The 238,906-nt window shown below is 46.3% G+C and overlaps 5 protein-coding genes, 1 long non-coding RNA gene, 1 other non-coding gene and 2 pseudogenes across 8 annotated transcripts; 5 read left to right on the top strand and 4 right to left on the bottom strand.

The window, feature by feature from the left end:
• Positions 1-24,942: 24,942 nt before the first annotated feature.
• Positions 24,943-25,301, bottom strand: LOC125347968 (annotated as a pseudogene).
• A 19,772-nt stretch (positions 25,302-45,073) lies between these two features.
• On the top strand, positions 45,074-75,112 carry Cabp1 (calcium binding protein 1). 2 transcript variants are annotated; one of them, XM_048340904.1, is made up of 6 exons: positions 45,074-45,700; positions 66,861-66,891; positions 67,153-67,296; positions 68,486-68,595; positions 68,819-68,966; positions 74,651-75,112. In XM_048340904.1, exons 1-6 carry the CDS (start codon positions 45,074-45,076, stop codon positions 74,674-74,676), a joined length of 1,086 nt encoding a protein of 361 aa, XP_048196861.1. In that variant the 3' UTR covers positions 74,677-75,112. The 2 variants fall into 2 exon arrangements, with proteins under 2 accessions (XP_048196861.1, XP_048196862.1); XM_048340905.1 differs by lacking the exon at positions 45,074-45,700 and adding an exon at positions 62,313-62,489.
• On the bottom strand, positions 67,670-67,782 carry LOC125349804. Its single transcript, XR_007210608.1, has one exon. It is a non-coding gene; the product is annotated as a small nucleolar RNA SNORA26 (small nucleolar RNA).
• Positions 75,113-81,783: 6,671 nt separating the features above from the next.
• On the bottom strand, positions 81,784-81,884 carry LOC125349843 (annotated as a pseudogene).
• Positions 81,885-92,433: 10,549 nt separating this feature from the next.
• Positions 92,434-106,439, top strand: Mlec (malectin). Its single transcript, XM_048342830.1, has 5 exons — positions 92,434-92,821; positions 102,452-102,630; positions 104,058-104,234; positions 104,326-104,383; positions 105,669-106,439. The coding sequence occupies exons 1-5, from the start codon at positions 92,593-92,595 to the stop codon at positions 105,896-105,898; spliced, it is 873 nt and encodes a 290-aa protein (XP_048198787.1). The 5' UTR covers positions 92,434-92,592; the 3' UTR covers positions 105,899-106,439.
• Positions 106,440-121,698: 15,259 nt separating this feature from the next.
• Positions 121,699-135,601, top strand: Unc119b (unc-119 lipid binding chaperone B). Its single transcript, XM_048342829.1, has 5 exons — positions 121,699-121,974; positions 125,565-125,678; positions 130,128-130,236; positions 130,365-130,537; positions 132,380-135,601. Exons 1-5 carry the CDS (start codon positions 121,731-121,733, stop codon positions 132,490-132,492), a joined length of 753 nt encoding a protein of 250 aa, XP_048198786.1. The 5' UTR covers positions 121,699-121,730; the 3' UTR covers positions 132,493-135,601.
• Positions 135,602-138,206: 2,605 nt separating this feature from the next.
• On the top strand, positions 138,207-150,127 carry Acads (acyl-CoA dehydrogenase short chain). Its single transcript, XM_048342828.1, has 10 exons — positions 138,207-138,315; positions 140,135-140,298; positions 146,872-147,021; positions 147,668-147,779; positions 148,044-148,195; positions 148,632-148,802; positions 148,883-149,020; positions 149,097-149,192; positions 149,302-149,358; positions 149,442-150,127. Exons 1-10 carry the CDS (start codon positions 138,270-138,272, stop codon positions 149,592-149,594), a joined length of 1,239 nt encoding a protein of 412 aa, XP_048198785.1. The 5' UTR covers positions 138,207-138,269; the 3' UTR covers positions 149,595-150,127.
• Positions 150,128-159,910: 9,783 nt separating this feature from the next.
• Positions 159,911-238,348, bottom strand: Sppl3 (signal peptide peptidase like 3). The gene is made up of 11 exons (XM_048342827.1): positions 237,904-238,348; positions 182,513-182,590; positions 178,532-178,620; positions 170,284-170,403; positions 168,648-168,726; positions 167,437-167,549; positions 165,409-165,515; positions 164,958-165,121; positions 163,343-163,542; positions 162,651-162,760; positions 159,911-161,636 (listed from the first exon to the last, which is right to left on the bottom strand). The coding sequence occupies exons 1-11, from the start codon at positions 237,924-237,926 to the stop codon at positions 161,565-161,567; spliced, it is 1,155 nt and encodes a 384-aa protein (XP_048198784.1). The 5' UTR covers positions 237,927-238,348; the 3' UTR covers positions 159,911-161,564.
• On the top strand, positions 205,493-226,832 carry LOC125349046. Its single transcript, XR_007210440.1, has 3 exons — positions 205,493-206,106; positions 213,626-213,628; positions 226,795-226,832. It is a non-coding gene; the product is annotated as an uncharacterized LOC125349046 (long non-coding RNA).
• Positions 238,349-238,906: the final 558 nt, after the last annotated feature.

Genomic DNA, 238,906 nt, shown 5'->3' with positions numbered 1-238,906 from the left:
GGTGGGACTTTTGAGGCCCAGACCCTGCACTTGAAGCCCCCGGATTGCCAGCTGGAGGAGTCGCGCCGCTGCGTGCAGGTGAGACCTGTTTTTCTTCCGTAGATAGACGTGTGCGATGACTGCTCCGGGCCTCTTGACAACGTCTTCTGGAGGTGGGTGTGTCCTCGCTTTTTTGTTACTGCGAAAAACAATATGTGGTATTGTGTCTCTCCCTCCCTCATTCCTCCCTCCTGCCTCAGCCTTCGGAGTACTGGGATTACAGCCTTCCGCTTCCATACCCTGCTTCCAGTTTTGTATGTTTTAACAGAAAAACACACAAAGCACCAAATAAAAATGGATTAGCATGATTTTATAATAACTGTAACTCATGAGAACAACAAATTCCATCGTCACGGGATAATAATTGTCACTTAGGCTGTTTTCTGCTATCATTGTTTTTCCTTGATTCTGCGTTGGGACTCTGACTTTAAAAGGACTTTTGTCATACTAAGAAGCCAACGGTGGTGGCTCAGGTTTGTAATTCTAGCTACTCAGGAAGTTGAGAGCTGAGAATAGCTGTTCAAAGCCAACCTGGGCAGACAAGTCCAGGAGCCTCTTCACTCTAAGTAGCCAGTAAAAAGCTAGATCTGTCGCTCTGGTGGTAGAGCACCAGAAATGAGTGACAAAAAGCTAAGCAAGAGTGTGAGGCCCTCAGTTCAAGCCCCAGCACATACATACACACACAGAGAGAATAACATAAGGTTAATAAAATAATAAAAATTAGGGCTGGGAATGTGGCCTAGTGGCAAGAGTGCTTGCCTCATATACATGAAGGTTCGATTCCTCAGCACCACATATATAGAAAAGGCCAGAAGTGGCACTGTGGCTCAAGTTGTCAGGGTGCTAGCGTTGAGCAAAAAGAAGCCAGGGATAGTGCTCAGGCCCCAGGACTGGCAAAAAAAAAAAAAAAAGTTAAAAGATTGTTTGCCTTATTTTCTCAGTGTGGACATTAATGCTTTCTAGAACCTGTATGGCATGTAATAAAAGCGTTTGTATTATTTTGTTTCTGTTATAACATCCATGGTGATTTTTATTTTTTGTGTCTATACTAGGGTTTGATCTTTAAGGCCTCACACTTGAGGCCTTTTCATTGAAGAATGGTGCTGTACCACTTGAGCCACACCTCCACTTCTTTTGCTGGTTAGTTGGAGATAGTGTCTCTTGGATTTGTCTGCTTGGACTGGCTCTGATTTGGGTTTGTTTGTTTTTGTTTATTTGCTAATCCTGAGGCTTGAACTCAGGGCCTGAGCTCTGTCCCTGACCTTCTTTTTGCTCAAGGCTATAACTCTACCACTTGGGCCACAGGGCCACTTTTTCTGTTTATGTGGTGCTGAGGAATCGAACCCAGGGCTTCATGTATGCTAGGCAATCAGCCTACCACTAAGCCACGTTCCCAGCCCCTGGACTGGTTCTGAACCTGGAACTTCAGACCTCAGATCCTCAGATCTACTTTTCTTAACTAGAATTACAGGTGTGAGCTACCCGCTTGTGTGCGAATGCATATGTGCGTGTATGCCTGTGTCAATGCCAGTCCTGGGGCTTGAACTCAAGGCCTAGGTGCTGTATCGCTCTATCACTTGAGCCACAGTTAATTGGAGATAAGAATCTCATGAACTTTCTTGCCCAGGCTGGCTTCAAACTGCAGATCCTCAGATCTCAGCCTCCTGTGTAGCTATGATAACAACCACAAGCCACTGGTTCCCATCTTAAAGCACACATTCTTTTTTTTTGCCAGTCCTGGAGCTTTGACTCAGGGCCTGAGCACTGACCTGGCTTCTTATTTTTTTTTTTTTTTTTTGGCCAGTCCTGGGCCTTGGACTTAGGGGCTGAGCACTGCCCCTGGCTTTCTTTTGCTCAAGGCTAGCACTCTGCCACTTGAGCCACAGCGCCACTTCTGGCCATTTTCTGTATATGTGGTGCTGGGGAATCGAACCCAGGGCTTCATGTATACGAGGCGAGCACTCTTGCCACTAGGCCATATCCCCAGCCCTCCTGGCTTCTTTTTTTTTTTTTTTTTTTTTGGCCAGTCCTGGGCCTTGGACTCAGGGCCTGAGCACTGTCCCTGGCTTCTTCCCGCTCAAGGCTAGCACTCTGCCACTTGAGCCACAGCGCCGCTTCTGGCCGTTTTCTGTATATGTGGTGCTGGGGAATCGAACCTAGGGCCTCGTGTATCCGAGGCAGGCACTCTTGCCACTAGGCTATATCCCCAGCCCTCCTGGCTTCTTTTTGTTCAAGGCTAGCACTCTACCTCTTGAGCCACAGCACCACTTCCGGCTTTTTCCATGTATGTGGTGCTGAGGAATCAAACCCTGGGCTTTGTGCATGCTAGGCAAGCACTCCACCACTAAGCCACATTCCCAGCCCACATTCTTAACTGTACAGTTCAATGAATTCTTACATGTGTAAACTTGTACAGGCACAACCCAGATTGCAAAGTAGAGAACATTTCCCTAGTCCAGAACTTTACAAACCCCCTTTCCAAGCTCCTATTAGAGGTAACCTATGTCATGCCTTCTATCATGGTGGATTAGTCTCGCCTTTTCTTAAACAACTTTAAATATTCTACAGCTTGTTTTCTTTTGTGACTGGTTTATTTGGTCTAACCTAATTGTAAGACTCATTTTTGTTGTTTAACTTTATTTTCATGTCATTTGTGTGTGACGTGATTTCTCACTTGTGCAGTATTCACTGTTTGGATGTACCAAAGTCAAGTTGGTCTATATCTCTTTGACCACTGATGTCTAAATTAGTGCTTGCCTGTCCTTTTATCCTTAATTCTTTGATGTTTAGCTATATATTTTTAAAATTATTTTTGGTGGAGAGCATAGGACAGAGGTTTCAACTTAGGACTTCACCTTTAGTGCTGTACCACTTGAGCCACACCCCAGCTTCTAGTCAAGTTTTTATGCCCCCTCCTTTTTTTTTTGGCCTGTCCTGGGGCTTGAACTCAGGGACTGAGCACTGTCCCTGAGCTTTATAAGCACCAGCCTAGAAAACATGTGGACACAGTCACGTAAAGGAAAGCAAGCATGTTAATGTCAGCCAAAGTTGACAGGCTACCTCTCCCAGGGTAGAGTAGCAGCCTGCTCTCAGTCAGGGGAGTTAGTTATATGGTATTAAGGAGACTGAAGGCAGAAGGGGCTGGGAATAGGAAATTTTCAGTGGTCACAGCTGGGCCCTGAAGATTTCAGACAACCAGGGCAGGATATTCTATAGGTGATTAGCCAGAGAAAACATCCTACATCTGGCACATGGCTGGGACAATACCTTCTATAGCTGGACACTAGAAATAGCCATGGGACAGGGAATGGGCATTCTGACTGTGACAGCAATATGTTGCTGATGCAGTTAGGGCTGGGGGTATGTGCATTTTGGATGGGACTGAGCAACTGTGAAAACATTCTATATTTTGACACTTAGCTGGGACAATATCTTTTGTATCTGGGCACTAGAAATAGCCATGGGACTGGGACAGAACATCCTGACTGTGCAACAATATGTTATTGCTGTAGGGGCTGGGGGTACATGCATTTTGGGTGGGAATGGGCGACTGTGACCAGGCCTAGTTTGTAAGTGACCCAAGATGAAGGCTGTCAACCTAAAATAGGGGTGAATATGCTAACAAGCTTCTTTTTTGTTCAAGGCTAGCTATTCTACCGCTTAAGCCACCATGCCACTTACGGCTTTTTCTGTTTATGTGGTACTGAGGAATTGAACCCAGGGCTTCATGCATATTAGGCAAGCACTCTACCACTAAGCCACAGTCCCGGCCCCTCTATGCCTTTTCTTACTTGTAGCCTTGTAGCCAGTGTGGTCCTTGATACACCTTTTTCATCTGATAATTGGCAAGAGCTGGAATAAGTTTCCATCTTCCTGTCTTCCACAGTTGTCATCCCAAGAAAAGAAGGGGAGGAGGCTATGTTGTGGCCCAGCTGAGGGACCCTGACCCCTCTTTTTTCTCCTCACCCTAACATCCTCTCACTACCCAGAAACATTGTGGCCAGCAATCTCTTTTGGCCGGCAGGGGGTGCCAGAGACCCATAGAGGACTCCAGATCCAGCCTATCAATAACACCCTTAACACTTTCCACGGTCTTTCACTGAACCTTAATGCTGGGCCCATTTTTTGGATGCACTTGGGACCCAGATCAGAGTCATGTATCCAGATAGGAGCAGAGTTCAAGCCCAGACACAGCGTTCCTGTTACTGCAGTCTGTGAGGCTCCTGTACTCCTGGGCCCGAGTACACTATCCAATGAGTGTTAATAAGAGTGATGCAGCCGGGCACCAGTGGCTCATATCTGTAATCCTAGCTATTCAGGAGGCTGAAATCTGAGGATTGCTATTCAAAGCCAGCCCCGGCAGGAAAGTCTGTGAGACTTATCTCTAATTAACCACCAGAAACCAGAAGTGGAGCTGTGACTCAAGTGGTAGAGCACTAGCCTTGAGCTGAAGAACTCAGGGACAGCACCCAAGCCTTGAGTTCGAGCCCAACAATTGATAGAAAAAAAAAACCCTAAAAACAAAAACAGAGAGGCAACCAATGTGGGTTCAAATCCTCCCGCCCCCCCCCCCCCTCCCGCCAATGGGTTGGTTAATTCACACCTAAATTGACCTCAGCTTTCCCACGGCAGCCCCTGAATACTAGGAATTAGTAGGTGACCTTGAAACCTTGCTTAGTGAGTGGTGTTTTGAAGGAATGATTTGCTCTAGGGAAGAATGAATGAATGAATGAATGACTCCGGGAAGGGGAGGAATGAGATTCACTCCTAGATGGAAACAAATGAATGAATGATTCACCTCAGGACAGTAGGAATGAATGGGTGACTTGCTCCAGGGCAGGGAGGAAAGAATAAATGATTCACTCCAGGGCCTGAGGAATGAATGAATGAGTCACTGAAGGGTTGGGAGGAAGGAATGAGTGATTTGCCCCAGGGCAGGGAGGAATGAATGAATGAATGAATCACTGCAGGGCTGGAGGCGGAAGGTTGGGCCGGGCTGAGCCATGCCATCAGGCGGGCAGCTTGCTTTCTCTCAGCGGTAATTATTCCGTGAGCTCAGCACCGCCAGACGCTAATGCTAATTACCGGTCTCTAAGGCGGCCGGCGGCTGTTTGCAGTCACCGGGCTCCCGCGGGTTCCGCGGGCCCGCCAGTGCTGCGGTGCCGGAGGCCACCGGGAATCGGAGGAGCCTCCCCGCCACGACCTGCGGGGCACTGGGGCCTGCGGGGCCGGGACGGTGTGCCCGCCCGCGGTGTCCGTCCCCGGGTGTGAGGTGGTGTGGATGTGAGGAGGGGATCGTGGTGCACCTTGCCTAGCGTTCTCTCCGCCACTGCCCAGGCTGGACTCAGGCTGGTCTGAAAGAATCTCAGCCTGGGCTCCTGGCCAGGGCCCTCAACCTGTGCATGGGGGCCCATGGGGGTCGTGGCTGGTGTGACCACAGAGTAGATCCAAAGCCTGCTCAGATTCTGGTGGCCTGGACACCAAGCATGCACCCAGCCCACAGGCTGCGAGGCCTGGAGCCGCCTTCCCGACCTAGGCAGTGGGGGGATCCACGAGGATCAAAATCCTCCTTACCCTTCTCTCCAGAGCTGCTGTTCCAAGCACTGTCTGGGTGGGCTATCATTTAACATGGAGTCTTCACACACACAGACCCTTTTTGTTTTTGTGTTTGTGCTGGTACTAGGGCTTGAACTCAGAGCTTGAGTGCTATCTCTAAGTTGTTGGTTGTTTTGCTCCAGGCGGGCTTTTGGTTGGTTAATTGGAGAAAGGTCTCAGAGTTTCCAGTCTGGCTGGCTTCAAATTGTGATCCTCAGATCTCAGCCTCCTGATAACTGGGATTACATGCCTGAGCCACCAGTGCCTGGGCTGGTCCCATCCTTCTCTGAGGCTCTGGAAGGGCCTCTAAACCTGTGATCTTATCACCTTGTTCCTGTAATCTGATCTAGGAGGATGTTCAAGGAAGGGGGAACCCCAGTGGAGGTGCCTGTGTGTCTGTGTGTGGTGTTGAGGCTCCACCCTAGAGTCTCACAGACCCCAGGCATGCACTTCTGATTGAACTACCATGCCAGCCCTGGGCTGCCCTTCCTCCCTGCCTGTGGCCTCCAGGAAGTCCTTCCCAAAGTCTGGAGGTCTCCACTGAGATGATGACAGGAAAATCATCTGCTTCAACATTTTAACAAAGCAGGCACTGCTCATTAGGGGCTCCTATTCCTCTAATTCCATCAACCCAATTTCCTATTTAAAAACAACAACAACAACAACAAACTCTTGTGGGGACAATCCAGATAAAATTAAGCCCTCCATCTGGTTGGCCAGGAGCCTGTGGAGTTGCCATAGCCTCTAGGTTGCTAGTGCCAATGCAACCCTTGCTGAACCTCAGAGACAGTTCCCTGCAGCTCCTCCCCCACCCCCAAGTTCTCAAAATACCTTGTGAACCTGTTTCCCCACCCCTTGCTGCTGCTGATTGGCCCATCCAAAAGTTGATTGAAAATCCAAGGGCAGGCTGGGAATGTGGCTTAATGGTAGAGTGCTTGCCTAGCATTCATGAAGCCCTGGGTTCAGTTCCTTAGTATCACATAAACAGAAAAAGCTGGAAGTGGTGGTGTGGCTCTTGCTAGCCTTGAGCAAAAGAAGCTTAGAGACAATGCCCAGGCCCTGAGTTCAAGCCTCAGGACTGGCAAAAAAAGAAAACCCAAGGGGGTTGAGAATATGGTTTAGCGGTAGAGTGCTTGCCTAGCATACACAAAGCCCTGGGATTCCTCAGCACCACATAAAACAGAAAAAGCCGGAAGTGGTGCTGTGGCTCAAGAGGTAGAGTGCTAGCCTTGAGCAAAAAGAAGCTTAGAGACAATTCCCAGGCCCTGAGTTCCAAGCCCATAGGACTGGCCAGAAACAAAAACAAAACAAAACCCAAGGGCACTGGTGTCTGACCTCCTTGTGTCTACATCAAGAACTTACCTCAGAGATTTTTGCTCTTGGGCTAAAGGACAGGAGAAGCTGGGCTGTGTCTAGCATCCTGGTGTATCTTGGACACCCCTGAGAACTCCATGTAGGGAGTATTGAACAACTATTGAGGTGCCAGACCTTGAAGTCAGGCCCCACCATGTGAACCCCATTTTAGAATCGAACCCTGAGCCAATTAGATTTGTACCTGTGTTCTAATCTTGCTTGCACAGCTGATTGTTGTAACCTTGTTCTTTGCCTTTATAAGCCCTGTGTAATCACAGCTCGGGGCTTCCTCCTAACCTCCGCTGTGTCGGTGGGTAGGACGAGGCCCGAGTTGGCAGCTCGTTAAATAAAGCCTTGCCTTGCTTTTGCATTTCGGAGTGTCTGAATCTCGGTGGTCTTCTTGGGGGTGGTCTTGCAACTTGGCACAACATTTGGGGTTTCGTCCGGGATAGCCCCAGAGACCCCGAGATCCCAGACTCCGAAGGTAAGAAAACAGCACTGTTCATTTGTCTTGTCCTGTAATTTGTCTGTTTTGCTTTTGCTTGTAGGGCGCGAGTCAGTTTGGTTTTTGGCCGGAACTGACCAGGAGGGCCTCGTAAACGAGACTCAACCCGCCCACCTTGTACTTGGGTCTGCTCCTTCTGCTTATCTGGCAGGAGGTTGTGGGCCAACTTGGGTCCACTCCTCCCGTACCCTGGCAGGAGGTTGTGGGCCAACTTGGGAGATCTCCAACTCGTAACTCGGGTCCACTCCTTCTGCACCCTTGCAGGAGGTTGTGGGCCAACTCGGGTCCACTCCTTCTTACAGGAGGTTGTGGGCCAACTCGGGTCCATTCCTTCTGCACCCTTGTAGGAGGTTGTGGGCCAGCTTGGGAGATCTCCAACTCGTAACTTTTCTTAGGCCTGTGTGTTTTCCTCCTTTTGTATTAATTGTTTTGTTTTTGTAGCCTTTTGGAAGAAATTTGGAAGTAAAATTGTCCTAAATAATTATTGCAAAGTGAGAAAAGGAGAATTATGGCTACCAAAATGTTTAATTGCCATTCCAGCTTCTTTGTAGGTTTTTTTGTAACAGTTTCCAGCAGGCCCACAGAGAAGCACAGGTGATTCCTACAAGTTTGTCAAGATCTAATACTGACCCTTAATAAGTTCCAGGTAAGAGAGCATGCTTAAAAACTACTTCTGTGTGGACCACCTTGTTGCTTATAATTGGAGTAAAGTGGCCCCTTATAAGACTCATTGATCTGAATCTGCGGTTCGAAGCCAGCCCGGGCAAAGAAAGGTCCCTGTGAGAGGCTTGTCTCTAATCAGCCAGCAGAGTGCTGGGAATGGAGTAGTGTGGAGCTCAAAAGTGGTACGGTGCTAGTCTTGAGCTGGAGAGCTGAGGGACAGCACTCAGGCCCTGAGTCCAAGTCGAAAGTCACTCCTCCTGGGACAAAAGTGATGGAGCATCCAGAGGCAGTAAGCCACTGCTTGGATGGCAGAGATGGTGTCAGATCCTAGAGTCACTACTGTTGGCCTTTCAAAAGTTAAAGCCGGGAAGTCCTAGAAGAATAGTTCATAAGCATGCCTTTCCAATGCCCATGTCTGTCTACTGGGCAGGAATTTGCCAGTCATCTGTGATAGTGGTTAGTAAGGGGAAGTTTGTCAAATGAGAGAATAGATTAAAATCTCACCCTCCCCCCCCCCGCATTTACTCAAAAGCTCTGATTGGCAGTAAGAATTTTAAGTTGATACATCTGTTTAGGAAAGAAAGCTTGTAGACCTGAGATTGTGTTGTGTTCTTATTGAGATCTGTTAAAGGCCTGTCAGCTTGCCAATGCCCCCAATCAACAGATTAACCACGGTGGAGGGGACCCTGGACGGCATCACCACTTGGGTTCATTGCTTCCACGCCAGGCCAGCTGACCCCTTTGCCCTGGATGACAACTACCATGATGGAACATGGGAGGTCTCCAAGCACCCAACTCAGCCGCTTTGCCTTCGCCTCAAGAAAAGAACGTTAGACTGAGACTAAGGTTATAGGTTCCTGGCTAGGTAAGGTCTACACCCCTGAGTCAGCCTGAAGAAGTTACAGAAGATGGATGATCTTCACCCATCAGCCCCCCTCTAAAATCAAGGGACCAGAGTTGTTTTTGGGAAGATGAGGCAGGATAAACTAGAGGCATGCAAAACAGAGGTACAGAGACTATTTTAAGAAATGGTGACAGGCCCTTTGGTTACTACATTGGGCCCTACTGGCCCATGCCTTACCTCTATATCATCCCCTAGACATGCAAGCCATTGAAATGGACAGAATGGAGCCATGATTGGCTCCCAAGGTACCAAAAAGAAAAAGGGGGAAATGAGGTGCCAGACCTTGAAGTCAGGCCCCACCATGTGAACCCCATTTTAGAATCGAACCCTGAGCCAATTAGATTTGTACCTGTGTTCTAATCTTGCTTGCACAGCTGATTGTTGTAACCTTGTTCTTTGCCTTTATAAGCCCTGTGTAATCACAGCTCGGGGCTTCCTCCTAACCTCCGCTGTGTCGGTGGGTAGGACGAGGCCCGAGTTGGCAGCTCGTTAAATAAAGCCTTGCCTTGCTTTTGCATTTCGGAGTGTCTGAATCTCGGTGGTCTTCTTGGGGGTGGTCTTGCAACTTGGCACAACACTATGTGTCAGAATTTCTAAATACTTGGTGCAGCTGACTCATTGTGCAGCTGAGGCTTACCTCACAGCTATAAAGTATGTATTAATTTTAATAATCCCACCTTAATAGGTGAGGAAAGAGACTAGCCCATGCTTCATAGAGCTAGATGCTCAGGATGGAGATATGGATTGGGTAGTCTGTTTTTGTTTTTGATGATCCTGGGGCTTGAAGTCAGGACCTGGGTGCTGTCCCTGAGTTTCTTTGTGCTCAAGGCTAGTGCTTTACCAGCTTGAGACACAACACCACTTCCAGCCTTTTCTGAGTAGTTTATTGGAGATAAGAGCCTCAGCAGACTTTTCTGCCGTGGCTGGCTTTCAACCTCCATCCTCAGATCTCAGCCTCCTGAGTAGCTAGGATGACAGACGTGAGCCAGCCCCAGTCTGTGATCGTAACTGTAGTCCTATGGAGAATTTCTCAAAGGGGACAGAAAATACCATTGATTGTGGTTATCTCTGGGGAGAGAAATTGAAAGTATGATGTAGGAAGAGCTCTTCCCCCCCCCCATATTAAAATATGAATCATAGCCTCATTGCTTGCTTGGTAACCAGCCAAGCAGTTGAGTCATGGTTCCAGTCTGGCATTTTGCTGGTTAATTGGAGATGGAGTATCAGCCATCTAAGTAGTTAGGATTATAGGCATGAGTCATTGGCACCTGGCAGGAGGGGTGTGTGTGTGTGTGTGTGTGTGTGTGTGTGTCCTGAGGCTTGAGTTTGGGGCCTGGGCGCTGTCCTTAAGCTTTTTGCTCAAGGCTAGCACTCTACCACTTGAGCCACAGCTTCACTTCCAACTGGCTTTGAACTGGGATCCTCAGGTCTCAGCCCCTTGAGTAGCAAGGATTACAGGTATGAGGCACCAACACCTAGCTTAGGTGAAATTTTTGGGTGGGGTCAGTATCCTTGTGAAAGGGATGCCCAAAAACTCTTGCCCGCTTTCTAGCCCTATGAGGACACCATAACAAGGTAGCTATCTATGAACCAGGAAGTGGCTCTCAACAGACACTAACTCCTACACTTTCATTATAGACTTTCTAGTATCCAGAACAGTGAACAATGTTGGTTAAGCCACAGAGCTTGTGGATTTATTATTATTTTTTTTTGGCAGCAGTACCTTGCACTGTTTAGCTTGCTTGTTCAGCTGTCACAATACCACTTGAGTCATACTTCTAACCTGGCTTTTTGCTGGTTATTTTAGTTTAGTTTTTTGTTTGTTTGTTTTGCCAGTCCTAGGCCTTGAACTCAGGGCCTGAGCACTGTCCCTGACTTCTTTTTGCTCAAGGCTAGCACTCTGCCACTTGAGCCACAGCGCCACTTCTGGCCGTTTTCTGTATATGTGGTGCTGGGGAATTGAACCCAGGACTTCATGTATTGGAGGCAAGCATTCTTGCCACTAGGCCATATCCCCAGCCCTTGCTGGTTATTTTAGAGATGAAGCCTTTGCAGTCTTTTCTGCTTGGACTGGCTTGGAACTGTGATCCTCTGGTCTCAGTCTCCTGAGTAGCTAGGATTACAGTCATGAGCCATGGGGCTTGGCTTTGGACTGGTTATTTTTGAGATGGGGTCTTGCTTCTTCTCCAGGCTGTTCCTGAGCTATAACTATGACTATGTTAAGCGTTCCATGTTCCATTGTAGCTAGGATGACAGGTATTCCTCACCACACCCAGCTCTCCATTGCAAAGGGATCTTCAGAACTTTTCTGCTCAGGCTGGCCTCGAACTTTAATCCTTCCAATCTCAACTTCCAAGTAACGAAGATTACAGGCATGAGCTACCAACACCTAACTAGTTTGTGGTATTTTTGTTCTAACAGCCCAAACAGATGAAAGACTTGTGCCTGTTTCATAATTTAAAGAAGTTACTAGGGGGGCTGGGAATGTGGCTTAGTGGTAGAGTGCTTGCCTAGCATGCATGAAGCCCTGGGTTTGATTCCTCAGCACCACATAAACAGAAAAGGCCAGAAGTGGTGCTGTAGCTCAAGTGGTAGAGTGCTAGCTTTGAATAAAAAGAAGCCAGGGACAGTGCTCACACCCTGAGTTCAAGCCCTAGCACTGGCCCAAAAACAAAACAAAACAAAGAAGTTACTATGGCATGGTTCCCCCACCCCCAACTCTGGAATTGGGAACTTGTCCCCCTATTCTGTAGATAAGGTTGCTGAGCTCACTGAGGTGTCTAGCTGGGCCAGCCAAGACTGGCAAAGAGAAATTGATTTATCCAGTATGTACTCTCCTAGTCTCCATGTCATTAGTCCCTTGAAGGCTCAAGGAGAGAAAAGAGGCCCTAGGCATGGACTCTGTAGCCAGCTACCCTGAGTTCAAATCCTGACGAAGTCACTCACCAGCTGTGGTGACCTTGGCCAAGTTACTTCCCTTCTCTGAACCTTAAGATCACCTTTGTGAGGATTAAATCATTTCCACATCAAGTGCTGAGAACAGAGTCTGTCTCCTGGCCAGCCTACTAGGAAAGAATGCCAGGTGTTTTTTCTACCATTGTTCTGATTATCTCCTGAGTTGCAAGCTCCTTTTGGCCTCTCCTCCTAGTGAGTGGCTCCAGCTATGGCTCCTCCATCCAGTCCTCTCTGCAGAGCCAGGCCTGGTTAGCATGTACCTCAGAGTCACAGAATTGTTCCCTTTCTCCCTCCCTCCCCCCCCCCCACCCCGCATCATCCCAGTGATCCAAACTTGTCACATCAACTTAAACTGGAAAAAGTGGCAGAGCCACCAAGGCTCGAGGGGGCTAAGATTCTCCAGGGCCAGGCTAGGACAAGGCGGGCGGCCTCCCGGTTTGGGATGTTCCCAGAACCCTCCACCACTCACACTTGGAAGGAGAAGGACCTCGAAATAGCTGTTGCTTCCCCAGCACGGCGCTAGGCCAGAGACAGGAATAGACATCTGGGGGTGGCTGCCTCAGCCTCCCTCCGGGCCTTGGGAGGGGAGGGAGGGCTGGGAATAGGTAGAGGATAGACTCCTCTCCCATTGTAGAGGAGGGGGGTGAGTGTCCTGGTCCATATTCAGTGACCCATCTGTGACAGTCCAATCCATGGAAGAGGTTGGACAAGCACCAGGCAGGCAGGGGCCAAGTTCTGGCCTGTTAAACCAATAGGAAATGCCCTTAATGCTGGCCCCCATTGCCCTCCAGTGGCAGGAAGGGTAACTGCAGTGCAGAGAGTCCACAGCAGCTCAGAGGCCAAAGTGACAGGTCCCGTAGGCAGGCCCTTGGGGACTCAGTTTCCTTACCTGTAAAGTCAGCACAGTACCAGCACCCACGTCCTGTAGTAGGTGTGAAGATCAAGGGAGATTATACTTACAGGCTGTTATAGTCTTGATTTCCTAGTTGATTTTCTTCCCTTCCCTCCTTCCTTCTTTCCTTCCTTAATAAGACATTGGCTGAGCAGCTACTATGTCCCTGGAGCAGTATAGGCCACAAGGTGACAGAAGAGTCCTTGCTAACATTTCCAGAGCCTGCCACGTGCCAGCAACTGTACAGTTCTTGGTTTTTGGTTGGTAGTGGGGCTTGAACTCAGCCTGGGCACTGTCCCCAAGGTTTATTGCTCAAGGCTAATGCTCTACCACTTGGAAGCCACAGATCTGGTGGTTTATTGGAGATAAGAGTCTCACAGACTTTCTTGCCCGGGCTGGCTTTGAACTGCAATCCTCTGTCTCAGCCTCCTGATTAGCTAGGATTACAGGTGTGAGCCACTGGTGGCTGCTTTAAAAAAAAAATTTTTTTTACAAGCTGCGAATGGGGCTTACCAATAGATAGCTTTCCTAGCATGCATGAAGCTCTGGGTTTGATTCCTCAGTACCACATAAACAGAAAAAGCCAGAAGTAGCTCTGTGACTCAAGTGGTAGAGTGCTAGCCTTGAGTAAAAAGAAGACAAGGACAGTGCTCAGACCCACAGTTCCAGTCCCAGGACTGGAAAAAAAAATATGTATCTCCTTTATTCCTCATAACCACCTCAGAGGGGCCATTATCATGTTGTGTTTTACAGATGAGCCCAGTTTGTTTGTTTCTTTTTGTTTTGTTTTTACTTGGGGCTGGTGCTTTATCACTTGAGCCACACCTCCAACCAGGTGTTTATCTGATTAATTGGAGATGGAATATCAATCAACTTTAAACTGTGTCCTCCAGATCTCAATCTCCTGAGGTCAGCAGTCTCACAGAGAGAGAATTGTTGGTTTGGGGGGGGGGCATCTTTAGAAAATGCACTATAGGAGGCTGGGAATATGGTCTAGTGGCAAAGTGCTTGCCTCGTATACATGAAGCCCTGGGTTCTAATTCCTCAGCATCACATATGTAGAAAATGACCAGAAGTGGCGCTATGGCTCAAGTGGTAGAGTGCTAGCCTTGAGCAAAAAGAAGCCAGGACAGTGCTCAGGCCCTGAGTTCAAGCTGCAGGACTGGCAAAAAAAAAAAAAAGAAAAAAATGCACTATAGGATGTCATGGTAATGAGGGCTAAATGGCTGTAAGTGGTTGGAGAGAAAGTTGGAGAAGGCAGGCAGGCAGGCAGTGTGCCATCCACATTTCTGAGTTGAGCCACTGGGTAACTAAGGAAGACTGAGGAGAGGGAGAATGGGGGTGGGGGTGAAGAGGGAGGGACTCAATCATGGATTTAAGTTGGAGGCCCTGAGACAACCGGGAATCAAATTATAAATGAAGTACAGAAGGTACTGGGGCCTACTCAGCATAGATGTGTACCTATATATATGGTATATGAATATATTATATATGTATATATATGACATATATGGAATTTTCCACACTAATACTAGCTATCACTTATGTTGTGTTACAAATAAACATAGGCCAGGTATTTGCACTTTAAAAAAACTGAGCTCTGGGACTGGGAATATGGCTAGTGGTAGAGTGCTTGCCTAGCATTCATGAAGCCCTGGGTTTGATTCCTCAGCACCATATATACAGAAAAAGCCAGAAGTAGCACTGTGGCTCATGTAGTAGAGTGTTAGCCTTGAGCAAGAAAACACCAGAGACAGTGCTCAGGCCCTGAGTTCAAGTCCCAGGACTGGCAAAAACAAAACAAAACAAAAGACACCAAACCTGAGCTCTAAGCCTTGAGCAAGAAAGCTTGGGAAACTGGGAAAGAGTGAGTGAAGGGATGACAGTGTCAAAAAAACAAAAATCACTCTTTACCTGACTTATGTAACTGTAACCCTCCTGAACATCACCTTTATAATAACAAAAAAATTAAAAAAGAAAGAAAGCTCAAGGACCAATACCCAGGCCCTGAGTTCAAATCCCAGGACTGACATACACACAAACTTGAGCTATAGCCAGGTGTCATGGCTCAAGTCTGCAATTCTAGCAACATGGGAAGTGGAGATTAGAGGACAGCAGTTCAAGGCCAAGCCAGGGCTATAAAAAGCTCTTGAGACTCCAATGCATCCAATGGCTGGGCATAGTGGTGTGCACCAGTCATCCCCACTGACATGAGGAAGCTTAAGTAGAAGCATGGCAGACCTGGGTGTAAAGCAACACCCCACCTCAAAAATAAATGCAAGCCAGGCACTGGTGGCACATGTCTGTAATCCTAGCTACTCAGGAAGCTGTGGTTTAAAGCCAGCCAGGACCAGAAAGTCTGTGAGACTCTTCTCTCCAATTAACCATTCAAAAAGCCAGAACTAGAACTGTAGTGCCAAGTACTAGAGCACTGGCCTTGAACACAAAAGCTCAGGGACAGCCCAGGCCCTGAGTTCAAGCCCTAGGACTGGCGTGTGCCCCAGTGGTTGTGCATGTGCACAGCGCGTGCACACACACACACAACCAGTGCAAAAGGGGTTGGAGGGATGGGTTAAGAGGTAGAGTGCCTGCTTAGCAAAATCCATGTCTTGAGCTCAATCCCATTAGTTTCCTTCCCCTCCCTCCCCCCCAAAACAAGCCAAAACTCAAAACAACAAAATCCTGTGCTGTAATATACACATACAGTAGAACATATCTATCACTTCCCAGAAAGAGGTATATCTAAAAACCCGTCCAGCCTCAGGCAGGCTGTATTTAACTTTCACAGCCATCTTATAAGGTAGTCTACCTTTTTTATTTCACATGAAGACACTGGGGCTTAGTGAAGCCACATTCCCCAAAGCTCATATGGAGTAGAAGTTAGATTCTAATTCAGTCCTTTTTGCCAGCCAGATTTCTTCCTCTGAGCCCTCATGGGCTGGGACTGGATTGAGACCTGAGGAGCACAGAAGGCAGGAGCTGGGGGGGCGGGGGTGGGGGTCCAGCCTGGCTGGAGGATGGGGGAGCCCAGAGAGGCCCTGGAAGAACTTGAGTACCCTGCAGACCCCATGACCACCACTTGGGGGCGCTGTGGGAAGAGGCTAAACAGCAGGTGGACACTCCAGCTGGGCCATTTTCCAGCATTGATTGGGGGTTGGATGGGGATCAAGGTTGCCTGGATTTAATCAGCCTAATTTGGGGAGAGAAGGGCTCCACTCCTGTTAGAACCACTTCAGACCACACTTGGACAAGCAGGGAGGACACGTGGGTACAATGCCCTGGAGGACAGTTGATTAGTACTCTAACCCTAGTGTCTTGCATTGGCCCTGTTCTGAGCTGCTCTGCCCTCTGCCCTGGCTAAAACTGGCCTCCTGTTCTTCTTTCAACCCCCATTCACCTTAGGGTCTTTGCATTCAACCTTCCTTCCATCTGGAACCTTCTGCCTCCTGGACTTCCCATGTCTTGGCAGTGTGTCTCAGCTCAAATGTCACCTCTATGGAAGTCTCTTCCTGGACAAATTGCCCTACTTAATACATTCTTCATCAGCAAGCATTATACAGACAGATGGCCTGGATATGAATCTCCACTTCTCCCCTTACTAGCTGGGTAGCATTGCATACATTACTTAACCTCTCTGTGCCTTAAATATAAAATAGGAATGGATAATAATAGCACATATCTCATAGAACTGCAGTAAGGATTAAATTATTTAACATCTGTTAGCAATGCTTGACTCATAGATGCTTTTATAGAGATCTGCTTTTATAGGCAGGCATGTTAATCCCATCCTAGCATTGGAGAGGCTGAGACAGGAGGATCCAAAATTTGAGACTAGGGCTGGGGATATGGCCTAGTGGCAAGAGTGCTTGCCTCGTATACATGAGGCCCTGGGTTCAATTCCCCAGCACCACATATACAGAAAACGGCCAGAAGTGGCGCTGTGGCTCAAGTGGCAGAGCGCTAGCCTTGAACAAAAAAGAAGCCAGGAACAGTGCTCAGGCCCTGAGTCCAACCAAGCCCCAGGACTGGCCAAAACAAAACAAAACAAAACAAAATTTGAGACTAGTATAAGCTACATGGCAAGGCCTAATCTCAAAATAATAATTATAATTGTAGCTAGGTATTGGTGGCTCATGCTTGTGAGGATTGCGGTTCAAAGCCAGCCTGGGAAGAAAGATCTGTGAGACTTAAACTCCAATCAACCACCAAAAAATCAGGAGTGAAGCCAGGCACCAATGACTCACTCCTGTAATCCTAGCTATTCAGGAGGCATCTGAGGATTTTGGTTCAAAGTCAGCCCAGGAAGGAAAATCTGTGAAACCTTTGTCTCCAGTTAACCACAAAAAGCTGGAAGTGGAGCTGTGGTTGAAGTGGTAGAGCACCAGCCTTGAGCATAATAGCTCAGGGACAATGCCCAGGCCCTGAGTTCAAGCCCCAGGACCAACACACAAACACACACAAAGCCAGAAGTGGAGGTGTGGCACTAGCCTCGAATGAAGCAAGCAAGCAAGAGCAAAGCCCTGAGTTCAAGCCTTAGTCCTGGCACAAAATCAGTTGATCAAAGAGGGCCTGTTTCAGAACTTGTAGACTTAACCCTGTGCTACAGCACAGAGTATACACTAGGCCCACAATGTTAGCCCCTTAGTGGAGTGGGCTCCAGCAAGACCTGCTTTTCCACTCCCACCGTTTCCAGAACCATACTTCAGGCACCAAACCACATCTTATTGTGTATTTTGTGTCATTCACTGCAATCCTGGCTTAGAGACCTCTCAGCAGCCAGTTTCACTTGCTTGCTCAGGTGGATTTTCAGATTATTTCCACCTTGATTAGTTCTGGTCTCTTCTGCTGAAGCTAGAGTTATTTTGGGGGCTCAGTTACAAGCGCCTCTTCAACCCCATGTTTCGTTAGGTGCCTTGGCCTCGCTCTGCCTGCTTTTCTGCCTGTCTGGTCCCTTGCAGAGGCCGAGGACAGTCACCTCTTTTCTGATCCTTGGCTGTCCAATTTGGCCTCAGAACAGTGATCCTCCAATTTCATCATGCTTCCCAAACAGATCCAGACATTCTGGACCATGTATTTGATCCCCAGGATTCATGGCTGAGAGTTCCCTCTCCTGCTCCAGGGGAGACACAGACTCCAGTGTCATCCTGGGAAGGGAGGAGTTAAACATTTCCCAGGATCATTTTTAGGTTATGTAGATTTTTGCCACAGTTTATAAATGTTCTTAAGGGGGGAATGCAGGCTGGTCCTGTCCCGCCCACCCCCCTGCCACTATGTTATGTCACAGTGCGTGGTAATGACGTCATAGAGAGGGTGTGGGCTCTGCGTGGCTGGCTGCTGTTCTCTCTCTCTCTCTCTGAGGTGCCCCCCCCCCATCTCCCAGCTCTGTACTCTGCCAGGGCCGCCTGCAGGCCTTGCTTGCTTTTCAGAAATAACTCTTTTGAGTCTCTCACTGAGGTTGGGGGCTGTTCTAGGTGTCCTGGGCTCTGGGTTAAACCTTCCAGAAGCTTCTATTCTGACTGGGGCTGGGGAGCTGGTCTTCAGGGGGAGGTGGGGGAGGCACTGATCCATTGTCCCAGCATCTATCTGTGCCCTTCAAGGAGCCAGGACAGGTGGGTCTTCCCTGGGGGAGGGGTGTCATAGGTCAGTCAGTCAGTAACAAGTACCTGATGGTGCCTGTAGCCTGGTTCCTCTGGATTATCTTTTCTTTTTGAATGTGTACTTTTTTTTTTTTTCAGCTGTGGGTCTTGAACTCAGGGCCTGGGCACTATCCCTGAGCTCTTTTGCTCAAGACTAACGCTCTACTACTTTAAGCCACAACACCACTTCTGGTTTTCTGGTGATTAATTGGAGATATGAATCTTATGGACTTTCCTTCCACAGCCGGCTTTGAAATGTGATCCTCAGATCTCAGCCACTTGAGTAGCTAGGATTACCATCACCTGCCTGAAATGTTTATTTCTGTTTTTTTGTGTGTGTGTGTGTTTGTTTTGTTTGTTTTCGGTTGTAGGGCTTGAACTGAGGGATGGGCACCATCCCTGAGTTCTTTTTGCTCAAAGCTAGCACTCTACCACTTTGAGCCACAGCTCTACTTTGAGACAAATCTTGATATGTAGCCTAGTTTGGCCTTGAACTTGAGATTCTCCTTACTCTATCTCCTGAGTGTTGGGATTCTTTAGTGTGTGTGTGAGCGGGCGTGCATGTATGCGTCAGTTTTAGGACTTGAACCCAGGGCCTTGCTTACAATCTTGCTTTTCTTGGGCTCTACCACTTGAGTCACAAGCTCCACTTCCAGCTTTCTGGTGGGTGGTTGGAGACAAGAGTCTCCTGGACATTCCTGCCTGGGCTGGCTTTGAACTGAGATCCTCAGATCTCAGCGTCATGGGTAGCTAGGATTACAGGCTCACTATCTTTTTTTTTTGTTGGACATAGACTTGAACTCAGGGCCTGGTCAGTGCCCCTGAGCTTTTTTTTACTCAAGGCTAGCGCACTACCACGGTGAACCACAGTTTCACTTCCGGTTTTCTGGTAGTTAATTGAGTTGAGTCTCAAGAATTTCCTGCCTGGGCTGGCATTGAACTGTGATTCTAAGATCGCACCCTCCTGAGTTGTTAGGATTACAGGTGTGAGCGACCAGTGCCTGGCTCAATATCTTTTTTTTTTTTTTTGCCAGTCCTGGGGCTTGAACTCAGGGCCTGAGCACTGTCTCTGGCTTCCTTTTGCTCAGACTAGTACACTGCCAACTTGAGCCACAGTGCCACTTCTGTATATGTGGTGCTCAGGAATAGAACCTAGGGCTTCATGTATATGAAGCAAGCACTCTAGGCCATTTATTCCCAGCCCCATCTTTTTTTTTTTTTTAACTCACTCCTTCCTTCTTTCCCTCTCTCTTTCCCCTTCTTCCTCCTTTTCTTTTATTCCAGCCCTGGAACTTGAACTGGACCTGAGCACTGTCTCTGAGCTTTCTTTGCTTAAGGCTAACACTCTACCACTTGAGCCACAGCGCCACTTGAGCCACAGCGCTACTTCTGTTTTTTGTTTATTTTTAACTGGTTAAGAGTCTTATGGACTTTCTTGCCTGGGCTGGCTTTAAACCACAATCCTCAGATTTCAGCCTCCTGAGTATCTTATAGTTTTATGAGTTTTGTCTTTACATTTAGGTTTCTGAGCCATTTCAAGTTAACTTTTTGTTTATGGCATGAGATAGGGATCATGGTTTATTTTGTTGGTGGTGGTGTTTTGTTTTCTTTTTTTCTTTTCTTCTTTTTTTTTTTTTTTTTTGCCAGTCCTGGGGCTTGAATTAGGCCTGGGCACTGTTCTGAGCTTCATTTTTGCTCAAGGCTAGCACTCTGCCACTTGAGCCACAGCACCATTTCTGGCTCTTTCTGTTTATGTGGTGCTAAAGAATTGAACCCAGGGCTTCATGCCTGCAAGGTAAGCACTCTACCACTAAAGCCATATTCCCAGCCCCATTTTTTTTCTTTTTTTTTTTTTTTTTTTTTTTTTTTTTTTGCCAGTCCTGGGCCTTGGACTCAGGTCAGGGCCTGAGCACTGTTCCTGGCTTCTTTTTTGTTCAAGGCTAGCACTCTGCCACTTGAGCCACAGCGCCACTTCTGGCCGTTTTCTATATATGTGGTACTGGGGATTGAACCCAGGGCTTCATGTATATGAGGCAAGCATTCTTGCCACTAGGCCATATTCCCAGCCCCATTTTTTTTTCTTTTAAGGGGCTTGAACTCAGGGCCTGGGCGCTGTCCCTGAGCTGCTTTTGCTCAAAGCTAGTACTCTGTGATAGAGCCACACACAGCACCACTTGTAGCTTTTTCTAAGTGGTTTATTGGAGATAAGACTCTCACAGACTTTCCCTGTCTGGGCTGACTTCCAAACCATGATCCTCACATCTCAACTTCCTAAATAGCTAAGATTACAGACATGAGCTACCAGCACCTGGTTCATGGTTTTTTGTTTGTTTGTTTTTTCCTTTTTGTCAGTTGTAGGGCTTGAACTCTGGGCCTGGGCACTTTCCCTACGCACTGCAGCTCAAAGCTAGTGCTCTACCACTTGAGCTACAGCACCACTTCCAGTTTTTTGGTAGTTAATTGGAGATGAGTCTCATAGGCTTTCCTGCCAGAGCTGGCTTTGAACCTCGATCCTCGATCCTCAGTTCTCAGCCTCCTAAGTAGCTAGGATTACAGGTGTGAGCCACTGGGGCCTGGCTCTCCAAAATTATTTTGGTGATTCTAATTGGCATTTCCACAGACAACTTAGACTCTCTTTGATTATTTCTACCAAAAAAAGCATCTTTTTGTATACTTACTGGCCATTTGTATGTCTTCTTTTGTGAATTATTTGTTCAATTATTTTGCCTTTAGGCCTTGTTGTTTCTTTTTTTTTTTTTTTTTGGTGCTGGTGTTGAACTCAGGGCTTTGTGCTTCCTAAGTATATGCTGTACTATGGAGTTATATCTCCAGGCCCCCAGATACTTTCTTTTGCTTTATTATTCTTTCTGTGCCAGTTTTGGGGCTTAAACTTGGGGTCTGGGCACTGTCCCTGAGCTCTTTTTTTTTTTTTGCTTGAGATCTGGTGCTCTACCACTTTGAGCCACAGGTCTATTTCCTGTTTTTTTGGTGTTTGGTGATAAGAATCTCACTGACCTTCCTGTCCTGGCTGGCTTCAAACTGGGATCTTTAGATCTCAGCCTCCTGAGTGGCTAGGATTACAGATGTGAGCCACCAGTGCCATGCTGGGCTCCAAATCCTTTTCTACTTTAGCAAGATCCTGGTTTGCAAGGAATCATCCTTCCAAGTCTGTCTGCCCCCCACCCCACATCCCCTCCTCCTTCTGTAGCCCCTCCAGCTCATCGGGCTGAGCCGGAATCTGTGGGGAAAGGAGCAGGATTTCGGCTAAATATAAACCAGGCTGTTCCAGTTTCCAAATAGAACAAAAGGAGCAGGGTGTTAAGTTGATTTTTTTATAAATAAAAAGAGAGGGAGTGAGAGAATATTTTTTCGAGATGTTTAATAAAAAAAAAATCGCCTCGTGAGAGGCAGGAAAATCACTAAGCTGCAGTGGGAGGGTTTGGAGGAGGGAGGGGAGGAGAAGGGAGGAGGGAGGAACACTGCTTCATTTCTGCTGGATCTAAGTCCCTCTCCTGCCACTGGGGAGGGATGGGAGCACGGGGCATGGTGGGGGGGCAGGAGCGGGGAGGGCCCCTCGGAAGGAGAGGACCTGGAGGAGCCCAGTCATGGAAAGTTACTTGTATTGAGTGCCTGCTGTATGCCAAGGCCTGTACTAGGTCTTGCAGGGTCCCATAGCGGATGCTTTAGTGCTCTGTGAGCTAGTTGGGTACTAGCTGTTACCATGTTGCTCATGACCTCGTTCCTCCCTCCCCACCTCTTCTTCCATCACCCCCAGCAGCTCTAAACCCCCAAGTCCAAGTGCATTCTCTTCTCAAGACCTGGCTACCCTGGGGCCTCCCTCACAGCCGTTCTCATCCTCTAGGGCCTGGGACCTGTGTCACTGTCACCCTGCCCACCTGATTAATAAAACCAAAGTTCTGATGGCCACTGCTTTTTCTCCAATACCAGATCCCTTCTGGAACAACTGGCTTGTTGGTTATGCCTCGCTGCTCCCCACCCCCACCACTAAAATACAAGCTGCCCCCAAATAATAAAATAAAAGCCCCATACAGAGACTCTTTCTGTCATCTGCAGCAGAGCCTGGCCCATGGTTGGCAAATGTGTATTTGTTAAATGAATAGAGAAGCAAATTTGGTTCAGAGAAGTAAAGTGACTTGGTCAAGGTCACACAGCTAGACAATGACAGAGCCAGGAGTAAGCCCCCCAATTGGATACCCTTCCTACTTTTTTTTTCTTTTTGGTCAGTTGTGGGGCTTGAACTCAGGGCCTGGACACTGTCCCTGAGCCTCTTTGTTCTTAAGGCTAGCATTCTACCACTTGAGCCATAGTACCACTTTCGGTTTTTGAGTGGTTAATTGGAAGTGAGTGTCGCAGGAACTTCTCTGCCCTGGCTGGCTTTGAACCATGATCCTCGAATCTCATTCTCCTGAGTAACTAGGATTACAGGCATGAGCCACCAACACCCGGCTCCTTTCTACTTTTGTATGGAGCTTCCAGTGTGGTAGATGGGGGGACTTCCAGTTAAGGGGGATAGAATATCCGAGGGGGGCTGCCAATGAAGCCAAATTGTTATCATTACATTAGTTCCTTTTTGATGGTCCTGAGGTTTGAACTCAGGGCCTCACACTGAGCAGGAATTCTACCACTTGAGCCATGCCTCCAGTCCTTTATGCTCCTCTTATTTCTCAGGTAGGGTATTATTACCTTCCCCCTACCCCCTGGTCTTCCTATTTGTGCTTCCCATGGAGCTGGGATGACAGGTCAGGCGCAGGGGGGCGGGAGGCAGCCCTGCAGCCTCTGGTGACTCAGTCATGCCTTTTCTGCTGATGTCAGGTGGTGTCTGGCCAGGCATCGCGTGGCCTTGGAGAAAGACGTGGCTCTCTCTGAGCCTCAGATTCTTCCTGTGTAAGGTAAAGGTGGAGAATTCACTGGGTTGTTTTTTTTTAGTTTAATTTTTCAAACTTTATTCCTTACATCAATAGAAAAAAGTAAAATTTCTCAAATTACTGATTTTTAGATAATGTTTACAATTGCCACCAAAAAGTTCAGTTTCACAAAAAATAATATTCAGTGATCTCTAAATGCAACTTTAATCCTTATTTTAAGGTAAGTACAATAACTTAATGCAATAAGCTGTAATCAAAAAGCTTGTATAGGGCTGGGGATATGGCCTAGTGGCAAGAGTGCTTGCCTCGTATACATGAGGCCCTGGGTTCAATTCCCCAGCACCACATATACAGAAAATGGCCAGAAGTGGCGCTGTGGCTCAAGTGGCAGAGTGCTAGCCTTGAGCAAAAAGAAGCCAGGGACAGTGCTCAGGCCCTGAGTCCAAGCCCCAGGACTGGCCAAAAAAAAAAAAAAAAGCTTGTATAATCTGAACTACAAAAGTGGTTTGTAGCTACATGTGGTTCTAATCAAGAAGACATTTCCACATCAAACATGTACTTACAGATATGTTAATGAAACTACCCCAAATTCCTACCCTGCCATCAACTTTTTTTTTTTTTTTTTTTTTTTTTTTTTTTTTTTTTTGGCCAGTCCTGGGGCTTGGACTCAGGGCCTGAGCACTGTCCCTGGCTTCTTCCCGCTCAAGGCTAGCACTCTGCCACTTGAGCCACAGCGCCACTTCTGGCCATTTTCTGTATATGTGGTGCTGGGGAATCGAACCCAGGGCCTCATGTATATGAGGCAGGCACTCTTGCCGCTAGGCCATATCCCCAGCCCCCCTGCCATCAACTTTTTAAGCCCTGCCATTCTTACTGCTGAAACCATTTATTTTTAGAAGCTTTAATCTAATCTGGGAAAATGAGATCTCCCAAAACTTAATAGTATGCTATAACTTCAATAAAGATTCAAAATTTAAACACAGAAGCATGATATGAAACAAAAAACTCCTTGTTATCTTTACAAAAGAATATTTAAACAAATTATCTTTTAAGGAAGATAAACATCCTTCCCCAAATGAGTTGTTTTCTCATGTCATCTCCTTAAAAGAAAAACCAATTCACTATTTTTAATAACCTCACACCACTGTTGTCTAAAAATTTCAGAACACATGAAACACTGTCTCAGCTTTAAGAGTCAAGAAAGGACATCTCCAATTCACATATTAAAAGCTACATCTATAGCTTATAATGGCCCAAATCTACCTAACACATAAATACAACATGATTTACAACACTTTAAGATACATGTAGTCATTAAAAGCCAATAAAGAATTCAAGTATATTCATATAAAGGCAAGAAATTAAAGGCTCAAGTGTAACTCTAAAATTAAGGACATGAAAATAAAGACTTTCTCAATCTTTTACTTACATGCTAGATATCAGGATAACCCTGAAGAAAGTACACAGTCATTATGTATGGCTTCCACAGAAGATAGTGAAATTTCAAACAGGTGTCAAGATCCATAGTTTGCTTCATCAAATGCTTTTCTAGCTCATTTCAACTCTTCATTCATAGTAAGTCAAATTTTCTTGGACCTTTTCGAATCAAGAAGACAATATCTTCAACTTGCACTCGACCTTGTCTTCCGATTGACATTGCTTTGTGAGTCATTTCAGTGATGAACTCTATGACAAGTTCTTCAAGAATGTCCACTGATTGAGTATAAGGATTCTGATCATCCCCAAATTCATACATCATACAATGTAATTATTTTGAAAAAAGCCTCTTTCTTTTACCCTGTCTACCTTCTGTACCTCCTCCAGTTTCTTCATTTTCCTCCTCAAAGGTGGAGTCTTCCTCCTCCTTGGCCATTCTGGGAGTTTGCCAAGCGCCAAACTCCTCACTGGGTTTTGAAGACTAGTGGTAACACAGAGGAAGCCAGGAAGCTGAACTTCAAGGATGTGAGGCTTACAGTAGAACAGGTAAAAGCCGTTGTTTCCTTACTTTCATCTCCTTCTGGATTACAACAAGCTTGAGCGCAGAGACTGTCACTCCATTAATTGAGCAACTACCATAAACCTGCACTCCAGGCTGCACACACAATGTTATTTTGTTCAGGCCTCATCTCAATTCTGTGGAGTAGGCAACATTACTATTACCATTTCCCTTTCCTGAAAAAAAAATTATTTTTGGCCGCTGGTGGTTAATGCTGGTGGCTTAATCCTAGCTACTCAAGAGGTTGAGATCTGAGGATTGCAGTTCAAAGCCAGCCTGAACAGGAAAGTCTGTGAAATTCTTTTCTCCGATTAATCACCAAAAAACTCAAAGTGGTGCTGTGGCTCAAAGTGGTTGAGTACTAGCCTTGAGCAGAAGCAGCTCAGAGACTGCGCCCAGCCCAGAGTTCAAGCCCATGACTACCACCAACAACAAAGTATTTAATTTTGGTGCCAGTCCTAAAATTTGAACTTGGAGCCTGAGTGCTATCCCAGAGATTTTTTTTTTTTTTTAACTCAAGACTAGCACTCTACCACTTGAGCCACAGCTCTATGTCTGGCTTTTTTGGTGGTAAACTGGAAATGAGTCTCATAAATTTTCCTGCTCTGGCTGGCTTGGAACTGAGATCCTCAAATCTCAGCCTCCTGAGTAGCTGGGATTACAGGTGTGAGCCACTGGCACCCAGCTTTTATTTATTTTATTTGTTTTTGTGCTGGTACTCTAGACCTTGCCCTTTCTTGGCTTGCTTGCTCACTAGTGCTCTATGTTTTGAGCCACTCCTTCCAGCCTGACCTTTTCTGGTCATTTTGGAGATGAACTCTCTTCAGACTTTTCCACCCCAACTGATTGCAAACTATAATCCTCCAGATCTCAGCTTCCTGATTAGATAGGATTACAAACATGAGCACCAACACTCAGTGCTAGGCCCATTTTACTCATGAGGAAAATAAAGCTACCATCAGTGTAGCGCCTTGCCCAGGGTCATAGGAAGTAGAAGAGCTGGGCCTGAAATCCAGGTGGGTCCCAACTATCAATGGATCCCAGCTTTGAAATAGTATACAGCCTTGCCTTTGGGAGCTGTTGACCCAGTGGACTTTGGTGATACCGGGAGTAGAGTCTGGAGGAGGAGAGAGGGATGGGGTGAGAAAGGATCATGATGAGAAGCAGAGGCCCAGCTTGGTCAAGAGAAGATGTTTTTGATGGGATGGTGGGGTGGGGAGCAGGGCTGGGGGGGTGGGGCTGTGGCCCTGTGCCTCTGACTCATTTGGACAAGAGGAGCTGGAGCTCCATTGCCTGCCATAGGAGATGCTATTTATAATCTGCAGGTTCTTACAGCCTGGGGAGCACAGAGGGTGGCAGTTCCCTGGGGCCATTCTTCCTGGGCTGCTGGGTGCAGGGGTGAGGCTGGGGGAAGGGAGAGGAGGGGAGGGGAGGGGAGGGTCGCAGTTGAGCCTCCTCTGTCCTTGCTGGGATTTCTCCACTCCGTTGCCTCTGTCATGCTGGGTTTGTCTAGTTGTCACTAGCCCAATGACAGCACCTATTAGCTGGGGGGTCTGAGTGAGTGAATGAATGAAGCTAGCATCAGTCTCCCTTTTTTTTTCTTTTCTATACTAGGGATATAGTCTGGTGCCTTGCACATACTGGACAAGTGCTCTACGTATAGAATGACATGGACCCCATCACTGTTGTGTGTGCTGGTCTTAGGGCTTGACTCAGGGCCTCAGCACTGTCCCTGAGCTGTTTTCCCCCCCTCAAGGCTGGTGCTCTACCACTTGAGCCAGCTTTTTGGTGGCTCATTGGAGATAAGAGTCTCATGGAGGGCTGGGGATATGGCCTAGTGGCAAGAGAGCTTGCCTCGTATACATGAGGCCCTGGGTTCAATTCCCCAGCACCACATATACAGAAAACGGCCAGAAGTGGCGCTGTGGCTCAAGTGGTAGAGTGCTAGCCTTGAGCAAAAGGAAGCCAGGGACAGTGCTCAGGCCCTGAGTCCTAGACCCAGGAATGGCCAAAAAAAAAAAAAAAAAAAAAAAAGTCTCATGGACTTCCCTGTCCAGGCTAACTTCAGGCCACAAGCCTCCGCTCTCATCCTCCTGAGAGTAGCTAGGATTACAGGTGTGTTCCAATGGTGCCCAGTTTGTATTTTGTGTGGAGTCTTTGCTGGGGCTGGTCTTGATGTGAGTTCCTCCTGCCTGTGCCTCCCAAGTAGCTGGGACTATAGTCATGCACTACTACAGCAGGTAGTCTTTTCAAATTTGTTTAGATAATAGCACTTTTCTTCTCCCTCGTTCTCCAATGTCATTTGGAGAAAAATCAAAGTCCTTACAGTGGCTGACAAGATTCATACTAATCTTACCCTGTAAGATCTGATTCACTATTTTTCTCCTAGATTAGATTTCACTGGACAGTGTTCAAGCCTGTGAGTAAGCACAGCAATCTTGTAACTGCATTTAGAGGCTTGGAGCAGATGCCTTGCACAGAAGGCATCTTGTGTGATCTCTCCCCCCACACCCTCTTGGCAGTACTGGGTTTTGAATCTCATATTATCTAGGCTGGCACTTTACCACTTGACCCTCCCCTCCAGCCCTAGTTTTTTTCTAGTTATTTTGGATATGGACTCTTATCTTTTCTGCACCAGCTAGCCTTAAACTATGATCCTTCAGGTCTCAGGTGACCAGGTGTGAGCCACCAGCAGCCTACCTATGGGTCTGTTGCTGCTGCTTTTCTTGTTTTCAATGGAGGCAGATGTAGAAATGTCCAAAGGTCCAACAGCCCCTCCTCTTGTTTGAAGGATGGAGCCGCCCAGGGCTCTGGGCTCTGTGAATCCCCTACCTGTATGTAGCAAGCTGTTTCCACTTCCTCAGGAGCCAGCTGTGAGAATCCCACAGTGGGCTGCCTGCCTTCCCACCCGGGAAGTCTGCATAATTGCAGGCTGTGGTGGAGGATTCCAGACCTGGTTTTAGATCTCATCTGTGCTTAATGAGAAATGGGTCCAGCCTTGCCCAGGTTTCTAGCACAATCCCTGATGGCTTTGGAGCTTATTAGTATGTTTAGGCACACCTTGAGCCCTAGCACAACACCTGGTTTCTGATAGGCACTCATTAATTTATGTCATGAGAATTAGTTTTCATAAGTAATGAGAGGAAAGCAACATTGTCCATCTGTCTTTCTTTTTTAGTGTTAGTATTGGGGCTTGAACTCAGGGCCTGGGCTCTTCCCTGTATCTTTTTGTCCAATCAGGGCTGGTACTCTACCACTTAAGCCATAGTTCCACTTCTGGCTTTTTGCTGGATAACTGGAGGTTAGTCTCTGTTAAATAAATTTGTCCATTCAGGCTGGCTTTAGAAATCCTTAGATCTCAGCCTCCTGAGTAGCTAGGATGACAGGTATGAGCCACCAGCTTCCCAGCTCCTTTGGCTAAATTCTGAAAACCACAGGGGCCTTGGTTTTCCCAATTTATAAAATGGACACTAGTCTTTTCTATCCAAAACCTTTCATACTGCAGTTAATGAGATGACGTTGGACCCTGCCTGCCACTAGGAGGCGCTCAAGACACTCTGCCCCCACCAGGACCTCATTGATGACATGGCCCAGGGCCTTCCACACATGGGAATCTCAAGGAATACCCAGTCCTCTGTGGTACCTTGGTGGACCTCTTTGTCCTTTCCCCAGTTGGAGCTCCCAACCTGGAGCCCCCTAAGTGTGTGCTGGAGAGGAAAGACCTCCTAGACTCAAGGGAGGGTTCTGTTGACATTCCCATCCTTCAAGGCAGTGTTGCTGGGACCTGTGGCCACCCAGCCAAGGGAAATGGTGGCCAGCAGGCACCATTAGGCAGGTCAGCCCCTAGGGCGGCCATTCTCTCTCAGCAATCAGACAACAAATGAGCGTTCAGCCTTCTCCAGTGTTTGGCAATAAGGAAGCAGGGACTTGGGCCCAGCCGGAGAGACAGGCATTTCCTAGGAAGTGTAAACTGAATGGAAACCAGAAGGGTGAGTTAAATCTGGAGGGGAGAGCTTGCAACCATGAGGACAAAGGCCTTCCAAGGGGAAAGAATCCTGGATGGTAGATTGGCAGTGAGGTGTATGAAGGATTTGGGGCTTAATCCCCAGGCTGTGAGGAGCTCTGAAGCTGGGAAAGGTGGTCCTACACCTATATCCAGAAAGATTTTTGCTTTGCTTGCTTATTAAAAAAAAAAAAAAAAAGGATTTTTCCAGCTGGGCCTCTGTAATCCTAGCTACTTAAGAGGCTGAGGTCTGAGGATCATGGTTTGAAGACAGCCCTGGCAGGAAAGTCCATGAGACACTCATCTCCAATTAACTACCAAAGAAGAAAAAAAGGAGAAAGTGGAGAAGTGGCTTAAGTTGTAGCGCACTAGCCTTGAGCTAAGGGACAGCATCCAGGCCCTGAGTTCAAGCCTTAGTACCAGCCTGCACATGTCCATTGGCTTTGAATTCCACATCTTCCACACTGATTTTTTTTTAATTTTTAGAAGAAAGTAAGAGAAAGATGGAAATGTGTATATATTCAGGGTTAAATGTGCCAACAGGTACAAATTGTCTGGCATTTTATATGTGGTCTGTAAATGGAAGTTCCCTTATCATTGTTCTCAGCTCCATTTGACAGTTTCTGCTAGCTCAGGGGCCCAGAAGGGGCCATCTCCTCCCTGCAGACTGCAGATTGAATGTCCTTTGAAGGACATTGAATAGGTGAGTCCCACACTCTAAATGGGTCCAGGGATCAAATTTACCTTGCAGATAGAAAAATAGTAACCTCTACAGCATCCTACAAGCTACAATTTTATTTATGGAAGTGCAGTTCACACTGAACTCTTATTTTGAAGTACTGGGGTTTGAACTCATGCTTGCTAGGCAGGTGCTATACCCCTTGAACCACACTTCTAATACTTCTTTTCACCCCCCTGCTTTTTTATTTTATTTTAGTTTTTTTGAGAAAGGGTCTTTCTGTGTAGGTAGCTCAGGCTGGTCTCAAACTTGAGATTGTCCTAGTTCAGTCTCCTAAGTGCTGGAATTACAGATGTATGCTACCATACTTGACAGCATCTACTTTTTTCTTTTCTTGAATTTAGGGACCTGGTGCATTCTAGATAAGTGCTCTACCACTTGAGCCACAGCACCACAGCTCTTTTTTGTCAGCCATGGGGCTTGAACTCAGGGCCTGGGCACTGTCCCGGGGCCCTTTTGCTCAAGGCTAGTGCTCTGCCTCTTTGAGCCACACTTGTACTTCCAGTTTTTTTGGTAGTTAATTGGAGACAGGATTCTCATGGACTTTCCTACCCAGGCTGGCTTTGAACTGCCATCCTCAGATCTCAGCCTCCTGAGTAGCTAGGATTATAGGCCTGAGCTGCCAGTGCCAGGCCAGTTAATTTGTGTGTGTGTGTGTGTGTGTGTGTGTGTGTGTGTGTGTGTGTGTGTCATAGGACTTGACTCAGAGGCCTCGGAGCTTTTTTGTTGTTGTTTTTGCTTACGACTGGCATGTTACCAGTTGAATGTCTACTTCTAGCTTTTTGGTAGTTGGAGATAAGAACTCATGGACTTAACTGCTCAGGCTGGCTTTGAACCATGATCCTCAGATCTGTTTCTTGAGTAGCTGGGATGGCAGGCATGAGCCACTGGCACCTGGCTGATTGGGCTTGATCCACTAATTTTGAGAGTAAGGCCTCACTTCCTGTCCAGGAGTATGCCTGGACCCAATGTATCTGTTTTAGGCTTCTTGTAGCTAAATGGCCAGCTCCTGCCACTATGCTCAGCTTCTTCTGTCAGGATGGAATCTCACAGACATGCCTGCCTGGCCTGGCCTTGAATCACAGTTCTCCCAACCTCAGCCTCCCTAGTAGCTAGAATTACAGGTGTGAGCTTGCAACTCAGCTCCAGAAAGTGGGCCAGATGCCCCTTGTTCCCCTCTTGTTTGATCACCACCTTGCCAGCCACATAGTAGACTTCCAAATGTTTACCAGATTGATTTAAATACTGGAAGATATTTTCTGCTTACTCTCAAGTCCAGGGCATCACTCGTAGAGTTTTCTTTTTATAGTGTTAACATGAATTTTGATGGCATAAAAAAGCTTGTTCTCCAAGTTATATTTAGCTCATACAAACCCTACTGCACAATTATGCTGTAAAGAGGACTTAGGTTTTTATCTTTAAGTTGTTATTATAGCTTGGGGAAAGGGTGAGCACATCACAGAATAACCGCATGAAGCAATAGCAAATTGTATTATTAATTATGCTACTTTTTTTTTTTTTGACAGGGGAGGCCTCACACCGTGTAGGAGCTAGAAAAGACTGACGTTTGTGGTAGGTGTATCAGACAGGGTCTGTGTACAAAGCAGATGGTGCACCCAAATTAGATAATTGGAGGATTTAATAAAGGAACTATTTATGAGATTTGGACAGGGCGCAGGGAAGCTGTAACTATACGTGCAAATGGAGGGCTCGTCTAATAATCCAGCCCCACTCCTAGATCTGAAGTGGAACAGAAAGAGAAAGAGAAGGTTTTTGTGGAAAGGGCTGCTTGTGGAAGAACGAGTGACCTTTTACCCAAAGACATACCCCACCTGAGGCGATCCAGCTGAGGAGGAGCTAAGAGATCGAGTGGACGCTTCCCCCCTGACCCTCTGTCTACCCTTCAGTTTCTAGCTTTGCCCTCCTTTTTGGCTGGACCCATCTGAAAGCCAGAGGGCAAGGGAATGAGTTGATGTAATTCATGTAGGTCAGCACCCCAGGGCACCAAGCGGGACAGAGAAGGGCAGAAATGTGGAAAGGAACTGGTATATATAGTCCATCTCATTTACATGTTGAACAAAGACTTGATATTTCAATCGTGGTATCTTAGAAAGGCAGAAACCTTTAGGGATACAATTGTGGCTGCAGGCTGGGGGTTCTTTTATTTATTTTTCCAATCTACTGCATAAATCAGGACACATTTGTAGCAGTAGCAAAGGAATCCAGGAAATGCATGGAATGCATTGCGTGCTCCTTACTGATTTTTTTTTTTTCCAGAACTCAGGGCCTTGCACTTGGCTAGGCAGGTGCTCCACCACTTGAGCCATGCCCCCTCACACAGCATTCATATTCTTTTGTCTTTTTTTTTGCTCAAGGCTGACACTCAACTACTTGAGTCATACCTCCACTTCCCCAGCTTCTTTTTGGTTAACCTGGAAGTAAGAATATCCTAATATTAGCTGGGTACTGGTGGCTCACACCTGTAATCCTAGCTACTCTGAAGACTGAGGTCTGAGGATTGCGGTAAGAGCCTCAGAGGCCCAGCACTGATGACTCACACTTTAATCCTAGCTATTAAGGAAGCTGAGATCTGAGGATCATAGTTCAAAGCCAGATGGGGCAGGAAAACCCATGAGATTCTTATCTCCTATTAACTACCGGAAACCTGGAAGTAGAACTGTGGCTCAAAGTGGTAGAGCACTAGCCTTGAGCAAAAGAGCTTAGGGACAGTGCTCAGGCCCTGAGTTCAAGCCCCATAACTGACCCAATAAGAGTCTCACAGACTTCCTGTCTGAACTGGCTTTGAACCTTGATCCTCAGATCTTAGCCTCCTGGGTACTTAGGACACAAGCATGAGTCACCAGCTCCACAGTATCATGCATATATTTTTCAGAATGTGTTGCTGTCATATCAAAGCCCTTGTTTAGATCTCTGAATAGTAAATCTGACTCCGCTGGTCTCCAAATTAGATGCTGCTTTCTCCAAAGCAAGAGGGTTCAGGCAAAGCATGCAGGTTCTGAGTGTGTGAGGCCTGGAAGCTGGCAGTTCCATCCTTGGCCATGGCGGTGGTGCCCTTTAGGTAGTAGCAGAATGCCCCCCCCCCTTTTTAAAGCAGGAATAGCAGAATAGGATTTGTTGGTGCCACTCAGGAATCTGGATGGGTTTTTGTGAATGGGCCAGATTGTGGTCTCATACTTTCAGAGCCTGTGAAAAATCATTCCTTTCTTTAATGAGGTCTTCTTGGAAGAGGAGGGACCCAGGTCTCTTTCTCAGTGACATGACTTTGACAAGCAAATCAATTCGTTCCATTTGTTTTCCTCTGTGAAAACAGCAATCCTGGAGCGTTACATAATCTAATCTTCATGGCTCGCTGGTTTGTTCTGTCCTCCTGAGGAATTGGCAGATGGTGCCAACGCGGAGACCCGTGCGCACGCCTTGCCAGCCTCATGGGTACAGGAGAGTGGCTGGCAGTGTCTCTTTGCTGGGTTGGTCCCTCGCATTTGTCACATCCATTCACTCTTTACCATTCTTTTTTTTTTTTTTTTTTTTTTTTTTTTGGCCAGTCCTGGGCCTTGGACTCAGGGCCTGAGCACTGTCCCTGGCTTCTTTTTTGCTCAAGGCTAGCACTCTGCCACTTGAGCCACAGCGCCGCTTCTGGCCGTTTTCTGTATATGTGGTGCTGGGGAATCAACCTAGGGCCTCGTGTATCCGAGGCAGGCACTCTTGCCACTAGGCTATATCCCCAGCCCCTCTTTACCATTCTTCAGCCACCATCGGCTTCTTGCCTTTTGGCTCTTATTCCAAGGTGAAAGCAAACTGGAAGAAAAAAAAAAAAAAAGAGGGAAAGAGAACAAAAAATTTGGTGATTTTTTTTTTTTTGTCTGAAAGCCATCCTCCATTAAAGGGTATGTTTGGAGGTTTTAGGTGTAATTTTTTTTTGGGGGGGGGCGCGCTGAGGTTCAAGCCTGGCACTTGAACTCAGGACCTAGGTGCCATCCCTAAGCTTTTTTTTTTTTTTTCTCAAGGTTAGTGTTCTACTCTATACCACTTGAGGCACAGCACCACTTTTGGCTTTTTGTGGTTAATTGGAGATAAAGAGTTTCATGGACTTTTCCTGCTCAGGCTGGTTTTGAACCATGATCTTCAAATCTCAGCCTCCTAAGTAGCTAGGATTACAGGCATGAGCCACTAGCACCTTCTGGAGCTCAAGCTGCTTGAGTCTGAGCTGGAAGAGTAGAGACATTCTTAGGTTTCCAAGCAGGTGACTTAAAAAGTCACAAGGCTGCAGAAACAGTTGCTCACTCACTTTTACATCAGTGATGTCACCTTTGCTAAGAGAAAAGTCCTCTGGACTCTGTAAGGTGAGAAGCCGCTCTGCCATCGCCCCAGACAGAACTGCAATGTTTAGATTTCTTGGCAATGTCATTGTATGCCTATCCCACCAAAAGAAAAGGATGCAGCTGGGTGTAGTGACTTCACACCTGTAATCCCAGCTATGCAGGAGGCTGAGGCCTGAGGATCACAGTTTGAAGCCAGCCTGAGTAGGAACATCCGTGAGACTCTTAACTCCAGTTGAACAACAAAAATTCTGAGGGGGCTGGGAATGTGGCCTAGTGGCAAGAGGGTTCAATTCCCCAGCACCACATATATAGAAAATGGCCAGAAGTGGTGCTGTGGCTCAAGTGGCAGAGTGCTAACCTTGAGCAAAAAGAAGCTAGGGACAGTGCTCAGGCCCTGAGTCCAAGGCCCAGGACTGGCAAAAAGCCAAAACAAACAAATCCTGAAGTAAGCACCATGACCAGCAAAAATAAATAAATAAATAAAATTCAGAAGTGTTGCTGTGGCTCCAAGTGGTAGAGGGCTAGCCTTGAGCAAAAAAGCTCAGGGTCAGCACATAAGGCCCTGAGTTCAAGCTGAATGCCCAACAAACAATAACAACAAAGCCTGAATTGGAGCTGTGACTCAAGTGGTAGAGTGCTAGATAGCCTTGAGCAAAAAAGGTCAAGAGCAGTGGTGCCCAGGGCCTGAGTTCAAACACCAGGACCAGCACCAAAAGAAAAGAAAAGGGCTGGGAATATGGCCTAGTGGCAAGAGTGCTTGCCTCGTATACATGAAAGTCCTGGGTTCGATCCCCAGCACCTGATATATAGAAAACGTCCAGAAGTGGCACTGTGGCTCAAGTGACAGAGTCCTAGCCTTGAGCAAAAAAGAAGCCAGGGACAGTGCTCAGGCCCTGAGTCCAAGGCCCAGGACTGGCAAAAAAAAAGAAAAGAAAAGAAAAGGGCTGGGAATATGGCCTAGTGGCAAGAGAGCCCAGGACTGGCCAAAAAAATAGAAAAAACAAAACAAAGAAAGAGAGAAAGAGGGTAAGAAGGGAGGGAAAGAGGGAGGGAGGGAGAGGAAAGAAAAGAAAAAGATAAAAATGAAGGTGGGCGCTGGTGGCTCACATCTATTATCCTAGCTACTCAGGAGGCTGAGATCTGAGGATTGCAGTTCAAAGCCAACTGGGGCAAGAAAGCCCATGAAACTCTTATCTCTAATGAACCACCAGAAAGCTGGAAGTGGAGCTGTGGCTCAATTGGTAGAGCGCTAGCCTTGAACTGAAGAGCTCAGGGACAGGGCCCAGGCCTAGAGTTCAAGCCCCACAACCACCACCACCAACAAAATACAAATGAAATGACAACTTTAGAAGCCAAGATAGCATAGTGTGAGCTATTACCCTACTAATTGTCTAGAAGTCAGCTGACCAGCTCTGGTCAATCACAGGTGTTAGGATATTGAAATATTTCCGTGCCCATTGGCAAGTAGGTACATCCCTGAGTTCTCAGGTACCTCTTGCTCTTCTGCTAACACTGAAGTTGGTGGAGCATGTCTTATTCCAGGCAGTTCTGAGCAGCTCTAGCTCTCATGCAGCAACATGAACTTCCTTTGCCGAACTCACTTTGTTTCCAACCATGCAGTACCAGTAGGTCTGCTAGGTGTAGGTCCAGGCACAGTTCCAAGTGCCACAGATGGGGCAAAAACATGGCAGGTCCTTAAAGATTGCTGGTCCCTTTACAGTCCTGGTGTGTGTGTGTGTGTGTGTGTGTGTGTGTGTGTGTGTGTGTGTGTGTGTGGTACTGGGATTTGAACTCAGGGCCTAGGCACTGTCCCTTAGCGTTTTTTTGCTCAAGGCCAGTGCTCTACTACTTGAGCCACAGGACCACTTCCATCTTTTTGGTGGTTAATTGGAAATAAGTGTCTCACAGATTTTTCTTCCCAGGTTGGCTTCTAGCTGAGATCCTCAGATCTCAGCCCCCTGTGTAGTTGGGATTACAGGCATGAGCCTCCGGTGTCCAGCTCAAGATCCAGTTTATAGAAACATTCCAATAGGAATGACCTGTCAGAGGGCCAAAATTCAACGTAGAACCATCTTTGAATTCTATCCCCCCTCCACTGAGTCCAAACAGAAGGGACTAATTTCTACAAAAACAAAAACTTGCCAGGTGCTGGTGGCTCATACCTGTAATCCTAGCTACTCAGGACCCTGAGATCTGAGGATCAGTTTTAAGCCAGACCAGGTAAGAAAGTCCAATGAACCACCAGAAAAACTGCAAGTGGCACTGTAGCTCAAAGTGGTAGAGTGATAGCCTTGAGTGAAAAAAGCTCAGGGACAGCACTCAACCCCTGAGTTCAAGCTCTGCAACTGACAAGAAAGAGGAAGGGAGGGAGGGAGGGAGGGAGGGAGGGAGGGAGGGAGGGAGGGAGGGAGGGAAGGAAGGAAGGAAGGAAGGAAGGAAGGAAGGAAGGAAGGAAGGAAGGAAGGAAGGAGAGAGAAGAGAAAGAAAAGACATTTTGCTACTTTTCATTTGTAATGCTTTCATAGTAGGTGAGGGCCCACTATGCTATTACAGTAGTTGCTAGCCCCCGTAGCAGGCATTGGGTATCTGTATCCAGTAGTGAATAAAATAGACCTTGTCTCTGCTTTCATGGAATGTACAGACTGGAGGGGGAGACAGATAATAAAGGAGGCCACCGTGGCTGGAGTGTCGCTAGGTCATCTGAACTTGGATTGCATTTCATCTCATGGAAACTGTGGGGGTGCACTGGGTAACTTCTGGTGTGTTCTCTACTTTTCACATGTGTCTTGCTGCTAGAAGTACAGGGGCATGTGGCATCAGGTTTAATGGAGTAAGTAGTCGGGCATGGTGGCACACAACTGTAATCCCAGCCCCTCAAGAGGCTGAGGTGGAGGATTGTGAGTTGAAGGCCAGCCTAGTCTACAAAACAAGTTTTAGGCCACTCTGGCTACATCCTAAGACACTGTCTTGAAAACGAAAGCAAACCCACCCAACCAAAAAAGGTAATTGAAAAAAATAAAAAACCCACAAACACATTGAACAGAAATAAAACAAAAATATAACTTCTGACCAATCAACAGTCTGTAAAGAATAGCCTTTTCCTCATGACATTCCCCTCTACCCTTGTAACCAAGTGAATTCTGTTGCCATTATTTTGAAAATCATAATTCACATCCCAAGGATGATTTAGTGGTTCTACTTGTCGGTATTGTTCTATCTGCTCGTTTGATTTTTTTGTTGTTTATTGAGTTAACACATACAGTCTGACCTGTGAATATATTCTTCTAACCCACATACATCCCTTTTCATTTTGCTTGAAAAATCTTGAAATCCTCTTAAGCGATGAACATTTATATCCAGAGGCAGATTTTTGGAAAGAATCCTCTATTTAGTACACTGCCCCCCTCCCGCACCCCCTTACCCCCCCCCCCCCCACTCCATCCTCCTCCAGTCATTTCCTACATTCTCCAATCACCACAGAGGACTTAAAGCCATAAGAACATCCTGTAATCCCAGCTTTCCGCAACCTAGCAGAGAGATTTTTGTCATCTGAAAACAAGGGAGGATTAAGTGCAGAATTTGAGTCTGACAACAGCAGAACACACTGGACAAGAGACATCACAGAGAATAAACTCAGGCACTACACAGCTTTTCTCAAGACTCTTAAGCATGAGATGACAGTCTGGGTTAGGACTGGATAGGGTTTTTTTGTTGTTGTTTTGTAGCAGTCCTAGGGCTGGAACCTAGGATCTGGGCAAAATCTCTTAGCTTTCTCACTCAAGGCTGACTACCACTTGAGCCACAGTTCTACTTCTGGCTTTTATGGTAGCTAAATGAAGATAAGAGTATCATGGACTTTCCTACCCAGGCTGGCTTTGAACCTCGATCCTCAGATCTCATCCTCCTTAGTAGCTAGGACTATAGATGTGAACTACTGCCACCTACTTGAACAATTGTTTTTAAAGGAGTTTGCTACATGCTATTATCAAACAGATGTTAAAAAGAGACCCATAGAGAGGCTAGAAGTTCAGCCCTTTGCCCTACTTTCCTCCTATTTACATTCTTTTTTCTTTCTTTCTTTCTCTTTTTCTTTTCTTTTTTTTTTTTTTGCTGGTCCTGGGGCTTGATCTCAGGGCCTGGACTCTGTCACTGAGCCTCTCTGTACTCAAGACTAGTGCTCTACCACTTGAGCCACAGCGCCACTTCTGGCTTTTTCTTTTTTGTGGTAATGAGAAATCGAACCCAGGGCTTCATGCATGCTAGGCAAGCACTCTAAAACCATTAAGCCACATTCCAGCTCCTACATTCTTTTAGAAACAGGACAAGTAGAATGCCGGTGATTGATGTCTATGGTCCTGGCTGCTCAAGAGGCTGTGAAGGTTTGAAGCCAGCCTGAGTAGAAGGCTGTGAGACTCTGTCTCCAGTTAACCAGCAAAATGCTGGACTGGAGGCATGGCTCAAGTGTTAGAGCATGCAGCTTGGAGTTCAAGCCCTGATACAAAGAAAGGCATGATCTTTACTGATTTGTTACTTTACTTCCAATATTTAGCACATGATGAACACTCGATAGTTTTTTTTGCCAGTCCTGGGGCTTGAACTCAGGGCCTGATCACTGTACCTGGCTTCTTTTTGCTCAAGGCTAGCACTCTGCCATTTGAGCCACAGTGCCATTTCTGGCTTTTTCTGTTTATGTGGTGCTGAGGAATCGAACCTAAGGCTTCATGCATGTTAGGCAAGCACTCTATCCCTAAGCCACATTCCCAGATCAACACTCAATAAATTTTGTTAGGTGGGTGCTGGTGGCTCACACTCAGGAAACTGAGATGTGAGAATCCTAATTTAAAGCCTGCAGGAGAGACGTCCAAATAACATCATAAAAGCCAGAAGTAGAGCTGTGGCTCAGAATGCCAATCTGGAGTGAAAAAGCTAAGAGACAGTGTCCAGGTCCTGAGTTCAATCCTTAGTACCAGAACAAGAAGATGTCAGTGAAAAACTTTTGTTAAGCCAGGTGCTGGTGGCTAACACCTGTAATCCTAACTACTCAAGAGACTGAGATCTGAGGATTGCCGTTCAAAGTCAGCCCGGGCAGGAAAGTCCATGAGACTCTTATCTCCAATTAACCACCAGAAAACCAGAAGTGGCACTGTGGTTCAAGTAGTAGAGTGTTAGCCTTGAACTGAAAAGCTCAGGGATAGCACCCAGGCCCAGAGTTAAAGCCCCAGGATCGACAAAACAAAAACAAAAACAAAACCCACACTTTTGTTAAGTGAATGAAACCAAATGGTCTTGCTTTCATTTCTAGTCCACTGCCCCCACCCCAGTAAATCCATGAACATTATTTTCAAAAATGTATTTCTGTAGGCATTCTGTGTACCCTCATCAAATCATCAAGGATTATCCATTGCCGATACCATAAACATCACACTGAAAATCTTTCTTGGTCTAGTTCTAAATCACCTTTCCAGGCTCATCTCCAAACCCTCAACCACTAGATGATTCCTACACATAGCCAGGTCTACTCTCAGGCCTCTACTCTATTCCCTCTGCCTGGAATGGCTTTCCTCTGCTCCTCTGCCCTTCTGAATTCATCTGGTGAAATTCACTTATCCTTCACAAAGCAGCTGCAATGTCGTTTCCTCTGCTCCTTTCTCCTGCTCTCTCAAAGGTTCTATGGTCTGCCCCCCCTCCCCCATAAGCTAGCCCATATAGTCTCTCATTATAATCTAGTTCCCTAATTGCCTGTGTCCTGTTATAGGACAGTCAGCTTTCTTTTTGTTTGCTAGTTTTTGTCTTTTACAAGTTCCTTGAGAACAAAGCCTAAATCTTAACCTTTTTTTTTTTCTTTTTTCTTCCTTCTCCTTCTTTTTTTACTTTTTTTTTTTTTTTGTAGGCTTGAACTCAGGGCCTGGCCTCTGTCCCTGAGCCTCTCTGTGCTCAAGGCTAGCGCTATACATACTTGAGCCACAGCACCACTTCCAACTTTTTCTGAGTAGTTTATTGGAGATAAGAGTCTCATGGACTTTTCCTGCCCAGCTGGCTTTGAACCGCAGTCCTCAGATCTCAGCCTCCTGAGTAGCTAGGATTACAGACATGAGCGACAGCTTTAACCATTTTTTAAAGCATCTTCCAAAATGGACTTCTTACCACTTTTACCAATCTACCACTCCAGTTGCCCAGCCTTTGTCATCTCTGCCAGACCTGCGGACAGCACCTGATTGGCTGTGTGTTTCCATACTTGCCAGCCAATTGGCTGGCTTGTAATGCAGCCGATGAGGCTGTACAGTTGTAAACAATCACACTGTTCTCCTCTCTCCTCTACTGCAAAGCCACTGGTGGCTTCCTTTGGTGCTTAGAAGAAACTCAAAGTCCTGAGTGTCCGGCCCCTCCCTTCAGTTTTCTTTCTCCACCACCTCCCCTCTTACTCACTCCAGCCCTCCTGTCTCTTGGCATCTCCTTGAACATGCCAAGCTGTTTCCTCCTCAGGACTTTTGAATGTCTTCCCTCTGCCAGGAGAACTCGTTCTCTAGATATATCTGTCACTTGCTCTGTTATTTTGGTTTCTCTTCACAGGGCCTTTCTGCAGAGGCCTTCCCTAGTTACTTCAACAAGCACCTTCTGGGCTGGAGGTGGAGCTCAGTGGCAGTGTACTTGTCCTGCATATACAGGCCCTGTACCACTAATAAATAAATTAGCTTCCAATAAGTGCTGGGCTTGTACCTGCTTTATTTCTGTTCATACCACCAGCTTGTCTCTTTTCTGTGCCTTCACATATTTTGTGCTTATGAGTTGCTGAGGACAGACATTTCCTTGATTCACGTTGACCTCCTGGTACCTAGGATCGTACAGCCATGGGTAGGAGATGTCACTCTGGTAGGGCACTTACCTAGCATGTGTGAAGCCTTGGGTTCCAGCCCCAGCACTGCAAAAGATATCACTATATAAGCCTGGCTTAGGAGCCAGTGGCTCATGTTTATATAATCCTAGCTACTCAGAAGGCTGAGTTCTGAGGCTTGAGGTTAGAAGCCAGCCAGTTCATCAGCAAAGTATTATGTTTGAAGGTAATGATAAAATGGTAGAACAACAATCTTGAGCAGAAAAAAAAATTCAGCAAGAGCTCAAGGTCCTGAGTTCAAATGCTAGTATTCCCTTCCCCCCAAAAACTCTTACTATATAGTTAGGTACATAAGGAAATCCATATCTGTCTGCTGTCTGTGTGCCTGCCTGCCTGCCTGCCTGCCTACCTGCCTGCCTGCCTGCCTGCCTGCCTGCCTGCCTGCCTTTCTGTCTGTCTGTCCTTCCTACTCACCTTCCATCCATCCTGTGCCTGGGAAATCCTGAGCACTCAAGTATTTTGTTGACTGACTGGATGAATCTTTATATACAAGGTGCAGAGCACAATGCCTGGTTGCACAAGTTTTTTTGGTTTTTTTTTTGGCCAGTCCTGGGCCTTGGACTCAGGGTCTGAGCACTGTCCCTGGCTTCTCTTTGCTCAAGGCTAGCACCCTGCCACTTGAGCCACAGTGCCACTTCTGGCCATTTTCTATATATGTGGTGCTGGGGAATCAAACCCAGGGCTTCATGTATACAAGTCAAGCACTCTTGCCACTAGGCCATATTCCCAGCCCAAGTTTTTTTTTTTTTTTTTTTTTTTTGCCAGTCCTGGGGCTTAAACTCAGGGCCTGAACACTGTCCCTGGCTTCCTTTTGCTCAAGGTTAGCACTCTACCACTTGAGCCACAGCACCACTTCTGGCTTTTTCTGCTTATGTGGTGCTGAGGAATGAACCCAGGGCTTCATGCATGCTAGGCAAGCACTCTACCATTAAGCTATGTTCCCAGGCCAGTTTTTCCTTAAGTAATCAAATTGTAAAGTTTTAGAATTGAAATAGAATTCTAGTGTATACACAGTATTATCTGGGCTATGAGTACAGGTGTTGCATCTAATTACTTAGTTTTGATTTCTTGTATTTACTCTGATACCATAAGTGAGCTAACCAGAGTCTCCACTTTTCCAGAAAGAAGCTGTTGACAGAGGACTTTCCCACATATTTAGGAGGGGTTCAGACAAATTACCCAAGAGTGGCACAGCAGGGATTTAGAATACCCATCAGCCCACGGCTGCTCATCAGCTCTGAGAGATTCTGCTAAGGTACTTTATCTCCTGTGATTTATACTGGATGTACATTTATTTTTAATCTCACCAAATAAATGACTGTTCTGAGGGCTGAACATTTAAGACTGACCCCAATGGCAGGGAGGGTGAACTCTTTATACCCCACATATCCCAGGTTACACTGCAACAAGGAGCCTTTAGGAATGCTTTCTTCCACCCACTGTCCCCCCTCCCCCTGAGTGGAGCCAGGCACCAACCAGTGGCTCCTGTCTGCAGTCCTAGTTTCTCAGGAGGCTGAAAGGTGAGAATCTCAGTTTGGAGCCAAGCTCCAAGCAGACAAACTGGAAAGACTCTTACCTTCAGTTAATCAGCAGAAAGCTAAAACTGGAGATATGATTTGTGGTAGAGTGCCAGCTGTGAGAAAAAGGGAAAAAAAAGGTCCTGAGTTCAAGTACAGGAAAGGGAGGGAGGGAGGAAAAGAAGGCAGGCAGGCAGGAAGGAAGGAAGGAAAGAGAAAGGAAGGTGAAGATGTGTGGCTTTGATAAGGCAAGTTAAGTCCATTACAGAAGGTGAATTGGGGAACAATTTGCCATGCTTCACTTGTTCATTTTGGCTCTGTGTAGCTGTTCTCTCTGCCCATCCTGTTGTTTTTTTCTCCTTATTGTGTATGTGTGTGCGTGTATGTATGTGTATGTGTCTCTCTGCCTGCCTGCCTACCTGTCTGTCCTTCCCCCTGTCCTTCCATACATACTGTGCCTGGGAAATATAAGGCACCTAAGTGCCTAGTATTTTCCCTAGTGTGCGCTTGTGCCAATACAGGGTCTTGAACTCCAGGTCTGGGCACTGTTCCCTAGTTTTTTCACTCAAGGCTGCTGTTTTACCACTTGAGCCACAGCTCCATTTCCTACCTTTTGCTGGTTAATTGGAGTTAAGAGTCTCCCAGACTGCCCTTCCCAGGCTGGCTTCAGCAATCCTCAGATCTCAGCCTCCTGAATAGCTAGGATTACAGGTCTGAGCCATCAGCATCAGACTTTTATTCTTGCTGCTTCTGTTATATCTCCTCCTCCTCCTCCTCCTCCTCTTCCTCCTCCTCCTCCTCCTCCTCCTCCTCCTCCTCCTCCTCCTTCTCTTCCTCCTCCTCCTCCCTTTCCTTCTCCTCCTCCTCCTCCTCCTCCCCCACCTCCTCCTTCAGTCCTGGGACTTGAACTCAGGGCTTAGGCACTGTCCCTGAGCTTCTTTTGCTCAATGCTAGTGCTCTACCACTGAGCCACATTCCCACCCCTCTTGAATCTTCTTAAGTAAAAGAAGCAGAGAAGGGTATGGGTGAAATGTAACACTGGCATCCAGTCTGTGTGTCCTTCCAAGAAGGCTGAGCATCCATCAGGCTGTGGATGACATTGAGGCCAGAGACTAGAACAAGGAGAGTTGGGGAGGCTCCCCACGCCTCAGAATCTTTAACATTCCATTCTATAGAAGAGTAGAAGTTAGGGTTTCAGAAGAAGGTACAGAGAGAAGGGAATGGCTAGACCTTTCCTGTGCACGGTGTCACATGATGTCAAGGAGAAGTTAGAATATCACCCACATTTTACAGAGAGAAAGCAAAGCTCAGAAGAAGCTGATGACACTTGCCCAAGATGCCCAGATGGTAAGCCGCAGAGCTGGGATTTGAGATTTAAACCAGCCCCGTGTGACTTCCTGGCTGTCTACCAAGATCATGAATCCACCATTAGCCAGAAGGGCAGAAAAGGGTGGGGGAGGAGGTAGAAGATGGGGAGAGCTGGAAGGACAGCCATGGGGATCTACCTGAGACTTGACCATCGTCAGGTGCCTCCTAGATAGGTAATGCATCTGGTACCACCCTGCCGGCTTCTGCTGGGAGAGCTGAGTTACTAGGAGCTGAGTCCCGCTTTGCTGTCCGGCTGCCAGAGCGGAGTCTTTTCCTTCAGCCTGGTCTTACTGGCCTCTGGGGCTCCTCTGTTTGCACATGCAGTCTACACCACCTTTGTCCCCCTGGGGTCCCAAGTGCTCTGCACCTCTTTTGTCTCATTTCCAAAATTGGGCACCCCTTCCCCTGCGGGAGCGCACCCTTGCCTACATTTGTGGGTGACCAGGGGGGTTGGGGGCTCTGTGGAAGCCTCCAGGAGGAGAGTGACCAGGGGCTGTGGAGACCTCCTAGCTCCTTCCCCGGGGCGCCCCGGGGCTCGGCGTCACAGCGCCCCCTTCGCCGCCAGTGGCCGCTGGGAAACGGGGCTCCCGTGGCGCAGGGCGGGGCGAGGGCGGGGCGGGGCGGGGCGCAGCGGTACCTGGGCCGGCCGGGAGCCGGGGGTGGGCTTTCGGAGAGCCGCAGGCGTGCAGACCGCCTCTTCCCCCGCCCCCCGACCCCCCATCTGCACCTTGCACAGGGCCGGCCGCGGGAGCTCAGAGCTCCGGGCTGGCGCAGGAGACCGAGCTGTCACATGGGCGGCGGCGAAGGGGCCGCATTGAAGCGGCCAGGGGACGGCGCCCGCCTCCAGCGCGTCCTCGGGCTCGGCTCCCGCCGGACGCCCCGCTCCCTGCCCGCTGCCGCCGCCACCACCGCCGGGGGCCCCGCGCCGCCCCCGCCGGGCCATGCGAGCGCCGGTCGCGCCGCGATGAGCTCCAGCATCGCCAAGAGCGAGTCCAAGACGTCGCTGCTGAGGGCGGCGGCGGCCGCGGCGGGCGGGGGCGGCCGGGCTCCCCGCCACGGCCCGACCCGGGAGCCGGTGCTGCCCGGCCGCCGGCTGCCCAGTGCCTGTCCGAGCACTCCGCCGCCGTCCGGGGATCCCAGTTCCCGGAGGCCCCTGTGCCGGCCGGCGCCGCGCGAGGAGGGCGCGCGGGGGCCCCGGCGTGGAGCAGCCGCCCCGACGCGCTGCAGGCCCCGGGAGGCGCCCCGACCCGCGCCGCCCTCACCAGCGCCGCCGGCCCGCGGGCGGGACGGGGAGGCTCCGGGGCCGTCCCCGGACCTCGGCCTCCGCGGCCGCGGGAACTCCACTGCCGCTGCGGGGACCGAGGCGGACCCGGTCCTCCACCGGCTGCGCCCCATGCTCAGCTCCGCCTTCGGCCAGGTAAGGGCCGCGCCCCCGGCCCGCGCTCCCGGGAGGAAGAGGCACTGGTCCTCCGGGACCCACGGCCGGAGTCCCCGCTCCATCGTTCCGGATCCGGGTCCCTGGTCGGGTCCGGTGGTCATGCCCTGCTCAGCTCGGTCCGTGAAGCCCTGTCCAGTCCCGTCCCGTCCTCCCTAGCCGGGGCCCTGATTCAGCACCCCGTGCGCTGTCCACGCTCCAGGTCTCTGCCGGGCCGGGCCGGGCAGAGGGCTCGGCGCCCCAGCCTCCTGTCCACCTCCACACACCGACCACGGTTACAGGGATGGCAATAGGAGCAGGTGGCGCCAAATTACTCTCCTCTGGTGGCATCTGGCTAATGCCACTAGGGAGTGACCTCAAGAGAGCTAGATGTCTGGGGTGTGGAGGTCAAGAGAGGGAGACTTTGGGTCTAGACTTGCTTGGAGATGGGGGACCTGAACCACTGCCTATCCTGTCCTCAGTGACCTGGGGAAAGTTAGGAGATTCTGAATAGGAGGAAAAGAGATGTCTGGGTTGGCATGGAGGGGCTGACCTGAGCTGTTACTCAAATTGAATCTTTGGAGTGTTTTTAAGGAGGTTGATACTCCCAGGAGACAGCTCAGATGATGGTCAGATTATTGTGGGGTGCTAGGGAGTGGAATAACACCCAGAGAACCCCAACCTGAGTTAGTTGTACATTCTCGGGTCAGAAAAGCTATTAAGAGGTCACCAGTGGCTCTCTGTGTTTCCCTCAGGCCTTTCTTTCAAGGGCACCAGGCAGCTGTTTAAAAACAGCTGGGTGGACACAACCCTGCTGGACAGTTTGGAATTCGTGCTGCCCAGGAGACCTGAACCTACAAACTCCTGAGCTAAGTCAGGGTTTCCTCTAGTTCTGAGCCTCTGATGGAGTCTGTGGCAGGGCACTGAGGCAGTTCTGCCGCAGCAGAGCAGGGGGTGTAATGCAGCTGTCTGATGGGAGTATTTGTGTGGTTTCTAGGGGCTGCAGGGCAGGGGGTGGTCTGAGTATTTCTCTGCTAGGATCTAGTGCCAGCCCCTGGCTTGCCATGCTGTCTCAGCATTCCAAGGTGGCTGTGTGTGTGTGTGTGTGTGTGTGTGTGTGTGTGTGTGTGTGTGTATTGCTTCAGATCTGCACGTTTCTTCTCAATATACTACCTTGCTGGTGGAGGTCAAACATAAAGGCAGCCACTCGTGGATCAGGGTTGCACGGGGCTGCTGGGGTGTTATAATAGGACAGTGGCTTGTGGCTTTGTTCCTGCAGGGAGCCCTCGTTAGCCGAATGAGCTGGAAACAGCGCTCTCTCTCTCTCTCTCAGGAGTAGAGATTCAGAGCCGAGCTGAGAGGGTTAGCGTGGCGGCATGCCGAGGGAGAACTTCACTGCAGTGGCATGTGTGTGAGGAGGTGTAGCGTATGAGGGCAGAAAGGAGCGGCTGCCTTGTTGAATGAACCACAGCAATTCACTTATCATATATTCCTTGACTACCTACTTTGTTCAGGCAGCTGCTACCCAAGAAACAAGGGTAAATAAGATAGCCAGCAACCTGGCTCTATTCAGTGGGCTGAGGATCTAACTCTGCTCCTAAGGAAAAAAAGGAAAGAAAAAAAAAAAAAGAAATCTTCACTTCTCAGTCTTGCAGAATTTGCTTGTCTGTGCTCTTTCTGAACTCAGAGCATTGCTTTTCACATGCCTTTGTCCCTCCTCATGTGGTAGTCATTAGATGAAGAATAGTCTCCCGTCCCATGTTCTGAAATGTCACAAGGTCACCTGAGTCAGGAGGAGCTGGAAGGTTCCATCAAATATTTACCAGCTCCCTCTGGAAGCTTTTTTGCCTCTTGGTACCGCTGGTTTTTGGTTTAAAGCTCAATACATTCAGTTTGGGCTCCCTACTGACACCTCTTATGGCATCCAGCTTGAGCAACACACAACAACCACAACAACAAACCCTCAGCTAGGCAGTGACTTTTGTGTCCCAGCTCCCAATCTCCTGAGAGAGAGAGGAGTGAGTCTTCACTTCCCTTCTCTAGTCTACATTGAGATTTCTATCCTTAGGGACAGAATAAAGAACCTAGAGAATGCTAATGAGGTTCTGAATACAGAAACTTTCAGATAAATAGGATATGCTTAGGGCAAATTATATTTAATTTAGGGGGTATATTTTTCATGTCTTAAGTTTCAGGGTTTTTTGGTTATTGTTGTTTGTTGGTTTTTGTGCCAGTATTGGGACTTAAATTCAGGACCTGGATGCTGTGGTTTAGCTTTTTTACTCAAAGCTTGAGCATCCTATCTCTTGAATCCCAGCTCCATTTCTGGCTTTTTTTTTTTTTTTTTTTTGGCCAGTCCTGGGGCTTGGACTCAGGGCCTGAGCACTGTCCCTGGCTTCTTTTTGCTCAAGGCTAGCACTCTGCCATATCCCCAGCCCCATTTCTGGCTTTTTGATGGTTAATTGGAGACACAATTGTCATGGGCTTTCCTCCCTGGGCTGGCTTCAAACCTTGATCCTTCTGCCTCAGTCTCCCAAGTCCTGAGGTCATGGGCACAGCCAATCCTGGGGTTTGAACTCAGAGCCTGGGCACTGTCCCTGAGCTTCTTTTGCTCAAGGCTAGCAGTCTACCTCTTGAGCCACAATGCCACTTCTGGCTTTTGCTGTTTTTGTGGTACTGAGGAATCGAACCCAGGGCTTCATGTATATTAGGCAAGTACTCTACCACTAAGTCACATTCCCAGCCCTGGCTAGTTTATGTTCTGTTCTGTTTTATTTTGATCATAGGTGAATTGCTTAACCTCATTAAGCAAGCTCTTTGTTTTCTTAAAAGATGGGAATAATCATAGTTTCCCTTAGAGAGAATTTAGGAGGTTAAATGAGATGTGGTAATGTGACTAGAGCTTGGTCCCAGTGAGTGGAACAGAACACATTAGTGTTAATTATTATCATTGTTGATGCTATTGACTAAATAACCTAAGGAGTCTTCTTTCTGCTGTAAGAGCATCCAGAGAAAGCCAGGTTCAGAATGGTTCTGGAGATACCAGGATGAGACTTTTACAGTTGAGGAAACAGGAGTTATGGTTCTTCCACTGACGTCATGGAGCCTTTCTACTGCCTCCCAGGAGACAGAGTGGATGAGGGGCTTAGGCAGAGGGTGGTGGTTTGCAAGATAGTAGAGCTTTTGTAGGTTCTAATCCCAGCTCGATATAGAGAATAGCATAATCGTTTTCATTTTCTCTCTCTGGTCTCTCTTCATCCAGAAATAAGATCAACAAGAAGTACCTTGCAGAGTGTCACCAAGTTACACAAGATTAATAAAATATATACCCACCACTTGAGTACTAGATAAACAGGAGTCTTCATATGTTATTTCTTTGTATGTGGTACTGGAGCTTGAACTTGGGGTTTCATGCTTGCTGGCCTTGGTACATTACTACTGAGCCACATCTCTAGCCTTGCTTTTCATTTTTTTTTAAGATGAAGTCTCACTACCAGTCAAACAAATACCTGAGCAGCAATCTGCCTATTAGGTTTCCCATGGTCGCTGGGATTACACCTTGCCCAGCTACCCCCCTGCAATCTCTTAGACTTTTCTGCCCTGCGCTGAGCTGGCATCACTATCCTCCCATTCTCAGCCTCCCACATAACATGATATGATAGACATGTGCCCCTGCATGCAGCTAAGAATTAACAAGGGACCTTGAGAACAAACTACAGCCTTCCCGTCCCCAGCCTCCCAAGTAAGCTAGGATTATTGCAGAGAGCCACCAGTTCTTGGCTAAGACCAACCTTTATTAATGTTATTGCTGTTGTTCAGGGAGTGGTTGTCTGAATAAGGGTCTGTGTAAGGTATTTCAAAATATATAATCACACTGCTTTATGTAATAACACTGCCTCTGAGCTGGGTGAAGAGGAAGGCTTTAAAGGAAGAAGCCGATTACCAGTGAACCATCCCTCATTCCCTCTCTGTCCCCAGCTAAGGACTTGCCACCCAGCTGCCTGAACAGATGATGTCCTGTGAGAAATTAACTCAGAGCAAGAATGTCCAGAGGCTCTGGGTCTTGGAAGATCTCTGTTCTTACTCTGAGCTTCTGAAGCATCCTTGTGGAGGAGGCGAATCAAATAAAACCAGTGGCTCTGGCCCATCCTTTGCCCTTTCCAGCTAGAGAGCCATAGTCTCTTCTGATGTGGCTAGGCCCTCCCAGTTTCCACACTGCTCTGCATGTAAAAGAGGCATGGGTGACTCACACCAGTAATCCTGGCTACTCAGGAGGCTGAGGTTTTGAGGATTATGGTTCAAAGCCAACTCAGGCAGACAAATCTGAGAGACTCTTGTCTTCCAGATAACTACCAAAGAAGCTGGAAGTAGAGGTGTGGCTCAAGTAGTACAGCACCAGCCTTGATCCATAAAAGCTCAGGGACAGTGCCCAGGCCTTGAGTTCAAACCCCAGGACTGGCAGAGAGAGAGAGAGAGATCATAGTATTTTACAAGTGAATAATTAATAATAGCTTTGCTACTACAGCAATAAAGAGGTGTTTTGTTTTTTTATTTGTTTGTTTGTTTGTTTTTAGTTTCCATTGGTTTAGATAGGGAGCAAGGCCATGATGGCTGTGTCCTAATAAATTCAGCCTCAGGCCTGTGTTTTTTTGTTTTGTTTTGTTTTGTTTTCCATTACAGGGAGTTGAATTTAGGGCCTGGGCACCATCCCTTAGCCTTTTTTTCTTTTTGCCAGTCCTAGGGCTTGAACTCAGGGCCTGAGCACTGTCCCTGGCTTCTTTTTGCTCAAGGCTAGCACTCTGACACTTGAGCCACAGTGCTATATGTGGTGCTGAGGAATCAACTCAGAGCTTCATGTATGCCAGGCCCCCCTGTCCATGCTCCATCACTTTAGCCACAGCTCTGCTTCTAGCTTTTTGGTAGTTAATTGGAAGAGTCTCACAGACTTTTCTGCCTGGGCTGGCTTTGAACCTCTCTAATCCTCAGATCTCAGCCTCTAGAGTAGCTAAGATTATACTGGCTCCAGCCTGTGCTCTGGAAGTGAGTGCTGTATGTGTTCCTTATTCCTGCTACAGCCAGGTCTTTTCTCTGGGACCTCAGGATGGGGAAGAAGATGAGTTCATTGCTAGCATCAGCCATAGGTGATAGGAATCAGTTGGTTTTGAATTCTCCAGAAAGTCTGGATGTCTGCACTCGCCTGCAGCTATTTTGGGAAAGCAGCAAGAGTTCTTGAGCCCTCCACGTAAGCCCACTGTATAATTGCACAAGCCTACTCTCATCATCCTAGTCCTCTCAGCCATCTGTGTGATTTCCCATTATCACCCCTGATTTTAGAGACAGGGACGGGGGGGGGGGGGAGTGACCTGCCTGAAGGTCTCATGGTAAGTAAATGGCAGGACTTCTGCTACACCATGCTGGCTGGGTGGAAAGTCACTTGGGCATGTTCCTGTCTGTCTGAAGTATCTCTTGCATTATGTTACATTCCAACCTTCCCCCACCCAAGCATCTTAGCATTGGGTTGGCATCCCAGTTCAAATGCATACAACTGATGGAACTGATCAGGACGCCAGCCTCCTCCTTTGTGTGTGTGTGTGTGTGTTGTTTTTTAAATTATTTAATTTACTTTTATTTTTTTTGCTGGTCCTGGGGCTTGAACTCTTGACGTGGGCACTATCAGGCCTTTTTTTTTTTTTTTAGTAGCTTATTAGAGATAAGAGTCTCATGGGCTGGGGATATAGCCTAGTGGCAAGAGTGCCTGCCTCGGATACACGAGGCCCTAGGTTCGATTCCCCAGCACCACATATACAGAAAACGGCCAGAAGCGGCGCTGTGGCTCAAGTGGCAGAGTGCTAGCCTTGAGCGGGAAGAAGCCAGGGACAGTGCTCAGGCCCTGAGTCCAAGCCCCAGGACTGGCAAAAAAAAAAAAAAAAGAGTCTCATGGAATTTCCTGCCTGGGCTGGCTTTGAACCATGATCCTCAGATCTCAGCCTCCTGAGTAGCTAGGATTACAGGCATGAGCCACCAGTGCTCAGTTTTGTCTTTTTGTTTTTTTTGTCTTTTCTGGTACTGAGGATCAAACCCAGGACATTGCACTTGCTAGGCAAGTGCTTTGCCACTGAGCTACATCCCAGCCCATTTTTTTTTTTTTAAAGACAGAATCTTGTAATACAACTCAGGCTGCCTCAGCCTCCTCCAAAGTGCTAAGCTTACAGGCACATGTTACCACACCCTGCTCTGCCTTCTTTCCTAATCAGGAATAGTAAGTGGCTTATCCTTCTCATCTCTCTGATCCTGTTATTCCATTCTAGAAACTAGAGCCACTGCTCACTCTTTACAGAAAACCCCCACCCTCCAGCCCTGTTTTGTTTTTTTTTCATCCTTCCTTCTTTTTGGGGTGGGGAGAGGGATGCTGTCACTGGAGGGTTTTTTTCTTGGTCTGTCATGGAGTTTGAACTCTAGGCCTGGGCACTGTCCCTGGGCTCTTCAGCTCAAGGCCAGTGCTCTACCACTTGACCCACAGTGCCACTTCCAGTAAACTGGTGGTTAATTGGAGATAAGAGTCTCACAAACTTTCCTGCCCAGGGTGGCTTTGTACCTTCCTGCCCAGGCTGGTTTTGAACCGTAATTCTCAGATCTCAGCCTCCTGAGTAGCTAAGATTATAGGCATGAACCACCAGTGCCTAGTGGCACTGGAGCTTCTGAACCCAGGGCCTGGGTGCTAACTACCCCGTTGGCTTTTTTGCTCAAGACAAGTGTTCTGCCCCTTGAACCACAGCTCCACTTCTGGCTTTTTCAGTGGTTAACCGGAGCTAAGAGTCTCTCAGATGTTGAGTTGGCTGGAAGTAATATCCTCACATCTCAGCCTCCTGAGTAGCTAAGATTACATGCCCAGCCCATTTTATTTTCTACTGAAAGTCCAGCCACTGCCCAGTTCAAGTTAGTTTAAGTAAGCTCTGAAGCATCAGATCAGAACCCATGGGCTGCTTGGTGCTCTTAACTTTTAAGCTTACTAAGCTTAATGCCAGTCCCTTTAAGCTTCTGACTTTTTCATAGGCACTTGATTTTGCTGTCATGTCAGGCTTCCAAGGATGCAAGCACAGCCCAAGGTCGAAAGCTTATCCTAAAGTCAACAAGCAGGTGCTGTGCCCCAGGTTGGCCTGTAGGGGGCAGGAGTCACCAGGTCTGAGTGAAAGGATACTGAACCAACTGATGCTACCACACCTAGTCCTTTAAACCCCATGTAAAGCAGGGAAAAGTGACCATTTTTAGCTGTTTGCCGAACCTTTTGCATGTATTATCTCATTAGCTCCTCTCAAGAGGCCTCAGAGAGGTGTTATTAGAATCCCCTTTTTATAAATAAAGACTCTGAAGCTCCAGTACCAAGCAGCAGGGCAAGATTTGAATCTACATCAGTCCAATTCTGCATCCCAACAGCTGACTACAGCTGTCAGTTCCCTGGAGAGTAGAGTGGCCAACACCAAAGTCCAGAGCCCACCTAAACTTATTAACGAGAATTTTCAGTAAAGCTATCCAGAAAATCTAGTCCATAGCTAGCACTGAGAATCTGCTTTTCCACTGTGTTTCTTCTTGTTCTTCTTGTTCTTCTTGTTCTTCTTGTTCTTCTTGTTCTTCTTCTTCTTCTTCTTCTTCTTCTTCTTCTTCTTCTTCTTCTTCTTCTTCTTCTTCTTCCTCCTCCTCCTCCTCCTCCTCCTCCTCCTCCTCCTCCTCCTCCTCCTCCTCCTCCTCCTCCTCCTCCTCCTCCTCCTCCTCCTCCTCCTCCTCCTCCTCCTCCTCCTCCTCCTTCTTCTTCTTCTTCTTCTTCTTCTTCTTCTTCTTCTTCTTCTTCAGTCCTGGGCCTTGAATTCAGGGCCTGAGCACTGTCCCTGGCTTCTTTTTGCTCAAGGCTAGCACTCTGCCACTTGAGCCACAGCGCTACCTCTGGCCATTTTCCATATATGTGGTGCTGAGGAATCCAACCCAGGGCTTCATGAATATGAGGCAAGCACTCTTGCTACTAGGCCATATTCCCAGCCCTTTCACTGTGTTTCTTCCCATCCATTTAGTATACTGGATTTGTACCTGGAGCCTAACTCAAGCTCCCTTCTAGTCTCTGATGAGCCTTGTCTTTTTCAGGAGCTTGCAGTCCAGTGAGGTGACTCATGCCTGTAATCCTAGATCTACTTGAGAGGTAGGAATTGGAGGATAGAGGTTCAAGGCCAACCTGAGTGAAAAAAAAAGTATTCAAGACTCCATCTCAACCAATGGCACTATGTATGTGACAGTAATCTCTGGTACAGGGGAGAGGCAATGTCTGGGGTGAGTGACATGTGCCTGTCAATCCCAGTGACATGGGGGAGTAAAGCCAGGCTGGGCATAAAAGCAAGGCCTTATAGTGATAATAACCAATACAAGCTGGATGGCAGGGGGTGCTCATGCCTACAATCCTAGTTACTCAGGAAGGTAAGATCTGAGAATTGTGGTTTGAAGCCAGCCCTTGGCAAACAAATTCCTGAGGTTCTTACTTCCAATTAACCAGCAAAAGTCTGGAAGTGGAACTGTGTCTCAAGAGGGAGATTACAGGGGGCTGAGAATGTGACTTAATGGTAGAGTGCTTGCCTAGCATGCATGAAGCCCTGGGTTGGATTCCTCAGCACCACATAAACAGAAAAAAAACAAAAGTGGCACTGTGGCTCAAGTGGTAGAGTGCTAGCCTTGAGCAAAAAAAAGTCAGAGACAGCGCCCAGGCCCTGAGTTCAAGCCCCAGGACTGGCAAAATAAAGGGGAGGAGATTACTAAATTTATAGAAAACCTTTTTCTTCCCTCCCTCCCTCCCTCCATCCCTCCCTCCCTCCGTCCCTCCCTCCCTCCTTCCCTCCCTCCCTTCCTCCATTTATTCCTATGTTTGCAGTGCTGAAGCTCAAACCCAGCCTGGTGTATGCTAAGTAAGCATTCGACCAATCAACTCCATCCTCAGCCCCTTTTCTAAATTTTGTCTACAAGGCTTTTCTGATCCTGGAGACTAAATCAGATTACCTGTCACCAGTCTCAGAACTCTTAAGTTTTCCCCCTCATAGCATTTACCTGACATGTAATTAAATAACCCTACCCTTGCTCCTTACTTTCTGCTAGGTTGAAATTTTCTGAAAGCAAATGTCATCCTTTTTGAGGTACTGGGGTTTGAATTCAGTGCCTCAGCCTTGCTAGGCAGGTACTCACCTGAGCCATACTTCCAGCCCTTTTTACTTTAGTTTATCTCTGGATTTTGGCTTGGAGTTTCCAGTGATCCCTCTACCCATACTTCATGAATAGCTGGAATTACAAGAGTTCTTGTGACACCATATCTGGCCAGCAGGGAGCATCTTAATCCTTATGTTTGTAATATCTCCAGAGCCAAGCCCCATAATGGCCACGTAAACTCTGGGTAAATGATACTTCTTCCATTTGAATAATTACTGATCAAGTCCTTATTATGTGGCACTCACTTCCTATGTACACTTAATTAGCCAGATAGGGGAAGCCCCATTTCCAGGGGAGGAAAATGAAGCTTGGGAACAGGAGGTGATTACTGTCCAGGACTCAACCCCAGACTTCTTATACTTCCTACTCATTAAGAGTCTATTTATTGAGCCTGATTTGTGCCCAGGCCAGGAAGTGCTTCCTTCATGCCCTGTTCCCACAAGAAACAACTTTGAAGAAGGCATTTATGTTGGCTGCTTGCTCTTTCCTGCTCTTTATGCATATCTACACACACCAGGCACTGATGGCTCATGCCTGTAAGCCTAAATACTCAGGAGGCTGAGATCTAAGGAGCAAGATTTGAAATATTAGAAGTCATCCCAGACAGGAAAATCTGTGAGACTCTTTTTTTTTTTTCTTTTTGTCAGTCATGGGGCTTGAACTTAGGGCCTGGGTACTGTCCCTGAGCTCTTTTGCTCAAGGCTAGTGCTCTACCACTTTGAGCCACAGCTCCACTTCTGGTTTTCTGGTAGTTAATTGGAAATAAGAGTCTCAAAGACATTCCAGCCCCAGGCTGACTTTGAACTATGATTCTTAGATCTCAGCTTCCTGAGTAGCTAGAATTACGGGCATGAGTACTACCCAGCTTATCCATGAGATTTCTATCTCCAGTTAACCACCAACCAAAGCCAGTTAGAGTGCTAGCCTTGAGCAAAACAGCACAGTAATAACACCTGGACCCTGAGTTCAAGCCCCAGGACTGGCACATACACAGAAAAAAGAAAAAATTTCCCTGGTGAGCAGTGGCCTGACAGCCAGCCACAGACCTTGTCAGTTCCCTAGGAGGCAGCCTGTGCCACACCCTGGGCAGTGCCCTGACCACCGACACCCCCACCCAACAACAACAACAAAAAAAAACCTGGACAAAAGTTTCTGGGAAAGGAACCAGTCTGGATTGAAGCTCTGGGCTCTATGGTGGGTATGCTTACTTGCGTCAGGGGCCTGCTAGTTGTTCTGTCTTCCTGTCCATCTCTGGTGCCCCCTGCTGGAGAAAGCTGGGTGCAGGGAAACAGGATTGCTTCGTCTCTCCTGGTACCAGCAGTCTCAAATGGGACATCTGAGGGCTTAAGATGAATTCACACCAAAGCCAGAATCTGGCAGGACGAAGAAAGGCCAGTCAACTATAAAGTTCCAGTGGCAGGACCTTGAAGACCATTTGTAAAGGGAAGCGCCTCTACCCTGTGCTCCATGGAAGTCAGTGAGCTGTCCTCACAGTTCAGTAGTGGATGCAGGGAAGGCTTGGAAACCGCACCCACGCCTTCTGTACCAGTGCCAGCGCCATTTCTATCCTGCCCCTCCCTCAGTGTCTTCCCTTGGGTCAGAGAGCTCGTACTCAGCAAAGGAGGCGGAAGGAAGGATCTGATCTCCGCTGACAACTCAGCTGTGCCACCTGCCCTGGAGCCTCATCCCCGTCCAGTGATGAGGCAAGTGTAAAAAATGGAGCGTAATGGAGACATCATAAGATCTTACTGGCCCTTGACTGGAGCTGCCTGCTTTCCATCCGGCTCACTGCTCTTAAAGAAAAGGCATACATCTCCCTGAGGGCTTGTGTGTGTGTGCTTGTGGGGTGTGGGGTGTGTGTGTGTGTGTGTGTGTGTGTGTGTGTGTGTGTGTGTGTGTGTGTGTGTGTACGTATGTACGTACATGTACAGAACTGCGAGCTGTCAGGCACCCTGGCTTTGGGGGCCCCAAACTAGCCAGCTTCCTCTTCTAGATCTGCTGGCCTAATTCCTACCCACAGATGCCACCCTGGGTCTCCCTCCCCAAAGCAATCTCTGCAGATTTGGCAGTGGCGAGAGGAGGGGCTGAGGGAAAGGGAGAAGGATAGAGAGAGGAGGGGAGGGAGGGAGCGAGGGAGGAGAGAGAGAGAGAGAGAGAGAGAGAGAGAGAAATGAATTCAGCTCTAATCTGATGTAGATGATCCGGCAGCTTTCCAGCTCAGCTGCCCTATGCCCCTCTGCCATCAGCTCTCCGGGCGATTGTTTTTCCCCCCTCCTTAGGACCCTGAATTCTCCCTTCTGCCTTTGTCTCCTTAAGAAAGTACCCAGAAAGTTAAACCCAGACACACAAAACACACACACACACACACACACAGAGAGAGAGAGAGAGAGAGAGAGAGAGAGAGAGAGAGAGAGAGAGAGAGAGATCCAGACAGCAAGAAGAGGCAGACGAGTAAGAGAGCACGCGCTCTCAAGAAAGGGCTCAGCTCAGTCCTGCAGGAAGAGTGACACAGGCAGGAGGGAGGCTGGGGCTGGCAGTGACCCCATCTAAGGTCTCCTAGCCCTACAAGGAGCTTTCTTCATGGACCCGGAGATCCCAAGAGGGGCTGCTTCAGCGTAGAATGGGAAATTGTGTCAAGTCGCCACTGAGAAATCTCTCAAGGAAGGTATGTTTCTGGAGTTCTCACCCCTTGAGGCTGGGGGTGGTGGGAGGGGGAGTTGGGGTATTTTCACTGCCTGTCCCTGAGGTAGATCTTGGAATGGATGGCTATCACAAGCCTGCTATGCTTCCTATGGCTTCTTCCCTGAGCTGCTTCCCGGTTCCCACCTCTAGAGACCCTCTTGTTACAGTTTCTTATATCCCTAGCTTGGAGCTGAAGTTAGCACTTAGAACTGTCTAGGTGGGGGTGGCAGGGTCAGGGGAGGCCATGTTTGGGAATTTGTACAAGGGCGTTCTGAAAGAAAACAGCTCTTTGGGGGCTGTGGGTCATAAATGATGTTCGTAGGATTTTCAGTGCAGAACCACTGTTTTACAGATTGGAACACAGTTCCTAGAGTAGTCCCTGGGGCTCATTCATATCCTTGGAGGGTCCTTTGAGCGCCTCTCTGATGCTTTCTAAGCTTTTACATTGTAGGTTTAAAAGTATAGTCGATTGCTGTTGGCAGGACACAATACCTCCCTCCTCATGGGCCCAATAATCCTTGAATCAGATCAGAGAATCTCAAGAAGGACCAGCCTGGTTTAGGACCTGTGTTTCATCCTTTGAAAAATCAAGGTGCCCAGTAGGAATTTTGAGCCCAGAGGACATGTAAATTACTCACCAATTGCTTAAATGCTAGGATGATTCCTTCGCAAGAATTCCTTTCAGGAGACGTGTCTTTCATGCAGGTCTAGGTTGCATCTGTAGGGTTCTGCTTCACATGGGCTCTGTATTTCAAGCGCTCTGAAGAGACTTGCATACCATTTAAAGGAATATGATTTAAAGGAATCCTTGGCATGTTTTCTCCAGTTCTTTCTTCATAAGGAGCTTGATTATTTCTCATACAACATCATGTGACAAAATAAAGATCTCAGGTTAGCAAATGATGCCTTTAATCACAGCCCATCCTACCTCCTCCATGAGTTTCACAGCCCCTCGATTTAGGACATTTCTGGCTTTTCAGCCTTTCATCTCCCTCATTTTGGCTAAGCTGCTCACATCAAATTCCATTTAATCTTTGCTGTTCTTGGATCTCGCTGAGGGTTGATGGTTTCTTGTGTGTCTCCCCCGCCTCCCATAATCTGTCATCTTCTTAGGAGAGACTTCTGCCTTCGAGGTGGCATCCAGGCTGATTCAGAGGCAGGAACTGATTGGAAGTAGTCTGGAGGACCTCAGGCGAAAACCATTGCAATGGAGTCTAGCCAGAGTTGGAGGAAGTGCACTTAAGAACAAGAATTATCCTTCTGTCTCCTCCCCATCTTCCCTCACACTTCAGTGCTTAGGAGTCAAACTACTCAGGTCTCTCCAGGAAAATGATCTTGAGCAAATGACTTAACCTCTGTGCCTCAGTTCCCTTGCCCTTCAATTGAGGACACTCAATGTATTGATCATCTATTTTTTTCTTGTGTGTGTTGCTGGGGGGTCATATGCTCTGTAAATTCTCTACCACTAATCTATAACCCCAAACCGAACATCTTAACTCTTAAGGTGACCTCCCAGGCATACGTGGTACTCAAGTGGCACTACTGGCATTGTAATCATAATTGTCCCACTCTGGGCTTTAAAGAAAAGGAATAGAAGAAAACAGGATAATGGGGGAGATGATGATGACAATGATGATGATGACAATGACGAATGCTGGGATCAAACCTAGGGCCTCACATATACTGAGTATACATACACTCTGCTATTCCTCCAGCTGGAGATACCCTGAGCCCATGGAATAAGGCAGATGATCATATAACTCACCTCATTCTCTATCGTGTCTCTTACAGTAGTTGTAAGCATTGCTTTTTCCTGTTTACAACCTGCCTAACACCTGCTACTCTTACTCTTTTCCACTAAGTATTTCTTAGCTAGTTTGCTGAGAAGATTGCTAACACAAAGATTAGTGCCTTCTTGGATCCAAGCAGAGCTGGAATTTAGATCCTGCACTGTGGGAAATACGAACTGGTGTTTTTTGTGGGTTTTTTTTTTCCTCCAGAAGAGGCTGCCTCTCTCTTTCTCTCCATATCCCCCTCTCTCTTTCTTTTTTTCTAGAAGTCAGAAATGTTATTCATAGATTCCAGAATCTGACCTTTAAGGCTTAGTCCCAGTTCCCACTCATTGTGGCACATCTCCCCTCCTGTTTATGAAGCATCTATCTTCCAGCTTTTCCTTGACCAAACCCGGGATCAGGGAGCCTCTACCTGTGTGCTCTTGGCTAATTTGTGTTGGTAGAAAAGTCCTCTAAGGTCAGGAGTTAGGCTGACTCCTCCGGGTAGCCAGGATAAATCCTTCTGGTGCCTAGACTTAGTATCAGCCTGTGGTTTGGCTTTCTGAGTGGTAGCTGGGGGACTGGTAATGGTGATAGGTGAGCTGCTCCAGACACGGAGCTAGGCAAGGACCAGGCTGTCAGGTGCCATCACTGGCTGAAGAAGAACAGCCGCTTCCTGGGGCAACTCCATGCCAGGCAGTATTATACTCAAGAAGTGCAGTGGAAATTCCCCAGTCACACCACTGGTTTGTTCTTCGTGGGAGCAAATTCATCTCCATCCTTCTCATTTGTTTCCTGATTGGTAGATGTTCCCCTGCTTCCTCTGGAGCCAGAAGTGAATGCCTTCTGGTACCCAGAGTCTCTTAAGTTGTATCACCACCACCACCACCACCATCATTGTCATCACTATGGCAACTGCATTGATTTGGCTATTTTCATGTTCCGGGTACTATACAGAACACTTTATATATGTGATAGCTCACTGATTTCTCACAAGAATCCTCTGTAGAGAAATGATTGTTCTTACTACAGTGAGAAGGAAAGTGGAGGCCAAGGAAGGGAAGTAACCTGCCCAAAGTCATACAGCAAGCAAGTAGCAGAGCCAAAACTTGGCCCTGAGACTGCCCAAAGCCAACATATTAAACCGCCTCTCAGAGTGCTGTGCCACCTGCTACCTCCTCTTTCCTGCCTGGTACTCATTCTGAGCCAAGTACATGAAATTCAGCCAGAAAAGAAAAGTCTGGCTTTCTACAACATCTTGTGAGAGTATATTCCTCACTCCCAGGCTTGCTCTCTGGATCCCCTCCAAGGTGGAAGGACTTTCTTGGTCTATGCCAGCACCTGCCTGGATCCTCAAGTAGGAGTGAGTGCTGCAGAGGCTCTCGGTCTTACCTCCCTGGGGCATCAAGTCCAAATGGATCCTTGGTCTGTCTGACATCCCTCGCCTTCCAAGACTTCCTTCTTGCACTTGAGCCTTGGGCTGAGTTCCTTCACCTTGGGTCTGAGTCACTGCTTTTTCTTTAGAAGCCAATACATGCTCCTCCTCCTTTGGGCCTAGATGAGTCTTAGGATGTTGAAAAGGATTAGATAGGAGTCTTTATCCATAGCCCTTAGCTAGGGAGTATGGGGGTAAGTCTGACAGAACAGGGTAGGGATGGCTCTGCTGCTCAGCTTGGCAGGACTGGCTGAATCTGGTCTAGGTATGGACCTCAGTCAGCTGGGTCAGCTGGCTGGAAGTGGGGCATGATAGTATGAGATGGCAGGGTATAGACGGCCCTCAGGGGTTCAGCCTCCTCCCACCCCTGCCATGCTGGAGGAAGGCCACTCAGTGCAGGACATACTGCCATAACCTGGGTTCTGGAGAGCCCTGGGAGTGCTGGGGCCAACAGCATGTTGTGTCTACTGGATGCTGCTGTAGTCCTAGGGGAGAGTCTGTGTGCAATGCTGACTTTTTATAGCTACATGGGAACCTGCAGGGAGGAGGATGGGGTGGCCAGGGCCTGGGAGCACAGCTATATTCGGTCAGCAGACAGGGCCCCTGCCTCAACCTCTAGGTCCAGCAGTCTAGGCTGGGCAAGGAGCCAGGAAAGGCAGGAGGGAGGAAAAGAATTGCTGGAAAGCTGGCTGCTCTTGAGCTTACCAAAGAGACAGACATGCCTTGCTAGGCCCAGCTGGTGCTTTAAATCAAGAGATCTGGTACTGGTGGGCTGGAGTTAACAGTACTGCCCATTTGGAGGTGGCACATGGCATCTATTTTGTCCCTGTCCTCATCCTTGACACCCTGCCTGCCTTGTGTCAGCCGTGGTACTGATGTTTGCATCCTCCAGTCTAACAGACGTGCTGAGCCTGATTGCTCCCCCAGCTTCCCAATGGGGATCTAGCTGGGATCAGGTCAGAGTCAGCACTGGGAGACATGTTCCTGGGCTGGGACATGAGCTGGGACATTGGAAACATTTTCAGTTAAGGACATGGTTCCATGACGCTCTGAGGGAATCCTTCTCATTGATGAGGACAGACTCCTCTCCCCTGTTCACCTTTTCTGTGTGAGCTTCTGTATGCACTTGAGTGTGTGATCCTGTGCATATGTATGTCAGTGTGTGTGTGTGTGTGTGTGTGTGTGTGTATGTGTGTGTGAATGTGCATGCATGAGCAAGAACCCCACCATGAGTTCTGTATCCTCCTCTCCCTGGAACAACTGTTTGCGTCAAGGATCAGAGTCTCCATTTGTTGGACCAATTGGGTGTCTCTCTACCACTGTGCATCATGGGCCTCCTTGAACACCACCACCTGACTCTGGAGGATCTTGAGGAGAAGCCCCTTCTAGACCAGGAGCCAGGCTGAAGCCAGGCGCGGACCAGGAGGCATTAGATGGGCAGAGAGGTGACACCTACCTCTCTTTTGTATTTGCTTGGTACTGGCTGAAGATGCGCCAGGAAGAAAAGAGCAGCTACGCGGTGGTTCAGACCAGTGAGGAGGGGCTGGAGGCTGGTGGTGAGCTCCATGGACCACTCCTGATGCTGGCCCAGAACTGCGCTGTCATGCACAACCTGCTGGGCCCCGCCTGCATCTTCCTGCGCAAGGGCTTCGAGAACAGGCAGCCTGTACGTAAGTTTAGCCTGGTGGCGCTTGCTGAACCTGGCTTCACATGGCATGAGGAGGTACTGGGAAGAAGATGTGTTCTGAACACAGCACCTCCTGTCCCCTAATGGAGACACCTCTAATGTTTCTGAGCCCCCTCCCACTCAGGAATGGATTTCCCAATGTTTCCCGCACCTGGTTACAAAGTGAGCCCATATGCACCTGCCAGAAATAATATAGCAGATAATTCTTTGGAGCACTGTGCCAATGAATGTATTAGTGGATTGCGCATTTGAGCCTCAGCAATTCCTGGAGGTGGGTAGTTTTATCACCCTCTTTTACAGATGAAGAAACAGAGTCCCAGAGGAAACACAACTGAGGTAACACCTAGTAAAGGGTAAAAATAGGATTCAAACCCATGTAGTCTTGTGTGCTCCTAACAATTCTATTATATGGCATGGTCTACTAGAACTCCCTCTCCCCCCACCCCCCACTGAACTCGAGGCTTCATACTCTCAGCTTGCTTATGGTAAGTGGTGGGCACTCTACCACTTGAACCATGGCTCCAGTCCAGTGTTTTGCTAGTTAACTGGAGACAAGAGTTGTGTGGACTTTCCTGCTCTGGCTGGCTTTGAACCATGTTCTTCAGATCTCAGCCTCCTGAGTAGCTAGTATTATAGGCATGAGACACTGGTGCCTGGCTCCAGGAAACTTTTTTTTTTGGCCAGTTCTGGGGTCTGGTCTTAATTGAGCTTTCTAGTGCTCTACCACTTCAGCCACAGCTCCATTTCTGGCTTTTTTGGTAGTTAACTGGATATTAGAGTCTCATAGGCTTTCCTGCCCAGGCTGACTTTGAATATTGATACTCAGACCTCCACCTCCTGAGTAGCTAGGGTAACAGGCATGAACTACCAGTGCCCAACTTCCAGGAAACTTTTTACAGTGATTAAATTATTCCTAAAGGGGCTGGGGATATGGCCTAGTGGCAAGAGAGCTTGTCTCGTATACATGAGGCCCTGGGTTCGATTCCCCAGCACCACATATACAGAAAATGGCCAGAAGTGGCGCTGTGGCTCAAGTGGCAGAGTGCTAGCCTTGAGCAAAAAGAAGCCAGGGACAGTGCTCAGGCCCTGAGTCCAAGGCCCAGGACTGGCCAAAAAAAAAAAAAAAAAATCATAAATTATTCCTAAAATCGGTGTCATCTCAAATAGTAGCCACTAGGCACATGTGGCTATCAACCACTTAGGATGTGGTTAGTCCAACGAGTGAGCTGAATTACCTATTTGATTTCATTCTAATGTAACAGGTCCTTTTTTTTTTTTTTTGGCCAGTCCTGGGCCTTGGACTCAGGGCCTGAGCACTGTCCCTGGCTTCCTTTTGCTCAAGGCTAGCACTCTGCCACTTGAGCCACAGCGCCACTTCTGGCCATTTTCTGTATATGTGGTGCTGGGGAATCGAACCCAGGGCCTCATGTATACGAGGCAAGCTCTCTTGCCACTAGGCCATATCCCCAGCCCGTAACAGGTACTTTTGTCCATCAAGCATTGGGCATTCTTCCCCCTTACCCCCAAGTCTTGGAGCTTTAACTCAGGGTCAGGGCACTGTCCTGAGCTTCTTTTGCTCAAGGCTAGTACTCTACCACTTGAGCCACAGCGCCACTTCTGGTCTTTTCTGTTTATGTGGTACTAAGGAATCAAATCCAGGACTTGATGCATGTTAGGCAAGTACGCTTTGCTGAGTCACATTCCCAGCCTGGCCTTGGGCATTCTAAAGACAAACTCTATTACTGAGCTATACCCCCAGCCTTCCAACTTGTTTGTTTTTTGTTGTTGTTGTTGTTTTGCCAGTCCTGGGGCTTGAACTCGGCCTGAGCACAGTCCCTGGCTTTTTGCTCAAGGCTAGCACTCTACCACTTGAGCCACAGTGCCACTTCTGGCTTTTTCTAAATATGTGGCACTGAGGAATAGAACCCAGGAGGCAAGCACTCTACCACTAGGCCATATTTACAGCCCCCAACTTGTTTTAGAAAGCCACATAGGGCCAGTGGCTACTGTATTGGACAGCTTCCTTCAGGTATCTGAATAGTCACAAGAAGAGGGTGACAGTGTCATTTTACAGATATAAATGTTGTAGATTTCATTTATTGACTTGCCCATGCTCAGTATAGTTCTTGTCTTATGGATTGTGTATAAAGGCTTTAACTTTAACCTATACAATAGATCAGGAGATCAGGGGCTCAGAGCAGAGAAGCGACATGCCCAAGATGCCACAGCTAGGAAGTAGCAGAAATCTGGGCTTTGTCTTTGGGACTACCTCTAAGGCCCAAGGTCCTGTCCCAACCTGAGGGGAGACGAATTGAAGGAAAATGACTATGTAGCTACTTCATTCTACATGACACCCCAAGTTGGTGCACACAGCTTCCCTGCCACACCAGTGGGCATCCTAAGATCTAGTCCAGATCATATCACCCAGACCCCTTCCTCTCTGCATGGGGCAAAGGACACAACGGTGCATAAACCAAAGACACCCAACCACTGGGCACAGAATACTGTGAACTGGTACCTGGCTTTGGTACTCCATGGGTTCTGGGAATACAAGAAGACTTAAGAGGGAGGTAGGCACTGATAGCTCACACCTGTAATCCTAGCTACTCAGGAGGCTGAGATCTAAGGATCACGGTTTGAAACCAGCCCATGCAGAAAAATCTGTACAACTCTTATCTCTAATTAACCCACCAAATGGCCCAAAGTAGAGCTGTGGCTCAAGTGGTAGAGTGCTATAGCCATGAGGAAAAAAAAGCTCAGAGACAACACCTAGGCTCTGAGTTCAAGCCCTAGACTAGCGCGCGCGCGCGCACACACACACACACACACACACACACACACACACACAGAGTCAAGGGGAGCCAGGTGCTTGTGGCTTACACCTGTAATCCTAGTTGCTCAGGAGGCTGAGATCTGAGGAATTCAGTTTGAAGTCAGCTTGGGGAAGAAAGTCCCAATGAGACTCTTTTCTTCAAATAATCACTCAAAAACTGGAAGTGGCACTGTGGCTGAAGTGATAGAGTGCTAGCCTTTTGCACAGAGAGGCTCAGGGACATCATCCAAGCCCTGAGTTCAAGCCTCACCACCAACAACAAAAAGCCAAGGGGGAATGCCAGACCCTGAGTTCAAGCCCCAATACCAACACCAAAAATAACAAAAATTTTAAAGTCTCGCAGCATGTGAGTCTGCCTGGGGACAGGAGTGACATACCTTTGCACCACTGCTTGAGCAGCCTTTGAAATGAAGGCCTCCTGCTGCAGCCAGATGTGAATCCCTAAAGGCAGATCTTCCTCCTCTTAGCTTCAAAGACAGCCCCGAGGACCCTGGGAGCTTGCAACCTGCCTGCTCACATCAGCACCCCTTCCCTTCCTACTCCATTCTCAGACTTCTCAGTGCTGGTGCCCCTCATCTTGGGGGCCAGTGTAGAGTGGGTGGATAGCTAGTCTTCACCCACCCTGGCCACATTGGCTGGAACAGCCTGTGTGCACAACAGAGTCACTTGCAAGCTCACTGGGCTGAGTCTGCAGCTCTGTTCACCATACAGGTGCCCACACCTACCTTGTTTTCTCTCTGCCACAAGGCAGAGAGCTAGAACAATGTGAACCAGTTTGGAAACATAACCATGTCCATCTGGTCACCCATATTCATTCCATGCCAGTCTGGCTTCCTCCTGGGTAGCCCTGGGGCTGTGGTAATCACCATCCGGAGCCTGCCCCGTGCTTCCTCTGGGTCTGCTCTTTGGAGATTTCTTTGCCATCTGCTTTGACACCTGGGCTCAGAGTTTCCTTAGATTCTGCTGGAGGCTGATGTGCTTTGGACCCTGGGAGCTGCCAGAGGCACTAGTGGCCTCCAGGATCCTAATGCCATGTCCTGTGACAGGGCAAGGTGTGAAGATGGGGCCAAGTTGGGGAAAGTGGGGTGCTGCCCAGGATGCAGGGTGCACCCCCACTTCTCCCTCACACCTGCTGACTCCTCCCTCTGGGGCTGCCTGTGTGGTCCCTGCCTTCTCTCTCCCTGCAACCCTCCCATTATCTTGCAGGCTTTGCTGCCTGGCTCCTCCTGGTGTCACTGGGTGGTGTTCTCTTCTCTCTGTGGTGACCTCCCCCAGTCCTGTTTTCTTTACAGATTTTGCTTCTGGACCAGCCCTGTGCCTGGGATAAAGGGGAAGGGGGGTGGTTCTTGGAATGTGAGGAGCAAGGGAGCTCTAGTGTCCACATGACCTAGAGAACAATACCGTCTCCCCTCAAGGACGCAGTCCAGACAAACATCTGCTCCACTCCCATCACCTGCCAGCCAGTGTCCCCACTAGGTCTCCCGCCACTGCTAACAGAATGTGTTCTTTTGTTTCAGGACAGATCACTGCGACCAGAGGAGATCGAAGGTAAAGTTTGGCCCTTAGGAAAGGAAGGTTTGGGAGGGAAACTGGTGGGAAGACAGGCAGACACTTGGGGCTCCACAGGGAGCAAGGTTCCTGCCCTGGTACCAGCCATCAAAGGAGTGAACCTGAGGTGAATCAAAGGCTCTGGAGTCCTGGGGTCTCGTGGGACCATCTCTCCAAGCTAGCTGGGCCTGGGCTGCCTTTGCTCCCAGATGCTCTGCTGGTCCTGCCTCTAACCACATCTGCTTGTATTTGCTTCCCCAGAGCTCCGAGAGGCCTTCCGAGAATTTGATAAGGACAAAGATGGTTACATCAACTGCCGGGACCTGGGGAACTGCATGCGTACCATGGGCTACATGCCCACTGAGATGGAGCTCATTGAGCTGTCCCAGCAGATCAACATGAACCGTGAGTCCTTCTGCAGACCCCTCCTTCCTTCCTTGTCAAACAGGCCTGCAGGCAAATGTTGCGTCCCCTTCCTCTAGCTCTGTGCCCTCAGTTTCCTCAACTGTAAAAGGGGAACGAGGCATAGGAAGTTAATTAGGAGATAGATTTTTTTTTAACAGTCCCACAGCTAGCTAACTCACAGTAAGAAATGATCAGAAGGAGCTCCAGTTGTGCAATCGGTTAGCACGTGGTACTTACAAGAAATGATCAGAAGGAACTGGACGCTGGTGGTCCATACCTGTAATCCTAGCTACTCAGGAAGCTAAGATCTGAGGATCATAGTTCAAAGTCATCCTGGGCAGGAAAGTCTGTGAGACTTTTTTTTTTTTTCTTCAGTGGCAACTACAGACATGATCCAAAGAGGAGTTTTACCATCTCGTCTCTTGGTTTTATGGAGATTTCCCTCACCCTCTGTGTTTGCCTCTTAAGACAATCTTAAAAAGGCACAGAAAGAGAGACTTTATTTTTCTTTTTTTTCTTTCTTTTTTTTTTTTTTTTTGCCAGTCCTGGGCCTTGGACTCAGGGCCTGAGCACTGTCCCTGGCTTCTTTTTGCTCAAGGCTAGCACTCTGCCACTTGAGTCACAGCGCCACTTCTGGCCATTTTCTGTATATGTGGTGCTGGGGAATCGAACCCAGGGCTTCAAGTATACGAGGCAAGCGCTCTTGCCACTAGGCCATATCCCCAGCCCAAGAGACTTTCTTTTTCTTGTTGGTTGTGGGGCTTGAACTCTGGGCATGGACACTGTCCCTGAGCTCTGCAGCTCAAGGCTACTGCTCAGCCACTTAAGCCACAGAGCCACTTGCAGTTTTCTAGTAGTTAATTGGAGATAAGAGTCTCACAGACTTTCTGCCTGGGCTGCCGTTGGATCATGATCCTCAGATCTCAGCCTTCTGGGTAGCTAGGATTGCAGGTGTGAACCTCCTGGCCATTCCTCTGAGCCATGGTTTGGTGGACCACTTGTCTCTAGTCACTTCTTTGGTCTCATATGGATTAATGATGATGATGATGATTACTATTATTATTATTAATACTTTGGACCTAAGTAAAGGAGATAAAGAAGGGGTTGGCAGTCCTCAACTAACAAATGCTTAGTTGGAAGTAGAGATCAGGTGGGTTGAGGCTGACCTAGACCCTTCTTCTTGCTTCAGTGGGTGGCCATGTGGACTTTGATGACTTTGTGGAGCTAATGGGACCTAAACTCCTGGCAGAGACAGCAGATATGATTGGAGTAAAGGAACTGCGGGATGCCTTTCGAGAGGTGAGTAATAGGTAAGCACAGATGAGTTGGGCGACTGTTAGAGTTCCAGTCCCCAGATAACTTCTTGGAAAGAAGCCCCAGCCCTGGGTCCCAGACCAGGGAGGGAATTTGAATGGAGAGGGAACTTGAGGGAAGGGGGACATTGAAATAAAGCTCAGCCTTGGATCTACTGCTTACAGTCTCCATAAGGTAGCTACCTCATTCTCCTTCCTGCTCACTCTAGTTTGACACCAATGGTGATGGGGAGATAAGCACCAGTGAATTGCGAGAGGCTATGAGGAAGCTTCTGGGTCATCAAGTGGGACACCGAGACATAGAAGAAATTATCCGAGATGTAGATCTCAATGGAGATGGACGAGTCGACTTTGAAGGTAGGTAGAGCTTGAAAGTGAGAGAGACAAAAGCCAGCAGTGGCCATCTGTGGAGCCCTCCAATGGTGTATCCACCACATGATCAATTCAGCCCAACATTCTATCACCATGCCTTCCTCTTCCCCCTCTGCTGAATACCTTGCCAATCCATCCATCATCTATGAATCATTCCATCCACCCACCCACCCATTAATCCATCCACCCATCCATCCATCATTCTACCATTCTGTGTGTTTTTTTTTTTTTTTTTGCCAGTCCTGGGGCTTGAACTCAGGACCTGGGCACTGTCCCTGAGCTTCTTTTGCTCAAAACTAGCATTCTACCTCTTGATCCACTTCCAGCTTTTTCAGTTTATGTCGTACTGAGGAATCCCACCCTGGCCTTCTTTCATGCTAGACAAGCACTCTACCATAGGCCACATTCTCAGCCTCTATCCACCATTCTATTCATCCATGCATCCATCCACCTACCCACTCAGCCAGCCAGCCATTCATCCTTCCATCCCATCCCATCCCATCCCATCCCATCCCATCCCATCCCATCCCATCCCATCCCATCCATCTATCATCCACCCAAACACTGGGCTTTACTGCACTTCAGGTTTACCCGTTCCCCATGCCACCCCTCAACTGGTGGTTACAGTTGTTGTCCCACTTGAAATTTAAGAAAAGAGGAACCTTGTTTCCTATAAGCATCTGCTACCCAACTGAACATCTGACACATAGCTAATATTCAATACTAGTTTCTTAAAAGGAATCAATAATGATCGTAGTAGTTACCACTTTCTGTACATTTACCCTATGCCAGTCATTGTACTAAAGAGCTTTTCATGCCTTTGTCTCGTGTACTTCTCATAATGATTCTATAGATTCTACTATTTTTACTCATTGTTACAGGTGAGGAAACCGAGGCTCTGAGAAATAATGTAACTTGCTTAAGTTTGGCTATTAAATGGGTAGCTGGTGGCTCACACCTGTAATCCTAGCTACTCGAGGCTGAGGTTGGAAATGAACCTGGGTAGAAAACTCCATAAGATTCTTATCTCCAATTAATGAGTAAAAATCCAGAAGTGGAGCTGTGGGTCAAGTGGTAGAGCACTAGCCTTGAACAAAAAAGCTCAGGGACAGACACAGGCCCTGAAAAACCAAACAAACAAACAAAAAACATGGTCCATCCAGATAACAGAATATTATTCAGCACTAAAAAAAGGAATGAGCTTGGCTGGGCACCAGTGGCTCATGCCCATAATCCTAATTACTCAGAACACTGAGATAGCTACTTGGGAGGCTGAGATCTGAGGGTTTCAGTTCAAAACGAGCTTGGGCAGGAGAGTCCTTGAGACTTGTTTCTCCAGTTAACCATTCAAAAAGCCAGAAGTGGAGTGGTAGCTCCAAGTAATAGAGCACTAGCCTGAACATAAAAGCTGAGGGATAGTTCAAGCCCCAGGACTGGCAAAAAAAAAAAAAAAAGAATGAGCTGTCAAGCCATGAAAAGACATGGAGCGACCATAAATGCATCTTAGGGCTGGGGATATGGTCTAGTGGCAAGAGTGCCTGCCTCTTATACATGAGGCCCCGGGTTCGATTCCCCAGCACCACATATACAGAAAATGGCCAGAGGTGGCACTGTGGCTCAAGTGGCAGAGTGCTAGCCTTGAGCAAAAAGAAGCCAGGGACAGTGCTTAGGCCCCGAGTCCAAGCCCCAGGACTGGCAAAAACAAATAAAAAAATTTAAAAAAAAGAATATTTGGGCTGCAGATATGGCCTAGTGGCAAGAGTGCCTGCCTCATATACATGAGGCCCTGGGTTCGATTCCCCAGCACCACATATACAGAAAATGGCCAGAAGTGGCGCTGTGACTCAAGTGGCAGAGTGCTAGCCTTGAGCAAAAAAGAAGCCAGGGACAGTGCTCAGGCCCTGAGTCCAAGCCCCAGGACTGGCCAAAAAATAAAAATAAAAAAATAATAAATGCATCTTACTGAGTGAAAGAAGCCAATCTGAAAGGGCTATACAGAATACAATTCCAATTATATGACATTCTGGAAAAGGAAAACACAATAGATAATAAAAAGATCACAGGCTTCCAGGACACAGAGGATTTACTCTAATGGAGATAAATGCATGTTTGTCCAAACTCATAGAATGTACAGCACCAAAAGTGAACTCTAAGCTGGGTGTGAGGGCACCTGCCGGTAATTGTAGCTACTCGGGAGACTGAGGCAGGAGGATTGCAAGTTCAAAGGCAGCCTGTACAACTTAGCGAGACCTTGTCTCAGATAAACTTACAAAAGGAGCTCAGTGGTAGAATGCTTGCCTAGTGTGCACAGACCTGTGTTCACCGATTCACATGTGCCACCCAGGTGTGGAATCTTCCTGATAGGGGAGGCTGTGCAAGTGTGAGTGTGGGTGCAGAAAATCTATGTATTTTCCAATGAATTTTGCTATGAAACTAAAACTGTGCTTAAAAAGATTCTTGAACAGGGCTGAGAATGTGGCCTAGTGGTAGAGTGCTTGCCTCATATACATGAAGACCTGGGTTCTATTCCTCAGCACCACATATATAGAAAAAAGCCGGAAGTGGCACTGTGGCTCAAGTGGTAGAGTGCTAGCCTTGAGCAAAAAGAAGCCAGGGACAGTGCTCAGGCCCTGAGTTCAAGCCCCAGAACTGACAAAAAACAAAACAAAACAAAAAGATCCTTGAACAATGGGAGCTGGTGGCTCATGCCTGCAATTCTTTTTATTTTTTTGTAATTTATTTATTAATTAAACACAAATTTTTTGACAAGGTGTTGTGCAAAAAGGGTACAGTTACATAGTAGGGCAGTGTGTACATTTCTTGTGATATCTTACACCCTGTTTTTCTTTCCCTTCCCTAGGTCAGGTAGACATATATACAATACACAATGTACCAAGAACATATACAGTAGCCACGTGGCCTACGCCCAAGAAAATTCACCTAGGGCTTTAAATGTAATGTCGATATTAGACAATATGTCAACAGTAGTCTTATATGAACGTACATACATAGCTTTTGAGCTATTGTATTCCACTGAGAGGTCAATTTTTGACCTTTATATGTTGAGTAGTTGTTTGGTTTTAGTTACATAATGTTGGGTCGCTGCCCCAATCCTGTGGGAAATACCATTTGACAAGTAGTTTTGTTTTTTTTTTGGCCAGTCGTGGGCCTTGGACTCAGGGCCTGAGCACTGTCCCTGGCTTCTTCCCGCTCAAGGCTAGCACTCTGCCACTTGAGCCACAGCGCCGCTTCTGGCCGTTTTCTGTATATGTGGTGCTGGGGAATCGAACCTAGGGCCTCGAGTATCCGAGGCAGGCACTCTTGCCACTAGGCTATATCCCCAGCCCTGACAAGTAGTTTTTGGTTTCACAGACGTGGTCTCTACTGTCTCTCCATCACCCCATCTTAACAGTCATATATCAGGGAGATCATGCCCCTTTGTTTTCTGTGTTCTAGGCTTGTCTCGCTCAACATTATTTGTTCGAGTTCTGACCATTTCCCTGCGAATAACAATATTTCACCATTCCTAATCGCTATGTAGTATTCCATTGTGTATAGGTACCATATTTTTTGGATCCATTCATCTGTGGAGGGACATCTGGGTTGTTTCCATATTTTGGCTATTGTGAATTGTGCAGTGATAAACATGGAAGAACATATGTCTTTTTGATATCTTGGGACCTGCTGTTCAGGATAGATGCCTTGGAGTGGTATGGCTGGGTCATAGGGTAGGTCTATCTTGAGCTTTTTGAGAAAACTCCATACTGTTTTCCAAAGTGGTTGTACTAATTTACACTCCCACCAACAATGGAGAAGGGTTCCTCTTTTTCCCCCGCACCCCCTCCAGCATTTGTTGTTGCCTGAGTTCAGAGTATAGGCCATTCTAACTGGAGTGAGGTGGTATCTCAGGGTTGTTTTTATTTGCATTTACTTTAGTACCAGGGATGTTGAACATTTCCTCATATGCTTCTTTGCCATTTTTATTTCTTCTCTTGTGAAGTCTCTCTTTAGCTCCTTTGCCCATTTCCTAATTGGTTTACTGGGCTTGAAGGGGCTTAGTTTTTTGAGTTCTCTGTAGATGACAGATATTAGGCCTTTGTTGCTGTGCTGGTAAAGATCCTTTCCCATATGGTTGGCTGTCTTTCTGTTTTGGTGGCTATGTCCTTAGCTGTGCAGAAACTTTTAAATTTGTAGTAGTCCCATTTGTCGAGTCTTTCTCCTATTTGTTGTGCCTCTGGGACTCTATTCAGGAAGTTCCTTCCTGTGCCTATAAGTTCTAGCATCTTTCCTACTCTGTCCTTCAGTAGTTTCAAGGATTCAGGTCTGATATTGAGGTCCTTGGTCCATTTTGAGTTGATCTTGGTGCATGGTGATAGGCTTGGGTCTACTTTGAGTTTTCTGCATATGGCTGCCCAGTTCTCCCAGCACCAGTAGTTGAAGAGTCATGCCTGCAATTCTAACTACTCAGGAGGGTGAAATCTAAGGATCATAGTTCAAAGCCAGCCTGAGCAAGAAAGTCCATGAGACTCTTTTTTTTTTTTTTTTTTTTTTGCCAGTCCTGGGCCTTGGATTCAGGGCCTGAGCACTGTCCCTGGCTTCTCTTTGCTCAAGGCTAGCACTCTGCCACTTGAGCCACAGTGCCACTTCTGGCCATTTTCTATATATATGGTGCTGGGGACTTGAACCCTGGGCTTCATGTATATGAGGCAAGCACTCTTGCCACTAAGCCATATTCCCAGCCCCCATGAGACTCTTATCTCCAATTAACCACCAGAAGTGGCACTGTAGCTGAAAGTGGTAGAACACTAGCCTTAAACAAACAAACAAAAAAAGCTCAGGAGGGCTGGGAATGTGGCTTAGCATGCATGAAGCCCACAGAAACAGAAAAGGCCAGAAGTAGTGCTGTGGCTCAAGAGGTAGAATGCTAGCCTTGAGCAAAAAAGAAGCCAGCGACAGTACTCAAGCCCTGAGTCCCAAGCTCCTGGACTGGCAAAAAGAGAGAGACAGACAGACAGAAAGAGACAGACAGAAAGAAAGAGAGAGAGAGAGAAAGAGAGAGTAGAGAGTTTTGGAGCTTTGGAACTGGGTGCCAGTGTCTCATGCCTGTAATCTCAGGAGGCTAAGATCTGAGGATCTGTGTTTGAAGCCAATCTGAGTAGACAGATCTAAGAGATTGCAATTTACCAGTGAGAATCTAGAGGTAGAGGTGTGGCTCAAGTGGTAGAACTTTAGCCTTGAGTGGAAAAGCCAAGGAAGAGTGTGAAGACCTAAGTTCAAGCCCTAGTATCACCCCCCCCCCCAAAAAAAAAGAAAAAAGTTTTGGGAAGAGACCAGTTAGAAAGCTGAGAGGACAGGTGGGAGGGAGGGAGAGACAGCGTGCAAACCATCTGGATGTTGAAAATGAAGTCGAGGAAACTGGAACAGATAGGGGCCCAGTACAGCAGGGAAGAGTGAGGAATGTCAGGACACTGGACAGCATCCATGGGAGCCTTGGGATGTTTGAGCAGAGGTCAGATTGCAGGTTAGAAGGAAGCACTGGCTGCTGGGGTGGAAGAAGGGTTGGAGGGGCAGAGCGGATGGGGGGATGCACCCACTCAGGGTAATGGCAGTGGGAAGGAGGCTGGACCCCTGACTGCTGCCGCCTCCTGTCCACCCCTGTCACCCCCCAGAGTTTGTCCGGATGATGTCCCGCTGAGGCCTCGAGGGCCCCTCCAGGACTGCCAAGCCCCCACAGGTGGGGCGAAGAGGAGCAGGAGCTCGCCTCGCCCGCTGTAGCCGCCGAGAGCCCAGGATGTACTGGCGGAAGGGGCCTGCCTGCACCCCGGGGAGGTGCCCACCCCGGAACCCCACCCCTCCGCACTGTGAAAGACTCACAACTCCTGCAACTGGAAAGGGGGCGCCCGCCGCCGAGGAGGCCACAGTGCCAAGCCGGCAGAGGTCACGCCAGGCGCCAAGTGCCATGTGCCCAGCCCGCTGCTGGCTGGGTGGGCTGGGGAGCCTGCCAGCAGACCCCACACAGCATGTCTGCCCCAGGGGCAGAGCCTCTGGCTGCCCTCCTTAGCTCTATGCCTGTCCCAGCTCGCCTCAGCCCTGTGATCTCAGAACCAATAAACACATTTCCAAGAGAATGACAACCAACCGGGGATGGTCTTTGCTTCTTTCTGTGTGTGTGTGTGTATACATATGTGTGTGTCTAGTTCTGTACATGTTTCTGGGGGTGAACTCAGGGCCTCCAGCTCTCACTTGAGGTTGGCATTCTTCCCCACTTGAGCTTGCAGCTCCACTTCCAGCTCTTTGGTGGCTAATTGGAGATAATAGTCTCACCAACTTTTCTGCCTGGGTTGGTTTCAAACCACACTTCTCAGATCTCAGATCTCCAGAGTAGCTAGGATTATAGGCATAAGCCACCACTTTGCTTCTTGAGCCTGGTTAGGTGATGCACTGGCTATACGACCTGCACCCCCAGAACTGGCTGGCCTTTCGTGCACCCCACATGCATTTATTGAGTGCCCTGCTCAGTAATATACCTTGCAACTTCCTAGACCTGGTGCCCCTCACCAGGAAGGAGATGGGAGGCTGAGTGCCAGGGAAGCCTCTCGCAGGGCTGGACCACTTCCTGACTTGCTCCTGCTCCATCTGGTCAGGGAGACAGACGTGACGTAAACACAGCTGTGTGCGAACTTCAAGCAGGGTAGAATAAGGAGGCCAGATTGCTCTAGGGAGGACTTTCCTGAGGAAGTGACATCAAGGGCTTTTCCCTGAAGGAAGTCCTAGCTGTTTGAAGAGACAGGTGTCAAAACAGCTGCTATCTTTCCTGAGGTGGGAAGCAGATATTTAGTGGCCAGGCCTTGAGTTTGCTTGCTGTGAGACACTGGGCAGTTGTGTGCCCTCTCTGAACCTTAAGTGTCATGTGGGGTTGATAAAAGATAGGATTAATACAGAGTAAACACAAGATGTTGAATTATGTGCTCCTAGGACTGCTGTATGCCAACAACATTGGAATTATGCATTGGAGTCATACAGAACAAAGCCAGTGTAGGCATTGCAATTAACTTCTGCAAATGAAAAGTTGAAGGAGGCCAGGGAGAGTTGTGGATAGGATTGGGACATACTTGGACAGATATGCAGGGTAGCCTGCAAGTTGCTGGTTCTTTACTGTGAATCACTTGGAAGATGTGTGTGTGTTGGTACCAGGGCTTAAACTCAGGTCCTTGTCACTGTCTTAGTTTTTTTACTCAAGACTGACACTGTAGCACTTGAGTCATAGTTCAGCTTCCTGCCTTTTTAGTGGCTAAATTGAGCCTTGGCGCTGGTGGGTCTCCCCTGTAATCCTAGCTACTTAGAAGCTGAGATCTAAGGATTGTGGTTTGAAGCCAGCTCCAGTCAGTAGAATCTGTGAGGCTCTTATCTCCAATTAGCTACAAGAAAACAACATACAACACACACACACACACACACACACACACACACACACACACACACACACACAAACTGGAAGTGGAGCTGTGGCTCAGGTGGTAGGAGTGCTAGGCTTGAACAACAACAAAAGCCCAGGAACAGTACCCAGATGCTAACTAAGTTCAAGCCACAGGATGGGCACAAAACAACAATAATAATAATAATATAACTTTCTTGCCCAGGCTGGCTTTGACCCATGATCCTCAGAGCTTAGCCTCTGAGTAGCTAGAATTACAGATGTAAACCACCTGCAACGCAGCCTTACCTAGCGGATTATTTTTTAAGCCACAAATCTAGACCCATTCCCAATGATTCTCAGTCTGCATTTAGGATGGGGCTGATGCATTTACTTCCTTCCACAAGTTCCCAAGAGTTAGTGCTGCTGGTCCCTGAGCCACAGTCAGAACTCCATCCTAAACCCCAGATACGTGGGAGGAGGCCCGCTTCCAGGCCACTGGGGCAGGCTGCAAGGCTCAGGGATGGAGCCAGTGGCTTGTGCTGCAGTCATGGAGGATGCTTGTCCTCAGACCTGGCAGGCAATGTGGGAAGCGCTGTGGGCCCCGGCCTCTGGCCAGAGTCCTGTGTAATCCCTGTGTCCTTTAGCCCAGCGGGCCTAGGGCTCTAAATTCACTCAAATAATCCAATTTTGAGACTAAGCCCTTGGCTCTAGGCCTCGACAGACGGGCTGGTAGCTCCCCCTCCCCCTCCCCCCCCGCCAGCCTAGATGGCCACAGATTTCTGAATGTAATGGCTAAGAAGGCAATTCGTAGAAAGAAGGCCTATGGAGACAGATCTGGCAGCTGGCATTGAGGAGCCTTGGGGAAATCACGAGGAGAGAGTGGAGTCAGAGGCGAGCTAGGATGTCTGGTAGTTGGGGTACTGTTCATAGGATGCCCAGGGCTAGCCATCTGCTTCCCCTGATAGCAAAGCTAGAACTCTTCCCCTTCCTACTCTTTCTTGTATTTTAGCTTTCCCGGGAAGAGTTTGTGAAGAAAAGATTCTGTGACATTTCAAGAACCGAAATGCATTTTCCTAAGTGGAACTGCTTTCTGCTGCCCCATACCCGATTTAATACCTCCCCTGATAGGGGTGCTATGGGGCGTCTTTGAAAAGCCCTTTCTGGCTGGAAAGGTCCTTGCCTCCATGGGCCACTTAAAAGTTGTTCACTTACTCATGTAGATGTTCAGCTGATATGTCTTACTTTGCAATGCCAGGGATGAAACTCAAGACTGTGTACATGCAAGAAAAGTGCTTTTTTGTGTGTGCCAGTACTGGGGTTTGAACTCGGGGTTTTATGCCCTTGCTTGGCTTTTCCCCTCAATGCTGGTGCTCTGACACTTGAGTACATTTTGGTGCGTAAGAATCTCAGGTATTTTCTTGCCCACCCTAGTTTCAAACCACATCTTCAAATCATAGCTTCCTGTAGCTAGGATTGTGGGCATGAGCCACCAACACCATATTTACAACGCCATTTTAAATGATAGACTTGAGCCTCCTCAGATTTTAGTATTTGTGAGGGTCCTGGAAACCCTCCTATGAATACTGAAGTAGGACTGTAATACATGAAGCCCTTGGACTGTTCCTGACATACAGTAAGAATTTTTTTTTTTTGCCAGTCCTGGGGCTTGAACTCAGGGTCTGGGCACTGTCTATGAGCTTCTTTTTGCTCAAGGCTAGCACTCTTCCACTTGAGCCACAGTGCCACTTCCAGTGTTTTTCTGTGTATGTGGAACTGAGGAATTGAACCCAGGGCCTCATGCATGCTAGGCAAGCACATTACCACTGAGCCACTTTCCCAGCCCCTACAGTAAGCATTATTATAACTTTTGCTATGACTTTTGTGATTTGCAGTTGCCTCCATGTGCCCTCACATCTCAGTGATTTCCTCTGGAGGAACAGGGATGGGTGAGCAGGCATAGCGCTCAACCAATGCCTGTGCTGGAATCTCTCATTGACAGTGACAAGATAATCAGGGCTTACATCTGGGATCTGGCTCTCGATGAGCAGGCAGTGGCCACCCGCACCGCCTGGTCCTACAAGACCACAGTCCTGATCCTGCCCTGCCCATCTGGCTCACCCCCTTTCCCTCTCCCAGGGACCTGCTATCTGCTCCTGCATTCAAGCTGATGGCTGGCTGTCTTTTCTAGAAAGACAGAGAGTTTGAGCATTGTGATCGAAGCCTGGGCTATGGAATTAAGAAGGCCTGGTGTTCTTTTTTTTTTTTTTTTCCTTCTTCTTCCTTTTTTCTGGTTGTGGGGCTTAGGGCCTAGGTGTTGTCCCTGAGCTTTTTTTTTTTTTTGGCCAGTCCTGGGCCTTGGACTCAGGGCCTGAGCACTGTCCCTGGCTTCTTCCCGCTCAAGGCTAGCACTCTGCCACTTGAGCCACAGCGCCGCTTCTGGCCGTTTTCTGTATATGTGGTGCTGGGGAATCGAACCTAGGGCCTCGGGTATACCGAGGCAGGCACTCTTGCCACTAGGCTATATCCCCAGCCGTCCCTGAGCTTTTTTATTCAAGGCTAGCCCTCTACCACTTTAAGCTACAGCTTCATTTCCAGTTTTCTGGTGGTTAAATGGAGATAGGAGTCTCTCAGATTTTCCTGCCCAGACTCAGGCTGGCATTGAACTGCAATCCTCAGATCACAGCCTTCCGAGTAGCTGGGATTACAGGTGTGAGCCACAGGTGGCCAGCAGGCCTTGGGTTCTGACCCCATCTCTGCTACTTAAGGTGAAGGATGCATGTATGTATAGGATATGTGGTGAAGAAATTCCTTTCCTCCTTAAGCCTCACTCTCTATTCATGATAATTGTACTTCCCCAGTGGTGATAGTGAGGAATTATCTCACGATGTTTAGTAGAGAGCTTGGTTTGAGGGCTTCATACATGCTATTCCCTATGCCTGGAATACTTTTCCATCTACTTTTCCCTCCCCGCACACCCCCCCATACTAAGGATTGGATTCAGGACCTCATGCTTGGTAGACAAAGGTGGTATCATTTGAACCCATCTCCCCACTTTAGAGTCCTTTTTGCTTTGTTTTTGTTTTTTGTTTTCAGTAGGGTCTTGTACTTTTGCCCTGGCTGGCCTGAGGTGATTCTCTTACTTCTGTATCCTCAGTAGCTGGGATGACAGGCAGGTACCACCACGTCCAGCCTCCTGCTACTCTTCAAATAGTTAGATCCTTCTCATTTCTTGGACCAGGGCTTCAACATCTCCCTCTTAACTGACTGATGAAAGGAAGGAAGACACCATCACATTGCATTTCTATTCTGCAGAGCACATGAAACATATGACCTGACTTTATTTGTTTGGTTTTGGTTTTTTGCCAGTCCTGGGGCTTGAACTCGGGTCCTGAGCACTGTCCCTGGCTTCTTTTTGCTAGCACTCTGCCACTTGAGCCACAGCGCCACTTCCGGCTTTTTCTATATATATGTGGTGCTGAGGAATCGAACCCAGGGCTTCATGTATAAGAGGCAAGCACTTTACCACTAGGCCATATTCCCTGACTTTATTACATAATATTCATTACATTTCAGTCTGCAAGTTGACACCCTGCCCACTTCTGTCATCTATCTTCCTGGTCAGCTTCTCAGCGATCTTGTCTGGCTTGTTCTCTGTCTCTCCTGGGCCAGTTGTGGGGTACTGCATGCTCAATAAAACCTTGTTACTTGGCTGTAAGGTCAGGGATGTGAAAGGTGACAGCCATTTATGGGTGCAGATCTCAGGGGCAGGAAGGACTCTAGGCCTTGCCCCTCCTGTCCATTCTGGCTCTCCTGGTCTTGGGCTTCTCTCTACCCCAATGCAGAGTCTTTGGGACTATTTCCTTGTGTAGTGGAGGACTACTTTGATGTACTAATTGCTATGGAATTGGCAAAAAATGCAAAGGATTTGGGACTTGAGAGAGCTAGAGTTAGTCTACTCTCTGATCAAATGTGTGTGTACGCGTGCACGCACACGCGCTGGTACAGGGGCCTGGGTACTGAGTGCTGTCCCTTAGCTTTTTGCTTAAGGCATTCTACCTCTTGGGTCACACCTCCACTTCTGGCTTTTTGCTGGTTAATTGGAGATAAAGGTCTCCTGGACTTCCCCCGTTCTGGGTTATATAACCTATTGTTATTTGAGTCCTTGTCATCTAGCTTAAATATAACTGGAGAATTCACATAGTCTAAATGAAATGTGGTTTGTTTTTGTTTTGGCTTGGTTTTTTTGAGGGGAAGGGAGGGTTGGCTTTTTGAAACAGAGCCACTATATTGTCTAGGCTATTCTTTTTTTATTTTCGGTCGGTTGTGGGGCTTGAACTCTAGGCACGGGCGCTGCCCTTGAGCTCTTCAGCTCAAGGCTAGCACCCTACTCCTCAAGCCACAGCGCCACTTCCAGTTTTCTGGTGGTTAATTGGAGATAAGTCTCATGGACTTTCCTGCCAGGGCTGGCATTGAACTTCAATCCTCAAATCTTAGCCTCCTGAGTAGCCAAGATTACAGATGTGAACCACTGATGCCTTTTTTTTTTGAGAGTGAAGACTTCTTTATTTTTTTTTTTAACTTTCATCCGAACACCCTTGCTTGAAAAACAAAAGCATGCGCACTGAAGGCATTCTTATATATATATATGTATATAAACGAGTAAGTTGTAAATCAACAATAATAATAGAGACAGTAGCTCCAATGACATTATATAAAAGGGTTTACAGTGGGCATAGGATTTTTTAATTTCAGAGAATAGTTAATTCTACTCAAAATCAATACGTTTAGGAGAAACTTGTGATTTTTCATTCAGATACATTTTTTTCCAATTCCCACGTGGCACATATCTTCTGCCGAAGGCCAGCGTGCTCCACAGCTCCTGCAGCCCGCACCACCTTGCTAAAGCACCCACTGCTCCAAATCCCATGAGGGAGTGGAGCCACGAAGCGCCAACTCCACCATGGACATTCGTTTTGATGGAGTCAGAAATGAGCTTAGGGCTACGGGAAAATGTACTCAACAGACGTCACTTCGTAGATATCCCAAGTTACGGCCTGGTGTGGGAACCTGGCCAGGCTATTCTTGAACTTGCAATCCTTCAGCATCATCCTCTTGAGTACTGGGAATCACTACACCTGGCTGAGTTTTATTTTTTTTTTATTTTTTGGGGGGGTATGGGAGGTCTGCAGACTGAAACTCAAGACTGCAGCCATGTTTATTCTTAAATTCCAGCTTATATACAGTTTGACAACCAGGAAATAGCATAGGATTAACTAAGGTTTAAGAAAACAAGAAGGCCCTGAAATTGGTAAATAACAACAGACAGTAAAACAAGATATGGTTGAATGGTTTACATAACAGACTCTTGTTGACATAATAAAACATAAAAATATGGAACGCTTCACGAATTTGCGTGTCATCCTTGCGCAGGGGCCATGCTAATCTTCTCTGTATCGTTCCAATTTTAGTATATGTGCTGCCTGGGCTGGGGATATGGCCTAGTGGCAAGAGTGCTTGCCTCCTACACATGAAGCTCTCAGTTCGATTCCCCAGCTTCACATATATGGAAAACGGCCAGAAGGGGCGCTGTGGCTCAGGTGGTGGAGTGCTAGCCTTGAGCGGGAAGAAGCCAGGGACGGTGCTCAGGCCCTGAGTGCAAGGCCCAGGACTGGCAAAAAAAAAAGTATATGTGCTGCCGAAGCGAGCACCTGAGTTTTATTTTTAATTAACAAGCACTTACTAGGCATTCTGTTAAGTCCTTCACATGTATTAATTAATTAGCTTGTTAATTCTCCTAAGAACCCTATGATATAGGAAACACTGATTTTTCCATTTTACAGACTAGTGTTGGATACTTGAGGGGAAAGAGGAGGAATAATTCTGGGATATTTTAAATTCATGCCTCTGCTTGCTCATCTTTTTTTTTTTTCTTTCTCCCGCCCCATTCTTTTCTTTCTTTTGTGCCAGTAATGGGGCTTGAACTCAAGACCTAACACTTTTGCTTAGCTTTTCTACTTAAGGTTAGTCTCTGCCACCTGAGTTAGACCCCCAGTTTTGGCTTTTTGCTAATTAGGGATAAAAGTCTCTTGGATTTGTCTGCCGAGGCTGGCTTTATTAGGATCCTCTAATTTCAGCCTTCTGAGTAGCTAGGATTACAGGTGTGAGCCACCAGAAGCTGGCCTGGTTATTCTGGTACACAAACACTGAGGGCTTTCTATCTGCCAACTTCTCTGGCGGGTGTCAAGGGAAACAGATTTGATCCTTGCTTTTGTGGAGCGTATAGTCTTGACTATATTGTCCAGTCCAGTGGCCACTGGCTGCATGTGTCCACAGAAGTTTAACTTCATGAACTTGCTCAGTGGTAGAGCACTTGCTTAGCAATCATGAGGCCCTGAGTCCAATCCTTAGTACCACAAAAAGAAAAAAAAAGGTTAAAATTATTAAAATGTAATGCGAATGAACGTCATTGGGACTGGCTGGAGACACTAAGGCAGGATTCCAGAACCAGGGCAATGCCTTTATTCTCAAGTCCAGCTGGGAATATGACCTAGTGGCAAGAGTGCTTGCCTCCTATATATGAAGCCCTATATATTCCTCAGCACCACATACATAGAAAACGGCCAGAAGTGCGCTGTGGCTCAAGTGGCAGAGTGCTAGCCTTGAGCAAAAAGAAGCCAGGGACAGTGCTCAGGCCCTGAGTCCAAGGCCCAGGACAGGGAAAAAAAAAATTAAGTCCAACCAAAGTGTCCTCATCTAGGTTTTTGTAAATTGTTTTCCTTACCCAGCCACTCCTTCTGATAGTCTTCTGTTTTACACACACATACACACACACACACACACATACACACACAGGGCACATCAAGCCACATTTCATGTGTTGGATGGCCACATGTAGCCTGTAATCCTATCTACTATGGAGACCCAGAGGATCACAATTCAAGGCCAGTCCAGGCAGAAAAGTCTATGTGACTCCATCTCCAATTAATCAACAAAAATCTACTTTGGGGGTGTTTATGCAAGCTGTTGGTGTGAGGCCCTAGTATCCACAAAACAAAACAAAACAAAACAAAAAAACCCAAGTAGCAACGAAAAAAAAAATCCAACTGCACTATGTGGTACAGATATAGCACATTTCCATCATAGCAGGAAGTTCTGGTCTAGAGGGACTGCTGACAAGTAAACCGACCACTGAGGATCCAAAGTGCAAATGTTAGTTGTAAATATTCCATCTGGTTGCTTCCTTCATTTGCCTAACTCTAGGGAGGAGACTGGAGAGAATAGAGCAGCTGCTTTCTTTATGTGTGCAGCCTTGGTAAGTATGTCATTAATCATCTTACTCCATCTTACAAAGAAACTGGGATTCGGAGAGGGGATATAACTCTACAAGCTATAGGAGATGCTGCATATAGGAGAGGCTTATAGGAGATGATAATGATTGTCCCTGAAACTTGATATGGTGGCCCAAGCCTGTAATCCCAGCACCTGGGAGACTGAGGCAGGAGGATCACAACTTCAAGGCCAGTTGGGGCTAGAGAGGGAGTAGTGGGCCACCTTGATTCATATGGATGTCTCAAAAAGGAAAATGAGCCAGTTGCCAGTGGCTCATGCTTATAATCATAGCTACTCTGGAGGCTGAAATCTGAGGATCATGGTTCAAAGCCAGCCTAGGCAGAAAAGTCTGTGAGACTTTTAACTCTAATTAATAACAGAAAAAAAGCCAGAAGTAGTGCTATAGCTCAAGTGGTCATGCTAGTCTTGAGCAAAAGGAGCTTAAGGACGGCACCCAGGCCCAGATTTCAAGGCCCAGGTCAAGCAAAAACAAGACAAAGGGGCTAGGAATGTGGCTTAGTGGTAGAGTGCTTGCCTAGCATGCATGAAGCCCTGGGTTCAATTCCTCAGGACCGCATATACAGAAAAATCCAGAAGTGGGCTGTAAATATGGCCTAGTGGCAAGAGTGCTTGCCTCATATACATGAAGCCCTGGGTTCGATTCCTCAGCACTACATGTATAGAAAGGGCCCTAAGTGGCGCTGTGGCTCAAGTGGTAGAGTGCAAGCCTTGAGCAAAAAGAAACCAGGGACAGTGCTCAGGCCCTGAGTTCAAGACCCAGGACTGGCCCCCCCAAAAAAGAAGAAAAAGCTGGAAGTGCCACTGTGGCTAAATTGGTACAGTTTGCCTTGAGCAAAAGGAAGCTCATGGACAGTGTTCAGGCCCTGAGTTCAAGAGCCAGGACTGACTAAACAAAAAAAAAAAAACCTCAGGGATAGTGCCCAGGCCTTGAGTTCCAACCTGACGACACACACACACACACACACACACACACACACACACACACAGATTGTTCATGGTGTTCCTGAATCGAATGAATTATATCCTTAACACAATGAAAACATGGAAGAAGGCCAAGGGTGGAGGTACACACCTGTAATCCGAGTACTCAGAAGACTGAAAAGGCAGGAGGATCACAAGTTCAAGGACTATGCAGCAAGATCCTGCCTCAAAAACAAACAAACAAAAAAACAAAAAAACAAAAAACAAAACTAGGAGGGGACAGTGGAAACAGCTGACCTATGTTAGATGCTGGTGGCTCTCACCTGTAATCCTAGCTACTCACAAGGCTGAGACCTGAGGTTCCAAGTTTGAAGCCAATCTGGGTAGGAAAGTCCATGAGACTCTTACCTCCAAAATGACCAGTAAAAAGCCAGAAAATAGAGATGTGACTCAAGCGGTAGAATGCCAGCCTTGCGCAAGAAAGTTCAAACCCCAGTACCGGCACAAAAACAAAACTACCAGCTGATGCCCATGAACACCTTGAAGGGTTTGCTGCCTAGGTAGAAGATGAACATGCCTTGTTCAGGGAAAAACCAAGCCATGCAGGAGGAAAATGATTTGCCCAAGACCACCCGGCTGGGGAAAGGCTTTAGTTTTCTGTCTGTGTCCTTAGCCACAGTATGCATGGTGGCCTTCTTCTTGGTGACTCACATCCTCCTGGGGGAAGCAAACCCATGCCAAGTTCATTCTCTTTCCCCTGAAGTTGGAAACCTGTCTAGATTACTGAGGTCAAGTTGCCCATTGGGGGCCAAGGTTAGAGGTACCTTGGGCAGGCTCCTGCCTCTCTGGGTGGCTCTGGTTCCCCTGTGGTCTGACTCCCAGAGGCTCAAGGCAAGGAAACTTGGCTCTGGGGCTGGACCACCCACCTCAGCATCCCAGGAATAGGGTACCAGCCAAGTAGAAGGCCAGGCTGGTTCCCACCCCTTCTCCAGTGTTTACCTTTTGAACTTTTATTGTGAACTTACCCTTAGGGGAAAAATATCCCATTAACTTAAAATAGGCAAGATTTAATTAATAGCATGCTTTGTTCTTCAGATCTTTATCTGTAACAGGAAGAAGCACTTCCATTTGTGTGGGTCAAGGTAAAATTGCCTCGAGGGGCTCATAAACAGCTGCTCCATCTTCTACTTTTGAACTCTGGCTCCCTTCAGGGGCATTGCCCTCCCCTGAGTTCCAGGGTTTTCCCCAACTCCTTAGCCTGAGTTCTTCACCAGTGGAATTTTCTACTATCAGACTGCCAATGTTACATTGTATAATTATTTCTTCTTATGGGATGAATAGCTCCTGTGCTTGAAAAGCTCTTCCCATGAGCCAGACACTCAGTTAAGGTCTCTGAAACCCCTTCATGGTGAGTCTTTTTATTATATCCACTAACAGATGAGGAAGCCAAGGCCTGAGAGGAAAGGCAGCTTTCTAGAAACAATATAGCTCTAAGAAGTAGAGCTAGGCTAGGAGTCTATGTCTCTTCACCCCCCCAAAAAAACCTTTATGATTCTTTCCCTAGCCCACATCTCAGTCCTGAGCAGGATTAGCTCTTTAGCTGTTAGAAATTTGACTTTCCTGGCCTAGACCCCGTAATTGCCCCTAAACCAGGCTCTCAGACTAGCCTATGTTTGTTGATTGGTTTTTGCAGTACTGGGGTTTGAACTCAAGTTGCTCTCCTATTTGAGCCATGCCTCCATCCAGATTTTCTTTTTTTTTTTTTTTGGCCAGTCCTGGGCCTTGGACTCAGGGCCTGAGCACTGTCCCTGGCTTCTTCCCACTCAAGGCTAGCACTCTGCCACTTGAGCCACAGCACCGCTTCTGGCCGTTTTCTGTATATGTGGTGCTGGGGAATCAAACCTAGGGCCTTGTGTATCCGAGGCAGGCACTCCTGCCACTAGGCTATATCCCCAGCCCCCAGATTTTCTTTGCCAGGTCTGGGGCTTGAACTCAGGGCCTGCCTACTGTCCCCGAGCTTTTTTTTTGCTCAAGACTGGCACTCAACCACTTGAGCACACCACCACTCCGGCTTTTCCTGTTTATGTGGTACTGAGGAATTGAACCCAGGGCTTCATGAATGCTAGGCAAGCACTCTACCACTAAGCCACATTCCCAGCCCCAGATTGTTTTGTAGGAATAAATTTCTGCTCTCAGCAGCAGTGCCTGCCATTTGAAGAAAGCTGACCCTGCCCTTCTGCAATTCAGTTTTCCTCAGGTAACTGGGATAGTTAATTATGAGGTTTACATATGGTTTGAGAAACTCATGCAGAAAACAAAGAGAAAGGGCTTGGTCAGGAAATCCTTTGTTAAATACACTACAAGTTTCACTGGCCCTGGAGGCAGCTGTGTATAGCCTCAGACCCACAAAGAACACAGGGACCTTCAGCCAAAAAGGAGTTTGCAGTCTGATGCTGGTGGCTCACGCTTATAATTTTACCTACTCAGAAGGCTGCAATCTGAGGACCATGGTTAAAAGTCAGCCTGGGCAGGAAAGTCCATTAGACTCTTATACCCAATAAACTACTCACAAAGGGCCAGAAGTGGAGCTGTGGCTCAAGTGGTAGAGCGCTAGCCTTGAGCAAAAGAAGCTCAGGGGCACCACCCAGGCCCAGAGTTCAAGCCCTAGGTCCAAAAATAAATTAATAGTGCCAGTCTTTAATAAAAAAGCTAAAGGACAGCACCCAGGCCCTGAGTTCAAGCCCCAGTACTAGCACAAAAAGGAAGAAGAGGGCTGGGAATATGGCCTAATGGTAGAGTGCCTGCCTTATATACATGACACCTTGGATTCCATTCCTCAGTACCACATACAGAAAAGCCAGAAGTGGCGCTGTGGCTCAAGTGGTAGAGTGCTAGCCTTGGGCAAAAAGAAGCCAGGGACAGTGCCTAGACTCTGAGCCAGGACTGGCAAAAAAAAAAGAAAGAAAGAAAGAAAAAGAAAGAAAGGAAGGAAGAAAGAAGGACTGGGGTTTGAACTCAGGGCTTTGTGCAAGTGCTCTCCTACTTGAGCCATGCTTCCAGCCAGAGAAGGAAGGAAGGAAGGAATTTTCTCTTTGTTTGAATCAAGAGCTCTGGAAACTGATCATGGTAGTACACATCAGTAATGCCATCAGTCAGAAGGCTGAGGCAGGGGAGTCAGCAGTTCAAGGCCAGTCTTGGCTAGGGAGACCCTATCTCAAACAAAAAAACAAAGCACACTGAACTCTGAGGCCATTCTTAAAACCACAGACCTAACAACCTTTTATTAGAGTCTGCAGAGGAAGTAAGGTACACCTCTGAAGACTTTTCATTTCAGGATAACACTTGGCTGATGGCTTAGCGGTGCTAGGCATTACTTTGAAACTAAAAGCAGATCAACTTAAAAACACAAGAGTTTACTATGCACACAAAAGAACAGGCCATGGAAATGGAGACTACAAACCGAGATGGGCAAGGAGCCTCCATTTACAACAGTCATCGCACAATTTATAAAGCACAATAGAGGGAGTGTTTGGACTTTTTTCTAAATTGGCTATCATCTATTCTTGCTGAAGCAAACAGAGCTGTTTAAGGGGACTTGTTTGTGAAGTAGAGCACCTGCCTCACTAGCAGGCATGAAGTCTTGAATTCAGAGTCCTGGAAACAAACTCAGAAGTGTGTCAGTACTTGCCCAAGGCTACCCAGGTGGGTAAATGGTAGATCTGGACTTAGCATCCTGGCAGCTTGACTTAGATCCCATGCTCAGCTTGCCTCCAGGATCTCCAAATTTATGTTTTACAGAAGAGAAAGCCTAATTCTCAGGCCCCTGGATCTCACAAAGGGGTTCCAGTCTCCTTAGCCCAAATGGGAATGAAATCTGAAGAGTTTATTGGGAATTTAGCCAGGTATTTCGCTCAACTCCTGGAATAACCAAGATATGGTGACCTGAAAGAAAGGTGAAGTTTAGGCCTTCTGAGGCTTCCTAAAAGGCTTAAGCAAGATATCAATGGCTCGTGTATGTAATGCTAGCTACCCAGAGGCTGAAAGCAGGAGCATCATGGCTTGAAGCCAGCTGAGGCAGAAAAATTCTCATCTCGTAACTGGGCCTGGTGGGTCCTGCCTGGCTTCCTAAACTACATGGGAGGCTGACACTGGATTAAGGTTTTAGGCCAGCAGAAAAGTCTTCTAGAGTCAAATTTCAACAGAAGAAACCAGGCACTCGTCATCCAGGCCATAGGATGAAGCATAAAGATAACACACACACACACACACACACACACACACACACACACACACAGGCACAGACTCAGGAAGGAAGCAAGACCCTATCTCAAAACAAATAAAAAAACAGCACAAAATAGGGCCGGTGGCTTAGCCTATAAACCTAGCTACTCAGGAGGCTGAGATCCGAGGATAGTGGTTCAAAGCCAGCTCAAGCAGGAAAGTCTGTGGGATTTCTCTCCAATAAAGTACAAAAAAAAAAACACTGAAAGCAGCAAAGATGTGGCTCAAGTGGTAGCACACTAGCCTTGAGCAAAAGAAGTTCAAGGACAGCGCCCAGGCCCTAATTTCTTTTTATTTGCAAAAATAGCAGCAGCCTGGTATTTTCATAAATTTCACACAAAGTGATCATCCTAATTGCTAATTCTCTTTTGAACTACAGTTCTTACAGAAGAACCATTAATCTTCAGATTAACACCATTTCCATTTTTCTTCATAGGTAATTCTATTAACACTTTCCAGTGAAAACAGTAGAGAACATAGAGCAAAAGCATGTATGGCAAGTAAGTGTGAATACCAATCTAAGCCTCTTAATAATGTGTACAAAGTTAGTGTTCAAACCACTTCACTAGCGCAAATATGAATTATATGTGTGATTAATAAATGTATGTGGAGGGCCAGGGAACAGCTTATTACCAAGCTTCTTACACATGCACACGTTTGCTGCAATGTTTGGTAAATTATTTAAAGGGTATAAAAGTAGCTCATGCATATTTCTTTCTGATTCCAGGCCCTAATTTTAAGCCCCAGGGCCAGTCTTATTATGTAGCTTATTATGTAGCACAGACTGACATCAAACTTTCAATCCTTCTGCCTCAACCTCCTGAAGACTGGGATTACAGGCGTGTACCCCCATGCCCAGCTAGACTTAAATTCATTTTTCTGATTACTCCTCCTAGACTAAAATAATATAAATCTGGGATCCTGCAGCTAGAATAGTTATGTGGCTAGAGTGTGGAGTCTTTAAGCCACTTGTCTGGAAGGGACAAAGCCCCAGTGCTTTTCGGTACCTCTATTCTCCATTTGTACCACGCCCCTGAGTGAGAAACCTGTGTTGACAGGTTCCTCCAAAAATGAGTGTTCAGGGAGTGGGATGTAGCAATTAAACTCCAGGTGCAAGAGCAGATGCCCTTGGGAGCCACAGAATCTATGAGAGGAAAGAGCAGCAGAGGCTTCCAAAATAGGGGGGGAAGCAAGGTGGGGACTTTCCAAATATTACTCCTGTAGAGCCTGGAGAAGGAAGTCAATTTTCTTTTTCTTTGTGGTGCTGGAGATTGAACCCTGGCAGGGAAATCATACCCAATAGGGAATCAGAGCTACTTCCGTACAGGAGGAATTCTGGTGCATTTAATTCTACTATTCTCTATTTCATTACCATTTTTTCTTTCTTTATAGCATTTGTCACTGTTATAAATAAGTAATTAGGTCACAAATTGCTCAAAGTCTATGGCTCTGGTATGGGTAGGTGGGTGGGGTGTCTGAAGTGTGTTTTTGCTCAGGCATAACAAGCACCCGCCTGTAATCCTACCTACTCAGGAAGTTGAGATCTGAGGATCTTGGTGTTCAAAGCCAGCCGGGGCAGAAAAGCCTGAGACTCTTATCTCCAACTAACTAGCAAAAAAGCTGAAAGTGGTGCTGTGACTTGAGTGGCAGAGCAGTAGCCTTGAGCACAAGAACTCAGGGATAGCATCCAGTGTTCTAAGGTCAGATGTGGCTTCTCTGTTTCTCATGGCTGGATTTACCTTACAATACTAGGCCCTGAGTTCAAGTCCCAGGACATACACAGTCTGTCTCTGTCTCTCACACACACACCAACAAGTTATTGCTTTGCACATCGTAGAGTTATGAAGATAAAATTCAAGCCCAGTTAAGTTTGAGTTTTAAATGGGGTGTGTGTGTGTGTGTGTGTGTGTGTGCGCGCGCGCTTGCGCGCCAGACCTGGTGCTTGAACTCAGGTACTAGGTACTGTCCCAGAGCTCTTAAGCTCAAGGCTAGCATTTTACCACTTGAACCATAGCTCTATTTCCAGCTCGGGCTTGCTTTTGAATCACGATTCTCAGATCTCAGCCACTTGAGTAGCTGGGATTACAATGCCTTTTAAAAGTACAAATATGTTTCATTTGTTTATCTCAAATTCAACTTTAATTGGGCTTCCTTTTTGTTTCTTTCTGCCAGTCCTGGGGCTCGAACTCATGGCCTGAGCACCGTACCTGAGCTTCTTTTGCTCAAGGCTAGCAGTTTGCCACTTGAGCGCCACAGCGCCACTTCCGGCTTTTTCTGTGTATGTGGTGTTGAGGAATCGAACCCAGGGCTTCATGCACACTAGGCGAGCACTCCACCACTAGGCCACCTTCCCAGCCCGGCTTATCGTATTTTAACAGCTAAATCTGATAACCCAAGTAGAAAGGGCTGTGGATAAGTATGTGTGGAACAAATGACTAAACTTTTCCCCCTTCTGCCTTGATTGTGATCTGAACTCGTGGGGCGACGATTTGGGCAACACTCAGCCTTTCTCAGTCGGTGTTCACACTGGAAAACCGGGGACACTGGGCAGCGACCGGAGGGCAGCGACGGATATTGTAAGAACGCGCTGGGAGAACCGCGAAATAGCAGGGGAAGAGCGTGGGCCGTGACACCGCCTGGCAGCCCGGGCGCCCGGGCCGGTCGTCCGCACTCTCATGCCGGGCCAAGGCAGCCCCTCCCTCACCTATACCGCGCTCCGGCAGGCCAGGGGCTGTCGCCATGGAAACGTGGGCAGCAGGAGCCCCTCCTTCACAGAGCCACGCGTTTCCGTTGCGTTGGAGCCTCCTGATTGGACGGCCACCTGGCCGCTACCACCCCCGCCCGGAACCCCGCTAAGGGGTGGGGGCGGGACTTTGTCCTCGTGGGACTCGTGTCCTCCAGACCTGTGCTTGTTGGCCTCTCCAGGATAGGCTGAGTCCTCTGCCTCAGATGAGGAAAAAAGGCTGAGTCTCTTAGACCAGAAGTCTCCATTGCTTCTCCTACTAGAGCTTATGCTCATGTCTCTCTTGGGAGGGGGGAATAAAGAGGGAGCGGGAAAGACAGCAACGCCCCCTTCGGAGCCTGTTCGGTCGCAGGGCCTGGAGCACCGGAAATGCTGGCGACGTGTCAGTGCGCCCTTTCCTAAACCTTCCCTCTATTTCCCCTCTGCTCCTCTCCTTCCCCCCCGCCCCCTGCGGCCACCTTTCTCATTCAGCTGTGGGATTACCGCCAGGGCGCTGCACCCTCCACTTCCGCATCGAACCGCAGCTTCAACCGAACTCCCTCCCTCTGCGCGCGCTCCATTTTGAGCACGGTGATTGGTCTAGAGCCTGGTAGTAGACACGCCCCTTTGGGGAGAATGATAGCCAATGAGTACGCAGTTCCCGGCGGGGTGGTGGGTAATTAATGAGGGCCGGGCGCTGATTGGCTACAGTGTCTTAGCTGGAGGGCTGGGTGATGGGGTAGGTTGTTCCTGAGGTGGGAGGCGGCACCCGTGGCTGAGGAGGAGGAGGCCCGAGAGCGACATGTCCCCGGCGGCTGAGGCACAGCAGCCAGTGGCGCTGTTTTACTGAGTGCGGGGCGGCCTGGCGGCTGGCCGAGGACGAGGGTCGGCGGGGGGCTGCCCTCGCAGTGGTGGCCGCCATGCTGGGGCCCCGGGCAGTTGAAGGAGCCGCTGTGTTGCTTCTGCGCTTGCTGCTGCCGCTGCTGCTGCCGCCAGTGATCTGGGAGCCGGGGCTCGGCGTGGCGGGCGCCGCCGGGGCAGGGTTGCCCGAAAGCGTCATTTGGGCGGTCAACGCGGGCGGCGAGGCGCATGTGGACGTGCACGGGATCCACTTCCGCAAGGACCCTTTGGAAGGCCGGGTGGGCCGAGGTGAGAGCCCCTCGGCCGAGCCGTGGGATCCGGGGCCTGCCGTGCTGGGTACAGCAGGCCGATGGCTGCAGGCCCCGAGCCCCCTTCTTCCACTTCGGGGGCCCACGTCTCTGCAGCGAAGTTTCCCACTGTATGCAGTTTGCTTCGGGGAATCCGGTCAGAGCCCGAGGCCTAGAGTTGGCTCGAGCCTACCTAGGCTCATCGAGGTAGAGAGTTGGCGAGGAGTTATATTAGAGATCTTTAACCTTACATTATCTCAAACTCTTCATTCCCCCCCCAAAAGCTGAGAAAGTAATAATGGGGGCGGCCTTTTGCCCCCTCCCCCGCTTTACGCCTCGCAGGGTGCCCCCTTTTCTATCGCCACAGCCCCTGATCGATTCATACCCACCCAGAAATCGTTTGCTTTCCTTGCTCCTTCTGCAGAAGGGGATTTTGATTCTTAGCCAGAATAGCGAGGAATCTTTCGAAGGGAATGGGCCAGGAAAGTTTGATTGTAGCCGTCTCCCTACCCCACCCCCATCCCGCCCTCGTTTGGAGTGTGGGATCTGTATGCTTATTTAAAAAAAAAAAAAAAGTAGAAGTCACCCAGAGGGTGGTTCTATTAAAGCCATCCCGCATAGGTGACTGGTGGTGGCATTGTGTCAACTGGGTCAACCAGTGTGAGATCTGAATTTCAAAGTGGTGTCTACACTGGGTGGTCGGTCCTAAAAGGTATGATCCTGCCTGATCAACAAAATGATTGTGACTTAACTGGTTGAGCAACAGTGCTATTTACAGAGCTACACAGTTCGTAAAGATAGTGTAAGAATTGCTAGAGTAGGTGGTTAAAAATGCGGATTCCTGGTCCCCAGCCTAATCCTAATCCATAAGGCTTTTTTAGCTCCTACCCAGGTTTCTGCAATGGGTTCATTATATGTAGATCACCCCCAGAGCCTCTTGGAGAAATCTACTCTAGATTCTTTGTTTCTTTAAGTAGGATTGGAAAACAGGTTTAGAAGGAAGTTCCTTTGCTTCATATGTTGGAAGGAGATTTATGTTGTATGCTGGGTTTAGAGGTTGCCAAATTGGCAATGGGCCATTCTATCTCTTTTTCCACAATGCCTACATTTTGGCTCTTGACTTTACTAAAAAGTTTAACTTAATGTTTTCCAAGTTCCTTGCAGTATCCTGGAAGTTTCTGATATAAGGAGTTTATTTCTTTTATGCATGTGAATATTTCTTGGGACCCAAGGCTGTTTTCTGAAGCTGTGCTTGTCTTGGAAGTAGGTTAGCCCTGGCATGTAGAGCCCAGTACCCTAGGTACAGTTAAGCCAGGGTTCTCGTATAGCAGCCAAACCCAAATTTTAGAATTGACATTCTTTCTTTCTTTTCTTTTCTTTTTTTTTTTTTTTTTGGTAGGTGGTAGGGCTTCAACTCTGGGCCTGGGCACTGTCCATGAGCTAGCTCTTCAGTTCAGGGCTGGTGCTCTACCACTTAAGCCACAGAGCCACTTCCAGTTTTCTGGTGGTTAATTGGAGATAAGAGTCCCATGGAATTTCCTGCTTTTGTTAGCTTTGAACCAGGATCCTCAGATCTCAGCCTCCTGAGTAGCTAGGATTACAGGTGTGAGCCACCAGCGCCTGGGCATATATTTGTCAGTCATGGGGTTTGAACTCAGGGCTTAGGCACTGTCCCTGAGCTTTTTTGCTCAAGGCTAGTGCCCTACCTCTTAAGCCACAGTGCCACTTCCGGCATTTTGTTATTTGAAGTGCTGTCTTGCTCTGTATCCCAGAATGGCTTTGAATTTGCCCTCCTCCTGTTTCAGCCTGCTGGAATTAGTAAAGGTTTGTACCACCATGTTGGGCCCAAACCAGATGTTACAGCAGGAGGTTATTACTATCTATTCTGGATCCTTCCTCCTAGGCTTGGAGGAAGGAGCCCTCAAGGAAACTAGAGACTGTTTGTGGACTTTGCCTCTTTGTAATAACTGTGGTAAGGTGCAGATGGCTTGTTTCACTTAGCTGATAACCAATTTCTACCGGTTACATTGTTCTATTAGGTTCCCTTGGGTGGAGGATAAAGCTCACAAAGACCACATAGGTTAGTCCCCAGGTACTGCCTGTATTCAGAAATTCTGGTTTTAATTTTGCTGGTGCAGGTGTTTTTTTTTTTGTTTTGGCCTGGTCAGCAGTCAGCCAGGTTCTCTGTCCTTGGGTTATTGGCTCATGGTTGCTGTTCCTTGGGAGAAGTTTATTGAAGCAGGTAAAATTACACGAACCCTAGAACTAATGTGTATTGGAGTCCTGTCTCCGACACTAGCCTTTGGGGCATTGTATAAGTGGAGGGTCCCTGGCTCTACTCTGGGAGAAGAAGAGGTGCCTTGCCAGGTGAAATTTGGACTGGCTTGTTGTGACATTGCACTTAGCAGGTTCCTGAGAGTAGCATTTTTCTGGCATTAGGTCTGAGGCTGAAATGTGTTTTAAGTTTCTGGGCAGGAGTCAACTCTCTGGTTTCTTGTGTGCTTAGGAGTCAGTCTGGTCCAGGGAAGTACAGCTGCTCACATCACACGGCCTTTCCTTCTCTGGCCCTGTTGGGATAAGGGGGTGCCAGGCATTTGGAGACCCTTTTGGCTCATGCTCGAGTAGCTATTTACACTAATTGTAGGGGGAGCTGCCTGCTCTATTTCTCAGCCCACATGCTTGCCATGTGGAAAGTTCATTGTGTATATTGAATAATTCGGGTATTTGGTGCCAAGTTAGTCCAGATAAGGGTTTGGCCTGCTTTTGAACTTGCTGTTTCTCTATAGTCTCTTTATAGTTCAGTATTCTTGTAGCTGAGCAGCCTAGGGCACCTGGTGGCTTACTCTTTCACAGGTATTTCATAGTATTTATCGAATATCATCTCTGCCTTGAGATGGTAAGTGCTCACAGCCTTGGAAAAGGAGTTTTTAATGTGCACACCTCAATTCAACAGATGGAAGTACCACTATAGAAAGTTTCAGCAGTGCGCACCAGGGTTTTGGCAGGCTGTGTTTTCCAGATTCTTAACATGGTTGTTTTGGCTGGTTCCTCTTGACTAGGAAAAGACCTGTTTGTTTTTTGGCCTAAGGGCACAGAACTTGGCTTGAGTTTGGGGAAGGACTTATTTCCTTTACTCTTCATAGAAGCATACCGGCTGGAGTTGTATGACCTTAAAGAACTTGCCTTATAGCCAGGAAAAGGTGGCTCACACCTGTAATCCCTAGCTACTCCGGAGACTGAGATGTGAGGATTATAGTTTGAAGCCAGCTGAGCAGACAAATCCAATTCTTACCCAATTAGTCAGCAAAAGACCGGGAGTGGAGGTATAACTCAAGTGGTAAGGCACCAGCTTTTAGAGAACAAACTAAGAGACAGCTCCCAGGTATTGGAGTTCAAGCTCCAGTACACACAAACACACACACACCTTGTTGCTTTACCTGAGCCTTATTTTCCTTTTCAACAATACTTCTCATGCTTTAGGAATCTCTGATATGACTAAGAAAACTGTCTAGAGTAGGGTAAAGTGTCACTATTTTTTTTTTGTCTTGATGACCTTTTACATAGAATTAAAAATAGGGCTGAACATGGCTCCAGAGGAGAAAAATGCTGGTTGGGAGCCTGAGCCTCTCAGAAGACTAAATCTGTAACTAAAGAAGACCCTTCGGGGGCTGGGAATATGGCCTAGTGGTAGAGTACTTACCTTGCGTGCAGGAAGCCCTGGGTTTGATTTCTTAGCACCACATATATAGAAAAGGCCAGAAATGGCACTGTGGCTCAAGTGGTGAAGTGCTAGCATTGAGCACAGAGAGGCTCAGGGACAGTGCCCAGGCCTTGAGTTCAAGCCCCAGGACTGGCCAAAAAAAAAAAAAAAAGACCCTTGCTGGGCACTTGTAGATCACGCCTGTAAATCCTAGCAATCCTAGCTACTAAAGAGGCTGAGGAGCTGGGAATATGGCCTAGTGGCAAGGGTGCTTGCCTTGTATACATGAAGCCCTGGGTTCTCTTCCCCAGCACCACATATATAGAAAATGGCCAGAAGTGGCGCTGTGGCTCAAGTGGCAGAGTGCTAGCCTTGAGCAAAAAGAAGCCAGAGACTGCTCAGGCCCTGAGTCCAAGGCCCAGGACTGGCCAAAGAAATTAAAAAAAATAAATAAAGAGGCTGAGATCTGAGGATTGCGGTTCAAAGCCAGCCTAGGCAGGAAAGTCTGTGAGGCTTTCTTTTTTGGGGGGAAGGGGGTGGTCAGTCGTGGGGCTTGAACCCAGGGCCTGGGTGCTGTCCCTGAGCTCTTTTACTCAAGGCTAGCACTCTGCCACTTTTGAGTCACAGCTCTACTTCTGGTTTTCTGGTAGTTATTAGAGGTAAGAGACTCACAGACTCCTGCCTGGGCTGGCTTTGAACACAGATCCTCAGATCTCAGCCTCCTAAGTAGCTAGGAGGTGTGAGCTAGCTTATGAGTCTCATCTCTAATTAACCACCAGAAAACCAGAAGTGGAGCTGTGGGTCAAAATGGTTGAGCACTAGACTTGAGGGGAAAAGCTCAAGGACAGCACTTAGGCCTTGAGTTCAAGTCCCATGACTGACGGAAAACGAAACTGTTTTCCTGGGTTTTCTTCCTTTTGGCCCTGAGGAGATAAGAACTTGAAAGATGAGTCAGCCAGTCACTGTCACCGCTGATTTGCCTAGGGTCTCATTCTCTCCTTGTGCTGTCACAATTCATTTGTGGACCCTCAGCCGAGTACTGGAAGTTCACTGGTAGTGAATTTAGGTCACAGTTCCTGTCCTTTTAAATAGTTCTTAGGAACTAGCCTCTCTTAAGAAAGGAATGACTCAAGAATGTCAGAAGGCCCATTGGCGACCCTCGGCCATGTTGAAGCTTATGGTGGTGGTTTCATGCTGACAGGTTCCTGCTTATTCTGGCTTTCCCATTCCTGCGCTTCCCGGCTGTAGTTTCCCAATTTGTTTTATTACTTCCTTTTTTTTTTTTAAGTCCATTTTCTAAGCTCCCCACAGCGAAGACGTTTATTTAGTACTTGCTGTGTGCGTAGTGCATATCCTTTCCCTGCTAGCATACCAGCATGCCTGTCTTTCTCTGTATCAGATACTCTATTAAGCTCTTTGCAGGCATTTTTATTATTTGGGAACAAACTTTTGGGGGTAGGTGATATGCCCATTTAAATTTTTTTTTTTTTTTTTTTTTTGCCAGTCCTGGGACTTGGACTCAGGGCCTGGGCAACTATCCCTGAGCCTCTCGGTGCTCAAGGCTAGCACTCTACCACTTGAGCAACAGCGCCACTTCTGGCTTTTTCTGTGTATGTGGTGCTGAGGAGTCAAACCCAGGGCTTCATGTATACCAGGCAAGCACTCTACCACTAAGCCACATGCCCGGCCCCAGATATGTCCGTTTTATACTTGAGAGAACACACCTAGAAAAAAAATTAATTGTGGGCTGGGGATATGGCCTAGTGGCAAGAGCGCTTGCCTCCTATACGTGAAGCCCTGGGTTCGTTTCCCCAGCACCACATATACAGAAAATGGCCAGAAGTGGCGCTGTGACTCAAGTGGCAGAGTGCTAGCCTTGAGCAAAAAGAAGCCAGGGACAGTGCTCAGGCCCTGAGTCCAAGGCCCAGGACTGGCAAAAAAAAAAAAAATTTAATTGCTGGAGACTTGGTTCAAGTTGTAGAGTGCTTTCTTTTTTGGGGGGAAAAGGGGTGGTCAGTCGTGGGGCTTGAACCCAGGGCCTGGGTGTTGTCCCTGAGCTCTTTTACTCAAGGCTAGCACTCTGCCACTTGAGTCACAGCGCCACTTCTGGTTTTCTGGTAGTTATTAGGAACTGAGTTCAAACCTCAGTAACAACAACAACCAGCAACATCATTTTGTAGAGTGGCAGAGCCAAGCTTCACATCCAGACCTGTCTTACTCTGAAATTGGGGCTGAATTTTCCAAGGAGCCAGATCACTCTGTTGTCTACAGCTGAGCAGCAGCAGATATAATGTAGGGCCTTTGGCCTCCTTTTTTGGTTAACTGTCTGAGCCAACTTCAGCAGTGTGCTGACTGTACATTGTATTTTTGTAGATTCACAACTGTTTAGCTGTGAATCCATAAAAGCCAAGGAGGGAGGGGAAAAAATTCCCTTTTTTTGCTACAGCATCTCTTGGGATTTAGAATCCCAAATAAAAATGCAAATACAACTTTGCATGTGGCAGATCTCTTAAGATAGGCCCTTGGGCTTTAAAGGGAAAGTATTTAAAGGTGAGCCCAAGATTGTTAAGCAATTTTGGTTCATATGACTGATTTCTTAGCTGTGGAACCGACACAGCCACGGATTATATTACTGTCCGTTTCTTTTTCAATTTGACAAGGATGGGGAAAAAAATGGGTTCACATGTATACAAATTTTCTGGGTCTCTGTAAATCAAATCTACTGAATGTTCCAAATTTGTAAAGCCTGGAAGAAGGAAACTCTTTGAGCTCCATTGGAAGGGAACTAGCAGCCTTTTAGGTGTCAGAGCTTTATGTTCCAGAGGCTTTTTTTTTTTTTTTTTTGCCAGTCCTGGGCTTAGACTCAGGGCCTGAGCACTGTCCCTGGCTTCTTTTTGCTCAAGGCTAGCACTCTGCTGCTTGAGCCATAGCACCACTTCTGGCCGTTTTCTATATATGTAGTACTGGGGAATTGAACCCAGGGCTTCATGTATAGGAGGCAAACACTCTTGCCACTAGGCCATATTCCCAGCCTTCCAGAGGCTTTTGAGCCTGGGAAAAGCTGGGATGTTAGCCATACATCCTCTGCAGTGTGACCCTTTGATTTCTTGAGGAGATATCGGAAGAAAAGCCGACCAAAAGTGTGATGACTAAAATGCAATGGTTTCCCTCCCATTGTCTCACCGTCCATCTGATCTCGTGGTGAATGTCACTTACAGGAACTGTTAACAGTCATGTTTATTTTTTCCAAGGGCTTGACCTTAGCCACTGGGTCTTTCAGTTAATCTTTTACCGTTGTTATGTCTTCTCCCTTGAAAAGTTGGTGATTCAGAGGATATAGTTCTTGCTGTGACTACTTTTAGGCATCTCCTCAAGGATCTAGGTGCCAAATGTCACCAGGGTCACCATGTAAGCGTGGACAGCAGTCTTTTTTTTTTTTTTTTTTTTGCCAGTCCTGGGCCTTGGACTCAGGGCCTGAGCACTGTCCCTGGCTTCCTTTTTGCTCAAGGCTAGCACTCTGCCACTTGAGCCACAGCGCCGCTTCTGGCCGTTTTCTGTATATGTGGTGCTGGGGAATCGAACCTAGGGCCTTGTGTATCCAAGGCAGGCACTCTTGCCACTAGGCTATATCCCCAGCCCCGCGGACAGCAGTCTTGAAGTCTTTGGTCCATGCCAGAGGAGTGGCTACCCTACATTTCCCTCTGAAAATTAGAAGGTGTATAACACTGGAGGAGTCAGGCTGTGCTCTGAAGGAGAAAGCAGAAGTATCTTTTGGAGCTAGAAAAGCTCTAGGTGGAAAGGTTATAGTTTATTGTGTGTGAAGAACATGTATCTCTTACTCTTTTTGTTGTTGTTGGTTATGAGGTTTGAACTCAGGGCCTAGACACTGTCCCTGAGCTTTTTTGCTCAAGACTAATCCTCTACCACTTTGAGCCATAGCTCCACTTCTGATTTTCTGGTGGTTAACTGGAGATAAATGTCTCGTGGACTTTCATGCCTCAGCTGTCTTTGAACTGCAATCCTCAGATCTCAGCCTCCTGAGAAGTTAGTATTACAGGTGTGACCCACCAGTGCCTGGCTCTATATCCTTCTTTTGTTCAGAGGTCTAAGGTCAGTAGAGATTTGTAGTTCTTTTCTTTTTTTCTTTTTGTCTGTCATGGGGCTTGAACTCTGGGCCTTGGCACTGTCCTTGAGCTGTTCAGCTCAAGGCTAGTGCTCTACCATTTGAGCCACAGTACCACTTCCAGTTTTCTAGTGGTTAATTGGTTATAAGAGTTTCATGGACTTTCCTGCCCAGGCTGGCTTTGAGCCACAATCCTCAGATCTCAGCTTCCTGAGTAGTTAGTATTATAGACATGAGCCACCGGCTCCCAGCTTGTAGCTCTTCTGATACTAAGTCAAGTCAAGTCAAGTAACTTTACTTTTACCCTGTCTTATTCCAGTCAGTTTGTGAAATGGATGGCTTCCTAGGATTTAGTCGTGTGTGTGTGTGTGTGTGTGTGTGTGTGTGTGTGTGTGTGTGTACTGGAGCTTGACCTCAGGGTCTTAGCTTTTTCACTCACAGCTGACACTACCACTGAGCCACACCTCCACTTCTAGCTTTTCATCAGAAAGTTAATTGGAGATAAGCATCTCATGGATTTTCCTGTTCCAGGTGGCTTTGCATGGCAGTCCTCAAATCTCAGCCTTCTGAGTATCTAGGATTACAGCATGAGCCCCCAGTGCCTTGTGGATTTAGGCATCTTTGGTGCCTGGTGTTGGGAACAAGGCCTGGCTTCATCTCCTTCTGTGAAGTTTATTCAGCAGGCTACATCAAATGACTGCTATGTCTCAGGCACTGGAGCTACAATTGAACTGTTTTCTTCTGTCTAACTGAGGAAAAATGTTCAGCAGAGTAGGTGAGGTAGGCAGGAAATTGGAGAGCAGTGCCCTTCTTTTTATGAGCCTCTTTGTCAGCCTTGGAATTTTTTTGAATGAAAATTCTGAACAAACAAGTATAGCTGCAATCTTCTTTGTAGTAAAGACAATGAAGAATGACTTTCCTTGTGAGATGATGCTCTTTGATTGAGCTGACAAAGAAAAAAAAACACATTAAACTAAATCACCTAGATTAGGGTTCCCAGCTGTCTTTCTTGACTGACGGAGGCTCCTCTGGAGCACCCCTTCTCAGGGAACCCACCACATAATGAGTTAAGAATATATAGTTAGGAGCTGGGAATATGGCCTATTGGCAAGAGTACTTGCCTTGTATACACAAAGCCCTGGGTTCGATTCCCCAGCACCACATATATAGAAAATGGCCAGAAGTGGCGCTGTGGCTCATGTGGTAGAGTGCTAGCCTTGAGCAAAAAAAACCACACACACAAAAAAAGAAGCCATGATGCATTGTATATTATATATATGTCTACCTGAACTAGAGAAGGGATAGGAAAACAGGGCGTAAGATATCACAAGAAATAAACACACTGCCCTACTATGTAACTGTACCCTTTTTGCACAATACCTTGTCAAAAAATTTGTGTTCAATTAATAAAAAAAAAAAAAGAAGCCAGGGACAGTGCTCAGGCCCTGAGTCCAAGCCCCAGGACTGGCAAAGAAAAAACATAATGAGCTAAGAATTTTTCTCTTCCTATCCTCCAGACAACTGTCAAAGTCACATGAATGGCCTTCCGAAAAGTTCAGTGTACAGGTTATACAAGGCTGTTGGAGTAATTAGTATTTAATTTCTTTCATGTTACTCTTGCATGGTAATGGCTTTCTGATTCTTGCCTTTGTGTGAATGCTTTTTGGAGCCAGGTGCAGTGGGGGTGGCCCCTTCCACTGGGCGGGTTATTAGTTAGCATTGCCCTGGACTTGCCTCTAGCAGTTCTGGGGTCTCTACTCTTTCATGTCTTGCCTCTGATGTACTTTCTCTTTGTCCTTTGTCCCTAGCCTCAGACTATGGCATGAAACTGCCAATCCTGCGTTCCAACCCTGAGGACCAGATCCTGTATCAAACAGAGCGGTACAATGAGGAGACTTTTGGCTATGAAGTGCCCATTAAGGAAGAGGGGGACTATGTGCTGGTGTTGAAATTTGCTGAAGTCTACTTTGCACAGTCCCAGCAAAAGGTAAGGCATGGTCAGGCCCTTCCTTGACCAATTGGCCATTGATATTCCTGGATAGCCCTCTGCCCTGGGGCTTTCCCTGGGAGGAGGAACAGATGAGTCCTGAGGAAAAGCCACCCCTTTGTATCTAGAGATGCTGGTTAACTATACCTGCCCTGGGGGTTGGTAACAGAAAGCATCCCAGAATCCTGGTTCATGGTGACTAGTTTATCATGTTAAGGCCTTCCCAGTTTCTTCCTTTCCTTGAGTCTTCAGCAGTATCTTTTTTTTTTTGGCCAGTCCTGGGCCTTGGACTCAGGGCCTGAGCACTGTCCCTGGCTTCTTCCCGCTCAAGGCTAGCACTCTGCCACTTGAGCCACAGCGCCGCTTCTGGCCGTTTTCTGTATATGTGGTGCTGGGGAATCGAACCTAGGGCCTCGTGTATCCGAGGCAGGCACTCTTGCCACTAGGCTATATCCCCAGCCCCTTCAGCAGTATCTTTTTCTTTTCCTCTCTCTCTGTCTCTCTAACTCAGGGCCTGGGCACGGTCCCTGAGCTTCTTTTGCTCAAGGCTAGCACTCTACCATTTGAGCCACAGCACCACTTCTGGCCTTTTCTGTTTATGTGGTACTGAGGAATGGAACCCAGGACTTCATAAGGCACTCTACCACTAAGCCACATTTCCAGCCCTTTTTTTGTGTGCTGATATTGGGAGCTTCAAATCAGGGCATGGGCACTGTCCCTGAGCTCTTTTTTTTTTTTTTGGCCAGTCCTGGGCCTTGGACTCAGGGCCTGAGCACTGTCCCTGGCTTCTTCCCACTCAAGGCTAGCACTCTGCCACCTGAGCCACAGTGCCCCTTCTGGCCGTTTTCCATATATGTGGTGCTGGGGAATCAAACCGAGAGCTTCATGTGTAGGAGTCAAGCACTCTTGCCACTAGGCCATATTCCCAGCCCCTCCCTGAGCTCTTTTACTCAAGACTAGTATTCTACCACTTTGAGCCCCAGTGCCACTTCCTTCCTTGAGCTTTTTTGTTCAAGATTAACACTTTATCATTTGAGCCACAGCTCTGTTTTCAGCTTTTTTGGTGTTTCATTGACTATGAGAGTCTTGTGGATTTTACTGCCTGGGTTGCGTTCAAACCTGGATCCTCAGATCTCAACCTCCTGAGTAGCTGAGATTACAGGCATGAGCCCCAGTGCCCAGCTAGCAGTGTCTTCTTATAGCCTTACTCTTTTCCTCTAAATTTCTTCCTTTCCTTGCTGAGCTTGGAAGAGAAGGAACATGGCTTTCATTTAGCAAAGATAAAGGACTCTAGCCGTGCTGGAGTATGTCCAGAGCCATCATTTCTTAAATTATTTTTAAGGTCAGGTATGTGACATCCAGTTCCTGGAAGGGGGTGTGTGAAGTTGATGTTTTCTTGACATTGTCCCCTTTTCTAATCCTGGAAGGTATTTGATGTGCGATTAAACGGCCATGTTGTGGTAAAGGACTTGGATATCTTTGATCGCGTGGGACACAGCACGGCCCATGATGAAATCATCCCCATGACCATCAGGAAGGGGAAGCTGAGCGTCCAGGGGGAGGTGTCCACCTTCACGGGGAAGCTCCACATTGAGTTTGTCAAGGTAACACTGTTATCCTGCCTTAGAGCTCAGAAGAGTGGGTGGGTGAAGACGTTTGCTACCTCATGGGACTGATGACTTTCCCATTCCCTAGGGTTACTACGACAACCCCAAAGTCTGTGCACTCTACATCATGGCGGGGACAGTGGATGGTAAGTGGAGCTTTCCGCTGCCTTTTTTATTCCTGGGCACCAGTGGCTCAAGCCTGTAGTTCTTAGCTATTCAGGAGGCTGAGATCTGAAGATGGCAGTTTGAAGCCAGCTAGGGCAGGAAAGTCCATGAGACTCACTCCAATAAACTCCTCAGAGCTGTGGCTCAAGTGGCAGAGCACTATCCTTGAGCACAAAGAGGCTCAAGGACAGACCCTAGGCCCTGAGTTCAAGCTTGAGAATGAGAAAAAAAATTAAATTATCAATCTGGGATTGATAATGGTTCCTATTGGAGTGTCTGGCCTTTTTAGTTATTTGGAATTGCTTGAAATTTTGCATCCATTTCCTTTTTTTTTTTTTTTTGGCCAGTCCTGGGCCTTGGACTCAGGGCCTGAGCACTGTCCCTGGCTTCTTCCCGCTCAAGGCTAGCACTCTGCCACTTGAGCCACAGTGCCGCTTCTGGCCGTTTTCTGTATATGTGGTGCTGGGGAATCGAACCTAGGGCCTCGTGTATCCGAGGCAGGCACTCTTGCCACTAGGCTATATCCCCAGCCCGCATCCATTTCTTAGGAGGAAAAAGGAAAATAATGCCTGGGAGAGCCCTTTGGGTTTTGGTAGATTGAAAGATTCTAGTATTGCTGAAGGACACTGGGACAAAAGTTCATTTACTTATCTCTTTGACCTTGAGATTCAGCCTTAGGGTGTATCTCTTGCCCAGGGTTTAGATTTTCCTGGCTGCCAGTTTCCCAGGCTGATTTTTACTGGGAAAGCTTGTGTCTTGGTGATGTCTCCCCAACTCTACCTTTTCTCACCTTGTCTGGAACACACAGACTCTCAGCCTTTTATATTGATGGCCCCAAATACTTTTATCACCCTAGGAAGAGGATACCTTTCACCATCACAGCTAGAACCCCTGAAGAAGAGATAGGACTGTGGGTTAGTATGGGCTGAGAGCCCAGAACTCTGTAGATCAGTTCTTCAATCTCTGTGAATTAAAAGGGAATGTAGGATTGTGGGAAGGATTTGAAAAGTTAAGTATTGGGTGTCAGTCTTAATTCGTGTCCAACTCTGGACCTCTTAGGACTCTGAAGAATTGGGACAGGGTAGGGAGGGCTTTCACTGATATACTTTAGTTAAATCTGAAGACTTGTGTTCCTAGTGCTCTGCTGCTGCTCCTTCCTGTGGATCCTGATTGGGTCACTGGGTTCTGTTGTGTATTGTTGGCTTCTCTTAATGGTCTCACTTAAATGCTATTGCCTTGTTTAATAGGTTTTCTTTCTTGTGTTAGATGTACCAAAGCTGCAGCCTCATCCAGGATTGGAGAAGAAAGAAGAAGAGGAGGAAGAAGAAGAATATGACGAAGGGTCTAATCTCAAAAGACAGACCAATAAGAACCGGGTGCAGTCAGGCCCCCGCACACCCAACCCCTATGCCTCGGACAACAGCAGCCTCATGTTTCCCATCCTGGTGGCCTTCGGAGTCTTCATTCCAACCCTCTTCTGCCTCTGCCGGTTGTGAGAGCAAATGACCATCCTGACAGGGTGGAGGGGAGTGGGAAAGAAACCAAACATGCTCGTTTGGGTTTCTGTATTTTTCATATGGATAACAACGTGGCAAGGAAATACCCCAAGAAACAAAAACAAGACCTCTCCACACACTAATTTAAAGGAGATAAAAAAAGAGGCAGAGTGAGTAGAGGGCAGCCCTCACCCACCACCTGGTCCCAGACCCGCTTCAGTGTTAGTCCTCTCTTTGTGGCTGGCACCCAGCTGTCTCTTTCCTTTCTGGGGTACTTAGGGCAAATGGATCCTTCCTCTCCAAGGATCCTCTTTGTATACCTAGCGGAAAGGACTCTGAAATCTGAGTAATCATGGTTCCTTATTTTAGGTTAGAAATTAACACAGGGAAATGTGGTCTTATTTCCTGAGAAGACCAGCACTGAGAGTTGGGTATGTTCTGAAGTTATGTCCAGATAAGTATTGAGATGTCCTGGGATTGAAAGATAGAAAGTTAGGTGTAAAGCCAAAAAAGAAAATGGAGGGGATCCAAAAAAAGGGGGGGGGAGGGGGGAAAGGCTTCCTTACTTGAAAGCTGATTTGGATTAATCCAGTGATTAGATTATTCCAGCATCTGAGCTTTATCATCGCTTATCTCCCTGACACGTGCTGGTTAGAGGATTGTCTGGTATCCAAGACAATTTGTTTATGTCGGGGCCTCAAATTGCCTCTGAGTTGTCACTACAACAAATCATTTTGATTTCAGTGTCTATGTCTATTGGGAGCTTGATTTCTTTTCAATTTTTTTTCTTCTTAATCTGGCTCATTTAGAATGTCTTCTCCCTCTCAACCATCCCACTAAGTTATTGCCAAGAAGGAAAGGAGATGGGATTGGGGCTCTCTTCTGCTTAAATGTCTTCTCCTCTATTCCCTTACCTGTTGGCACCTCCCTCCCTGGATCTCTGAGCCAACAGCCATGAGAACCTGATCCAGCAGGTCCTCTCTGGCCCTTTTGTAGGGCCTTGCTGCCAGGGATAGGAATGCTTTCCAGCCGGCAGCAACAGAACACTTGACCTTAAAAAAGTCTCTTCTGGTCTTTGGATTAGAAAAGGCTTATGTGAGCATAACTCAAGAGCAACCTCAGAGACTTGAGCCCTATTCAGTGACTGACCACTGTTGAGAATGTGTAGAATCTAATGTTCATTTATCCCCAGATCTTTTGTGTCACACTTCAACTAGTTTTACTGTATGCTTAGAGATTGCCCCCAAGGAACTAGACTGGCTGCACCAGCCCAGTGAGGTTTCTCATTGGTCTTAATAGTATCTCCTTCTCTCATTTCATCTCCTTATCCAAGCTGCAGTCAGCGATCCTGGGTGTGATGGGGCTTAAAGAGTCCCAGTCAGCCATAGTCCTGACAGTTCTGTAGCTAACCTTAGCATCTAAATGTGTTTCTTGAATTCCCTGGAAGCATTTCAGCAGGAAATGAAATTTCCCTGTTTCCTTTCTTTCTGGTCACCTTTATTTTCCAGTTAGGGTAACAGTAAGGAAGAACCCAGCCAAGCTAGTAGGAATTTGAGGGGGGTTGGGGAGGGAGGCCACAGGATTAGCTTCAGCTTGGCTGGAGCAGTATACAGTCTCAGGCCAAGCCCATATTTCCAGAATGTGTTACTTTGAGTTTGTCTTACTGGATACTTTTTTTTTTTGGAGCTCTCTATATATTCAAATTGGTCCTTATATGACAAAGCAAGTAGCTTTTGGGCTCATGTCCTGACTTTGGCTCTTAATGATTACTCCAGGCCAGAATTATTTCCTTGTTTGATGCAGCCCTTTATTTTCTTGGGGCTTTGACCTCAGTCCTAGGGTACTGACTAGGCAGCTGGCTGACTATGGCCTGAGGCCGCCACACCAGAGGAGCACCCTTAAGTCCCGCCCCCCTCCTTGCTTCTAATGATGAGGTACTATATAACTTTGGTTACGGAACCCCCTGCCTCGGGCAAGGGGGAATGTCCTGACTCATTGGGATTCTGATAGTGGTTTGGTTCCAATTCCATCCCCCAACTCCCAAAGCTGTGGGCCACTGTCAGTTGATTAGACAAGTTGAAAGGAGGACTAACCGCCTCCATTTGCCTTGTTAGTTTGCTTGGGCCTCTGAGGCAGCTGAGGGGTCCTGCCTCCTCACCTCAACCCATCCCTTCAGTGACTCAGAGTCTCAGAAGGAAACTCAGCCTCCTGGGGCCATTTCCTAATGGTACTGTAAACCAGGCAGCTGTTTCTGCCTCTGTTTCCAAGCCCACCCCTCCCCCCGGGGTAGGGATGAGTGTTTTCCTCCCTGGTTGTGTCAGAAAGGAAGGAACATCTTTCTATGGCTAACACACTTAAAGGGAAAGTGAGGAAACAGGAAGAAGTATGGGGGGGCTGGGGTAGGCTCCCACCCAGTTAACATGGCTGCCTAGGGCTGGCTCATGATGCTGAACTTGAAAGCTTCCCCACCCCCCCAGCTTCAAGATGATTATAGGTACATGAAGTTTAGGTTAAAAGGGTGGGATGGGGCACGCTTTATTTTTATTTTTATATTGTGTGTCTTAAATTACTCTTTCTCTTTTGCTTTTTGCACTGTTCATTCCCCTACCCATACTTGGAGCTAGTGCAAGGATTGCAAGTCTTTGAAGTAGGGTCTGCCTGAGCTGGGGAGGTCTGAATGGTGCCAGCAAGGAAATTGAGGAAGTGAAATCCAGGCTTTTCTCTGGTATCTATATTCTGTCCCAGGGTTTGTTTTGTGTGTGTGTGTCTCTCTTCCTCTGTTTCTGGGGCTTGAACTCTGGGCCTGGGCACTATCCCTCAGCTTTTGTGCTCAAGGCTAATGTTCTACTGCTTGAGCCACAGCTCCACTTCTGCCTTTTTGGTGGTTAATTGGAGATAGGAGTCTCGTGGACTTTCTTGCCCAGACTTGTTTCCAACCATGATCCTCAGATCTCAGTAGGTAGGATTATAGGTGTGAGTCACTGGTACCCACACATCCCAGGTTTGTTAGGGCCCCCTGATCCCTAACAGCTGACCAGAGACAAGCGTAGACAGCCAGGTAAAACTTCACCAGTTGTGTAGCATTGATGAAATTTCTAGGATGACCAAGGAAAGACATCTACTGGACATGGGCTGAGTGTCTGTAGTCTAGTTTGGGCCAGGAATCAATGGTCTCTGTTGTGCCAAGAAACAATATGTGGGATCCATATTCTCTAAACCACCATTTGTTTGGAGAGTCTCAACTCTTGCTGCTAAGTTAAGACCCTGAGTCTGGTGAGACTTGATAAAATATAATCCTCGAGTGCCAATAATGGCAGATTCCCAGAAGGATTAGCTCCCACCTTCAGTGTTGTTTGCAGCTGTGATCTTGTTTTCTCATACCCTCTGACCAGGAGATCTGAGGGTTAGATTAGAAGTCACACAAGCTTCGATGCAGGGGTAAAGTTTAAGCTTGACCCCCTCTTTCTGTGCCTGGGAGCTGTTTGTCCCGGTTTTAGAAGTGTGGTTTGACTTTTTTAATCTTTCTGGAGAAGCTTCTGTTTTAAGGAATTTCTCTTTTTTTTTTTCTTATCTGGACAGGCCTCCCCCTGGCTTCTAGAATCTCAGCTGAGCACTTAAGAAAGCAGTAGCAGTGTTGTCCTTTTCCTAGCACTTAGATCCCTTTTCCCTAGAAATTGGTTCACCTTGAAAAGCCCACAAAGAGAATCAGCAGGTTCTCTACCCTCCCTAAGGATTGGGGAAGGACCTACCCCCATCAGCACAGTGCCTTTTCCTCTCCTGCCTGAGCCAGGGTAGGCATTCCCTGTAGATTCAGTTCTGGGCAGGGGTCCTACCGTCCCTGCTGTGGGACCGCCTCCCTATCCCTTCTCTTTGCTGGCCTACCTTGACATAACTCGTGTCTTCTTGCCTTGAGGAGCCTAAATGGCATCAAGTGGCAGTATATGTCACTGACTCCCATCCCCTCTCAATTAGGAGACCAGTAGATAGATGCTCCTGTTTTTAAAAAGACAGAGCTGGGGGAGGCGTGCCTTGGGCCACCTGCTGTGCCCCCCCCCCCCCAAGGAAGAAGACTGGGTTTGTAAGGCTAAATGAGAGTGAGCGCACCAAACCAGAAACACCCAGGATCTGCTTAGCGATCTTAGAAGAAAGAGGCCTCTCTTCTAGTGAAAGATATAATCGGGATAAAAGAGCTCCAAGAAAATTGCAAAGAAGCCTTAACTGTTCAAGCTGCTTCAGAAGAATCAGAGCAATTCTCCCTTTGCATTTGAGCTAGGACTCTTTCTGTATTTGGACCTCTGCTGGGGCAAGAGGGCTGGGTTTCCTCATGATGTTAAACCAGCCTGTCCCTGAACAGGTCAGCTGCCCAGGGAGAGACAGTTTCTTTGCACACGTGTGGCTTGCTGCTGATCTGGTGTCCTTCTCCAGCTGCCTTTTCTTGGTTGCTTTGGATGGCCAAATCATCTCAGGAAGGGCAGGTGATTGGGAGAGTGGCTGAGTTGGCAGGAAAAGAGCAGGATGAATCTCTTGGGACGGGTTCCTCTCAGGAGCATAAAAACAAGCCAGGATTGTGCTGGCAGCCAGGGAAACAGTAGTGCCTGTTGGAGTTGGCAGAGAGGGCCCTGGCACCACTTAGATGCAGGCAGCCTTGTGCGAGCGATGGGCGTGCATCGCACCGGGAAAAAGCAGAACTCCATCCTCACCTCTATTTTGAGCTTCAGTGCTTTATTTCAGTATGAGGAAAAACAACAACAAACTGAAGTGTGCTTTCCGTCCTTTCAAGAGAACTGTCGGGAAAGGAGAGCTGAGGTGCCAGGTGGGAGGGGAGAATTGGCAGAGAGAAGAGATGCTCATGGCAAAACCAGGAAAGATACATTCTGAACTCTTCTCTTCCCTGGTGTGTCATGATCCAGGGAATGAAAAGAAATTTGACCCTGGATTGCGTAGTTCCTTGGAGTTAATGAACGCCGCCTTGCCTTTCCAAGGAGTTTCCCCAGGCTCAAACCTGCTGCCCGTGTTGAGACCAGGGCAGCCTCTCCACTATTTTTGGCCCCACCTGGCTGGTCAGGAAATGAGCCCCACTCCCCCAAATTGAGCCTATCCTGCTCTGTGTGGTACCAAGTATTGGAGAAAAAATGTCAAGTTCTTAGTAGCCCTTGTAGCTCCTGCTTTCTTTCCCATCATCTCCCTGTGAAGGCCACAGAATCTGTCTGCAGCCACAGCCTGCCTTTACAAGCAGCAGCACATGGCAAGAGGTACTTGAGGGGCTTTGAACCTGGCTGGCCAGGAAAACAGTAGGGGTGGATTGGGCTGTCTCCATCTGTCCTGACCCCTTCCATGCCCACCCCACTCCCACCAAAAAAGTAAAAAAAAAAAAAAAAAAATCAGGATGTTTTCACTGTCCATTGCTTTGTGTTTTAATAAACAATTTGCAGTGACACTCTGTGTTGGGATTGAATTTGGACTCTTGGAATGAGACACCGTGGTTGATGATGGGAGATTGGGGAGGGGAGTTGGTTGATGATTTGAGTTCTGTGACAGGCTGGGAGCTGTTATCCATTTGGTTTGTTTCATTCTTTTCTTGCTCTAGGGTGTTTGGCTAAGGGATTGATTTTTTTTTTTTTTTTTTGGCCAGTCCTGGGCCTTGGACTCAGGGCCTGAGCACTGTCCCTGGCTTCTTTTTGCTCAAGGCTAGCACTCTGCCACTTGAGCCACACCACCACTTCTGGCCGTTTTCTATGTATGTGGGGCTAGGGAATTGAACCCAGGGCTTCATGTATATGAGGCAAGCACTCTTGCCACTAGGCCATATTCCCAGCACCGATTTTTTTTTTTTTTTTTGACCCCTGAACTCTGGGCCTGGGCACTGGTCCCTGAGCTTTTATAAAAGTTCAAAGCTAGCATCCTATCACTTGAGTCACAGTCTTACTTCTGGCTTTTGTAGTAAATTGGAGATAACACTCTCCCACCCAGGCAGACTTCCAACAGTGACCCTCAGATCAGGTGTGAGCCACCAGTAGCCCACTGGAATATTTTTTAGCTCTGGTCTGGCCATTTAAGCAAGCAACTTATGTAAGGAAAGTTATTTTGTTTCCACTTAATGAAGCACCAGAGCACATGACTGTCCCATCCGAATGTGTTCCCCATCCCCTACCCCAGGCACAGAGCCCTCCACCTTCCTGCACTGCCCCCTAAGTCTCCACAACAGACTTGGGACAAGCTAAGTCAGAGAGTTTTCCGTTTTCTCGTGCATTGTCCCCCGTTGAGTTTGGAGTGTGAAGGGCAGAATGCAAAAAGGATATTTGTCCTGAAAATTTATCAGCTGTGTTTTACTGCTCAAAAACAATTCAGTAATTTTCCATAGGCTGGTCAGTAAGTGGTCAACCCAGTCTATTTGCCATGAAAGCTCATGCTCTTTTGAAGGCTGTAAAAATAATTCTAGGTACCCCCAGTGAACCCTTGAAATGGGCTGGGCACAAAGCCAAGCACTTTATAGATGCTATTCCTAATCTGTACCCGGTTGATGTTATTACCTTAAGAGTTGAGATGGTGACTTGCCTAAGGCCCTTCAGAGCTGAGATTTTAAGCTAGGATTTTTTCTTTTCTTTTTTTTTGGCCAGTCCTGGGCCTTGGACTCAGGGCCTGAGCACTGTCCCTGGCTTCTTCCCACTCAAGGCTAGCACTCTGCCACGTGAGCCACAGCACCGCTTCTGGCCGTTTTTTCTGTATATGTGGTGCTGGGGAATCGAACCTAGGGCCTCGCGTATCCGAGGCAGGCACTCTTGCCACTAGGCTATATCCCCAGCCCCCCTTTTTTTTTTCTTTTGCATATGACTTGAACTCTGGGCCTGGGTGCTATCCCTGAGCTCTTTGCTCAAAGCTAGTGCTCTATCACTTTAAGTCACAGCTCTACTTCTGGTTTTCTGGTGGTTAATTGGAGATGCAAGCCTCATGGACTTTCTTGCCCAGGCTGCCTTTGATCCATGATTTTCAGATCTCAGCCTCCTGAGTAGCTGGGATTACAGGTGTGAGCCACTGGTGCCCAGTTAAACCAGGTCTTATTCCTGATTATTACCCATTGCCTTCCATTTCCTCAGGATGCTATGAGCCATGGCTCGAGAACCTTCCTGCCGTATCTCTGCAAGTAAGAATGGAGTTTCTGGTGGGCGGCGGGGGGTGGGGGGTGAGGGGGGTGGGGGTGGGCTGGGAATGACAAGACAGACTAGCCTGCCTTTCTCAGACCTTGAAGGGCAGAATTCAAGTCCTACTTCCAAGAATGGGGCCAGTGTTGATGGCATCTGATTCCAGGGGCCCCAGCAAGCCACCAGGCCCACAGAGCCTCTTTCTTAGGTTGAGCCACCCATAGCTGGAGTACTTAACTAATTCAGGCTTAGCTGTTACTATTTCAGGTAGCATTGCATGAGCTGCCAAATGGGGAAGAGACCTAAAGAAGGCCTACTCTAGGGAGTTGCAGGGAGGAAAATTGTCTCAGAAGGTTCTGGGCCAAGTGCCGGGGTTGGGTTGGACCACTCTGTGGGTCCAGATCTTAATCTTACTAAGGAAATCAGGCTCCCGGTTGGCTGGAGCCAGTGTGTCAGACCTTTCTCCATACTTACCACCCCCATCCCCCATAGAGGAAGAGAGATGGATTTTCCAACACTTACTGGAAAACTTCTGGTTGGAGCAGCAGGCAGGAGGGTTGTGAAGCTTGGAGGTCCTGGAACTGACGAGCCTAAGAATCTTTAGTTTTCTTTGTTCCTGACCACTTACCATTAGTAAAAGGTTGCTTTTTTTGGCTAAGTGTCGCCATCCTGGGGATCCTCACTGCCTCCCCTTGAGACTGTGTCCTGCCTTCTCCAGGCCTGGGCTCTCAACGCCTCTTCTCTCAGCTCTGCTTTCAGTGTTGTCAGCCCTGGACTCTTCGGCAAGCTCCATGGCTTCTGCCTAGAATGTCTGCAGAGGGGGTCCTTCAGAAAGAGCCACATATGGATCCTACCATAGTGGCCATGTACTGGACATCTACCCTGCAGCATAGTATTCTTGTTTTGCATCACTTTACAACAACCACACGGGGGAACTATCCTGCCCAAAGTTGCATAGCTGGTAAGTAGCAGAGCAAGAACTGGAACTGATTCTGTTCTTCATGCCACAATAGACTTTATTTATTTATTTTACTTTTATTTTTTGTAGGCAGTGGAGCTTGAGCTCCAGGCCCTGGACATTGTCCTTGAGCCTCTTCGTGCTCAAGACTAGTGATCTACCTATTGAACCACAGCTCCGCTTCTGGTTTTTTCAGTGGTTAACTGAAGATAAGAGTTTCATGGGACTTTTCTGCCCAAGCTGGATTTGAACTGTGATCCTCAGATCACAGCTTCCTGAGTAGCTAGGGTGACAGGCGTGAGCCACTGGTACCCGGCTGACAGACTTTTTAAAAGGAACTTTGCAAGGTCCAATGCAGAATGTTGATACCTGATGAAGCTGTGGCTGTTTGGGAGTTCAACATATTTCTCAGATAAACTTTTTTTTCCCACTATCTCAGTTAATATTTACAATTACAGTGGCTACAACTCAGGACACAGCCTCACCAATGCTGCCTGGAACCAGTTTATACTGAAATTAAGTTCTTTACACCAAGTAAATGGTTGTCCATAACCACTGGCTAGTGTACATATGAACTAAAATTTCTACATTTGGGGAGAAACAATTGCTGCTCCGATCATCTGCTCTGCTTAAGACTTGGTAATGTAAGAATATATAAATATAGGCTGGGAATGTGGCTTAGTGGTAGAGTGCTTGCCTACTATGCATGAAGCCCTGGGTTCGATTCCTCAGCACCACATAAACAGAAAAGGCCACAAGTGGCACTGTGGTTCAAGAGATAGAGTGCTAGTCTTGAGCAAAAGCAGCCCAGGGACAGTGCCCAGACCCTGAGTTCAAGCTCAAGGACTGGCAAAAAATAAATACACAGTCCAGTACAGTTCCAAAACCTTGTAATGCCAGCATTTGGAAGGCAGAGGTAGGAGGATGGTGAGTTAGAGATTCATCTGGGCTACATAGTGACATCCTGTCTCAACCCCAGTTCCCTGAAAACAATACCTAAATACGAACCATTTTTATTAAGTGGCATAAAAAATACAAATTGTGGGTGACATGAACTACAGGGATGAATTTATTCTTATACTTGCTAGGTAAGAACCCCAGAGAGCCCTACCTCCTATGTGAACATTTTTCTGTCTTTTTTTTTTTTTTTTTTTTTTTTTTTTGCCAGTCCTGGGGCTTGGACTCAGGGCCTGAGCACTGTCCCTGGCTTCTTTTTGCTCAAGGCTAGCACTCTGCCACTTGAGCCACAGCGCCACTTCTGGCCATTTTCTGTATATGTGGTGCTGGGGAATCGAACCCAGGGCCTCATGTATATGAGGCAGGCACTCTTGCCACTAGGCCATATCCCCAGCCCTATGTGAACATTTTTATTCCTCTCATCCCTAGAGGATATCCATGTGATTGTATCTTTCATCTTATATGTATGTGCTTATATCTGTACATCTGTACAGATTTTTTCCTGATTTGTTTATATAGTGGTACTGGTATGTGTTGGTACTCAAACTCAGGTCCTAGGAACCGTCCCTTACCTTTTTTGCTCAAGGCTGCCACTCTATCACTTGAGCTTCAGCTCTACTTCTAAGTGTGTGTGTGTGTGTGTGTAGTTTATTGGAGATGAGTATCATGGACTTTCCTGACCAGCTTGCTTTGAATCACAACCCTCAGATCTGAGCTTCCTGAATAGCTAGGATTATGAGCCACCAACACCAGGCTCATACAGTGTTTTTTGTTTGTTTTTGTTTTTGCCAGTCCTGGGCCTTGAACTCAGGGCCTAAGCACTGTCCCTGGCTTCTTTTTGCTCAAGGCTAGCACTCTGCCAACTTAAGCCACAATGCCACTTCTGGCCTTTTTCAACATATGTGGTGCTGAGGAATTGAACCCAGGGCTTCATGTATATGAGGCAAGCACTCTACCACTAGGCCACATTCCCAGCCCCCTGAGCTTCTTTTTTTTTTTTTGCCAGTCCTGGGCCTGGACTCAGGGCCTGAGCACTGTCCCTGGCTTCCTTTTGCTCAAGGCTAGCACTCTGCCACTTGAGCCACAGCGCCACTTCTGGCCGTTTTCTGTATATGTGGTGCTGGGGAATCGAACCCAGGGCCTCATGTATACGAGGCAAGCTCTCTTGCCACTCTTGCCATATCCCCAGCCCCCCCTGAGCTTCTTTTGCTCCAGGCTAGCACTCTACCACTTGAGCCACAGGGCCCTTGCGGCTTTTTCTATATATGTGGTACTGAGGAACCAAACCCAGGGCTTCATGCATGTTAGGCAGGCACTCTACCACAAAGCCACATTCCCAGCCCTCCTCTTCCCCCACCCTTTTTTTTCTTAGGTCCGGGACTCAAACTTGGTACCTGCCACTTTTGCTCATTAGCTAGCACTCTACCAACTGAGCCACACCTCCAACCCCTGCATCTTGCTTTAATTGTTTTAGAAAGTGTACTTACAAATAGGTTAGTATATAGAGGTTTTCTTTTTTCTTTTTTTTTGCCAGTCCTGGGCCTTGCATTCTGGATCTGAGTGCTGTCTGCTAAGCTCCTTTTGCTCTACCACTTGAGCTACAGCACCACTTCTGGCTTTTTCTGTGGCTGGAGATGAGTCTCGGACTTTCCTGCTTGGACTAGCTTTTACCTGGGATCCTCAGGATTTCAGCCTCCTATGGATTACAAGCAGGATCCACCAGTGCCTAGCAAGTTTTTTTAGATGTGTGTGTTGGGGGTGGGGGAGCCGGGCATCATGAGGCTTTAACTTGGGGCCTGAGCACTGTCCTTGAGCTCTTCTGCACAAGGCTCTACCACTTTGAGCCATAGCACATTTCTAGTTTTCCAGTATTTCACTGGAGATTAAAGTCTCCTGGCCTTTCCTGCCCAGGCTAGTTTTGAACTGTGATCCTCAGATCTCAGCTTCCTGAGTAGCTAGGATTACAGGCCTGAGCCACCAGCACCTGGTAAGATTTTCTTTAATTTGAAGGGCTGCGCCGTATTTTGTGGTTAGATTGTAATTTATTTTACTAATAAATCCTCTGGTAATGACCATTAAGAGAGTACTCTTTTTTTTTTTTTTTTTTGGCAGTACTTGGGATTGAACTCAACCTCACATTTGCTAGGTTGCTCTGCCACTTGAGCCACACCTCCAGTCTTTTTGCTTTTAGTTTGTTTTTCTGAAAGGGTCTCATGATTTTACCTGATTGACCTTACATTCTACCTCCTGAGTAACTGGGACTATAGACATCTGCCACCATCCCAGCTTTTATTGGGGGGCAGGTTTTCACTAATTTGTGCCCAGGCTAGGCAGGCCTCAACCTTTGATCTTCCTATCTCTGCCTCCTGAGTAGTCAGGATTACAGGTTCATGACACCACACCTAGCCAAGAGTACTCATTTTTTGCCACTATAAATTGCTTGCAGAGAACATGTTCATACCTGCCTCTTTGTGCATATAGGTTAAGAAATTACAGGCTCAAAATTTTTGGGGCTGGGAATATGGCCTAGGGGTAAGAGTGCTTGCCTCCTATACATGAAACTCTGGGTTTGATTCCCCAGCACCACATATATAGAAAATGGCCAGACATGGCACTGTGGCTCAAGTGGCAGAGTGCTAGTCTTGAGAGCAAAAAGAAGCCAGGGACAGTGCTCAGGCCCTGAGTCCAAGGCCCAGGACTGGCAAAAAAAAAAAAACAAACAAACAAACAAAAAACTCATGCATTTAAAAACTTCAAAACAGGGGCTGGGAATATGGCCTAGTGGCAAGAGCGCCTGCCTTATATACATGAAGCCCTGGGTTCGATTCCCCAGCACCACATATATAGAAAACGGCCAGAAGTGACGCTATGGTTCAGGTGGCAGAGTGCTAGCCTGGAGCAAAAAGAAGCCAGGGACAATGCTGAGGCCCTGAGTCCAAGGCCCAGGACTGGCCAAAAACAAACAAACAAAAACACTTCAAAACAGTGTCCTCTGTAAGGCTCTATGGCTTTTTACTCACTATCCTTATACTGTATGACTTTGGAATACACTAAAAAACTTTTTTTGGGGAACAGGTGGGATACAAATAATACATTAATACTTTTTAAAAATAGCCCTCAGCCAGGGAGTGAAGTGACTTGGTATTAGTCAAGTTACTAGCTCTCAGTCCCAGACCACAAGGCCTGCCTGTGGTCCAGCCATGACTTGCCATCTTGGGGAGGCAGCAGAAGGGAAAACTGCCCTGCCCTTTCTCAGCCAAAAAAAGCCCTCTGATGTGTTGCTTATCTTGGCCGCATCAGCATGGGTCCCCACCTGCCTGGCCTGATTTGAGGCAGACTGCCTGGCTACTCTGGGACTGCCCTGGAAAATAGCCACGGAAACACCTTTTGCAGTGGCTGGCAGGCTCAGAGCATGGAGCTGGGTGAAAGGGAGGCCAGCCCTTCTGCTTTAGCTTTCTGTGTCCAGCTCAGACAAACTTCACTGGTAATTGCAGCTCTAAGTTATTTCATTTTTTATCGTCATGGGGCTTGAATTCTGGGCCTGGGCACTTTCCCTGAGTTTTTCAGCTCAAAGCTAGTGCTAGACCACTTGAGCCATAGTGCCACTTCCAGTTTTCTGGTGGTTAATTGGAGATAAGAGTCTCACGGACTTTCTAACCCAGGCTGGCTTTGAACTGTGATCCTCAGATCTCAGCCTCCTGAGTAGCTAGGATTATAGGCGTGAGCCACCAGTGCTCAACAGTTATCTTATTTTTGCCAGTCCTGAGGCTTGAACTCAGGGCTTGGGCATTGTCCCTGAGCTTTTTATCAAGGCTAGCATTCTACCTCTTGAACCACAGTGCCACGTCTGGCCTTTTCTGTTTATGTGGTACTAAGGAATCAAACCCAGGGCTTCATGCATGTTAGGCAAGCACTCTACCACTAAGCCACATTCCCAGCCCTAGTTATTTTAGCCAGTCATGAGGCTTGAATTCAGGGCCTGAGCACTGTCTCTGGCTTCTTTTTGCTCAAGGATAGCACTCTACCACTTGAGCTACAGCACTACTTATGGCTTTTTCTGTACATGCGGTGCTGAGGAATCGAGCTGAGGGCTTCATGCATGCTAGGCAAGCATTCTACCACTAGGCCACATTCCCAGCCCACCAGTTATTTTATTTTTAAAAAGACATGTAAGCAGCCCATGATCATACACTTATGTCAAGGTAATATCATATGCTTGTGAAATAATGTTAAATAGTGTCAAAAGTGAATATGTTCCCTTTAGCTCCTTCTAATATTTTTCTCTCCAGAGGCAATAAAAACTAGCATTTTAATGCATACCTTTTCCTTTACACTTACATCTTAGCTGGGCAGCAGTGGCTCACACCTGTAATCCTAGCTACTTAGGAGGCTGAGATCTGAGGATCACAGTTTGAAGCCAGCCAGGGCAGAAAAGTCTGTGAGACTCTTATCTCCAGTAAACTACTCAGAAAAATCCAGGAGTGGTGCTGTGGCTCAAGTGGTACAGCTCTGGGTTGGAGCACAAAGAGGCTGAGGAACAGTACCCAAGCCCTAAGCTCAAGCTTTAGGACCTGCAAAAACAAACAAAAAATAAATAACACATCTCTATATGTATTCATATACTTTTATTTAACAGCTAGGATTCTGTGCCTTCCTTTTCCTTCCACTTAATGTATCTTTGAAACCAGGTGCCTGTGGCTCATACCTGTAATCCTAAACTACTCGAGGCTGAGGATCATGGTTCAAAGCCAGCCCAGGCAGGAAAATCTGTGAGACTCTTTTCTTTGAAAAAAAAACAAAACAAAACTGAACAGAAGTGGAGCTATGGCTCAAGTGATAAAGTGCCAGTCTTGAGAGAAGAAGCTAAGGATAATACCTAGAGTCTGTGTTCAAGCCCTTAAAAAAGACACACACACACACACACACACACACACATTTTGAGATCTTTCCATACTCGTATGCATAGATCACTCTCATTGTCTAAGACAGCTGTACAACATAGACTAAACTGTAGTTTATTGTAATTGGTCAGTGTTACCTATAGTGCTGTAGTAACCATCTTTGTGTGTGTGTGTATATATATATATATATATACATATATATATATATATGCTAAATCCCCAGATGTTGAATTACAGGAGTGAATGCATTTGCCATGATCTAGGAGGAAAAAAGCCAGGATCCAAGCAATTGCTGCCCCTGTGCTCAAGAGTAAAGGTTCAGTGCGGGAATTTGTAGAAGTGATTTCATGCTAAGCCACCCTTTCAGAAATCTCAATCAAATAGCATATTAAAAGTTCCAGAAATGTTTTAGTAACCACTCACTGTTGAGTGGTTTAAAAGTCATTGTTGAAATGGCAGGAAACATATTTCTCCATAGTAATTTTGACATTATTGTCTGCAAAGGAAAGACTTCATTCTTTTTCTTCTTCCCTCACTCCAGGACTTTCTTTTATACATTTGTTAAAATATCCTGGAATGGGCTGGGAATGTGGCTTAGCGGAAGAGTGCTTGCTTGGCATGCATGAAGCCCTGGGTTCAATGCACCACATCCACAGAAAAAGCTGTAAGTGGCACTGTGGCTCAAGAGGTAGACTGAGCAAAAAGAAATCAGGGACAGTGCTCAGTGTTCAAGCCCCAGGACTGGCAAAAAATAAAATAAAAATCCTGGAATGGTCTGTACCACTGGATCCTAACTTCTGGAAGCTAGGAATCTGGTGGCATATATTTCTCTCCATGTAGGTGACCGAGGAGGGGTTAGATTTGAACTTTGTCCAGAAGTAAAGTGAGCTCTGGCAGCCCCTCCCTATGCTCCTTGTATCAGATGAGAGTCTGGGAAAAACTAATCTTAAAGCTATCAGCCGAGGGCTGGAATTTTACTCTGGTTGAGAGATGACTTCAGACACTTCATATTAGGCAGGCCCAGGCCTTGCACACAGGAAAGTAGGTCCAGAGTCTCAAGGGGAGGAGCCAACCTGGTGTAGATGGCAGACTTTCCCTACCACTACCAATCCTTCCTTTGGTGAAATCATGCCTAACTTCCAGGGCCCAGTGCAGCTGTCAGTTCTGCAGTACCTCTCCGTGAACACCACTGCCTGGTCAGTCTGAATGTACTTTGCTGCCTTAGCTGCATCTCTGAACAGCACTCAGCTGTTTGCCTTTTAGTTTCTACTTTCCTTATTGGTCAAGTGAAATGGTCACATTGTGAATGGTGAACCTCGAAATCTTGACTGACAAAGTAGGAGCTTCTCCACGCAGGGTATGAACACACACACACACACACACACACTTCAGGCTTTTAGTCAGTTATTTTGGGGCACTTACCCTATTTCGAGTATTTACTATATTGCCAGGAATGCAGAAGTAAATAAAGCCTACCTAATTCCTACTCCAGCCTTCTATTTTCTATAGTTCATGCCAATGTCTAGGCCAAGGCCTGGCCTTTCAGGTGGCCATGTCATTGCAAAGCTTACCTTGAAGCTGCCTCTGCATAGTAAAGTTTTAACTCTCGTTCTACACCAAAGATATTAATGAACGTTTTCTCCAAATGCCTGCACCGCAGTTTAAATGCCTTTAGTAGAGGAGGCGGGAAGAATTTTAGGCCCACACCTCCACCCTCTGCCCACGCCCACACCTGGCCACCGGTGGGCGGGACGGCCTGCGCACGGCTCCCTGCAAGCCCCGCCCCTGGCGACAGGCCCCGCCCCGGCGACAGGCCCCGCCCCCGCTCTCCATAGTTACGGCGCTGCGGAGGCGGCGGCCATCTTGGCGGCGGAGCGATGAACGGGTCGAACCCGAAGACTGCGACCGCAGGATCGGCGGCCGGGGCCGGGGGGCTGGTGGCTGGCAAGGAGGATAAGAAGAAGACGGGCGGCGGCGTCCTGAACCGGCTTAAGGCGCGACGGCCGGCGCCCCACCACGCGGCCGACGACGGCAGCGGGCCCGCGGTCACGGAGCAGGAGCTGCTGGCGCTGGACGCCATCCGGCCCGAGCACGTTCTGCGCCTCGGCCGGGTCACCGAGAGTGAGTGCCAGGCGGCCGCGCCTTCCTCTGCGCGGCCCGGGACCCCGGGCCCGCCGCCCGGCCTCCGCGGGGGCCAGGGCCTTCCCGCCAGCCATGCCCCCCAACCGGGATCGCCCTCCTGGCCCGCCCCAGCCAGGACCCCCCCCCCCCCCCGAGCCAGGACCCCCCTCCTCCAGCCCGCCTCCCCGCCTCCCCTCTTCCGGCCCACCCCAGCCATCGGCAGTTCCCGCCCAGCCCGGCCCCCCGCTGCTGCTGCACTGCTTCCGCGGCCATGCCAGGGCCCCTACCTGTGGTCTCCGCCTTTCCCTTCGCTCCGTCCTGTCCCCGCCCGCCCAGGCCCCTTCCGCCTTTGGGACCCCGGCTTTGCTCCTTTGTGTGCTAGGTGGGCTCGTCCTGAAACACTTGGCTGGGCCACTGGGAACCAATTTAAAAACTGCCATACTAGAAGAAAATTCTGGGAAAAGTTTCAGTGTATGTAAAAAACCGCACAGAACATGTGAATTCGGCTCGTGACATTCTTTCCTAGTGAATTAAGAACTATCTCAGGGTCTCAGAAATGTAAATTATTGCATAAAAGGCAAGAGTTCTAACTCTTACTTCCTAGAAGGAAGGGTTGGAAGAAATCTGTTGTCCATTCCCTGTTGACTCTTTCTGCCCCCCTCCAAGCCAAGCCCTGATTTGACACCCATTCTCTTGCTGTTTTCCCCCAGGAGTTTGCAGTCACCTGCTTAGTCTTGGCTTGTCCTGCCAACCCCTCCTACCCTGTAGACTTCTAACGCTGCGTGAAGGATGCGAGGGTGTCTGCTGAATCGCTTTACTCAGCTCAGGGCTGCTCAGGTGTATGTCAGGTGGCTGGAGTTTGGGGAATGTGGGTCTTGGTTTAGCCTGTGCCAAAGGGAATCTCCAGCTTCTAAAACAGTCTTAATTTGTTTGGGATGTATTAATAACCTTATTTTCCATCACTGATCACTGTTTTAGGTTAAGACAGCCCTTCTCATCTTTTTTTTTTTTTTTTTTTTTTTGGCCAGTCCTGGGGCTTGGACTCAGGGCCTGAGCACTGTCCCTGGCTTCTTTTTGCTCAAGGCTAGCCCTCTGTCACTTGAGCCACAGCGCCACTTCTGGCCGTTTTCTGTATATGTGGTGCTGGGGAATCGAACCCAGGGCCTCATGTATATGAGGCAGGCACTCTTGTCTCTAGGCCATATCCCCAGCCCCTAGCCCTTCTCATCTTTAGTCTTCAGTTTCATTGAAATACATCTGTTTCAGTCAAAAGCAGCTTCTGCAGCTTCCGTTTTTCATTCATGCTTGTGTGTGTCTTTTTTGCTCAAGGCTAGCACTTTACCACTTGAGCCACACTTTCACTTCTAGGTTTTTGTTTTTGTTTTTTTCTAGGCCTGATGCTTGAACTCAGTGCCTGGACAGTGTCCTTGAGCTTTTTTGCTCAAGGCTAGCACTCTGCCACTTGACCCCCAGCTTCATTTCTGGCTTTTTGGTGGTTAATTGGAGAACAAGAGTCTCCTGGACTTTCCTGCCCATGCTTGCTTTGAACTATAATCCTCAGATCTCAGCCTCCTGAGTAGCTAAGATTACAGATGTGAGCCATGGGCACTTGGGCTTCTTTTAGGCTTTGAAAGCAAAGAATGGCCAGCACTTGACCTCTAACCTTATACTTGTTCTCCTTGCTCCTGAGGTGTGAATTAAATCCTTCTAATGCCTGACCCATTATTAGAGGTTCTTCCGGTATCATTTAGGAGCTTGGGAGTGGTGCCATTACCTCAAAGCCCCAGGCCAGACAGTGGCCGTGTGGCCGTGTCTGGATTTTGTTAGTCTTCTTCACATGCTACCTATTTTGTTCTGCAAGTTATTGAGTACCCTCCACAGTTGCAGAGCCAGTGGCAGCCTGTTTTGCAGTTACAGAATAATCAGGAGCTTTCAAGCTTGCCATTTTACTAGACACAGCTTGTAAAACCTGAAACCGTTAACACAGGCAAACAACCTAAAAGTCAAAAGGATGCTGTCTTTGTAGAAAGCAATGAAGTTTCCTATAGTTGTTCCTCAGGTTGTCCTAGGCTCTCCTTTGACTTTGTTGCCTGCATGTAAGACTCAGTGTGTCATTTTATGTAGTTTACAAACTAAGAATGTTTTCACACTTTTAAGTGGTTGGAAATAAATTTGCAAATCTTGACAGGTGCTTATTGTATAAAATACATAATCCAGTGTCCATAGTTACTTTATTGGCTACAGTCCCACTCATTTGGTCATCTGTCCATGCAGGCTTTGGGTGATAGTGAAAGTTGGCTAGTGTGACAGATCATGTGGCCACAAAGCCTTAATTATTAATACAGAAAACGTCACTTATCTGTTTTTTCACATTGTCAGCAAACAAGCATTATATTGCCTGTTAGATCAGTGTATGTGTGTGTGTGCATGTGCTTGTCAGTCTCTGGGGCTCAGGGCCTCTATGCTTTTCTTTTTTTTTTTTTGCCAGTCCTGGGCCTTAGACTCAGGGCCTGAGCACTGTCCCTTCCTTCTTTTTGCTCAAGGCTAGCACTCTACCACTTGAGCCACAGTGCCACTTGTGGCTTTTCCTGTTTATGTGGTGCTGGGGAATTGGATCCAGGGCTTCATGCATGCTAGGCAACATTCCCAGCAGAATACCTAAGCTTTTTGCTCAAGGCTAGCACTCTGCCACTTTGAGCCACAGCTCAACTTCCAATTTTCTGGTGGTTAATTGGAGATAAATTTCACGGACCTTCCTGCCTGTGCTGGCTTTGAACCTCAATCCTCAGATCTTAGCCTCCTGAGTAGCCCAGATTACAGACATGGGCCACCAGTGCTTGGGTAGTATATTTGTTTTAAAATGGGTTTCTCAGAATTAAAAAAAAAAAAGTCTGCTATATCCACACTGATAATGACAAAGTTGTGTTTTCCAAGACATCCCCTTTTTCTGAAAGTTTTCTGTGAATCTGTCATCTAAACAGTCTTTTTTTTCCCCTTAGATCTTCTATAATGTCCTTATAGTTTTTGCCTGTAACATTTGGTGGGGAAGTCTGAAATTACTTGCACAGGAAAAATACCCAAGTTTTGGGCTGGGAACAGCTTAGTGGTAGAGAGCTTGTCTGTCATGCATGAAGCCCTGGGTTCGATTCCTTAGTACCACTTAAACAGAACAAGCCAGAAGTGGCACGGTGGCTCAAGTGGTAGAGTGCTAGCCTTGAGCAAAAGCTCAGGGACAGTGCCTAGGCCCTGAGTTCAACCCCAAGGATGGCAAGAAAAAAACCCAAGTTTCTTTCAAAACTTGAGAATTAGCCAGGTGCTGGTGGCTCACACCTATAATCCTAGCTACTCTGGAGGCTGAGATCTCAGGACCGTGGTTCAAAGCCAATCTGGGAAGAAAAGTCCATGAGACTCTAAACTTAAAAACATCAAAAAAGCTGGAAGTAGAGCACTAGACTTGAGCAAGAAAGCTTAGGGACAGTGCCCAGGTCCTGAGCTCAAGCCCCAGGACTGGCACCAGAAAAAAGCAAATCACTTGAGAGTTAAACCAGTGATAATTTTGAGACATTAACAATTTTCTGTCTCATTTTTAGATTATTTATGTAAACCCGAAGACAATGTCTACAGTATTGATTTTACTCGCTTCAAGATTCGAGATTTGGAGACAGGGACAGTGCTTTTTGAGATTGCCAAACCTTGTATTTCAGGTAAGTTTCAGTGTCAAAGGCTCACTTGGCAGTGTGAGTAAAATATTGAAAAGTCAAGTATTTTTTTGCCATTGCATCCCCTTTCCTGGATTTCACTGTGCCCTAGTCCTATGACTACGACCATGACCACTATGACTTGCCAGGTGAGCTAGTTTGTCCAGAGGCTGATGTTTGTGAAGTGCCTACTCTATGCTGGTCACTGTGCATCTTCCTTGCATATCACCTGTGTAATCCTCAAGCCACTGAGGAGTTATCTCCATTTCATAAATTTAATTTTATTGTCAAGGTGATATACAGAGGGGGTCACAGTTACATATGTAAGGTAGTGAGTACATTTCTTGTCATACTTGTTACCCCCTCCCTCATTCTTCTCCCCCCTCCCCCATTATTTCCATTTTACCGAAAAGCTGAGATCCACAATTTCCAAGTGATACTTTTCCTAAGATGCTATACTGTTTCATTGTATCATATTGCCTCCACTCAGGAAAGGAATCCTTGAAATTAAGTTATAGTGAGGAACATTTATTAAGTCCTCTGGAAGGGAATGGTGAGCCTTTTCATCCATCTTACTCATCTCTCAACAGTACCTTGGTTTTCCCATAAGTCCTGGTTTGGAGATACGTGGGGTGTGTGGGTGTGGGTGCATGTGCGCGCATGTGCATGTGCACACAAAATTTTATTTATTTTTTTAGACAAAGTCTTACTATATAATCCACATTGGCCTTAAGCTCCTGCTCCTGCCTCAGCCTCCTGAACACAGAGTACAAGTGTATCCTGCCATGTTTGGCTTGGATTGTTTTGTGTGCTGGCGGTGGGGCTTCAACTCAGGCACTTGCATTCTCAATGAGCTTTTTTGCTCAAGGCTGTTACTCAGACACTTGAGCCACAGCTCCACTTCCAGCTTTTTAGTGGTTAATTGGAGGTAAGAGTCTCACTGACTTTCCTACCTGGGCTGGCTTTGAACAGTGATCCTCAGGTCTCAGTCTCCTGAGTAGCTAAGATTATGAGCAACTTTTTCTTTTTTTTTTTTTTTTTGCCAGTCCTGGGGACTGAACTCCCAACCTGGGCACTGTCCCTGAGCTTCTTTTGCTCAAGGTTAGCACTCTACCACTTGAGCCACTGTGCCACTTCTGGCTTGTTGTGTTTAAGTGGTACTAAGGAATTGAACCCAGTGAGTGCTTCATGCATGCTAAGCAAGCACTCTACCACTAAGCCAGCTCCCCATCCCCCCCCCCTTTTTTTTAAGGATTTCCGACATTTTTCTCCTAGCTTTTGGTAGTCAAAGCAGGGAATGTTTAAATAGGGCAAGAATCAAAGATCACTATCTTCCTAGGCACTAGGAATATGTCAGACTTTTTTATGTGTGTGCCATTCCTGGGGCTTGAAGTCAGGGCCTAGGTGCTGTCTTTGAGCACTTGTGCAGAAGCTAGTGCTCTACCACTTGAACCACTGTTCCATTATGGCTGTTTGGGTAGTTAATTAGAGATAAGAGTCTCATGGACTTAACTACCCAGGCTAGCTTCAAACTTCAGTCCTCATATCTCAGCTAGGATTACAGGTGTGAGCCACCTGTGTGGCTTGCCAGACTGTTTTTTTCCTATCATTTGTGAACAGAGGCCTCTTCTACAGTCGTGCCTTTTAGCTCCCTGGATTTCCTCTGCTGCTCTTGTTTCTGTTTGAAGGTCGCATCTTCCATATCTGTTTCCTTGGCCTGTTTCCCAGCTGGTTCAGAGCTGCTTCTTCCACCCATATCGTCAGACATAGCACCAGCCATACTCGGCCACCATCCCTTCTACTTCCATATCCTATACTTGTACCGTGCCCTTGAAAACTCTACTTTGGATTTAATCTCCAACATTTTCTGGAAGAACAGAACCATGAACTCATCTACTTGAGGTTCTTTAAGTTATCCTTGAGTAGCCACTTCCTGTGTTGGTGATGCAGTTCATTTCTGGTGTAATTCATTTCAGGTCAGACCACGCCACATTACTGGAGATTTAGCGCCCTCTGGAGTTAGTTACTAGACTATCAGCACAGTTCTCCATATCAACCATGTTCTTCTGTAATTGTAAGATTTTTTTTTTTTGTAAAGTTTTTCTCATTTGATTTCTATTCAGCCTGCGTATTTGGTAATGTAGGCATTAATATGCTAGAGAACAACTTTCCTGAACTGGGGATAAGTGGTTCAGTGGTAGAATACCCCACTTGAGTGAAGCCATAGGTTCAGTCCCCAGGACTGAAGAAGGGCAAAATAAAAACTTTCCTGAGCATGTCTCAGCTTAGATCAATTCCAAAGCCCAAGGCTACACCCTGGACCAACCCCTACCCTGTATTTATGCTTACATGTTTAGTACCAACCAAGGTACCTAAAAGCTTAAATTTGAGGATAGTTATCTTTTTTTTTTTTTTTTCCTGTTGGTCATGGGGCTTGAACTCGGCCTGGGCACTGTCCCTGAGCTTTTATGCTCAAGGCCAGTGCTCTACCATTTGAGCCATGGCTCTACTTTTGGTTCTTGGTAGTTAATTGGGAGATAAGAGTCCCACAGACTTTGCTGTCCAGGCTGACTTTGAACCTTGATCTTCAGATCTTAGTCTCCTGAGTAGCTAGGATTACAAGGGTGAGCCACCAATTCCTGGCTTGTGTACTTATCTTATATTAGGACGGTTAGCTTCCTGGGTTTTTTTTTTTTTTTTTGGCCAGTCCTGGGCCTTGGACTCAGGGCCTGAGCACTGTCCCTGGCTTCTTCCCGCTCAAGGCTAGCACTCTGCCACTTGAGCCACAGCGCCGCTTCTGGCCGTTTTCTGTATATGTGGTGCTGGGGAATCGAACCTAGGGCCTCGTGTATACAAGGCAGGCACTCTTGCCACTAGGCTATATCCCCAGCCCATGCTTCCTGGGTTTTTGGTGGTCTCAATTCCAAGGTACACGTTCCAGTACTTAGGGCAATTCAACGCTCCCAAGTCTGCTAGAGATGTTTGGATTTGGATTAAACATTGCAGTACAAAACTCTGTCATCTCAAGTCAGCTACAGATACTATAAAATTTCTGGGTGTTTAGCCTCCCTAGTCATCACAGTTAAGGATCTTGATTCACTCATATTGTGACACAGAATTACTGCCTTCTTGAAACACTTGATCTAGTGGATTTAAATCACATTGGTGAAGCCAAGGCTCTCAGCCTCTAAGTATGAACTTCTGTCAGTCTGGGGTGTCACAGGCAGGGATGTTGGATGCTAAAAGCACACATTCAGCTCCATCCTGCAGAAATGCCCATCCTGTACACCAAAGACACTACTATTTTCTTTTTTTTTTTTTTTTTTTTGCCAGTCCTGGGGCTTGGACTCAGGGCCTGAGCACTGTCCCTGGCTTCTTTTTGCACAAGGCTAGCACTCTGCCACTTGAGCCACAGCGCCGCTTCTGGCCGTTTTCTGTATATGTGGTGCTGGGGAATTGAACCCAGGGCCTCATGTATAGGAGGCAAGCACTCTTGCCACTAGGCCATATCTCCAGCCTGACACTACTATTTTCATGACCACTGTTGTCCAATTTATTTTCCACATCTTTCACCTTCTGAGTTTCAACAATCAACTAGACCAGAGCCCAGCATAAGCCTTGTGGATCTGCATGTTGGTTTATTGCACATTTGTTTCATGCTTTCGTAGGTGGTCAGAAGGCTAGGCATGGAAGAGCTTGGAGTAGTCATCAGTCTGAACAAGCACAGCCTCAAGGCTTGTCCACCAACATCTTCAGTTGAAGTTACAAAATTATTTCTAGTTGTTTGCTGCCTGTCAGAAATGTGTGTACTTTTTTTTTCCCCCTCTAGCCCTGGGGCTTGAACTCAGGGTCCTAGTACTGTCCCTGAGCTTCTTTTGCTCAGGGCTAGCACTCTACCACTTGGGCCACAGTGCCATTTCTGGATTTTTTTCTGTTTATGTGATACTAAGGAATTGAACCAAGAGCTTCATGCATGGTAGGCGAGCATTCTACCACTAAACTACATTCCCAGTCCTGTGTATGCTATTTGAAGGAAGTTTTAGTTAGTGGATAGCACTTCAACATCATCAACAGCAGACCTGGTCTGTAGGATATAGACCATGTCAGAGGCCTGCTACCCAGCTGTGTTTCAGGCTTCTGTAGGCTACTCCCAAGCCCCTAATGATATGCAGTGGCATACAATGGTAGCTTATGCTTAATAGCAAGCTTCCAGTCAGATGGCCCCACACTCAATTCTCTCCTTCATTTACTATTTGGGGATATAGGGCATGTTACTTAACCTCTCTGAAGTTGAGTTTCCTCATCTGTGAACTGGGCCAGCAGGAGGAATCTCTGAAGCATTGGCATATATCTTGGCATAATGCAAGTGCACAGTAAAGAAGGCCTGTGTTCTCGTCATGCTTTGTGGACTGGTGGTGCCCAGATGGTATGCTCAAGGTTCTGTTACTCCTTCAGACCAGGAGGAGGACGAGGAGGAGGGTGCAGAGGTGGATATCAGTGCAGGACGTTTCGTCCGCTATCAGTTCACACCAGCATTTCTCCGCCTTCGGACAGTTGGCGCCACGTGAGTACCTTTATTTCCTGAGGAGAAAATTGTGCTTGGTCACAGGGAAGAATGTGCTACCCTGGGTTTGGGGTTGGCCGTAGAGGAGGAAGGAGGCAGAATCAAGCTCACAGAGATTTATTTTGCAGGGTGGAGTTCACAGTGGGAGACAAACCTGTGTCAAATTTCCGGATGATTGAGCGGCACTATTTCCGGGAACGCTTGCTGAAAAACTTTGACTTTGACTTCGGTTTCTGTATCCCCAGCAGTAGGAACACTTGTGAACATATCTATGAATTTCCCCAGCTGTCTGAGGATGTCAGTAAGTATCCCCTAACTTATACATTCTAGTTTCTGAGGCTGGAAGGAACAAACCTCAAAACCTATCTCGTAAGTGACTGGCTTTAAAGAGGGCATTGGTGATGTGCTGTGTCTCCAGTTTTCTGACCTCAGGAAAGGCTTTTCCTTTCCTACAGCTCCTTTCCAGAGACAGCGAAGGAAAGGGAGTGCCTGAGAGATCTTGAAGGCCTGGGATCATCCCTAGGACTCAGTCAAATAAATACCCCTCCTCTCCACTGTTAGGTCTTCTTCTGTAGCCTGGTCATTGGCCTTCACTTTTTCCCTAGAATCAGATGAAAGACTTTAGACTAAATAGAGTTGAAGGCCTGTAGACTGAGTCTCATCCATTGCTGGACATGGTTGGTGAGATAAACCATTAGAGTGGATGAAGCATTAACTAAGGGACTTTTGCAGGTTTGGGAGCAGGAGGGAGATGGTGGAAACATAGGCTTAGAAAGAGTCACACGGTTTATGCAGACAGAACTAGGAGCTCCAGAGGGAAGAGACTGCTGTGCAGTTAAGGCAAGGGAAGGTGTAGACTGAGCCAGAGAGAAAGAGCGGCGTTATCAGATCCTGGGACTTCAGTGTAGCTAGCTCTGTAGCATCCTTTGCTGGTAATCTGTGAAGACTGCTTTACAACATCGATGCGGATCTGAACAGCCCCATTGTTTGTGGGTCCACATCTACTGGGCAGTTTTCTCTGAATCACAAGTCCTTAAAGATGGCATGCTCCAAAAACCAGTGTGACAATACTATTACCAAGTGAAGTATGCACTTCTAGGTGTGGGATGGTTTTTATAATAGCATTTGCTTCCAGCTTAAGCCTCTCCTTCCTTTTGGCCTGGACTGTGTAGATACTTGTAAGAAAAATTTGGGGGGCTGGGAATGTGGCTTGCCTAGCATAAATGAAGCCCTGGGTTTGATTCCTCAGTACCACAGAGAAAGCCACAAATGACATTGTGGCTCAAGTGGGGTGCCAGCCTTGAGCAAAAGAAAAGCTCATGCACAGTGCCCAGGCCCTGAGTTCAAGCCCCAGTACTGGCAAAAAAAGAAAAGAAGAAGAAAACTTTTGCTCATGGAGCTAAATAAGTTAAAAGAGTTTGGAGGTTAATAATCTGAATGTAAACCAAGTAGCTTTGGCCAAGAGGGCTTGAAAGAACTTAAAAGCAGCATCTTTTGAAGATCAGTGGTGAACCAAGACTATTTTCTTGAGGAAAATCAAGATGATATGAGCAGCTAACTGGTCAAATAGTAAGTGCCAGTTCTTTTACTGAAGTCCAGTGCAGGAGATAGGGACAAACAGAACACTTAAAATTAGATCCCAAGGCAGCCAGCCCTCTGGTAGCTGTCTCGCACCTGAGCACCCAGAGCTTCTTGCCTTCCCCTGCACTTTGATGTGTAGGATCCCCTTGGCTTTCAAGGGTCCCCCTGGGAAGTGGGCACAATGAGGGACAGCTTTGGGTTTGCATAGAAAGTTTAGAGGTGGGAAGCATATTGGAAGCCAGCGCTTGAGTTACTAGTAGTGCACTCTGTAATGGCAAAGGGGTAAGTTCATTTCCCACTGGAAGAATGACCGAGGAGATGATGGCGTCCATAGGATGTGATCATTGAAGCAGGGGAGATGGAAGCCATGTTCAGTATATGGGTTTGTTTGCTCTCCTTGGGTCTTGAGGACTGGTTCCCTTTGTTCTGACCTCGTTACTCTGGCAGAGCATAGTCACAATTTCTAGAAGTGACTTGGTGAAATTTGGAGGAATATTGTTTTTCCTACCTAGCTGGAACACACACTTAACTTGCTTTTTATTTTTTCCCCCTTGACTTGCAGTTCGCCTGATGATTGAAAATCCTTATGAGACCCGTTCTGACAGCTTCTACTTTGTTGACAACAAGCTGATTATGCACAACAAGGCTGATTATGCCTATAATGGAGGCCAGTAACTGCTGAGGGAGTAGACAAGGGTCGCACTTTACTGTGGCCGTGTGGTCCTAGCACAAGAAGGGAATTGCAGCTACTGTTTGTCAGTACCCATTGGAGTCTGGTTCAGGAAGCTATAGCCAGCGTGGCAGTTTTCTGTGCTCCAAGAAAGTGCCAAGCAGCACTGTTTATTCCCCAGGATTTCTCTTCTCTTTTCCCCAAACTCCTTAGATCACAGAGGTATTATAGTGAAGGATTAGGATAAGGCCCCTGGAACCCGGGTAAGAAGAGAAAAGTTGTGTTTCCATGTAGTTCTAGTTGTCTGCTGGTTATCCTGACAAGCTGTCTCCAGACATGGCTGCCTGAGAAGGCTCTGGCTGGCCCCTCTTCTGTGTACTTCTCCACTTGCTTCCGGCATTGGCACCATTGTGGCCTGCCCTCAGCCTGCATATAGTCTTAGACCAACTGGGAGAAACTTGAAAGCAGCTGGAGAGAAGGTGGTGCAAGAGCTGAGGTGCCAGGGAGAGGAGATGCTGCCAAAGTGACAGGCCTGTTTTGTGCAGAGGCTGCCTATCTGTGTGACCCCCAGGATCCTCAGCCAGGCTGAGGCGTTAGCCTGGCAGTGCCTTCTTGTTCTCATTCCAGAGGACATAACGAGCTTGCTCTGCTCTGCTTCTCAGGGCTTGATTTTAGAACATCCCCCGGAGTAGTAGAATGTGTCAGTTTTGATCATGGAACCTACTATCTCCTGAGACCAGAGCAGGCCTCTTCTATTGTGGATTTTTTTTATGTTTCCAGGCTGCTTAGGGGGAGTTTTGATGTCAGTGGTGGTCTCAGCACCTGTGTTGTGTATTTCGAATTTATAATAGTATTAATTGCCTTCTTGGGTTAATCTGGATCACATTGGTTGAAATACAGTTGCAAACCATCTGTTGTAAAGGGATGTAATATTTGGTACAGAGCAGAGTCTGGAGCACTGGCTTTGTATGGCGATTTGCCTTTCAAAATGAAGTAGTTTCTAGAACCATCTGGCAAGTCAGATCTAAGTAACATTCTGATCCTTCACGTTGTGGGCAGTTGTTTGAGGTATTTTGGAGAGGCTGCAGTAGCCTGTCAGAGTGATGTGTTCTCAGATCGCATGTGTCTTCAGATCCGTACTGGATGGATTCTCCTCTCCACTCCCTAGGTTATCCATGTGGATAGCTTTAGGTGCTGAGCCCAGATGTCATGACCTGCTCCTCCCCGCCCCCCCATGTGACCAAGGTCCTGACTAAAAAGTGTCGGCAGGTAGGGAGCAGATCTGAGGTTGGTCACAGTGAGGCATGTCACTAGCGGCTGTGCCCTGGTGTACTTGGGGGGAGGTCATGTGGGACCAGGGAGACTAGGCTGATAGTTTGTCCTAAAGCCCTTCTGCATTCTTATAGGGCTTAGTGCTCTGTGTCTGTCCAGAGAATCAGAGCTGCCACATGCTGGCAGCTTTACCCACTGAGGCAGAGAAGAAACAAGCATCCCATGGCGCCTTATCAGCAGTCTGGTGAAATTCAGAACTGGAGTCAGCTCTAACCCAGGTGCCTTATGTATGGCTCTGTTCATCTGCTGCTGAGCAAGGCTGCAGGGCCCCCATTCCTCCTCACCTGCAGACAGACATCAGTTTGGGCTCCTCACCTGCTTCTTCCTTGTGGCTCCTCTAATGGGATTTGTGTTTTCCCTTTGTGCGCTCTCCTCTTTTTGCCAGATGCTCAGTTCGGAGTTTCCACAATCTGATATAAACTACTACCTAGAATGTGCTTTCTGGAGCTGCCTAGAGCTCTGTTGAGTAGAGTGTATCTTGAAGCTGCCCCAAGGCCGGTGTTCATGAGTGGGCTGTCTACCCACAGTGTTGACTTGTTAGGAAGAGCCCTTGCAGGATGGAGGAGGTCAGCACCCGGGTGTGAGTGGTGCTGTGTTCCTTCCTATGAGCGTGCTTTCATCTTCACTGAGACCATTTCAAGGCAACCATGCCTAGCAGCATGGGAATTTGCTATCCTCTGCTGCCAAGGCCCAGAGTTCTTTGTCTGGGTTCCAGTGTCCTGTGTCTAGCTGCTTGGGAAATCTTGAGAAGCATTTTTACCACTGGGTGTTGGCTGGGATGAGTTTGAAATTCAGGCTTTTGTGCCTAAATTAAGTGATACTTTCTCTGAAAGTAACTGAACCAATCAGAAGTTAAATCAAGAGGCCATGTTGTCAGGGTAACTATTATAGCAGTTACCGTATGGGTCGCATGATGGGAGGGAAAACACACACTGGCTGCCGAGTGTCAGAGATGTGCTTCTGGAGGAAGCATGTCCCAGCAGCCGCAGGCCCACCTCCCCAGCCCCTTTGCCTTGAAATCTGGAGAGGTCTTCTCCTTTCCTGTGTAGCCTTTGGGCTCCACTGCCCTTCCAGCTTCTCCAAAGATGATCCTGGTTTCATTCTGTGTTTTAACCTGTAAACATAGGAAATAATGACTACAGGGAGTTTGGAGCTGAAGTCAGTTGTCCTGTGTTAGCTTAGAGCTGTTCGAAAAAGTGTTCTTCAGGGAATGCGCTTCCTAAGATTCCTTGGGCTTGGACATCTGATTTCCATTGCCTCTGGTCTGACCTGCAGATGGCCTGGGCTGGCCGTAGACTGGAGCCTTCTTCTGGACTGGATCTAAGAACACTGTGTAATGTGTAAGCTGGATGAGACCTGCCTGAGTTTGTCCCGTCATCTCAGTGGGCTCCACTTTCTTCCTCCATAAAGTCACTTTCTTATGGTGGCCATTGTCCCTGCACAGTGAGGTTGGGTCTTTGACCAAGCGTTCCTATGGCGGGGGTGCCAGTGCACCTGGTGTGGGGCCTGTTACACAAATTCCCTAGCCTGGGCCATCTGGTGCAGGTCGATCCACCCTTGTTTTACAATGGATCATGTGAGGTCATTGAGGTTGTGAAAGTCTGTGTTTCCCTGTAAATCTATTTTTCGTAAATATAAGAAACATCAATGACCTGATCTTCCACCTTCCCAGGATTCACATTCCAGTTTATGTTGTCTTTGTGTTCAAAGTAAGCTAGGTGACTTTATTTGTATAAAATGTTATTTTGTCACAAAAGACAATAATAAATGATTTTCACAATATGTCTACCCTGTCTTGTCTCCTGGTTGGGCCCCTCAAATTGCTGGTGTACAAGGGGTGGGGCGAAGCTGGCCCCAGTTTCTCTTCTCTTGGCTAATACATGGTCTCTCTGTTGAATGAGCTAAGATGGGTTTCTAGGGTGATTTGGGAGCAGTATTGTGCTTTACATTTAATTTTATGTGTGTGTAGAAGGGTCAGTCATGGGGCTAGAACTCTGTCTGAGCGCTGTCTCTGAGCTCTTTCACTCAAGGCTAGCACTCTGCTACTTTGAGCCACAGCTCCACTTTTTTTTTCTGGTGATTAATGGGAGGTAAGAATCTTAGGGACTTGACTGTCCTGGCTGGCCTTGAGCTGTGATTCCCCAGACCTCTCAGCCTTCTGAATAGCTAGGATTATAGGCATGAACCACCAGTGCCTTGCATGTTTAATATTTTGTCAGAGGGCTTTTTTTTTTTTTTTTTTTTTTGCTAGTCCTGGGGCTTGGACTCCAGGCTTGAGCACTGTCCTTGACTTCTTTTTGCTCAAGGCTAGCACTCTGCCACTTGAGCCACAGCGCCACTTCTGGCTTTTTCTGTATATGTGGTGCTGAGGAATCGAATCCAGGGCTTCATGTATGCTAGGCAAGCACTCTACTGCTAAGCCATATTCCCTGCCCCACACAGTACATACCTCCCAACACTGGGGAGGCTGAGTCAGGAGAATCATGTTCAGCTGAAGCTGGAGTGTATAGTGAGACCCTATCTCAGAAAAAAAAGTAATTTGGCACTGCTGGCTCTGCTCTGTAATCCTAGCCACTTGGGAAGCCAAGAACAGGAGGAATGCAGGTCCAGAGGTCAGCCTGGGCAGAAAAGCATGAAACCTCTCAATAGTGGGGAGTGGTGGTGCTCACCTGCCATTCTACTAGCTTGTGGGAGGCTGAGATAGAAGGATGGCAGTTCTATGCCAACTGGGGCAGCAAAGTCCATGAGACTTAACAGAAAGAAGCTAGCATCAGGCTTCTGTCATTGCAGTTATGACAGGAAGCTAAAATAGGCAGATCCTGGTCTAGGGATATGCTTGAGAAGGAAGTGAGGCCTTGTCAAAAATAATCAGTCCAAGCCATAATCTACAATTTCACCCATTTTCCAGCTGACAACTTTATTACTGGTTTTTTGACTGAATAAAACTATTCTGCATGTAAACTAGTTTATTCATCAATTGAATTTTTTTTTCTTTTTGTTTTTTGCCAGTTCTGGGGCTTGAACTCATGCCCTGAGCACTGTCCCTGGCTTTTTTTTTTTTTTTTTTTTTTTGCTCAAGGCTAGCACTCTACCACTTGAGCCACAGTGTCACTTCCACCTTTTCCTGTGTATGTGGTGCTGAGGAATCGAACCCAGGGCTTCATGTATGCAAGTCAAGCACTCTTATCATTAGGCCACATTCCCAGCCCAAGGTTTTCTTTTAAATGCTTTTTAAAAAAATTAAAGGTAACATGCTGAGGGGCTGGGGATATGGCCTAGTGGCAAGAGTGCTTGCCTCCTATACATGAGGCCCTGGGTTCAATTCCCCAGCACCACATATACAGAAAACGGCCAGAAGCGGCGCTGTGGCTCAAGTGGCAGAGTGCTAGCCTTGAGCAAAAAGAAGCCAGGGACAGTGCTCAGGCTCTGAGTCCAAGCCCCAGGACTGGCCAAAAAAAAAAAGGTAACATGCTGAGGACTTTACATCTTTTGATTGCTCTCTAGGAAGTGGAGGTGGGTCTGGAGGACCATGATTTTGGAAGGTCAGTGGTGAGTACAGGGCCTGGCTGGGGTAAAAGGAGAAAGGCAGCTGGGAGATAGGTAATGTTGTGAGGGCATGGAATCCAGATGGCCACATGTGCCAAGGGCAGATCCTCGAGCAGCGAGCAAAACAATGCCCTAGGCCTCACACTTAGAAGCATGGATGGGGAGACCTGGAGGAGAAACACTGGCAGGGGACTCCTGAATGAAGGGGAACTTCCGGGTAGAAGGAAGTGACTGCAAAGGTCCCGAGTCAGGAACAAGTTAGAGATCCTAGAGAAAGACTGCCAGTCTTGGGTCGCTGGAGCAAAGGCAGCCAGCCATCTGTGGGCCTGGGCAAAGGAGAGAACAGGGACAGGTCTTAGAGCTCTTCAGACCATAGAATTGAATTTTAGAGATAGGCCCCTTGGGGCTCAGAATGTGGCTTAGTGGTAGGACGCTTGCTTGCCTAGCATGCACAAAGCCCTCAGTTCCTCAGCACCACATATATAGAAAAAGCCAGAAGTAGTTCTGTGGCTCAGGTAGCAGAGTGCTAGCCTTGAGCAAAAAGAAGCCAGGGACAGTGCTCAGGCCCTGAGTTTAAGCCTCAGGACTGGCAAAAAAAAAAAAAAAAAAAAGCCCCAAAAGAGACCCTTGGAGGAAGCATCCCAAGCCTAGGAAAGCTGTATGTATATGTTGAGTATATACATTCATTTCTCCTTTTCCGTCGTCTTTTTGAGCTGGAGTCCCACGGTGCTGCCAGGACTGTGCTCCTGGGCTAAGGTGATCCTCCTCTCCCAGCCGCTCCTCTCCTGCTCCCGGCCCCGCCCACCACGGGGCGTGGCCTCTCTCTGCGCCCCTGGCCCCGCCCCTCCGCCCGGAACCCGCTCGGTGGCTGCCGGAGGTGTAAGACCCGCGTTCTCCGTCCTCCATGGCCGCCGCGCTACTCGCCCGGGCCAGTGGCCCGCTCCGCGGAGGTGAGTGCGCACGGGCTGCGCACCACGGAGCTGGGCGGTGGGGAGGTCGGTCCTGCCCCAGCCGTGGCGGCCCGGCCCGCGGCGCGGGGCCTTTGCCCCAGATCGCCTGCCCCCGGTGTCTGTCGGGCGTGGGCCTTCAGGGACTGTGGCCCCGCCACCCCTGGCCTGCTCGGGACCCTCGCCTCCAGCCCCCTGGGCGCGGCTGCAGCTGCACCCCGGCCCTGCCTGGCCCCCCACCGCAGGCTACTTCCCCAGCCAGGCCTGCCGTTGAACTTTGGCTGAGATCTGTGACCTTGGACCAGACGCTCAGCCTCTCCCAGCCTCAGTTGTTCCAAGTGCAAAACGGCCACAGTGGCCTAAGACTGTTGGTCAGAGAAAGTTGCTGGTGGTATCCCAGGGCACATACAACACTGCCATTGCCTGGTGTGTAACAGGTGCTCGGAACCTGTTAGCTGTCGGGGATTTTTTGTCTTTTTTTTTTTTTTTTTTTAAATCAGTAGTGGAGATTAAACCCCAAGCCTGGAGCTAACTTGACTCAAGCTCCCCAGCTTTTCTATTTTGTCTGGAGGAGATAAGGTCTTGCTGACTTTGCCTGAGGGTCTGACACTGGTCCTGACTCTACATCTGGGATGTTAGTCTTGGCCCACAACACCCAGCCTGTGTATTATTGAATAACGGATTGTTTAATACAGTAGTGTTTCCAATTTGTCTTTCATCTCCAGCAGTAAACACAGAGGTACAGTACCTCCGAGGCTTCTTTGGCCAAGTGAACCTATTCACCCTAAGTAGGAAGAATCAGGGGAACCCTTGGCCTAGAACAGTACTAACGGCTACTTTTACTATGTCTTTGATCCTCCCACTCCCAGGAGCCAAGGGCTATTGCCATCCAGTGTGTATACAAAGCAAGAAGCAGTAAAGTGTTTGGAGGTCATAGTAAGCACACAGTTAGCCTGGACTTTCCAACATCAGCACTATTGACATTGGGGTCTTTAAATTTTTTTAATGTATTTATTTATTTATTTTGCCAGTCCTGGGGCTTGAACTCACTCAGGGCCTGGGTGCTATCCCTGATCTCCGTGCTCAAGGCTTATCGAGCAACCACTTGAGCCACAGCGCCACTTCTGGCTTTTTCTGCTTATGTGGTGCCGAGGAATTGAACCCAGGGCTTCACGCATGCTAGGCAAGCACTCCACCACTAGGCCATAGTCCCAGCCTTTATTTATTTATTTATAAAACATAGTCTCATTCTATTAACAAGTTCCAGGCTGGCCTGGAACTTCTGGGTTTGATCTGCCTGCCTCAGCCTCCTGAATAACTAGGACTACAAGTATGGGTCACTGTACCTGGCCTGGGTGATTTTTTTTTTTTTGCCAGTCCTGGGGCTTGGACTCAGGGCCTGAGCACTGTCCCTGGCTTCTTTTTGCTCAAGGCTAGCATTCTACCACTTGAGCCACAGCACCACTTCTGGCCTTTTCTGTTTATGTGGTGCTGAGGAATCGAACCCAGGACTTCATGCATGCCAGGCCAAGCACTCTACCACTAAGCTACCTTCCCAGCTCCTGGGCAAATTCTTGGTGACAGGGCTGCCTGCACATAAAAGGATGTGTAGCAATATCCCTGGCCTCTCCCCATTGGATACCAATAGCTTTCCCCCTTCTAGTTGGGACAACCAAAAGTATCTCCATTTATTGCCAGGTGTGCCTAGCTAGCAGTGTGGGTTGGTGGGTATCATCCCTGGTGGAGAATCTTTACGTGAGTGCGTCATGATTCTTATTGTTAATAACGGTATTATTAATGGTGTTATTGTTTCTGTTGACAGCTCTTTGTCCTCGGGACTGGCGGAGGTTACACACGATTTACCAGTCGGTGGAGCTGCCTGAGACACACCAGATGCTGCGTCAGACATGCCGTGACTTTGCTGAGAAGGAGCTGGTTCCCATTGCAGCCCAGCTGGACAAGGAGCATCTCTTCCCCAAAGCTCAGGTGAGAGGGCGCCAGGCTCAGCAGCCCATGGTGCTGCCTGTGCGTGCATTGAGTAGTGATAGTGAGGCACTGATACCTCAGTCAGGGAACCCCAAAGCAAAGCCTGGGACCCTGGAAATATTCCATAGACATTTTCCTTACCCACCACAAGGCCTTGAGGCAAGATTTGACTTCTAGAACAATAACAGCATATGGTGGACAGTTGACATGCTTACCACGTGCCAGGATGCATGCCCACAGGACTAGTTACAGCTGGCAGAGCATGTGCCGTGTGCCACATACCGTCCTGAGCGTCCTGATGGGTCATCTTATTCTGAACACCTGTCCCAGGAAGCCCCCGTTTGACCTTTGATGAAACTCAGCAGTTGATGAAACCCAGAAGCTATTACATAGTGCACCAAAGTCATGGAACTCATCTGCTCCAGAGCAAGGACTTGAAACCAGGTCTATTTTCTTCCAAACTGAGACTCTCATCAATAGTCCTTCCATTGTGCTTCAGTTTATATTCAGCCCATCTTCAATGACATGTTCAAGATGTTTCTGTCGTGTCCATGGATCTAGCAAGATGTCTGGTACATTGTACCAGCTCAAAAACACCTCAAACCAAAGGTTTGTGAATGGACAAACCTTTTAAGTGTCTTCTCCTTCCCTCCCTTCCCTCCTATCCCTCCCTCCCTCCCTCCCTCCCTCCTTCCCTCCCTCCCTCCCTTCCTTCCTTCCTTCCTTCCTTCCTTCCTTCCTTCCTTCCTTCCTTCCTTCCTTCCTTCCTTTCCTCCCTCCCTCTCTCCCTCCCTCCCTCTCTCTCCCTTTTTTCTTCCTTCCTTCCTTCCTTTCTTTCTTTCTTTCTTTCTTTCTTTCTTTCTTTCTTTCTTTCTCTCTCTCTCTCTCTTTCTTTCTTTCTTTTCCTTCCTTCCCCTTCTTTCCTCCCTCCCTCCCTCCTTCTTTTTCCTTCCTCTTTCTTTCATGCTGGGATTGGAACTCAAGGTCTTGCACTTGTCAGGCATATGCTTGAGCCACATTCCCAGCCCTTCTTGCTTGTTTTCCAATGAAGAAATTCAAGTGTCATGGTCCCTGGACATATCCTGCAGGCTTAAGGCCACTCTTACCAGCTTAGTGACTTGGGTAGTTGGTGTACTGAGCATCTCCCTGGAAGATGTCAGAAACCCAAGCTGAGTAGGCAAGTAGCATTATAGGTACCAAAAACAGTTGGATCACTTGTAGACACTAGACTTCAGTCATCTTATTTAATCCCTACTTAATCTAATCATTTTTCCTACTTGATGATTATAAGATTAAGTGAGATAATGTGTACTAAATGCCCAGTGCCTGGATGGTAGCTGTTGGTACCATTATTTATCTGTATGTGTGCTTCCTGAGTAGCTGAGATTACAGGCATAAACCACCAGCACCTGGTTGGTACTATGGTCATTCACAGTTGAGGAAATTAAAGCACAGCAATATGACAGGCTAAGGGTGTAGCTCAAGCTGTAGTGCATTTGATTAGCAGCTATAAGGCCCTGAGTTTGATCCCCAGTACTGCCAAGAAGCAGGAAGGGAAAGAGAAGTGATTTCCCACTGTGCACTGCTGTTGGGAACAGGTCTGGCTGGACTCCAAGGCTCTGCCCCATCTGTCCTACGTTTGTTTGCCCAGAAGCCAAGCTGGCAGGCCAGGAAGCCCCGTGCTGTTGGGAATAGTACTGTTAGGTCCCTCTGGCTGCTGTCCCTGCACATCTGCCACGTGTTATCCCGTGGCCCTTTCAGCACCGTGGTGGCAGAAGAGAGGCGAGATAAGGAGAGGAGAGGAGATGGGAGTCAAGCGGGTCTCCAAGCAGCAGTACAGGGGCGCTTCTCCCAAAGTCACTGCCCAAGACTGGGCTGCGTGTTGGAATCTTCTGTCAGATGAAAGATCACAAGACTTATTTTCCCTACATTGTTGTGTTCCCTCTATTTTTTTTTTTTGAGATGGCTCTTACTATAATAGCCTAAACTGGCCTTGAACTTAAGATCCTCCTGTCTCAACCTACTGAGTGCTGGGATTATAGGAACACTCAGATTATCTAACTTCTTCACTTGATAGTCTATTTGTGTTACTCATCCATGTTGTCGACTCATGGGGTTTTTGTTTTGGGTGCCAGTCCTGGGGTTTGAACTTAGGGCCTGAGCACTGTCCCTGGCTTCTTTTTGCTCAAGGCTAGCACTCTACCACTTGAGCCACAGCCCCACTTCTGGCTTTTTCTGTTTGTTTTCTGCCCAAGGCTTCATGTATACAAGGCAAGTAGGCAAGCACTCTAACACTAGGCCACACTCCTCCCCGCCCCCCTTTTGTAGCTCTGTGTTCTTTAAGTGTATGTGCTGCGTTTCCTTTTTTACTGCAGACATCTTTGGGTTGTCTCCAGTGTGTGCTCAGTCCAGATGCAGCAGAAGGGACGTCCTTGTCTGTGTCTGTTGGACACAACACTGTTTGGCTGGACCCATGCCAGGGGCTAGGCTTGCTGGTCATAGGCGTCTACTCCGGTTTGCTAGATGGGGTGCGGGACATTGCAGGTTTGCCTCTCCATGGGGAGTGGCCGGGAGTGGCCTGAGACTGCAGAGTGGACATTTCCTCTGCACTCCAGAACAGGGAACAGGGAGAGGAGCCCTGCATATCATGGCATCCGTGCTTGTTTTAGTTTTTCCAGGTGTTTCCATGTCTGTAGTGACCTTAACTCTGCTCTTGCTCACCGCTGATAGCCATGGCCCTGGGCTGCGGCCCTGGGAGGGAGTGTCCAGTCTCCTGGTTTGGCAGCCAGTGGGATGCACTGGCTACTCCTCAGTGTTTGCTTCTCTTAGCTGAGGATTAGGCTCGCTTGCCTTTTGTTTGTCCAGGGCTAACTGTCTACTTACAAGAGGAAAGCGGGTAGGAAACAGTTTCTACCTCAGAGAATTAGAAACATAGATAACAACACACATTTGCAAAGATCTAAATACTACCACGAGGGTACTGGGATCAGTCACAGGAGTGAGGCACAGGGTGCAGGGGTTGGTGGCTCACGCCTGTCATCCTCGCTACCTGGGAGGCTGAGGTCTGAGGATCGTGGTTTGATGCTAGCCTGGGCAGACAAAGCTAAGGAACTCTTATCTTCAATTAACCACCAAAAAAGCTGGAAGTGGAACTGTGGCTCAAATGGTAGAACACTCGCCTTGAGTGAAAAAAGCCCAGCAAGATACAAGGCTTCGAGTTGAAGCCTCAGTACTGGTACAAAAAAAAATTGTAGAGGCTGGAGTGTGGCTCCAGGGCAGATGCTGGCCTGGCACACACAAGGCCTGACTTCCATTCCCAGTGCTGCTGAAATGAGAGCACACCCCATGTCCTAATGGGGCCTTTTGGTAGGTAACGTCTGGAGGTTTATTTTCCAGGTCCGTAAACATGTATTTAACTTATTCAGTCTTCAGAACAACTCCATGGAGTGGGCACTTGGTTACCTCATTTGCAGCTGGAGAAGCGGGGGTGGGGAGTGGGGAGGTTTTACTAATTAAGCAACCAGACCCTGGGCTCTGGGCCGCTGGGTGGCCTCCCTAGGGGCTCCTGATCGTCCCTGGAATTTTTTGTTTCCCAAAAAGCAGTAGTAATACAAGGGGAGGAGGACTGTGTGGGAGGGAAATGGCTGGCTTTGTAACTTTCATTGTAGAGTATGGGGGGGAGGGGGGTTACAGGCGCATGTGCCTAGGTGCTGTCCCTAGTGCTCTACCACTTGAGCCACAGCTCTTCTGACACTTTGGTGGTTGATTAGAGATAAGAGTCTCATGGACATTCCTGCCTGGGCTGTCTTCAAACCTCAATCCTCAACTTCGATCCTCAGATCTCAGTCTCCTGAGGAACTAGAACTACAGGTGTGAGCTACCGGGTGCCTGGCCCAACCTGTGTGTTGTTTTTTTTTTTTTTGGCCAGTCCTGGGCCTTGGACTCAGGGCCTGAGCACTGTCCCTGGCTTCTTCCCGCTCAAGGCTAGCACTCTGCCACTTGAGCCACAGTGCCGCTTCTGGCCGTTTTCTGTATATGTGGTGCTGGGGAATCGAACCTAGGGCCTCGTGTATCCGAGGCAGGCACTCTTGCCACTAGGCTATATCCCCAGCCCCCAACCTGTGTGTTTTTTTTTGTTTGTTTGTTTTGTTTGTTTTGTTTTTTTTGTTTTTTTTGTTTTTTTTTGGCCAGTCCTGGGCCTTGGACTCAGGGCCTGAGCACTGTCCCTGGCTTCTTCCTGCTCAAGGCTAGCACTCTGCCACTTGAGCCACAGCGCCGCTTCTGGCCGTTTTCTGTATATGCGGTGCTGGGGAATCGAACCTAGGGCCTCGTGTATTCGAGGCAGGCACTCTTGCCACTAGGCTATATCCCCAGCCCCCAACCTGTGTGTTTTTAACACCTGGTAGAACGCGATCCCGCAGTCACTGTGTCTTCCTAGAGTAGATCTGAGTGTGGGTAGGAGTCGCTCTGTCTCCACCCTTGTGCCAAAGCTGAGCTTGCACCCTGAGCACAGGAGCACATGCCAGGGCCCCTCCCGGCCAGAAAAAAACAGGTTTGCCCCTTCCTCTGTGCATCTACCCAGGGGAGGGGGCAGAGCTCAGATCTCACCTGAGGGTCCCAGATCATGGCTGCGCAGCGGGGAAGTGCGTGCCTGACACCTGACTTGGATTATGCGGGGAAGGCCTGGAGAGGAAGGGCCAGGCCACACTTAGGGGCTTGTAAGCCAGTGTCACAGAGGACTGTGTGTGGTTACAGAAGCGCAGCTTGCCCACCACTTGGTAATGCCAGACCCCTGTCATCCATCACTTGGCCTGAGCCGGGCCTACGCTCAGTGTTTTCTGTGTAGCATCTTGGCAAATCTGAGTACTTACTGTGGGAGAACTAGGGAGATGAAACTTTTTCTTTTTTTGGTTGGTCTTGAGGCTTGAACTCAGGGCCTGGGCACTGTCCCTGAGCCTCTCTGTGCTGAAGGCTAGTGCTCTACCACTTGAGCTGCAGCATCACTTCCGGCTTTTTCTATTTATGTGGTGCTGGGGAATGGAATTGAACCCAGGGCTTAATGCGTGCTAGAAAAGCACTCTACCACTAAGCCATATCCTCAGTCTGGGAGGTGAAACATATATAATCACAGGAGTACTACTATATAGAAAAAGAAGAAAACATTGGCAATCATTCTTTGTGGTTTCCTTCTCATAAGTCAAAGCAGTATGAGTATGTGGTTACAAAATGAACGGTCAGTTGTTCCCCAGATCCATGGACTCTACCCAGCTGTTTACAACCAGCCACAGACAATATACTGAGAAAGGCTGGGCACAGTGGCTCACTCCTGCAATCCCAGCCACTTGGAAGGTGGAGATAGGAGTGTTTTGGTACAAAGTCAGTCTTGGCAAAGTTAGCAAGATCCTATCTGAAAAAGCGAAGGGACTGGGAAGCAGCTCATGATCCCCTGAGTCCAATCCCCACAACCACCAGAAAAGGAAAAAAGGTGAAGAATATATTCAGGAGAGAAAGTGTATCTGTACTGTACCCCCCCCCCCCATTATTCTTTAATGCAGTGTGACAACTGTGTACTGGCTATGGTAAGTTTTCTGCAAGGGCACTGGAGAAAAAGTGCTTTGGTTCCGTGCAAACACTGTTTTCTGTAAGGGTCTTGAGCTTCTGCAGGGGACCCAGGCCCATCCCCCTCAGGCACTGCATTGGCTCAAGATTCTCTTCAATCCCAGCCATCCCACCCCAATGCTCTGTGGTCCAGCTTTGAGCCCCAGTCCCCTCACCTTCCCATGAGGTTAACATTCAATGCGGGGCTGAATTGAAATTGTTTCCCGTAGTGCTGTGGAGAGACTCAAATGAAACAATGCACAAAAAACACTTAGCCCAGAGTTTGGCACATAGATTGATAGAATGATTATATTGCTATTACTATTATTCCATATAAGAAGATCAGAAGTTCCAGGATCTTATGGTTCCTTCATTCCTTTACTGACTATTGGGTATGTAGCACTGAGGAAAAGTGCAAAGTCTGTTTTCGTAGTCAAGGAGAAACACCTCCATCAAGAAGAGCATGTCGGGGGCTGGGAATGTGGCTTAGTGGTAGAGTGCTTGCCTAGCATGCATGAAGCCCTGGGTTCCATTCCTTAGCACCACATATACAGAAAAGGCCAGAAGTAGTTCTGTGGCTCAAATGGTAGAGTGCTAGCCTTGAGCAAAAGAAGCTCAGGGACAGTGCCCAGGCCTTAGTTCAAGCCCCAGGACTGGCAAAAACAACAACAAACAACAAGAAGAGCATATTGGCTGGGGATGGTGGCTCATGTCTTTCATCCTAGCTACTGGTGAGGCTGAGATCTGCAGACCATGGTTTGAAGTCAGCCCAGGCAGACAAATCTGAGTCTCTTATTGCCAATGAACCACCAAAAAGCTGGAAGTGGAGCTATGGCCCAAGTGGTAGAGCACTGGGGCAGCTGAATTCAATCCCCAGTGGGGGTTGGGAGCATGGTAAGCGCGGTGCCACCGCTCATCCCGCAAAGGGGTCACCGGGTGCATGATTCAGGATGTGACCTCCTCCCTTGGGGCCAGGTGAAGAAGATGGGCGAGCTGGGGCTGCTGGCCATGGACGTCCCGGAGGAGCTCAGCGGTGCGGGTCTCGACTACCTGGCCTACTCTATCGCCATGGAGGAGATCAGCCGAGGCTGCGCCTCCACTGGCGTCATCATGAGTGTCAACAACGTGAGCGGCCAAGGGCCCTGGGAAGTCCCGAGGGGCGGGGCCGAGCTCCTCGCTGAGCCCAGCCCAACCTCCCAGCTCCCAGCCCCGCCTCTCAGCCCCGCCTCCCAGCCCAGCCTCCCAGCTCTCAGCCCCGCCTCCCAGCCCAACCTCCCAGCTCCCAGCCCCGCCTCTCAGCCCCGCCTCCCAGCCCAGCCTCCCAGCTCTCAGCCCCGCCTCCCAGCCCCGCCTCCCAGCTCCCAGCCCCGCCTCTCAGCGCCGCCTCCCAGCTCCCAGCCCCGCCTCAGCCCAGCCTCCCAGCCCCAGCTCCCAGCCCCGCCTCCCAGCTCCCAGCCCCGCCTCTCAGCCCCGCCTCCCAGCTCTCAGCCCCGCCTCTCAGCCCAGCCTCCCAGCCCCGCCTCCCAGCTCTCAGCCCCGCCTCTCAGCCCAGCCTCCCAGCTCTCAGCCCCGCCTCTCAGCTCCCAGCCCAGCCTCTCAGCCCAGCCTCCCAGCTCTCAGCCCCGCCCCTCAGCCCAGCCTCCCAGCCCCGCCTCCCAGCTCTCAGCCCCGCCTCTCAGCCCAGCTTCCCAGCCTCTGAGTCCTCTGTGAACTCCGTCTGCGAAGAGCAGGCGTGGTGCGGCCTCCAAGCGCGCCCCTCTGTCCCCTCCAGTCTCTGTACTTGGGGCCCATCCTGAAGTTCGGATCCCCGGAACAGAAGCGGAAGTGGATCCCCCCTTTCACCACTGGTGACAAAATCGGCTGCTTTGCCCTCAGTGAACCAGGTACCGCAGGGCAGGGGCCTCCTTCTCACCTTGGAGTCCGGGTGACAGCCCCGTGCTGGGGCTGGGTGCCCCGGAGGAGAGGGCCCTGACGTGGGTGCCAGGTCTGGCTGCCCAGTCCTGGGGGAAGGCTGCTGCCTGCCTGGGGCACGGGCCGGGCGGCTTCGGGTCCTGTCGGCAGCCCCTGGGAGCTGGCGCGACCGGCTGTCTTTGTGCACACCGCTGGGGGCGGCAGGGACGCTGGTCCTGAGTCTGTGTATGGGGCAGGAAATGGCAGCGATGCGGGAGCAGCTTCCACGACGGCCCGGGAGGAGGGTGACTCGTGGGTCTTGAACGGCACCAAAGCTTGGATCACCAACTCCTGGGAGGCCTCGGCCACGGTGGTCTTCGCCAGCACGGACAAGGCCCTGCAGAACAAGGTGGGGCCGAGCCAGGGCCAGGCAGATCTATTTCTAGACTAGAATCCCAGCTTTACCAGAGCTGTTCCCTCCCCACCGCGGAATCTGCGCGTGTTTGCACGCGCACACGCATGCACGCGCACACACATGCACGGCAGTGCCCCAGGGAGGTGGGAGGCCCCCGCAGCTTGGGTCCACTACTGCCTGGGGTCACTCGGCCTCTCCGGCCTTCTATTTTTTTTTTTTCCCCAGTCCTGGGCTTGGACTCAGGGCCTGAGCACTGTCCCTGGCTTCTTTTTGCTCAAGGCTAGCACTCTGCTACTTGAGCCACAGCGCCACTTGTGGCCATTTTCTGCATATGTGGTGGTGCTGGGGAATTGAACCCAGGGCTTCATGTATAGGAGACGAGCACTCTTGCCACTAGGCCATATTCCCAGCCCCCTCTCCGGGCTTCTAGGGCATCAGTGCGTTCCTGGTTCCCATGCCCACGCCTGGGCTCACGCTGGGGAAGAAGGAGGACAAGCTAGGCATTCGGGCCTCGTCCACAGCCAACCTCATCTTTGAGGACTGCCGCGTCCCCAAGGAGAACCTGCTGGGGGAGCCCGGCATGGGCTTCAAGATAGCCATGGTGAGCCCAGTGGGGGGCGGTGCCCCCGGGGCCAGGCCTCGGCCCCCGGCCTGCAGTCGCTGACCCTCCGCTCCTGGCAGCAAACCCTGGACATGGGCCGCATTGGCATCGCCTCCCAGGCCTTGGGCATCGCCCAGGCCGCCCTTGATTGCGCCGTGACCTACGCTGAGAACCGCAAGGCCTTCGGGGCGCCCATCACGAAGCTCCAAGGCATCCAGGTAAGTTGTGGGGGACCGGGCGCCTCTTCTCCGCGCCTCCCACCTCCCTGCTGACCGCTGGGCCGGGCCGTTGCAGTTCAAGCTGGCAGACATGGCGCTGGCCCTGGAGAGCGCGCGGCTGCTGACCTGGCGCGCCGCCATGTTGAAGGATAACAAGAAGCCTTTCATCAAGGTGCCCTGGGGCGGAGGGGCGGGTCCTGGCCTGGGGGGGGGGGCCCCGGGGACCCCAGGTCGGGAGCCCTGCCGCCGCGAGGCGCTCACTCTGCCGTCTCTGCGGTCAGGAGGCGGCCATGGCCAAGCTGGCTGCATCCGAGGCTGCGACTGCCATCAGCCACCAGGTGAGCCCCGGGCGTGGACGGGCGCGCCCCGCCGACCCCGCACCGCGGGGCTGGGCCCTCCTGAGAACCGCTGTCCAACCTAGGCCATCCAGATCCTGGGCGGCATGGGGTACGTGACCGAGATGCCGGCCGAGCGGCACTACCGCGACGCCCGCATCACCGAGATCTACGAGGGCACCAGTGAGATCCAGAGGCTGGTGATCGCCGGCCACCTGCTCCGGAGCTACCGGAGCTGAGCCCGCGCGGACCCGCGCCCTGCGCACCGCACCGCGCCGCGGGCAAGGGCGCACCGCCAGGCCTTGACCCTGACTTGCGCCTGGCCCGCGGGCGGAGCAGAGCCCTGCCTCCCCAGGCCGGCCGCCCTGCCCTCACCGCCCAGGAAGCCCAGGGAGTCAGCCCTGGAGGGGAGGGGCTCCCCAGCCGGGCTCTGCTACCTCTTCAGGAGTCACCAGCCGTGCCTCATTTCCTCCAAGTGCCCAAGGCCTGGAGGCAGGAGGGCTGTGGGGGGCCAAGGACTCCCTAGTGCTGTGCTCCCGGGCCTGCTGCTGGAGTGAAGGCCAGGGGGCAGGGGGCTCCCCCGTCAGGAGGAGGGCTGGCGGAATGACCAGGCCCCTGTGGCAGAAGTTGTCTAGACCCTGGGGTCCCCTTCTGGGGAAGGCTGAGGGCTGGGTAAGGGGTGTCTGTAAAAGGTCAGTGGAGGGTAGGTGTGTGGCCTCTGGTCACGTGTGAACTGACTAGCCAATAAAGCACAGCTGTGCCTCGACCCCAACCCTGTACCCTGCTCTCCAGTTTATGTCCGTGCTGGCCGGCAGCCCCCACCCTTGGTGCTCAGGTTGCGGTGGAAGGGCTGGAGGCAGCTCAGAGTAAAGGAGCAGCGCAGCGTGGGGCAGAGCGGCCCGCGGGGAGCCCGGGGAGCCGGGCAGGGCGCCGCCACCAGGGCCCTGCTGCCCGGGGCTGACTTTGGTGGATACCTGAGCTTTGGTCTGCTGGGAGCAAGTGGCCTGAGGGAAGCAGCTGGAAGAGCTGGGAGGCGGTGGGAACGGGCAGGGCCGCTGCCTGTCAGCACTGATGTGTGGGTTGCTGTGCCGGCCCAGAGGGCTGCCCAGGAGCCATACAGGCAGGGGGAGGGGCGGGGCAGGCCTCGGTGAGTAGGAAGAGCTTTCTTGAATGAATTGTGGTCCTGATCCCTCTCTAGTGGGCTCCCACAGCAGGGGCAGGGTGGGGGCAGGCCATGCCTTCTTTCCTAAGGCGCCACACCTGTTCCTGCCCCAGTACGACTTTCAGGGTAGCTAGCTTGTGGGCGTTTGGATGTCTGCTCTCCTCCTGGCTTCAGGTAAGTGCGGGGTGTCTTGGCTCCTTCCTGGCTCCCAGGCTCTGTGGGTCTTGATCCATGTTCAGCTGCAAGCCAGAGGTGTAGCGGGCAGGGCAGGCGTTGGGGCGCCTGCCTCTCAGAAGCTGCCAAGTCGGACTCACCCAAGCTGGGGGCAGGTGGTGCTCCCTAGGTGCATCTGTGAGCGGGTGTCTCTCTCTCTCTCTCCTCTCTCTCCTCTCTCTCCTCTCTCTCCTCTCTCTCTCCCCCCCCCTCCCTTTTCCCTAGGGACCTGGAGGGGGGCAGTCCTCTAGGTGGCAGGGGGGGGGGCTGGGGGAGGCTTGCAGAGGAACAAGGGAGCCCCAGCTACCCTCACCCAAGCCAGTGCCCCATCCAAGGGCCTGGGGTCCATCTCACTACCCACTAGGGGTGTCTGGGGATTGAAGGACAGTTTGAGCCACGTGGTGCCCAGCTGGGCTCCCACCTCTCAGGACTGACCAGGCCTGGGGCAAAGAGCAGACTCTGGAGGCCATAGCCAAGGTCCAGTTGGGGTGCTTAAAGGGCTGCACTGAGACATTTATCCCCCTCCCCCAGGCATGGCCTGCATGCTGGCACCCCTCCTCACTTAGGATACCCCTGCGTTCGTGGCACCTGACCCTTGGGGACATCTTGCCCCATGCTCCTAAATTCTGGTTGTGTCCTTCAGCAAGGAACACTGAGCTACAGGGCAGTCACACAGGAAATTTTAGCCTCTGTGAACTGGAATCTGTCACTCCACCCAGGTGTTGACGCTTGCCTCACTGATGTATGATCTTTAGTAAGCGCTAGGACAGGTATTGTGTTTGGTTGTGAAATCACGTGTGCCCACCCCAGTCCCAGCTACAACTCCTCAGGCTCCTAGGTTTGGTTGTGGTGACACTGGCATGTCCAGGCTGGCAGTTTTGTGCTCTGTCTCCATCAGGCTCCTGGTGTTTTGGTGATTACGTCACCAGATGCAGGTGAAGGTTTGTGAAATTTCCCTCAAAAGCAGCGACTTCATTTAGGGTCCTTGACTTCGATTGCAGAATAAGAAGTTCTGGACAAGTCATAATGATAGGAAAACTTGGTGGAGCTTTGTCGAGCAACTGAGCAGGCAAGCAGACAAACAGGAAGTCAGTCAGGGACATATGCTAAGAGAGTGATCCCAGTTTGAAGCCAGCCTGGGCAGGAAAAGTCCATGTGACTCTTACCTCCAATAAACTACTCAGAAAAAGCCAGATGTGGTGCTGTGGCTGAAGTGGTAGAGCCCAAAAGCTCAGGAATAGTACCTAGGCCCTGAGTTCAAGCTCCAACACCTGTGCATGCATGTGTACACACACATTTTAGAAATGTTTATATTCTGCAAATGTTTCAAGTACTATGTTTGTCTTCTTGGAGTTGGCTCAGGGACATACTTCCAGACCCTTCCTTTAGATCCACAAAGCTCTCATCTCTAGCCTCCCATGGGACCAATACCTCTGTGTGAGTTTTCTTTTTTTTCCACTTTACGTTTTCCCCACATCGGTGCATTAAGATGACTCTTAAGACTGCTCATATGCGTTCCCTTGCATAGTTTTACCTAAGATCAGTCAAATCCGGCTCCAGTTCTCACTCCTACCAGCTGCTGGGTGGGGCTGGCTTCCCACATCTGGGCTGTGGATCTCCTGATGGTTAAGACTTTTTTTGGTGGATACAGCACTAGGGCTTGGTCTCCTGGGCTCACACTAACCTGGGTGGGCTTTCTCAGCTGGCGCTCTACCACTGCAGCCATGCCTTCAGTCCAGCTTTGTTGATAATTGGAGATGGAGTCTTGTGGACTTTTTTGCTTGGAAGTGAAATGCCTAGGCTGTCAGATGGAGAAGCACATGTGTGTGAATAGATTTGTGTTTTGTTTTGTCATTTTGCTAGTACTGGCGCTTCAAGTCTTGTTCTCCTACTCTTGCTTAGCATGTTTTTATTTTTTTCTTCTCAAGGCTGGTGCTTTATCACCTGAGGCATGCTTTCTTTCAACCTGGGACTTTATCTCTATTCACTGGAAATAAGAAAATTTCAGGCTTTTCTGCCTGGGATGGCCCAGAACCAGGATCCTCAGATCTCAGGGTGTGATTTATGTCTTCTGACTATACATGTTTATGTTCTGTCCCCAAACCTGCAGGAATGAGTATGGCATGTTTATCAAACATGGCTTTTTATTTTTTTGCCAGTCCTGGGGCTTGAACTCAGGGCCTGAGCACTGTCCCTGGCTTCTTTTTGCTCAAGGCTAGCACTCCTACCACTTGACACAATGCTTTTTCTATATATGTGGTGCTGAGGAATCAAACCTAGGGCTTCACGTATGCAAGGCAAGCACTCTACCACTAGGCCACATTCCCAGCCCAAACATGGCTTTCACCCCATCACAGTGGACACAGAGGACACAGTGGCTCATGGGATCTTTGCTTCAGATATGGCTGAGACGTCTAGTGATCTTGCTTTTTTCTTCTTTTTAGTCATAACCTGCCCTTTATCTCTACATGGCCTTGAGTCTTTTCTTCTGGAGCTTCCCATGACATGCCTAGGAGCTATGTTGCGGGGTTAGTCTTTTTCTTATTATTTTTATAATATTCTTTAAATTTTTTCTCCTTTTGGTCTATTTCTTCCTTTCTAGACCCTATTGTATTATTATATGACTATTTGTGTGTGTGCGCATATGTATGCTAGCTAGTACTGGGGCTTGAACTCAGGGTCTTACACACTTACTTGGCTTTTTCAGCTCAAGGCTGGTGCTCTGTCATTTGAGCCACAGCTCCACTTGTGGCTTTTTTTTTTCCAAGCAAAAAGATGGATTTATTGGGGAAGTAAAAAGTATACTAACCAGCCAGGGTCACGGCCCAGACTCGGGAGAAGGAACCACAACCATAAAAAGCAGGCTGGCTGGCCAGGGCCGCAGCCCAGACTCGGGAGCTGGGACTGCGCACGAACTTGTGACTTTTTGATGGCTAAATGGACATAACAGGAGATAATGGTCTTTCAGATTTGTCTTCCTGGCTGGCTTTGAGCCATGATCCTCAAATGTTAGCCTCCGGAGTACCTAGGATTATGAGCGTCAGCCCCTGGGGACTGGCTTTTTGTATTTTTTTTTTTTTAATGTCCACTGTTGCTGGGAGTCTATCTTTGTCTTTTCTATTTCCTGTCTGTTTCCCAGAGCCTCCTGAGAGAGTCTCAGGCTGGGTAGTTTATTTTGCTATCTTATCCTTTAGTTGTCCTATTATGTTCTTTCTCCCCTGGGTTCAGCTCTTTTGTTTTTCCCGACTTAGTGTTTCCCTCTGTTCTCCAAGGTCCTGCTTTGTGTGGCCCCTGCTCTTGCTCATTTCAGTGGACGGAGGCTGGTGAGCTGTGGTGTGCATCAGTCGGGTCATCTCACAGCCTGGTTTGGCTCCCGCAGCTGCTAAGTTTTGCTTGTGAACTCTTTTCCCGGGGATGCCATGCTTGGGCAGGAACATGTCGCTCCCACTAGGTCTAAAGATAAACCCTGAGGTAGAAGTATGGCTCAGGTGATGACCCACCAAGCTAAGCAAGAGCAGGAGACCAAGGGTTCAAGCCCTGGTACTGGCACTGTCCCAAGTGGAACAGTGAGCTCAGGGTCAGGATAACCAGGCTTGTCTGAGAACTGAGCTGCATCTCAATTCTGCCCTCACCCACTGCCCCTGCCCCAGTATCCATTCCACTGAAAAGCTCTCCCCTCCCCCATGCACTCCCACCCACCCACCCACCCAGATTGTTTTCTGACACTAGAAAGGAGAGCCTTGCTGTGAGCATCTGGCTAATCTACTTTACTTTTTTTTTTTGTTTTTTGGCCAGTCCTGGACTCAGGGCCTGAGCACTGTCCTTCTTTTTGCTCAAGGCTGACACTCTGCCACTTGAGCCACAGCGCCACTTCTGGCCATTTTCTGTATATGTGGTGCTGGGGAATTGAACCCAGGACCTCATGTATAGGAGGTGAGCACTCTTGCCACTAGGCCATATCCCAGCCATCTAATTTTTTAAAAAAAATTTTGGCAGGAGTAGGTTTGGGCCTCATGACTTTACCATTTAAGTTTCAGATAGCCTTGGCTAGCCTTGGCCCATGACCCTCCCACCTATAGGCTCCCTTGTAGTCGAGACCACAGTCATGGACTATCACACCTCATTTGTTGGAGATTTTTTTTTTTTTTTCTGTTAGCCTTAAACTTCAATCCTCCTGATCTCCATCTCCTGAGTAGCTGGGATTACAGTTGTGAACCATGCCTTGCTTAATTTATATATATTCATGGTACTGGGGATTGAACTCGGGCATTTTACCACTTGAGCCATACTTCCAGCCTATTATGTTGGTTATTTTTGATGTAAGGTCTCACTTGACGCCTCGGACCACCTGGGCTCTGGGGCTCTGATTGACTCTCATGCTTTCTCTTATCACTGAGGATGACAGAAACAGGCCACTAGGCAGAGCTGTTGTGCTGGTAAAGCATGTGTGCACCCCCACACCTGGCCAGTGGCCTCAGTGAATCCCTGATCTCCACCTCCCAAGTAGCTCAGATGACAGGTGTGAGCCACTGCTCCTGCATGTTTGTGTGTTTCCACCGCCCACCCCCCCAACAGGCTCTGTTTGTGGGACCCAGGCGGGTTGAACACTCAATATTCCTTCTTCAACCTCCTGTGTGTCCAAGATTATAGGCATACATCATCACACTAGCTGCTTTTGCTTTTTAAGTTGTAACAATTATATAACATCACACTATATCGCTTCAGGTGCACAGCTGGGTGGCACTAGGTCCATTCACACTGGTGTGCAACCATCTCCGCCATCCATCTCTAGAACTTTCCATCACCCCAAATTGGGAGTGCCCCCAAGGGCACCCTCACTGCCCATTCTTGCCCTCTTCCAGCCCTCGGCAACCATTTGGCCTTCTCTCCCTATGTGTCTGATGGCTCTGAGTCTTCCATTGCTATAGTTATATTGAAGTCTGCCTTTTGTGCTGGGCCCATTTTTTGCTGGGGTGGAACCAGGACCCGGGGCCCACCAGGCAATCGCACCAGTGCTGCTACCCCTACCCCCCCTGCCTGAATGTTGAGAAGGCTTAGCAATGTGGTAGCTGGTGCCAGGTAGCCTTGAGTGAAAAAGCTAAGGGGCAGTGCCCAGGACTGAGCTTAAGCCCCAGGACTGGCACAAAAAATTCTATGCAATTTATAACTGGGTAGTATTCTATATATTTTTTATATATTATATATATATATATATTGTTGTTGTTGATTGTAGAGCTTGAACTCAGGGCCTGGGAACTATCCCTGAGCTTTTTGTCCTCAAGGCTAGCATTCTACCACTTTGAGCCACAGCACCACTTTCAGTGGTTAATTGGAGATAAAAGCCTCATGGACTTTCCTGGCTGGGCTGGTTTTGAACTGTGATCCTCAGGTCTCAGCTTTCTGAGTAGCTAGGATTACAGGTGTGAGCCACCAGCACCTGGCCTCCCCCCTGCTTTCTTCTAGAGGTTCCAGCTTCTGCTCTTCTTGGGTTGACCTCACCCTAGCATACGTGGACACCCCATTTCCCAGCACCTGTGCACTGTCTATGTTTGATTTCCTTAATTTGTCTGAGTGAGCCTTAAACTGGGGTCCTCTAGCCTCAGCCCTGAGGAGTGCATGCCAGCATAACCTGCTACACCAATCCAGCCACTGGTTCACTTATTTGTTGTGGTGCCGGGTAGAACCCAGGGTGTTACACATGCCAGCCAAGTGCTCTAACTGAGCCACAGCCCTGGGCCCCTGGCTGCTCCTGTTCCTATCTGCTCTTCCCACAGATGTTCTTGGCAGGCTTGCCTGGGCTTGCTGTTTGTCTGCATCCATGAGGCAGAGTTCACTGTAGAGACCATTCTTTGCTTTAATTGTCCTAGCTTTTCCGAGTAGACCATAACTTGATAAACACTCAGAAATAGCAACCACAACCTGTATCAGCAATAAACCATTTTTTTTCACTAGGGGATGACTTCTATTTTCCCCAAAGATGCTGAGCTGGCAAGACGTGCTGGCTCCCTTCTTCAGCCAAATCTTAGGTGTCATAGAAAGGAAAGGAAAGGAAGCAGGGCATGGTGGAGCATGCCTGTAATCTCAGCACTCAGGAGGCAGAAGGGGGATCCAGACTTCAAAGCCAGCCTGTACTACACAGCTAGACTGCAGGGTTTCCACACCAAAAGGCCGAACACATGTGAAATCAAGGGATGAGGGGAAAATGTATTGATGTAAAATGGTAAAGGCTGGAAGAAAAGTCTAGAGAAGGAATGTGGTTATAAATTAGAGACCCGGCACTGGGAGCGGGTGGAGGAGGGCAGAGGAGGCTTGTGACCTGAGGGCAGGTCACCAAGCCATGCCACGCAAGCCCGGGAGGCCCGGAGCAGATCCTCCACAATGGCACATGCCTTCATCCCAGCACCCAGCCATGGACGGGAGATGCTGGTGCCCAAGAAACTCATCATCGGCCCCTGAGATGTTAGAAGAAGATGGTCACAGGGAGTGAGGTTGTGCGCACCTCTAATCCCAGCATTGGGGGTGCTGAGGCAGTAAGGTCAGGAGTTTGAGGCCAGCCTGGCAAGACTTCATCTCAAAAAAAAAAAAAAAAAATGGCCAGGGGCTGAGAATGTGGCAGAGTGCTCGCCTTGTATACATGAAGCCCTGGGTTCAATTCCTCAGCACCACATATACAGAAAAATCCGGAAGTGGCGCTGTGGCTCAAAGTGCTAGCTTAGAGTAAAAAGAAGCCAGGGACAGCGCTCAGGCCTTGAGTTCAAGCCGCAGGGCTGGCAAAAAAACAAACAAAAAAAAAAAGCTGGCCTGCCCCACCCTGGTGGCTCATGTCTGTAATTCTACCTACTCAAGAGGCTGGGATCTGAGGATCGTCACAGCTTGAAGTCAGATAAGGCAAGAAACTCTTGTGAGACTATTATCTTTAATCAGCAAAGGGCTGGAAGTGGAGCTGTGGCTCAAGTGGTAGAATTGTCATACTTGAGAGAAAAAGCTCACAGGCAGCGCCCAGGCCTTGGGTGTAAGTCCCAGTACAGGAACACACTACACAAAAGTAGAGGGCTGGGGGCATGACCTAAGTGGTAGAACATCTGCCTAGCAAGCACAGCTGCTGTCACCATGGCTCAGTGGGGCCCCAGGCTTGAATCTGCACTGGGAAACAGGTCAGGGAAGGTGGGGAGGCCCAGAGCAGGGGAGGAGTGCGAGTGGGCTGGGCTCCACTCCTCCACAGTATGTCATCACCTCCATCCTAGGCCTTCGGAGACTGGATTCTGCTCTCCCCGGTGTTCCTTTCCAAGTGGGCTAAATAGGGAACAAGGCCGCCAACTGGTGTGGTGAGGGGACCCTCTGTCCCGGACCAATGGCAGAATCCATTTACAGACCGTTCAGGTCACTTGTGGGCCACACCAGAGGCCTGGGTGGGACTGGTTAGCTGGAGGTGAGAGCCACCCAGGCTTCCTGCCCCTCCTATCTCAGTGTGCTATCTTTGACTACACACAGCACCCTGGCACAGACCCACACAACAGCGGGGGGATGGTGAGCTTTGCCCGGCGCCCTGTGCCTGCTGCAGTCTATGCACGGACATGACAAAGCCTCTGAGGCCAGGGGAGGGCTGCGAGCTCCAAGGGAAAGAGCGAGAGGGAAGCTGCGGCTGAAGTGGTAAGGACAGGGAGAGGTGCTGGTCTGGTACAGGTCTGTCTGCATGGGAAACTTGACCCGGAACCTACTGGAATTCGAGACGACTGCCTTGCAGACAGAAGGCAGTGTATAAATTGCATAGGCATGGAGATTCTTTCTGGATTGCAGTCTCATCTGGCCTGTCCCTTCCAGAAGGAAGAGGCGAGAGTTCTATGAGTAGGATCGGCTAGACTGGAGCGCCAGCTCCATTGGTGAGGCTGACACTTGTTGGGTCCCGATGCTACCTCACTGCTGGGGATATGGATCACAGAGAAACTTGTTGTTGTTGATTGTGGGGCTTGAACTTTGGGCCTGGGTGCTGTCCCTGAGCTCTTGAGCTGACGCTCTACCATTTGAGCCACAGCGCCATTTCTGGTGGTTAACTGGAGGTAAGAGTCTCATGGACTTCCCTGCCCGGGCTGGCTTTGAACCACAATCCTAAGATCTTAGCCACCTAGGTAGCTAAGATTATAGGGTTAAGCCATCAGTTAATCTTATTCACTTTTTTGTCTCTTCTTTGGTAGTACTGGGATTTGAACTAAAGACCTTACTTATACTTGCTTAACAGGCACTTGACCACTTGAGCCACGCCCCATTGCCTTCCAGAAGCTCTAATTCTTTCATTATTTAGTTGTACAAAGAGGTTTTAATCAATGCATCTTGACCAATGTCACCCCCTCCGTGGTCTCCCATCTCTGGCTCTTATTGATGATGCATGCTTCAAACCAACAGGTTGCTTCTCAGGCACTGCCATCAGCAGGAGGTTGAGTGTGACTAGCTGTAACAAGACAACAAAGCAAGTTCTATTTTTAACAGGTGGACAAAAAAGGACACCCCCTTCCCCCCCCCCCCCGCAGCCTTCAGAGGACTAGGCCTTTTTTTTTTTTTTGGCCAGTCCTGGGCCTTGGACTCAGGGCCTGAGCACTGTCCCTGGCTTCTTCCCGCTCAAGGCTAGCACTCTGCCACTTGAGCCACAGCGCCGCTTCTGGCCGTTTTCTGTGTATGTGGTGCTGGGGAATCGAACCTAGGGCCTCGTGTATCCGAGGCAGGCACTCTTGCCACTAGGCTATATCCCCAGCCCCTGGACTAGGCCTTTTTTAAAGATGGGGTCTTGTAATGTTTTTTTTCTCAGCTGCCCTTGAACCATGGTCCTCTTATTTCCATTTCCCAAGTAGCTGGGATTATAGGCAGGGGCCACTGTAACTGGCAGCATTTAATTTTATAAAGAGAGAATTTTAAATGACCAACTCCAGACCGCATTATTTCTACCTATATAGCCCTGTTCGTCACCTGAGTTTTTCTCAAGGCCCCTCAGGCTCTACCCTGTTGAGCCACTTTCGTCTTTTGACAACTGATAAAGTCACACTTCAAGTCTGTGTTCAGCCTCGACTTTAGTTCTGTGAACTGAAGTTTCAATGCCTTGACATCTTCATGACTGAACTAGAGCTGCGGCATGAAGGCATGAAGTGACACAGGCTGGTTATAATAAAACAGGATTCCAAGACAACACCTTGACCCACAGTGTGCACACCGGCCCTGGAGACTGACACACAGCAACCTGCTATCAGGAACTTTGGGACAATTCCAGACTCCTCTCTGCCTCTAAGCACAGCCACCTTCTTCCCCAGGGGGGCTGCTCTAGAGTGGGCAGGCAGCCTGGCCCAGTCTATGGGGACAGGCCACCTGCGCTTTCCCCAAGTGCTGGGATTTGCTGCCAGCCCCACGGGAGCAATGACTGTGTGTGCGCGTATGTAGGCTGGTCCTGAGGTGTGGGTGCTGTCCTTGAGTTTATTTGCTTAAGGCTGGTGCTCTGCACTTGAACCACAGCACCACTCTCAGGTGGTTAACTGGACATAAGAGTCTCACCATCTTTCCTGCCTCAGCTGGCTTTGAACCGTGATCCTCAGACCTCAGCCTCCTGAGTGAGCCAGGCACCAGTGCTAGGAGCAATGACATTTGTCCCCAACACTCAGCTGTCACCAGAAGGAAAGCAAGACTATAATCACAACAGCAAGGACAGCATTGTGTTGCTTTTTTTCCGTTTTTTTTTTTTTTCTTAAAGGAGTGAGGGCATGGAAAATACAGCACACCAATGAAACAAAATGCCAAAAAAATACAAAAAAATATAAAATAGAAAAATGTATTTACAGGGAGTACATGACTATGATCAGAAAGCACAATGACGCCTGGCCGCTATCATACATGCATTGGCTCAAGAAGAAACTACGAAAAATCCTGCGAGGGAGAAGCTGTAAAAAGAAAAGCGCCAAAAAGTTTTCAACTTTTCATCCCTAGTTTGCTACGCTGATCAAGCAGAGTACACGTTCCCTGCAGCCACGAGTCCACCAGTCTGGACGCGGTGCGGTGACCGCGGGGTCGCTCGCTCACGGGAAGACACAGCTCCGACAGGGAGGCCACGTGGACTGCTCTACATGCTCAATTCCCGCAGCCCGTCTCTCACGGTGTGGTCCGGACTGGTTGTCTTCTGTTTACTCGTATATCTATGCGCGCGCGTGTGTTTATATATATATATATCTGTATGTCTGTATAAAAACCGTGCCCTTGTTCACTGCCGACACGGCGATGGGTGGACATGAACGTATTCAACAAATCCTTATGTGAGTGCTGTAAGAAGTCACAATGTCTGTGGATTTAATAAGTCACTTCACACCACAGAAAATATTTAATAAATCCAAAAAAAAGAAAGAATATGTGACAGAAGAGCTTCTGTCTTGGTTCTCGGAAACTGAGTCCCCATAGGAAACTGGTCCCAAAGTTGTTTTTTTTTGTTTTGTTTTTTTTTTGGGAGGGGTGTCACTGAAGAAAACTTCGGTTTGCTAACGCTTTTGATGCTTTTAGTGTTCCACAGCTCCACAATGACTCCTTGCCATCCGTAGCTTTTAGAGTCACAGCTCCATCTCCCCGCAAGGTTACAGTCTGTGCAGATCCATGAAAATGGAGGAGGCGGCCGCGGGGGCTGCGGCTTTCCCTGCCACGCGGGGCCTCAGCACCCTCTCCTGTAAGCGGGCTCCGTCTGATGCGCGCCAGGCACCCGGAAGTCTCAGGACAGGTACACACCTCTGTACCAGGCCGGCTTCAAGAGGAAACAAAACCACAAGGTGAGGAAAGAATGATGACGGCCACTGTGGTCACGTCCGAGGATCCATCATACCTCCAGGAACCGGGAGCTGCTGGACTTGGAGTGGAACGGCTCAGACCACATCCGCCGCAAGTCACCCTGGGAAAGAAGGGACTGGGCTGAGTTACAGACGAACATGGTACCGCCATGCTGCGGGGAGCCACAACGCCAGGAGAGAAACTCCTTTTAGGAATTTTGCCTGCACTGGTCCTGATGCAAGTTGCACAGTAAGTTAACAATGCAGACAAGCTAAGGAACCTGTCCGTTCCCTAGCTGTAAAATGAGATAAGCAAATCTCAAAGATTGTGCACTCTGTAAATCTCATTTTAAAAAATCAAGGGCTGCCTCAGTAGCAGGAGATCTTTCTTAATTTGTTCCACACTTGCACTTAGCACAGGGTTTAAAAAGCTGGTAGGAGCAACAGAGCCACTGCTTTTCTCTTTTGTTCTGGGGAGGAAACCAGGGCTTTGCTGCGCTCCACCCAACCCTAGGGGACAGCTCTGGGTGATGCTGGAGCGGAATGCAGGGCCCTGCAAACGCCAGGAAAGCACTCGAGCACCGAATCACATCATCAGCCCTTTTTGTTTTGAAGCAGGGGTCTAAGTTGTCCAGGGTAGTTTTGAATCTGAGTTACCTCAATCTCCCATAGAGTGGGGACTACAGACATGTGCCACCCTGCCTGGCCCTACAACACTGCTTTAAGAAAAATGAGGAGGGCTGGGAATATGGCCTAGTGGCAAGAGAGATTGCCTCGTATACATGAGTCCTTGGGTTCGATTCCTCAGCACCACATATACAGAAAATGGCCAGAAGTGGCGCTGTGGCTCAAGTGGCAGAGTGCTAGCCTTGAGCAAAAAGAAGCCAGGGACAGTGCTCAGGCCCTGAGTTCACGGCCTAGGACTGGCCAAAAAAAGAAAAAGAAAAATGAGGACATTTCTAGAGGTGAGCCGGTGGTACAGTGGTCTGACCAGGGGCTCCGAGTCCTGAGCGTTCTGCCGGTACAGCATGGGAAGCACAGCTGAGACGAGGAGCTCAGAGCTGAAGCAGAATGGCCTGCGGCAAGATGACCACCACCCGGCCCCGATGGACCGGAGCCACTGCTTTCCCAGGTACCTTTAAATAGGCCATGGTGAGGAGCGGCAATAAGGTGAATGGCACCAGGTAGAGGAGGGCAGGCTGGGCAGCTCGGTGGATGCGAGACGCCACGGTAGCAGTGAGCAGACCTAGGAGCAGAGACACTGTGAGTGAGAAGCTCTGGCACCTGCATTGCCTGGGGTCTAGTCGGGACTCTCTGATCCCCCAGGCCTAGCCCACACTCCCAGGTCAGGCCCCCCTTCTTCCCTGAACACGCCTGGCCCCCCTTTTCTGTGGTGTGGGATGCTGACGTGAAGGCAAGAGGCCTGGCTTTGGCTCCAGCTCTGCGCTGCCTCCCAGAGTCCCGTGTGCCAATGGGGCAATGCCACTTGCCCGGCCTCTCAGGGTCCTGGGCTGAAATGCTTCAGTGTGTGGTGCTATGCTGAGCGCAGGGGGAGGCTAGTGTTCCCCCCTGCCACAGCACATGTGTGTGAAGGCGATCACAACCATTCCTAGCCTAATAGACTCTTCCTGTCTGCCTGAGGGTGAGCTGGCTGGAGGAGCACCCTTGGGAGTGAGAGGTGACAGACGTGCTGGAGAAATGAAGGGAAAAGTCTATTGAGGCAGGATACAAATAGGGAGTCACTTAAATCTCAGAGGATTTCCCCAGTTCATTCGCCAGTGAGCATGTGTGTAGTGCAGCTGTGGGCACTGAGCAGGTGGCATCTTACCTACAAAGTAGCCGATGAGGGTGCAGTGGAAGTAGGAGACCTTCTGCATGCGGCCAGAGATGTTGGCTGGGCCAGAGGGGCCGCACGAGTCGCTGCTGGCTTGCTTTTTGTAGTTGTCATAGCGGAGGACAAAACATAGCAGGAGCCCCGGCATCACGATGTCCCCAATGCCCAGCATGGAGAAGTGGCTGCCCGTGGAGCTGCAACGCAGAGCTGCACGTCAGGGGTGCTGCCTCCCCAATCCCCTCACCCCACGTGTGGAGTCTGCCCACAGGTTAAGAGGTCAAAGAACTTAGGTGAGTGGCACACGGAAATCTTGACTGCACACAATGTAGCCTGGGCTGGCCTCAAAGTCACAATTCTGTCGGCCACCCAAGGGCTGAGTTAAGGGTGTGCACTACCATGCTTGGCTGAACACTAACTTTGAAGGGAGCAGCTTAAAAGCCCTCAGCCACCATGGAGGGCACTGCTCCACGGAACAACCATGCTGGGGCGGAGGTGAGCCACACAGCCGCCTCCGCAAACCAAGGCAAGCCACCACCTGTGAGTCACTAATTCCTTCGCCAGTTCCATGATGAAGCCTGGGCCCCCAGCCCTTCATTCCTGTTCCTATTTGTTTTTGCCAGTGTTTAAACAGCAGAGGTTTCTACCCACCATTCAGATAAGATAAGCTTTCATTAACTTTGCCCATTCTGGCCTCTGACTCAGGCTTCCTGCCTTCCCCTCTTGAGGGACTGGGATTACAGGTGTGTACCATTATGCCCAAGTCACTCACATTCTGCAAATAAGTACTTAGTTATCAGACACAGAGCATTAAAACAGTGCAGTGATTTTCACAAGGCTATATTACCATGAACAGAACCAGAATTTTGTTTACCAAGAGAACAAGTGTATGAGAGTGAGTACTGGGGCTTGAACTCAGAGCCTTATGTTCTCTTTGTTTTTTTTTGCTCATGGCTGGTGCTCTAACAGTTGAGTTATGGCTCCACTTTTGGCTTTTTGCTGGTTAACAGGAGATAGGAGTCTTGTGTATTGTTTGCCCTGGCTGGCTGCAAACTATAATCTTCAGACACAGCCTCCTGAGTAGCTAACAGAATTACAGGCATTAGCCACTGGCACCCTAAGAACATTTTTTTTTTTGGACAAATATCTTATAAGTAAAAAGATCCAGGTTTTATTAATTCCAGCAAAATTTAATTTTTTTTTTTGGAGGGGGGTGGCAGTCCTGGGGCTTGAACTTTGGGCCTGGCTGCTGTCCCTGAGCTTATGTGCTCAAGGCTAGTGCTCTATGACTTAAGCCACGCCTCTACTTTGGACTTTTTTGGTGTTTGTTGGAGACGAGTCTCACATCTCAGCCTCTTCAACAGTTAGGACTACAGGTGTGAGCTACTGGCATCTGGCTACTTCCAGCCAATTAAAAGGAGTGCAAAGAGTAGTCACACACTGTTGTGTGACACTAGTAAAGTGAACTACACTGGGAACTACACTGCCATCTTCACTATTTCAGGTAGACAGGAGGCACTTAGTTCTCTCCCATTCTGGGTCAGGAAGCTAATGACAAGACAGACACCCAAGGCAGTGGGGTTATGGGATGAGGCCAATATGTAAGTCCTACCTTGGGAACACCAATTTTCCAGGCAGAGACAGGCGGGGAACATCTCGCCCAACATTGGGTCCCAGGTGGAGCTTCCGGGACAGAACATCGAGGGGATTGTCAGCTGGCTGTGTGGCCACCTTCACCATGACGTTGCTATTGAAGATGTAGGCTGAGAAAAACACCTGCCCAGGTGGAGAGAGGTGTTAGCCAGGAGCTGCAGGCAGCCTGCTTTCAGCATCAGCAGTCATCTTGCAGGGCACAGCCCATAATTCTGCAGGGGCAGTGGTCCCTTTGCTGTTCCCAGAAGAGAACCCCACTCAGGGGGGAGGGGGCTGAAGATTCCCCATGTCTCCACCACCCCCCCCACTCAGGTACTGCATCACAGCTGCCATGCACGCACCGTGCAGGACTGGAGGAGGGGACAGCAAGGTTGTGGATACAAACATGGAGGGGAACAGCGGACACTCACCCAAAATACATCATAGATGAGAAGCCCTGAGAGAAGCAAGCAGGAGACCTTGAGGCTTGGCAGGCGAACGAAGGCGATCATGGCGACACAGAGACCCATGGCTAGAGCTGGAGGAGATGGCCAGGTATCAGGTATGTGGTCGCCAGGCTTAGGAGCACCGTGTGTTTGCAATGGTCTCACAAATAGGTGGCCCTGAGCTCCCTTTCAGGCCCTTTAGACCAGCTGGTGGCAGCCCTGTCAGTCCAGCTGGACCTTCGGGCCTGGACTGGGGGGGCGGGGAGGGGAACGCTACTGCCCCTTCTGTGCTGGAATGCATTGCCCAGGTTAGTTAACTCGCTCCCAAAGAGCACACCCACCCCTTCCAAACTATGTATGCATTGAATTCTACCCAGCACACTTACAATCACCAGAGCGAGCATACCCAGCCTGATGCTGTGGCTCATAGACATTGCAGAAGTAACTTAAGTTACTTCTAAATGTAAGGCCTGGGTAGCAGTGGCACTCTGAGCAGGCCTGGGCTGATGCTGGGTTATGGCCCAAAACCAGTCTCCTGTGACCAAGAAATGCAGGTCTGGATCAGTGTCATGGTAACAATAATTTTTAAGTTCTTTCTTAGTTTTTCGACAATATTGCAAATTGTATAGTCGATGGCTATATATTCTAACGTTCCCTTCTAAATGACCAAAACAGAAGGAAAGATGAGCAGTGAGGACACAGCAGGAGCAATTACATGCTTCATGAGATTAGGAAAGAGGATTGAGGAAAAGGGGAGAATCTCAAGGAAATAAGAGTGATGGGAGATTTTTGGAAGGAGTATAAAGTTATACAGAGGTTCTGTAAAATGGTGTATAAGGTTCCTGCTTTAAAGAGGTAAAGTAATCCACAGCAAACATCTAGCAATGCACAAAGCACTGGACAGATCCGAGCCACTGTTGTCATTATTCTATCATTACCAATGAGGGAAATTCTTACATGCCATAACTCAGCAGCGCAAACTACTATGTAACCTTTATAAATGCTAGATTAAAAAGTACAAAACTCCTTTGTTTCAGGAATTTTATGTCTAGGCTGAGTATGTAGCTCAGAGGTAGAAACATGTACTGAGCATGTGCAAGACATCTGTGTTGGATCACTCACCAACAGCAAAAAAAGCAAAACCAAACTAAGTACCCTGACAGCTACAAAGAAGTAGAATAGCAAGGTTTACACAGAGGTTAAAACCATCAAGGACAATGAGATCATTAACAATACACAATGAAATGCTCTATACCTTATACCTTTTTATACAGATACATATATCCTACTATATGCCATATAGCATAATGGTGTATAGTATTCAGTTATGAAAAGGATGAGATACAGGTTATGACACTGATGAGTCTTAAAAACATTTTGCTAAATGAAAGAAGTCAGACAAGAATGTCTACAACAGAGAAATCCATAGAGACAGAAAGCTGATTAGTAGATGCTTGAGGGTGAGGGAAGAGGAATGCTGAAAGTATACGTTTTAGGTGTGCAAGGGATTAAAAGGTTACACAACCCTGAATGAGCTCTCTATGAAACTGTTGAGGAAAACAACAGAATCTGTATGTATTATTGAGCACATGTTTATAATGAGGACTGGTGGCAGAGATAAAGAGAATGTTCACAGGTGGACAGTTCAGAAATGTACCGTACAGGCGAATGATGAGAGCTGATAAACATGAGGGGGCAGTGGGATGGGAAAGGAAGCCAGCAGGAAGATTAAAATACTGTACACAGAGGTGTGAAATATCACAGAGAGCCCCCTTGAACAACTGGGATACACTTACAAAAAGCAGGTTCCTACGTAGGGGAGGATGAGAGACAGGATGTTAAAGACATCATGTCCATGTGTGAAAATGGAACAGGGGCACACGCTGAGGCTGCATTGGGAAGGGAGAGTGACAAAGGGGTATGGGGTACGTTTGGTCAGGTACAACTATACAACTCTCATTGATGCCAATAAGCACTGTGAGAAAAAAAAATCCAATCTCACACATTACTCACCGTCCATGAGAAGCCAATGGCCAGTGAGAACCCAGATGAGGACAAGCATGACAGACAGGGAGAACGAGAGCAACTCAGCAGCAGTGAAGCGGCCACAGCAACCAAAGGAAATTCTGAAAAACAGCATCATGGGGACAATGCAATCAAAATTCAAACTTCCCTTCAGTTCTTCACAATCAGAGGTCACAATGGCTGGATTAGAACAGTAAACAATACCTAAACACTGCAAGTACCAAAGATCCAAGACACTCTCCGGGTAAATTATGAAAATCCCAGAGGAATTATACTACTTCTAGTCCCATTTGATAATATACTTCTCAGATCAAATTACCAACAAGTGTATTTAAAATTCAAAGTCATGCTGGGCACTGGTGGCTCATGTCTGTAATCCCAGCTATTCAGGAGGCCGAGAGCTGAGGATCATGGTTCAAAGCCAGTTGTGGCAGGAAAAGTCTGTGAGACTCTTATCTCCAATTAACCACCAGAAAAACAGGAAGTGGCACTGTAGCTCAGAGTAGTAGAGTGCTGGCCTTGAGCTGAAGAGCTCAGGGACAGCACCTAAACCCAGAGTTTAAGCCCCATGATCGACCAAAATTAATTAAATTAAAAAAAATCAAAATCACTCTTTGGAAAGAAAAATCTTAAGAGAAAAACAAAATGAAGAAAGGCAATGATTCAATTCATTTAGCAGAAATGAAGTACTTGTAAGTCTATCAATTCCAGGGCAAACTAGGTCCCACTGGTGACTGCCAAGTGCACACCTTCCCCATTATGCGAGCCCTTGATTCCATGGAGCAAGCAGTGGCTTCAGGAACTGAGGTGATCATATTGGCAGTGAACCAAACTTGTTGACATAACTAGGTCACTACAGACAACATAGTAAACCTAACCTATTCCTCTATTCCATTATTTCACCAGGAAAGAAAGCTTTGCTTCAGTGAAAACTGTTTTGCTTTTCATAATCTAAGCAGGAAGCACACTGCAATGACCCCTACTTCCTACCATTTGTTTATTTCCTCTGCCATGAAAGGTAAAAAAGGAAGCACTGTCTGCCAGTGTTAAAAGAACAAACATCTCCCTTCCCAAGCTCTTTGCATTGTGTCTTCCAGCCAACACCAAAAACTTAGTATGACTGCTCAGTAGTGACACTACCACAAATGAGAGAAAGCCACACATATTTAGAACTTAAGAGTAAAGTCACAAGTCCTTACTTGTTCTGAGGCGAACAGGGTCTTGTTAAATACTGGCACATCGGGAGAAGAAGAAAAGCAAAAGCTATTGTTGCAAGAACTAGAGAAAGAAAACGTATGGTTATTATTTTATTTTTTTGCCAGTCCTGGGGCTTGAACTCAGGGCCTGAGCACTGTCCCTGGCTTCTTTTTGCTCACTAGCACTCTGCCACTTGAGCCACAGCGCCACTTCTGGCCATTTTCTATATATGTGGTGCTTGCGGATCGAACGCAGGGCTTCATGTATACAAGGCAAGCACTCTTGCCACTAGGCCATATCCCCAGCCCCTGGTTAATATTTTTAACTTTTTAAGTCAATTATACAAGAAATGGCATATTTGGGGCTGGGAATATGGCCTAGTGGCAAGAGTGCTTGACTCGTATACATGAAGCCCTGGGTTCGATCCCCAGCACCACATATACAGAAAACGGCCAGTAAGTAGTGCTGTGGCTCAAGTGGCAGAATGCTAGCCTTGAGCAAAAAGAAGCCAGGTACAGTGCTCAGGCCCTGAGTCCAAGGCCCAGGACTGGTAAAAAGAAAAGAAAAAAGAAATGGCATAATTTATAGAACACATTTTTCAAAATACCTTACTTAACACCTACATCACTAGAAGACTCTTTACTATGGCAGACAAGCTCTTAAAGTTGAAGGGGGCAGAACATGGGTAGATTTTCTCATTTTTCCTAACTCAACAAGAAAAGATGAGTAGAGGACCCGGGGAAAAGCCCCTAGCAGAGCTTATGGCATTTTGCTAATCATTTTTACATTTCCATCATTGCTCAGCTTGAAAACTGATCAGAAAGCTGAGAGATTAATTACTTTGATGAGCTATCAATATTTCTACCTTCAAAGACATTGGTAGAAGCAGCCAAAGACCACTATGCCTAACTGAACCATCTGGTAACTTAAGGTGTGTAGGTATCATCAAGTGCATGAAAGTGCATGAGCATTCACCTTGCTTTCTTCTTTCTAACAGGTTTGAACACGTATACTCCTCTGTTCAAGGAAGGGTAGTGAGTGGGAAGGGAGCCAAATTTACAAATAAAAACTTACATGAAGGGCTGGGAATATGGCCTAGTGGCAAGAGTGCTTGCCTCGTATACATGAAGCCCTACGTTTGATTCCTCAGCACCACATATACAGAAAAGACCAGAAGTGGCGCTGTGGCTCAAGTGGCAGAGTGCTAGCCTTGAGCAAAAAGAAGCCAGGGACAGTGCCCAGGCCCTGAGTCCAAGCCCCAGGACTGGAAAAAAACAGTAACATCAACAAAAACTTGCATGGCATGTTATGTACATCCTAATTTTTGAAAACTATGGTAATAAAAATATACCAGTAGCGGGGCTTGAATGCAGGGTCTCCCGCTCTCACTTGGGTTTTTTGCTCAAGTATGGCACTCTAGCACTAGGTCCACACTTCCACTTCTAGCTCTTTTGATGGCTATTAGGAGCTAAGCGTTTCTCTTGGATTTATCTGCCTGGGCTGGATCTGAACTGTAATCCTCAGGTCTTAGCCACCAGAGTAGTTAGGATTATAGGCGTGAGCCGCTGGCACATGGAAACACTACCTTTTTTATTAAAAAGTAACATTTCTTAGTAGGCTAAAATTAGAGACACTCACCTGCTGTACATATTGTAAAAACTACTTGAACTGAATCAAAGAAGAAGAACATTACTAGAAGAGAGACAGATGCCCCAATGGGGAGGAAAAGAGCCTGGGTAGAGTCAATGGTTTGGATACCTGAAAGAAAGGAAATGAGACATGTTAGCCACCAATTACATACCAAACCCTGCCCGTGCACTTATATAAATTCATTAAAATGCAGACAGCTTGGGCAAAGCCTGAATAGACAAATCTGTGAGACACTTATCTCTAATTCACCAGCAAAAGGCGGGAACTGTTGCCAGGTGTGGATGGCTCACAGCTGTATTCCTAGGTATTTAGGATGCTGAGATCTGAGAATCGCAGTTTGAAGCCAGCCCAGGTAGAAAAGTTTGAGAGATTTTTATCCCCAACCCAGCAGCAAAAAGCCAGAAGTAGAGACATGTGGCTCAAGTAGTAGAACAATAGCCTTGAACAAGCTCTAGAACCAGTATGTGACATGTGCTTATGTGCATGTATGCAAGTACACACAAAGCTAGAACTGGAGGTGTGGCTCACATGGTAGAGCACCACTCATGACTGAGAAAAAGCTGAGCAAGAGAGAATCTGAGTTCAAGCCCCAATATATCACAAAAACAAAACAAAATGTGACATATGGGTTATCAAAGGCCCTATGATGCTCAGTCAGAATATGAGCTCCTAGGTTTCTCAAAAAGCTCAATATAGACCTACCCTATGACCCAGCCATACCACTCCTAGGCATCTATCCTAAACAGCAAACACCAAGATCAAAAAGACATTTGTACTTCCATGTTTATCACGGCACAATTCACAATAGCCAAAATATGGAAACAACCCAGATGCCCCTCCACAGACGAATGGATCCAAAAAATATGGTACCTATACACAATGGAATACTACATAGCGATTAGGAATGGTGAAATATTGTTATTCGCAGGGAAATGGTCAGAACTTGAACAAATAATGTTGAGCGAGACAAGCCTAGAACACAGAAAACAAAGGGGCATGATCTCCCTGATATATGACTGTTAACAAAGGGAGACGGAGAGACAGTAGAGACCAAGTCTGTGAATACTATATATGTTCTTGATACATTGTATATTGTATATATGTCTACCTGACCTAGAGAAGGGATAGAAAAACAGGACGTAAGATATCACAAGAAATGTACACACTGCCCTACTATGTAACTGTACCCTTTTTGCACAACACCTTGTAAAATAATTTGTGTTCAATTAATAAAAAAAATTAAAAAAAAAAAAGAATATGAGCTCCTAGCTCTCCTCACTGCCTTCACTATAGCAAGTGCCCAAGAATTACTTGTTGAACAGAGCTACTACTTTCTGGTACTAACCTGGATGCAGGGCACAGACACACACAATAACAACACCCTCAAATCAAAAACACTGAAAATAAAAACTTAGGCTAGTCTATTCGAGTGTACTTGTGGGTTTGTGTACGGATTTAAGCAAGTAGTAGTTTAAACTCACTGACTATAATAATTACTCCCTGGATTCAATCTTATGTGCACTTTAGTGGGAAGAGGAAAGAGCAAGTAATTCATAGCCACAACAGCAAATCAGAACTATTTTGAGAACATATTAAGGGATCTGTAGGAAATAAGTGGGGGGGGGGATGTCTTTGAGACAGAGTGGGGTTTGGCACTGTGGATCTCAAATTTTGGCTGCTCATTGGAACCACCTGCAGAGTATTAAAAAAAAATGCTGGGGCTGGGAATATGGCCTAGTGGTAAGAATGCTTGCCTCATATACATGAAACCCTAGGTTTGATTCCTCAGCACCACATATATAGAAAATGGCCAGAAGTGGCGCTGTGGCTCAAGTGGCAGAGTGCTGAGCCAGGGACAGTGCTCAGGCCTTGAGTTGTGCCCCAGGACTGGCAAAAAAAAAAGAAAGAAAGAAAGAAAAAATGCTGGGGTGGGGCGGGCCTAATCAATTTCCCCCTCCTGGTGGTTCTGGGACTAGAATCCAAGGCCTCTCAAGTCCCAGGTAAGCACTCTGCCACTAAAGCTATATCTAAGGATTTTTTTTTTTTTCAAAAACCAAAAAAACAAAAAACTTGAGTGCTTTATAATAGTTCAAAGAACTACAAGAAATTGCAGGTGCCTGGGCCTTAGAAAAACAATGGTTTCTCAAATAAATGGTCATTGGTAGGGGTAAGAATAAAACCTCTGAAAAGAAATACATAAATCTGAAAATACACCCACACTCTTCCCTCCTCTGTCAAACAAATCATCTTATAATCTACTTCAAAATATGAGCAAAAATATCTGGCTAAACAAAGACTATATGTTGACTAGCTTATGTAAGACATATTTATAATAATCTTTTTAGTGTATAACCAAAATTCAAAATGGAATACAAAGATCCTTCCTAGAATGCTTAGCAAGAACACACATATTGAAGTGGAGGCAATGCTGGAGAGAAGTAAAGCTCTGTTAGGTGTGGACGGTATGACACTGAACACTTACCGATTCAGTGCTGCGTTTCTTACAGGGCCATAGGCAGCTGTGCTACAGGGGAAGCCACTAACTAATTAGAAATTTTAGTCAAACTCCAGTGACTGGCAAAACAAAAGTAGAGCGAAGCTAAACAGAGCAGCTGAAGCCAGGAAGAACTAAGAAAATCCAACTGCATTATCTTTAAAGCCAAAGGTAACCAACCTACGAAAAGCATGGTGGTAATGAGAAATTATGGACAGTAACATTTTTTTTTAGTATTCTGTGAATACAGCTAAATATACAACTGGTTATAAAATAGACACTGATTTTTTTTACCCTTTGCTTAAATATTTACCAAAATTAAGCAAAAGAAGGGACTAAAAGTAATTTTCAGGCTGGGTACTGGTGGCTCATGCCTATAAGCCTGGCTACTCAGGAGGCTGAGATCGGAGCCAGGCTAGCCTGGGCAGCAAAGTCTGTGAAACCTTATTTCCAATTAACAGAGACAGCACCCAGGCTCTGAGTTCAGGTCCCAGGACCACCACCAACAACAGAAAAGTAATTTTCAGGCCAGAGGAATGGCTCAAATGATAAGAGTGACTGCCTAGCAAGTTCAAGGCCCTGAGTACAAAATTAAAAAAAAAGAAAATCACAAAAAGCAATTTCCAGGTAAGTGGCCTGTGAAAACGGTTCGCTACTCTCTAGACCCAGAAAACCCCACAAAATCATGCAAGTCAAGAGGTTCAAATCTTTGTGTTCACTTTAAGAACCCCAGAGAAACAGCCCAGGTCATCAAGGATATGCATATCCAAAAAGCTACCAAATATCTGAAAGATGTCACTTTAAAGAAGCAATGTGGGCTGGGAATATGGCCTAGTGGCAAGAATGCTTGCCTCATATACATGGAGCCCTGGGTTCGATTCCCCAGCACCACATATATAGAAAATGGCCAGAAGTGGCGCTGTGGCTCAAGTGGCAGAGTGTCAGCCTTGAGCACAATGAAGCCAGGGACAGTGCTCAGGCCCTGAGTCCAAAAATAAAAAAAATAAGCAATGTGTGCCATTCTGGTGTTACAATGTGCCCAGGCTAAACAGGGGGACTGGACACAGGGTCAGTGGCCCAAAAGGAGTGCTGAATTTCTGCTGCACATGCTTAAGACTGCATAGAGCAGTTCAAGGACCTGGATCGGGGAAAGAAAAAAAAATGCAGAGAGCAATTCTGAACTAAAGCGTTTAGAGGTAGACTCTCTGGTGACTGAACAAAGTACCCAAGATGTGCCGCCAAACTTACAGGGCCCATGGTGGGATTAACCCATGCATGAGCTCCCCTGCCACACTGAAATGACCTTAACTGAAAAGGAGCAGATTGTTCCCAAACCAAAAGAGGAGGCACCCCAGAAGAAATTGAGGAAACAAAAACTTATGGCACAGGAATAAGTTTAGCATAAAATAACTGTAAATAAATGAATGTTACCATGATTTAAAAAGAAACCAATTTCCACATATAATGGACTTCCCAGTATCAGTGTGTTTATTTTCCCTAACAGAGAATTCCACTCACACATATCTAGCAATCTTCAGAAAGGAATTCAAGATGTCAAACAATGGAGTGTTTCCTCTCTGTGAGTACATGTGAACATATGTGTATGTGTGTGTGCACACTCATGCACATTGGTCCTGGGGCTTGAACTCAGAACCCGGGCACTGTCCCTTAGCTTTTTTGTTCAAAGCTAGTGCTCTACCACTTGAGCCACGACTATACTTCAGGCTTTTTGGTGTTTGAGACAAAGAGTCTCATGGACTTGAAGCCCAGACTGGCTTCAAACTGATCATCAGATCTTAGCCTCCTGAGCAGCCAGGATTACAGGCCTGAGCCACTGATGCCCATCTTACTTTGCCTGTTTTTGAACTTCATGTATATTGAACTGTGGAGCAAGTATTCTCAATGTCTAGCTTCTTCTTCTTTTTTTTTTGCCAGTCCTGGGGCTTGGACTCAGGGCCTGAGCACTGTCCCTGGCTTATTTTGCTCAAGGCTAGCACTCTACCTCTTGAGCCATAGTGCCACTTACGGCCTTTTCTGTCTATGTGGTGCTGAGGAATCGAACCCAGGGTTTCATGCATGCTAGGCAAGCACTCTAATGCTAAGTCACATTCCCAGCCCCTGGCTTCTTTTTATTTATTTATTTATTTATTTTTTTGTGTGTGCAGTGGTTTGTTTATTTATTTATTTATTTATTTATTTATTTATTTATTTATTTATTTATTTATTTTTGCCAGTCACGGGGCTTGAACTCAGGGCCTGAGTACTTTTTGCTCAAGGCTAGCACTCTACCACTGGAGCCACAGTGCCACTTCTGGCCTTTTCTATATATGTGGTGCTGAGGAACTAAACCCAGGGCATCAAGTATATAAGGCAAGCACTCTACCACTAGGCCATATTCCCAGCCCCTCTGGCTTCTTTTATTATGAAAATCATTCGTGCTTTTAGGAACTAAGTTTCATTGTATGAATGTAATATTTATCCAGCCTGACCCTTGGGTTGTTTCTAAGTTTCTGGCAATTACACATCATACTGATTTGCTTGTGCTTGTATGTACTTCATGCACGTTTGTATTTGGGGTATATAACTAGGAGCAAAGCTGCTGGGCCAAGTGTATTTAGTGCATGCTCAACTATTTTCCAGAATGACTGTGCCAATGTACACTTAGTAGTATGTAAGGGGGTTCCCTCCCTCCCTCCCTTCCTCCCTTCCTCCCTTCCCTCTCTCTCTTTCTTTTTTCTTGCCAGTCCTGGGGCTTGGATTCATGGCCTGAGCACTGTCCCTGGCTTCCTTTTGCTCAAGGCTAGCATTCTACCACTTGAGCCACAGTGCCACTTCCAGCCTTTTCTGTTTATGTAGTATTGAGGAACTGAACCCAGAGCTTCATGCATGCTAGGTAAGCACTCTACCACTAAGCCACATTCCCAGCCCTAAGGGTCCATTCTTGTTAATAATCTTATTAGCAATTTGTGTGGTTGGCTTTTAATTTCACCTATTTTGGCAGGTGTGTAGTCCTATTTCATTATGGTAATATGTAATATGGGGGTTTGGACCTAAGGCCTCATGTTTGCTCAGTTGGTATTCTACTACTTGAACAATGCTGTTATGTTAGCCTGCCTTTTTACCAGGCTTTTTTTTTTTTTTTTTTTTTGCCAGTCCTGGGCCTTGGACTCAGGGCCTGGGCACTGTCTCTGGCTTCCTGATGCTCAAGGTTAGCATTCTGCCACTTGAGCCACAGAGCCACTTCTGGCCGTTTTCTATATATGTGGTGCTGGGGAATTGAACCCAGGGTTTCAGGTATGCGAGGCAACCATTCTTGCCACTAGGCCATATTCCCAGCCCCTTACCAGGCTTTTTATAACCTCTGGATCTCAAGACTCTTTAGTAGCTAAGATTACAGATTACAGCCACCAGCACTTAACAAGACTCATTTCTAACTTGACTGTTCCATAATAAGCATCATAATTTTTTCTATTATTCACATAACATTTTAAATATATAACTCAATTTTAAGTATATTAACTCTTTAAGTATATAACTCAATATTTTTGTAAACTAACAAACTGTGAAACCCTTGCCATCACCTAATTTTTGAGCAATTTGATTGCCGTGTAAGAGCCTTCATTTATAGCTAATTTCCTTCTTTTGTTCCAGGCAGCCATGAATCTACTTTTTGTCTAGATACACCTGTTGTTTGGGGAAGTTCATATAAATGGATTCATATAATATGCAGTGTCTGGCTTCTTTCACTTAGCATAATACTTTGAGGCACATTTGCAGTGTAGTATGTGTCAGTATTTAGTTCTTTTTAATGCTCAATTCTATCCCATTGTATGGATAAACCATATAAATTTATTTTATGGGCCAATGGGTTGTGTCTATTTTTTAAACTATTCTAAATAAATCTGCTGAACATTTGATATGTAACACAGTTCTTTTTTTTTTTTGCCAGTCCTGGGGCTTGAACTCAGGCCTGAGCACTGTCCCTGGCTTCTTTTTGCTCAAGGCTAGCACACTGCCTTTTGAGCCATAGTGCCACTTCTGGCTTTTTCTATATATGTGGTGCTGAGGAATCGAACCCAGGGCTTCATGTATACAAGACAAGCACTCTGCCACTAGGCCATATTCCCAGCCCATACAGTTCTACTTAAAATGAAAACAAAACAAAAGCCAGGTATTCAGCTGGGCATCTTAACTACTCAGGAGGCTGAAGTGGGAGGATCACCGTCTAAGCCAGCCAGGGCAAAGAAGTGAGACTCTATTTGAAAAATAATGAAAGCAAAACAGGCTAGAATCATGATTCAAATGGTAGAGTGCTCGACTAGCAAAAAGCAGTTATCTTCAGGCATTAACTGTCAGGGGAGATCCTCATAGTGCTTAGTTTTACAAGTACTTCAATTAGCTTTCTTTAAGAGCCTCTGAATGGCTCAGTGCCAGTAGCTCAAACCTGTAATCCTGACAACGTGGGAGGCTAAGACTGAGAGGATTGTGGTTGCAGGCCAGTTCAGGCAGGAAAGTCCATAAAACTCCATCTCAACAGACAGAATCTGGACATGGTAGTACATGCTAGTCATCCCAGAAACTATAGGAAGCCTGATCTAGGTGAATCTCAGTTTAAGCATGTGCCTGGGCAAGAAGAGAGACTCCAACTTAAAAACAACCTGTTAATAAAAAGCTAAAGGCATGGCTCAGTTTAGCAAGCCTTGGCTTCAAACCCAAGTACTGCCTACCCTCCACTCCACCTGGCCCCCCTCCTGTCATTGAATGAACTTGTGGTCAACAAAAAATCACCTTCTTTTGTATTTATTTCCTGTGGTTTTACCCCTGATATCATCACTGTAACTGATTTTAGTACCCTGGATATTGTATATATGTGTATTGGAACTAGGGAAGGGAAAGGAAATACCAAAATCGAGAGACAAAGGATAAAAAGACAAACCAATGCAACAGCAATACTGACAGAACTATATGGTGTAAACCAACTGTACAACTCATGGGTGGAGAGGGAAATGGGGAGGGGGGAGGTGGGGGAAAATGAGGGAGGAGGTAACAAGTTGAATAAGAAATGTATTCATCACTGCCTTACGTATGAAACTGTAACCCCTCTGTACATCCCTTTGACAACAAAGAAATGAAAAAAATCATCAACCTCACAGAAGTCTGTCCATCTGTGTGTGTGTGTGTGTGTGTGTGTGTGTGTGTGTGTGTGTGTGTGTGTATGTATTTATCTAGTGGTGGTCTCTGGGGCTTGAACTTAGGGCCTAGGCACTGTCCCTGAGCTTTCTTTGCTCAAGGATAGTGCTCTACCACTTAAGCTACAGTTCTACTTTTTTTTTTTTTTTTGGAGTTTACTAGAGATAAAGAGTCTCACACAGACTTTCTTGCACTTCAAACTACAATCTGCAGACAGATCTCAGCCTCCTGAGCAGCTAGGATTATAGGTGTGAGCCACCAGCACTTCGCTTCATCCATGTTTTTAAATATAGTTATAAACTGGCATGAGAATCTATCTTATTCATCTTTGAGAAACAAAATCTCAGAAGCAAGATCTTAGACACGACTTTGGTATATGTAAGAAATCAGTGGTTCAGATCCAGAACATAAAAATGTAACGGATTTATAGAACTGAGATTAGATTTTATTGTTACACCAAACACAACCTCGAACCCAGTACCTTATTAACTGGAGTATGGAAAGAATCAAGTGCTGCTGAAGCAAGTTAACTGATGTAATAAAATTTCTTACTGTTATTGGTGCTGTTGCCATTGAAAGACCCAGAAGAATTGTTACTATCCTTCTCCTTATCTTGGTTTTCGAAGTCCATATTAAGAGACCTGTGGGGGAAAAATTTATAGGTAAGTTTTAGTTTTGCTTATGAAAGAAGTAGGTCAGAAAAGTAATAAAGAGAGTATTTTAAGCTGCTAACATTGGGAAAGAAAGAAGATCCCTTTTGAACTATGAAAGAGTTCTTATTGCCACATTAAAAAAATACCCTATAATATTTCTTCCTGTCTATCAGTTCAAGAGTTTTTCTGTCTGCAGATCAAAGAGTTCCAGCCTAGGTGGATCTTCCAGCTATACATCTGTGCACATCCATAATTACTTCCTGGAAGGCAGGGGTTGGGAATGTGGCTTAGTAGTGGAGTGCTTGCCTAGCATGCATGAAGCCCTGGGTTCGATTCCTCAGTATAACATAAGCAGAAAAGGCCAGAAGTGGCACTGTGGCGAAATGTGGTAGAATGCTAGCCTTGAACAAATGAAGCTCAGGGACAGTGCCCTAACCTTGAGTTCAAGGCCCCGGACTGAAAAAACAAAACCTGTAAGGAGGAATGTAGGTTGGGTCAAAGGACATGCACACAGAGCATTCTCCACAGTACACAACTGCTTCCAGAAAGGGTGTGCCAACTTAATCTTCAGCACTACTGGTGAGTACTGTTTTCTCTATACTCGATCAACTCTGATTCAACCAGCAACACAATCTCTTCTATATTCTAAATAGGTCTAGGGACTGCAAGGGTAATTAACAATGAGTAAAGCACCATTGGATTTCACACATGTGCATTTTACACTTAAAGGAGAGGGCTGGGAATGTGGCCTAGTGGTAGAATGCTTACCTAGCATGCATGAAGCCCTCGGTTCGATTCCTCAGCACCACATATACAGAAAAAGCCAGACATGGCACTGTGGCTCAAGAGGTAGAGTGCTAGCCTTGTGCATAAAGAAGCCAGGGACAGGGTTGGGGATATGGCCTAGTGGCAAGAGTACCTGCCTCATGTATATGAGCCCAGGGCCTCATGTATATGAGGTTCGATTCCCCAGCACCACATATACAGAAAATGGCCAGAAGTGGCGCTGTGGCTCAAGTGGCAGAGTGCTAGCCTTAAGCAAAAAGAAGCCAGGGACAGTGCTCAGGCCCTGAGTCCAAGCCCCAGGACTGGCAAAAAAAAAAAAAAAAAAAAAAAAAAGAAGCCAGGGACAGTGCTCAGGCCCTGAGTCCAAGCCCCACAACTAGCAAAACCAAACCAAACAAAAGAAAACATTCAATGGAGAAAGGAGACATAAGAAGGCCTCAAAGAAGTATGGTAAACTGTAGGCACTGTGAGTCTTTGATATATAATTCTTTACCTACTACTACTGTTCATTAAACAAGTTTCCATCCAAATTAGCTTATTTCATTTTTTTCTTTCTTTCTGAATCGCCTAAGCAAGTTCTTGGTTCATATTCTTCTTGCTATATATAGCCCAAGGTGGTTTCAAATTCAGGATCTTCCTGCCTCCTCAGTCTCTCAAATGCTGGGATTACAAGCATGAACCACCATGCCTAGCCTACTTGGCTCATTTTCTGCTGATGTATTACTAATTTCAAACAATTTAAATAATCCAAGCACCAAAACTGTCACCCTAGTTATGGTGAATGAGATTGGGACAATCAGTTCAGGCCAGTATGGACAGAAAAGTTACTCACACTACATACCTCAGCAGAAAGAAGCCTGGCATGGCTGTGCATATCTGTCATCCCAGCTATAATGGGAAGCCTAAAGTAGGCAAATTAAGGCACAGGTGCATGCCAAGGCAGGAAGCAAGAGAAAATCTATCTAAAAAATAAAGTCAAGAAAGGGCTAGAGGTATAGCTCAGTAGGAGAGCACCTGCTTAGCCAAGTGTGAGGTTCTCAGTTCAAACCCTGGTATTGCCCAAACAATTTAGAATATGCCATGAGTATTGGGGTTTTATTCAATTGGCAGCAGCATTCATGTGCAGACTGCTGCCATATTTATGTTATATCCTCTTTGCATGGTTTGTGAGTCTGTGCTCTTAACACCAAGCACAGTTCTAATTCACCTGAGCACCTTTTTTTTTTTCCTGTGAGACTTGAACTTGATGTCTAGCGCTTTTGCTCACTGGCTGGTACTCTACCACATGAGCCGTGCCTCCAGCCTCCAGACTTTTTTTTTAAATTTAAGAATACTGAAAGTGGGTTGGAAATATGGCCTAGTGGTAGAGAGCTTGCCTCGTATACATGAAGCCCTGGGTTCAATTCCTCAGCACCACATATATACAAAAAAGAGGTGGCGCTGTGGCTCAAGTGGTAGAGTACTAGCCTTGAGCAAAAAAAGCCAGGGACAGTGCTCAGGCCTTGAGTTCAAGCTCCAGCACTGGCAAAAAAGGAAAAAAAAAAAATATATATATATATATACTGAGGGCTGGGGATATGGCCTAGTGGCAAGAGTGCTTGTCTCGTATATATACTGAAAGTTTAAAATTAAAAAAAAAATTAGGGCTGGGAATATGGCCTAGTGGTAGAGTGCTTGTCTCGAACACATGAAGCCCTGGGTTCGATTTCTCTGCATCACATATATAGGAAAAAAGCCAGAAGTGGCTTGTGGCTCAAGTGGTAGAGTGCTAGCCTTGAGCAAAAAGAAGCCAGGGACAGTGCTCAGGCCCTGAATTCAAGCCCCAGGACTGGCAAAAAATAAAATAAAATTAAAGCTGGCTTCTAGCTGGGGGTGGGGGGGTGGGCGCAGAGAGAAGAGTGCTGGCCCTGGGGCATAAACCCAGGGCCTGGGTACAGTCTCTGAGCTTTTTTTGTCTAGCACTCTACCACTTAAGAAATAGGAAGAGAAAGGCAAAATAGGGCTGGGGATATGGCCTAGTGGCTAGAGTGCCTGCCTCGTATTCATGAGGCCCTGGGTTCAATTCCCCAGCACCACATATACAGAAAATGGCCAGAAGTGGCGCTGTGGCTCAAGTGGCAGAGTGCTAGCCTTGAGCAAAAAGAGGCCAGGGACAGTGCTCAGGCCCTGAGTCCAAGCCCCAAGACTGGCCAAAAAAAAAAAAAAAAAAACAAACAAAAAAAAGAAAGGAAAAATAATAATTGGAGATAAGAGTCTCACAGACTTTACTGCCCAGGGTTGGCTTTGAGCTGAGATCCTTAGATCTCAGCCTCCTGAGTAGCTAGGATTACAGGCATGAGCCACTGGCACCCGGCAAAAATAAAATTAATCTTAAGGATACCCCTTTTGTTGTTGTTATTCTAATATTGGAGTAAGCACAGTGAAGGAGAGATTTCACTAAGGTCAGGGTAAATACAAGATTGAATTTAGCTTTTGAATTTTAGCTTTTGAATTTGAGTCAGAGGAAAAAAAGTAATTCTTATTTTTAAATTTTGAATTAACTTTCCATTTACCTTTTTGGGGGGTTGGTTGTAGGGCTTGAACACAGAGCCTAGGGACTGTTCCTGAGCTTTTCTGCTCAAGAGTAGCACCCTACCATCTACTTCTGGTTTCTGGTAGTTAATTGGAGATATGAGTATCACAGACATTCCTGGCTTTGAACCATGATACTCAGATCTCAGCCTCCTGAGTAGCAAGGGTTGCTGGAACCTGGCTCCATTTATTTATTTATTTATTTTGGGTCCCCTTAGAGACTCTAGAATTACTGTCAGGAGCTCTCTCTATAACATTCCCAGTGATGGGTGTTATTAGGGGAGTCATTATTTTCAGACTAGAATTTTAGGCAATTAGCTTTTCCATGTTTGTACTAATAAGCAAAACCATGATGAGATTACCAGCAGCCAATTCAAGAACAATACTAGAACAATCCTGCCGTAACTGAAATCCTGCCAACGTCCCATTTCTCTTTACAGAATACGAAGTTCTGGTGCCACTATTTTCAGAGCAGTGCTTCCTCCATCTGCAACAGAACTCAATCCTCTTGGAGAACCCTTACCTGAAACTACCATAGACGATAAGGAGGATGGATATCAGGAATGTAGACACTTGACTGGAATCCACCAGGGAATAGGCCCTAGAGAAATGAGAGGAAATGAGTTAAGCACAAGCAGCAAGTTACATAACTAAAATAAGGTTTGCTGGCTTAGCATAAGGTCAAATGAAAAGGTTCATAGTGTACACTTATAGCATCTTATAAAAGAACCCAAAGTATCAATTTTTTTTTTTACAAAATCTATTCCACTGACAAAATGTCTTTGTGATTGAGCATGTATCTGTTTACACCAGAATCACCAATCATAATTTTCACTGGTTTTACTCAGAAATAAGGTAAAGAATAGATCTCTCTCATGAATTCCACTTCTAGTTTTCCTGCCACTGATGACCTCCACATGGGTCCTTACCGATGGTTCTTCATAACCAGCAGGTCTAAAGTGAGTCATCATTCTTCCTCCCAAGATACTCGGCCCATTCCTGAGGGGGAGGGAATGAATTCTTTAATATCCTCGTTCCCCATTAGGTATAGTCTTTTCTTTTTTTGTGTCAGTCCTTGAGCTTGAACTCAGGGCCTAGGTGCTGTCCTCAAACCTCTTTTGCTCAAGGCTAGTATTTTACCACTTGAGCCACAGCTTTACTTCTGGCTTCTTGTGGTAAGCTGGAGATTAGAGTCTCCTAGACTTTGCTACCAGGGCTGGCTTTGAACCACCATCCTCAGATCTGACTCCTGAGTCGCTAGGATTACAAGATATGTGCCTATAAGCACACAGCTCTTTTTAAAAATAATAACTTGTTATTATAAAAGTGTTGTACAGGGCTGGGAATGTGGTATGGTGGTAGAGTGCTTGCCTAGCACGCATGTGGCCCTGGGTTCGATTCCTTGGTACCACATAAACAAAAAATTAATAAAACAAGTAATTTTTTTAAGGTGTTGTACAGAGGGGTTCCCATTTCATAAGTCAGGTAATAAGTACATTTCTTTTTTGCACAATGTTGCCCTTTTCTTCCCTTCCCCCAGTTTCTCCTCCAGTCTTTGCCCATAAGTTACATAGTTCATTTTCCACACAGTGTCTAATGAGTAGACTCTGTCCATTCTTGACACCTATTTCTCTTATTTTCCACACATTGCCCTCAGCCAATCCCATAATTTCCATGTCCTCAACTCCTCCACTTCTCCTTCCTTAAATACTTGCTATGGCTTCACTCTTAGAAATCTTGTTTTCAAGAAGTCATCCTTCACACTTTCCATTCTTTTTTTTTGGTCAGGATTGATTATAGGACCTGGGTTCTGTCCCTGAGCTCTTTGTGCTCATGGCTAGTGCTCTACTACTTTGAGCCACAGCGCCATTTCCAGTTTCCTGATAGTTAACTGGAGATAAGAGTGTCACAGAAATTTCCTGCCCCAGATGGCTTTAAATCATGAACTTCAGATCTCAAACTCCTGAGTAGCTAGGACTTTACAAAGGTAAGCCACCAGTGCCTGGCATACCCAACAATCTTATTTCACAGCCTCTCTTTAACTTATATTTCAGATTCTATCAAACCAACAAAACTGTGTTGTTCCTCATGCCCTCTTGCTTAGTTATCTGGATAATGTCTAGTTAATGTCTCTGGATAGACATTAATGATAAGAACTATTTTCTGAAATAAAGGAATTTATTTATTTATGCCAGTCCTGGGATTTGGACTCAGGGCCTAAGCACTGTCCCTGACTCCTTTTTTTTGCTCAAGGCTAGCACTCTATTTCTTGAGCCACAGCACCATTGCTGGCTTTTTCTGCTAAGGAACAGAACCCAGGGTTTTGTGCTTGTTAGGTAAGCACTCTATAATACTAAGCCATATTCCCAGCCCAAGGAATTCTTATTAAAGTACAAAAAGAAACAAAACATACATTTACGACATGCCAAAATTTACGTAAATTTATGTAAATATACATTTACAACGAGCCAAATGTACTTTAAACAGACTTGAAGACTTTGACAAGTGCTACATGCATATAGGTCATCAGGTGTTGAAGCCCATATTTTTTATATGGTTATTACAAAAACTATCAATTTTTAAATTATGTTTTCCTCAAAACTTTACCTCAATAGAAAAAGTAAAAAAGCTGTCAGAAATTCCTTTCGTATCTAAAACTATATTCTACATCCTCAAAAATTTTAAACCATACTGGATTTTAGTTAATTTTCTACAGTCAAATATCCATTTCTAGCTGCAATGCCAGCAAGTGCTATAACACACATCATACTAAAACCAAGTCACACTGAGACACAGAAAGCACTGTTCTGTAATGTGTTCTAGGTGTCCATCTTCCAAGTATACAATGAAAGCATTCTATTTCATTCATCAAGCCAAATAACTACTAGTCTAACCCTGCACAGACACTGCCTTGGACAAGCACTTCTCAAACTTTTTGGCTGTGGGAACATTTATGCTCTTAAAATTGAGGCCCTTTATGAGTGTCTGTACATAAGAGAGGAAGTTTGTAGAATTTATTATATCCGAAAAGTTAAAAACGAATTCTCTAATGTTTTGACGAGGCGTTTTTTTTTTTTTTTTTGGTCAGTCATGGACACTGTTCCTGGGCCCTTTTGCTCAAGGCTAGCACTCAACTACTTTGAGCCATGGCTCCACTTCTGTTTTTTGGTTAATTGGAGGTAAGGTCTCATGAGGACTCTTCTGCCTGGGCTGGCTTTGAACCACAATTCTCAGATCTCAGCTTCCTGAGTAGCTAGGATTACAGGTGTGAGCCACTTGCACCTGGCTTGGCAAGTTTTTTTAATGGCTCAAATTCTATATTCCATTTAGTGCCATATCTAGGTGGTGAACTCACACAGGAAAACAAACAAAAAACTTATTTAACTCAGATGGACAGCAGAAAAGAGAAGTATTTTAGCAACCTTTAAAAATACTTCATTAAAAGCTGGGCACTGGTGGTTCACGTTGCGGTTCAAAGCCAGCCTGAGCAGGAAAGTCCAGAAGACTCTTATCTCCACTTAACCAAATATGAACAATGATAAGCTGTTTGGTGACATTTTCCTCAAAGACAACAGAACATATGATGGTAGCTCAAAACACCTTAAGTAAAACCTCTGATGTTTGATGTCTGCACAATGACACAAATGCGTAACACCACACTTCTCACAACACCTATCTGTTCCTAAGCAATGCATGCCTGTATTTTAGGCCTTACAGGTGTCTTATCAAGTAAAACACAATAAATTAATCATTTACATTCAAGGTACAAAAAGTAAATAAAGAAGACACCTAAGAAGTTACAGTCTGGTAAGAACACCTCACACAGGGTGGCAGGAAGTGGTGCTATTAATAGACAGATAATATGCTATAGGAAATGCTATGGGTTGCCACAGACCAGGACTTGGCAAAATATGGCCTACTGCTACCCCAACAGACACGGTCACTTTCACTCCTTTATATACCATCTGTGGCTACTGTAACATTTCACCAGCTGAGCTGAATATATGTGACAAGACTATATGGCTCACAAAGTCACAAACCGTTATTTGGACACTGCTCTATTATTCCCTGCACAGGGTCCCTTGGTCAACAGAGTCAGAGAATGCTAAGGTACAAGCCACCCCTTCTCCCCAGGGATGCAGCTTTATAATGTAGGCTGGACAGTCTAGTGAGGAGAGTCATATCCTAGGGCTAGATGATATTACCTGAGGAAGGGGCCACTCTTTTCTTCACAAAGGTGGTTCTTGTGAGCCTTGAGCCCCCTGGGCTCATCTCCTACTTTATGTAGAGGTAATTATGTGGAGAACATCAACAGCCCTCAACATCTCAGAGTAAAGCTATGAAGATGGGGTGGGCTTTTCAAGTATCCCCTTCGTTAGTATAAAACATTTTCTTAGAAAACATTTCTGATTTCTCCATTAGTACCAAATACTTTATGAAAATAACTAATTTTTTAAAACAGCACCATATGTGAACAGCTATGTTTTATCAAGACTAACATAATGAAAAAAATCCTAGTGGAAGCTAGGGCTTCCATATGGCCTAGTGGTAAAGTGCTCGCCTCGTATACATGAAGCCCTGTGTTCAATCCCTCAGCACCACATATATAGTAGAAAAAGCCGGAAATGGCGCTGTGGCTCAAGTGGTAGAGTGTTATCCTTGAGCAAAAAGAAGCCAGGGACAGTGCTCATGCCCTGAGTTCAAGCCCCAGGACTGGCCAAAAAAAAAAAAAATCCTTCCATCAAAGATACTGCTGATGGGCTGGGAATGTGGCTTAATGGTAGAGTGTTTGCCTAGCATGCATGAAGCCCTGGGTTCGATTCCCCTGTACCATATACACAGAAAAAGCCAGAAGTGGTGCTGTGGCTCAAGTGGTAGAGTGCTAGCCTTGAGCAAAAGAAGCTCAGGGATAGTGTCCAGGCACTGAGTCAAGCCCCAGGAACGGCCAAAAAAAGAAAAAAAAGAAAAAAGATACTGTTGATTAGGCAAGTTCATATGAAAGAAAGGTATTAGTTAGTCTCCACATCAGTAAAGATGAAATAGAGTCACTGTTTTCAGATATATTTTATAGCCTACTAAAAGAATGAATTTATAGGTCAGTAAAACAGAAAGAGGTCTCCACATGAAACATTCCTATGGCAATATACTTAAACTTTTTCCTATGAAAGACTCTCTTAGTCCTCAGGTCACAGTTTCAGAAGCATGCACATTTTGTCATGATTTGAGAATACATCAGCAACATAACTGACTTCTGTTCGTTCAGACACTGAAGCCAGATATTAATGGAAACAGACCTATTTATAAGGCATGGGGGAAATTAGCAATTGGTTCTTTCAGACAAAGTAGGTAAGTATAAGCAGGAATAAAATGGTTTATTATTTACAGAAAAAATGCAGCTGTGTGTGTGACACACACACACACACACACACACACACACACACACACACACACACACACACACGGGACTGAACCTGCCAGCAAAGCACTTTACCAATTTGCCAATTAAGTCATGTACTCAACCTATAATGCAGCTTTTGGATCACTATCCAAGACTGCTTTAGAACTGATTAAATACATTTTCTGAAAAACTTACAAAAAGGCTGGGAATGTGGCCTAGTGGTAGAATGCTTGCTTAGCATGCATGAAGCTCTGGGTTTGATTCCTCAGCACCACATAAACAGAAAAAGCTGCAAGTGGCACTGTGGCTCAAGAGGTAGAGTGCTAGTCTTGAGCAAAAAGAAGCCAGGGATGGTGCTCAGACCCTGAGTTCAAGCCCCAGGACTGGCAAAAAGAAACTTACAGGGCTGGGGATATGGCCTAGTGGCAAGAGTGCTTGCCTCGTATACATGAGCCCCTGGGTTCAATTCCCCAGCACCACATATACAGAAAATGGCCAGAAGAAGCGCTGTGGCTCAAGTGGCAGAGTGTTAGCCTTGAGCAAAAAGAAGCCAGGGACAGTGCTCAGGCCCTGAGCCCAGGTCCCAGGACTGGCCAAAAACAAACAAACAAACAAACAAACAAAAAACTTACAAAAATATGCCTATAATCCTAGCTATTCAGGAGGATGAGATCCGAGGATCACTGTTGGAAGCTAGCCCAAGAAGGAAAGTATGAGACTCTTATCTCTAATTAACCACCAAAAAGTTGGAAGTGGGGCTGTGGTTCAAAGTCGTACAGTGCTAGCCTTGAGCAAAAAAGGCTTAGGGATAGTGCCCAGGCCTGAGTTCAAGCCCCAGTACTAGTACCAAATACACACACACACATTTATGAAAATTTAGCAAGGTACTGGTGGCTCATGCCTATAATCTTAGCTACTCAAGAGGCTGAGATTGGAGGACTGTAGTTTAAAATTAGCAAAGTCTGTGAGACTCTTATCTCCAAATAACCAGCAAAAGGCAGAAGTAAAGGCGTGGCTCCAGAAGCAGGGAATCAGCTGGGAGTGAAAGGCTGAGCAAGTATGAGAGGCCCTGAATTCAAGCCCCAGGACTGGCACCAAAAACAAAACAAAACAAGATAACACTCCACATACAACAATAACAATTACCACATAAAACTTACAAAAATTTGTTATGTGAGAGTGACTCATGACTGTAACCCTAGCTATTTGGGAGGCAGAAAAGTTCAAGAGATCCCTTTCTCAACCAAAAGCCAGGTGTGCAACTGTTATTCCAGCTATATGGAATGCTGAAATCAGAAAGACTACAGATCTGGGCCAGCCCAGGCAGAAAAAACTGTAAGACGTCTCAGTCACAGTGGCAAGTGAAAATTAGAATTGCAGTCCAGACATGCATTTGGAGAAGTGAGATCCTATCTCAAAGACAAGTTAAAAAAGGGCTGGAGGCATGACTCAGTGATAGAACGCCTGCCTAGCAAGCACAAAGCCTTTAGGTCCAACCCTAGTTGAAGGAAAGAGGGGGATAGGGAGAGAGAGGAGAAGGAACGGGGAGAGGGGAGAAAAAGGGGGAGTGCATAAAAGAGATAGAGACTGCTGTAAACATTTGTGTTAATATGCTGATCATAAAATGTAATAGAGTCTGGGCATATGCTCCCAAAAAACTTAGAATAAGGACTCAAACACAGTTTGTACACTAATTTTCACAGTAGTAGTATTCACAAGAGCTCACGGTAAAAGCAGCCCACATGCCCACTTATGGATGAATGTATAAACACAGGTGGTATAAATACAAGTGGCTATTATTCAGACTTAAAAAGGAAAGAAATTCCTACACATATGCTATACACAATAAGTGAATTTTGAAAATGATGCTAAATGAAATGAACTAGATACAAAAGGATAGATATTGTGTATTTCACTTAAAGGACTGAGAACAGACAAATTCATAGGAACAGAAAGAACAGGAAGAAGGAGAATGGGGAGCTATTGTTAGATGTGTACAGCTTCAATTTGGGATGATGAAAAGGATCTGGAAATGGATAGCAATGATAGGTATAGCAAGCACTAATCAATGCACTTAATGCCGCTTACAAATGATTAATAATTTTAAAATGGACACATTTTTTTTATCAGAATAAAAACTATAAAGCTGGGCTGGGAATGTGGCTTAGTGGTAGAGTGCTTGTCTAGCATGCATGAAGCCCTGGGTTCCATTCCTCAGTACCACATAAACAGAAAAGGTCAGAATTGGTGCTGTGGCTCAAGTGGTAGAGTGCTAGTCTTGAGCAATGAAGCGCAGGGACAGTGCCCAGGCCCTGAGCTGAAAGGGAGCCCAGCACAGGTGGCTCATGCCTGTAATCCTAGCCACTCAGAAGAGGCTGAGATCTGAGGATGTAAGTTCAAAGCCAGTCCAGGCAAGGAAGTCTTTGAGACTCTTATCTCCAATAAACTACTTAGAAAAAGCCAGAGGTGGCACAGTAGCTCAAGTGGTAGAGCTGCTAAGCCTTGAGCAAATGAAGCTCAGGGACAGCACCTAAAAACAACAAAAAGAAAACCTTAAAGGGATTAAAAAACATTGCAATGAAAAGCTGTGGTCTAACTCATTTTTGCCATAATAATCTCACTAAAAGAGTAAGGATTCCCTGCAACTCAATGCTGGAAGTAGTTTTAGAAATGATTCTAGATGCAGTCTGGAAAGTGTCCATACAATCCCAATAGCTTACAAAAGCCAATCCCATGGTTGACCTTCAGATACTTTCTGGGAACTCAAGTCTCATCAATCTCATTCATTCTGTGGATAAGTGGAAAGAAGCCAAAGTATTTAAGTCCCAGTGCTTCCACAATGTTTATCACGATAAACAAAGTTGAAAAGAAGTATCTCCTGAATCCCAGAATAAGGGGAATTTCTATGACAGACTGAATTTCAGCAAGGTTATCTAATGCCCTTGATCCCTGCCTGCAAATACTGTTGTCACTACAAATTTACACTAAAAACCTAGCTATCTCCGGCATCTTGTAGTATCTAATGTCTGATACGCCAGATAAAGATAAAGATTCAGTATCACCCTCCAAGAACTGTATAGTCAAGTTACCAGTGGCTCAGGCAGTTACTCCTAAGCTGCTCAGGAGGCTGAGACCTAAGAATCTCAGCTAGAATCCAGCCAGGGCAGGAAAGTCTGTAAGAATCTTATCTTCAATTAACCAATGAACAGCCCAAAGTCAAGCTGTAGCTCAAGTGGTACAACACTAGCCTTGAGCAAAAAAGCTCAAGGACAGTGCTCAGGCCGAGAGTTCAAGCCCCAGGACTGGTGTGTTTGAGCGCACACAGACAGAGTTTAATGGGCAGACTGTAATATGGAGGTCAGATCTGGCCAGTGCCATCACTGGCTGTTGAGGCGTGTCAGATTGACTCCATCTCAGATTAGTTAAAGAGCAGAAGCCGACTCCATGTTCACTAAGATCTCCCCAGCCTATCCAGGGAAGTTCCCCTTGGCTGTGATAAGATTGTGTAAACTGCTTGACCACCTGAGTAGTGGAATGTTTAAGGTTAAACCTGTGCCCTCCCATGAGTAGGCGTATCTGCTTGCATCATGTGAGCCCTGCCAAATCCGTGCGCAAGTCTAACTAAAATGATAGGTTGGTTCCAACAGTTACTATGAGACAGATTGTAACTCCATTGGCCACCTGCATGTGACCTGGCATGCTCTGTAAGTGTTGTAACCTCATTGGCCACCTGCGTGTGGCAGGTTTGACCATGTGGTGTTTGCCTTTATAACCTGAACCCCAAGTGTGGCCCAGGGTGTGCGGTCCCAGCTCCGGAGTCTGGGCTGTGGCCCTGGCCAGCCAGCCTGCTCCGGTCAGTATACTTTTTGCTTTCCCAATAAATCCATCTTTTTACTTGAGACTGTTTCTGAGTAGTGAACTCTTGGAGGGATGGGGGACCCCCGCAACCTTGGACCCTATTACATTGTGGTCCCCTCCCTTGGGCAGACCCCATTACAAAGAGGAGATGTAAATAAGCTAGCAAATTAAGCCATGTCACCCAACGGGTATGGGGGTTCATACTGGAGGCCTATGTGACTGTGGCTTAGTGGGGTATCACAGCAGTCCAGTAGAGCTCAACAGACAGAGGGAAGATTAGTGATAACAGAGACAAAGAGTAAACAAGACCATGCACCCATACAGGTGAGGGAGGAGGAAGGGAGTCAGTGAATGAAAAGAGCCAGCTCATAAAGGGAATTTAGATTAAATTTGGTATCTTTGCTGGTGTCTCAACCCGGCTTCTGCCCTCAAAACACCATACAAGTTGCTTTTCCCAAGATCACTAACAGTCTTATTGTTGCTTAGTCTACTATATATCCTTCCATCAGCATCCTACTTAATGCCCTACTTGTGGTTCCTGATAGAATTAACCAGGTCCTTCTGAGACTATCTCATCCCAGTGTCCACAGTTCTAGATCTCTTCCCCTCTCTCTGGCTGCTCATCTTGACAGGTCTCCTGCTCATTTAGGCTCTATTGTAGGTTCCCTTTACCTCTGTACTCAACACCTTGTCTTTAGATAGTCCTGTCCATTCTTGTGTCTTCAGCTACCATCTATATACGCTGATAATTGCTCTTTTAAGTAATAACACTTTTATTGAGGACTGTGTCAAGTACTGTAGTATGTTTTACATTATTATCCCCATTTTTAAAAACGAAGAAAATGAAATAGTGAGATGGACTGTCTTATGCCTTTTACTAGTCACTGCGTGTTTTGTGTAATTCACTACTATAAAGAAACGTAAAAGGATGACATGGAAAACTATTACAGGAAAAAGCAAGTTGAAAATCTGTACACCACACAATACTACTTGCCAATCTAAAGAAAACAGTTTTCTTAAATATTCCAAAGTGCCAACATTAAACCCAGTTTGTTGGTGCCAGCCTGTAATGGCAGCACTCTAAAAGCTGAGATAGAACTGTTGGGACAAGACCCTGTTTCAAAATATGAACCTGGAGCCCTAATATTGTTTTATACATATTTGGATTTTTTTTTTTTTTGGCCAGACCTGGGGCTTGAACTCAGGGCCTGAGCACTATCCCTGGCCTCTTCTTGCTCAAGGCTAGCACTCTACCACTTGAGCCACAACACCACTTCTGGCCTTTGCTATATATGTGGTACTGAGGAATCGAACCTAGGGCAACAAGGGAAGCACATTTGCCACTAGGCCATATTCCCAGCCCCTATTTGGACTTTAATTTAAAGGCACTTAATCAGATCTTCTTAGAGCCTGATTGAACATGAAATGCTGCTCACAAGTAGGCATTACTCTCCTGGTGGTAGGCACTGCCTTTCACACAGAAAACAGCAACAAACTTATCTCATTCTTGACAAGGCAGCTTAACATTTATGGTAACAGCCACCATTAACACATTTCTAGAAATACTGTGAAAGCTCGACTACAGATGGAATGAAAAGCACTGAAGAGTGAAAAACACCCCTTAGCCCTCTTCCATAACATGTTTTTCACTACATAATATACACCTGAAGCCTATGGGATAGTTATTCTATTTGGTTACAGATGGAATCTTTATTAGACTTAAGCTTAAAGGCCAGTGTGATCCAGAACAATTTTCACAAACTTTCATTTTTAATAAATTTTTGGTGGTCATGGGGCTTGAACTCAGGGCCTCCACTGTCCTTGAGCTTTTGTCTACCACTTTGGGCCACAGTGCCACTTCCAGTTTTCTGGTGGTTAACTGGAGATGAGTCTCATGGACTTCCCTGCACAGGCTGGCTTTGAACCTCAATCCTCAGGTCTCAGCCTCCTGAGTAGCTAGGATTAATAAATGTGAGCCACTAGCGCCTGGGCACAAAATTTTAACTTATTAAGTCCAAAATAATGCAGTTTTGTTGAAGAAATAAAAAAAATATAATCAAGCCAGTTAATATAAAGTCTGAAAAAATGACTGTACCACAGTGAAAAGTGGAGACAAAACCAGTCCCCATTCAGCAAACTGAATTTGTGGTAGAACAGGCCTGACGTAGTTGGGCAAAATATTTGGTGTGTGTTATAAACTCTTAAATGGCACCTGAGAGCACCATAAGAGAGTTTGTTCTGGAAGAGGGAAAAGCAGAATCCCAGAAGTAAACTCATAGTAGCTTCTGTTAGTAAGTGGGTTAGAGTTTGTTGTAGAGGTGTTTGTTTTGTGCTGTTCCCAAGTCTTGAACTTATGGCTAGGCTGCTGCTGTCCTTGAGCTTTTCTGCTCAAAACTTGACCCACAGCTCCACTTAGTCCATGTCGATGTCCAGCTTTTTGGTGATTTATAATTTCAGATAAGAGTCTCATGGACTTTGCCACCCTGACTGGTGATCCTCTAAATCTTAGCCTCCTGAGTAGCTAGCATGACCCATCAGTGCCTAGCTTTTCTTGAGTTTTAACCTCATCTGTGTTTTTTTTTTTTTTTTTTTTTTTTTTTGCCAGTCTTGGGGGCTTGAACTTAGGGCCTGGGCACTGTCCCTGAGCTTCTTTTGCTCAAGGTTAGCATTCTACCACTTGAGCCACAGAGCCACTTCCGGCCTTTTCTGTTCATGTGGTACTGAGGAACTAAACCTAGGGCTTCATGCATGCTAGGCAAGCACTGTACCACTGAGCCACATTCCCAGCCCAAGTTTCAACCTCATCTGAAAACACTACTTTTCTTCAAGTATTGGCATAAAATCCTAAGTGATACAGTATTTTAAAAAAATTAATCAGGTAGAAATAGTGTAGGCAGAAGAAACAGAAGAGACTAGAATCAAAGGAGATCAACTAGGACTCTCACAACAATCTAGGTATTAGGCGGTAAAGCCTAGATTACAAATTTGTAAGAGATGATATATCTACAAGCCATTTTGAAATAATAGGACCTGGTGACACAGTGAACAGGGAATGAAGGAGGAATAAAATTTAACAGCAGAGTGAAAGGCCACGTAAAGGAACATATTTAATAGTAGGAGAATAAATAGCATGGTGCTCTGGAGTCAAGAGAAATAGAAGTATTTAGAGAAGGGAAGAGTAATGATATAACCAAAGAGAAAGAGATAGAACTGTGAGCAAAATTCTAAAGAAAATATGGCTAGCTTAACGAATGCTTTTGATTTTTCTTTTGTTGTGCTGGTCCTAGGGCTTGAACTTAGGGCCAGGGCACTTTTCTTTAGAGCTTTTTTGCTCAATGCTGACGCTCTACTACTTGAGGCACAGCTCCACTTTAGGCTTTTTGGTAGTTAATTGGAGATAAGAGCCATATGGATTTTCCTGCCCAGGCTGGCTTCCAACCGCAATCCTCCAATCTCAGGCTCCTGAGTAGCTAGTATTACAGTCACTGGCACCTGGAGATACTTTTATGAAATAATATGCTTGGCAATAAAAAGATACAAATCACTGAGGCATACTATCTGAATGAATCTCAAATGTGTTATGCTAAATAAAAGAAGGCTGATTGGACAGACTCAAACACAATCCTATTTATGTGATATTCTGGGAAAAGAAAAATGTAAGTAGCTGTAAGTCATAAAAAATGTATACTATGTCTTTCCCTAGGCATCCACACCTCTGATCAAGATTAATTTATAAGTTAAGTATAATTTATAAATATAGTAAAGTATTAAATATAATAGTTAATAATATGCAACATACTAAAATCTCTGTGAGCTTGTTATAGTGCAAGAGATGATCAGAATTCAGCCAAACTGAGACCACGGTGCAAACCAGGAGACTCATCCCCAGGATCAAAGCAGTTCCACCCTAAGGCCTTGAGCTCATCCTGCTTTGTGTTGGAACTATAGGTTTACACCACCATAACCAGAAAACTTCAGGGTTTCTAAATAAACATTACAAAATAAACTCCATGACAAAATACAAAGTAAATCCGTGACATGAATACATTATTCGCACACATATAATCTCAAAATTATTACTCAAAATGTCCCTAAATAAGTGACAAGTTTATTCTTTTCCTGTTGTGTTTTTCCTGTGTGCAAAGGGGAAGAAGGTATCGCTGAAATGCATCTACCTCTCTGAAGGGCGTATAAAACTGCACAGAGTTGATATCCTTATCCTGAGTAATGACCCTATGGGAGCTGGCCACGGCTAACACACTGCCTGTGTGGTTCCACTGGATGCTGACCACGTTCATGCCCTTATCAATCAAAACGGGGTCTAGTCAAAATGAAGAAAGGAAAAAAAAGCTAAGCTAACAATAACATAATTAGCCTACGGAACTGTATAAGCCTAAGGACAATGTTTTTTGTATTTTTAATTCTCCAATTAAAAGGAAGATGACTTAAAAAAAAAAAAAAGAATTCAGCCAAAGAAGTTTAGGACCTAATCCTTGACCTACTCTATTGCTGATCACATAACAAAATAGTAGACCAAAATTTTAAGAGAAAATGGTCTCTTGGTTTAAATTCCTCAGCTAGAAAGTATCACCTCTCTTAAAAATCTGTTCTGTGGTGACACTGTCCAAAAAGAAATGTACTTATTACCTGACTTATGTAAATGCAACCCCTCTATACATCACCTTTATAATAATAAAAAAATTAAAATGGGGCTGGGAATATGGCCTAGTGGTAGAGTGCTTGCCTCATATACATGAAGCCCTGGGTTCGATTCTTCAGCACCACATTCTAGAAAAAGCCAGAAGTGGTGCTGTGGCTCCAGTGGTAGAGTGCTAGCCCTGAGCAAAAAGAAGCCAGGGACAGTGCTCAGGCCCTGAGCTCAAGACCCAGGACTAGCAAAAAATAAAATAAAAGTCTCTTCCTTAAGTTGAAAATCAATATCCCCATTCCTTACCTAAAACACTTGCTGCAAAGGAGGGGAAGCTGTGTAGTCTCTCAAACTTACTATTATGAAAATCTGGAACCATGTGCACTTAGTCCTTGCTCTATTTTTTTTTTTTTTTTTTTTTGCCAGTCCTGGGCCTTGGACTCAGGGCCTGAGCACTGTCCCTGGCTTCTTTTTGCTCAAGGCTAGCACTCTACCACTTGAGCCACAGCGCCACTTCTGGCCATTTTCTATATATGTGGTGCTGAGGAATCGAACCCAGGGCTTCATGTATACCAGGCAAGCACTCTTGCCACTAGGCCATATTCCCAGCCCCTAGTCCTTGCTCTTTTGTTTTTGGTTTTGGTTTTTTTTGGCCAGTCCTGGGGCTTGGACTCAGGGCCTGACCACTGTCCCTGGCTTCTTTTTGCTCAAGGCTAGCACTCTGCCACTGTTGGGATCCGGCCCCTAGGCCTGCCGCCCCTCCCCCAAGCCCTGGGGGAATGCGGAAGCAAGCTGCCCTCTCTGGGTCCGCCCTTGCACCCAGCCCCCAACCCAGCCTAGCCAGTCCGGCGCCTACCAACCCCGCCCTGGCTCGGTGCTCTCGAGTGGGTCAGGTGATACCTTTCAGCCTATCGGAATCCTGGCCAACCCCCTTCCCTCGGAATCATCTCCCGTTGTCCTTGTCTCAATAAAGTTAGTTCTAAGAAGCTAACCCCGAGGCATGTGTATGTCTGACTTCGTCTATTGGTAAGGAGGCGGGCACACATTCTCCGCCAGGCCCCGTGCACGGCAGGTCGGTGCTGACTCCCCCGCTTCACCCTAGCTTATCTGCGGGTCGGGTGACTAGGGGAGAGGGCCCGAAAGGGAGTGTGGAAAGAAGAAGTAAGTACCTGAGCAGGGAGAGGTTAACGAGCCCAACATGCCACTTGAGCCACAGCGCCACTTCTGGCCATTTTCTGTATATGTGGTGCTGGGGAATCGAACCCAGGGCCTCAAGTATAAGAGGCAGGCACTCTTGCCACTAGGCCATATCCCCAGCCCTAGTCCTTGCTCTTTTAAGAGCATAAGAAACAGCCAGTCTGGGAAAATGAAGGAGAGGTGAACCATTCCTCACATCTTAACAGCTACTTCAAACAACCATTTGTTCTGCAAATACCACAGGCCCACTGGGAATCTTTAGAGTTGGTTGATAACTCAACTCTGGCAACTTGCCTTTCAACAGAACTGTTTTATGTGAAACTGGCATTAGCAACAGAAAACTATGTGACCTATCACATTCTACTTTATTCTAGAGTGTACTTTATAACTGGCAGCGTTTTCTTTTTTTTCTTTTTGGTCAATCATGGGGCTTGAACTAGAGCTCTACCACTTTGAGCCACAGCCCCACTTCTGGTTTTCTGGTAGTTAATTGGAGTCAGTAAGAGTCTAATGGACTTTCCTGCCTGGGCTGACTTCAAACAGTGATCCTCAGATCTCAGCCTCCTGAGTAATTGTAACTGGGATTACATTGCCCACCCGGCATTTTTAAAAAATAGTACTAAATTTATATTTACATCAGGTCTTTTTTGGGTAAAATACATAATGGTTAAATCTGAGTTCTTTCTAAGTCCAAATACGTACTTGTTACATTTAAAAAATAAAAGATTTTTTAATCTTTTTTTTTTCCTGTGTAACTATTGATAGTGAGAATCATATACTCGCACCTCTCTTGTATATGCAGTAATTCTGTAGAAATGAGATCCTTGTAAGTCAGCAGATAATTTCAACTATCATTAATTTGTTATACAATCCACCTGTTTAACATTTGCCAAATACTCATTATATAGCCACGATATAACAACCTCTTGTTTTGTAAGTGGTTAAAATAAAATAACAAAAACTATAATATGGCAGCTATTAGGAGCTTTCTTGCTTCCTCCTATTCTCTCCTTCCTTCTAGTAGCAGAATCCTTATTTTTATTTTTTGAGGGAGTAAGGAACACTGTAGATGAATCCAGGGCCTCATGCTTGCTAGGCAAGTGCTCCAGCACCTTTACTCTGGCTCCCCTACATTGCCAACTTTTTCCTGAAGCAGATGCAGAACTAAGTGCTAACAATACCAAGGTGGCACAGAGTGTGGTACAGGACTATATCAAATCTCCTTAAATTCAAGTGTGCCCTTTTTCTTCCTTCTTTTTGTAGGGAACATAAAAATGTTGGACTAAACTCAACAAACATCTGACCTGTTGTGATTTGCGTATGAAGTGTTCTGCAAAAGATTTGATGTTTTGAAGGCTTAGCCCACAGACTGTGGTCCAACTTAATGAGTGGACTGATCCATTGATAAGATTATGATTTGCTGGCATTATTGAGAGGTTGTAAATGAGGGGCCCAGTCAACCTAATGCTCTTGAAGGGTCTATCTTATCTGTGCTTCTTCTGTCTCTCCACTTCCTGCTGCCATAAGGTGAGCAGCCTTCTCTCTCCATGTTCTTCTACCATGTTTCTGCCTCACCATAAACCTAAAATCAGAGGGCAGCCCACCATGGACTTCTGAAACTGTGGGCCAAAATAATTCTCAATTCTCTTAAGCTGACATAGTCATAGCAATGACAATTAATAGCATGTGACTCAAGAGGGAATATATTAATAATGGTAAATTAGCCAGGCACTGGAGGCACATGCCTCTAGTCCTAGTTACTAAGGAGGCTGAGATCTAATGATCATGGTTCAAAGCCAGCTGGGGCAGGAAAGTCCATGAGACTCTTATCTCCAATTAATTACCAAAAGCCAGAAATGGAGCTATGGCTCAAATGGTAGAATGCTAGCCTTGAGCAAAAACAGCTCCAAGAGACCACCCAATCCCTGAGTTTAAGCTCCAGGACCAACAAAAGAAAAAGAGAGAGACAGAGACAGAGAGAGGAGAAAGGAAAAGAAGAAAAGGGAAAGGGAGAGGGAAAGGAAAGGAGAATCGAAGATTAGCAGGCTAGGAGCCTAGAATCTTATAGACAATAAAGCCTACCTATGTGCCTATTTCATGCCACTATTTATATGAAAATGAAACTACCTTAAGTCATTATTAGCCCCCCTACACCTTTTTTTTGGGGGGGGGGGTCAGCCATAGGGATTGATCAGGGGCTGAGTACTATCCCTGATTTTTTGCTCAAGGCTAGTGTTCTACCACTTCCAGCTAGTGTCACTTCTGGTTTTCTGGTGGTTAATCAGAGAAAAGTCTCACAGATTTTCCTGCCCAAGCTGGCTTCAAACTGTCACCCTTAGATCTTAGCCTCCTTAGTAGATAGGATTATATAGGTGTGAGCCACCAACACCCAGCTCCAACCTATTTTATGCTACACAAAATTATACCTAATTCTAACATATATGGCCTGTAACAGTATTCATGTATCCTATGGAATCTTATTTTTTCAACTCCCTTCCTTTAGGGAAAGCTCCATCATTAAATCAGTAGAAAAACACTGTTCTCGCTATTAAGACACGGTTTGCTCAAAATTTACAAAAAAAAAAAAATCATGCAATCATTGGAAATTTTGAAAAGGACAAAAATAAACTTACAATTCCTTCTGGGCACACTGTACACAGTATTCAGAAATGTTTTTTAGGTCACCAAGATGTTTCTAAAGGGAATTTTAAGTGTTTCATGCTTGCCCATGGTTTCTAGTTTCTAGATTTAAAATATTTATAAAACCTACTGTAGGGAAAGAATTGGGAGATAACAGTTGATAATTTAAGATTCAACCACAGCAAGATTCCAATCTTAAAAAACTCTAGTAATGTTAAGAATCACTTAATGGGTCATGCTTACAATCCTAGTTCCAGCCTAGCAAACATGAGGACCTGAGTTCAAGCCTCAGTATCAATCAATCAATCAATCAAACAAGCTAAGCAATTTAACAAATACCTTCAGTCACTGAGATTAGAGGAGTTGAATATAGTATTTCTCTCAAAAAAGCAGTGATAACTAAAATAGCATTTATTAGTTTGGTTTGAGCATTATTAATGGTATAAATCAGATTAAAATGTGTCTAATTATATGCCTCCATCATCTTATTATTATTATTATTATTATTATTTAGCCAGTCCTGGGGCTTGAACTCAGGGCCTGGATGTTGTCCCTGAGCTTCTCTTGCTCAAGGCTAGCCTCTATCACTTGAGCCACAGTGCCACTTCTGGCTTTCTCTGAGTAGTTTTTTATTGGAGATAAGAGTCTCATGGACTTTTCTGCCTTGACTAATATCGAACTGTGAACCTCAGATCTCAGCCTTCTGAATAGCCAGGATTACAGGCGTGATTCACTATGCCAGGCAATTTCACTTTCTGCCTCAGTACAGTACAATCCATCTATGCTAAGTTTCCTGACAGCTAGAACAACCAGCACACATTTCAGACTCCAGCTATTTTTGTTGTTTTGTGTCCCATGCTGGGGCTTAAATAAGACTAGGGTGCTGTCCCTCAGCTTTTTTGCTCACAGCTAGCACTCTATTACTTAAGCTACTGCTCCACTTTTAGCTTTTTTGGTGCCCAATGGGAGATAAGAGTCTCACAAACCTTCCTGCCCTGGCTAGCTTCAACCCTTGATCCTCAGCTTTCAGCCTCCTGAATAGCTAGGATTACAGGTGTGAGCCACCAGTGCCCTACTCCTCCAGCTCTTCTTTGAGAAAGGGTCTTGATAACTTTTTTCTGCTCAGGCTGGTCTCAAACCAAGATTCCAACTATCTCAGCCTCAAGTAGCTAAGATGGCAAGTGTGAACCACAGGTGTCCAGCCTAGTTTCATACACAATAAATAGTACAATTTATCCCAACAATAATGCATATGGCTAAGCCATATCATTCCCAATTCTTTATTCCCTTCCTTATTAGAAGTCTGAAGCACTGTTCACTACTGGGTGAACTTGCAATGCCCTCTGCGGTGGAGAAGTCCTAGGCTTGGCCACATGGCTGACTTGGGCAAGTAAAACGAGACCCAAATATCAGTATACCAGCTCCAAGCAAAAGGCTCCAGAGACACTGTTTCTCCTCACCCCTGTGGTTCTCCTGTGATTCAATATGAGAAGAATGTGTGGCCATGTGCCCAGGACACCACTGCTTCTTAACCTAAGCTCCAGAATAAGAACTTATGAAACAGACTTCAAACCTGGCAGAAGTTTAAAGCCCAATGTGGTCTAGCTTGAGATCAGAGGAACTGCACCAACCTGCAGACTCTAAAGTGAAAATAATTATTGGTTATAATTTACTGAGATTTTGAGGTTGTCTATTATACAGTATAAAAAAAAAGAGCTATAAAGAAAAACTACCAAACTCAGTATTTCATAATGTACATATGGTATGTAGAAAGCCATTTAATATATGTATTCTTCTTACTGATGTCCCAAGGAGAATGTTTCAGCCTCCTTAAATACTCCTCTGCCTTCTTACTTGTTAGAATTAGCTGGAAGAGGCAAGTAGAAATGCTGCTTCACACAAAATCCAGATTGCACTAAAAACCCAAACCTTTTATAAATCAAGCAAAAGACTGTCAATGAACAAAAATAAAACATTCTTAAAGATATAAATAAAACATTCTTAAGTGTGACAGGCATGTCTTTAATGTTAAAACTCAGACTCGAAGACCATAAATATAGCACATTCTTATTGACAGAAACAAAACAAAATGCGCATAATGCAAAAATTCTGGCTTTACCCTTATTTTTACACTAGCAACTGATTTAACTTTGAGGCAAGCAAATGCTTTTATTTTCTTTCTCCTAGCTGAACAAAAGTATGTGGAATGTAACATTTCAATTAGCAAACATCTTTAACAAAGGTATAAAAAAGACTTTGCCAAAGTAAGTACTTAGGGATAAAAAGGTATAGATACATAAAGGATCCTCAAGAAAGGCTAAGGAAAAGGAAGGATTTCCTGAAGGAAATTGCTAGGTTACCAGATGGACTCAGTGCAATGAAAACATTTAGTTTTTCCTAGTTAGTTTATTACAGGAGAAGTGTCATTGTCTCTGCTCTAGCTTATCTTAATACTGATTAAAGATGAGCACATACCCGGTACAATGTGATTCTGAGACTTCTAAGATATTAGGTAACTGTACTCAATGGAGCAGATATCAGTTCTTGCCTAAAATTGAATTACTGTGTCTTTTCAGTTACTGTACTAGACAAGCTTCATTAATGCTTACGCCCTGAGGCTTTTGTTTTGTTATTTGCATGTAAATATTCAATTGACAAAAATTATCAGAGTAATCAAAGTGCAAATGTGAAATGAGAATTAGTGCTACTACCAATGCATACAGCCCAGGAGTTTGGCACACCCAAGTGGTAGGTCTATTAACTCATCTTAAATACGTTTTTTAGAGATACTGGGGTTTTGAACTTGAAGCCTTGTGCTTGCTAAGTTGGCACTCAATTGGTGAGCCTTACTACCAGCCCTATTTTTAAGATAGGATCTTGGGCTGTGAATGTGGCTTAGTAGTAGAGCACTTGCCTAGCATAAAGCCCTGGGTTTGATTCCTCAGTACCACATAAACAGAAAAGGCCAGAAGTGGTGCTGTGGCTCAAGCAGTGTAGTGTTAGCCTTGAGCAAAAGAAGCTCAGGGCCAAGCCCCAGGACTGGCAAAAAAAAAAAAAAAAAAAAAAGATAGGATCTTGCTTCCTGTCCAATGAGTACCTAGGAGAGATCTACCTATGTTAGGCTTCCAGTAGCTGGGATAATGGGTATACTCAACCTCCTCTCTTCACTGAAAAGGGATTTCATCAACTTTTTTCTGTTCAAGCTGGCTCTGAACCAAGATTCCAGCATTCTCTGCCTCCCAAGTTGCTCTCAGCCATTGTTTCTTTAAATAGCCAGAGGTGGGAAAAAACACATTAAAACCCCTAGGTCTGCCAGGCACCAGTGGCTCATGCCTGTAATTCTAGCTGAGTCAGGAGGCTGGGATCTGAGGATCATGGTTCAAAGACAGCTTGAGGAGGAAAGTCCATGAGACTCTAAGCTCCAATTAACCACAAGAAAATCGGAAGTGGTGCTTTGGCTTGAGCTGAAAAATTCAGGGACAATTCCCAGGCTGAGTTCAAGCCCCACGACCAACAACAACCAAACAAAAACAAAAACAAAACCTAGCTCTGTGACTAAATGATATTTTCAGTGTGTAGTCCCAACACATTCTAGTCACTGGACTAGGCAACAGTTATGTTATTTAAGAAACAGTGGCAGACTGTAAAGTAATGTAGTCATTCTGGTAAACAGTCTGGCAGTTCCTCAAAATGTTAAACAGAATTATCATGACCCAGCAATTCTACTCCCAGATAAAACCAAGAGAATTGAAAACATGCACATTTGTGTACACACCATATGCATGTATGCACACAGAAATTTGAAATACACTAACTTATAGCCTAGAGTAGTAGCATGAGTCTTCCTTAGTACTTTCCCAGGAATCAAACTACAAGACTGACTTCTGCTGAGCTGGGCACTGTGGTTCACTCCTCTAACCCTAACTACTTGGGAAGCTGAGAATGGGAGGACCATCATTTGAGGTGAAACCAGGCATAAAGTTCAGGTCAGCCAACAAGAATCTGGGTGCAGTAGTATGTGTCTGTAATGGCAGGTAAGTGTAAATAGGATTATGGTCCAAGCTGGCCCAGACATAAATGTCATCTAATGATAGGTTCCTTAAGTGGTAGAGTGCCTTCCTGACGAATGTAAAGCTCTGAGTTCAATTCCCAGCACTTTGGAAGAGAGGAAGGGAGGGAGGAAAGGAGAAAAGGAGAAAAAAAGGCCAGACCTTTGTGTCTATGTTCAGTTCAACAGCACTCACAAGTGAATGGATCATAGCTCTCTAATAATAAATGTCAGTTCCATAGGTAGGGGACATACTATACATGTATTATTAGTGATATTTCTATAAGCCACAGGAACAACGTTCATGTTAACTTTGTTCTCTTAGATAATATAATTATCAATTATCTATTACTCATTACCTATCTATTATATAGTCCTTTGATTCAGGAGTTGCCTGCTGTCTCCTTCCTCACTTCTGTTCTCTCCCTGACCCATTCCTATCTACAGAGAACGTTCCTGTCTACAGCACGAATAAGTAACTCTTAAAGCCAATGTCCCTATTCCTGTCCTTTTGGTACTATATGACAGCTTCCACTACTTGAAATCTTAAATTTTGATTTCTGACTTACAAACCACCAGTTTCCTTCTACTTCAGTGGCTGTTCCTCCTCAGTTACATCTGACAGCTCTTTCTCCTGAAATCCCCAAAATACTTGGTCTCTTCCTCTTCTCAACCTACATAGCTTCCTTAATGAGCAAGTCCAACATGAAGGATATCCCCTCCCCTAGCCCCACCTAGTAACTGCACCTATGCATGCTAAGCAAGTATACCACCACAGAGCCACCTTTCCACCTCAAGTCCAACAGTGTTAAGTATTTAATCCTAACACACTGCTAACCATGGCCTCTCTCTGGAAGTTGAGTTCTACGTTCTGCTGTGAAAATCTCTAATCACCTCTCTAATGATGAGTGCCTTAAAACTTACAATGAACAAAATCTTGATTTTCCTCACAAATCTACTTTTCCATCAATTTCTGCCATATTGGTAAGGATGCCATATATCCTGGTACTTAAAATCTATAGCACAAGCATCTCCAAAACATCCCAAATCTTCCCAGTTGTATCTCCATCATCAGCATCCTAATTGAAGTCACTACCAACTATATCTGCAGCTCCTACAACAGCCCTGTAACTGGCCATACTTCCATTCTCTTCTCCCCCAACACAAACAAATCCCTCCTGCCTCCATTGCCCTGTTGCAGCTGTTTAAGATCCTCAATGATCATACACTATTGATAAAATCCAAGCTCTTGTCTAGGTGAATGTCTGATCTTAATCTTGCCCTTATTTCTGGAATCAACAACAACAAGCACTACCACCTTGTGCTATCCTAACAAACATCCTTTAGTTTCACTGGCTTCCTCACTTGTGATTTAAATTCTACTTTAGAACCATTCTTTTTGCTTAGAATAGTGTTTCCTCTGATGTTTGGATGGGTAGCTTTCTTATTAATCAGACATCAGCTTAAATGTCACCTCATGGTCGACAAACCTGTCCTTTCTAGCCAGTGTCAGAGCTGTCCTAACCATGGAAACACCTGTATTAATTCTCTGCTTAGAATTCATGCTGTGTACTGGTGGCTCATGCCTATAATCCTAGCTATTCAAGAAGCTGAGATCTGAGGATACTGGTTCAAAGACAGCCTGTGCAGGAGTCTGTGAGATTCTAATCTCCAATTAACCACCAGAAAACTGGAAGTAGAGCGGTGGCTCAAAGTAGTAGAGAACTAGCCTTGAGCAAAAAAAAGCTCAGGGATGGCACTCAGGTCCTGAGTTTAAGCCCCATGACTGACAAAAAAAAAAATAATTGTATTTTAAATGATTGAATAATTGAAATGTAGGATGGACATAAATCCATAATTTTTTTCTAGTTAGAAATTTCATCTAAAACAATGCACAGGATGTTGTATTTGTTAGATATCTTTTTATTTTATTTTTTGGTCATGGGGCTTTTCTAGTGGTTATTTGGATATAAGAGTCTCATGGACTTTCCTGACCTCAGGATGGTTTTGAACAATCCTCAGATCTCAGGCTTCTGAGTAGCTGGGATTACAGGTGTGAGCCACCAGTGCCCAGCTTAATGTCATTTAATTATGAAAAGATGTAAGCTAAGCTCTTCAGAGAAGCCTTAACTATATTGAAAGCAATGGAATTTTGATGTTTTAAATAGATGAGATAACCTAGTTTCTGGCTTGAGTATTTCACTGTAAAGCAGTTGTCACTGAATTGGAAAGAAAGAAGAATGTATTTTTTTCTACAGACTATGGTGAGTAAAACAGTGAATTAGACTGGAAACAGAAACAAATTTTAAAATTGGAGTTTTTATTTTTGTTTTATTTTGTTGGTTGTGGGGCTTGAATGCAAGGCATGAGCACTGTCCCTAGCTTCCTTTTTGCTCAAGGCTAACACTCTACCACTTGAGCCACAGCCCTACTTCTAGCCTTTTCTGTTTATGTGGTGCTGAGGAATTGAACCCAGGGTTTCATGCATGCTAGGCGAGCAATCTACCGCTAAGCCACATGCCGGCCCCTGCTCTACCACTTTGAACCACAGTGCCGCTTCCAGTTTTCTGGTGGTTAATTGGAGATAAAGAGTCTCATGGATGCTCCTGGCTGGGCTGGCTTTGAACCATGATCCTCAGATCTCAGCCTCCTGAATAACAAGCGAGGATTACAGGTGTGAGTCACCTGCATCCAGCAACTGGACTTTTAAAATTTGCAAATTTGTCCTTAAGACAGTGACACAGCTGTCAAGAAAAGTAACAAATTTTTCTTTAAGGAAATTCTATTTTCAAACAGACTTGGAGAAAGCTGGTAAAATAGAATGCCAACAGCAGAGCTTAGAGTATTTAGCTAAGCCATTGACAAAGTTTCTGAACTGCCTCACAGAAGCTCTTTGGAAGGGATCCATGTTTTGGTTTGCTAGGCAGAGGGCAGGAATAGAAAACCCAAGAGAGTTGGTGGGGAGGAAGCTGGAGGCTTCTTCAGGCCCTCTGCTGGGGTATTAGATTGTGACAGCAAGCTCTGTGGTTAAGCCTGTGCAGTAATTAAGGGGTGTGCTTATTATAACTTAAATCTCAATGGACTTTTAACACTTCCTCCAGGCTTGCGAAGTAAAATAGCATTCTGACTTACTCAACACAAATAAATGAAGTTTCATGTTACTAAACTCCACCAATAGCTCAAGCTTCACTATGCGCACAACCAGACATTAAGGAGATTTCAACAAAATAAACCAAAAGATAGGTGTAAACAGATTTCAACACACAACACACACACACACACACACAGGGAGGGGGGAAGGGGGGCAATCTGGGCATAGCAGCTCGTGCCTGTAACTCTGGCTACTTGAGATGTGAGGATCAAGTACATCTCTGAGGCCAATCCAGGCAAAAAGTTAACAAGAGCCCTATATCTCACCTAACAAGCTGGACAGGGCCACCTCTGTTCCCAGTTACAAGATCCACAGTCTGTGCACAGCCTAAGCAAAAAACACATCACCTACCAAAAAGTAACTGCAGTAAAAAAGGGTTGGGGATATGATTCAAGTGGTGGATGCCTGACTAGCAAATGTGAGAACCTAAGATTTTAAAGCCAAATATTGCTAAAGAGAGGGACAGAAGGGACAAAACCTAATTATTTCTTCTGGGGAGGCTGGAAATATGGATTAGGTCCTTTGGGAGAGGCAGTACTGGGATTAGAAGTCAGGGCCACAACTCCAGAGATAAGTTTATTTTTTGCCTAGGCTGACATGGACCATAATCCCCCTATTTACACTGCCTGCTATAGTTAGGATAACAGGCATGCACCACGACACACAGACACTGATTGAGATGGAGTCTCATGAACTTCTTTGCTCTTCCTCCCAGGTTGGCCTCAAACCCCAATCCCTGCTTCACAAGTAGCTAGGATTACAGGCTGGATCCACCATGCCCAGCCAAGAGCAATTTTAATAAGTAGTGACAGAAAAAGACACAGCATTATCTACAAAGAAAGGTTTTAATCTAGATTTTTGTTCATCACCACCCCTGGCACAGAGAAGGTGCTGCAGGGTACAAGTGACAGCAGATCCAATCTAGGCTATTTTCCACCTGACCTACAAGCAGCACTGCCCTGACAGAGGATTATCTCCAGACTGCTCTGACCAGCACTATTCCTCCAAGGCCTAATCTCATTTTTTCCAGTAGCTACTTGTTAATGTTCCAGGATCAGGATAAAAAATGACAGGAAGGGCTGAGAACGTGGCTTAGTGGTAGAGTGCTTGCCTAGCATGCATGAAACCCTTAGTACCACATAAACAGAAAAGGCCAGAAGTGGTACAGTGGCTCAAGTGGTAGAGTGTTAGCCTTGTGCAAAAGAAGCTCAGGAGCAGTGCCATTTCCAGCACCAGGACTTGCAAAAAATAAATAAATAAAAGTCAAGGAAGGCTGGGAATATGGCTCACTAAGCCTCCTGCTTGCCTCGTATACATGAAGCCCTGGGTTTGATTTCTCAGCACCACATATATAGACTGTGGCTCAAGTGGTAGAGTGCTAGCCTTGAGCAAAAAAGCCAGGGACAGTGCTCAAAAAAAAAAAAAAAAGTCAAGGAGTCTATGACCAACAAGTAAACCTCAGTCACAAGTCCTAGAGCAAGCTGAGGGACAAGATTGAGTCAGTTGAAGTGTTTGGGCACAGGAGGGGGCAATGTGAGTAAGCACTACAGTTTTTTTTTTTGGTTGCTTTTTGTGCCAGTCCTGAGGCTAGAACTCATGACTTGACACTGTCTTTAAGCTTTTATGCAAAAGGCTAGTGCTCTATCACTTGAGTCACAGCTCCAGTTGTGGCTTTTTAGTGGTTAACTGGAGGTGAGTCTTATGGATTTTCCTGTTGGGGCTGGCTTTGAACCATGGCCCTCCTGAGTAGCTAAGATTACAGGCATGAGCTACCAGAACCTGGGTCACTACTGGTCCTAAGAACAGTGGTACCATTAACGAATGACAAGATTCTATTTTAATTTATTTGCTGTCCCTTGCTGAAGCAAGCTAGCTTAAGTATTCTTTTAGAATTGTATTGCTATTATTATTATTATTTCAGTTGTGGGGCTTGAATTCTGGGCCTGAGCACTGTCCCTGAGCTCTTCTGCTCAAGGCTAGCACTCTACCACTTGAGCCACAGTGCCACTTCCGGACTTTTCTGTTTATGCAGTGCTGAGGAATTGAATCCAGGGTTTCATGCATGCTAGACAAGCATTCTACCACTAAGCCACATACATTCCCAGCCCCACTTACTTTATTTTAATTTTAGCCAGTCCTGGGGCTTGAACTCAGGGCCTGAGCACTGTCTCTGGCTTCTTTTTGCTCAAGGATAGTACTCTACCACTTGAGTCACAGCACAGGTTTTCTGGTGGTTAACTGGAGATAAGAGTCTCAAGGACTTTCCTGCCCAGCTGGTTTTGAACCCTGATCCTCAGATCTGTCTCCTGAGTAGCTAGGATTACAGGCGTGAGGTGCCAGTGCCCAGCTTAGAATTATATTATTTTGACTGTGAATATTTTATAGGCTTGTGTAACTCACCTACATACTTGTTAAGAATAAAGGAAGTCAAGTTTATAATTTCATAACTACAACTCTGTTCTTCCTCCAAGAGTCACACTTAAACCCAGAGGGTTACAAAGGAAAAAGCTGGGTTTCTCACAGATGCTTTAAATTACCTCTCTTCTGGCAGATCTTATTATATCTGGAGTGTAAGAAAAGTAAGCAAATAGCAATGGAAAAAAATCTTTAAATAAAACAGTGACCTTCAACTTCTTAATCTTATCTACCATCTTTCAGGATCCAGGGCATAACATAAATTTAGTTACCATGTAAATGCTTTCATATTAATAAAATGAAACAAACTAAATTTACAATACCTTGATACTTTCTATTCCCTCTAATAAAGTCACCAGAGATGGAAATCATCCATGCTACTAAAAAGCTTTTAGTGGTCTAAAAGGAATCTAAGTCCAGTCTTCTAAAGGACAAAAGTCATTTCCTACAATTGGTAGCAATTTCTACAAAGCTTTAGATGCCTAGTAGGACAACAGTTTCTTAAACTAACAAGAAGCTACTAAGGGGTTAAAGAAACATCACAAATGCTGCTATTCCATGGTTGTTTTTTTTAACAATGGATTGACTGGATCTCAAAGAAACCTTTCCCTTATCCAATTTGAGTAACACTGTGTTAGTTTCCTACCACTATTGTAAGACTGTAAAGTGTGCATATGTGTGTATTAGAGGGAGGGGAAATGAGGGTTAAAAGAGACAATACAACTTTATTCTCTTACAGTTCTGGAGATCATAAATCTGAAATGAGCCTTACACCATTGGTTCCTTGCCTTTTTCAGCTTTCAGAGGTCCATCTACATAGTCTCACAGCTTCAACCTCTTGGTTCCACTGTCAAGCTTACTATCTCTTGCCTCACTCTTCAATGATTATGTATCTGGCCCACCAAACAATCTAGGATAATTTGTGTCTCAAGATCCTTAATTCAAAAAAAGAAAAGAAATAGCCATTCCTTTAAGGGGTTAGAGGCGTGGCTCAGGTGGTAAGAGTACTAGCCAATGAGTAAAAGCATCAGATATTGAGTTTGAGTCCTAATCTGCAGCAGAAAGAAAAGGGGGGGGGGGAAGAATCAAGATCCTTAAGTACATCTGCTAAGTCTCTTTTATTATATATTCATAGGTTTCAGAGGTTCATATGTAGATCTCTTTGAAGGCTATGATTCAGCCTATCACACACCTATAAAGAGATTTACAAGTCTTTAACATACTTACCACCAACAGTATACTATTTAACCTTTATGAAGTGTTAACATTCCTATTTATAAATAAAAAAGTAGTTTAGAAACGTTAATTTCTCAGCCTGTCATATAAATAGTAAACCAAAGAATGAAGATTCACACCAGAGCACACAGCCCTGCAGACCATGTTCTGTCCTTTACAGCCTTGGTTTTTCTTTCTTTTTTTTTTTTTTTTTTTGGTCACTGGTGGGGCTTGAACCCTGGACTCGGGCACATGTCCCTGAGCTATTCAGCTCAAGGCTAGCGCTCCACCACTTGAGCCACAGCACCACTTTCTGGTTTTCTGGTGGTTAATTGGAGTTAAGAGTCTCATGGACTTTCTTGCTGGGGCTGGCTTTGAACCATGATCCTCAAATCTCAGTCTCCACAGCAGCTAGGATTACAAGCATGAGCCACCAGTGCCAAGCTTCCCTACAGCCTTCATGACCGTGCAGTTTAGGGTCTCTATAGTTTTCTATTTTCTTGTATAACATTAATTTTTTTCCCCCAAAGGGCTTATTTTAGTATAAGAGGGTTAAAATAGGGAGGAAACAGAAAGTGAAAGAAACATTTTCTGTTCCCGATGCAGGAAAATTTTAGGAACCTTCAGGCTTCTAAAACAAAACCATACTTTTTAATACCATATTGTCCAACCTATAATCTACCAAAAGAGTATTTACATCAGAGGTACCTAGAAAATTCTTAGCTCCCTTAGAATCTCAAGTCTTTTCTTGTGTGTGGAAGATCCTAAGCTAGCAGGAATGCCTAATGCCTATGGCTGTTCTGTCCAAACAGACAGTACTTATGCCTTAACACCTTAACAACTTTGGGCACTCTAGAACTTCTCAACCTTAGAATCATTGGGGACAACTGCTATCTTTGTTTCCTGCATCATATGCATTTTTATATAGCACTTACTTTTATTTTACAACAAAGGTCAAAATCCCAGCCTTGCTGAAATATGGCATGGTCAAAAAGGATTTATTTGGAAATTTTACATTTCTTGTATGTCCATGAGTTTGCTGTTCCTCCCACAGTCATTTGAATTTGTGGGCCTATTCCTTTACTGTAAGCATTCATCAGTCCAATTCTGGCACAAGTGTGCTCCTAGACTTACAGCATGCAAACCTGGCTTCCAGATTATATGTCCTGACAAGTATAGAGAATTCTAAGTTTGCCATTACATGCAATTAACATTTTCCACTAAAGATACATTTTTTATTGCTATTCATCTGCTCACCCACTGTTCTCTTGAGATGGCAGGCTAACCAAGGAAACTGCATATGGTAACAGTTCTGAACTGTAAGTCTACTGGACTATACTACAACTACAGCAGAGAATTCTTGTGTTGGACAAATAAAACACACTGACATTTTTATCTGCCTACTGAAAACCACCAACTCATTAAAATGTCACAAAGACAAACTCTAACACCAAACATCAAAAAATATTCATAAACACAGAACATAAGTCTAACTAAGGGACTACTTAGGGAAGGAAAAAAGAAAAAGACAGTGAATAATTTTCAGATAACCTGCAACTGTATATGAGAACAGCATAAAGAACCCCAATGAAATCTGCTTATCAATAGGGGACTGAGGAGGAGAGAAACAGACTCTGTGTGGTGTACTGTACTGGTGGGAGGAGGTCAGGCCAAGAAGGGTGAAAGAGGATTTATATGACTGTAATATACTGTTGGCATTTGTGAAAATGGAACAATGAAACATGATGGAAGTTGTATTAGAAAGTAGACAACGAGATAAGGGAAAGTAATGGGAAGATTGATTGGAATACACTGTATACATGCACGAAAATGTCACAAGAAGTGCGTTCCCCACACCTTGTATAGCTAATGTATGCTAATTTAAAAAACAGCAGAGAGGGGGCCAGGAATGTGGCTTAGTGGTAGTGCTTGCCTAGCATGCATGAAGCCCTGGGTTAAATTCTTCAACACCACATAAACAGAAAAAGCTGGAAGTGGGGCTGTGGCTCAAGTGGTAGAGTGCTAGCCTTGAGCAAAAGAAGCTCAGGGACAGTGCCCAAGCCCTGAGTTCAAGTGCCAGGACCAGCAAAACAAAAAACAAAAAACCAGCAGAGAAAAACCACACACACTGGTAACAGAAATTTGTCATCTCTCTTAATTTCTGAATAAAGCTTAATGTTAGAAGACATGAATCAAACCAAAACACATGAAGAGTCTATTCAAAATGATGCAAATTCATGAATTTTCCAGCTCAATGGTTCTCAGAGCTCATGTTGCATCACAATTATCTGGAAGATGTATTCAAACACAATTGCTGACCCCATTCCAGATCTGGGTAGACCATGTATGTGTTATATATGTATGTACATATGTATATACGTGTGTATGTGTGTGTGTGTGTAAAATAAAGGAGCTATACTAACTCTAAACTTAAGAGAAATCACCCAAGAATCAAAAAGTACTCATTCAGTCACTGAACAGGGTCTCTGATAGTGACGACACATCACAGGACCCAGCAAAGAACATCCATATCATCACTGTCAGTGTACATCTTGAAAATATTTGGCATATTCAACCAGAAAAATAACTACATCTACAAAAATACCTGCATGAAGTGGTCAGCTGCCCAAAAGATCTATCAAGTTTCTAGGAACAGAGTGACTGCAAGAAGTGAGATGTTTCAAGTATGACTTAGCACTGGTACTGGGTCTTGACTATAACTGATCTTTCAAAGTAGCTATAAAAATTGACATTATAAATCTTTACTATTAGCAATGTATTTACTACCTGTTAGCAATTTATTATTTGTATGCTTGTTGGCCTTAATGAAAAAATGACTATTGTCCTTTTTAAGTTGGAACTTTGTTTTTTCTGATACACTTACTATACAGTAACTATGCCTGTAAGTGCGCACACATTCACACACTGCATTACAAACACAAGTGCTATTTGTTAAAACCCTTCATATGGGGCTGGGAATGTGGCTTAGTGGTAGAGTGCTCGCCTAGCATGCATGAAGCCCTGGGTTTGATTCCTCAGCACCAGATACACAGAAAAAGCCGGAAGTGGGTGCTGTGGCTCAAGTGGTAGAGTGCTAGCCTTGAGTAAAAAGAAGCTTAGGGACAGTGCTCAGGCCCTGAGTTCAAGCCCCAGGACTGGCAAAAGAAAAAAAGAGGAAACAGCAAGACTTGGTGCTACCCAAGCATTGGAGGTGACAACAAGGAGCATAACATAAGCCAGTTCCTTCTTCCAATCCAAATCCTTTTCTTGAGTGTGAGAGAAAAATCATCTTTTCTATCAAAGTAATTTGCTTCCTTTCTGTTAACCACTTTTCTGAAGAGTCCCTGCTTTGGACAGTGGCTTGGCCCTTGTTTATATTTTAGTTACATACATCCTTTTCCTGAGCACTGACATCCTATGAGAAGCTCCTTGAATTTTAATTACATCCTATTAATTAAGCCACATCCTTTTGCAGACTGTGAACCTGAACTCAGTCAATGTGAACAGAGGGGCAGGGCCTGCTGGGTTAGGGGGTTAAAAGAGAACAGCCTGTCTACCTTGTGTGCTTGCTTGCCAGATTTGGGGCTGATAGTGGCACCATTCTGCAGAAGTAAACATTGCCTTGCCTAGTTTGAGTTGGTGTGTTGTTATTGCTATGCAATAACCCAACATTCTGAGCTATTTCTAACAGGTGCTTGTCAAGTAATTGATAGGGAACAGGGTGGCTCTGGGCACTAGGTTTCCAGAACAGACGCAAAAGAATTTTCTTCTTCTTTTGAGAAGACCAGGCCCTCAGCTCCCTACATTTTTTTTGTTTTTATTATAGGTCTCCATCAAGAAAGCAGGGAGTAGCTAGCAGCTCCCCCCTTGTGTTGGTTCCTATACAGAGGCTCCATTCACTGTTCTGTGTTGTTGTTGTTGTTGTTGTTTTGCCAGTCCTGGGGCTTGAACTCAGGGCCTGGGCACTGTCCCCGTTTCTTTTGCTCAAGGTTAGCACTCTACCACTTGAGCCAATGCCCACTTCAGGCTTTTTCTGTTTATGCGGTACTGAGGAATGGAAGCCAGGGCTTCATGAATACTAGGCTAGCACTCTACCACTAAGCCACATCCCCAGCTCATCCATCCACTGTTTTGGCAGGGTTAGCAGTGAGGCATTTCTTCCTGGCCAGAAGACCTTCCACCCTTCTGTGGGTGGTTAAGGCAAAGTGGATGATACTGGTGATTGGGCTCCTGGTAAATTACAGTTTATAGAAAGCTGGCAGTCAGGACTGCTAAATTCTCAAGCTGTGTTAGTAGCAAGGGAAGGAAGTTGGCAACTTTAGCTGTGGGAGGGATCCAGTGGGAATGGGAAGATGCAAGACTTCAGGTGGAACAGAAATGAACACCTTTTTTCACTCATAGCATCCACAGCTTGTAAGGATGGTGTGCTACTTAACATATTTAAAATGTTTTTGTACTAAACGTAAGTGTAGGCAAATTTTGCCTAACTTGACCCACTTTTATCTTCTAAGTTTTCCCTTTACCTCTGCCTGCATGGTAAACTAGTAAACAAATCAACATCTGTTCAAGTCTGTAATCCTACCTACTCTACTCAGGAGGCTGAGATCTGAGGATTGCAGGTCAAAGCCAGCCTGGGCAGAAAAGTCCAAGAGACTCTTATTGCCAATTAATCATCAGAAAATGGGAAGTAGAGCTCTGGCTCAAAGTGGTAGAGCCCTAGCCTTGAGCAAATGAGCTCAGGGACAGCACCGGGCCCTGAATTAAAGCCCAGCACTGCAAATAAATAAATAAATAAATAAATAAATAAATAAATAAATAACATAGGCAGTCAATTTAGTACCTAGGATCTTTTGGAGATGGGGATAGAGAAGAGTTGTTCCAGTAACTGGTTAGCCTTGTAGACCAGGCTCTAAGTAGCTCAACAACATTAGGACTTATGGAAAGAGTTATTTAAATGCTAATTAGGGATAAAATTTGACCTGATGGCTGTTAAGATTCTGCTGCCATTTTTTTTTAAACAAGAACAGTGGAGCACTTAAGTATCTTGTGCTCTTAAATTTAAATTCTGTTACCGGGCTGTTTGGTTTGAAGTTTTATCCTTCAGAAGTATTGCTTATAGTTAAGTGCAGAAATACAGTTAGGTTTTTGGGATGAGGAATGGGTTCAGATTAAGTACTGAGCCAAACTTCTAACTATTTCTTGAACTGGTGCAGTGCAAATATAGGAGGATAGTTTAGTTCTGTTTCCACAGAACATGATAAACCATAACTGTTCATGTCACCCTGCTGTCTTCATTGATTAGACAAGGCAAGAATTGTGTAATTACCATGATATAAAACAAAATGTCCAGTCTTTTAGGCTGACCTTTCTGCTTTTGACCTCCTCAGCCCCCATTCCTCTTAGCCAGACTGCAAACATGTTTGCATTAATGCACTATGTAGGCGACTTGGAACTGGGCAACATTCTTTCATCCTAAGAATTTGCAAAGTCTAATCTCTTCTCCTTTCTGCCCTTGTAGGCTGTGGCTTTTTCAGTAGGCAAACTCTTCTTGACTTCTGGTTCAGCACTAAAATCCTAATGTTTTCTTTCTTTTTTGTTCTCTCAGGAGTTTGACAAGAAGTATAACCCTGCCTGGCACTGCAACATGGGCAAGACGTTGTGACTGTGAAAATAATGCTTGTTTTTTTTTTTTTTAACACTGAAAAAAGTGCTTCAGATAACACTATGGGGAGAAACTCTGGTGACAAAGAAGATGACATTTTTGGCCCTGCAAAACAGAGCTTATAAATGACATTGTGAGAATGTGTAGTGGGCCTGTTGAAGGACTGACTAGAGCAGTGTGCATTCATAACAGAACAAGAAATAATGCCAACTTATTAAACCAAAGAGATATTTCTAAGCCAAATGTCTCCTTCTTCTTGCAGGACTCACTTCATGGTCCTCAACTGCGTCTCATATTTGGTCTCACCTAAACAAACAAAAAAAATTCAGTATACAGAAACATTTAATCAAAATACAACACCAGAGGTAGAGTCTGAAAGCTACTATGTTGTTCTGTTGTTGATTGCTGAAACATGTGTTCTGATGATCCTGTCATCATGCTGCCCTTACATTCTAACAAATCACTGATTCATTATAGACATATTTTGTTGAATTTGGTACTGTTAAGTACTTGTAAGAAAAAATGATTCCTTATCAGTAGCAGATAAATTCAGGGGTCAGGAATGATGGTGGTGGTATAAAGCCAGATTGCCTACCTTAGGGGGTGGTCTGGAATAGAAACACTATCTGATGTCTTTCAATGTACACAAACTTTGTTCACACATATATTAAAAACATATGGAAATGTACTATACTCATAAATCAATATGTAGAATTGAAATCTCTTTGAATAACTACTTTATTTATTTATTTTGGCCAGTCCTGGGCCTTGGACTCAGGGCCTGAGCACTGTCCCTGGCTTCTTTTTGCTCAAGGCTAGCACTCTGCCACTTGAGCCACAGCGCCACTTCTGGCCGTTTTCTGTATATGTGGTGCTGGGGAATTGAACCCAGGGCTTCATGTATAAGAGACACGCACTCTTGCCACTAGGCCATGGCTCAAGTGGCAGAGTGCTAGCCTTGAGCAAAAAGAAGCCAGGGACAGTGCTCAGGCCCTGAGTCTAAGGCCCAGGACTGGCAAAAAAAAAAAAAAAAAAAAAATCAGGTGATTAGCAATGCCTAAAATATCACAAGGCTCTTAGTAAATCTGTACATGAGAGGACATTTACTCCAATTTATACAGCTCTTGATATAAAATGCATTGTATAAAAACATGCTTTGAGTTTATATGTAAATATGTAAAAATATTTCAGACGGGTAAAGATTTAAACACCAAATGAGACAGAACACTTATTCCTTGTACAGCACTGTTCTGCAGACTGCAAGAAGCCTAGCCTACCCACTAAAATTTTTAAAAAACCTCTTTGATCACTAAATATGCACTCACAAATTCTAAAAATGTCCCCTAGAGGATGGTTACTACCCTAGCTGAGAACCACTGACTTAAGTGGTTCTCATCTCATACACATGACTAGGCTATTTTAAAATACCACTGTACTTTATTAAGTTAGCCATTTTGTTAGTATAGTATCACTCTGTAGTACTGTATTATTACTTTGTAATTCACTACCATGGATCAGCATAGTAGTAGTTATGAATAAAGAAGCATATGATAAATATATGTAACTAAATACAACTCAGGTACAAACAAGATTAGGAATATATGTGTACTAGAACAAAAGAATTTCAAATGTGACTTCAAATATTCATCTAAGAAAATAATAAGAGGGCTGGGAATATGGCCTAGTGGTAGAGTGCTTGCCTCATATACAAGAAGCCCTGGATTTGATTCCTAAGCACTACATATATAGGAAAGGCCAGAAGTGGGGCTGTGGCTAAAGTGGCAGAGTGCTAGCCTTGAGCAAAAAGAAGCCAGGGACAGTGCTCAGGCCCTGAGTTCAAGCCCCAGGACTGGCAAAAACAACAACAACAACAACAAACAGTTTAGAAAATAATAATCTCTGGGGGCTGGGAATATGGCCTAGTGGCAAGAGTTCTTGCCTCATATGCATGAAGCCCTGGGTTTGATTCCTCAGCACCACATATATAGAAAAGGCCAGAAGTGGCACGATGGCTCAAGTGGTAGAGTGCTAGCCTTGAGCAAAAAAGAAGCCAGGGACAGTGCTCAGACCCTGAGTTCAAGCCCCAGGACTGGCAAAAAAAAAAAAAAAAAGAAAGAAAAAGAAAATAATAATCTCTGAAAACTGGATTTTACTATACTCACAAGCCACTCACTGTAGTATAGTATTTAAAATGAAAAATCTGTCATAAAAGATATTGAAGCTTTCAAATGGTTTAACAATTTAATCAAAATCACTTAGATTACTCTAAAAAAGTGGTTAAGAATTATTTTAAAGGGCAATAAAGCCAGGCATTGGTGGCTTACTTTCTAATCTTAGCGAAAGTGGCTAATAGGAGGCTAAGAGCCACAGGATTGAAGTTCAAAGGCAGTCTGTACAGAAAAGTCCTTGAGGGCTGGGGATATGGCCTAGTGGCAAGAGTGCTTGCCTACCATACATGAAGCCCTGGGTTCAATTCCCCAGCACCACATATATAGAAAATGGCCAGGAGTGGTGCTCTGGTTCAAGTGGAAGAGTGCCAGCCTGGAGCAAAAAGAAGCCAGGGACAGTGCTCAGTCCCTGAGTCCAAGCCCCAGGACTGGCAAAAAACAACAACAACAACAACAAAAGAAACCAGAAAAGTCCTTGAGACTACATTTCTAACTAACCAGAAAAAAAGCCAAGCAAAGTGCTGAGTTCAAACCCCAGTAACCAACACACAAACAAAAAAGTAAAATGATAAATGAATTAAAACTTTAAGAAAAAAATCATACACTGGTATTTTACCAGACGTACTGTAGAAGAAACAGTCTGCTTTATCTTATTGGTGAGTCTCAAACCCCAGGACTGGCAAAAAAAAAAAAAAAAAAAAAAAAACCAACAATACTCTAAAAAGGACACAAGTAAAGAGAAGCGAAAAAAATGAGAGCTGGAAAGAACTGAAAACACGAACACTGAAAGAGAAAGTCTGAAGATCTTGGTAAGTGAGGAAATCTCAGGCAGCTAGAACAGCGATACTGGACTGACAGCGATACCGGACTGATGTTGGAAGAAGGAGCCGCATGCACAGATAGCCTCAACACATCTGCAGAGAGGTTTTTTTTTCCCTTTAGTCTTGGGACAGTAACTACTATCTACAGCCATAAAAATCCTAACAAGACCCAAACAGATCCAAAAGTTACTCCGCAGTGGCAGAACAAGATCTGGATACTTTAAAAGGAATGTAACAAAAATCTAGTGTCCAATAATGTAAAAATACAAATTTCACAAAGTTCAAGCATGCAAACAACCAGGAAGAGCCATATCTTGAAGAAAAAGTATTTCAAATGAATGTGATATGGAAAGGAAAGGAAAAAAGTATTTTTTAAAATTCTGTCAGTACTGGGGCTTGTATTCAGGGCTTGGGTGCTGTCCTTGCACAGCTCTACTTCTGTTTTTTTGATGGATGATTAGAGCTAAGAGTGTCCTGGACTTTCCTGCATAGGCTGGCTCTAAACAGCAATCTATTCAGATCTCAGCCTCCTGAGTAGCTAGGATTACAGGCACAAGCCACAGTGCCCACCTAGGAGATTTTTTTTTTAAAGACCCAAATGGAATTTACATATATTATCTAATTTATGGGTGGGAATAACCACCAATGATATTTAGAAGAAGGAAAGATCCCTGAACTTTACAGCACACCAACACAGACTATCCATAGCAAGAAGGAATTGAAAATATAGAAAAATCACATCCTTGGTACTCTCTGGGACACTATTAACTAATGAAACACAGATGAACAAAAGGTGCAGGAAAAGGTATAGGTAAAAAAGCAGGCATACATATGTGTTTATGCATGTGTGCCGAAGAAATAATGGCTAAATAATTTATGCATTTCATTAAAAGTACAAAACCATAGATCTAACAAGCTTCAAGCAGAAGTATAAAGAACAGCACAATACCCAGAAGCCAGTGGCTCATGTCTGTAATCCTAGCTACTCAGCAGAGTGAGAGCTGAGGATTGAAGTTTGAAGCCAGCCTGGGCAAGAAAGTCTGTGAAATTCTATTAATCTCCAAATAAGCACCCGAAAGCCAGAAAATGAGGTGTGGCTCAAGTGGTAGAGCACCAACCTGAGTTCAAGAATCGGTATCAGCACAAAAGCTAAATTAAAATTAACATCACTTTTTTTTTTTTTTATTATTGTTGTGGGACTTGGAACTCAGGGCCTGGGCACTGTCCCTCTTTGTGCTCAAGGCTAGTAGTGCTCTACCACTTGAGCCACAGAGCCACTTACAGTTTTTGAGTGATTAATTGGAGATAAGTGTCTCATGGGGGGCTGGGAATATGGCCTAGTGGTAAAGTGCTCGCCTTGTATACATGAAGCCCTGGGTTGGATTCTTCAGCACCACATACATAGAAAAAGCCAGAAGTAGCGCTGTGGCTCAAGTGGTAGAGTGCTAGCCTTGAGCAAAAAGAAGCTAGGAACAGTGCTCAGGCCCTGAGTTCAAACCCCAAGACTGGCAAAAAACAAAACAAAACAAGAGTCTCATGGGGACTTTTTCTGCCTGGGCTGGCTTTGGATCTCAGATCTCAGCCTCCTGAGTAGCTAGGATTGGATTACAGGTATGAAGCCACCAGCGCCTGATTCCTTTTTTTTTTTTTTTTAATGTGGCCTTATATACATGCTTCTCGTTGTGTTTCTAGAAAGGTTGTATTTTACAACTCACTCTTCTAATTTCCTTCTTGGCAAAGAAGTGACAGGAAGCCTTGCATCCCCAAACTGGAGTCATTCAACCTTTCAGAGTCCCAAGCCTACTGATAAAGCAGTAGGGTTGCCAGAAAGTTACCAAAAAGGAAGAAAGTAGCCTAACAATTCTGAGGCTAATTTCTTCTGAAATGATTTTAACATGCAAAAGAAATAAGTAGTGGCCTGAAGGGGGAAAACAAAATCTGTGAACCAAAAGATATACATTCAGTATTTTTTCTTTATGCAATCTTTTTAGGTACTTAAACAACCATTTTGACTTTGGAATTATACTTTTAAAAACAAATAGATGTAATTTTAAAACCACTGCTTTTTCTTTATAAGCCCTTGGTTAAATATAAGCAATTAAATATATCAAACAGAAAGCTCACTCTAGGATGGCTATAACTAACACAGACAAGGACAACTGTTGGTGAAGCAGTAGAGAAATTAGAACTCTCCTGTTATCAGTGAGAAAGTAAAATGGGGTGGGCATATTGGAAAACAGTTTGGCAATTCCTCACATGTTAAAAACAGAAATTGTCTGAGAACAATTTTTCTCTGAAGTACCCACCCATGAGAATTTATGAAAATATATACTCAGAAGCACTGGCATATAACAAATATTGATAACAGCATTACACAAAATAGCCAAAAGGTGAAAACTACCCAAATGTCTATCAAGTAACAAATGGATAAATATAATTTGGTATACACTTATCAAATTATCACCCCACACACAAAAAAATGCAAAAAAGGCCAGGTGTGGTGACCCATACTTGTAATGTCAGTGCTCAGAAAGCTATGATGAAGGATTAATTGTGAGTGCCAGGACAGCCTGGTTTACACAGCTAAACCAAACAAAATAAAAACAAAAATACGTGATGGGGGTCCCACTTATAATTCTAGTTACATGGGTTTGAAGAGTGGAAGGGTTGTAATTTCAGGCCACTCCAGGCAAAAAGTTATCCCCCATCTTAATCAACAGTTGGATGCCATGATGTGCACCTGCCATCCCCTCTACTTGAGATGCTGAGATCTAAAGGATTGAAAAGAAGTACACGAAATCTCATCTCAACAGAAAACACAGGTCATGATAATAATGCAGTTATCATCCCGGCAATCAAAGGAAGCATAAAATAGACTGTAGTCCAAAATGGTGTAGGCAAAAAGTCAGACCTTATCCCAAATATAGGGTCTGGAGGTATGGTACAAGTGGTAGAGCACATGCACAGCAAGCATGAAGTCCTGAATTCAAAACCCAGTACCATTAAAAAAAAAAAAAAGAAGGAAGCACTGATATATGCCAGGAGAATGTATAAAGACATGCTAAATCAAAGAAGACAGACACAAAAAACCATATAATATAAGACTTCATACGAAGTAGGCAAAGCCAAAACTAAAAGTAAATTAGTGGCTGTCGGGCTGGAGAGAAGGAAAAATAGGGATGAACTCCTAACATGTATTATTTGGGTATTCTTTGGGGAAGAAGAAAATATTCTGAGACTGAGTGTGGTGATTGATGGCTGTACAATTTGAGATTGACTGTGGTGATGGTTGAACAATTTAAGTGACTGAGTTGTAGTTTATGAATTTTAACTCAGTGCTTACATCAAAGGGGCCTTCATGAAATCTGCCCATGTGAAATGCTTTGCTCTAGAGCAGATGAAAAAGAAGGAACCTCAACTTCCTCACTCCTCAGTGATGTGATCCTGCAGTTGCTCTCACTAAAGGAACTCAGCTTTGGACTCAGCCATAAGACTTTCTCTGGCCTAAAGAATGAAGCACAAACAGCAATAGGCCCGTCCCAAGCCCAAGCCCTGAGTCTCAGAGGTTGGTTTCCACTTGCCTTCTGGTGCCCTTGCCACTGGCCCAGGTGGTTGGTGCTCATTCCACCTGGGCTCAAAACAGAAGCCTTCCAAGCATCTTACAGCTCTGAAGCAAGAAGCAGCGTTGTACCAGCCAATCTGTAGCTCCATGAAAAAAGCTACTTTAAGCCACTGGGTTGTTTGTTGTTTTTTTTTTTTTTTGGGGGGGGGTGTAACTTGCTACATGCAATACTTCAGTGGTGATAGCATTCTCATATTGGAAGAGGTTTCACAAATTAAATGGTGATTACCAAAGAAGTCCAGCCCAATAACCTGAACTATACTACTTTTACTTACTTAGCACAAGACAGTGATCTATACCTCACTTGATATCTTACACTATATAGGGAGTTGGGGGAAGAGGCGTACTGCTTTCTAGGCAGGTGCTATACCACTGAGCCATGCTCCCATAATCTAAGAGGGAAATTCTTATAAATTTTCTATGTGTGTACATACACAGAGAAAGAGAAAGAAGGAGAGAGAACTTATGATTTACTTGATGAGAAACAAGGTCTCCAATGTCTTTCTCTAAAGCCCAAATAAGATATTCTAAATAGCTCTTGAAACAAAGACCACCCATCGCTAAATTCATTATCAACATGGTATATCTAAACTGAACACAAAACTGGATGTTTGGAGATACCTAGGGTCATTTGTACCTTTTCTGTAAGATGACACTGGCCTAATTACCTATTCTCTAGAAACTGGCTTCATTTTCCATTTGATGTCACTACTTGATGTTCCAGTGGGACTCTATCTTTGCCTCCACCTCTACAGTCTAATTACATCTGCTAATCGTTGTTTTTCTTCTACTTGTTGCCTTTTCTCAAGTTCATTGATAACATTTAGCCTTTAAAACTTTGCTAGTGGGCTAGGAATGTGGCTTAGCGGTAGAGTGCTTGCCTTGCATGCAGGAAGTCTTCAGCACCACATAAACAGAAAAAGCCAGAAGTGGTGCTGTGGCTCAAGAGGTAGAGTGCTAGTCTTGAGCAAAAAGAAACCAGGGGGGCTGGGGATATAGCCTAGTGGCAAGAGTGCCTGCCTCGGATACACGAGGCCTTAGGTTCGATTCCCCAGCACCACATATACAGAAAACGGCCAGAAGCGGCGCTGTGGCTCAAGTGGCAGAGTGCTAGCCTTGAGCGGGAAGAAGCCAGGGACAGTGCTCAGGCCCTGAGTCCAAGGCCCAGGACTGGCCAAAAAAAAAAAAGAAACCAGGGGCAGTGCCCAGGCCTGGAGTTCAAGCCTCCAGGACTGGCAAAAACAAAGCAAAAAACTTTGCCATCAGCTGGGCAATGGTGGCTCATATCTGTAATCCTAGCTACTCAGGAGGCTGAGATCTGAAGATCATGGTTCAAAGCCAGACAAGAAAGTCTGTGAGACTCCTATCTCCAGTTAACCACCAGAAAACTGGAAGGGAAGGGAAGTGGTGGAAGGGAAGGGATGCTGTGGCTCAAAGTGGAAGAGCACTAGCCTTGAGCTGAAGAACTCAGGGGCAGCACCCAGGCCCAGAGTTCAAGCCCCAGAATCGAAAAACAAAAACTTTGCTATCAATGAATTACTAGCTTAATGCATCATCTAGAGGCCTATAAATTTTTTTTATCACTGAGGAACATGTGAAGGTTCAAAGACAAAGCATGGTGACACAACCCTGTAATCCTATTTACTCAGGAGGCTGCAGCTAATCTAGGCAAAAAATAGTTAGCAACAGCGTAACTCAAAGAATAAACTCGGATGTAAGATATCACACAGTGCTCAGGCCCTGAGTCCAAGGCCCAGGACTGGCAAAAAAAAAAAAAAAAAAGAAAAAGAAAAAAGGGCTGGGGCCTGGCCCAAGCAGTAGAGCACTTGCCTAGCAAGCATAAAGCTGCGAATTCAAACCCCAATACTCCCCAATAAAAAGTGCTGTCAAGAAAATAAAAGTCTCCTAATCCAATAATTTTATGCCTATTTCAGATGATGTTGTTACTTACTTCTGACCCAAGATTGAGGCACTGCTACAGCTATTAAATTTAAAATATGTACGTATCAAACCAAGATATTTTAACTTCCTCTTTCTGAATAATAATTCAACAAGAGACAAGAAATGAATTAAAGGGAACAGGAACATTGGGATCAGGAAAAAGATGATAGCAAAACAAGTTTCTATTATTAAAAAAAAAAAGTCAGGCGCTGGTGGCTCATGCCTATAATCCTAGCTACTCAGGAGGCTTAGATCTGAGGATTGAGGTTCCAAGCCAGCCAGGGCAAGAAAGTCCATGAGACTCTTATCTCCAATTAACTACCAGAAAACTAGAAGTGGCGCTAGGGCTCAAGTGGTAGTGTGCTAGCCTTGAGCCAAATTGCTCAGGGACAGTACCAAGGCTCAGAGTTCAAGTCTCACAACCAACCAAAAAAAGGGGAGGAGGGGTGGGAATGTGGCTTAGCGGTAAAGTGCTTGCCTAGCATGCACAAAGCCCCGGATTTGATTCCTCAGCACACATAAACAGAAAAGGCCAGAAGTGGTACTGTGGCTCAAGTGGTAGAGTGCTAGCCTTGAACAAAAAGAAGCCAGGAACAGTGAGTGCTCAGACCCCGAGTTCAAGCCCCAGGACTGGCAAAAAAAAAAAAAAAAAAAAAAGGGAAGAATGGTGGAAAGGGTAACTAACACTGAGTAAGATGCCTGCAATCCTAACTACTCAGGAGGCTGAGATCTGAGGATCATGGTTTGAAGCAAGCCTGGGCAGAAAAGTCTGTGAGACTCTTACTCCAATTAAACACCCCAAAACTGGAAGTGGAGCTCTGGCTCAAAGTGGTAATATTGCTAGCCTTGAGCACAAAAGTTAAGAACAACACCCAGGCCCTGAGTTCTAGCATCATGAATGTAAAAAAAAAAAATGTTGAAGTAAAATCCCTTTGCACAACTATTTGAAGATAATACTTAAAAGTGAGTCAAAAGGGGCTGGGAATGTGGTTCAGTGGTAGAGAGCTTGCCTAGCATGCATGAAGCCCTGGGTTGATTCCTCAGTACTACATAAACAGAAAAACCCACAAGTGGTGGTGTGGCTCAAGGTAGTGCTAGCCTCAAGCAAAAAGAAGCCAGGGACAGTGCTTTAGCCCTGAGTCCCAAACATCAGGACTGCCCCCCCCCAAAAAAAAGTGGGTTAAAAGAAGCAGTAACATATGCCACATATTTAATGAGTGCTTGCTTAGGAGATAAAGTACAAATAAATAGGTGACAGTGTATGGCCCAGTTCAAAACCACCAGAACTAAATAAAGATGACTGAGTAACCAATGATCCTTTATAAACAAATGTCAGTCTCCCTTAGATGTTCTGCTCCTGAGCCTTTTGCTTTCTCTAGGTGTTGTCAGGACATTAGAAAGACAAATCTGGCCACACCATCTGAACTGACTTGACAATTTTACTTTTGTATTTGTTTGAAAGAGCAGTAAAATGTTAGGTTAAGTATTACTCATTTTTTCTGTATCTGTATTACTCATTTTATTCTATATCCAATATCTAATAAATTTCACCTCTAAAACATTCTTCCATTTAAATAAATCTGAGGAAGTAGAGATATGGTTTAAGTGGTAGTGTCAACATTGAGTAAAACTGTCAGTGAGAACGCAATACCTTGAGTTCAAGTAAGGCCTTGAGTTTATAAGCAAATAAATCTAAACACCTAGTACATGTACCCTATACCCTATATATCCTATGTCCTTATATCCTATATAAAATAGGCTTGATCCTACCCTTAACTGAGTTTACTGTCAAGGTGAAAGATAGACACATTAATTTAATGCAAGGTCAGAAAATCCTAAGTCAGCCCATATGATGGGCTGTAGGTATCAGCATAATTTCTCCCTTGCCAATTTGAAGGTCCTAGAACAAGAGGACAATTAAAGCTAAAAGACAGGTAAGGTAGGACTTATGTAGAAATTTGGAAGAAATTACTAAGGAGATAGCTGTTACTATGGCTCACGTAACTTTTTCTTTTTGCCAGTCATGGGGCTTGAATTTAGGGCCTGGGCATTGTCTCTGAGCTTCTTTTGCTCAAGGCTAAGTACTCTACCACTTGAGCCACAGCACCACCTTTGGCTTTTCTGTTCATGTGGTACTGAGGAATTGAACCCTTGTGTTTCAGGCATATTAGGCAAGCACTCTAACATTAAACCACATTCTCAGCCCTCAAGTAACAAAATATTTTAAGGAAAACAGGAATATAAAGCTGGGCGCCTGTGGCTCACACCAATAACCCTAGCTACTCAGGAGGCCCAGAATCTGAGGATCATGGCTCAAAGCCCAAGTACTAAGAAAAAGCCAGAAGTGGAACTGTGGCTCAAATGGTAGAGCACTATTGGCCTTGAGTACAAAGAGGTTCAGGGGACAGTGCCCGTGCCCTGAGTTCAAACCCCAAGACCAGCTAAAAAAGAGAAAAAAGGAAGGAAAAGAGAAGAAAGAAGGACTACAAGGCCGTATTGCATTGAAAGTTAGACTTAAGAGAAGTTGAACTTCATACTCAGGCATTAAAAAAGAAACCAGAGGGGCTGGGGATATGGCCTAGTGGCAAGAGCGCTTGCCTCATATACATGAGGCCCTGGGTTCAATTCCCCAGCACCACATATATAGAAAACGGCCAGAGGTGGCGCTGTGGCTCAAGAGCAAAAAGAAGCCAGGGACAGTGCTTAGGCCCCAGTCCAAGCCCCAGGACTGGACAAAAAAAAAAAAAAAAAAGAAAAAAGAAACCAGAATATCTAAATATAATACAACCAGAATCAGTGGGTGGTGGGAAGGGGAAGCCCAAAAGAAGTCAGGTGCTGGTGGCTCACGCCTGTAATTCTAGCTACTCGGTTGAGATCTGAAGATATCGGTTCAAAGCCAACTGGAGCAAGAAAGTCCATGAGCCGCTCACCTTGAATTAATTACCAAAAAAGCCAGAAGTGGAGCTGTGACTCAAGTGGTAGTAGCCTTGAGCAAAATAGCTCAGGGACAGCACCCAGATCTGAGTTCAAACCCCAAAACTGATTAAAAAATAAGAAAAAGAGAAAAAAGAAACAAAGCTTAATACACACTAAGCATTCCCCACTAAGTTCATGACTTTTAAATAGCCATAATAATTAAGGATAAATATATCTAAATTTAAGCTATAGTTTAAGAAAAATCTCTTTCCAAGATCAATTTCTTTTCCATGCCTTCAAATACACAATTTTCTTTCTTAAAAAACAAAAGCCCTTTATAGATCCTGCTGCTTATACAAGCATCCTGTTTTCCTGTGATCTATCCTCCCAAACAAATGGTCAGTAAGCAAAGGAGACCTTTATGCCTTCATTACCCATCCCTAATTTGGCTTTCACCTTCATTACTCTGATCTTTATTAGTGCACTTTCAATAATGACTTCCTTTACAAATTCAATAGCCTGGTTTTTCTTCATTCCCCTGAAAACCTGCAGCTTTTAACACTCTGGCCCCTAGAATATCTTTTGTGCTTTTTATTTTCTTGAGCCCCCTACACTTTACTAATTACCTTACCTCTGATTGAACTTTCAAGTCTTCTCACTCCATACTCAATTTGACTTTCCCAAGCTTCCACAGTGATGCTTCCTTCTTTGTCCTCTTAGTAACTGACCTTATCTGTAATCTTCAAATAACTTTCACTAGCCAGGTAGCATTTCTAAAAATGTCTGCACTAAATTAAAGGCAAAGATAAAGAGAACATGTTCTTTACAACTAATGCTTATTAATATTATTTCTGTAAGCATTTCTGAGAAATGAGTATAAATATCTAAAAGTTTATAACGTCAGAGAAGAGCTGAAGATATAATCCGATTATTTCTTTTTAAAAGCACATGCTAAAAGCTGGTGCTGATGGCTCCTCCCTACTAAGTCTAGTTACTCAGGAGGCTGAGATCTGAGGATCATGGTTTGAAGCCAGCCTAGGAAGGGAAGTCCATGAGACTCTTATTTACAATTAGTCAACAAAAAGCCACAAGTGAAGCTGTGGGTCAAGTGGTAGAACCAAGGCCTTGCGTTTAAGCCCCAATACTAGGGAACAAGCACGTACATATATCCATGTACACACACACACACACACACACACACACACACACACACACACATTCAAGTACAGGCCGTCAGACAAGGTCTAAAGATTTAGTCAAGTTTTGAAGGTAAATCTAGACAATGCTGGAAAAAAATTAAGACAAAGACATAATAAAACAAGGTCAGGTCATGGGTACAAGCAGGTTGAAGAAACAATGAAAAACTTCACTGGGCATGTCCTATTTAGGTCAAGAGTGAAGCCCAGACTGGAAGAAGGGAAGTGGGTGTGCCCCACAGACTAGACGGAATAAGGAAGCAGATAAGAAACTGTTCTGGACAGCCAGCCCCTCCTCAGGCATGTTAGAAAGGTGGAAAACTTTCCTGTGCCATTATAAAGATTTATCCACACCACTATTCCTTGAGTAAAATAAAAACTATCTTCAAAGGACCAAAACAAAAGTATCACATTAAAAAATTTAACTTTATTCAGGATTTTCCTTTTCTTCAATGTGTTGGATTCTGCAAATTGTAACTAAAAAATGTTGACCCTATGACTACTCAAAGACAACAATAAATCAATGACAATTTGCAAACTATTCTTTTTCTTTGAATATGGTATTATTTGGCATTTTTAACAAAATGGACATCTCCAAAGTATAAATGCTGGTTGAACTTTGCTATAATGAGACATCACCTATAACCTAATGGAATCTAACAAATAATATAGACAATAGCTTGCCTTTATTCAGCACTTAGGAAAATTTACAGAGCACTTCTACAAATATTACCTCATTGAACCCTTCAACATGCTATCAAAAACCAGAAAAGCACCTGCATAAAACAAAACAGAGACAAAGAAAGGGCTAGGCCAGTTAACCAGAGGTGAAATTGCTCTCAAGTTAAAGATTTCCTGATCCTACACAGAACCAGAATAGAAGTGATCTGTATTGCATGATTCCAAATGAAAATTTAAGAATTCCTTTTTAAGTGATCAAGTCTACTTAGTATAATCTACAACCACCTAGAAACAACTAGGATACATTTATAGAACACATTTTAAAAAATAAACTAAAAGCCTTTTACTAGGTCTTCAATACTGGAACTCCAAAACAGAGATAACTAAATTTTTCCTACCAGCTTAAGCTAAACCTTGTAAATCAAGAAATGGAATTTTCTTTAAGGTCTCTGTTGGCTAATTTACCAACTGGTCTAATACTTTTTGCCGGTCCTGGGACTTGAACTCAAGGCTGTCCTTGAGCTAGTATGTGCTCAAGGTCACTTGAGTGCTCTGTCACTTGTACCACAGCACCACTTCTGGCTTTTTCTGAGTAATTTATTGGAAATAAGAGTCTCACAGACTTTTCTGTTTGAGCTGGCTACAAACTCCAATCCTCAGATCTTAATCTCCTGAACAGCTAGGATTATAGGTGTGAGCCACTGGTGCCCGGCTGGTCTAATACTTTTTAAAAAGCTACAAACTTTGGGCTGAGAATGTGGCTTAGCAGTAGAGTGCTTGGCTAGCATGCACGAAGACCTGGGTTCGATTCCTCAGTACCACATAAACAGAAAAAGCTGGAAGTGGGCACTGTGGCTGAAGTAGAGTGTAGCCCTGAGCAAAAAGAAACTAGGGACAGTGCTCAGGCCCTGAGTTCAAGCCCCAGGACTGGCAAAAACAAAAAACAAAACCCTAAAAACTTAACATTTGTTTTTATAGGTGCTCAATCTAATCTAATTTTTTTGGGGGGGGTAGTTCTAGGCTTGAATACAGGGCCTAATACTGTCCCTTAATTATTTGTGCTGAAGGCTAGCACTCTGCTGCTTTGAGCCACAGCTCCACTTCCAGTTTTCTAATGGTTAATTGGAGATAAGAGTCTCACAAACCTGGGCTAGGAATATGGTCTAGTGGCAAGAATGCTTGCCTCTTATACATGAAGCCCTGGGTTCGAGTCCCCAGCACCACATATATAGAAACAACCGGAAGTGGCGCTGTGGCTTAAGTGGCAGAGTGCTAGCCTTGAGCAAAAAGAAGCCAGGGACAGTGCTCAGGCCCTGAGTCCAAGGCCCAGGACTGGCAAAACAAAACAAAAAAACAAAAAAAACTTTCCTACCTGAGCTGGCTTTGAACTAACTGTGAGTCTCAGATCTCATCCTCCTGAACAGCTAGGATTACAGGCATGAGCCACCAGTGCCTGGCTTCAATCTAATCTTATATCAACTAAATGGAACACTCATTTTAAGCCATAGCCTTAGTGATCATTAAAATAAAAAGTGAAGGTAACAGTTTATTTGAATTATCACAAAAACAAACTGTAGATTTTCACATATGAAAGTGAGTTGGGTTATGTGGAGTCTCTCTAGATACCTAAGAGATTAAAATTTTAGAAGATGAACACATGCCACTGAGTATTTGAAATGTGCTACAGAAACTCAAACTTTAAACTATTTCTTTGTTTTGTTTTGTTTCCAGTCCTGGGGCTTGGACTCAGGGCCTGAGCACTGTCCCTGGCTTCTTTTTGCTCAAGGCTAGCACTCTACCTCTTGAGCCACAGTGCCACTTCCGGCTTTTTCTGTTTATGTGGTACTGAAGAATCCAGGGCTTTGTGCATGCACAAGGAAAGCACTCTACCGCTAAGCCATATTCCCAGCCTAAATTATTTCTTATTTATAACAAAGCCAATATTTTAACTTCTAAGGAGGTACCATTCAACTCCAGAAACATCAAAAAATAGATTATACAATCCTAAAAATCCAATTACACTTTAATCTGGGGGGAAGCAGCTACAAAGGTGCAGATGTCAACAAACTCAATTAAATAAAACAGCACTCCATCAGATATTCTCAAGACATTCCATGATTTTTTTCATGTGATGGTTTGATGAAACAAGGTTAAGAATGCTGAAAACCTCCTGGGTGCTAGTGGCTCATACCTGTAATCCTAACTACTCAGGAGGCTGAGATTTGAGGATCATTGTTGGAAGAAGCTAGGCAAGAAAGTCCAAGAGATTCATCTCCAATTAACCACCAAAAAGTTGGAAATGAAGATGTGACTCAAGTGGAAGAATGCTAGCTAGTCTTGAGCACCAAAGCTTAGTGCCTAAGCCCTGAGTTCAAGCCCTAGGAATAGCATGTGTATGTGTACAAGCACACACACACACACATAACTACTGAAAACTAAGTAATGTTACTGTAGATAAAATAAAATACAGCTGGGAATATGGCCTAGTGGCAAGAGTGCTCGCCTCCTATACATGAAGCCCTAGGTTCAATTCCCCAGCACCACATATACAGAAAACGGCCAGAAGTGGCGCTGTGGCTCAAGTGGCAGAGTGCTAGCCTTGAGCAAAAAGAAGCCAAGGACAGTGCCCAGGCCCTGAGTCCAAGCTCCAGGACTGGCAAAAAAAATAAATAAAATAAAATACAATTACATAGAACTATACACTTTCTCATAACTCAATAGCATTTGTCATTGCTAAAGCAAATAATCATAACAGAAACTGAGAAATAAATCAACATCATGAATTTAAATTCATAGTACTACTTGATAATTATAGAATGACAAGGTTACAAACTCCATTTCTTCCCCCCTAAAATCTTCATAATAAACATTGAGGGAAATGATTTAAATACAAATTCATGGTGTTAGCTTTGGCTAATTTTAGTTTAAATCATGCATCACCCAAACAGCATTATCATAGCACTTTAACTATGGGCAAAACATGTTTTTAAAATAATAAGCAAATCTTCTAAAGTCTATAATCTTAGACATATGCTTTCAACTAGTTTCTCTCTGAAAAACTTCCAGCAGCTACAATTGTAGATGATCATGTCAGATACAATGATACAGAACAATAATCCTAAATTAGCACTGACTTCCACTAGCTTGGCAGATCTGTATTCTCAAATTTAGCACTACTTGCAAATACCTGACGTAATAAAGTCCATTCCTACAATATAATACAGCCCTGAAATCAGATCGTAACAAAGGCATAATCATTCATTTTATTCAGTAAAGTTTACCAACCACCTATTATAATGCCAGACATTGGAGAAAAGTACCAAAACAGAAAGGGTCTTGCCCCTGTGTATCTCCTTTTGTTTATTATCTGTCATTTCTCAAAGATAAACACAAGATCAGACCTTTAAAAGTGGCACTAAGGAATTTGGATTTGATTCCAACTGTAGCAAAAAGCTACCAGGCTGGGAATGTGGCCTAGTGCTAGTGCCTAGCACGCATGACAGACTGGGTTCCATTCCTCAGTACCACATAAACAGAAAAGGCCATGAATGGTGCTGTGGCTCAAGTGGTAGAGCACTAGCCTTGAGCAAAAGAAGTTCAGATACAGTGTCCAGACTCTGAGTTCAAGCCCCAGGCCTGGCCAAAAAAAAAAAAAAGCCACTACCATCAGACTACCAGACTTTGACGCAGAAAATGACCACTGTGTAGAGAATGGAGGATACCTGAAGAGAATGGTAATGTAAGAAATCAGGTGAAGGGGCTGGGAATATGGCCTAGTGGCAAGAGCGCTTGCCTCCTACACATTAGCTCTGGTTCGATTCCCCAGCACCACATATATGGAAAACGGCCAGAAGGGGCGCTGTGGCTCAGGTGGCAGAGTGCTAGCCTTGAGCGAGAAGAAGCCAGGGACAGTGCTCAGGCCCTGAGTCCAAGGCCCAGAACTGGCCAAAAAAAATTAATAAATAAATAGAACTCAGGTGAAGGTGTGGTGACTGGAAACAAGAGTGGGCAGATTCACTACTATCAGAATCTGTATTAAATTTGTTCATTTCTTACCATTTGTATCCTTGGGCAAGTTACTCCTTGAGCCTGTTTCCTTCATTTGCAAGGCTTGTAAAACCTTAACACACTAAAGACACACAATAAATTATTATGACTGTAATCTGGTAATGAAACATACTTAATGGATTTATATTTTCTTCCTTTCCCCCCTACTCAAACAGTAACTGAAATGTAACTTTTAGTATAGTCCAAGTAGAATCATATGTAAGTTCTTCATTGATTTCATCAAGAGGCAAGCTCTGCTCACTGAACTTGAATTAAAATTACTCATACACACTAAACAGTGTTTTCCTCAAATTAATAAATGTACTTTACACCTTCAATTTGTGTTTCCACATGCATCATTTTGCTTCCTTAGTGTATAAGAGTTAAAAAGGATATAAACAGAATCATGTGATTAATCCTGCCTACTTGGGAGGCTGAGAAAGGGAGTAGCATGGTTTGAGGCCAACCCAAGCAAAAATTTCATGACCCTCTTATTGCAACCAAGAAACCACTGCATACAGTGGTACACATCTGCCATCCTAGCTACATAGGAAGCATAAACAGGAGGATCCAGATCCAAGATAGCCCAGGCAAAAAATGACTCTTTGAAAAATGATGAAAGCAAAAAGGCCTGGGAACCCACATGGCTTAAGTGGTAGAGTGCCTATTTAACAAGCATAAAACCTGAGTTCAAACTCTAGTATCACCAAAAAAGAGGGAAGGGAGCACAAATATTATCACCAACTTTATGTTTAAAAAGGAACACACAGCTTCAGATTAAAGACATAATCTTTAAAACTGAAGGTGTGAGGGAACAGGAGGATCACAATTCAAGGCCAGCCCAGGTGAAGAAGTTCCCAAGAATTCTTTTCAACCCATAGCTGGACATGTCTGTCATCCCAAGGTATGTGGATGCTGAGACTAGGAGGAGCGCGGCTCCAAGTCAGTCAGGGAAGAAAAGTCTACAAGACTATAATAAAGCTGAATGCAGTAGTAAATGCCTGTAATGCCAGCAACAACTATAAGTCCCAAAGTAGGCAAATCTCAGCTCATATACAAGCCCTGACTAGAAGCAAGAATCTATCCTAAAAATCATCTATGTAAAGCAGAGCTAGAGACATGCTCAGCAGGACTGGGCTAGTCTAGCCTAGTAAGCATGAGGCCATGAGTTCAAACTCCCAAACTCTCCCCACCAAATAAAACCCTTTATGATCAAAGCATGATAAACATCCTAGTCAGGCGCCAGAGGCTCACACATGTAATCCTAGCTACTCAGGAGTCTGAGATCTAATGACTGAGGTTCAAAGCCAGTCCAGCCAGGAAAGTCCATGAGACTCTATCTCTAACCATCAGAAGTGGAGCTGTGGCTCAAAGTGTCAGAGCTCTATCCTTGGGCAAAAAGAACTCAGCAATAGCACCCAGGCCCTGAGTTCAATCCCCACAATTAGCTAAAAATAAGTTTCACAGACTTTCCTGCTCAGGCTGGCTTTGAACCATGACCCTCAGATTTCAGCCTCCTGAGTAGCTACAATTACAGTCATGAGCCACCAGCACCTGGCTTCCATGAGACTTTTATCTCCAATTAATTACCAAAAAAGCTGGAAGTGGAGTTGTGGCTCAAGTGGGCAAAGCAGTTGCCATGAGCATAAAAGCTCCAAGACAACAGCCAGGCAGTAAGTACAAGCCCCAACACACACACACAAATAGGACTCTAGTGTTACTACCAACTATTTTATCTTATCAATAGTTTTTATTTGAAACCGTACTAAGGAATAATAGCATTCCTCATTCTTATAATCAATCACCAGAAAGCCAAATTATCAAAAAGCACTTTTTATAAGTACATGGACTAGACAGAAACTTATTTCTTGGTTTCTTTAACTGGTCCTTATATTTAACAACTCAACAAAAGATTAAACATTCTGAAAATTTACTACCATGCACTCAAAGTCTGTGTAGAAGGCAAAGTGCTGTGCCCAGGAGGACAAAGGTGTTACACAAAGTTGTTACATCAGGGATTTTAGTGAGACTTGTATTTACATTAAAGAGAGAGAGAGAGAAAGAGAGAGAGAGAGAGAGAGAGAGAGAGAGAGAAAGAAAACAGGCTTACTAGGCAGAACTCTACAACTAGAATCATGCCCCCAACCCTTTATTTTTTAGTCACCTTTTAAAATTTTTCCTTGAGGCCAGGGTGGCTCACAAAACTGACAAGACATAACCCTTGCCTCTTGGGTAAGCTTGCCAACTTCTTTGTTGTGATGGGGGTTTGAGTTTTCCCCAAGCTGGCCTAGAACCAAGATCCTTCTATCTCTACCTCCAGTAAATCTAGCATTATAGGGGTGCACTATCATGCCCAACTACTTTCCCCATTTCTTGACCACTGTGTTTCAAGGCCCTCAGTACAATACAGTAACAACAGCAAAGTAAGGATTCAGCTGGGAGTCCTCACAGAGGACTCTAGGGGAGTTACCACAAGGCATGACCGATTCACCTTTATCTTCATTTCTTACTGTGTACAGGCAGCTTGAAATGTAATCTGTGTTCCATACCATCTGCCATTGAGATGCTGTTCAAAACTATCAAATTAGTTTATCCTTTTAAAACACACGTGCAGTGGCTGGGAATGTGGCTTAGTGATAGAGTGCTTGCCTAGCATGTGTGAAGCCCAGGGCGCGATTTAGCACCACATAACCAGAAAAACCCAGAAGTGGTGCTGTGGCTCAAGTGGTAGAGTGCTAGCCTTGAGCAAACAGAAGCCAGGGACAGTGCTCAAGCCCTGAGTTCAAGCCCTAGGACTGGCCAAAAAAAAAAAAAAAAAAGAAAGAAAAGAAAACACATGTGCAACCAAAACTGTTATCTTTTCTTTGAGACTGTAGACATCACTGACTTAATTATCTTCCATCATCAACTCTCTTTTCCTATGTGAAGACAATGAATTCTTGTCTTAGAACCATTCTTTATCTTCAGATATCATCTTTTTCCTTTGTTTCCCTATAATAAGCATAATAAGAACTTAACGTTGGCACTTCATGGTAAAATACAACACTACAGTTTGTCAAGTACTTTGGTAAAGAAAGGTATTCATTTAATTTTTACAACCTGTGATAAAGGTAATCCCTCTATTTCACAGATAAGGGAAAAGGAATGAAGAACTCACTATCCTGTCCAGTTATAAAGCAAACAGCCCAGTCAGTGTCTAGTGAAGGGGCTAGATCTCCAAACCAGCTCTTCCAAATTCAAACGCCATGACTCTTCCACTCAGTTACGCTGTTTTCGAAGAAGGTAAAGTCTACTATTGTGTCCCAACCACACACGCTTCAAAGAATAAACCATCTTCAATTGACCGCTGCTCTAGATTTCAAACAGATTTCTCATTCCGACACTACCATCACCTATTACTTACTTCCCTCTATGCTTTTCCCCCAAGTACCTTCCTCCTTCCTTCTAGCGTCTCTGCAAGTGGGCACCTTTGCATCCCTCTTTCCTCACCATCGGACCCTTCCTTACAAAGATATATGCTGTCACCACACAAACTGCAAATATACTCCCCAGTCCTATTCAATACTTCACAAGTTTCACAGAAGAAGACCAAACCTGCAGATCCTCCACCTCCATAATGGACCCAGGGCACTCGACCACTTTAATTCTTCGGAAGAGAATACAGACCTCTGCCATGCCTTCCTGACAGCGACTTCCATTTTCCAGAAGGAGGAGATCCAAAGAGACTCCCCTGCCTGACTTCTGAGCCTCTGCCCACCTTGCCAGCTCTGCTTTAGCTCCCCATCCTGGAGCTAAGCAGCACCCCCCCACGGTGGAGGTGTGGAAACGGTTGCTCCACTCTCCACTTGGAAGTTCTGCCTCTGATCACCTGTTCTCACCAGACCTTCCAGCCCAGTTGTGACCCACCTTTGCCCTGGTCCGCCTCTCTCCACCCTTCCGATTCCTCCTGCCCCAGGAGTCACCCCTACAAGTCAGTTCCGGGGTGCTCGTCGTAGTCAACTTCCCAACCACAGGGATTCCCACTCTCCCGGGGGGGAGGTCAAGCTCCGCTTCCTTCTCCATCACCTGCTCCGCCCAAGGCTGGATGACATCGGCCACCGCCACCTCCATCTCCCTTCCCTTCTTGGACACGAGTCCTCTAGGACGTTCTCCACCGTCTCCTGCGGTGGGGGTAGCGGGGCATGCACCCCCATCCCACGGCCCCCGGCACGCACCTGTTCCTCCGCATCCCCCGCGCCCGCGGGCCCCCGCCCCCCGCCCCGCCGCGGCCTCCCGGGGCCCCGCACTCACCAGGAGTAGGTCTGCTCCGCCATGGCGCTGCCTCCCGGGGGCCCCGCGGCAGGCTGGGGCCGGGCCCCGCGGCGGCGGGCTCGCTCAGGCCGAGGAGCGGAAGGCGCGGCCGGGGCCCGGCGCTCGCTGGCTCGCTGGCTGGCACTGCAGGCAGGCAGGCAGGCTGGCTGGCAGGCAGGCGGGCGGACGGTGGAACGAGGAGAGGCCGGGCTCCGAGGCGGCCCCGCTCCCTGGGCCCCGGGGCGGGGCGGGCTCCGCTCTCCGGCCTCCCTCACCCGCGGCGGCGGCGGCGGCTCCGCTGCGGCTCTAAACCCAACATGGCGGCGGCGGCGGCGGCGCGGAGAACAAGGGGGCCCCGGGGCGGGCGAACGGCAAGACGGGCCCGCGCTCAGGGCGCGCCAGGCCGCGGGAACGCCGTGTTCGGGCGGCGGCGGCGGCGGCCCGGGGACATGGCCGGCGGGCGGAGGCGGAGGCGGCGGCGGCGGCGGCGGCGGCGGCGGCGGCGACGGCAACGGCGGCGGGAGCTGAGGGGGGCGCTAGGCGGTGAGGCGAGGCCGTTCGGATCACACCCGCCGAGGGAGGAGGCAGGAGGGAGGGGGCGGGACGAGCCGGGACCGCGCGGTCACGTGGCCAAAACACGGTCACGTGACGCGCGCCCCGCCCCCCCCCCTCCCGCGCGGCCCCTGCGCGGAGACGTCGGTTCCCGGGTTCGAGGCAACTGTGGCTGGCCCGGCTGCTGGCTGTTGAGCGGCCTCCCACCGCCGCGATCCGCCTTCCTCGTGCCCCCGAACTCCCGCCCCCTCCGAGGGGGGCTGCTGCCACAGCCAATCAGAATCCCCGGTGCACGGTTTTATTTCTCTCTTTCTGGCTGCCATTCTGCTGTCAGCCATTCTGCTGTCTGCAACTGGCCGCTGGTCCTCACCTGTCAGTCAACCTGTCGGTCAGCGGGCCACGCGCTGCATTCCTTCATTCTTTCGACGATTCCTTCCTGCTTTGAGCAAAT

The sequence above is a fragment of the Perognathus longimembris genome, chromosome 3 (genome assembly GCF_023159225.1).
Source record: "Perognathus longimembris pacificus isolate PPM17 chromosome 3, ASM2315922v1, whole genome shotgun sequence".
NCBI lineage: Eukaryota > Metazoa > Chordata > Mammalia > Rodentia > Heteromyidae > Perognathus > Perognathus longimembris.
This window is presented reverse-complemented; position numbering and strand designations above follow the sequence as displayed.

Coding starts and splice junctions, on each gene's coding strand:
- Cabp1 (XM_048340904.1), top strand. CDS start 45,074: ATGGGCGGCGGCGAAGGGGCCGCATTGAAGCGGCCAGGGGACGGCGCC. Junction 66,892..67,152: donor GCGACCAGAGGAGATCGAAG/GTAAAGTTTGGC, acceptor TTGCTTCCCCAG/AGCTCCGAGAGGCCTTCCGA. Junction 67,297..68,485: donor CCAGCAGATCAACATGAACC/GTGAGTCCTTCT, acceptor TTCTTGCTTCAG/TGGGTGGCCATGTGGACTTT.
- Mlec (XM_048342830.1), top strand. CDS start 92,593: ATGCTGGGGCCCCGGGCAGTTGAAGGAGCCGCTGTGTTGCTTCTGCGC. Junction 104,235..104,325: donor TCCACATTGAGTTTGTCAAG/GTAACACTGTTA, acceptor CCCATTCCCTAG/GGTTACTACGACAACCCCAA. Junction 104,384..105,668: donor CATGGCGGGGACAGTGGATG/GTAAGTGGAGCT, acceptor TTCTTGTGTTAG/ATGTACCAAAGCTGCAGCCT.
- Unc119b (XM_048342829.1), top strand. CDS start 121,731: ATGAACGGGTCGAACCCGAAGACTGCGACCGCAGGATCGGCGGCCGGG. Junction 121,975..125,564: donor CCTCGGCCGGGTCACCGAGA/GTGAGTGCCAGG, acceptor TCTCATTTTTAG/ATTATTTATGTAAACCCGAA. Junction 130,237..130,364: donor CTTCGGACAGTTGGCGCCAC/GTGAGTACCTTT, acceptor TTTATTTTGCAG/GGTGGAGTTCACAGTGGGAG.
- Acads (XM_048342828.1), top strand. CDS start 138,270: ATGGCCGCCGCGCTACTCGCCCGGGCCAGTGGCCCGCTCCGCGGAG. Junction 148,196..148,631: donor ACAAGGCCCTGCAGAACAAG/GTGGGGCCGAGC, acceptor CCGGGCTTCTAG/GGCATCAGTGCGTTCCTGGT. Junction 148,803..148,882: donor TGGGCTTCAAGATAGCCATG/GTGAGCCCAGTG, acceptor CGCTCCTGGCAG/CAAACCCTGGACATGGGCCG.
- Sppl3 (XM_048342827.1), bottom strand. CDS start 237,926: ATGGCGGAGCAGACCTACTCCTG. Junction 170,404..178,531: donor TGGCAACAGCACCAATAACA/GTAAGAAATTTT, acceptor CCTTTCTTTCAG/GTATCCAAACCATTGACTCT. Junction 163,543..164,957: donor GGAAAATTGGTGTTCCCAAG/GTAGGACTTACA, acceptor TCTGCGTTGCAG/CTCCACGGGCAGCCACTTCT.